The 225,137-nt window shown below is 53.6% G+C and overlaps 56 protein-coding genes across 56 annotated transcripts; 32 read left to right on the top strand and 24 right to left on the bottom strand.

Moving 5' to 3' along the window:
• Positions 1–4,504: 4,504 nt before the first annotated feature.
• TRIREDRAFT_49589 (uncharacterized protein) lies at positions 4,505–6,640 on the bottom strand (the record flags this gene model as incomplete). The annotated part of the gene is made up of 3 exons (XM_006966512.1): positions 4,505–5,279; positions 5,368–6,312; positions 6,497–6,640. The coding sequence occupies 3 exons, from the start codon at positions 6,638–6,640 to the stop codon at positions 4,710–4,712; spliced, it is 1,659 nt and encodes a 552-aa protein (XP_006966574.1). The 3' UTR covers positions 4,505–4,709.
• A 13,646-nt stretch (positions 6,641–20,286) lies between these two features.
• Positions 20,287–23,141, bottom strand: TRIREDRAFT_108872 (N-terminal fungal transcription regulatory domain-containing protein; the record flags this gene model as incomplete). Its single annotated transcript, XM_006966511.1, has 3 exons — positions 20,287–20,594; positions 20,771–22,445; positions 22,944–23,141. 3 exons carry the CDS (start codon positions 23,139–23,141, stop codon positions 20,287–20,289), a joined length of 2,181 nt encoding a protein of 726 aa, XP_006966573.1.
• A 5,707-nt stretch (positions 23,142–28,848) lies between these two features.
• TRIREDRAFT_108870 (uncharacterized protein) lies at positions 28,849–29,140 on the top strand (the record flags this gene model as incomplete). The annotated part of the gene is made up of 2 exons (XM_006966612.1): positions 28,849–28,984; positions 29,067–29,140. The coding sequence occupies 2 exons, from the start codon at positions 28,849–28,851 to the stop codon at positions 29,138–29,140; spliced, it is 210 nt and encodes a 69-aa protein (XP_006966674.1).
• Positions 29,141–29,815: 675 nt separating this feature from the next.
• TRIREDRAFT_22694 (uncharacterized protein) lies at positions 29,816–31,791 on the top strand (the record flags this gene model as incomplete). The annotated part of the gene is made up of 2 exons (XM_006966423.1): positions 29,816–30,279; positions 30,351–31,791. The coding sequence occupies 2 exons, from the start codon at positions 29,816–29,818 to the stop codon at positions 31,336–31,338; spliced, it is 1,452 nt and encodes a 483-aa protein (XP_006966485.1). The 3' UTR covers positions 31,339–31,791.
• Positions 31,792–31,817: 26 nt separating this feature from the next.
• TRIREDRAFT_79361 (uncharacterized protein) lies at positions 31,818–33,994 on the bottom strand (the record flags this gene model as incomplete). Its single annotated transcript, XM_006966510.1, has 5 exons — positions 31,818–32,394; positions 32,526–33,164; positions 33,229–33,360; positions 33,400–33,479; positions 33,593–33,994. 5 exons carry the CDS (start codon positions 33,992–33,994, stop codon positions 31,818–31,820), a joined length of 1,830 nt encoding a protein of 609 aa, XP_006966572.1.
• A 1,451-nt stretch (positions 33,995–35,445) lies between these two features.
• TRIREDRAFT_39387 (uncharacterized protein) lies at positions 35,446–36,696 on the bottom strand (the record flags this gene model as incomplete). The annotated part of the gene is made up of 1 exon (XM_006966435.1): positions 35,446–36,696. A coding segment is annotated over one exon (1,251 nt), but the record flags the coding sequence as incomplete, so codon positions are not given.
• A 1,603-nt stretch (positions 36,697–38,299) lies between these two features.
• Positions 38,300–40,132, top strand: TRIREDRAFT_108866 (uncharacterized protein; the record flags this gene model as incomplete). Its single annotated transcript, XM_006966611.1, has 1 exon — positions 38,300–40,132. The coding sequence occupies one exon, from the start codon at positions 38,300–38,302 to the stop codon at positions 40,130–40,132; it is 1,833 nt and encodes a 610-aa protein (XP_006966673.1).
• Positions 40,133–40,463: 331 nt separating this feature from the next.
• Positions 40,464–42,999, bottom strand: TRIREDRAFT_79359 (uncharacterized protein). Its single transcript, XM_006966509.1, has 4 exons — positions 42,827–42,999; positions 42,450–42,599; positions 40,824–42,395; positions 40,464–40,730 (listed from the first exon to the last, which is right to left on the bottom strand). Exons 1-4 carry the CDS (start codon positions 42,935–42,937, stop codon positions 40,686–40,688), a joined length of 1,878 nt encoding a protein of 625 aa, XP_006966571.1. The 5' UTR covers positions 42,938–42,999; the 3' UTR covers positions 40,464–40,685.
• Positions 43,000–43,903: 904 nt separating this feature from the next.
• On the bottom strand, positions 43,904–45,093 carry TRIREDRAFT_122593 (rab5-like GTPase; the record flags this gene model as incomplete). Its single annotated transcript, XM_006966508.1, has 5 exons — positions 44,801–45,093; positions 44,687–44,706; positions 44,570–44,596; positions 44,316–44,507; positions 43,904–44,251 (listed from the first exon to the last, which is right to left on the bottom strand). Exons 1-5 carry the CDS (start codon positions 44,874–44,876, stop codon positions 43,904–43,906), a joined length of 663 nt encoding a protein of 220 aa, XP_006966570.1. The 5' UTR covers positions 44,877–45,093.
• A 967-nt stretch (positions 45,094–46,060) lies between these two features.
• TRIREDRAFT_4561 (glycosyltransferase family 32) lies at positions 46,061–47,959 on the bottom strand (the record flags this gene model as incomplete). Its single annotated transcript, XM_006966414.1, has 2 exons — positions 46,061–47,234; positions 47,934–47,959. 2 exons carry the CDS (start codon positions 47,957–47,959, stop codon positions 46,061–46,063), a joined length of 1,200 nt encoding a protein of 399 aa, XP_006966476.1.
• Positions 47,960–50,744: 2,785 nt separating this feature from the next.
• TRIREDRAFT_64066 (uncharacterized protein) lies at positions 50,745–52,268 on the top strand (the record flags this gene model as incomplete). The annotated part of the gene is made up of 1 exon (XM_006966610.1): positions 50,745–52,268. The coding sequence occupies one exon, from the start codon at positions 50,745–50,747 to the stop codon at positions 52,266–52,268; it is 1,524 nt and encodes a 507-aa protein (XP_006966672.1).
• Positions 52,269–55,676: 3,408 nt separating this feature from the next.
• On the top strand, positions 55,677–56,801 carry TRIREDRAFT_64312 (uncharacterized protein; the record flags this gene model as incomplete). Its single annotated transcript, XM_006966609.1, has 1 exon — positions 55,677–56,801. A coding segment is annotated over one exon (1,125 nt), but the record flags the coding sequence as incomplete, so codon positions are not given.
• Positions 56,802–57,282: 481 nt separating this feature from the next.
• TRIREDRAFT_122592 (phosphoinositide phosphatase) lies at positions 57,283–59,758 on the top strand (the record flags this gene model as incomplete). The annotated part of the gene is made up of 3 exons (XM_006966608.1): positions 57,283–57,649; positions 57,761–59,490; positions 59,588–59,758. The coding sequence occupies exons 1-3, from the start codon at positions 57,424–57,426 to the stop codon at positions 59,756–59,758; spliced, it is 2,127 nt and encodes a 708-aa protein (XP_006966670.1). The 5' UTR covers positions 57,283–57,423.
• Positions 59,759–60,847: 1,089 nt separating this feature from the next.
• Positions 60,848–64,549, bottom strand: TRIREDRAFT_4558 (uncharacterized protein; the record flags this gene model as incomplete). The annotated part of the gene is made up of 3 exons (XM_006966413.1): positions 60,848–62,172; positions 62,242–64,223; positions 64,392–64,549. 3 exons carry the CDS (start codon positions 64,547–64,549, stop codon positions 60,848–60,850), a joined length of 3,465 nt encoding a protein of 1,154 aa, XP_006966475.1.
• A 1,109-nt stretch (positions 64,550–65,658) lies between these two features.
• On the bottom strand, positions 65,659–68,646 carry TRIREDRAFT_63935 (uncharacterized protein; the record flags this gene model as incomplete). Its single annotated transcript, XM_006966507.1, has 3 exons — positions 65,659–66,139; positions 66,209–68,536; positions 68,597–68,646. The coding sequence occupies 3 exons, from the start codon at positions 68,644–68,646 to the stop codon at positions 65,659–65,661; spliced, it is 2,859 nt and encodes a 952-aa protein (XP_006966569.1).
• A 388-nt stretch (positions 68,647–69,034) lies between these two features.
• Positions 69,035–69,963, top strand: TRIREDRAFT_64011 (uncharacterized protein; the record flags this gene model as incomplete). The annotated part of the gene is made up of 2 exons (XM_006966607.1): positions 69,035–69,262; positions 69,343–69,963. The coding sequence occupies 2 exons, from the start codon at positions 69,035–69,037 to the stop codon at positions 69,961–69,963; spliced, it is 849 nt and encodes a 282-aa protein (XP_006966669.1).
• Positions 69,964–71,766: 1,803 nt separating this feature from the next.
• On the top strand, positions 71,767–76,047 carry TRIREDRAFT_108852 (uncharacterized protein; the record flags this gene model as incomplete). The annotated part of the gene is made up of 13 exons (XM_006966606.1): positions 71,767–71,845; positions 72,036–72,136; positions 72,349–72,414; positions 72,588–72,605; positions 73,158–73,265; positions 73,392–73,438; positions 73,484–73,499; positions 74,064–74,196; positions 74,447–74,723; positions 74,836–74,959; positions 75,020–75,024; positions 75,299–75,994; positions 76,026–76,047. 13 exons carry the CDS (start codon positions 71,767–71,769, stop codon positions 76,045–76,047), a joined length of 1,692 nt encoding a protein of 563 aa, XP_006966668.1.
• A 9,007-nt stretch (positions 76,048–85,054) lies between these two features.
• TRIREDRAFT_122590 (uncharacterized protein) lies at positions 85,055–86,972 on the top strand (the record flags this gene model as incomplete). Its single annotated transcript, XM_006966605.1, has 2 exons — positions 85,055–85,263; positions 85,310–86,972. 2 exons carry the CDS (start codon positions 85,055–85,057, stop codon positions 86,001–86,003), a joined length of 903 nt encoding a protein of 300 aa, XP_006966667.1. The 3' UTR covers positions 86,004–86,972.
• An 8,231-nt stretch (positions 86,973–95,203) lies between these two features.
• TRIREDRAFT_64308 (uncharacterized protein) lies at positions 95,204–96,576 on the top strand (the record flags this gene model as incomplete). The annotated part of the gene is made up of 2 exons (XM_006966604.1): positions 95,204–95,351; positions 95,444–96,576. The coding sequence occupies 2 exons, from the start codon at positions 95,204–95,206 to the stop codon at positions 96,574–96,576; spliced, it is 1,281 nt and encodes a 426-aa protein (XP_006966666.1).
• Positions 96,577–96,768: 192 nt separating this feature from the next.
• On the bottom strand, positions 96,769–98,222 carry TRIREDRAFT_63946 (uncharacterized protein; the record flags this gene model as incomplete). The annotated part of the gene is made up of 3 exons (XM_006966506.1): positions 96,769–97,627; positions 97,713–97,980; positions 98,072–98,222. 3 exons carry the CDS (start codon positions 98,220–98,222, stop codon positions 96,769–96,771), a joined length of 1,278 nt encoding a protein of 425 aa, XP_006966568.1.
• A 416-nt stretch (positions 98,223–98,638) lies between these two features.
• On the top strand, positions 98,639–100,701 carry TRIREDRAFT_22689 (uncharacterized protein; the record flags this gene model as incomplete). The annotated part of the gene is made up of 1 exon (XM_006966422.1): positions 98,639–100,701. One exon carries the CDS (start codon positions 98,639–98,641, stop codon positions 100,619–100,621), a length of 1,983 nt encoding a protein of 660 aa, XP_006966484.1. The 3' UTR covers positions 100,622–100,701.
• A 323-nt stretch (positions 100,702–101,024) lies between these two features.
• TRIREDRAFT_64175 (uncharacterized protein) lies at positions 101,025–103,016 on the top strand (the record flags this gene model as incomplete). The annotated part of the gene is made up of 2 exons (XM_006966603.1): positions 101,025–101,285; positions 101,343–103,016. 2 exons carry the CDS (start codon positions 101,025–101,027, stop codon positions 103,014–103,016), a joined length of 1,935 nt encoding a protein of 644 aa, XP_006966665.1.
• A 393-nt stretch (positions 103,017–103,409) lies between these two features.
• TRIREDRAFT_64029 (uncharacterized protein) lies at positions 103,410–104,564 on the top strand (the record flags this gene model as incomplete). Its single annotated transcript, XM_006966602.1, has 1 exon — positions 103,410–104,564. A coding segment is annotated over one exon (1,155 nt), but the record flags the coding sequence as incomplete, so codon positions are not given.
• Positions 104,565–105,179: 615 nt separating this feature from the next.
• TRIREDRAFT_28050 (uncharacterized protein) lies at positions 105,180–106,999 on the bottom strand (the record flags this gene model as incomplete). The annotated part of the gene is made up of 4 exons (XM_006966428.2): positions 105,180–105,609; positions 105,705–106,627; positions 106,732–106,866; positions 106,967–106,999. Coding segments are annotated over 4 exons (1,521 nt in total), but the record flags the coding sequence as incomplete, so codon positions are not given.
• A 799-nt stretch (positions 107,000–107,798) lies between these two features.
• TRIREDRAFT_64172 (uncharacterized protein) lies at positions 107,799–108,884 on the bottom strand (the record flags this gene model as incomplete). The annotated part of the gene is made up of 1 exon (XM_006966505.1): positions 107,799–108,884. The coding sequence occupies one exon, from the start codon at positions 108,882–108,884 to the stop codon at positions 107,799–107,801; it is 1,086 nt and encodes a 361-aa protein (XP_006966567.1).
• Positions 108,885–109,411: 527 nt separating this feature from the next.
• Positions 109,412–111,217, top strand: TRIREDRAFT_64347 (uncharacterized protein; the record flags this gene model as incomplete). The annotated part of the gene is made up of 1 exon (XM_006966601.1): positions 109,412–111,217. One exon carries the CDS (start codon positions 109,412–109,414, stop codon positions 111,215–111,217), a length of 1,806 nt encoding a protein of 601 aa, XP_006966663.1.
• Positions 111,218–112,377: 1,160 nt separating this feature from the next.
• On the bottom strand, positions 112,378–113,415 carry TRIREDRAFT_64112 (uncharacterized protein; the record flags this gene model as incomplete). Its single annotated transcript, XM_006966504.1, has 2 exons — positions 112,378–112,815; positions 112,912–113,415. 2 exons carry the CDS (start codon positions 113,413–113,415, stop codon positions 112,378–112,380), a joined length of 942 nt encoding a protein of 313 aa, XP_006966566.1.
• A 460-nt stretch (positions 113,416–113,875) lies between these two features.
• TRIREDRAFT_122587 (uncharacterized protein) lies at positions 113,876–115,014 on the bottom strand. Its single transcript, XM_006966503.1, has 4 exons — positions 114,947–115,014; positions 114,697–114,872; positions 114,274–114,512; positions 113,876–114,209 (listed from the first exon to the last, which is right to left on the bottom strand). Coding segments are annotated over exons 1-4 (486 nt in total). The 5' UTR covers positions 114,949–115,014; the 3' UTR covers positions 113,876–114,140.
• Positions 115,015–115,412: 398 nt separating this feature from the next.
• Positions 115,413–119,661, top strand: TRIREDRAFT_108840 (uncharacterized protein; the record flags this gene model as incomplete). Its single annotated transcript, XM_006966600.1, has 3 exons — positions 115,413–115,619; positions 115,678–118,957; positions 119,012–119,661. 3 exons carry the CDS (start codon positions 115,413–115,415, stop codon positions 119,659–119,661), a joined length of 4,137 nt encoding a protein of 1,378 aa, XP_006966662.1.
• Positions 119,662–120,578: 917 nt separating this feature from the next.
• TRIREDRAFT_79345 (uncharacterized protein) lies at positions 120,579–121,466 on the top strand. The gene is made up of 3 exons (XM_006966599.1): positions 120,579–120,633; positions 120,700–120,860; positions 121,028–121,466. Exons 1-3 carry the CDS (start codon positions 120,614–120,616, stop codon positions 121,411–121,413), a joined length of 567 nt encoding a protein of 188 aa, XP_006966661.1. The 5' UTR covers positions 120,579–120,613; the 3' UTR covers positions 121,414–121,466.
• A 683-nt stretch (positions 121,467–122,149) lies between these two features.
• Positions 122,150–123,299, top strand: TRIREDRAFT_79344 (uncharacterized protein; the record flags this gene model as incomplete). Its single annotated transcript, XM_006966598.1, has 2 exons — positions 122,150–122,556; positions 122,617–123,299. The coding sequence occupies exons 1-2, from the start codon at positions 122,238–122,240 to the stop codon at positions 123,297–123,299; spliced, it is 1,002 nt and encodes a 333-aa protein (XP_006966660.1). The 5' UTR covers positions 122,150–122,237.
• A 776-nt stretch (positions 123,300–124,075) lies between these two features.
• TRIREDRAFT_122584 (ATPase domain-containing protein) lies at positions 124,076–127,619 on the top strand (the record flags this gene model as incomplete). The annotated part of the gene is made up of 4 exons (XM_006966597.1): positions 124,076–124,092; positions 124,168–124,353; positions 124,434–127,214; positions 127,286–127,619. 4 exons carry the CDS (start codon positions 124,076–124,078, stop codon positions 127,494–127,496), a joined length of 3,195 nt encoding a protein of 1,064 aa, XP_006966659.1. The 3' UTR covers positions 127,497–127,619.
• Positions 127,620–131,064: 3,445 nt separating this feature from the next.
• TRIREDRAFT_108835 (uncharacterized protein) lies at positions 131,065–133,276 on the top strand (the record flags this gene model as incomplete). Its single annotated transcript, XM_006966596.1, has 4 exons — positions 131,065–131,146; positions 131,270–131,822; positions 131,917–132,530; positions 132,600–133,276. The coding sequence occupies 4 exons, from the start codon at positions 131,065–131,067 to the stop codon at positions 133,274–133,276; spliced, it is 1,926 nt and encodes a 641-aa protein (XP_006966658.1).
• Positions 133,277–133,900: 624 nt separating this feature from the next.
• TRIREDRAFT_122582 (uncharacterized protein) lies at positions 133,901–135,105 on the bottom strand (the record flags this gene model as incomplete). The annotated part of the gene is made up of 1 exon (XM_006966502.1): positions 133,901–135,105. One exon carries the CDS (start codon positions 135,103–135,105, stop codon positions 134,107–134,109), a length of 999 nt encoding a protein of 332 aa, XP_006966564.1. The 3' UTR covers positions 133,901–134,106.
• Positions 135,106–137,113: 2,008 nt separating this feature from the next.
• Positions 137,114–138,250, top strand: TRIREDRAFT_108833 (uncharacterized protein; the record flags this gene model as incomplete). The annotated part of the gene is made up of 2 exons (XM_006966595.1): positions 137,114–137,843; positions 138,204–138,250. The coding sequence occupies 2 exons, from the start codon at positions 137,114–137,116 to the stop codon at positions 138,248–138,250; spliced, it is 777 nt and encodes a 258-aa protein (XP_006966657.1).
• Positions 138,251–141,423: 3,173 nt separating this feature from the next.
• Positions 141,424–142,256, top strand: TRIREDRAFT_108832 (uncharacterized protein; the record flags this gene model as incomplete). The annotated part of the gene is made up of 2 exons (XM_006966594.1): positions 141,424–141,906; positions 141,978–142,256. 2 exons carry the CDS (start codon positions 141,424–141,426, stop codon positions 142,254–142,256), a joined length of 762 nt encoding a protein of 253 aa, XP_006966656.1.
• Positions 142,257–144,310: 2,054 nt separating this feature from the next.
• Positions 144,311–145,531, top strand: TRIREDRAFT_64212 (uncharacterized protein; the record flags this gene model as incomplete). The annotated part of the gene is made up of 2 exons (XM_006966593.1): positions 144,311–144,695; positions 144,807–145,531. The coding sequence occupies 2 exons, from the start codon at positions 144,311–144,313 to the stop codon at positions 145,529–145,531; spliced, it is 1,110 nt and encodes a 369-aa protein (XP_006966655.1).
• Positions 145,532–146,639: 1,108 nt separating this feature from the next.
• On the bottom strand, positions 146,640–147,698 carry TRIREDRAFT_38781 (uncharacterized protein; the record flags this gene model as incomplete). The annotated part of the gene is made up of 1 exon (XM_006966434.1): positions 146,640–147,698. A coding segment is annotated over one exon (1,059 nt), but the record flags the coding sequence as incomplete, so codon positions are not given.
• A 3,353-nt stretch (positions 147,699–151,051) lies between these two features.
• On the bottom strand, positions 151,052–153,887 carry TRIREDRAFT_108829 (Hypothetical protein; the record flags this gene model as incomplete). Its single annotated transcript, XM_006966501.1, has 4 exons — positions 151,052–151,432; positions 151,516–152,796; positions 152,895–152,896; positions 152,951–153,887. The coding sequence occupies 4 exons, from the start codon at positions 153,885–153,887 to the stop codon at positions 151,052–151,054; spliced, it is 2,601 nt and encodes an 866-aa protein (XP_006966563.1).
• Positions 153,888–158,043: 4,156 nt separating this feature from the next.
• TRIREDRAFT_108827 (uncharacterized protein) lies at positions 158,044–158,859 on the bottom strand (the record flags this gene model as incomplete). The annotated part of the gene is made up of 2 exons (XM_006966500.1): positions 158,044–158,701; positions 158,756–158,859. The coding sequence occupies 2 exons, from the start codon at positions 158,857–158,859 to the stop codon at positions 158,044–158,046; spliced, it is 762 nt and encodes a 253-aa protein (XP_006966562.1).
• Positions 158,860–162,789: 3,930 nt separating this feature from the next.
• Positions 162,790–163,974, top strand: TRIREDRAFT_108826 (uncharacterized protein; the record flags this gene model as incomplete). The annotated part of the gene is made up of 1 exon (XM_006966592.1): positions 162,790–163,974. The coding sequence occupies one exon, from the start codon at positions 162,790–162,792 to the stop codon at positions 163,972–163,974; it is 1,185 nt and encodes a 394-aa protein (XP_006966654.1).
• A 1,769-nt stretch (positions 163,975–165,743) lies between these two features.
• TRIREDRAFT_79334 (uncharacterized protein) lies at positions 165,744–166,974 on the top strand (the record flags this gene model as incomplete). Its single annotated transcript, XM_006966591.1, has 3 exons — positions 165,744–165,788; positions 165,911–166,292; positions 166,362–166,974. 3 exons carry the CDS (start codon positions 165,744–165,746, stop codon positions 166,928–166,930), a joined length of 996 nt encoding a protein of 331 aa, XP_006966653.1. The 3' UTR covers positions 166,931–166,974.
• A 1,125-nt stretch (positions 166,975–168,099) lies between these two features.
• Positions 168,100–169,293, top strand: TRIREDRAFT_122579 (uncharacterized protein; the record flags this gene model as incomplete). Its single annotated transcript, XM_006966590.1, has 3 exons — positions 168,100–168,273; positions 168,429–168,712; positions 168,820–169,293. The coding sequence occupies 3 exons, from the start codon at positions 168,100–168,102 to the stop codon at positions 169,109–169,111; spliced, it is 750 nt and encodes a 249-aa protein (XP_006966652.1). The 3' UTR covers positions 169,112–169,293.
• Positions 169,294–169,366: 73 nt separating this feature from the next.
• TRIREDRAFT_64193 (uncharacterized protein) lies at positions 169,367–171,998 on the bottom strand (the record flags this gene model as incomplete). Its single annotated transcript, XM_006966499.1, has 4 exons — positions 169,367–169,479; positions 169,551–170,929; positions 170,989–171,533; positions 171,648–171,998. The coding sequence occupies 4 exons, from the start codon at positions 171,996–171,998 to the stop codon at positions 169,367–169,369; spliced, it is 2,388 nt and encodes a 795-aa protein (XP_006966561.1).
• Positions 171,999–174,590: 2,592 nt separating this feature from the next.
• Positions 174,591–177,007, top strand: TRIREDRAFT_79329 (uncharacterized protein; the record flags this gene model as incomplete). Its single annotated transcript, XM_006966589.1, has 4 exons — positions 174,591–174,892; positions 175,188–175,496; positions 175,592–176,347; positions 176,430–177,007. The coding sequence occupies exons 1-4, from the start codon at positions 174,838–174,840 to the stop codon at positions 177,005–177,007; spliced, it is 1,698 nt and encodes a 565-aa protein (XP_006966651.1). The 5' UTR covers positions 174,591–174,837.
• Positions 177,008–178,444: 1,437 nt separating this feature from the next.
• TRIREDRAFT_122576 (uncharacterized protein) lies at positions 178,445–180,571 on the bottom strand (the record flags this gene model as incomplete). Its single annotated transcript, XM_006966498.1, has 2 exons — positions 180,262–180,571; positions 178,445–179,963 (listed from the first exon to the last, which is right to left on the bottom strand). Exon 2 carries the CDS (start codon positions 179,831–179,833, stop codon positions 178,445–178,447), a length of 1,389 nt encoding a protein of 462 aa, XP_006966560.1. The 5' UTR covers positions 179,834–179,963; positions 180,262–180,571.
• A 4,099-nt stretch (positions 180,572–184,670) lies between these two features.
• TRIREDRAFT_79326 (uncharacterized protein) lies at positions 184,671–186,917 on the bottom strand (the record flags this gene model as incomplete). Its single annotated transcript, XM_006966497.1, has 4 exons — positions 184,671–185,255; positions 185,349–185,947; positions 186,017–186,745; positions 186,848–186,917. 4 exons carry the CDS (start codon positions 186,915–186,917, stop codon positions 184,836–184,838), a joined length of 1,818 nt encoding a protein of 605 aa, XP_006966559.1. The 3' UTR covers positions 184,671–184,835.
• A 1,854-nt stretch (positions 186,918–188,771) lies between these two features.
• Positions 188,772–191,339, top strand: TRIREDRAFT_108819 (uncharacterized protein; the record flags this gene model as incomplete). Its single annotated transcript, XM_006966588.1, has 4 exons — positions 188,772–188,789; positions 188,845–189,705; positions 189,736–190,723; positions 190,789–191,339. 4 exons carry the CDS (start codon positions 188,772–188,774, stop codon positions 191,337–191,339), a joined length of 2,418 nt encoding a protein of 805 aa, XP_006966650.1.
• A 1,182-nt stretch (positions 191,340–192,521) lies between these two features.
• TRIREDRAFT_108818 (uncharacterized protein) lies at positions 192,522–192,926 on the bottom strand (the record flags this gene model as incomplete). Its single annotated transcript, XM_006966496.1, has 3 exons — positions 192,522–192,612; positions 192,710–192,780; positions 192,885–192,926. The coding sequence occupies 3 exons, from the start codon at positions 192,924–192,926 to the stop codon at positions 192,522–192,524; spliced, it is 204 nt and encodes a 67-aa protein (XP_006966558.1).
• Positions 192,927–193,946: 1,020 nt separating this feature from the next.
• On the top strand, positions 193,947–195,396 carry TRIREDRAFT_79324 (uncharacterized protein; the record flags this gene model as incomplete). Its single annotated transcript, XM_006966587.1, has 4 exons — positions 193,947–194,153; positions 194,230–194,243; positions 194,306–194,497; positions 194,579–195,396. Exons 1-4 carry the CDS (start codon positions 194,134–194,136, stop codon positions 195,394–195,396), a joined length of 1,044 nt encoding a protein of 347 aa, XP_006966649.1. The 5' UTR covers positions 193,947–194,133.
• A 1,120-nt stretch (positions 195,397–196,516) lies between these two features.
• Positions 196,517–199,089, top strand: TRIREDRAFT_122572 (hsp70 family protein). Its single transcript, XM_006966586.1, has 4 exons — positions 196,517–196,653; positions 196,839–197,016; positions 197,096–197,261; positions 197,359–199,089. The coding sequence occupies exons 1-4, from the start codon at positions 196,611–196,613 to the stop codon at positions 198,814–198,816; spliced, it is 1,845 nt and encodes a 614-aa protein (XP_006966648.1). The 5' UTR covers positions 196,517–196,610; the 3' UTR covers positions 198,817–199,089.
• A 511-nt stretch (positions 199,090–199,600) lies between these two features.
• TRIREDRAFT_122571 (uncharacterized protein) lies at positions 199,601–202,258 on the bottom strand (the record flags this gene model as incomplete). Its single annotated transcript, XM_006966495.1, has 2 exons — positions 200,998–202,258; positions 199,601–200,935 (listed from the first exon to the last, which is right to left on the bottom strand). The coding sequence occupies exons 1-2, from the start codon at positions 202,009–202,011 to the stop codon at positions 199,601–199,603; spliced, it is 2,349 nt and encodes a 782-aa protein (XP_006966557.1). The 5' UTR covers positions 202,012–202,258.
• A 737-nt stretch (positions 202,259–202,995) lies between these two features.
• TRIREDRAFT_64318 (uncharacterized protein) lies at positions 202,996–203,670 on the top strand (the record flags this gene model as incomplete). The annotated part of the gene is made up of 1 exon (XM_006966585.1): positions 202,996–203,670. One exon carries the CDS (start codon positions 202,996–202,998, stop codon positions 203,668–203,670), a length of 675 nt encoding a protein of 224 aa, XP_006966647.1.
• Positions 203,671–203,775: 105 nt separating this feature from the next.
• On the bottom strand, positions 203,776–204,982 carry TRIREDRAFT_64065 (uncharacterized protein; the record flags this gene model as incomplete). The annotated part of the gene is made up of 7 exons (XM_006966494.1): positions 203,776–203,966; positions 204,083–204,170; positions 204,220–204,308; positions 204,359–204,531; positions 204,586–204,630; positions 204,691–204,822; positions 204,885–204,982. Coding segments are annotated over 7 exons (816 nt in total), but the record flags the coding sequence as incomplete, so codon positions are not given.
• A 441-nt stretch (positions 204,983–205,423) lies between these two features.
• On the top strand, positions 205,424–206,912 carry TRIREDRAFT_64138 (uncharacterized protein; the record flags this gene model as incomplete). The annotated part of the gene is made up of 2 exons (XM_006966584.1): positions 205,424–205,782; positions 205,859–206,912. The coding sequence occupies 2 exons, from the start codon at positions 205,424–205,426 to the stop codon at positions 206,910–206,912; spliced, it is 1,413 nt and encodes a 470-aa protein (XP_006966646.1).
• An 897-nt stretch (positions 206,913–207,809) lies between these two features.
• Positions 207,810–213,293, top strand: TRIREDRAFT_79315 (uncharacterized protein; the record flags this gene model as incomplete). Its single annotated transcript, XM_006966583.1, has 3 exons — positions 207,810–208,166; positions 208,228–213,110; positions 213,173–213,293. The coding sequence occupies 3 exons, from the start codon at positions 207,810–207,812 to the stop codon at positions 213,198–213,200; spliced, it is 5,268 nt and encodes a 1,755-aa protein (XP_006966645.1). The 3' UTR covers positions 213,201–213,293.
• Positions 213,294–225,137: the final 11,844 nt, after the last annotated feature.

Raw genomic sequence — 225,137 nt, 5'->3', positions numbered from 1 at the left:
CTGTAAGTAAACCGCCTCTTCCCAACGTGGCCACTGGATCAGACAGCACCGCAGTGGCCCGGCATCCTTTCTGTGTGAAACGTTTACTCCGCGAATTACCAGTTGCGGCTACCAGCTGCCGGCAGACGAATCTGAACAATCGGTAGGTCTCGACCACCAGTAGACATCCCTTGCGAGGCGGACTGTCGCCGAGCCCAGCTCGGACGACGGCCGAGTCGCACATGCTTTGAAATCGGATGGCGGCTCTGATTGTCGCCGTCTTACACTTGGTTGACTTTTTGCGGCCTCGAAAAGACATCAAGACGTCAACACCCATTCCCCCCCCCCCCCCCCCCTGTGCTGTGCATACTGTACGCACATGGCACCAGCATCGTCGACGGTTAGTTGCTCTTCGGAACCACACACATCCGAGACTTCTCTATTATTGAACTCTCGAATTGCAGCGGCACAGCCGGGGGGGCAAGACGCAGTTTGATGCAGCCGACGCCTGCGAGCTGCTTCCAATCTACCGCTCTGTCGTTTCCCCCGATGGCCCTGTAGGCAAAGCCCTGCACAGGTAGCACTTTGGTAGCACAGTAGAACGCACTCGCCTGCATTCATCCGCCGTGGTAATTGTTCTCTATCTGCCCTGTTCCGCATCTGGGGGGGAGCAGTTTGAGCGCAAAGAGGAGCAGGCACCGAGTGCACGACACAAAGTCATGTGTCGCTCATCATGCGGCCGCCCGCACGCCCGCCCTCTTGATCCCTCCTCACGGGGGCTTGTGTGATATTCGAGAAGCAGCACAGCAAGGAACCGGACTGCTGGTTTGCCACGTAGCAGGCTGTAGCGATGCAGAGTAGAGTAGTAGGTAGCAGTAGCGGCAGGATATGCTGCATCACACCTGCACCGCCCTTGGTCTTGATGGAGCGCGCCGCCTGGGACCATTTTCGGTCTTTTGGAGCAAAACTCCGTCCAGGATGACACGGGCTCCGCATTGCAACCCCGTCGATCGACCGGCCGGGGCGCGCCGTTAACAGGAGCAAAGCGCACGGCCGCCAGCCGAGGTGTCATTGCTGGCCGAATGCGTCATGCCGCCGTCCTCTCTCATCCGAAGCTCCTCTGATCTCCTTGTATTCGCTGGCTACCCGAGCGGGTAAGGGAAGAGCAGAGGCAAGGGGGAGGAAAGAGAGAGTAGAGAGAGCGAGAGAGAGAGACGCAAGAAACGAGGGAGCAGAGCGGCCCCCTTGCTCTGCGTCCAGCCCATCCTCCAATGGCTCTCGCCAGCTGCTGCTGCTGCTCCATGGGCCTCGAGATTGCGAATCCACTTCCCACCGCGTCATTTTCCAGACTGTCGGGACGGAGGGGCGGTGGCCTGAGACATGGGTGTTCCGTACAGTGCGGCTGCGCCCTTCCGCGAAACCCGCCCGAAAAGACAGGCAAAAAGCAGCTAAGATGGAAGAGTGTGAGTGTGAGTGAGTAAGAGAGCGAGAGCGAGAGTAAGAGCAACGCCAGCGGTCAAGGGGGGGACGTTGTCGAATCAGCAAAGGCGGATGATTGAGAGCGACACTCCTCCAGTCGAGACACGGCACCGTCCATGTCCACCGCCTTGCAGCGGCTATAAACCTGCGGAGCGTTTGGCAGATCGGGGGGAGGGGGCTGTCGTTCTAGCGAGCGGGATCGATGGGCACATCAGGCGGCCCCGAAGCGCACCTCCGCCGGCTGGCTCAGCGTTGTGGGCACATCTGACACCTTATCTCTGCCTATTCCCGAGCCGATGCTGTCGTGAGCGCCAGCACCCAAGTCGACGGCTAGCGGGTTGGGCGAGGCTAGGTCCGTAAAGAGCAGTCTCCGGGCTTCGTACTCGTCTAGCAAGGCGATGGCGAAGTCGCAGAAAGATGAGCCAGGGACGCCCATTCTTTGCCCCGGCTCCCTGGTTTGGGCAATGAAATGGTACTTCCTGCTGCTGTTAGCGCATCTCTATCCGTACCGATCATGGTTCTCGAGCCTGGGCCGCAGCCCCAGCCGTTCCTGAGAGCTCTGGCGACCCCGGACCGCTCCAGGGGGGAAGCTCAACTGCCCGTATGTACCAGAGCCACAGCAATCATAGTGGTCTCCTAAGCGATGCGAATCCAGGCCAGCCATGTGCTGACCGCACCCTTGCGGCAAGCCATCTCGCATCGACTGGTGGTAACCACGAGCTGAACGGGACAACAAGACGCATGGCGACGATGCTCCTCCCTTCCCTGCACCACCTTGCTGGGTTGTCTCTCCGGCGTCAGCTGTAGACAGCCAGATGAGCAAGGCTGATTGCCGCAGCGAGGCAGAGGAGTGAAGACACTCTCTCGCACTCACCGTACAGTAACGACAGTCCGCCAACCTGCCAGCAAGCATTCGTCAACGGAGCAGAAACGGGCAAAGAGCAGCACAACATACCGCCGCACCAGCATGCCAGCTTGCTGCAGAAGCCAGGCCTTGGTGCCATCGTCTATGGGCCCGGCAAGGGCAGCCAGAGCGAAAAGAGCTTCTCCGCCAGCCCAGTATCAACGTAGCATCTGAGCAGCGCGTACAGTACAAGGACCGACAGCAGCATCCATGCGAGGAAGCAGAATGGCAACCTGGATGCTTGACAAAGACAAGGGGCAAAGCCAGCGGATGTACGCCTCGAGTGCCGCGGCCGGACAAGTCCACAGTCTGGGCACTGGGCACACTGTGCAAACGGGGAGAGGGGAAGGTGGCATGGGGGGGGACTCGACGTTGTGTTTGGCTGGGCGCAGGCGCAGGCGCATGTCTGCATGTGCAAAGTACTCCGTGCGCGGCTGCCGCTGTGTCGGCACGGTGTGCAGACCGGGCGTGCGCCTGGACCAAGAAGTACTGTGCAGCTGTTCTATGTACTACCTTACCTACGAGCATGGTGTGTGTGTGAGTGCGTCAGTGTGTGTGTGAGAGAAAGGAGGAAATGCTCCCTCGCATCCAGCAGAGAGACAAGACGCCCATCAATGACGGCAAGACGAGAAGCAAGAGTTTGCATTTGTCCATTCAATTTATCCAGTTTTTTTCCTGCTTCTTTTCTATTCTCAACTCTCCGCCCCTACTTACTACCTACCTTTCATCCATCCCTTCAGCCCCCCCATACCTACTAGGTACTTACACATACTTTGTACCAACAACACTCATACCGAACCCTGCGATACCCTCACCTCACCCCTCGTCTCTCTCTCTCTCTCCCTCTCCCTCCCTTCTCTCGTCTCCCACCCTTTCTCCTCTTTGCCTCCCCTCCCCTCTCCAGGGATTCCGTGATGCAGCCTCTTCTACATCAAGCAAAGCGCCTACCCGACAGTCGGGAAACGGAGGTGTGGGCTCATCGCACACTGGATGGCCAAGGCCTGCAACTGGCATGGGCCCATGCCAGCCTGACCACCTTGTTGCGTGTTTGCGGATCCGCTTCGGCGCCTGTCTCGAGGCCTTGACTGGATGATGCCTTGCCATCTCACTCTTTTTTTTTTTTATGATTTTTTTTTCTTTTCTGTCTTTTTTGAGGCCCTGCAAAAATCGATTTCTCCATGCAAGCATGTTCGGCCACACACCCCCCCCCCCCCCCCCGACTTTTTCCTTTTTCTTTCTGTTCCGCTGGTCTCTCCCTGTTCCGCTGTTTCTCGGCTCTTTTTGCCTTGTGTTCTGTATTCTGTCAAGGTCAGTGCTGAGACTCACAGAATGAAAATGTAATGGGTAGGCTTCTCTAGGCGGCAACGACGCATCCGGCTTGAAATTGCTGTGATATAGTCGCTTGATGTATCGGTTTATACCGATAGCAGCAGAGCCTTGAGACATTAGGCTATGTTATGTTATGCTGTCTTCTCGAACAAGTGCTAGAATGAGTTCAAGACCAGGGGCGGCTTCTGACAACCGTACATTTGTCATCCACGTCCCTCGGATGAGTTCCTTGTACCTTATCCAATAGTCTTCAGCTCGCTACCAAATACTCGCCATGCCCAGATGCTGTGGTTCGCACCATTCAACTTTCTTGCTTTGTTTGGTATTGTCCTTCTCATCCTAAAAACACTAATGAACAACTATTACTATTAGTCCTTGACCTTCTGTCCTCAAAATCCCATCGACTACTAGGTATCTACCTTACATGCCTGGACTGCTGGCGAGTGGCAAACATAGGTGTTACAGACACATCCAAGTTCGATTTTTATTGGGTCGTAGATATCTATAAGCCCTTCTCCTTGGAAGCCTTTGGCCGCCCCCCCGTAGGCATGGCAGCACAAAGCCTTGTCTAATCATACAGGCTGCATCCACGTAAATCTATCCCCCTTGCAGTAGCCCCAGGCCTTCAAGCTCCCACCTCCCCCCTGGTCCACGAGGTGACTAGCCATCATTGATAGAGAGCAAAGGAGCGGACAAATGAGACAAGAGAAAACAATCATCTAATAGTAGATGGAGCATGAAAACGGTGTACCAACAAGTAAAAAGAGATCTGTAAGAGTAGCGCATGAAAACCCAAAAGGAGCGAGTAACTCTTCGTCGAGAAGATGGAAGCCATTCTAAATTACGAGACCAAACAAAAGGAAACGTGTTGGGTATTCCCGTCCCAAAACCTTCCGCCATAACCAAAATACCGCCCTCTTCCGCCCCCCCAAGCCGATGCCATCCAAATGTGTCAAGTCGCTGCACCCGTTGGCTAGCGTCGAACGCCATCTCCGATGCAATCTATGCACGTCCTGCATCATGGTGCCTTGGGCATTGGGTGGTATGCTGATGACACCGGCCGAATGCAAGGGTTGCCCATGGGGTGCTGGCTTGCGCCGCTGTGTATCCGTGCCATGTGGTCGCCCCCCGAGGGCACCAGGGCTTCCGTCTCCATCTTCATCGGCGCCCGGTTCTCCCACATGTGGGAATCCATCATCTCGCCGTTGACAGACGCCATGTCCTCGTCCCAGCGTTGGTCTCGTGGCGGCTCTCGTCGAGCGGCAAAGACCTGGTTAATCACGTCGTCTTCATTGTGAGGCGTCTGAGAAATCCGTAGCATGTCATCGCTCACGGCGACGTCGCCGCCGGGTTCACCTCGACCAGTCGACCGCTTCTTGACAATAGTCTTGCGGCGACGACGAATGCATTCCTCCATGCCTTCGATGTAGATGGGCTCCTCCCACTTGAGATCGTTGACAATCTTGATCTCAATGTCGCTGGGGCTCAGCAGCATGTTACGGGAGCCACCCATTTCAAGGAAGTTGTTCAGTATAATCGTGTATCTGTCCTTCTCCAATTTCTTGAAGGCGGCTCGCAGGATCTTGACCTATTTGATCGGAAAGAAATGATTAGTATTGCTCATATTTCAAAGGTAGGATGTGTAGGCCGGGAACTGGCAAGGCGCATCTACTTACATCCTCATCGAGCCACTCGTAGTACTTGGCTCGGCCGCGTTTGAATTTCATCTGGAGCATTTCCTTGCCGTGCCTCTTGTCAAACCTCTTTTCGAAGTCGCTTTGGATGCTATCCCACATGTCTTGCCCGCGCTGGTGGCGGTGTCGCCATCGAGATTCGAAGATGCACCGCTCTTCCTCGGGGCAGTTCTTCTTGATAAGAGGAGGGGCCTCTTGATTAAAACAGTTCTTGTGCTCGTCGCCAGGATCGACCTGCTGCTGGCTTCGGAAGGAGGCCCCTGGCCGCTTGGACGACCTCGACTTCTTGACACGGGAGCTGCCCTGGGCGATGGAAGGCCGACGGGGCGAGCCGCTGGACGAGCGGCGAAGGGTATCGGCACGGCTGCTGTAACTGCGGTCGTCTGTGCTGGCCCGTCGGACATTGTTGAAGTGCGACTGCGCCAGAAGGGACGATGCGTGAGTGCGGTCCATGTCACGGGGGTGCGGTTCCATCGGCATGTGACGAGCGTCGCGCATCATCATGTTGGAGCTCTGGTTGCCCATCTCGAGCGGCACGTAGAAGGACTGCGGCGCCTGGTGATGCATAGAGTGCGTGTCTGGGCCTTCGGACACGCTGAAGGATCCGTAGTACGGCTCCGTTGGAGGGTTGGGCGTGCTGCGGCGGTCATCAGGAGCCATGTAGAAATCCGACGATACCGGCACTTGATTATTCATGGGCGTAGGGTTCTGCGCGCTCTGTGGATGCATTTCGAATTGGCTGTTCCACGTCTGGTGATACATCTTGGAGCTGCCGGGAGGAGTCGGGACCTGGGTATAGGGGGTGCTCGGGGGAGGAGGATATTGCGGTGCCAGCTTGCGGATCTGGTGGAGTGGGGGAGAGTTGGTGGTAGAGACGGGAGTGAGAAGGCTAGAGTCGCACGTCGCAGGAATGTTGAAAGACGACACCTGAGAGGAAAAAACTCAATTGTGAGCTTATGAACAAAACGCGTAGGTACGAGACAAAAGGACGGAAAAATGAAAAACGAGAGACGGGACAGCGAAGATCTTTCTGTGTGATAGGATACAGAGCGTGGGGACTTGTCTTCCAGGCTGCTACTCGGAAGGGAAAGGACGCGCATGGATAACTTACTGCTGAAAAGGGAGCCAGTTCTGGATAGGCTGAAGTGCCCGCAGGAGCTATGGATCTGGCCTCAGATAAGCCGTGGGATCCTGCCAGGTCACCTGTGTGTGGTAGACCTGCAGGAATATACTGTTGTTGCTCTACCATGTTCATGCAGGCGGCACTTTGGGTAGGGCTCCTTGGGCGCTGAACAAGTCAAACAGCCAAGGAAGAATATGTTGGTGTCGGATAGTGGCGGCAGAGGCGGAGGGTCAGTTGCAGCGCGGTCCTCGAGGGCTCAGCAACAAGAGTGACAGGGGTTGGAACGTTGGCTGCTGATATGTACGGCAAGCCAATGTCGGCCAAGTAGGTTGGAAGAGGTATGGAAAGATAGTCCCGAGGAAAATGAAAGGGCTGACTTCTGAAAAGAAGAAGAGAGAATCGTCGGTTCGAAGGCCGTAAAGCGACACGTTTATGTATCCGAGAGTGGGCAATTGGAGGGCAGAGTAGGTCCAGTGAGGTTTGGTGGAGGGGCGGGCAACTTGCAATGAGTGGCAGATGAGCCGCCAAAGTGTGGGAAGATTCTGCCTACCTTGGCCGCGGCCGTGGTTGGTCAAAGGTCTAACGGTAAAGTTGGAGATGATCTAGCGGGGGTGGTAAATGGGGGCCAGGAGAGGTGCAGAAACGGCAGATGAGGAAGAGAGCCTTGCGAGCAGGAAGGGAAACTGGAGGAGATGGCACGACTCTTTGTATGAATGGAGGCTCAGATCAACAGCCGGGTGAGCTCTCCAAGGTCGCAGCACCCGTGAGTCGACAAAGCACGGGAATCAAAGTACCAGCACCCCGACGTGGCCTAGTGTTGTGCGACCAGGGTGCAGGGATCTTGCTCTCGATCCTAGTCGACCAGGGGGTTCGGGGAGTGCAGGCAGCGTCGACTTGGTCTCGAGCTAGGGACCCCAGTCAGCCACAGACAGGGCTGGTCGTGTCTGAATGTACATACAGTGGCGGGCACTGTCGTGCATGAGATAGCCGCCGAGGCGTGCCAGAGCTGGAGATGGGCCTCTGCTGGAGAAACGGCAGGGGCGTAGACTCGAGCCAGCTGGGGCGTGCGGGCGTGCTCGACGAGGAGGAGGCTCCACGAATCTGTCAATGGGGGGTCGATAGGCACGGCGTGTCTCTGCTTCGCGTCCGGCGAGGATCGACTCAAGCGTGTGCGGTGGACACATGACAATAGGAAGGTAATAAGCAGCCGGTTCCGAGGAGATCAAGGTAGAGAACAATCAATAGCGGCGGGGGCACTAGGCAAAGGGACCAGAGATCCAGTTGCCCATCTCCCCAGTCGATGATGAGCGAGCACGGGCGACTGCGAGTAATTGCCAATATGCCGAGGGTCCCTAAGATAGGGCTTAATGTGCCCTCTTGTGTTTCCATTGGCGGCGATTTGCGTCCCGCCAACTTCAGGTTCGCAACGACTTTGACGTCGCAACGGTTAGGGCAAGGAATCTTGCGGATCCGGCATTGTATCAGACTGCGTAAGATGAAAAGAGGGGATGATCAGAGCAGTATGTACTCCCAGGTGGTTGTCAAACAATAGAAATGCCCTGTAGCGGGCATCAAAGGCCACGAATACAGACCTACCCAGCAGGCATCTCGCACGAGACAGATCGCTCCCAAATTGCCACTGACGTATTCGATCAGCCCCCGAAGGATCTGGGGAAAAACGAGATTCTAGCAGCTCGAAGTGCGTCTGCGAACGATTGGACCCTGCAGAGACTGAGGTCAACTGCGCTAGATGACAAGGACGCTCACCGGACCTCGTTTTCAAACCCAAGTTGATATTTCCCCAATACTCCGCAGAGCCTCAGAGGTACACTGAAGGATGGCGCCATTCAGCGTCAAGGTCGTTTTTATCCGCGGCTTCGAGGCCCGAACTCCCCGCAGCCGCCTTGGAAGCGAAACGGAGACATTCTCATCTGTCTGCCATCTCAGCCGTGGCCTCAGAAAAAGCAAATAGTGTCCGAGGTGAAGAGAGGTGGGAATTGGTGCTCAAGGCTGAGGCAGCCGCCACAAGAGACGATATGATGGCGGCAAACGTCTGCTAGCTCTCCGTAGCGGCTACACATTCGCTGCGAGAGCCAAGCCGCAAAGGAGAGTCACCTATGATAGTACATACATGTAGTGCCTCTTGAACCAGCACAGCAGAGCAGGAGGAGAGACTCGCCGATTGCCGAGATCGTGCTAGTGAGGGCTCTGCTAGCCCGCCGCCTCGACTGTGACAGATGGAGCTGGCCGAATGGCAACGTGAGGGAGCCTCAATACAGACTGGCTGGCCAAGGCTGGAGTGGCCGAGAGCAGGATCCGCCTCGGGGTGATGTGCTTCCTAGTCGCAAATCAGAGGCCGTTGCTCGTCCTGGGGCTGTTTTGGCTGAAGTGCCACTGCCGGCCTGATCGGGGCTAGTGTGGGCAGGATGCAATTGCCCATTCTCTCAGTGGCTGCTTCGCACTGGTACAATATCTAAGGTACGTACTACTAGTACTAAACTTCTGTGCTTAGGTACCTTACCTTACCTACCTAGGTGGGTACGAGCGAAACGGCCGAGGTAAAAGTGCCCAGAAGTAGCTCTGGGCATTCCCTCGCGGATAGTGGACATAAGGCCAGGTGAGCGATAGCCCCGGAAGACGTACCCTGCCACACAATATCTTGTACGTAAACCATTACCTAGAGCTTGAACTCAATGCACGGCTCATTCACTCGACGACTCGACTCGACTTGACGGCAGGAGTATGCGCACTTGCTTCTCTGTACCTAGGTAAGGTAGCTACAGTAAGGCAACAGGTGAAAGGGAGCAGGTACTGCGGAAAGGCACTTGCCTTGCTCCAGACTCCGCACGATGTCGCCAGAGCAGGGGCAAGTGCGAGGTACGTAGCTGGTGCGCAACTTCCTGCAGGTACCTACCTACCTACCTACCTACCTACCTACCTGTTTTGCGAAGTGCTGGCTTTCGAGGAAGGAACATGTCAATCCGTCCAGTCGGCCATTGCAGTCCTGAGTCATGTCAAGTTCAAGGTTGTTCTACCTGCCATACAGTAGGTACATCCAGACGGCAGAGCGGCTCCTGGCACTGTACAATGTACGTACAGCAAAGGGTCCAGCAGGCAGGTCCTGGTCCAAGGTGCGCAAAACCCTCTGCCTGTCTGCCTTGACCCAGAAAATCACCACAGCACTGCCCTCACAATCGTCCACCCTGCGGCCCAAATCGCGGCCCAAACACTACCATGGAGTCGACAGAGGACGTCTAAGTGTGTTTCGAATTCCAGGCGGACGGCGCTGCCGCCCAGACAAGTTCTCTAACGAATATGGATCTGCGGGAAAAGGGACACCAAGGCAGAAAATGCATCCCACAGGAGACTCCGTGCGATTCCGAGCCATGCAAGCAGTTCGCTTTCTGGAGTGCCCTGAGCCCTTGATTTCTTACGGCATTTCCCCGCGCCAGTCAGCATCTCTTCCACAGTGCCGCTAGTGTTGGTGTTCGAGCGCAGCGTCATCGGCCCAAACAATGGGCGACGATCGTCAAAGCCAGCTGATACCTGTTGCGAAGGACGGCTGCCCGTGATGGGAAGGAGGCGTCATATGTCGGCATTGCGACGCAGTGATGCCTTGGGACTGTGCCTACTTGGTAGGTACTTGCCTAGTGTACTTAGTACTTTGTATGCCTCGTGTGTATCAGGCAATGACAGCTACCAAGGTAGGTAGGTAGCAGATCTTGGTACTTTCTCATCTGCCGCCTCCGCTTCTCCTGCGTGAGCCCATTGAAGCTGCTTCCCTGACTGGCTCCGATCAGTGGTTCGCCTCGAAGCAAACTGTAAAATGAGACTCAATCAAAATCCGTTCACCGGAGGCCCCTTGAAGGGGGCACAAGAGTGCTTTGTTGCGGAAGCTGATCATCTAGTGGATCGTGGCTGTTAGCCAAGGGAATGCTAAAACCGGTCTTCGCTCATTCATTCGACATTCAATCAACAGCATCACATTATTCAATGCCCTGCTAGGCTGGGCAGCTGTGTATTATCAATAGATGCCAAGCTAGATTAGTGCAGCGGAAGCTTGCCACGATATGCTCCGTGCTCATACGCACAGCTCGCAGAACCGACTCTTGACGCCCCTGGCGTAGCACCGTTGCACTGTTCCTGAGACAAAACTGGTAGGAAAAATCAGCCAGTCTTCAGCAGCGGCGGAAGTGCCGAGCATGATGTGATTTACCTTTCAACATCAAGCGTCCTCTTGTTGTCTGCCCGTCTCCGGCGGGCTACAGTATCAAAAATTTCGAGTAATCGGCCGGGTTCCGGATATCGCCGCCTTTGAGCCTCATTCAGCTCTTCGCTTGGCCAAACTTATCACCTCCCGCTTTAGTACAGTGCAGCAACCAGAGCAAGCATACGTTGTCTCGAACCACCCCACGAGAACGCTAAGCCAGCGGTCATGGGCCGAGTCAAGCTCAGAGGCCTACGCGCGAGGGATACGACAAACCGGCTCCAAGCCTGAGCCTGAAAAGGAACATCCTCTGAGGCTCCTCATGGTCCATGCATACGTTACCGGACAAGTCAATGGCCGCATCCGCCCATTCTGTCCGATGACCCCCTTCCAGAGTGGTATCAACGCAGCTTGCCCTGCCTCAATTTCCACACTGTCGGGACCAAATGGTATCATTCTCATGCCTCACGCGGCGGAGTCATGAACTTTTGCTTCTGGGCCACGTCAGGCCAGTCCGCCAATGGGCCCACGCAAATTTGAGTCCGTGACGCAGCAGTTCCTGTGTGTGGCAGTGACTGAGCAAGGTGCCTGCGTGTCGAGCCTCAAGATGGGATGTGTGGTTTGTGTAGGCAGGCAGACCCATCTCTTCATCGCCCGCTGTAGAGTTTGGCTCCCTGACAGCAGACATAGCTCCCCATAGCACTGACTGCCGATTCAATCGAGCCAACACTGGAATCGAAATCTATCTGCCCTGCACGAATAGCTCTGCAATTCCAGGTACATACATATCGGCACAACAGAAGAGTGTGGAGAGCCATCACGCAGTCGGATAGATGACCACCGACTGACGGCAGTGGGCCTGTGTGCGGTGGCACCACACCCTCGCCCATGTTCTTGTCTTCACGCACATCTGAGTGGTGGGAGTACGAAAAACGGCGTGGTGCTCGCGCGGAGGGAGAAGCCCGAAGTGGAATGAATGAATCACTTGCCCACGCAGAGCCGTCAACAGGGAGGAAAAAGGTGCCGAGAGTAACTGGCCGAGCCAATGGACGAGTATCATCCGGCCTCCCAGGATGGGTAGGGAGATGCCAGTCTGGGCTGAATGGCAGCTTTCTTTTTTTTTCCCCTCTCCTCCCTCTCGCACTGCTGGCTCAGGCGGACGAAGCAAGAGAGTTTGGCCCCGTGTCTGGCCACTCATCTGATGGCGCAGCGTTCCACTCCGCTAATGCACGCTAGCATAGTGCGATCCGTCCCGTCGGGACGCGCTAGTAGGGATATGCAAGGCCTGACATTGGTCAAAGACAGCACACGCCCCCTCCATCAGCCAGGTATCCCTGCGACTGCCCGCACAGCCCCTGTCCGGCCAATGGGCGACCTCTCCGGGCGTGTGCGCTAGTCCCGAAGCAGAGCGCCTACGCGCGCGTCTACCCGCTGTGAAACGGCCTGTCATTGGGTACCGACAGCGCCGTAAGCGAGCCTGCGCTGCAACTGCAACAACAACAGCAGACGTCGCTGCTGCACGGCCAACACACAACCATCCATACACCCTCACCAGTCACTGCTAGTCCCAGACGGATCCTGTCGCTCGACCAACACCGTCCTCTGCTCTGATTTTTGCCTGCTCTGCCGTTCTTTCGCTGGCTGCTGATGGGCGGCGCTGGCTGCCGTCTCCAGTGCACCTGCTCTTGCTGCGACTAGCTTGCTGCCTCCCGCATGGCTGTCTTGCCCGCATATCGCAATTTTACGGCGCATTCTTCTACTCAGCATTGTTACGAAAACGTCTGTAGTCGGATGGACCGCCACACGGTACAATGACGTGCCCAATTTGCTGCTTGGAAGCGGCCTCGGTCCGCTTCGCCGCACCCGGAGACCTAGTTGTACTGCGACACCATCAACGAGACAGCCTTGCGTTGAGCCATCCCACAGCCTTACATGGCGCCGTTTGAGAATCCCCCCCCTGTGGGCATCCTTTTCGCCGACGAGGGCAAGCCAAACACAGGCAGAAACATTGGGTTCTTGCCGGTTGACATCGCCCCTGCCCTCTCCCCTGGCCGTCCCACGTCTGCATGAGTTGCTCCGTGTGCAAATCGACACCGTTGGTCAGAGACATGTACACGATACGGCGGCCAACGAGCAACTCCTTGGCCTTTTAACCCTTTTGGCGCCTCTTCCTCTGTGTCGCCCAGAGAATTCCCGCTTGCCCCGACTCTTGCAAGTCATGGCCGTGTGGACGTGTGGAACGAGGTCCTCCGCTTACGACTGCCATCGTCTACTCGGGGGGGGAATAACCGGCGGCTATCTCAACTGCGGACGCTCACGCTTGCTGATCGTTGGTGTTGCTCACATCTAAGCGCCAGCCTTGGAACCAGTCCTGCAACTGCGATTGCCGCCGTTCTGTTATATCTCCAAGATTTTGACCTCACCTCACAGCTTGTCCACCGTCTGCGAGATAGCTCTCATTAGCCGCGAGGTGGCCAACGACGGAAAGACACGTCAAATGGCGGCAGACGGCTTGCCGTATTTGATCATCCAGCTGCTGCGTGACCTCGTAAACAGTCCGCACGGTCGCGATGTGATGCAAACTGGGCGCTACCGGGCTGTTGGAGCTTGTTCTGGTTCGCTCTCTTCATTCTGGAGGGGGGAGGGGGCCAATGTCTCCCCGCTCTCCTTGCTCCGATTCCAGCACCTTGCGCTTCTTTTCTACGGATGGTTTACATTGCCTGACAGCATGTTGGCTCACGGTCCTTGACAAGCTTATGCTTTGGAAATGGAAATCAAACGGCGCATGGTATGACGCTCCACCGCAAGGCCTTGATGTGCGAGGAAGCCGGCTTTTACTAGCAGGTCGATCTTACATCTCATCAACGGCTTGAGGTGATACCGCCGCATAACCAACTTTGGATCGGCCGCTCTATCGGGTTATGCATTTGAGCTGCGTCACTCCGCGCCCCTGCAGCACCTGTTCACGAGCATCCGCATTTGGGGCTCGCAATCACGCCTGCAAAGCCATGCTTTTTTGCCTTCTCGACAGAGAGCTCGATGTCTCATGTCTCACGCTTGCCACTAATGTCACAATCCCCTTACAGGACTTTTTGGACCAACTCAGTTGCTGCAGATCTCGCAGCACTTGTCTAATCGAAGGGCTGCACCGCACATACAAGACACATCTGCAGCCCTTTGCAGGAGATTCGGTGAGCTCAAAGCCCAGCGGTCTCCTGTGGAAAGCCCTACAATGAGACAAGGGCCAAGACGGTTTCTCCTCACTTGTTGAGTCCGAGCAGTGGCCACTGGCTCTCCCGCATCAAGCATTTCCCCGGAATAACGCGGCTCAGCAACGTCAAGAGCTGCCATTGGCCACACAGCAACATGCAGGATCCAACAGTTCCGCTCCTAGGACCGATGGAATGCTCATCTCGGCGGGCCCCTTTATCATTAGGGACAAGAGACGATCGATTTTGCCTTCAGAATGCAGGCGGCTGCAGGTCCCTTTCCCACAGAGGTCCCAAGCCCAAGCCCAAGCCAGGCCGAATGGGAGGTAGTGATACTTTCTCCTCGCATTGGTGCCATGCTCCTCTCCTCTCCCCTCCTCCCCACCACCGCCATGCATGCAGACACTAGGAAGAAGAATCTTGTCGGATACGGGGTTCTCTGCCGTTCCGCTACCATCCTGTTGACTCCATCTGGACCACTGGCTACCTACTCTACAGGCCCTTGCCCATGTCATGGCACTTCTGTGATTTTGCTCAGGGCCACTCTGTGGACCCAAGAGGATGAGATGGCAAGCAACTTCCCCCTCCGTCTTCCTTGACACGGTGCCTTCGGTCCGTTCTTCGGGTCCCTTCCCCGCCATCACAATGTTCTCATCTCACTTGTACATGTTTGGTTCGCTCTGAGCGCGTACATCGTCGTCCCTCACGGAGCTCTCGGGCCAAAGACATACCATCGAGTTTGTCCGCTTGGCGCCCACCTCTGGGGTCTACAATCTTACTGACGGATCCCTCGGCGCTATCTTTACTTGACTTGCCGTCGAGTACGCGTCCCGCACCAATCCGGTTTGTGCGAGTGTATTACAAATCTGCCAATAGTATCTGCCTCGGCCAGCTATTGGTGGTTGAGAGGGCTTTCGCATCTATCCCTTGCGAGTCAGTTGCTTACCAGACTCGATGGATGAGGAGGCTGAGCTCATCCGTACATAACGGACAGTTTCCGTGGCGATGAGGAAGAGGCTTCCCACATCGTTTCCTCTGTTGAGATGCATCATCTAGTCCAGGCAGATCGCATGCCACTTTCACGCCTTGGCTTTTCTCGAAACGTCATGCTCATCCTAGGATCGCCTCAGTGGATGTCATCATGAGTTGAGAATTTGCACTTACAAGGAGGGCTACTTCCCAGTGCCAGGGTGGTCCGTTCCCTCGATGGCGATTCTGAGCGGCCATAACCCCCACATGCTTCACAGACATTTCCCAGCAAGCCAATGAGGAGACATGGCCATAGCAGATATCCAAAGCAAAGTCAACGCCGGCTATCTTTGGAGTACCGAGCGTCCAGTACGCCCTTTGTGTGCCGAGATCACATTGGGAAGGGGGTGCGTCGATGCAAAAGCGACGGGATCTCGAGAGAGCGTTTGCATTCTTCACGAAGCTTGCGGTCTAATCCTAGCGAGGAAGTGCCAAGCGAGGCGAGCAGTATCAAGGACCATCCAGTGAGCAGTGCATAATGTTGAAGTCATTGATTTCTGTGGATGTTCGCCTCAATCTTGCGCCGCCGGACGCTGGCCTTGTCTCGAGGGGACAACAGACTTTCTCCTCTCCCTCTCTCTCTTACACTTTTGTTCGCAAAGAGATAGGACTGTGGATGCTCGCCACAGATCAATATTGGCGTAGCGGATTCTTGTAGTAGTGCGAGATCATCTGGTTCATCATCGGTAGGTACCTGACGCCCCCTTGCGTCGACATGTGGGCAAATTGCATGCTTGCATCATCTAACATCGATGGCGATCCTAGACAATCCGCTAGCCATGCGTTCACGGAGACATCATACTTGCTTGCTTTGTCGCATACTGAGAACAACTGCGGACACCTTTGAATTTGCTCAGAGCATGAGGTTCCTCCCTGCTTCTGAATTCTACGCTCGGCCGTGAGAATGTCCCAGATTCCACCACATGCAAGCATGCAGAACCCACAGTCTCTAACAACCCTATGATGGTCCCGTCTTAATCTTCATCTTCAGATCTCTATCTCGCAGGCTCCCCAACAAGGTGTCAAACAAGGGGTTGGAACAAGGTGCAAAGGATCGACTTGCAGACACACAGGCGCAATCTGGACGAGTGCCCCCCCCCCCCCCCCCCCCCCCCCAAGAGCTGTCATTGCTCGTAACTCCCCAGGACCTCTGGCTGGATCGTGCGCAGCAAAATCCTGCCGGCAGTTCCAATCTGTGCGGCGGCGACTTCTTGCCTCTCAAAAAGTCTCCGCTAGCCCGCGAGATGAAGGCGAGTTGCAAAGGCCTCTCTCTGTCCTGTTGGCTCCCTCAATGACCCCAGGCCTCGTCATCTTGTGTAATGCCTTCTTCCTCTCTCTCTCTTCGTTTCTCCTCTTTTTTTTTAATCTTATTTCCTCATCTTGCTTTTCCAAATACCGTTTGCCCTGCCCCGGAAGGAATGAGACGGGGTCCTAGGCTGCTGTTGGTTGACCCGACACAGATTGGTTTTGCCCTTTCGATCGGTTTTAGACTCGACAAAGCCAGCACGCACACCCTTCTCTCCTCTCCCCACTTGGGTAAATCAAGGCCGTCTTCGTCGTCGATACCAAGGAGTGGCCAAGGCATTCCCTCCTAGTCTGTTTCAAGAGCGAGATGTACTCCGTATGAGCTTTGGAAACGATGACTTGGAGGAGTGGAAAGTACACATTCAAAGCGTGAGGAGAGGAGGGAGGGGGGTGTGCGTGACTGCTGTGACGCCCAGTCGCCTCTCCTCGTTCGACAAGACGCTTTGACTGGCATCGTTCGACGATTGTATTGGGCCGAATTGGCAAATTTGCTCGTCAGTATGGCGTCGAGTGCTGGGACTGACGTGCTGGCCGGTATTCGTCTGGGCGAAAATGGTGGCCCCCCCAGTCGTTCGTCATGCAGTCCATCTAAGCATCAGTTCACTAGAGATCTGCGCCTCGAACAAGGCAGATTCCTGCCTACAAGAAAAAGCACAAGACGGAAATGCGCCTCCTCTCTGCTTTATACGCTCATCGTGTACTGGAGAGAAGACGTCGGAGCTAATGTGGCCGCTTTTTGGGCCGGCCGGGTTTTGCGGCCTTCGGGACGGCCAGCTCGGGAGGCCAAGCGCGACGACAATGCCACGACACAGCCGGCATACTACAAGTAGATATGAGTATGGATATCAGATACCTAGGCAAAACGACTACAGGTGTGCACAGGCAGAGGAGGGCGCGAATGTCTCACGAGAACAACAGTGCTCCTTGCTCCGTCCGCCTCGAGCTGTCTGTTGCGTGATGGATGACATGCCCGGCCAGGCGGCAGCTAAGGAAAGACTAGACGCAACAACACGACAACGGCATCTGGGGTTTCGAATCGGCAATTTGCCAACAAGTGCGAGATTTCGGGGGGCCTCCTCCTCTCCCCTCCTGTTGGCGGCTTCATCCGCTCTTCCCGTTTGAAATCTTGGGGGGGGGGAGGGGAGAAAGTGTCGTTGGTACATGAGGCCTAACAGCAACTTGAACAAACAACGGCAGCGGCAGCGGCATCTATTTCGCGGAGAAATAAAAAAAGGTCGGAACGGTCTTTTTTTCTTTTTCTGTTTCTTTTTGTGTTTTCCTCCTTTCTCTTCTTCTAAATTGAGAATGATATCAGGCGCTACGGTGAAGCGACCTAGGCGAATAGACGACGACTAACACATACACAAAAGGACCCCCTCCCAATATAGGTTTGGCATCCGCGTCAAAGGGAATAAAAATGTTACCGTGATATTTGGAATTCAAGAGAGTGAGTGAGTGGCCGGCGGGTAAATTGCAGAGTTGTGTTATTTATTGATAGAGATTGGGGGAGGGGGCGGTGACGAGCCACGGCTGCCTATTGGTTTGTTGGTTCGAGGAGTGTATTTTGATTCCAAGGGGCTGGGTAGGAAGAGATATCCCCGTTCCTTATCACTATTGTTACATGCCCTTACCTCTTCTTGTTCTTGTTGTTGTTGTCTATCAAACCCCCCCTTGGATATACAAAAGTGCAGGATGCAGACATCGATCCAAGCGAGCTCAGGCTAATATGGCCCTTACCTTGCCCTTTAGATATGATTTTTTTAGTTACTCAGTCAGACGAGGACATTATAAAGCCCGAGTTTCAAGCGTCTAGGTGTACAGCCGAGTGTAACATTGTGTTTTATTTTCTTTATTTTTTTTGCCTTTGATTGTTGGTGTTGTTGTGTCTTGTTTTTCTCACCCCCTTTTTATTGGGGGTCCAGGGGGTCTGACCAACAGCATATAGACGGGTTATGTAGTATTATCTCGCCTAGCGATCCTTGACGGGTGGGAGAAAATGTGAGAAGGGGTGAAGAAAAGAGAAGAGTAACATTGAGCGTGTCGTGTTCATATCTTGGTTCAGAGGACTTTGTGTATATTTGCTGATATCATTTGGGCGGGGGTCAATGAGGGAAGTTTGACGGGGGTGGGCAAGGATTGCTCCTGGGAATATGGCGTGAGATTTGGCTCCCTCAGAGATATTTCAGAGGATGAGCAATGAGTTATTGCGTCTTGTTTTTCTAGGTTTGATGTTTTGCATGGGGAGGATTTAACTTGTTCTGGCAGTGACAGTTATGAGGACTGTGTATGCTTGGACAAGTTGTATTCCTCTATATATGGGGTCTTTTACTTTTGGTTATATTAATGATAAAAGGACATGCCTTCTTGTTGACTTGATAAGACAAAGGCCCTGGTGTAGGTCTTTTTTTCCACGTACTTGGCTGTAGGAAGGGTGGTTGATGGAAGATTATGTCGTTGTGGAAAGAACTTGGAGTCGTTACAATCTTCTCTTCTTTTGCTTCTCTGACTTTCTTCTGTAAGAGCGAGAATATCTGCCTTTCTTCAGGCCTTTTATGAACTGTGTCATGGTGGTTATCAACCCTTTGTCTGCACTTATACGTCTTGTTCTCTCAAGTGCGTACATCCAAACTTCATGTGAAAACTGCCTAAGAGAGCCTCAGCAGGAGCAAGTGGCTCGTAGAGTAACCCTCATAAAGGCCGTTTGCATGCAGTATGGTCTATCTACATAGGACCTCCTGGCCAAATATCTGGGGTATAAGTTACCGAGAATTCGTCAGCACACATTCTTCTGTCCAGGGCGTAATGCAACGAGTTCAATTTGCTTGTAGGAAATCGTTCTATAAGAGGCGCACTATAAGTTAAGCGAAAAACGAGGAGTTGAAGACTATCTTCACGTCTAAGGGGATAGACTGAGATAGAGGAAGTATGGTCATCTAGCAAACACACATGGCAAGGGCTCTCTTCGACACGCCGATCAGACCGTTGAAGGACAAAATGCTTCATTCTTTATGCTATACCTAGGGATTAACCTGTTTGGAGGACGAACCCTGAAGGCCCTTGAATATACTTAACATAGGGAAAGCCAGCAGGGAGCAAAAGGTGAACACAATCCAACATCTGACAACTACCTCAAGCTCTATGTATGTACATTCAACTTGACAAAAAACTGTTGCTTAAACACGTGCTGTGAACACCTAATACAACGGACATTTGCCGTGAATACTTGATGAGTACTCCAAAGAAGTTGAGATACCACACAGAAAAAGACCGCTTTAGGGTAGGCCACGATATGTACAACGCGGACAGCGCCATAAGATCTGCAATGCCACAAATACAACACCCCCAAAGTCGCTCAATATACAGTCATTCATTACACTACCTACATGATTTGCCTGTATGAACAGTCCGAGCCCCTTTTCCGTTCGTCAAAAATACAAAAGCGACCAAGATCCAACTCATGCGTTTTCCTTCATGACCAGCAATATAAGAGAAAACATACAGGACAGACAATTGAAAGAGTAAAAATGACCATGCCAGCGTATAAGAATGAGTACATCAACCGCAAAGCCAAACATAATGGCAGACCTGGGCAAGAGTTCCGCGAGAACCCTTCACATGATACTCCCAGGCCCCGAATCATATGCTGCCACGCACATACGCGTACACAAGGTAAAAAAGAAACAAAGCGCACTCTGGTATATAAAACAAACACTCACGGGTGAGGACCCCAATCTGCTCCCCTTCACATGTAACACTGCCAATATAATCATGATCTCGGCACTCGTTCGTAACACGAGACCAACTCTGGACGCAACTGATGTAGGAGTTCCAGCGGTCTCTGATGCCGTCGTCTCTGCAAGCTTGGCATTTAGGTTGGGGCCTCTCCAGTAGCAAAGAAATGGGGAATCAGGAAAAGAAAAATGGGGTATGGTGGAAGAGGAAAACGGAATGAAGAAGAGTAAAAAGAAAAGAAAAACACCGACTCATGGATTCAAGTCCCCGACCCCTTCACTATGCCTCTCGGCACTCTATGCACCTTCGAGGGGCGGCACAAACGAATAGTTGAAGTCAAGGAGGCCGTCCAGCATCCAGTGCTGGGGATCGAAAAAGTCATAGTTGGTGTCGCCGCCATAGTTGATGTTTCCAATCATGCTGGTCGTTCCGGTTGCAGGGGCAGCAGACAAGCCTGGGGCGCCTGGTGTTAGTACACCATTCGCAGGGAGCATGTTGTTGGACGTGGGGAGACTGTGTGATGGCATCAACGTGCTGTCAAGTTGCGAGGACGCGGCTGAGGACTCATTGGCCGAATCCGGATTTGTAGGATGCTTCAAGGCGGCTGCATGGACGACACACAAGGTTAGCTTTCTGTCCTGCTCTCAAATGACACACACAACCCCCCTCTCAATTCCGATGCGGAAAGAAGGGGAAGAAGAAGAAGAAGAAAAGAAGAGGAGGAATCCTGCAGGTTTGAATTGCAGCTGGTGTACCCACAGGTCGAATGGTATCGCTTACCTTCGAGCGATCCTCTGCCCAAAGCTTGATACTCCTCTCTCCATCGCCAGACGGAGTCGAAAACAAGGCTCATGCTGTGGCGACATCGAACTTTGAGCTGCAGGCTGTCGTCGACTTGGATGGGCGAGTCGTCTTCTTGGTTGTAGTTCTTCTGGTCCAAACGGGCGCCGTTCCACATCTGCACCATTAGCTCGGCCAAACGCCACTGCAAGTCATTGGTAACCACACTGGTGGCCCGGATGGCCTGAATGGAACGGTGGAAGAGGTTTCGCCCGCGCTGGAAGTCAATCGTCTTGGAGAAGAAGGACCGCATCAGCTTGAGCAGGGTAAAGGCAGCGGCAACCAGCATCTGCTGGATGTAGTTGGTGGCATAGAGCAAAAAGGTGCCCCCGATATTGTCGTGCGGAGAGGACACCTTGTCGACTTCCAAGAGGTCATCCAAGAAGCTGACTGTCGCCCGCCACAGGCCCATCAGGTCGTCCAGGTAGCCCGGCGTCTTGCTGGAGTCGAAGAAGCCGGCCAGCCTCATGTGGAGGGCGGCAGCGCGCAGGTGGAGGTTGACGACAGGGCCCAGCTGCTGAGACATGATGGAAGCATACAGTTCCGAGTACTCACGCCGGTATACGCGCATGAGCATCGCCCTATGCTCATCCCCAGCAACGCCCCTGGGATCACTTGCGTTGCTATACATCTCCTTGGAGACCTTGTCGCAAAATCTTTCGATTTGGAGCCGAGCCTCCAGCTCGGGAGACAAATGCAGCGCCGGATCGTCCCCGGGCCGGAGGGCCAGCGTCCAGTCGTACAGCGAAGAAGCTGGTTGGCCGTAGCCGGTGCCGATGTTTTGTGCCACAATGTTGCACACAGCCCACGTGGTGACACGGTCGGCAAGCTGCTCCTTGTTGAGATCGACGGATGTTCTCGAGAAGTCCTGGATGTGGTTGGGGCGATGCAGGCCGATGCCCGTGGCCGTCTTCATCATGACACCGCAGAGGATGTGAGTCGGATCCGAAGTGGTTGTGCTGGTGGGCAGCGGCCATGCACAGAGCAGGCACATGGCCTTGACAACGTAGTAGTTGCTCGGTACCTCGCCAATGGTGGTCCACAGGAATCGAGTAAGGGGTCCAGACAGGTTCGAGATGAGGTTGGCGCAGTTGGCGGGGCTGAAGCGACGCGCAGCAACGGCAACAATGGACCAGAAAAGGAGAGGATGTTGTTGGTGGTATTGGTCCGGAGACTGCTGAGGGTTGAGGAATGGAAGGAAAGGATGGTAGAAGGCGAAGAATTCGTTGAAGAGGTGGGTGACTGCTTCGTCCGTCAACTGGACGCCTTCCAATTCGTGGGAGAAGCGCGGCATGCTGTACGATCCGCCTCTCTTGAGGTGGAGCAGCGAGGAAACAGCCTCGTCGGAGCCCATCAGAGAAGGGTTTCGCGTGTGGCTGTAGGTCGCGGTGCTGGGAGCCATTGGAGAATTGAGTGTTTCGTCGTCTTCGAGGATATAGCCTTGCGCCTGGGCGCGAGCAATGTTACGCCGCAGGCGGTCAATCTCCTTTTCCATCTCGGCGTGTTTGGATCGCTTGCCAATGCGCTTGAAGTTTGATTCGATCTTGCACTCGAGCTTCAGGCGGTTGCACCGCGAGCAGCTTTGGAAAGGTTCCTGAACGACATTGCACCGTAACTGTTGCGCAGAAATTGCACCACGAGGTTAGCCATCAGGAAGAACAACCCAATCAATTGGCGGCCCAGGAGCCAGCCATGGCAAGGTGAGTTGTGACAGAGCAGAGCAGAGCAGAGCAGAGCAGAGCAGAGCAGAGCAGAGCAGAGCAGAGCAGAGCAGAGCAGAGCAGAGCAGAGCAGAGCAGAGCAGAGCAGAGCAGAGCAGAGCAGAGCAGAGCAGAGCAGAGCAGAGCAGAGCAGAGCAGAGCAGAGCAGAGCAGAGCAGAGCAGAGCAGAGCAGAGCAGAGCAGAGCAGAGCAGAGCAGAGCAGAGCAGAGCAAAGCAAAGCAGAAGAAAGCCGAGGTGCACGCCATGACAACAGCAGCAACTCTTCGTTCCCTCTTACTCATCCTTTGCTCTTCTCTTTTGCACCTCGCATGTCTGGAACACTCTTGGCGGGGGGAAAAAACGGGCTGGCAGGGACAGAGGGGAGATGCCAGGGTCGGAGGGGTTGACTCACCTTTTGCTGGCGACACTCGTTGCACGCCCGCTTGACGCCAGGCTGTCGCTTCTTGTCGTGCTCGCCGTGATCGTGCTGGTCGCCGTGGTCGTCTTCGTTGATGCTGCCGGGGCTGCTCTCGAGGCCCATGCCGCCGCTCCTCTTGCGCTTGGGCATTCCGTTGCCTTGACGAGAGCTGGCAGGGCTGGTCGGGCTCATCGAAGAGGCCCCGCGGCCGAGGCCCGGTGAGCCATCCATGCCGATGTGCGAGTGCGCGCTTGGGCCGGTCCTGGATTGCCTCTAATACCTGTGCCTCTCTGCTGGCCAAGAGACGGTGCCTGGCAGCAAGTGGGTGTAGGTGCTGTTGCGAGGCCCGACGAACGACTGCGGATGGAAGATGGGAGGAAAATCGCGGCTTGAGAACCGAGGCGAAGCTCGAGTGGCGGCTTTGCAGCAGCCAAGCTGATCGCGCGAGGCTGCGGCGGAACAGCGGCGGTGGTCACGAAAACGATGGACGCTGGCGATGACGATGCTGGAGCAGTTGGTGGTGAGGGCCGACAGCGGAGGACAGCGGAGGATGATGCTGGGAGGGCCTGTGACTGATGTCTCGTAATTTTTTTTGGCGACGGTGGAGGAAAAAAGTCGACAAAGTTGGAGCACCCGCACGCGGCCTGGCAAAAAGTCGACGTGCTGGGACGGTACCTGCCGGCGGTCCCAGTTGGAGTGGAGAGTGGCCGGGGAACAGGTACAAGTACCGCGCGACTAATTATCCCGCGACTCACCCCCTCCGTGATAGAGCGACTGTGTCTAACCTTCCTAGGCTAGTACCCTTAGCGGACTTCCTAAAGTGGAAGGTACTACGCTCTGCATATAAATTTATATGCGCTATAAGGTATTTTCTACCTAGGGCTGTATTTTAAAAGTAGGAAAAAAAAAATAATAATATACACTATATAAAAAAAACACTATAATACTATAATAATATAATTACAACTTAGCCTATAACACTATAATAAGCACTTAATTTTTAAACTGTAATATCTTTATAACTGCTGCAGTAACTTAAACTGTTTTAAAGCTATAAGGAAGCTTTTAAATCTCTTTAAAATTATATAAAAGATAAAAGGTATGCTATTATTTATAAGTATAGAGGAAATTATTATTATAGCAAGCCTTATTACTATAATATTATTTATGCCTGCTTAAGCGCATATACCTTTAAGGGCTATAGGTTAAGGCTAGCTAGTACTTATAAGACTAAATGCCTTTTTTAAGTTAAGCTAGTATAGAGATTTAAACTTAATAGCCTTTAGGCTATAGATATTATTAATAGCGCTTATAATTATAACCCTAAGCTAGCTATTTCCTTTCCTAAGTATTATAACCTTACTTTTAAGTATATTTTTAATATTATAATAATTAATAAAATAAGGCTAATAGCAAGAGCTATATAATATATGCTAATAGCCTAGGAGCCTAAGCTTTTTATTATAATATATAATATTTAAAATTAAGTATTATAAAAATTATATTAGTAACTTAGTAAATATACTGCTACTTAAGCACTTATTAAGGACTTAAATAAATATAAATTTTACTATAAGAATAAATATAATATCTAGGAATTTTTAAAGTGTCTTTTTATTATTATTAATTACAATTTTATAATATAGAAGGTATTACTAAATATACTAATACTTAATATAACTTATAACACTAACTATTATAGCCTTAAGCTATTAAAAATTAATAGTATTACTAATTTAAGTACTGTCTTTTCTTTAGCCTTTACTTTTAGCTATGCTAAAGATAAGGGATTTTATATATAGGTTTTAGGGAATTTAAAGTTAGCCTTAAGCTCTTATATATTTAAAAAGTTAGTACTGCTAGTAAGACTTCTTTTATAAGTTATTATTATAGACTTTACTATTATTAAGTATTTAGTGATTTTTAGTATTTTTTTAACCTCCTAAAGGCAGCTATATATCTAGCATATCTTAAAAAATATCCTTAAAGCTATTTATAAGTAATAGGTTAGTTATAACTCTACTACTACTGCTATTAATATCTTAAGCCTTTAAGATCTTATTAATAAAAATTTTTTACTGCTAATACAGTTAGTCTTAAATATAAAAGTAGATTTCCTTCTTGCTTAGCATAGGCTTTTATATTTATTATTACTATAAGCATTTAATAATATTTAAAAGGATATATAAATAAACTTTATAGCTTAAATTAGTAAGCTAATTTTTTATTTTTTTATATATTTACTAATAAAATTAGTGCTTTTATATTATTTCTTAAGCACTTATATCTTATTAAAGGTGTAATAGGCTTATGCATTTATAAAAGACTATTATAATTATAAATATTATATAACTTCCTTTTATAAGGTATAACACTTAAGCATAAAGTCTTTTTTTTAATTATAAAATAATAATCTTTATTAGCTTTTTTAGGCTATAAAAAATTAGTAAAAAATAATAAAAGTACAGTTTATAAAAAAGTTAAGTCTTAAAATAACTTAAGTTTATAATACTTTTTATTAGCTACTTTTTAATAATATAATTAACTAGGTTTCTTAAAAGGCGCTGTCTTTAATTTATAATTAGTACTTAAAAGTAAAGGTATTATAGCTTTTTCTTATAAAAAAACTTATAAAAGAGTGCTTTAAGGACTTTATAAGCTAGTATAGTCTACTATATGCTTATATTATTAATAACTTCCTTTATCTTAAGGTTTCTTATAATAATTATAATTACTAAGTTTATATATTTAATCTGCTGCTATTATTACTTTTTAATAACTACTAGCTGCTGCTATTTAATTTAGTAAGCATTTTTAATAAATCCTATTATTTATAGTTTTAATTTTTAATAAAAATAGGCTAATTTAGATTTATACTGCTATATTTATAATTTATAAGTTATTTTAGTAAAACACTGCCTTTAAAATAACCTAATTAATGCAGCTGCCCTTAAATAGCGCTATTAATAATAAGCCTAACTATAAAATATAAGAAATTAGGCATTATAGTAAGCCTTATTACTAGGGCTTACTAATCTAGGGCTAGCTATATTTTTATAAAGTGTTATATAGTAAGAAATTTAATAAGCGCTAGGAAATTATATAATACTATAAAATCTAGTAATAATTATATAAATGCCTATCTTACTAGCTTTAAATCCTATTTATAAAACATTTTATTACTTTAAGGTTACTAGATCTTAAATAAAGTGTGTTTTTTTATAATTTAAGGCTATTAAGCCTTTTATTAAGATAGGCATTAGCTATAGAGTTAGACTTAAAGACTAGCTGCGTTTTTTTAATGCCTTAGGATTGCAGTTATTAATTTTAATAGTAATTATATTAATTTATAGTAATAGCAGTAGTAATAGGCTTTCTTATAGCTAGCCACTTCCTTTCTTAAGCTTATAGCTAAATTATATAAGGGCTAAAGACTTAGATAAGCTATAAATAAAGCAGTAATATCTGCAAGGCTATAAACTGCTTATGCTATATAAGTCTGTTATTAATTTTATATAAAAGTAGCTATTAAAATAAAAATATATATATTTTATGCTATATTTTAGTATATTTTATATATCCTTTTTTATATTACTATATAGTGTATTATGCAGTTATAATTATAGTGTTATAGTGTTATAGTATTATATTATTGTTTTTTTTTTCTTACTCTTAAAATATAGCCTTAGGTAGAAGATACCTTATAGTGTATATAAATTTATATACAGAGCGTAGTACCTTCTACTTTAGGAAGTCTGCTGAGGGTACTAGCCTAGGAAGGTTAGATACAGTCGCTTTATTATAGAGGGGGTGAGTCGCGGGATAATTAGTCGTACTGCGCAAGTACCTCCTATAATATGCTAAGGTACCTACCTACTCCGTGGAGCCAGTGGAGGTTCAATATTGACCGACTGACTGATACTATTGCAGGCGCTGTGATAGGTGTCGTATTCCGTCCGTCCTGCAGCTTGCAGCAGTCCGTCCATCACATCACATCAGGCCCGTGGCAGCAACCACTCTTTCTCCTCTGCTTTTCCTTGTTTACGACGATTCTGAATATCGTTCCTCCTGAATCCTCTTCTTCTTTTCGCCACAGTCCTGCCGACCCCGCCTTCTGTAGGGACGTTGTCTTGCTGTTCTTGCCGTGTCCTACCATTCATCACCAACCTACCACACCAGCTGTACTTCTAAGCTATGTACAGTCTTCCTTCAGCACAACTCGCCGACGGCTATGGTGTAGTAGTCAGAGTCTCATGTGTAGCGCCTCCGTATGCAAGTGCTTGCCGTCCAGCTGCAGGCCTTGTGAAAAACAACCCAGAATTGGCCCAGAAAAGTCCCTCGAGCATCCAAGACGTTGCACCCAGAAAGCCATTTGAAGTCCACAAGGCGCGGAGACACAGCGAGAGGGAGGCCAGCCACAGTGGGGTCTGCGAGTTCTGATTGGACACAGGCCATGCTGAGTATCACGTGAGAAGGCTGGACGCGACAATAGACCAATCAGGCACTAGCAATGAGACTTAGGAGCGGGGTATTGTTAAGCAGCGAATGTGGGCATCCGCCACTAATGTGGCTCTTGATTGGATCGCCGGCCCGTGGAGGGCGTCGGTCTCATGGCAAGGTGCAGCACTAAAACGTCCACTAATGCCGCTGTGCAGCGGAACTACTGAGTTTGTCTGTGACGACGGGATTCCTGATATTAAAAAACCACGGGACGGAGTATCAGGTAAAGAGCAATACGGAATACGAAGAACACATACGTACGTAGCTTGAGAGTACAGTACACTATAGCTCGTGAAGGATGCTAAAGGCCAAACGGTGACTCCGAAAACAGCTTCCGCACCTGAGCCCGGCGTGTCCAAGTTGAACGACCTCGTAGGTACTTGTACTCCCTCATGGTTGTTAGCGGACGGGGCGACCCTCTCCTTTTTGCCTTTCTACCTTGTCGGTACACCTGAGCTGATACGAGTACTATTACTTGTCTACGCCAGACGCACGAGGCCTGCTACATTTTCAGCTCTTTATCTCCTCACAAGCAGCCACTTGATGTAAGACATGAAGTAAGGGAGTTCCTCGGGCAGTACTACAGGAATAGGTTAGGTACTCTATCAGGTATGCTTAGTAACGCCTGAATCGCCAGTACCTAGATGCCTTGCCTGTTAAAGACGGCTTACCTAAGTTCCAAGCTGCCCCATCATCTCATCATCTCACCTATACTGTAAGGAGGTACCTGTTGGGAATAATAAGCGCTTGACTTGTTCCATCCACGGCCTGATACCCTACCTTGCCTCACCTTACTTTGACTACAACATCACGGCTGCATTGCACGACTACAGTCTTACTGTCTTCCATCTTACTTCTTATCCGGGCGTCGGCGTTTGCGGATCGCGGTGCATCTCTCTCCGTTCTCGAGTGCAGCCAGCCAACCGGATCCCGCCCTTGAATCTCGACCTGGATTCCACTTCTGAGGTCTAAAAGGCAGATCGGGCATCTCCTCTTCTTGTCTCATCAACCAACGTGGCACCACTCCCGATGACAGGACCCCAGGCCAATCAAAGGCTGCTTTCTCCTGTACCTGAATAAGCTTGTCGCCAATCGGCATCGCGAGACATCTTTCCTCATCTGAGCTGACTGAGCTGTCTCGGACCAATTGCTGGCTCCTGGTCTGGCCCTAACCATCTTGCTCCCGGAAGCGCGGAGACTCTAAACATAAGCTTCATTCATTCTTTTTTTTTTTTTTTTCAGTCTGTGGTTCCTGAATTGGTCATCCTGACCTCACTGTCATCTTCGGGGATTGGTCAATTCTCATTCTTCTCTCACACCCCAGCTCCGACCCTGTTCTTCTACGGACAACTTTATCGATACGCCCTGTTATTGTCGTGAGAGACGTCCGGTGTCCATCATGACGGACAGCAAGACGGTGAAACAGCCAGTAAAACGGGTGCTGAAGCCAGTTCCCGATCACGGCGCTTACGTGCACTCCTCCAAGACGAAATTCAACGATCAATTTGCTCTTCCCGGCTCTGTGCCGGAGCCTGGTAAGTATCACGTTGATTCCTCGTTCATGTCACTTAGAACCGGGTTGCTTACCTGCATACCTACCTTACGTGCCATTGCCAGAAATTGTCCGCATCAACACCATGGCAGTGCCACAGCCGTTTCTCGAGCCCGACAAGTTAGAGCAGTGGAAATGACACAGGCGACATCCGATGGCATTTTCCCGTCTTCGGCTTTATCCATGCTTGACTGCGAGCTCTCGGTCGGATATACTCACTTTTGACGCCTGTCTTCCGAAGCACCTGACTAAACAATGATGCCGCTTTGTAATCTCTGGCCGGGGATACGCAGGCTTACCAGGATCCTCAACAGCCTCATGCTCACCAAGATGTTACTCATGAGCCTTCCGAGAAGCACTCGGGAGGCTTCCACGGCTTTTGCCTGTGCTGCTCGAGGCTGCAATGCCGCTCCTGGAGCCGACGCTACCAATGTCTTTCATTAGTATTAGTAGTGGTGTCGAGGCGCATCTGGAACCGACCCCGCACAAATCAAGGTGCCTTTGTCTAACACGACTATCAAGCTGCCTAGCACGCAGATCACTTGATAACCATGTCAAATTCTATCGTCGGCCAAACTGCATGGATTCGTGGGCTCTCCATTGCAGTGCTGTCCACTCGTGTGAGGGTATAAGTACCTCTGCTTGACCAGGACGAAGGAGCTGGAGCACCTCCTCAACAATCAAATCCCTTGATACCTAGATTCACCATTCGGCTTAACCCTCAAACCAGCCCGGTCCTTCGTCAACGGATCTGCCCTTCTCCCGACGCTCAACGAACCACACCCAAGCCACGTCATAATACCCATCTGAAAACATGTTCCTGGGAGACGCCAAGGACGCGCACGTCGTGCCCTTCTTCATCAACGGCAAAGACTACCACCCGGAGCGGTCATTCGACGTCGTCTCCCCCGTCACCGGCAAGGTCTCCCATCGATGCGGTGCAGCCACCGTCTCGGACGCCGATGCGGCCGTTGATGCGGCGGCGGCGGCCTTCAAGACATGGCGAAGGACGACACCTGCGTTTCGCCGTGACGTGTTCTTCAAGGCCGCCGACTTGATCCAGCAGAAGAGCGGCGAGCTGGCCGACATCATGGCGAACGAGACGGGGGCCACCCTTCCCTGGGCTCTCTTCAACCTCAAGACGGCGGGCGAGCTGATTCGGGACGCTGCCAGCCGCATCTCTGCCATTGAAGGGTCGTTCCCATCCCTGGCAGATCCCAGCAGCAGTGGCATCGTGCTGCGAGAGCCTTATGGCGTTGTCTTGTCTATCGCTCCATGGTATGTTCCTGCCACGACTATTCGCTTCTTGCTATTCTCCACGAGTCACACTCCTCACAACGTAACTGTAGGAACGCTCCCTACATCCTACCCACCCGCGCCATTGTCGGCCCTGCTGCCGCCGGCAACACCGTCGTCTTGAAAGCCTCAGAGCACGCCCCCGCGTGCATGAGGGCTCTCGTGTCCGTCTTCCACGAGGCGGGAGTGCCCAGCGGCGTCATGAACATGATTGCCCACGACCGCGACTCCGCAGCCGAGATCACCACGGCGCTCATCGCCAACCCCCACGTCAGAAAGGTCAACTTCACGGGCAGCACCGGCGTCGGGCGCGTCATCGGGAGGCTCGCAGGCGAGCACCTCAAGCCCGTCATCCTGGAGCTCGGCGGCAAGGCGCCGGCCATTGTGTGGGAGGACGCGGACCTGGACCTGGCGGCCCAGCAGTGCGCCATCGGCGCGTTCCTCCACGGCGGCCAGATCTGCATGTCGACGGAGAAGATCATTGTCCACAACAAGGTCAAGGCCGAGTTCCAGCAGAAATTCGTCGCCGCCGTCAACGAAATCTTCCCGCGCGACGGCCCCGCCCCGACGCTCATCAACGAAGCGGCCGTCCAGCGCAACAAGGCCCTCGTCGCAGACGCCACGTCCAAGGGCGCCAACGTGATCCTCGGCGACGCCGACGCCGACGCCAACGAGGCCCGCGCCGCGCAACTGCGCCCCGTCGTCGTCGGCAGCGTGACGCCCGACATGGACCTCTACGCCACCGAGTCCTTTGGCCCGACCGTCTCCCTCTACGAGGTCGACACGGAGGCGCAGGCCCTGCAGCTCGCCAACGACTCCGAGTACGGCCTGACGGCGGCCGTCTTCACCGAGGACCTGAGGAGGGGCCTGCGTTTCGCCAGGGAGATTGACACCGGCGCCGTGCACATCAACAGCATGACGGTGCACGACGAGCCGGCCCTGCCGCACGGGGGCACCAAGGCGAGTGGGTTTGGGCGGTTCAATGCGGCGATTGGGCTGGAGGAGTGGGTGAGGACCAAGACGGTGACTTTCAAGCACTAGATGGCGGATTTTCCCAAAACAGAGACCAAGGAAGTGTTCATCTCGGTGCACAAGACATGATTATTTCCCATGTAGTCTTGGTATATACACGGTTTTCTGATCCATTGACTATGACAAATTTGCTGGCACTCGCAAGTAAATCTATACATCTAATACTAAGCCCGAGAGGCTCAATCAAAGAAAAAAAAAAGGAAACTGTCTTGAATATAGTGAGGAAAAAGAAGGGTATCAGAACACTCAAGCACGCGCAAAGCATTGCCATATCGCAAAGGGAAGAGGAGGTATGAAAGAGAGGAGGCAAGACTGGCTGTCAGAAAGCTAGTGCAAACAAATGACAGAATTTCGAACAGACCCGAATCGTGAAACAAGAGATATCCTCTACTTGCTGCTGCTTCTGTCTCTCTCTGTCTCTCTCACTCTCTCACTCTCGCACACATGCCCCCTCCTCAACTGCAGCCATTTCTCTCTCTCCCCATTGTTCATGTGCGAAACTGCAAACGTATAATAGAAAACAACATATTCTGCAAAACGTGAAGCATGACGGCAACGCTAGTAGGCAGCAGCTCCGGCCAAACGGCCAGATCCAGCTTCCCCTCCAGCCCAACGTCGATGCCAAAGAAGAGGGCAATCAGCCCCCGCACGACGAGGCTCGCCACCAGCTCGCACCCCCACGTCACCATGGAGGCGTAAAAGGTCAGGTTGAAGTCGTACTGCAGCGTCTCGTCTTCGGCTTTATCAAAGGCAAAGTACGGGTACACGTCCTTGTTGGCGCCAAAGTGGAGCACCAGGATGCTGCCCAGGAAGGTGGCCATGGACGTGTTCTCGGCCAGGAAGCGGATGAAGAGGTTTCGCGTCTGCAGCTTTTGGTAGGTGCCGTACGTCAGCCCACTAAGGCCGAGTATCGTCAGGATTCTGTGGAACAGGCGAGTCATCATGATGGGCGTGATGATGACCAGTCCCGTGGAGGAGAGAATCTGAAGGATGACGAACTGGGACGGCGAGCGAAGGCGGGCGTATAGGGCTCGAACGTAGGTCTGGTAAGTCAACATAAAGTAGCTGTGTGTCGTTTGTTAGTAAGAAAGTCAATTCCAGACCCAAATCAATGTCAGAGCATGGTAAGAGGGGAGAGGAGGAGGAGGAGGAGGAATAGGCAAGAGAGAGAGAGAGAGATAGAGAGAGAGACAAACAGCTTAAAGACCCAGCTCAGGGGATAACTCCCAACGCGCTCGCCCTCTTTAATGCCCAGCACCCAGCCCGTCAGGGCGTCAAGCAGATGCACAGTCACCACCCATCCATACACGTACACAACAGTCTCGAAGCTGTTGTGAGGCAGCGTGCGCAGGTAAATCTCGGCATACGCCTCTCCAAGGACGTAGGCCATCAGCCCAATGAAGAGCGCGACGCAGAACCATAGGAACCTCACAAAGCTGGCCGGCAGCCATCGTCGTCGCAGCGCCACCCTAGACGTGCTGGACGGAGGCAGAACCCTCAACACATCTTGCTCCCAGAGATCGTCGGTAAGGTCGTGGCGCCGCCGCTGCCGGTTAGGAAACGAGTCGGGCTCCCCCGTCCACCACGAAGTCGTGAATATGCGCTGAGTCTCGGAGAGCGACTGCCGTAGCTTGATGTGGCGCTCGTTTGTCATGAGGATGAGAAAGGAGATGGCGACGGGCATGGCCATGACGATGAATGTCCATGATACCCATGCCGTGTTGTGAACGGTGAGGAAGCGGGTGGAAGGCGTAAAGTACACGGGGATGGGGACAGCAAGAGAGATGATGGCGAGCAAAGAGACTGTCACCGGAAAGCCAAAAGACTGCGGCCACCTTGAGAATAACCATTGTCAGCTGAGTCCTGAGATGGGGGTTATTGGGAGCGCATATTGCATACCAGTTCAAGTTGTAGAGATTAAAGACTTTTGTAATCCAAATCAGCGCGCTGAGATTATAGAAGCCATAGTAGACAAAGAGGAAGAACCAAAAGTTGACCTGCACGCGGGCCTCTCCGTGACCGGGAATCTTGCTGTCGAACGTTGCCACGGATCGTGTAAGTCGCACCCACAGGCCCGTCGCGGCATCGCCATCGTCGCCCTCGTCCGGGATCGAGTACTGCGGGAAAGGCACTGCACACCACGCAACGGCCTGAACGGGCACATGTGTCAGCGTCGGGTCCGGGAGCACAAGCGCTCATTCACCAGCGTTGGGAATAGTGACAGGAGCGCAACACAGCAGAACAGCAAGCCAAACAAACATACCAGCGCCGCAGGAAGGAGGACAAGCAGCCCATACCGGGTCCACCACCTGTCCACGACGCGCTTCACGGCCGACGGCCTCGGGTTCACAAACAGATTGATAAAGTAGCTCTGCCACAGCCTCTCCCATCGTGATCTCGGTTCCCCATCCTCGGTTATGTCACCGGCACCAGAACCGTCTCGACCGTCCAGGAGCCCTGCCTCGATCTCGGCCACAATCAGCGCTCCGTATCCAACATGGATGCTGTCGCGCCCGTTTTCATGGTGAGCGGAGAGAAGGCCCAGGGGACTGCTGGGTCGACGCGGACGAGGAGGCACGGCTCGATAGCGGCCGAGCAGAGGCGACGAGTCTGTAGGGCGGACGCGCGATTCTGAGCCCTGGGTGAACTGGAAGAAGGTGGGCATGGCTAGGCCACAGGCAGAACGACAGAGACACACAGCTTAAAACAAGGTGAAGCTGGAGGCGAGAAGCAAGGGCGTGAGTTGAGGAACAAATCCAAGAGGCGGATAACAAGACTACCTAGACAAGAGAAGCGAGGCGGCGAACAGCTGGGCGCTGCCCGTCCCTTCTTGTCCCGTCTCGTCTATTACAGCTCTTGCGGAACAGCGATAGCAGAGAGAGAGAGAGGGGGGGCGCGTGAGAGACGGTTGAAAGAGACAGCTGGCTCTGCGAGAGAGTTCCGAGGTCGACAGATGCGAAAAAGGTAGTAGCAGCAAGACTGGAATGCGATTTCGGGGCGTCGATCCTCGCGCGGGAACAACGGCGGCCAGCAGCGGAGGAAAAAAGAAGCATGTGGAACTGACCTACGGCAGGGTCTCGTGGGCAGAGGGGCATCCCTGCATCTGCATGATGGGGGGGTTGGATCGTGGCGGGCGCTCTGCTGGTCTGTTCTCTTCTTCTTTTGACGATGGGCAGATGCTGATGCCGGTGCATGAGGTGAGCATGTAGTAGGTAGGCAAGGTAGCTAGCTGTAAGTGCATTAGTAGGTACCGTAGGTAAGGTATGTAGGAGGTGCCGAGGTGAGAGGAGCTGCTGCTCCTGCACAGTCACACCTGGAACATTCCGTGCAGCTGGAAGCTCGAGGCTGGATGCAGTTGATGCTTGTTGGGGGGGAAGAAATCGGCGCTACAGAAGCAGCTGCAGCAGATTCACACAGCAGGGCTTCGCAGTGCCCTCGCAGCAGATGCACAGCAGCAGATGCACAGCAGCAGATCAATCAGATTATTGGCGGCAGAATGACGCGGTTGCCGCCAGAGGACCCCTGGAAAGCCACCTGGAAAGCCACCTGGAGGCACAAGGGCGGTGTAACGGCAATGACATCACTGGCGCCTGCTACTAGTAGTACCTTAAGGTAGTAGTAGACGGGGAACCAACGCCAGTTCGGAATAGACTACTACTATGTCCATAGGTAAGATGGATATTCAGCCTCGGTAGTATTAACTACCTAGGTAGGTACAGTGGTATGTACGAGAGCTCAGGATCGGTCACCAAGATGATGTTTGGTTGAATCACTTGAGCCGTGTATGTGAAGTTGCATGTCTGGTAATGTGTCTATTAGAGCCCCTTTGCTTAGTTTATATAACCCGACCAAGATGATACTGAAAACGCTATACTCCCAATTGCCAAAACTTGCCACAATAAATGTCCCATCAGCCTCGCACAGCATGCTGTACAATACAACCCATCTCAGCCCAAAATCCAGCTGAGAACCTATATGCAACCCCAGTCCTTACTCTTCAACAAAGTAGATCAAGTACGATAGCTCTATGCTTCGTTGTCTTTCATCATCAACTCAACGCTTCAACACCTCAGCCCCAACGCCCTCCTGTCTCGAAATGACCGATCCATCATCAGATCCTCCAACCACATCGTCCGAAAACGCCACCGTCTTCGTCGACGTCGACTTGCGGCTCGGCTCCAGCACGTCGCCGTTCCACGGCTTGCACTCCTTGACATGCTCTCCACACCGCAGACACGTCCAGCCCTCGCCCTCCTCCCGGTCCAGCCGTGTCGCGATGCACACGAAGCAGTAGATGCATCCGCAGGGAATGGCCTCGTAGGGATTCGTCACGTCCGTCTGCGCCGACCCAATGACGCCGCTCGAGGCGGCCGCCGCCATGATCTCGGACTCTGACGACGCCGCGGCATTCTGGTCCTGGTAGCAGATGGCGCAGGTCCTCTCGGGCAGGAACCCGTACTCGCCGTTGGCCGAATCGCCCCCTTGTTTTGTATTGATAATCTCCTTCGTCTTGCGCCAGGTGCGGCTGAGCCATCGCCGCCAGCGGTTGATGCCAATCAGGGGCAGCACAAACAGCAGGAACTCGGTAAAGGCGTGCCACACCAGCTGGCGGTTGAGGTACTCAAAGGAGACTTCACGGCTGACGTGGCTCGTGGGGGGCGCCAGCCGCATGCGCAGGACGCGGTCGAGGACGGTGCGGTACTGGCCGCGGAACAGAAACACCAGAAAGGAGACGCACGCCGCGGCAGAGTGCACCGTGGTCAGCCCAGACGTTAACCGGGACAGCCTCTGTATTCGAGGGCTGGGATCGCTGTAGCCATCGTCTTGATCCACGAGCCAGTCTTCCCATCTATTCCACGCGTATTTGCCAAACACTGTGACAAGGCCGTACAGCGACTTTTGTAACCTCGTCGGGGGTGCCAGCACAGGGCCCCCTTTTCTGGCGTCGGTATATTTGAGGTTCTGCAGCGCCGCGCCGTAGGTGGCATCGTTGTCCCAGACCGTCAGCTTGAACAGGATGGCCCTCAGCGCCAGCAGAATCTCGGCGGACCAGTCGTCCTTTAGATGGCCGCCGGCGTAGTACTTGAGAGCATCGCCGACCTGCCCCTTGAGGAGGTCCAGCAGCTCTTCATCCAGCAGCTCGGCATCGACCTGCGCCACGCGAAACGCCGGTCGTGCGCTCTCTATAGACGAGGCGGCGTCCCAGGCATTGACGAGGCGGTTTAGAGGATAGGGCAGGCGCTGCAGCTGTGCGTTGACGCGGGAGGACTCGCGCTGGGCCGCGATTCGGGCTCGCTGTTCGGCCTCGCGGGCCTGTCGTCGTGCAGCGACGCGCTGCTGGGCTTGGACGAAGCTCGAGTCGTTCATGGAGTCGGCATTGAGGGTCGCAGATGGAGGGTTCGGAGTATCACGTCGTCGCTGTTGCGTTCAAGAGCGCATGCTGCGTTTGGGGAGGGGGGATCGCGGGAAGTTGGGAGAGTGTTGTATAGATTGAAATGGCGATTATGAAAGCTGACTGGAGCTGAGCGAGTGAGCCGAGGTTGACATGCTGGGGTGACTTCGGCTCGTGGATCTGCGCCGTGATAGGCCGGGGCCGAGCCGTCATTTAGTAGCACCAATAGGCATTGCTGGCTGATACGGTATTACTAGAAGTCTATGAATTGAGCCTCAGGTACTAGGTTGGCACATGCAATGGATATCGAGGCTGTAAGTCATCTTGTCTGGCTGCATTGTTGGCTGTTTCAGTGCCATCTGAGGTACCTTGAGCCGTGCAACGATGAGACAAGGGATTACTACATGTACCCAGGTTTGTCATGTGACGCGGCACCTTGATGTGGTGACATGAAGCCGTTGGATCGAGTCGCCAAACGTCTCTACCGCAGAAGAGAGAACCGAGGCGCCAAGTCTGATCTCTTGTTTGTCTTGTACTGTCAGAGTATTGCGACTTACTATCTACAAGCCAAATTGCCCTTTTACCAAGGCAATTCACTGCATTGCCTATATCACGACTCAGCTGGCGCCATCACATCCCTTTAGAAAGTCACGATACCCCAGTCTCTCCGAATAAGGTAGAGGTACCTGACGTACCTGGTACATCCTCAACAGCACCTTGTCAGACTCACATTGATGATAAGGGACAAATCACAACCGTCTCAATGCTTGACATAAGTCAGTCCGGCATCTCTCATTTCAAGCCTCAATCCTCCAGCTCCATCACATATACTACACGAAAACCAAAATCGCTTGTACCCTCACCGTCGCCCCTCCACACTCTCTCCATGTCCCTCAGATGGCACTAAAGCAGCCGGACCCGCCCCCGATGCAGCCTAGCTCTCTCTCTCTCTCTCTCTCTCTCTAATTGCTCCATAAACAACTCCCCCTGCCCTTAACAAGGACCAGCTTCAACCACTGCATACTGCTAATAAACACAACTGCATCTCCCGCATCTCCGTCGATAATCAACCCGCATCTGCCTAGCCGTGACCCTGTGCTTCTGCCTCTACTCGTGCTTCCGCCCTGCTTCGCCGTGTCTCCCCATTCGCCATTCACTCGCCTGTGTGACTCATTCCTCGTCGCGACGCGATCCCGCCTAAATCACGTCAATCGATATTATAGCATTCGATACATCATACCTTAACGTCCAGACGTGCTACCAGGGTATATCAACCGACGACTGCTGCCTCCCTCGCGCCACTTGCAATCTCCGTCGTCGCGATTCACGCCTGCACAGGCCCTTAGATCGCGATCACATCACTGAGATCCGACCTTGGCCCATGATTGCGACATCGCGAGGTCGTGGGCGGAAGACGGAGGATTGATTCAGTCCGCGCATCTCTCGAACCAAAACACCGCCAGTTCATCGTGACAAGCCGGCCAAGAGAACGGAGCCAAGTGGCGACCACTCTCTTCCTCTGCATCATCCTCACAGCGGCACGGCCCTCCCGACATCCGTCACGACAAGTGAAGAAAGATGCCACCGCGGCGGCGCGAAATCCCCCCCGAGAGCTCATGGCGCCTCGTCGACGGCGAAAACGACAGCTTCGACACCAGCATCATCGACCCTCCTCCGCTCGACGACGACATGAGCCCTCCCTCCAGCGCCATGCCCTCGTCAGGGCTCCCCACGCAGTCCTTCTCGCAGAGCATGAGCAGCGTGGACAGCAGCGCGGGCTTTGGGTCGCAGGACAGCATCCGCGACTTTGCCAACTTCCAGCACGACCCGGACGTCATCCTGCGAGAGCCGTTCCGGCCCACGATTCCCTCGAGCGTCGCCACGTCGCAGCGCACGTCATATCCGCGGCCCGACATGCAGTTCCGCATGCCGCTCGTCGAGGCCAACAATATCGTCGCGAGCGAGGCGTCGCGCAGCGCTAGGACTGCTGACGAGGATACCGAGGAGGGCAGTGTGTGGGATGAGCGTGAGGGCTTGATCGGCGACGACCCTTACCAACGAGACTGGGTCGTGGAGGAAGAGCTTGACAGACTTTCCAAGGAGCAATACAAGGCTGAGGCCAATGGCAACTACGGCGCGTCGTCAGGCTCGCCAACGTCCAGCTCCTCCGGCCGATTGCTTCGAGTGTTGCGCTTTGCAGCAATACCCGCCGCAATCGCCATGGCCGCATATTTAATCCACAGCAATGGCGTCTCCTTGGACGTTGCGCGCCAGTCGTTCTCCCTCAAATCCTTGCGCGAGATCCCCAGCGTTTCCAACTTTCAGATGCCCTTCTTCTTCGAGGCCGAGTCGTCGTCCCGCCCTACAGCTTCGACTTCCTTCATCGACTTTACGAGTCTCATGGAGGTCCAGTCTGGCTTCGAGAGCGTGCTCGACAAAACCACACAGGGGCTGGCTATGCCCCGTGAACTTAAGGAGTCAGAGATGATCACCCGCAACATACGATCGCTCCTCAAAACGAGCGAAGAAGACGCGAGCAGCGAGGACCTCCTGTCCGAGCTCAACAGCTACATTGAAAAAGTCGGCCGCGCAGCCGCAGCCATGCAGACATTCCACATCCACGTCGGATCGACCGTCGACTCCGTCATCAACATCAACCGCTGGACCCTGCGCCACATCAACTCCCTCTCCGTGGAACAAGCCGAGGCCCCCTCCCTGCCCCCGATCATGGCATGGGCCATCCGCCCGCTGAGCGTCATCTTCCGGTCATCAAGCCAAGACGGAAACGACAAGGCCCTGTGGAACAAGTACTCGGAGCACGTCATCCTCGTGCAGGACCGCCTCGACAAACTCCTCGAGGAAGGAAAAGCCCTCTCGCTCCTCCTCCACCAGGGCGAGGCCCATCTCAGCGCCATCAACGAACAGGCCGAACGACGCCTTTCTTCTAGCAGCCTCAGCAAGTCCAAATCCGGCGGCGGCGGCTCCTCGTTTTTGTCCAGCGTCTGGGCGTACATTGGGCGCTTCGTGGAGGAAAAGAATACCTTTCGCGAGGAGGTTGCGCTGCTGAAGAAGGTGGACGCGCAGTACGCGGCGACGATTTCCCATCTTCTTTCGTTGATGGAGAATCTTAAGGACATCCAGGCCTATCTGGGCGATCTGCTCAAGCGCGATGCTTCTTCTTCGTCCGTCGTTTGGGGAGATGAAGCAGCAGGGAGTCAACAACAAGCGCAGAGTACTACGCTGAGCGAGCAATATGAAATTATCAAGAGTGCTCTAGAGAGGCTGGAGCGGGCGAGGGAGAAGGCTGCTGAGGGCGAGGCACAAGTTGAGGAGGCTGGCTCACATGGGGGGGGAGCTGGAGATGAGAGAGCGGGATACGCTGATGCTGAGATGGGAGGCGACGCTTTGTAATGTCAAGAGTAATGCAATGGTTTAATGTTCTTTCCTTTTTTTTTTTTTTTTTTTTTTTTTTTTTTTTTTTTTTTCTGTTCTTGCCAGTTCATAGCGTTGTAAGACACGGGTCTTCAGAAGCTATGGTGTTGTGTTTCTGCTCCTCGTTCCTATGCTCGTGTCTGTTTTCGGTATCTTTCCTGGCGTCAAAAGGGTTGATTCGCAAGCCTTCTCATTTCATTGCAAAGGCCGCCGGCAGCCGGCTTCTAAGTCGCACTTTTCTGTACGAGTTCTATGTACTTTATCATTGTCATAATGAATGAGCCTGTTTCGAAGAGTATACACACAATATGTTCGGTAGCAGAGCAACTCAGAAGAATTCATCACCATTCGAGATTAATGGTGGAAGCTCTTTCTACTGGCAGTATTTCCTTTGATAAACTATACACGGGGCCGGAAGCCCTCTACTTTTTTTCTCTTTCTACCCCTTTCTCGCTGGTCAATGTATTACACAGAACTCATCAAAACACCTCCCTCTCCCCCCGTCAAATCCCCAAACGTTCTTTTGTTTTATTTATTCCACTCTCAAGCTCTGTAGTCTAGCCTCCGCAGCAATAACCTAATTTTCAAACAGTATTAGCAAAACCATGTCTTCTCTCTCGTCATTGTCAAATGACGGAAGGGGGGATTAGGTAGTTTTGTGTAAACTCACATCAAGCGCCTGCCGGACCTCGAGGACTTTTCGAGCCTCGGCCAGCCAATCCTTACTCAGCGTCTTGGCCCAACCCTGAAGGCCATTCATCTCTCTCGTCGCGGCATCCAGGTCGCCCTCCTCCAGGTACGTCTGCGTGCGGGTCAGGATGCTCTCGACGTCGTCTCCCTCCGCGAGACCCTGCTTCTTGAACATGACGTGGCTCAGGACCCAGCTGGACGCGTGGCTGGCGACGCCCGCGTCATCGGGCAGCAGGGACGCCTTCCGGACCTCGCTGGCGACGCGGCGGAACCGGTCAATCAGCTGAGAAGAGGTGGAGATGCCGCGCTGGTACGCCGAGGGGGTGATGGAGGCGATGGCGGCGTCCACGACGGCGTCGTCGGCCGCAATCTCCTTGAGCGCGACGAGCTCCCGGATAAACGGCCGGGGGTGCTGGCCGTCCTCGAGGCTGGCGCGGACGGCCTCGACGGCCACGTGCAGCTGCTGCGTCTTGAGATTGGTGTCGACGACCTCGTTCCAGCCGGCGGTGAGCTGCTCCAGCTGCGACACGGCGGCGCTCAGGTCGTTGAGCTTGCCGAGCCGGCTGTTGCGCTCCTCCTCGACGCGGGCCTCCACCTCCTTGAGAAACTCCTTCTTCAGCGCAATGGCCTGCTCCAGGAGCTGGTTATGAAGCTTCTCCTCGTTGAGCTTCTTCTCACGCTCCATCAGCAGCTTGACGCGCTCGTCGTAGCTCTCGCGAACAGACTTCATCTGCTCCTCAAACTCCTTGCGCCAGGCAACCTCTTGCTGAGCCATGGTGCCCTCCACCCGTCGGATCAGGTCATTGGCAGCAACGTCGAACTCGGCAACGGTGGATCGGACATCCTCGGAAGCCTTCTTCTCGGCCTCGTTCTTGAGATCCTTCAACCGACTACCGATCCTCAAAACCTCGTCCTTGGCCTTTTCGACTGTTGAAGAGTACTTGCCGGACGCACCGTCGGCGTTGATGACCAGGATGAGGTCATTCAGCATATGGACGAGGTCTCGGACAATGGGCTCCTTGGCATCGGGCAGGGACATCAGGTCGATGGACTTGAGGGGCTTGGCTGCGGGCGCATCCTTGGACTCGGTGGGCTTGACCTTGGGAGTAACCGCCGCCGTCGACTCGTCTGTGGGAGAAACCTTCTCAGCGGGCTTGGCAACAACAGTCTCCTGCTGCGGCGCGGGCTTGGCCGGCTCCTCGGGCTTGCTCTCGGGCTTCTTGACGTTGGGTGAGGCGCTCGTGCGTCGCTCGGAAGGCTCCGTCTTCTCCGCCACCCTCCAGGATGCTCCGCTCTGCGCGGGGATCCTGACCTTTTCGCCGGGGTCGGTGCGTCGTCCGCCGCCGAGGCGGGCGTTGGGGAACCTCTTCTTGAAGTCGAGCTCCTCCAGGTACAGCACGGCCTGCTCGCCAAAGGGGACGTACTCGGTGAAGAAGTCGTGGAAGGTGTCGTTGACGCGCGAGTACCAGACGCCACCGCCGAAGCCGACGGCGCCGAGCACCATGAGGGTGAAGATGAAGTTGCGCAGCCTCCGGAAGAAGCCCTTCTTCTTCTTTGGCGGCGGCGGCGGCGGGCTGGCCTTGGGCGTCTCTGCGCTCTGGCTGACGGGCGGGGGAGGAGGCGGCGTGGGGGGAATCTCCGAGGGCGTCACCGTCGTGTCGACAAGTTCCGGGGCGGGAGGAGGAGGAGCGCGCTCCGAGGAAAGGGTCTCGGACGTGGGCAGGACCGGGGGGGTCTTCTGGTCGGCATAGAATCTCTGGACGCAAGCAAAGGATATCAAAAGTCAGCCAGCCGGTCACTCACACAAGAACAACTGCAAGATGACAGGAACCACGAGACCACGGAACATTGCCTCCACCATCCTTTTCTCAACTCTCCGTTCCCATCTCGAAGCTCAATCCAAGCCATCTCAAGCTCCATTCATGGACAACCATCCCCAATTCCAAGGCAACATAAGAGAACAAAGCAAAAAACACTCCATACCTTGGCCAAAGGCACCTGTCGCGCCGCAGCAACAGACCATTGGCGCCCGGCAGCCGCCACAATGGGCTTGCCGCCCAGCAATCTCGCCGACCGAAGCGATGACCGCAACATGATCGAGATTGCACAATTGGCCCCGACGAGAGGAAGCTGGGATACAGAAAGGAAAAAAAGAAAAAAAGCTGGTTAGGTCTCTCGGTCAGATGGGCCAGAGGAAGCTCCAAAAGTTGGCTCCCACGGAATTAAACGCTCAGGGAAAAAGTTCGGCTAATGATGGGTCGTTGCTTTTTTTCGCCAGTTCTTTCCACTACCGGCGGGAACCGGAGCCGTGACGCAACGGGTCAGTCATGCACGTGTGTAATAACTGGTCAGCGAACATTGTGCAGCTGTAGGTAATGGCTTATTTCATAGCCGTCCGTAATATGAGCCGATTATCTATCTCTGGAGTCTCTCAGTCTTGACCGGTGCCAGTTTTGGAATACCATATGTGGAATCCATCTTGCCATTCTCCCCATCAGTGAGCGACCCACTTGCTCATGCGAATCCCGGCTTCCACGGAGCATCCCAATGCCATCACAGAGGATCGACTGAACAGCAAGACACAACGACGGGCCGACGAAATCTAGTCAACGCAGCAATCTATTAGACGCTCGGTCAGATACACATCGTTCCCCATTTCATTTCCATCAGACATCCCCAAAGGCTCGGAACGTGCTCAAAAGGCAGGGAGAGCAAGAGACCCTTGACATCCCCTCCGCCTGAACCAAAGACGAGCACAAAGACATCATAAAGTGCATATTATAACAAAAACGAGGACAATAAAAGACAAAAGACCAAAAGTGATAAATCGTCGGCCAGTAACCCTCCAAACCCAAGACTCCGAGAAATATACGACACATACCCTCGACTTGCCTCGACGCAAGCCCAAGGCCTTGAATCACTGCTGTCAGTCTATCCCGGCCTGAACCTGAATCTCATCAACCCGCCCCCTCGCGGATGTATTGCATTGCAGGACGTAGGTACACAGGTCATCATTAGACGTCCCACCGCAACCTTGTTTGAAGAATCGCATTTCTTGGTCTAGCAGCTGCATGGTCCGTTGGCGTTGGTGTTGGAGCTCTCCGGTGCAAGACTGACGCCAGGGCGCTGCCCGGGTCGCGCATGCCTGGGTCCGACTTGGTCCAAGGGCAGCTTCTTCGCAATGGCGGTGAAGAGTTCCCGCACGTTCTCGGCCGTCTTCGCAGACGTCTCGAAGAAGAGGAGGCCGGCCTCGCGCGCGTAGGCCTCGGCATCGGCGGTGGAAATGGCCCGCTTATCGGGCTGTTCGTTGACCAGGTCGAGCTTGTTGCCGGCGAGGGCGATGATGATGTTTTCGTTTGCCTGGCGCTGGAGTTCCTTGACCCATGCCTTGGCCTTGTCTAGTGATGCCTGCGTTTGCGAAAGTCAATATCTCAGCCCTGTTTGGAGTGCCAACTCAAATGTCACAACATACGGATTGCGTAATGTCGTATACGACGACGGCACAGTTGGCGTTTCGGTAGTACATGGGCGCCAGCGACTTGTATCGCTCCTGGCCAGCCGTGTCCCAAATCTCAAACTTGACCGTCGTGTTCTCATCGAGCGAGATGGTCTGGGTGAGGAAAGCCGCTCCAATGGTCGATTCCCGGAACGAGTCGAATTGATCCTGATGGGCTCTCGTTAGCCGGACGGTCCCAAGGGCGTCCCGGAAAGGACGTGCAACCATACCTTGACGAAACGAAGGACTATTGAACTCTGCAGCAAAAGTGTTAGCCTCTTCGCCTTCACATCTTCCTCTTCCATTGTACACTCGACGCCGCGAGCCAAAGACTGTTGCTAGTTCACCTTTCCAACAGCAGATTCGCCTGTCGCAAAACAACAAATGTCAGCACGCAACCCATCAACCACCACCTTGTTGATCCGTTCATCTGGGTTATTGTCAAGAGTACCACTACGCACCCAAGAGGACGAGCTTGAACTGCGCGAAGCGAGTGTTGAGGCCCGGTCGGCCAGCGGGGGGTGCGCGAGCGGCCATTTCGTCGAGTGGCTGTTTTTGGTTCGTTTGCGCTTCTACCGACGTAGCGAGAGTTGAAAGAGAGAGAGTGTGTGTGGCGGGAAGCCGGCGGCGGGCGAAGCAGCGGGCGTCGAAATCGAAATAAAAAAAAGCGTCGGCGTGCGTAGGGTTTGGCCGAAGAGAGCAGCAGCGGAGATGATGTCGCGAGGCTGCGGAAACACGAGGCGGTCGATGGAGGAGGCGCAGGCGATGGAGGAGGTCGAAGGGCTCGAGCAGGATAAGAGTCGAAGTTGCAAGTCTGCGGATGGAGGTTGGATGCGGCGAATGCCAGAGACGGGCGGTACGAGTACACGTCAGGCTAGAGGGCGGGTCAGATGGCCCAGGATCCAAGTGGTATGGCGGACATTAGGTAAGCCGAGGCTGCCAGTGCAACAAACTCGGCCTTTGTTGTGTCGTCAAGGAGAGGTGGTCGAGCATTTGCGGCGTGATTTGTACAAGCATCCCGCCTATGGCCAGCCCATCGACTCTGTAATGGTTTCAACACTATAAAATGGGCAAATTGGCGGTACTTTGGAGCTGAGACGGACAATCCGTAGTATAAACAAAGCATAAGGTAGATATCGAAACAGCAACTCGGTCGGCAGCAGCATATAGACGTCATCGATTCAGGCTCTTTAGCAGGTGAGAAAGAAAAAGCTGATGCTGTTACCAACCTATGACCCAACAACCTATAGGTAGGCACTTCGAATCGAAAGACGGGGCTCTTCAGCACAGACAGCCAACAGTCACACACATCAGTAACAGCGTCGATTCACGCCACATCTCTGCACACACGGCACCCAGCAAATCCAGATACTATTCAGAAGTTTCCTTTCATTACATCGATTCTACATTTATATATATATACACACACACTCGCTCACTCACATGTGCTGATGCAAGGCACATGTCGTCAACCTACTAGGTATTACCCGAGGTATGTACATCGCCGTCGAGATGCCACAACCCACCCGCTCCGATCCTTTTTAAATATCAACCAAAGCATCGCCAACTCCATGTCCCGTGGAACAACTCCAGCGCCAGAATAGTCATGAAAGCCCGTGAAACCATAACAACCCAAAGTCTAGATCGGTCGCAGTCTGTAGATGGAAGCAGATTGCAGACTCAAGAAGAAAAGTGCCGCCAAGTCATCAGCCATGCAGCGGTCAAGGGAGCGCAGCCAACGCCTGCTGCTGCCGCTCCCGCTCCAGCCGCGCATTCTCAATGTCTTGGAGAATCTTCTTCTGCTCGTTCTCCGAGTACTTGTCCCAGTTGCTCGTGTCCTCGTCCCACTTGCGGACACACTCAGGCACCCAGTTGCAGTCCTCGACCTGGCCATAGGCGGGATGCTTGTATCGGGGATGGCGGCTGGGCCAGTTGGACGCGTGGAAGTGGTGCTTGACGAGGGCGTTGCGGGCGTTGTGGTTGCCCGAGTCCGAGTGGCCCTGCCCGGCGCAAAAGGCCTCGACGGTGAGGACGAGGACGCCGCCCACGAGCTTGGACTCGTCCAGGTTGTGGAAGGCGTCCCAGGTGACCTTGGGGCCCTTGGTCTTGCGGTTCATCTCCTCCAGCATGGCCTTGGTAAAGGCCGAGGGGCCGGTGCCGCTGATGACCTGGTCAAAGTCGAGCTGCACCTCGCCCAGGGGCACGCCCTGGTCCCTGGCCACCGTCTTGAACCACTTCATGATGTTCTCAATCAGGCGCATCATGACGGGCTGCTGCGGGCGCGCCACAAACGTCCACTGGCAGAAGGACATGGACTTCTTGCCCAGTATGGGGTGGTCCTTGAAGTCGGGCTGGTCAATCTCGACGCCGATGATGATGTCAATGTCCTTTTCGTCGTAGCGGTCCGGGATGAAGCGGTGGAAGGGCTTCATGGTCTCGACGTCAATGTCTGCGTAGATGCCGCCCTCGGCGTACATGATCATGTAGCGCAGCAGGTCGGCCTTGATGATGGGCAGGTTGATCATCTTGTAGAACTCGACAATGTCGGGACGGTCGAAGCCGTTGGGACCGTAGCGATCCTCGATATAGGCCATCTCGTTGGCATCGGTCACGACCTCGTAGCGCATGCCCGGGTTGATGGTCGTCCACGTCCGCGCCGTGACCAGGTCGCGCTCGTCAAAGTTGAGAGGATCGACCTTCCATGTCTGCCAGATCTTCTGCGGAAATGTGCTGCCCGGCAGAGGCGGCGCCTTTGGCTCGCGGCGCAGCACGGACGCGGGATTGGGTATCGCGAGGATCCAGTCAAAGTTGACAATGACGAGGAAGACGCAGACGACGGTGATGTAGAGAGGCAGGCACCTTCGCATCTGCGTAGGCACCTTGTTGCGGAAGGGGCTGGCCGAGTGCATGAGCCTCGGCGATCCAAGAGGCGAGCTCATCTTAGCGAGTCTTGTCTATCTCGCTTCTTGTTGTAGAGTGTAGGTGGAGGAGGAGGATCGAGGATGGAAATGTTTAACGAGTGAGAGCAGCAATGGCAGGACCGATTCAGACAATGGGCACCATGCTATGGACGGCAACAGCCGCAATAGAGAAGTGACAGAAAAAGGGAAGTGGGAGGGAAAGGTTGGAACGACTGAGAGACTTGACGTTGGCAATGCCAGAGAGAGATGGATGGCAAGTGCGTGTGAGGGATGAGGTCAACACAGAAGCCCAAGAAATCGGACAATGGCTCTGACTCGGACAGCAATCGAGGATCGAAGCTCTGGGGAAGACCCTGTCCGTACGCCACTTGAGCACAACGCAACAAAAGCCCTGGGTAATACTTGAGAGAAGAACTTGCAGGCAGGGCTAGGGCTTGTTCGGGCAAGGGGGAGAGAACAGGGAAAGAATTGAGCTCTTCCGGCTGGTTCTTCTAGTGTTGGGCAAGTCGTAGATACCTGGGTAGAGTCTGGTGAGGAGGCTGCCCGAGTAACTCGCCGTATGGAGGTATTCAACCGAGCATTGGTGTATGTATTGAGGTGAGGTGAGGTATGTAATACTTCTGATCAGCAAACCCGGGGAAGGAGGAGAACCTGGAAAACGAGCACATCTCACCTCCACTGGCACTGGCCCATGCCCATCTTATAACTCGGCCATATCAAAAGGGCTATCCGGGCCGTCCATGGGTGCAGTCACAGGCAGTTTTCGTTGCTGTTCTGCGACCAAAAAAGCAAGGCATGGAGAGACCGGGAGTTGCACGGAGGATGCACGTACAAGTACATGTAGACGGTACTTGCGTGGCAGCAAGCGGTCACATCGGTTGCATTGCAGTTTGGCTCCGTGGTGGCTTGTACCGGTACGGGTACGTGTCTGGTACTACTATAAGAGATTACATGTACAAGTCCTCATGATAAATGCCTAACACGCAGTTGGAGGGATGGCAGGCCGTTGAAGATGCCGGTGATCCATCGTGTGAAGGCTGTCGAACCCGCTCGCCGGTGGATCCCAGCTCCTCCGCCAGGGGTCCAGGACTCTGTGCTTGATGACGGCTGGGGAGCCACAGGCAAGGAGCGCTGCTAGAGCCGGACCAGCTGCCCAAAGCGTGCAAAAGGGCGGCGGCACAGCAGAGAAACATGGGGGAGACGGACAGGGACAAGGCTTGACAGCAGGCTGGTGGAGAGACGCGCCGGCTGGACCTGCAATGTCCGCAGAGCGGCCATACGAGTACTGTAGTTGTGATATCTCACGTCTTCATCGGCACACCAAGGCCTGATCTTCTTCCTTCAGAGCTGGGTTGCTATTTCTTTCGATGAGTTACAGTATGTATGTATGTACCTTACACAGCATGATCATCTGTGTATGACACACAAACTAGCACGGCCATGACAAGCCATCTACAGCCATCTACAGCCCAAGGGCAAAGCATAAACCAGATAAGACGCAAGCCACGGCCCGTCCAGCGCCTCTTCCTAAAGTTCTCTGGACTTTCTGCTTCGCTACAGGCCCTGGCGGGCCAGCCACGGCTTGCGATTATTTCCGCGTATGTACATACAGGCGCTTGTATTGCAGGTGTAACGCCCGAGAATCGCAGCTATTCTTCCAACGGGAGGTCAGAAGCTGGTGGAATCTGTCTAGTAGCTGAGACGGCGCGCGGGATTGTCCCGACACCAAAGTCCTGTATGTATTACCGGTACCTGTACCTGTCCATATCCATGTCCATAAGGTATCCATCACTTCTGAAGGAATCGCTCTACCTGGCAGTAATTGTCTTGATTTCTCGACCACGTCCAATAGGTAGCTGGCAACGGATAATCTCCCGGTCCAGGTACGGAGACATGGTTGCAATTCCTGTCTTACTGTGTCCTTGTAATAGCATCGCATCAGCTCCTGTCGTCAGCATCGCTTATCGAACCGCAGTGTCCGAATGGGACTGATGCAGAAAGCGCCTTGAAAAGACGAAGCTCGCTCGAACCACGTCTCGTCTGCAAACATGAGAGAACCAGCCTCTGGGCGAATACAGCGTACACAGACGTACCTGTACCTTTTTGTCAAACCCAATCTCCGGTCGTTCACAGTCGAAGGAGCAAAAGACGCAAATTCGCCGGCAGGCTACTAAGCTGAATATGCATGTTGGCTCGTCGTGTGTCCGAAGCGCCGATCAGCCACACACACACACACGCGCGATGCAGTTGCCGTCAAGACTCCCCCTTGTCGCCCACATGCATGCATGCAGCAGTTCTTGGTGTGATGGTGATGGATTCAAGAGGGGGGCCCATAAGTCATGGCCCATGTCGAGACTCCACGCAGCAGGGATCTGACGTGCCGTTTCTCCCCCAGTCGATGAGGGCAGCACTTTTGCTGGGCCATGGTTCCCCAGGATGGCGGGATGGACAAATCTTCAGCAAGTTGCGGGCTGCAAACCGGGCTCTGGGCTGGCTGATGTGCAGTGTTTTTCTTGGTCAAGTCCTTGCAACAAGTCCCTTCGTCCCTTGTGGCGTTTTCGATGGCGTTGCGTGAGGAGAACGATCGATGGTGGTGTGGCCATTGTTGAATGTACCTGTACTGTACGTACATTGCATGAACCGGCACATCACCGAGGGACGAGGCCACAACAACACAGAATAAGAGACGACCTTTCATGTGAAAATTGGAGAAAACTCGACCCTCCAGTACGAGTGCGAGCAGGAACTGGAACATTGCAGCCCGGACCAGCGTCGACGCAGCTCCAATTGCCTCCAGCCCATGCCGTCATTGCGTGGCCTCGGAGCTCAGTCTTGACCTCTTCTGGCACTCTCCCCCTTCCTCCTCCCACCGCCTGGGCTGGCCATTCTGGGTCTTCCCTCGGCATCAACAAGATCAGCTCGTCGATTCTCTTCTCCTCTCGGGTGAAATCGTCAGCTAGCGATTGCGTCTCCTCTCTCAGCTACGACTTAGTAGTAGTCGATCTATACGAGGAGGCCCGGACCACCCCCGCGTTTTCGTTTCGCCTCCGCATTGCTCTCTGACCTCGGGACGAGCCTCCCATCTGGACGCCCAAGCTTCTGATCGTCGGCTTGTGAAAGCTGGGGAAGCCGTGCTTCTGGGGAACTCTACAGTAGCTTGCTGTCGTCATTCCCGATCCCGCAGATTGACGGATACGACGTGTCAACGTGTCGTGAGTCCGTGACCTTGACCTGGGTTCTGAAGGGGGCTGCCGAAAGATCCATAACCCAGATCGAAGCCGTCTGGGGAAGCTTGGCGGTGCTGCCGGCAACGATTCAGAGACGGCGGTCAAGTTGACCTTGTCCAAGCCGTTGCTCCGTGCAAGGCTTGCTTGTTTGCTTGCTTGTTTGAAGCTGGGGCGTCTTGTCCCTTGGCGTTGCCTTTTTCATCTGTTGCGTCCTTCTCGCTGGGCTCTGTATGCATCTTCCGCTACAGCGCGACAAGATGCTCCAGCAGAACATCCTCAACACCAGCAGAGACTGGGAAGAGATCAAGGCCGACTATGACCCGGAATCGATCAAGGAGTCAAAGGGGTATGCGATATGGAAGGCGATCCCTTACACCCCCAAGCACAAGCGGGTCATTGGCCGAGTCGTGAACGCGCTGTCCAAGATACCCGTCGCCTTCACGGTAGCTGAGAAGCTGCGCCCGACATCGTATCTGGATGGCCTTCGGGGCTTCGCCGCCTTTCTCGTCTACTGGCACCATCACGAGCTGTGGGTTCACGGCTGGACAAAGGAAAACTCCATCTTTGAGAATGGCTTTGGGTATGACGGCAAATACTACATGGCCGCCTTCCCCGGCATACGCAACTTCTTCACCGGCGGACACTATGCCGTCTCGACCTTTTTCATCATATCGGGCTACGTCCTCTCTCTGAAGCCCATGAGCCTTGTGCAGGCGGGCGAGCTCGCAAAGCTGGGCGACAACCTCGCATCGGCCTTTTTCAGGCGGTGGCCACGCCTCTACATGCCCATCATCGTGGTCGTCCTGGCATACATTACGCTATGGCACATGGCCGGCATGTGGATCAACGGGATGAAGCGGGCGGAGAGCTGGTCGGAAGAGGTGGTGGCCTTGTATCGAGAGTTCAAGAACTTCAGCTTCGTCTTCAAGGAGGGGGGCGTTCCCTGGCTGAGCTACAACTTCCACCTGTGGTCCATCCCGGTCGAGTTCAAGGGCTCCATGGTCGTCTACGCCTCGCAGCTGGCCCTGTCGCGGAGCTCCAAGGCGGCGCGGCTGTCGTGCGAGGCCTTTTTGGTGTTTTACTTTATGTTCATCGCAGACGGCTGGTACTGCGCCATGTTTTGCACGGGCATGCTGCTCTGCGACCTGGACCTGCTCGCAAACAAGGGCGAGCTGCCCTTGTTCCTGGCCTGCCTCGAGCCGGCCAAGGACTTTCTCTACTACCACCTGCTGGCCTTGAGCCTCTTCCTGGGCGGCATCCCGAGCGAGAACTCGGACGTGCAGAACCTGCAAAAGAGCCGCGGGTGGTACTATCTGTCGTGGCTCAAGCCGCAGGCGGTGTTTGACTACAAGTGGTTCTACCTGTGGCTGGCGGCCACGTTCCTGGTCGCGTCCATTCCGCGCATCACCTGGCTGAAGCGCTTCTTCGAGACCAAGTTCTGCCAGTATCTGGGTCGCATCTCGTTTGCGCTCTACATGGTCCACGGCCCCGTGCTCTGGACGCTGGGCGACCGCATCTACGCGGCCGTGGGCTGGCGGACGGACGAGCATCTGCAGCACATGCCGCACTGGGTGGACAAGCTGCCGCTGCCCAAGTCGGGGCCTCTGGGGCTCGAGGTGTCGTTCCTCGTGCCGCACCTGGTGCTGCTGCCGCTGACGCTGGCGCTGGCAGAGGCCGTGACGCGGTGGGTGGACACGCCGAGCGTCAGGTTTTGCTCGTGGCTGTACCACAAGACGTTGGGCAATTCGGATCCGGTGCTGGCGAAGCAGGCCAGGGCGTGATGCAGGCAAAAAGGGGCTGGGGGGAGATGCTGCTTGTACGATACTACAGTAGTGATGCTACATTACGGCATGGTGTTTGATTGCAATTGCACATGGGATGGAGGGCTACCTATTATAGTACAACATGGGAGCCTTGTAATAATATGATTTAACACTCTAGACGGATGTGTCGCATGTACCTACCTATATACACACAGGATTTGGCGTCAAGGGATACTGCCTCACTTTACAATTCAACGGAGATGTTATTCTGAAGCTTACATTAGGCTGCCGCATTCGAGGTGGTTTGGTCAAGGGCCTGCCAACAGCAATGAACCAGGGCGAATGTCATTGTCGGGGATTTGACTGTAAAATGAGTGCCGTGCCCTGTTCAATTTCTCCGTACCCAATGTACAAGCACATCTTGTCCCAGTTTCCTTTTGTTTTTTCCCATTTTAATTCGAATATCAATGTGGTTTCCGTTCTTAGAGGAGCATCAACAACGACTTACTCATCAAGCCTCTCAATTCATCACTGCATTACGTTGGGCAACAAATTGATGACTCTCGTTGACAAAAAAAAAAAAAAAAAAAAAAAAAGCATCTCCGAGGTACCGAGGCTTTCTTGTTGGCGCTTGTTTTCTTCTTCTTCTTATTGTGTTGGTTCCTGATTGTGGCTGCACCTTATAATTTACGCCAAGGTTTTTTTCGCTTGGTTGGCAGCTGACAAGGCGATTGATGGATCTCGTTAATCTGCTTGGCTGCTTTTTTTGGCGCTGCAGTAATAAGGGGTACAGAGCAGGTAGTCTGCTTGGCAGTATTATGTACTAGTAGTACTGGTTTCCGTCTTTTTCCTTCTAAGAGCAAAAGGGCTTACATTTCGACACATGTTCCTCTTCGTTCTACATCACCACTACTATTAGGTACTACAAGGAAGAGATGAAATTGTCGGTAAATCATGTAATACAGTGCAGTCAACCCATGTCCTCTCTTAAGCAGCACCTTCACATCAACCCACTGCCTTTCTCCTATTCTCTAGGTCTCTAAAACCTGCCGCTCCCAAAGGAAATTGTCACTCACATACGATACATACACACAACGGCCATTTGCCCCGATCCAGCACAAGCGCCTCCCCATCCTTCTTTCATCCCCACGCCGCCTTTTGCCGATCAGAGAGAGAGTGCGATCGGCACGACAGGGGTCCTAATCGGGAAATCTACATAATCCTGCAAGGACTCGAATGGATCTGTTGTCGATGCTTGTTTTTTTCTTTTCCCGCTTGCTGGTGGAGAGGGCACTTTTTTTTTGTTCGCGTGCGGAGGTGGACACTCAGTGGGCTGTCTGCTAGTAGTGCTCTTGGGGGGGCTTTGGGGGGAGGGGGAGGGGGAATGAATTAGTGGCTTGAACGCCTGGGCCAGAGGTTAGGTCGTTTGCGTACAGGTACAGGTACAGGTACAGGTACAGGTACAAGTACAAGATTGATGCGGTCCAGAATTTGAAGGTGTAGGTAGGTACCTAGTATGCAGGTCCCTGGTCTCCTTCCATCGTTTTGTTTTGGTGTGTCTTGCGATGGCTGGTTGGATCATTGGGTTGCTTTGGGGGCTGGAATAATATGCGAGATGGCGTCGTTCCTCGGCATTGAGTATCTCGTTTGCACATGATAACTGCCCTTCTCCCTCCCAGCTCGTGTCTTTCTCTAATCGTTCTAGTTTCTGAACCCTTTCTCATTATGGTACCCAGGAGTTGTCGAATTGTCTGTATCATCTAGTATCAGAACATCTTTCGCTCCGCTTCTGCCCAAACCTCCATATCAAGTTGAGCTCCAGCCGTCAGCAAACAGGATTGAAAGCACCCCGGCAATCAATCGCCGGCTGCACCACTTTTTGCTCCATTCCGGTGCCCACTATGAATGTGTAAGAACTTGGGTTGTCCCTCTTTGATGCAAAAGGGCTCGCCTCCGACTTGGCCCCCTCCCCGGACAACGACACCACAAGAGGGTGCGAGTAATTGCTTCGCGCTTGGTTTCGTGATTTCTGGGGATTAGCACTAGCTGGCCGGCATCTCGCGGCGCAAGTATCTATCTGCAAGCGAGCGGGTCAGAGGTACCAGTCGAATAGACAGAGGACGATCTCGTGATGCTCTATTAGCCGTGAGCGAGCAAGCAGGTGGCACACACATGCTACCAGTCTATATACTGTACATACAGTACACCTGAGCTCAGGCCTGACATCATTGCTTGGATCTGCAGCTGCAATCGCCAATATAATCATTCATACTACTACTAGGAGTGCATAAGGGCTCCAAATGGTGTCTTTGTTGCAACTTGGCTCATGTCGACGTGCCATTGGCCAAGGCCGACGCCCGCCGTTCGCAGAGGTCTTTGACTGCGGAGGTTTAACGAGCCCCTGCAGCCCGGAATTCCTCTTCCTGCAAGCTACAGCGTCACATCGCCGCGTCTAGGCCACACGGCAGAACCTCGACCATCGCGGCTGTGGCCCAGCTCATCTTCATCTGCTGTTACCTCGTCAAACCGTTATATGATTCGATATAACACTTTTGTTTGACAAGCCACGCTTTGACAAGCCACGCTTCGACAGGCATCAGTCACGCATAGCGTTTCCTCATCAGGGCCTCCTTCTTCGATGACATCCCATTTGGCTCTGTCCTTCATTGCATTTCCTGCGGTCCCCTGAGTGTCAAAGAAGTGTCAGACAGCCGCATCCCCCCATCTGAGGTAATACCACTTCTTCGACGCTCCCACGGCACACGGAGACTCCAGCGAGTCGTGCTCGAAATATCTCCGGCTAGGTACCATAGAGTTTGCCATAGAAGCCACACCCAAGCCACGGGCTGTCCTCGAGGTCAGGGCTTGCTCCTCTCCCTCTTCACCTCGGCCTTACCGAGCTCCGCGAGCCTCCACGGTCCAGAAGCTCTGCAACCAATCCTCTACAATTAGTCATACCGAATCATCTCACTCCCCTTTGCTCGAGCAAGAAGCAGTAGCCCTGCATCGGCTCAGGTGTGGAAGCCCGTCCCCTGTCCCCCCGGATTCTGGACACGCCACAACCAGATCTGACCTCGGACGTCTCCTGGCCAGCAGCTGGCTGCAAAGGCCTCGACGATGCTCGCCAGAGACTTCAAGCGGCTGCTGTTTGTCGTGGTGCCCGTTGTCGTCATTTTCTGCACCATCCTCAGATTCTATCAGCACAGGCCTATTGTCCCCTCCAAAGTCAACGAGTGGCTCTCGGACAGACTCGACTCAAGCCAAGGGGAAGGCAATGTCAAGTCTAATCATGAGCAGGAGGCAGAGGTGCCCATCAGCTCCGGACATACAGGATCGTCCTCCGAAAAGACTTCCAAGGATGGGGGCCCTACAACAGCAAATGGTCCGCCGCCGCGGCCTCCATTGAGCAATACTTCCAATCCGCTTGACATACAGGCCTCTCACCAGGAAATATTCTCGGTGTCAACCCCTGATAGGAGATACTTTGTCATTGACTTTGCCGGGCAGCTCAACGGCATGAACCCCAACATCATCCCCCATCCCACGCTCGCCGATACGTGGATCGTGGTGGCACAGCTGGTGCGGAGCGCTGAAGAGCAGAGCGTCTACTTCACGGAACTCGTCTGCAATGCCGTCTTCCAGGGCGGTGTCTTGCGGTGCCTTGCGCCTCCTACAGCACTTCCTGTTGCACCAACACAAGGCAACAACTGCAACGGCGACCTCGCCTTCTTTGGTCTCAATGTCGGCCCTCACGATGCCCGCGTTCTTTACGGACCAGAGAACCCGTACATTGTGTATGGGTCGAATTCGCAGTATACCTGCTTTGGCCAGTTCATTCAGGACTTTCGCCAGCTCGTCGACTGGCCAGCCTCGGAGACTGGCCCAAGGGACTTTTTGACGGGCACAGAACTGCAGCGTCCTCTTCCGTGGGGCGCCATTGAGAAGAACTGGTTTCCATTTTGGGATCCGGCCGGCCAGATGTATATTCATTACGACGTCGCGCCCAAGCGCGTCTTTGCCCGAGCCCAGGCCGATGGCTCCGTCAGCGTCAACCTGGCGGTGCTCACCGAGGCGCAAGACGACAAGTGCCTCGCAAGATACATGCCCAAAGAAGCAGACAACGGCCTCGAATCGGTCCATCAAGCAAGCAATTCACTCAAGGTCACCATGTGCAGGCGGTCTGACGCAGGCTGCGTGCCCAGCAAGGACAACACCTTCATCTTCACCATCTGGCAGCACAAGACCTTTTACAACTTCCACGGCGTCTACGAGCCGTACGTCATGCTCTTCCAGCAGGAGGCGCCCTTTGCCGTGCACGCCGTGTCGAAGCGGCCCCTTTGGATCCACGGCCGGCAGCAGCACTTGGATCTGCTCACCTCGGACATGTTTTACGTTACGTCGATTGCGTGGAAGAGGGCCGACCTGCGGTATCACGGATTCCTGGATGACGAGCTGTTTATTGGATTTGGCATTGAGGATGGGGCGTCTGGGGCGATTGACGTTATGGCGGAGGAGTTGATGTCGGGACTTGGTCTTTGCAGCGAGGCGTAATAAGATAGGCAGGGTTGGGCGCAGCATAATCGTACCCGGTGAGGGACTGTGTATGAAAGGCCGTCTTTTTTTTCACATATATTTTCCCGTTGTTGGCAGCTTTTAATACTACTAATATTCATTGAGCCAACATACGAGCATCTCATGTATATGGCCGCCTCATAAAAAATCCTCCTTTCATCCAATATCTCTCTATGAAAGGGGGGGGGAGATGATCTTCTATTTCCCCTCGATGCCCCTCGTCATCTCCAATAAGGGGAAGTCGATTGAATGTGTAAGCTGCGCCACTGATTTCCCCCCTTTTGTCTACGAGTAGCTCTGCCTGTGGCTTTGCAGTGACGTCTGGTCCCCCAATTGATGAGGCTGTGCTGCTCCAATATCCTTTTTCGAGTCCGTGCTTGGCAGTGGCCTTTGATTGAACACGCCGCATCTCCCCCGTTTTCCGCATGTGATTGATCCCAGCTCGAGACCAAGGAGAACGGACATCTGCGCTCGTCGACAACACCTGCTACCTCTCACGGCGAGCCACAGGCAGTGCTGAGCCTTCAAGGAGCGAGATCCGTCACCGGGATCCAGCGGCATCGAGCCTGTATCCCCAGAGCTGCAGCAGCCGTCCGCCGCCATGGCGCACCTCGCAGCCTCCAAGCTGCCCTATCGCGACGTCAACCTCAGGGTCACCAGCGATGCCTACACCTTCACGTCGCCCTCGTCGCCCGACGCGCCGTCCCTCGTCATCGACCGCCCCATGGGAGACATCCGGCTGGTCCAGGGCGGCTTCAATTCGACCAAGCGCGCGACGCGTGTGTCGAGCATCCCCGGCATCCTGGGCATCATCCAGCTGCCTCTAGGTCAGTAGCATAGCATATCATAGCACAGCAACAGCAACAGCTGCTGCCCTCCCTCACCCGTTACAGCTTTGAAGACGAGCGCCCTAACGTTGTTCATGTGACACACCACAGACAAGTATGTCATCATCATCACCAAGGCCAAGCCCATGGGCCGCCTCAAGGGCCAGATGGTCTACAAGGTCCTCTCGACCGACATTCTCCCCATGCGCGAGCGCCAGATCCACGATCCGGACGAAGACACCTTCATCAACCTCCTCAAGACCTTCCTCGCCCAGGCGCCGCTGTACTTTTCCTACTCCATCGACCTCACAAACTCGATCCAGCGCCAGTCCCAGGCCGACGTCTCCCGCCCCCTGTGGCTGCGGACGGACGACCGCTTCTTCTTTAACAAGCATCTGCAGTCGGAGCTCATCAAGTTCCGGACTGCCGGATCCCGCAGCCAGCCCGGCTCGCAGCCCGCCACCGATCCCTACATCCTCCCTTGCATATTCGGCATGCTGGAGATTCGGCAGACCACGTTCAAGAGCACGCCCCTGACCCTCGTCCTCATCTCGCGACGCTCGCGGTATCGCGGTGGCACCCGATTTTTCACCCGAGGCGTGGACGAGAACGGCCATGTTGCCAACTACAACGAGACGGAGCAGATTGTCATCCTCAACGACAGCAGCACCGGCCTGGGGGGCTTCGCCGGCAGCAGCGACATGCAGAGCGGCAAGTTTGGCGTGGCAGCGGGCCAGGAGGTGCAGATTCTGTCCTACGTCCAGACTCGAGGCAGCGTGCCGACGTTTTGGTCCGAGGTCAACGATCTCAAATACACGCCCAAGATCCACGTACGCAGCACCGACGCCGCCCTCGCTGCTTCGGCCAAGCATTTTGAGGAGCAGATTCGCATCTACGGCGACAACTATCTCATCAACCTCGTCAACCACAAGGGACGAGAGTCCAAGGTCAAGGAGTCATACGAGCAGATGACCAAGGCTCTCGTCTCCATGCCCAGGGAACAACGAGAGGCCGATCGTCTGACCGACGAAAAGTTCACCGAGATCCAGCCCGGCTCAAGCCGCCAGCAGTTTGATCGCCTACACTACGTCTACTTTGACTACCACACCGAGACAAAGGGCATGCAGATGCACAAGGCGCATGCCATTGTCGACAGACTCCGGGACGCCGTTGACGCTCAGGGCTACTTCCGGGGCGTCGACATGCCCGGCAACGACGGCAGAATCGAAGCCCGCAGCCTCCAGACCAGCGTGATGCGCACAAACTGCATGGACTGCCTCGACCGCACCAACGTCGTCCAGAGCATCTTTGCCCGCCACATGCTCGACCGCATGCTGCAGGACCTGGGCCTGCTCGCCAAGGGCCGGACGTTCAAGGACGAGGATCCCGCGTTCGAGTTCCTCTTCCGCAACATCTGGGCCGACAACGCCGACGTCGTGTCCGCGGCCTACTCCGGCACCGGCGCCATGAAGACGGACGTCACCAGGCTGGGCAAGCGAACCCCCATGGGAGCCCTGCAGGACGGCCGCATCGGCGTCACGCGATGGTGCCTCAACAACTTCCTCGACGGCCCCCGTCAGGACGCGTACGACTTGTTCCTCGGCGTCTATCAGCCCGGCGAGGCCAATGTCGGCACGAACCTCATCTTCGTCGACCGGCGGCCGGTCCTCATCCAGGCGATCCCGTACATCCTCGCCTTTAGCGTCTTCATTGTTCTCGTGGGCATCTTCACCAGACGGCCTCCCAACTCGAGCGTCCTTCCCATGCGACTCTTTATCCTCTTTTGGTCCAGCGTGGCGGCCTGGTGCTTTCACTTTATCTGGACGCACGGCATGCTCTATGTAAGCAAAGAAAAAAGAAGAAAAAACACCTGGATCAAATTTCATTACACAAAAAAGAGAGACGAGGCTAACATTTTCTTTTCTTATTTTTTTACAGGTCAACTGGCCGCGTCTGAACCCTCTGCCCTACGCCGTCGATGGCTTCGCCGAGAGCTACTCCAAGGCCAGAAAGGACGCAGTCATTGGGTCCCTCGTTGCGAGACACGAGCGCGGAATGAGCACTGCTCGGTTCATCAATGCGGAGGAGGGCAAGAAGAGGATTGAGTAGCCAGCCACTTTGCGTTCAGGGGGAGGGGGGATGCTTCCCGTTTTTTTTTTTAAAACCTTTTTGGCTGTTCATTCCCTTTTCTTTTTCCATCTTTTCCATTCGTCGCTGTTTAGACTTTTTTCTTGCTTGCAGAATGCCAGCGATATAGATGTAATCTCTCCCTTTTGTTTTTCCCTCGTCTTTGGTTCCCTTGGAGCTATTTACCATTTGTCAGAAGACGCCATAAACCCAAGACACTCCTTTGGGGTTGTTTACTTCTTCCAGTGTTCGACTTTATCTTCATTGTCTGTTTTTATTTCCCATAACTTGTGCTCTGGATTTACTGGACAATGTCACGAGGTCGTTTTAGTGGAAAAGACAAGAGAATCAAGAGCTGCCATGGATTCATTCTTCCTTGCGTTAGATAGAGTCGCGATCCTACTACTAGATGGGAAGACATTTGCCTCGTCTCCTTGTTACAATTGTGCTCCTTTGGGATGATATGGAATCAAAAGATGGACTTGGCTTAAATCATTCTTTCAAGAGATCTCTTATAAGAACCAGGACATACCATCTCCTATTGAAGATGTCTCTCATTAGTACCTGTAAAGAGTTAATCAGACACTACTCTGTACAATAATGATGAAGACAGGTATCAGGACAGGGACAACTGTTTGCAATGATATAATATGTGTATTATTTGTGACTACCTAGTACCTCACTCCATGGCTATGCAGCTCGTCAAGGTTCTTTTATTACCAACCAACAACACCCGATGAAGAAGAAAAAAATGACTTGATCAAACGATAAAAACTTGGGGTATCGTATCAGACAGAAAAGGAGAATATCTGAAGACATAGAGAAAATGGAGATAGAAGAAGAAGAAGAAGAAGAAGAAAAAGTATAATAGAAGAGGAACAGGAGAAGGATAGAGCTGTGCTGGTAGTAGCACGGTGGAGATGGGTGTTTCAGTGCACAACATGGCTTTCCAGACCAGATATCTATATATGTATAGAAAGGCAAAGTTCAACACCACATGGGGTAAAAGAAACAAGGAGAGCATGGAGGGGTGGAGGAGAAAAAAGGTATGAGCAGCGTAAAAGGGCGACATCACAGCCAAAGAAGCCACTTGACACCCCGCAAAACGCCCTTGCCAACACCCAGAAACACGCGCAAGATCATCACCATGAACCAGACATACCACATGAAGCCCACGAGCAGCCACTCGACCGTGAGCCACAGCCCGCGCCGCAGCCAGCGGAACCTCCGCCGCCGCGTCCGCAGCATCTTGTCCATGGTGTCGATGACGTGCTTGATCTTGAGCGGCTGGCCCAGCATCAGGTCGCGGCTCGTCTCGTCCGCCTCGTCGGCCGCCTTGCGCGCCAGCTCCGATAGGTCGTCGGCCACCTGCGTGCGCACCTCCCACACGCGCGTCCGCAGGTCCTGCACCGTCTTGTCCCGGAAGTAGTCCGCCGACGACTGCCACCGCTGGCCCCAGGTCTGGATCGCCGTCGCCAGCGTCCGCGCCGCAAAAGGGTATAGGTCGCAGGCCGCCACCTGCTGCTTGTGTAGCTGGAGGCTGAGCTGGGCCTGCTCGGGGGTCAGCCTCGCAATGTCCGACCAAGGGATGCCGCCGGGCTCCGTGAGGTAGGCTTCCTTCTGCGCAAGACGCTCCTCGCTGAAGGGTATGTGCTGCTCGTTGGCCCGCCGGCGCAGCTCCATGGCCTTGATGCCGGAGCTGAGTATCAGCGTTCGCATCCGGGCAACCTCGCGCTTCGACAGCTTCGTCTGGCCAGGCAGACCACGGTCCACAATCGACCAGTGCTGGCCAGGCAGCCGCCCGTGATGATTGTCCCTGTCGCTGAGCGAAACGGCTGAATTCATACGCTTATCCACAGTATCGGAGAGGTGGTTGTTCAACAAGGACTCAGACTCGGAGACGTCTGCCGATTCTCCCAGCCGAGCTTTATGGACCATTGGCGCAGGCGACGCGGACGACGATGCGCTTCGAATCTTGATCATGGGAGGCTTGAGCTCATCAACAGCAGCCCGACGACCATTGGCCGAGCCATCAGCAGCTTTGTCACCACCATTGGCGAGGCGATGGTCCGGCATGCGATGGAACTGGGGCATGGAATCGAGAAAGTGCTTGGGCTGGTGCTGCTGCGCCTCTTGTGCCCTGGCGGATGGCTTCCGCGACAAGGTCAACGGGGTCGACTTTCGTCCTCTAACCTTGTCGCTGTCCGATTCATCTGTAGTCTCTAGGTCCTGCGCCTCGCCAGGCCCGTCCTTCTTCCGTATCATGTCTCCCAGCTTCGAAACACCGCCACGGAATACATTGTCGATGCGGGGCGCCTTGAACATGCCACGTAGCCCAACGCCCTCGTCGCCTCGAAGACGCGCGCTTCCCGTGTTGCGAGCGCTTTTGCCGCTGTCTGTCCCTGACAATGGCTTCCCGACAGGGCTGGATTCACGCCTGCCCATATCAGAAGCGGATCCCGAACGCGCCAGCTTGTCGCGCTTCGACGATCGGCCTTGTCTGTCGTCTTCGGCATCATCGGCATCGTCATTCTTGTCTCGGATGATGGACTTGATCTTGCTAAAGGGGTTCCGAGTGGGAGATGCCGATCGGCTCCAGGGAGGCGAAGGATCAATGCTGGCAACCGACTCGGACTTGCCATTGCGAGCCGGCAACATCTCTGGCGAGTTGGGAATGGAAGATTGTTTGCTTGGAGAAAGGGCATAGCGGTTGACATCCAGGCTCTGGCGTGTTGGAGAGGCATGCTTGAGCTTCTCCAAAACTGCGTATTTGCGCTCTGAGTCGCTGAACTCTGCCATGGACCCTCTCCGGCTGGCAAAGCGAGAGGAAGGTTGCGAGGCCCGTTTCAAGTCTTGCGCATCAACGCTGTGATCATCAGCACTATCGTTGTGAGCCAGAGCCCTCTCTTCAAGCTCTCTTTCGCGCGCCTCCTTGGCCACCATTTCCAGCATTTGCTTCTGCAGTAGGTCGTTTGAGTTGCTCGAGATGGTTCCTTTGCGAACAGGCTTCGACCTCCTCCTTGGCTCACTGTCGTTGTCGCTATCTGAAGAGTCAGAACCGGAATCCTTCTTGTGCCGTACTTGATCGTGGCCGTGCGAAGTGCTTCCGTGCCGGTGGTGGAAACCCTTGATATGCTGTAGCTTCTGCTTGGCTCGCTCCTTTGCGCTGCTGTGAGACAATTCCGAGCGAACCTTTGATAATCCAAAGTCCTTTCCTTCCGTGAAGGTTTCGGTTACGTCGACGTCTCTCGTTGTGAATGGAGAAATCTTGCTGCTTGTGTCTTCCATGTCGCGAGACAAGGGCCTGCTCAGGTCGGAAGCCGGGGGCGGAAAGATCTTGCGCCAATGGCGGTCCTCGATGAGATACTTGTGTCCGTTTTGTTCCAGCCAGTATGCGTCGGCAATTACGTCGCAAGGCTCCAAGTACCAGTCGACCCTGGGCCGTCGGGACCTCGCTACCGCTTCAGAGGGTGTGCTTTGGAGGTCCGAATCCTCGGCATATTGGTAAGGGGGAATCGACGGCCTTTCGTCGGCCAGTGAGGTGCCGGCCAGCGACATTTGTTGATATACCGAGTCAACCCAGAGCCTGACGGCCTCTACATCGCTGAAGCCCTGGCGCTTCCCATCAATGACTTTCCTCTCACGCGCGCGAACCTTGCGATTCCGGATATACTGTAGTGGGTTGTACTGCCTTCCCAGTGGTATCGCAGGCGGCTGGGACCCCGAGGTCTGGACAGGAGAATCCGGGCCGCTACCCGACAACGGCCTCTCAAGGCCCGGTTGCAGCGGAGGCAGCACGTCTAGCAACCGCCTGTACTGCGCCCACAGCTCGAGATGCACCTTTGCCTTTTGGGCTCGGGCCAGAGTCGATGGGGAAAATTGCCAGCGGTATTGCGGATCGAGCGAAGTCTCGAACGAAGGCTGGAAGGTGCCGCTGCTCCTTGATCCAGGGACCACGGCTCCAGAGGATGACTCCTGGATCAGGGTGGGCGATTCGGTCCGCGAAACCTTGCGCTGCTGCTGGAGATGATGCCGGATGTTGTTCGAAGACGACGCGTCTGGTATAGGGGCAAGGCGCGGAGGGACGGCCGTCCGGGAAGCACTTCGTCGAGCGGCAAGCCGGCGAGACTCGCTCAAGCTGAGCGCCATGTTGACAATCTGAGTTGGATCCAGGTCCGCCGTAGCGGGCGGCTCTTGGTGGTGCGCATCAGGGAATCTCCTGTCATCGGCCGAGTAGCCAGTGCTTGGCGGAGAGTTCGCAGCCTCTCCACCAGATCGCCGGCTGGGTGCAGCCGTCTGCCGCATGCCCAGGTCAAGAACAGGCGCAGGACCAGAAGCAGGCTGGAAAGCCGCAGGACCTGGAGCCTGCGGGAGAGAAGTCCGCTGTCGACGAGACCGCACTCCTCCAAAGGCATCGTGTAGCAGGAACCCTCCACCCAGACGACCCCTGTGCTTCTTATGCGCCCGCTCTTCTCGATGTCCGGTTCCGTGCCCCTGACCGTGACCGTGCCCGCGATCGTGATCGTGCCCGTGCTCGTCGTCCGCTTGCAAAGGGCCCTCGGCGTGTTGTCCTGGACTCAGGGCGTCGGCGTCGGCGTCGTCGTCATCGTGAAACAGGTCGTCCGGGGAGAAGACGTCGTCTCGCTGGCTCGAGGCATTGCCGGCCGTGCCCATCTCGTAGCTGCTGTTCCGCCGCCGCTCAGGCGTCGCAGGGCCATCCCGTCGCCCGTCTCGAGTCGCCGAATAGTGCCCTGCGGACCGAGGCGCAGGCATGTGGTGATCAGCCATTGCTTGGGCGCCGGCGCATAGTCGCCAGTGAGCAGCCCGTTGTCTGCCTTCAGGGTGCTCGTTGCGAATCCCGTGTTTTCTGCTGCTAGAGGGTCGAGGAGAACGGTAACATGGCGAGGACGTTTCTAGGGCAAGGGAGAAGAGTATGAAGAGGGGAGAAGAGAAATGAGGAAACAGCAGCACAAGGGAGATGGGACAGGCAATAAGGGGAGGGGGTCGTTTAAGGAGGGGTGCAAGTTCCACTAGGGACGAGAAACGAAACGGCACAGGAGATGACAAGAGAATAAAAAGGTCGTCCGTCTGGCGATGATGATGCGCAACAAAAGGCACAGACAAGGTGTGAAGCTGGAACGCCCACTCTACCTATCTAATAGCAGGTACTACCTTAGTATGGACGCGACACACCTCCTAAGGTACAGTAAGTTAGCACCGCTTTAGCAAGCAACCACCAAAGGAACAGCGTCTTAGAAGCTGAAGCCCTCCCAACTCTATTCGCAGCAGAGTTTCGCCTCGTCCGCGCCCAAGAACCGCAAAACCGGCACGGAAACGAGGCGCAGCGCAAGCCAAAGGAACCTTTTTTTTTTATTCGTTTCCTTTTCGCTGGACGCGCAACTCGCTTGCTCCGAACCCGGCTGAAGCTCGGACACGGTTGTGAAATTGGCTCTGAAACAGGGCTTTTGATTGTCTTCCTGCGAACGAGGCCCGGTTTTTATTTGCCTTTGGGGTGGAGGACGATGGCATGTCATCAGAGTAAGTAGGTAGTAGTATCTGTGCATGTGACAATGTATACCTCCCTCAGAAGATTCTACGAGTTGTGGTGGTGATGGTGATGTTGTGCTGGCGAATCATAACGGGGACTCATGCGCAGTCAGTCATGCACGGTGATGTTATGCCGGCCATCAGTCAGACGCCAATCTGCACCCAATGTCATCTGCGTCTTGTTTATCTGGGCCATCAAATCTTGAGTCTATATGTCTCTTAATTCTTGTTAACCACATCTACCTTACCTAGCAGGTATTATACATACATTCAAATCATACATACAAGTACACAGAGGTCATCCAGCCATCACACTGCCCAACAGGCTGACTGACCTATGAAGCCGCATCAGGATGAGCTGCCACAACATCTTCGCATCGCCCACACAGTCCTTCCTCCTCGTCGGCCGCGTATCTCCAGCACCGAGAACATTTGCTCTGCTTCGGCGGCAAAACATGCACAACGCCCTGCACGCCGTCTACTGTAAACTCCTTGGAATAGCACCAGTCGGGCCTCTCTAATGAAAGAGAAGTGTTCAACTCGACAGACGATACCACAAACATGGCGTCCAGCTCGTCAAGATATCTCTCTAAAACGTTCGCTAAGCGGCCATCTGTGACGGAAATGCTCACGGAGCACTGCAGGGAGCTGCCGAGCGCTTTCGACTCTCGACCCTGCTCCAGTCCCGCCTTGACGGCATCGTGTACGGCGGACAAGACGGGCAAGTCTCGTCGTAGCTGCGCCTGGTCCAGTGTTAACCTGGCAGGATCGATTACGGGCGAGTTGTAGAGCTGCCGTGCTGGATGCTCGAATGACCTAGAGGGGAAAAGCTGTTAGAGAAAGACAGAGCACGGGCAAAGAAGCGCCGCCATGCCGCAAACTTACGCATCTTCCGCCATCCACGATGGCCTGTGAGACCAGGCCTCTTCAACCAGCATCGGCGTGATTGGCGCCAGCATCCGCAGGAATCCGTACAGAATGGGCACCAGAACACCGCCTCCGTCGCCACAGTAGAGGCGGTCCTTTAGGGCTTCCAGATAGAAAGCCGAGAGATCAGTCGCAATCCATCGGTTGATCAGCCCGGTAGCCTTGTGGAATTCGTAGTTGCCGTATGCCTCCCAGACCTGCGCCATGACATCCTGGAGCTGCAAGATGGCAATCTGGTCAAGCTTTGTCAACGGCGCCTGGAGCGCGGACTGGTGCAGTGACCCAAGCAGCATCTTCAGAGTCGTCCGGTACTTGATCAGGGCGTTGTGTATCGGCTGTAGGATGGACGCGCCCACGAGTATATCAGACGTAAAGTCGCTGCTGGCAGCCCAGAGTCGCATGGCATCGGCGCCGAGAGCGTCGAATCGCTTGGTAGTATCGTTCCCCTTGGTCTTCAGGGGAGGCAGCAATTTGCCCTCCATGATTTCGCTGGGTACAATGGTGTTGCCTAGAGACTTGGACATCTTCTTGCCCTGCGCATCGAGCGTGAATCCGTGGGTGATGAGTGTCCCAAAAGGGGCAGAAATATCGGCTCTGGCTTTTCCATCTGCCTTCTGAGCGGCCACAAACGTGAGAAGACTCGACTGGAACCAACCTCGGTGCTGGTCAGAACCCTCAAGGTAGACATCTACGGGACGCCCGATCTCTGTCCAGCTGCTGCCGCTGTCAAACCAGACATCCATTGTATCGGTTCCGCGCCGATAAGTTCCTTTGAGCGATGGCGCGATCCATGCTGGGTCGTCTGGGGCATCGGAGAACCAGGCGTCTGATGTCTTCTGCTGCATGACGGATATAATGTGCTCAATGGACTCGTCCGTCATGACAGCGTTACCATTTTCATCATAGAGAGCGGGGATGGGCACGCCCCAGGATCGCTGTCGAGAAATGCACCATTCGCTCCTCCCCTTGACAAAGCTTTCGAGGCGTACCCTACCCGATTCCGGGACGAAGCGCACCTTGCTCAGCGCCTGCAAAGCGTCTTCTTTGATGCTTTCCACGTCTGCGAACCATTGCGCCGTAGCCCGGATAACAACAGGTTTCTTCGTACGCCAGTCATATGGATACTTGTGTTCGAGCTTATGAGTCCAGAGCACATCTTCGCCCACCAGATCCAGCACCGCCTGACTTCCGCCCTCGAGGATAGAAGGCGCCGAGGTCAGCTTCTCAGGATCGTCTGGATAGGCCTCCGCGGTGAAATGACCCTCGTCCGTGATGGGCGCAAACGCTTCGATGCCAAACGCCGAGCAAGCTTGGTAATCTTCCTGGCCATGTCCAGGCGCCATGTGAACCAGACCAGTACCGGAGTCGGCAGAGACAAAATCGGCGTGAACAATTGGCTGTAAAGACGAAGAGCTTCCCCTGAGCTTATTCCGATACATGAGACCCTTGAGCTGCGAACCAGGAATCGATTTCGCAATGACCGCTGCAGAGGGCATGTTCTTCTGAAGGACCTCTACACGGCTTTCCGCAACCAAAAGTCCGTCGTCTCCGACCTGCAGCACGGCATAATCGAGTTCGTCGTGCATAGCAATGGCCTTGTTGGCGGGAAGCGTCCAGGGGGTGGTTGTCCATATAGCAGCGTAGAGTCGACCTTTGAACTCGTTCAAACCGGGAACCGAGCTCCAATCCGACATGACGGGGAACCTGACATAGGCGGCAGTTGACACGTGGTCGTCACGGTATTCCAACTCTGCCTCAGCCAAGGCCGTGCGAGACGATGGCGACCAGTATACCGGCTTATGCTTGCGATATATGAGGCCACTGCGAACCATCTTCTGAAACACGCGAAGCTGTCTGATCTCAAACGCTCGATCCATTGTCGTCCACTTGTTATCCCACTCGGCCATGACAGCAAAAGACTTGAACCCCTTCATCTGGTCCAGGATTGTCTTGCTCGCCAAGCGCCTGGCAGACTCTCGAATCTTGGGGGGGCTCAATCCCTTTGTGCCGCTCTCGCCGAGCGCTTTCATCTCGATAGGAAGGCCGTGACAGTCCCAGCTTGGCCTGTACATGACTCTCCTACCAGCCTGCACTTGGGTCCTGTTGATGATGTCCTTGAGGGTCTTGTTGATCGCATGGCCGGCATGGAGTGGCCCGTTGGCGTACGGCGGGCCATCGTGGAGGACGAACGGGTTCTCTCGGGGCCTGTTGCTTGTCTGCCACTGGTAGAAGCTATCTGTACAGTCGCGTAGGAGCTGCTGCTGCTGCTTTGGATTCGGCCGAGCTCTAACTTCGGGTCAGTGAGCTCTTCTACAAGTAATCCTTCCCGTCTGATGGCCAGCTTACGGAAAGGTTGAACGGGGAAGCCTCAGCGTCGCTTTCCATGACTTTGACATGTTCGTACCAAGACCATGCCGGAGGGCTGGCACGCTGGGCTTGAGCCTCAGGGGCAAAGGTGCGATGCGATGCTAATTGGCGCTCTGCGACTGGCGACTCCGAAGCAAACGAGTTGAAGTTTTTTTTTTTTTTCCCAGGGCTTTGAAGATATCGCGACCTGGCCATCAAATGCCCCGCGCCAGTTGCGATTGGACGCTCCAATTGGGTCCCTCGGCGGAAGCTTACAGCGGCCTTGGGGCCCTGCTTTTAGTGGACGGCGCGGGGCATGTGGCTCCGAGGCCTCGATTACATCACCGGCGAGCGAGGCTCGAGCTTCGACCTGACTGTGTTCTTTTTGGACATTCACGCTCCCACGATACATTCATCTGGCCAGGAGTCGAGGCCAGGATGGCGCCCATACGCCGTTACCTCAGAATCACAAAATACTCCGTCCTGGAGTGCAGGATATACTTGGACAGCCCCGCGCTGGCACAGTCATGGCTCCTCAACCCTCGCGATCCAATTCTTCCAAAGGTCATCGAAGCTATCCGACCGCTCGTAATACCAAAGCTGCGTGAAGAAAAGGAGAGGAGCAAGAAGAAGAGCACCAAGAAGAAGACAATCAAAGACGTCATAGTAAAGGGTACGGTTCCTTGTCCATTGCCTCTGCTCCCGAAGGGAGGCTTTATAGAGAGAATGAAAGCCGCGTCTAACAGTCGGCAGATGACTTTGAGGTGTCTGTTTTCTTGATGGAAACGGACACGCGACACTCCCTGCTCTCAAAGCACAAGCTCTTTCGCGAAAAGGGCCCATCCGCAATACAGTCCAACGCATCAAGGCTCATCGCAGAGACAAACGCGAACCCAATCGACGTAGAGGCGAGCGACTTTGCGCCAATCCGCATCGAGGAGGACAGTGACAACGAAGGGGTGGCGCTCAGCGATATCCCGTCTGCCAACACTCGCAGGCAAGCAAAGCGTCAAAGGAGCAACACCATTGAGGACGACGACGACGACGACAACAATGCCGATTTCGAGGACGCCGCGGAGGACTCCGATTCGAACGAAGGTCCTGCTGGTCTTCAACCTTTGCCAAAACGCCAGAGGGGCCTCGTGAACCCGCTAGCAGAGCCAGAGGGTGGCTTCGACGATGAAGACGACTACAAGAAGAAGCTCGCAATGGACGTGTCATATGAGGGCTTTGCGATTTACGGACGCGTGCTATGCCTGGTCGTGAAGAAGAGGGAGAACAAGCCGCAGCAAGCCCTCGGAGGTCAGGCCAAGATGGAGAACTGGATCACGTCAACACAGATACCGGTTGGCGAAGAGGCTTCATGATGAGACCGAGGTTATCTGGCCTTCGTGGCTCATTCAAAGCGCTCACGACGGTCCATACTACCGTGTATACGGCCCGAGCTGGGTTCTCCCGGCTTGTGAATTGGTCTACGCACCGCTATAGATACGGCCGTCCAAAGTCGATTCGGATAAGGTCAACCAACATCGCCTTGGACAATCATCTAATCACGAATTAGGTGCAGTCCTACCTCGGAGTCATGTGGAAGTTCATATCGAACCATGGGATGCAAGGCGACGCGGCGGAGTGTTCCTCATGGGATGCTTCTGATTGGATGGCTCTGATGGGATGCCTCCGACGGGATTTCTCCGACAGAATGCCTCCGATAGGATCATCGGCCAAGTGCTGGACACCACCAGATTACGACGTGCAGACAGAACAGTATCTTTGATACCGAGGGTCATATCAGAACGCCAGCTGGAGGCCCGATCACGTCAAAGTTGACATCATTCTGGGTCCATGGCGTCGCTGGAGGTCCCTGAGCATATGCATGCTGTTTCACCAATCCCGGGCGTGTCTTGAGAGAACGCGGAGCAGCATGGGGATTTCGCTCAGCCCCCCCGTGTTTGTAAAACCGGACAATGGATCAACAAGTGGTCTGCCATGGGCCCATGCTCTTTGCGACCGTTTCAAACGGATCATCCCGCTCACCTTGCTCCGTTTGTGCGTCTGCGTGTATGTACATCATCCATTGAGGGTGGTGATGTCGTCAGTCGATACATACAGCGGCGCGTATGGAGTATATTGGTGGAGTTACCCCATCGATAATGACAACGATGCTGCGGAGGACCTGCTCTTGGCGGCAATTGTCATTTCAGACAGCAAAAGTCCAGCCGCTCAGCCCATGTCGCGTCTGAGGTTGAAAGCGTTTCCGGTGAGAGTCCAGGACTTCAGGTGTCCCCCAGACCAGCACGAAGCGCCGTGACTGGCCTGCGGTAATATCGTACAGGACACAAGCAGCCCGAGCCGGGCCGTTGACGTTGATTAATTGCCTCGTCTCGGCCTGCCCACGTGAGGCGCCATGACAAGGCTGCGCCGCGCCTGATTGGCTGTGTTCCTGCGAAGCGCATGGGAGGTTATGGCTGCCTGTGCCTTGTTGTTTTATGCTGCGGCTATCTCGAAGCTACGGTGCCAGCCGCTACTCGTGCGTGCTCGATGCCTTGCTCGTTACGGGGGTTGCTACTCTAGCCTCGATTGCATTCTGTAGATTATCATATTCCGGGGGGGGGTGTTGGCGAAGGGGAGAGATAACGCAGAATTGAGCCGGATTGCTTCGGATCAATGGATCATGTGCGCAGCTCCTGTTGTTGTATGATGGTGGCATGTTCCAACCAAGACGAGCCATTGGGCGCAGGCCAGCCTCGCAGTCCGTCTTGTCACGTCACCGGCAACTCACTGACGGAGCATTCATTTAAAAGGCATGACATGCAAGGGAGATGATGTGGTACTCTGTTGGTGGCATTTTGCCTTGAATCTTCTGTTTTCTGCCGTCCGTGTTGTTGTCCTGCTGCTGTGCCTCGGAGCGGGCGGGCGAGCGGTCGCAATAACAGGCCGCTGCAACCGTTTGAGCAGGCAAAGCGGGCATAATAAGACGACAAAACCACATCATCGGCCGTTGATGGTGGCCAGATACTACTACCGCCGAGCCGCAACGGGACGAGCCCAGGGCGTCTACGGGTGGTATTATCAATCTACAGGTTAGTACTTTGTATGCCATCATCATCGAGGACCTCTTTCTTGTGCGGCGCGGCGGTGATTGGTTACCGGGAGGTAAACAGGGTCGCGAGATGGCCTCGAAAAGGGCAGGCTGTCTGTTCAGGTGCGGGCAAGGCATGAAGCTTCTCCATTGGCGATGCTACGTTCTCGGTAGGCTTGTGGAGAGGAGAGAGAGAGAGACAGAGACAGAGACGCGATGGGGCATATGCACGGCATCGTGGTGCTCATCACCGGGAGGAGGAGGTTAATAGTACTAGTATTAGTTGCGGTTTTCGTGTGCAATATTCTGTCATTGTAAGGTAGGTATGTACAGTGGGTAGGTAGGCATTTGCCCCTGCAGAAGGACATGGGGAGCTCGACATGGGAGCTGTCTTGGCTGCGGTGATGGGTTTGCCGAGAATGCCGCGGGCAAATGCACACAAGACAGATGTGATGATGTATGTAGGTACCGACGGCATCTTCTGTTCTTGGCCTCGCATGGCGGCGCCGCAAAGATCCATGCAAGCTGGGAGTGGGAATAGACACACTCACTCACACACTCACACGATCAAGTCCCGTCGTCACGAGTGAGTAGAAGAAAAAGAAAGGTACCTAGGCCACAAGTACCGCTCGTTAAAAGAGTCTAAATACATACATCCCATACCTGAATCAAGACGAAGCACCGTCTCAGCGAACGACATGTCATGCCATGTCATATCTCACCAGAACCTCACCTACATGTAAGTTGGATGGAGGTCCAGCAAAGCTGAAGCCTGTGCTGGCACCAGACAACCCGATAGGTAATCCTTTCTGCTGCCGGGTCGCCGCCACCCCTCAATCTCGGCCACACAGGCCTCGTCCCGCTACACCCTCCTGACTTTTGGGGGGGAGGGGGTTAAACTCGTACCCTCAGTTAGCTCAGGTTCACGAGGTACGCGAGCCGAGTGAGCAAGAGAAAGCTCTTTGAAGCCATCGCGAACTAAAATTCGCTTCGTACTCTTTTAGGTGCCTACCTACCTTAGGCTGTGGCTTGATTTAGCGGGCCGCCGAGTAAATACTTCGCGAGCCGAAATTACCTTGTCATGATGGGAATTTAGGTTCGCTCGGAGTTGCTCTGTGCCGCAAGCGAGGAATTCATGACGATGCACATCATATAATCTCATCTGCAAGCATTGTTAGAATCCCAGAAAGTGCTATGTATGAGATTGATGTCTCTTTTTGAGCTTGGATCGAGCAATTCGTCTCTGCAATGCATGTGGCCAAGGCCATACTATGTAGGGGCCCAACAACAGTACTATTACCAGATGGATCGCAAAACCCCACAGAGAGCGTTCGAGGACTGAAACGCAGCCACAAGCAAAGACACACAGCCGCCTTACCCGGTAACACTCAGCACATCAACCCAAAATCTAGGTACTTCTAGGCACATAGAGTACTTGTCGTTACACAGACAAAACACACATACCTACGCAAGCGCTTGTAGTATGGGCAGACAAACAGCCCGCGCCGGCCCATTTTACTCCACGATCTGCCCACGTTTACGGAGAGATGGGATAGTAGTCCATTCGAAACACGTGTGGCGCGGCGGTCCGTGTGTTTCTGTACGATGCGAAGCCGCTCTCTCTTTTTTTTTTTTTCTTTCTTTTTTGTCTTTCTTCTGTGTAGGTATTCCCGGGTGGCGTCTCTTTAGCATCTCGTCCTTTTGTAGTCTAAATAGCTCTGCACGGGAAGCGGACAGTTGAGCCCGCTCGCCGTCGATTACTGGTAGGTATCTTGGACTCTTAGCCATGTACCTACCTACTACTGTAGGGATGCCTACCTTAAGGTACCTATAGGACGGATGGATCGTCAGATTGTCTTAGACGCCGGACTTTGTTCTCCGCTCGCAGAGGCCTTGTCGTCATCTATTTCATGTCGTCATCCATCACAGGCATCTACATAACAGCATAGAAAGAGGGGTTTGCATGTCAGTTAGACCACCATCACCTTCCTACCTTCAATATCTAAGGTACTATGTGTAGCCCACCAGAGATGGAAACAAGATTGCATGTCCAGCTGTGACGACGGCGCAGGAGACGGCGCAGCTCAGCTCAGCTCATCCAGACATCCATCCAACATCCGCTGATCCTGACCGCCACGGACGCTTATCATAACATCTAGGTACTGTACATACATACATACAGTACATACATACATGTCCTGTAATATGGGTCGTACTCAACAAGGGCGACAATCCAATCCATCCCCCAGATCGTCCTCGACTCTGCTTCTCCAGCTCCAATCCTCGATCTCAATGGCAGCGCACGGCCGCGACAACTCGCTCCTCAAATCCGCTTGTTGTTGGGCAGCGCAGGGAAAAAAAAAAAAAAAAAAAAAAAAAAAAAAAAAGGTGTGGCATCCCGCTGAAACCCATTCGCTCATCGCTGGCCCCGACGATCGCCAGGGGTTTGACAAGTTCTCCCCCCTCCTAAAAGCCACAGAGCTGTACCCCTGCCCTCCACGTGGAAATGTCGAGGAGAAAAGTGGCTTGTGCGGCGGTGGTGGAGTCGCTGATTCCAAAATCTCTGTAGCAGTGTGATGGATGGCTTTCGACGATGTATTCTTTGATGCTCAGGCTATCAGCTAGTATTACCAAGTGCCTCTACAATCTATCAGTGTGCATGTCAAACCAACCATACGTCTTTTGACCTAGGACGCGCCCTCTGTTTCGGCGGTTGATCAGTCTCCGATACGGTACTTTGGAACATCTGAACGGTTGACTCCAAGATACAGGATCCCCGGCTGACATTGATCCCGCGTCACCTGCGGCCAGAATTCTCCTATCGCTCCTTTGGCGCAGAACACCGGCCCTCGATAAGCAATCGTACTTACATGTCATGTCATGTATGTCCCCGGAGCCGCGTCATTCTGACAGCTCGAGTGTTACGGTGACGGAGATCTGCATCGCCGAGGGAGCCATGGCCGAGCAAGCCGATTACATGCCTATCTACGATGTTGTTATTACCAAGCACTTGCTCCGCGGAGGCAGCCATGTCAGCCTGTCAACCATGTATGTACTACATACCAAGGCAGCGGAAGAACTGCCTGGCTGGGTGGCGGATCGGGGACAAAGACGGCAGGTGTCTCACGTATTAGTACTCGCAAAGTACCTACATACATAGAAGGGCATCAAGGCATCCTCGTGCGGTGCGGCTGTACTCTGTATGCAGCTTGTCAATGGCGCTGCCCAGACAGAAGCGTGACGGCATTCGATTCTCCTGCACGACAGCCACGCACACGCCCGGGGTATGAGACTCGATACTAGTACATCGCATAGCTTGCATGGCTACTTACCTACCTACCTAGGTACAGTATGTAGACACCTGCACGATGCAGTCAATCCTCGTATACCGAGCACCTAGTCCGTAGGGCCGTATCTGTAAAGGGTGCGAAGAGGCTCGACGGTACTTTCATGTTGTCGTATAGGTACGGGCCGCTTTGGGGACCACCTACCTTAACCTAGGTGCTACTCGTACAAGTAGCACGTTCTCGCAGGGTCCTTGGGGTTCGTGCCTGTTCCTGTGCCTGAGCGGCCTTGTCATCAGCCTCCGGGCTGCGTGCCTGCGCTTGGCCTTGGCCCCTTAGGCGAGTGCGGCTGAAGAGGAGGGTTCAGAAGGGACCAGCCGCCGTCGCATCGTTCACCGTCCGCAGCCGTCAACTTCACAGACAGCGGCTCGCCCAGGAGTCCAAGGCCGACGCGCGTGGCCACGTGAACCATGACTGCTCCCGTATCATCGTACTCGCACAGTCACCACGCATGCATGAAGCAGTGATGATCCTTCTGCCGCAGCTGCGGGCGCCGTCGGCAAGGGGGGCCCAGCTGCATGACTTCTCCGCACTCGAAAGGACTGGCCCTTGGAGAAAGCTTGACCCCGTCCCAAGAGGATGGATCTCAACAGAGACAAGGCTGACAATCCTGAGGGTGCTCTCTCTCTCTCTCTCTCTCTCTCTCTTTCCTACTCCTTCGAACCCATGTGCACATGGATGCCTAACCATGCACAATGCGGGCATCACCGTCGACGCACAACAGCGCGCTGCCTCTCTGCCCTTTCCCCCTCTTGGCCGATCCGAAGTAGCATTGTCTGATGAATCGGGTTTGGGTAGGCCACTCACCCAGCGAGACAGATGCAAGGATCCCCGCAGCCACGGCCGTGATCATCTGACGATGGGACCAGGGCCCAAGGTCGAATCCTGCCATGCACGGCGAGCAGCTGACCTTGTGAAGCCGTATGCACCCCAGAGATTGGGAAGGGCGGACAAAATCTATGCCGTGATATGTATGTATGTAACTGTCTCGACGACAACCCAACAGCACTTCAGCCGCCCTTGGCTAGCATATGCAGACTGCAGGTTCGGTCGCTGCGAGGTTTCGGACATGGTTCGAGATAATAAGCGGCGAACGCTCAGGTTCCTTGGAGACGGCCTCGCCGTGAATTCGTCCAGCTGCCAAGCTTTTTGACGGGCCAAAAGGGTCCCAGGTACAAGCGAATTTGAATTAGATGGAAAAGTATCGTCAGAGAAGGCCCTGTTCAGTGTCGATGGTGGAAGCAGAATGGAAAGCTTCCACGGCCTCGGCAGTCAACGGAGAGAGCACCCAACGGCAGCCCGTGATTGGCCACTCATCCGAGATTCGAACATGGTATTAGTAGTAGTACTTTGTTCTTCCTACGAAGAGACGGCAAAAAGACGTCCGTCTGCAAGTACTCTGTAAACTGGGCAAAAAGGGCCACCCGAAGATGGTGAAACGAGCCGACGAGTCTCGGGAAATGCGGAGGGCAGGCACGACACGGTGATTGGAAGGCGCCGGTTTGCGCTAGGACGGCCCAGATGGCTGGGACCTGGAGCAAGGGGGGGAGGGAGTTGACGAGGTTCGTTTGAGGGCTTGTCGTCAGCTTTCACTTTTTGTTTGCTGGTGCTGCTGGTGCTTACTGCTGGTGCTTTTCGCCGGCTGTGACTCTTCTTCTCTGCTGGTCGCTTCTGGTCCGGGGCCTGTGATTTGCTGGCTGCGAGCGAGGAGGGCTCGCTCGATATGATAGGGCTAGGAACGATGCTACCCTGTGCTTACTCGCTACAGGGCGAGATCTGCCTTGTGGTGGTTTCTGCGTGGCATTCCCTCCGGCGCCGGCCAGGCCCAGGGTCGCCGTAGTGGATGGATGGATGGATGGATGGACTGCAATGAGCTTGAAATGCAAGAACATCGTTGGCGTCAGGAGGTGGCAAACTCGAGCCGTGCAAACGGGCGCTCGTCTGGTCGCTGTTCCTGTCAGAATCTGCCACATCTCGGGCGTCGAGTTGAGCTGTGACGGCCGCTCGACCAGTCAGAGACGGGCTGGGACATGGAGAAGAAGGGGGAGGGGAAGAATCAAGGTTTGGAGGTTCCTGCATAGGGGCGAAAGGCAAAAATCCAATTCAATTCGTATCAACGGCTCGAATGAAGGACCAAAAGTCAATTGCGTATCGTCGTGGTCATCACACCCCTTTGGAACGTCTTATCATTAATGACGGCTGGTACATATGCATATGTACGAGGTATGGGCGTGTTATTTACAATTTACAGCGATGAGCGTGCTAGTTGCTTGCAGTTCTGTACTTTATGACAGCCAGTGAGCGATAGGTGCCCTTCCCAACAGAAGTCGAAAGAAGAAAAAGACCAAGGGAAACGGCGGCATTGGACGCCAGTGTCGTGTCGTACCGTAGATAGTAATTAATACGGGCATATATTGTAGGTGTTTCCGATTTAGCCGCGATTGCCTCATCTCACGACCGGAGCAATTGGAGAACTCGGTATGACTACCAGTATCTATCTGTTCTCTCTTCTTTTTTTTGCTCTGCCGTCGGCACTCCGGCAATTCAAAGCCAAGGAAAATGACAAATCCCATTTTAGAACCATTCACGGTCGGTGTACTATACAAGCACGGCAAGTATTAGAAATAACTTCCAACAAGAAGCATCAAAAAGGTGACAGCTGCGGGCGCTGTCCCACGGGAGCTAGGACACGATGAAACGGGAGCTGTCGACCACTCACAACAGGGTACTCGGGCCTCATGTACACACACACACACAAGCACTACTACGACAAGGGATGTGAGTTGTGGGCATCACGTCGTCATGATCTGTCGTTGTCAAACTCCTGCTCCGCACGCAATTTTGACTTGCAGCAACGATATCCGAGACATTTGGCAGAGGAGGGTCCCTTTGTACATACAGGGAAGAGGGAAGAGGGAAGGGGGGGGGGGGCGTGGCTCAACGAAAGCAAAGCCCGATGCTCAGTGGAGAGAGAGGCGTACCTAGTGTAAGACAGAGAGGATGAGAAACACATCATCACCACGCGAGAGAAATGAAGAGAGAAAATAAAAAATTAGCACGGCACAAAAATCTGCCCGCAAGCTCGATCAATTCGAAACGGCGGTGTACTGCATACATGTGCTTGGGAAGCTTGTTGTGTGACAGCGCTGGGCGTGTGGGATGTCCCGAGGCCGGCTGGATGCCAGATACTATGGGAGATTGAGGAGGGAGCGCTAAGTCGAGAGACACGGTTTCGGCCAAGCGATATGACGAACAAGAGGGACTCCCAGCTATCTGTCTAGCCTCTCGATTGACGGCACTAGAAAAGAGAAGAGACAAGTACTAAGTAGTAAAGGGCAGCACGTGTCTCTCAGGGAACAATACGGAGGCGCCTCGTGTGTTGCATGTATACATACAAAGTATTACAGCATGCCATTCCTCCCAATCCTGCAAGGCGAATCCTGTGAGTGCTACAGCACGACTTCAAGGCAGGGATCCAATCAATTCGCGCAGGACGACGACGACGACGACTCACCATGTTGGCGAATATCCTCGTACGAGTACGGTATCAACATGGAACGCAAAAATGGGCAGAAGAAGCCCTGCAGAAGTCCTTGGTGCTGCCATGTGATCTACCGGGTAAGCGTGAGATTTTTGGAGATCGGGAAGGGCTTTGGGTGACACCACAAGGCATCCGTTTACGAGTTACGAGGTTACTACTGTACGACGGTGGCACAACAAGGACTCGAATCCTTCGAGGCTTTTTTCTTGATCTACTACTATCTTCGACGATGCTAAAAGTAGTAGCACTGCGCTTCGTGTGTTCCAGTGACAAGGCACGAAAAAAAAAAAGTAACGTGCACCGAGAGCCGATCTGTCAAACAGCGTGAGACTGGACTTTTGTCTTGCCCCTGTCATACAAAGCAACGTCCGAGTCCCAGGAGCAGAAAGTACAGTTCCACCTATTGCCAGTACCTTATGCGAAAGTAACAGCAATTGCGAAATCGTGAGCTCTCAGACAAAAAGAAAGAAAGAAAGTGAAACATTGGCATACGCTATCGTGGCAGGATTGATCGAGAAGCCAGGGGGGAAACAAATGTCTTGAAGCTGTCAAAGTCGGCGGTCATCTCGCATCACATGCGAGTACGAAGTTTTACGCGTACTCAGCCGCAATCGTACGGTTCCTTACCTACCTAGGTACCATGTACAGAATGACAACACGTAAATAGAGACAACACGCAAATAGAACCACGACGTAATACCTATAGGGTATGAGACATTGAACAAGATAAGCAGGGGTTGACTGCCTACCAGGCAACGGGCGACAGAACCCTCGAAGCATCCACCCGTCGAAATACGCAGACGGCAAGGGAGAGAGAAATGCTAGACGAAGGTCTAGGCAGGCCCAGCTCGCCCAGGTACCCGTTCTGTCGTGGGGTGGCTCAGACAACAGAGCAGAAGGGCGAGAAGAAAAAAGATGACGCCTTATCCGAATTACCGACAGCCCTGTCAGTTTCGGGGGGGTTTCACACCTTCGTCCTGTGTTGTTGAGGCGGTAGGGAGAGAAGAGAGAAAAAAAAAAAGAGAAAGAAAACGGAGGATGGACCGTCCCTTGCCCCGTGCACGTTTGCTGCCTCGGTCTTCTTCTCACCTTCTTGTACCTACATACTAGGTACTCTGATGTTTGACACTTTCTCTCGAGGCCTGGTCCTTGCTTTCCCAGCTAGAATGCTTCGAATCCTCTTCCATTTGTTAATGCTCTCTGAAGTTTTGGTTATTTTTTTGTGCCCTGTTCCTTGTGAATCGGCGAACTTGTGGCAAAGGATAGGCCCGGATATATCCGGAGGCTCAAGTCTCTGCCCTGGGGTGTGTGTAAGCTACGGTACCTACTTAGGTACTACCTAGTAGGTAAAATATGATGTGGAGTCTTTCTTGGCAGATAAGACGCCGTTTGCCAGCTGCTAATAACTTCGTATGACGTTTTGTATTTTTTTTCTTTCTTCTTCTTCTTTTCGTTGTTCAGGGTCTCGAGGAATTAAAATGGGGGCAACTTCTCGTGGTGGATGTGACAAGGTTCTCGGCAGAATGCGAGATGGCCAGGCTAATATGATTACTCCAGACTCCATAAGAAGAAGAAGAAGAAAAAAAAAGCACAAACACCCAAAGTAGAGAGCGAGAATCACAAGGGAGCGCGGGCTGTGATCCAAGGCTAGCCCCAAGACAGACCATGCTCACGATGATCCTGGGACAGACAGTCCGCAAAATGGATGCCGCTCGAAGAATCACCAGGGTCTGTGAGATGCAGAGCTGGGCATAATAAAAGCAAAGAAGAGCGGGAAGAGGGAAAAAGAAAAGAAAAGAGGACCCCTATGATTTCATCGCTGGTCCCCCCACGCATCAAAAGTTGAGGCCTCTTTTTTTTTTTTATGGAACGGGACGTGCGTCGATGAGAGACTGTGATCGGAGATGTTGATGTGTATAATACAAGATGATATGGGATCGCGGGTTCACGTTTCAAGTGACCGGACAATTCGTGGGAGATGATCAATATTTCGCCGTCTCTGTTCTCGCTGTCAACACCAAACATGTCCCCGCAGTCATCACATTGCGCCTCACAACTTGGCATCGAGGTGTCATATTGTCGGGGTAGGTTCTCAAGAGTCCTCTGGCTTAACGCGGCATACCTTGAATCACCTTGAGCCACCTTGCCCTCACCTTCTGCACCCCATGCATACGATACTCCGCTTGAACGAGTAAGATACCAATAGATGGAGGGGCCCATGTCTGACAGCCAGCCTCAACCTCGCATATCAAACCGACCATGTGAGTCATGCCCAGCCAGCCTGTACATGCATTATTACACATACTATTTGAAGCCCGATGACGATGATTTTCGTTTGGTTGCAGGGGTTCGCTGGCATTAAGGCCCCCCCCCGTCGCACACACATCTCCCCTCTCAACAACACTTTTGTCTAACAACCTTTTTTCACAGACAGACAAACAGCAAGTGTAAGAAGAGACCGGGGGACATTGCTTATACGAGCCAGCCACCAAGCGGACAGAGTCTAGCTGCTACAATCTACTGTATCTGTTCCATATTTCATGTGAAAATTGTCAACAACGTGGGAAGATGAGGCTGCAGCGTTCGTACATACTAGTATGTGTGAAGAGTGTGAGTGCAATGGCTTTCTACTGGCCCGGCAAAACAACTGCAGCACTGCAATGTAGATCGTAGCAACAAATCCCATGTGACTCCGACCGACGTGTAAGTGCCCAGTCCTACATCCGATTTGTCTGTCTTAATTCTCGACACCGCATGTCCTTGTCCACACTCATGAATCGGCCAACAGGAAGAGAGAGAAGAGAAAAAATGAGAACATGAATTGTAAATCAAATGCTTTGTGTTGTTGACCGTCTAATCCAAGTCCCATCTCATTCATGCACCCTATTATTAACGAACCCGCCGTGATTTGGCGGTCACGAGCAAAAAAAAAAAAACCCCAACCCAACGGGGCACACCCGTGGGGGGCACATTATTACACATCACCATCTCGACCTTTGCCGTTCGTTACCAAGGACTCGGGCGGCTACACGCATTTCTTTTTTTCTGAATTTCTTCCCACTCTTCCTCACACACCCTCTGAAAATTTTCTTCCCCATCCAACTAGGGCCCCCCAGATTGCCGATTGTTCACGTCAGTTCCCAGCCTGACCGAGAAAGTGGTCTCGGCTCTGCACCGTTCCCGCAATGCGGTGAGCGAGGCAGCGGGCGAAGCTAACGGAGGGTGTACGAGTTAGTATTACTCGAGTCGTGATGCCCGCCAGATCGAGTAGGATAATCCGTTGCCCCTCTCTCTCTCTCGGCAAAGGCGTTTGTTGCTTGCTGCTCTTTTGGAAATTTGGGCGTCCTGTTCAGGACTTTTTTCAATGGGGTAGATGGAAGCAAAATAGAACAAGGCACCCGTTTTTAGTCCTCTTGTCTAGGTAGCTTGGGGAGCTCCTCTGATCCGGTTACTAGTACATACATAGTAGTGGAAGTCATCACTCGCAGCACAGACTCTTTGGAATACGAGGCAGACGTAAATAACATATAGAGATGCTTCAATTAACATTAATCAATGCTAGCCAACTCTGTGGGAAACAAAAGCAACAGGAACAGAGGCCAGCCCTTGGACATAGCAGCGCAGTCTTGCCGTTTCACAATGCCTTCACCTTCTCCCAGCCAGGGATGTAAAACATCCGGTATCAGAAGAAGGGGCAGCTGACCGTAGGTCAAGCAAAAGACACAACGTCGACAACGTTTGTCCGCCTACCCCCCGCAGAATCTCGATCTGTCTTGCGTGGAAAAGCCCTGCAGATCCGTTTCGAAGACAAGTTCACCACTTTGTATACTCTCTGACGTCGTACTCGTACGAGTATCACCGACGCCATATGGCACGTCTACACAGATTACACCGAAGGTGCTACTACGTGCCGCGGCATTGAAGTACAAGGGGGGGCGTGATCGGACGCCAGATGACATGTTTCCTTCTTCTTCTTCGTCTTCTTCGTCTTCTTTCTGCTGCTGCTTCTTCCATCGCTTTTCGTACATACGAAAGTAGCGTCGCGCCATCTCACATGAAATCCACATCGGCTGCTCTTTCATGCAGACAAGCCCTCGGGTCCCTACCTTACCCGACTCCATACCTACCTTAGATACAACTACTACCTGATACTTGGCAGCAAGAAAGAAAAGTATTTTTTTACCGCCTGGAACGCGAAACAAATCTGGCGGTCAGCGGAGAGAAAAAAAAATAGACGGCCAAAAGGCCGGCCAGGTTGCAGATATGCATCGGATTGCCGGACAGGGGGTCGGACAAGCCCCAAAAGAGGCTCTACTAAGAACTGGACAAATGGACAAGGGGAAGAGAAAGAGGGCCAACGAGCGCCAAGACCCGCCCAGGCTGGGGCGGTTTCTTTCTATTGGAGGCACCTGATCACATTGGTTTTTTCATTCATTCTGTTGCTATTCCCGCCGTGTTACCAAGTACCTATTGCCGTTCTTTGTGTGCGTGTGTGAATTGGCGATGATGCGGTGTCGTGTGTCGTGTGTTGTGTGTGTGTTGTGTGCCTGGGTCGGTGTGGTGGGAAACGGTCAGGCCAGGCAAGGTCGCACTCGCAGACGTTGAGCTACGCCGGCTAATACGGCGAATGAATCACACGCACACCTGCATGATGTCTATAATGAGTAATGACGAATAATCACGACAGAAAATCATATACTGCTACTATTATCGACTTGTCTGTGTCGGAGAGACGAATGCTTGGACCCCCCCTGTCTTGTACGTACATGCCTACAGTAGGTAGCCTTGCGTGTCGTGTCGTCCGTTCGTCGCGGCCTCAGCTGTGCATGGTCGGGAAAGGCTGGAAAGGCCACGATGCGACTTTGTACAGTAGTTGAATTATTACTGCGTGCTAGTGCCCTCGTTTTCGGCGTGGCTGCCCTTGTCTGGATCAACAAACGATTTGTGCTAAATACCATAAGGTATCCAATCATTTAGTACTATTTGTGGGAGATAAGGGCCAATATTTGCACATCTAATTTCCAGAAAGTGGCCCTCTGGATGCGTTGCCCCACGATTTTTGCGCAGCCCTGAGATGCCGTCAAAAGCTGGTCCTTGCGCCGGCTGAACCGCGAGGGTTCGAGAGACAACTGAGCCAGAAATGAGGAGAGACGAGCGAGACAGGCGGTCCTGCCAATAATCCGCAGACGTGCTGAAACGTGCTACTGCCAGCAGTCGAAGGTCGCTCTTTCTCCACACCAGGGGGGCAGATTTCCGCGCTAGAAAAAGGTCGGGCTTCCAGAAGGCTTCCATACGGTGGAGCCGAGGGGCGTCTGGGCGCTCCGTTTAAGGAGAAACGAGGCGTCGATGGTTTCCATGGATGGCAAGCAGGAAAACGGAGGCGGCGAAGTGGGCAAAGGAGAAAGCTTTGGGATGCTGGGCATCTCCAGGTACGGAAGCAGCAAGTACTAGTAATCGTATCGTACAGGTATGATCCTTGGGGGGGAGACCCCAGGCAGGTATATACATAGACAGAGATGGACAGGTCAGAATACGGAGAAGGGCACGGCTAGTCCGTTGCCTATCGGTTCGACTCGTCCGAAAGAAGGGCGCTTGCCAGAGTCGGGATCCGTAGGTGCTGTAGGTAGCTTGTTGAAGGCGTCTCGGCATGTCTCAACGTTCTAATTTTGGGAAACGAACACTGATACGGGAACGGCGCGATGGCCTGACCAAGGAACGGAAAGGGGGCATATTAGCATGTCATAGGTACCACGTTGAGAGCTTCAATTGTAACTGCCACCCGCTGCTGCTACTGCTTGGCTTCCTGCGTGCAGGTACTTCTGACAATGATCTGCCATTACGGTCGCAACAGGTGGACGGTCGATACATGCTGTGTGTACATACGTAGGTATAGTACGGTATTGATAAGGTACCTAGGTACTCTCGTTGGAGCAACAGCTCATCAGCGGGCGGTACCTGAAGGCGATGGCAAATGCAAGCCAGATTGCGGTGGGCGGGCGCTGGAACGAGGCCAGAAGGAACCTATAGTCTAGTATGTACCTGAAAGGATGGAAACCAAGGACTAAAATGCCCCAAGATGGAAGCCACCCGAGCTCACCGTTTCCGACCACGGTTGCTAAACTTGGACCTCCATCTCCCGATACGGCGCCGGCGTGTCCATCGCAGTTCTTCCAAGTACTATTACTACGAGCATATTCGAGGTGAGAGAGCTTGTCGCTACCTAGGTACTCCGTACAGCCCGGGCCAGACCGTCGCCGCGAACCCTCTCTCTCTCTCTCTCTCTCTCTCGCACGCTATCTCGGTCTTGAATCAAAGTGACCAACTCCCACCGCCCTCCCTGCATCCAGTTGATTCAGTTCAGTTGCCTGTGCCTGCGCCAGGGATCAGGGATCAGGGCTCGACAAGGCCTGTTTCAATTTCCTCTCCTCCCCCCGCTGGGCTGGCCGCTGCGTCACCAAGCCAGGGTCGCATCAGCTGTGAGAAGCGCCCATCAGATGGCACACGGGAAGGGCCTGGTGGGGGCTGGACTCTGTGCTGTGCCATTTTGCGGTCTGGCTTTTTGGGGGAGAGAGTCGGCGAGGTACAAGCCCCGCTGGTACCCAGGCTGCCAGGCCCCCCCCCAAGACTGGGCTGACGTATGTGCAGCAATGCATGCCCGTCATTTGATGGATTTGGACGGGACGCTCAACAGAACCGAGCGGAGGTACGTACCTGCAGCAGGTACAAGGTGCCTGTAATACTACTTCCAGGTCGTACCTTCCTTCCCTACCCAGTAGCGACGTACCCGCGTGCCTGATGGCGCTCGTACCTTCCACCCGTACCGCTGATCCGCGCACGCCCCCTCCCGCGCATCGCACGCCTGCTGGGACGCCCCTGGTACGATGTACTTGGCCCAGCTGCCCTCTTGCTCGTCAGATTTGCCTTTGCCCGTCTGAAATACATAAGGACGATTTGCCCTCCTCTCCCCACGGCCTGTCTACTCTCCAGATCACCAGCATCAACTTCAGCTTCAGCATCAAGCATCAGCTTCAGCCCTCTGCAGTCCAGACTCCAGACCAACCAACTTGCAACATCTTCTCTATCAAAGCATCTGCCTCTTTGAACTTGCCTCTGCACCAACTGCACCGCAGCCTCGCCCGCCCTCTCCGATCAACCACTTACACGAGACGCCGCCTCTTCCGCCGTCTCGCATCAACATCCAAGGCTTCGCAGCTTCTACAACAACAACAACCACAATGCCTGCTCAGCGACCTTCTCACCTTCCTCCCTGCCCGGGCCCCCCGCCCAGCCGACCTCTGCCTCCTCTGCCCAAATGAGAGCCGCCGCCCTGAGGATCAAACATCTACTACACAACGGCTACTCGTCTACTTGGCTGAGCGTCCCTCTTCGTCAATGGTTTCCCCGGATCTGATACACGGCTTTACAACGGGCTTTGGCTTCTGACCGCCAAGGTCCATGGCGCGGCAAATCGATGCCTCTCCACCCCAACCGAGCGCATCAATCTGCCATGCGAAGCGGATCGGAGCTGCACGTCACCACTTGCGCTGCGACTCCGTGCTACTACACACAGCACACATTCTTCCAAACCGCTGCGGGGCTGGGCATGGCATGAGTCTTCATGCGGCCTGCTCCCTCTTCCCCGAGCTTGGGACATGGGGACCTGCATCTCCTACAGTTTCTCCTCCTTTGGGGGTCATCTGCTTCAACCCCATGGCCGAGACGCGGTGACACCCACCCCCACCGAGCTCGGCTGTCTCTTGGGCGTGTCGACCTCGAATCGCCAACCCTGCTCTCAACGGCTCTTCTGAATCAATCGACAGTGACACCGTCATAGCCGCCAGCACTCGAGGAAGACCGCCCCACCAGCTCTCTCAAACCGCCTGGCCACATGACAGGCTTGCGCGGTTATCACCTCTCTCCTCTCTTCACTCCGCACCGTCTTCGCTGGCTCGAGCGGGTACTTGCACCTTTGTTTCCATCATCGGCTTCGCTTGTGTTGTGTGTGTGGCGCCATCTCATACACACACTCTTCTTACTATCTTTGTAATATCTGCGGATACCTTTTACCTTTTCTCTTTCTCTTTCTTTCTCTTACTGTTTTCACTCTTGGCGTTCAGCATCAACAACGTCTATGGAAGGCGGCGGCGGTGGGGGGACTATCTACTGGCAACGGGAATTTGGAAGGGAATCATGTACTACTACTATCACCTCTACTGAGGATCATTCGGGGGTGCGTCGCGGAATACCCTGGGATGTTGACGACTCTACTGTTTTTCTGGATTTTTGGTTGGGATACGACGGGCAGAGATAACGATTGAAATGTGGGATTGAGAACTTATCACCATCTTGCCCTGTCTGGCAGTCATAGACATTACTACAATGAAACCTAGCATTTTCTGCTAGTACTACTACCATCTACATTACTCGCTCTACTTGTCTTCCCCGCTTTGTGTGAATGCTTTGTACGGCATTGTCTTTGGGCGTGCTGTGTGATCTTTGTTGGGTGATCGTCCGATGGGCAAAGTGACGTGTCGCCTGTAATTTGAGACAGGTATGGGGCAATGTTTGATTAGCAAGAGACCAAAGAGAGGCGGCATGGTGGCCAGCTACGCAGCTGCCGTCTGCTGCTTGTTTAAGGGATTGCTTATTAAGCCCTCCCTATTTGCATAGCAGGCCCTCCCTATGTGGCTAGGTATTACACTAACTGGCAGGGATGCCTAATACCGGCTTTTACTAGGGTTTTTTAACATATATAATATTTATTAGTTCTTTATTTACTAGCATTAACTATATCAGCCTATTAGCTATATTATTATTACCTATAACTTAAAGCTTCTTGCAATTTAATTTTATATATAACCTGTTAGTATAATAAAGTCGCTTTTTAGCTAGTAATTTGCTAATAGCATAAAGGCTAGGGCTGCTGTTAATGCTATAAGTAAGGCAGTTAGATTTAGCCTTATTATTTAAGAAATAAAGGAAAAGACTGTTAAGCTTTGCTATAGTAAAGGAAGGAGGTTTAAGTTACAGGCTAATATTACTATTACTAAGTCTTACTGCTAAAAGACAAGCTCCTAAATAATAGGCTGCCCTTATAAGCTTATTATTACTAAAGGCTTTAACAGGCTATAGCATATCTAAGATTCTAATAATAATAACACTAATTAATATAATTATAAAATACTTCTGCAGGTAGCCTTCTCTTACTACTATAGTACTACTATTTAAAAGAGAAAAGATAATATTATCTTTATATATAATACTAGTATTAAACCTATATATATTCTTAATAAACTTTAATTTAAAGGCTATCTTAATATTAAGGCATTAACCTAGCTTAATATTTATAATATTATTTAAAAGTATTATAAAGCTAAACTTAGTAAATAGTTAAAAATATAGTGGCTTTTTAATAAACTTTATAATAATAGAAATTACTATTATTAATACTATTATAATTAAGAGAATTATCTTACTAGGCTTTTTATTTATCTTAAGGCTTTTATTAAGCTCCTTAGCTAATTTTCCTTAGTGTTATTAATAAACTTTACTTATAAGACTAACTGCTTTAATATACTACTTTTTAATATTTATAAAATTACTTTAACTAAGAAGACCTTTTAGGTTATAGCTATTTTTATAACTAGTAAGGCCTAGCTATACTTTAAGTAGGCTATTAATATTTTTAATAGCTTACTGTAAAAGTTTAAAATTCCTAGACTATAGGTTATTATTATAAACTAAGAGCTTGCCTTAATAAAGTCCTTAAAAGTTTACCCTTTTACTAATATAGCTGTATATATACTTTACTAGTAGCATATTAATTTAAATATACTAGCTAAGATAAAGCATTATTTCCTAAAAGCTTAATATAATTTAATTATAAAAAGAGCTAAGTAGGCAGCTTAATTCTAGTTATTTTTAAAGTCTTAAAATAGCCTTATAGCAAGTTTATTAAAAGATATATATAATACTAGGTTCTAAACTATAATAATAGCCTAGCCTAGTTAAAAGCCCTACCTTAAAAATACTCTTAACTATATTTATAATATATAGCTTTTTTTATAAAAGTAAAAGATTATCTACTACTAGGTTAATTAAAAGTGTTATTTTAGCTATATAATAATATTAGTTATTAAGTCCTTGCACTTAGTAATAAAAAAATATATTATAAATAGCTATAGTAATCTCTTAACTGTTTTTTATTAGCTTAAGACATTTTAGCATAATTAATAATAAGATATTCTAAATCTTTAGGCCTATAGGATAAATAAAATACTAAATTTATCCTATTAACTGCTTTATGCTGCTATATATAAATAAGTTAGTCTAAAGGCTTTATATCTTATATAAATATAACACTAGACCTTAAAGAGGTTAGGTAAATAAGCTTTTACTAAGCGCTGCAGGCCTTATATTTTTAAGATAATTTATAGCCTCCCCTGCTATTATATTATATTTAAACAGCTTTAGGATTATTAGCTAATTTAACTTAAAGATATTAATTTATTTTAGCATTAGGAAAGAGCTTACCTAGCTAGTAATAGGCTAACCTCCTTTATACTGCTTAAACCCCTAGTTATTAAGGGAAAAGGTTATTTAAAGGGAAGTCTAAATATAAAGACTAATAAAATAACTAAATAAGAGCCTAGTCTTTTTAAAAGAGTTATTATTATTAAAGATAATAAGGTAAGAGATAATTATTAGTATTAGTAATAGCAGCAGTAACCCCTGCTGTTAATAGCGCTAGTAATAATAACCTTAGCTGCAGCTGCAGCTGTAGGCATAATACCTTTAATAACTGCTACTAGGTTATAATTCTTTAAGACCTTTAATATATATAAGCCTAGTATAAAGATGCAGAGGTTATATTAGTAATTAGTTTAGCAACTTAAAGACTATAACTTTAAGGATAATAGTTATAAGCTAGCAGTTAAGGAAATACTATAAAATATATTATAGCTTCTTATTTAAGAATGCTAGCAGCTTCCTTTTAAAGAGCAGGAGTCTTAGTGGTTAAATATAGATGCCTTAGGTAAGTAGGTTAGTAAGATTAACCTAGATTTTAAAGATTTAATAAATAAGGCTTAGGCTAGGGCTAAGGCAGATGCCTTTATAATATAAAAAGATAGAGCTGTAAAATAATAATATTAAGGAATAGCTAATCTTATAGTATTACTAGCTTTAATTTATAATTTCTTTTATATATAGCATTTTATAAATAAAAAAATGTAACTATAGTAGTTATAGCTAATTTTATATGGCAGCGCTGTGATTGGACTTCTAGCTATAAAAGCCACATATAGGGAGGGCCTGCTATGTAAATAGGGAGGGCTTGATAAGCAATCCCTTATTTAATTTCGAAGCCGCTGCGCCTCCGGAATGCCACCTGAGCTGAATTTTCAATGGACCACTACTATCTAGATAGCAGTGGTAGTCGTGTGTACAGGTAAATACATCTAGGCATTGGTCCATCTCCGGATGAAAACCCTCAAAGGGCAAGGGAAACGGAAAAAGGCGACGATTGATTTACTTGGAGTCCAAGTACGGGGTCGTAGGTATCAGTTTGTAAAGTGGTAGTCTAGGTAAGGTATGTAATGTACGGTGCAGACAAGGGGTATTGTGGGATAAATCACTCAAGACTTCATATTCCATGCCAAGAGAGCCAAGACGATGCCATTATGCCGTTCTCTCCGTGACCTGTTGTCGTCTACCGAATTGCTGCTTCGTACTTTTTTTTTCTTCTCTACACTCGGACAAAAAGTCTTTCGATATATAGATGAATACTACCTACCTACAGTACGGTATTATTAATGCATGAAAGGTAAAAGGTAGGTGGTATTAGTCGAGGTGTCGTAGCCGAGATATACCGTTGCAGCCAAGATGCTTGTATGCGAGGCCGGGCAAAAAAAAAAAGGACAACCCATGTTTCGGACATGACCTTGAATAACACAATCGCACCACATGAAATAGTAAAGAGGAAAAAATAAGAGAGAGATCGGCGATCTATGGTTATGTGTGTGTGTGTGTTTGTGCGTGCGTCCGGAGATTGAAGTTTAGAGGACGCTCCGGACTCCGGTACATTTTTGCCCGGAGAACAAAAAAAAAAAGACATGAGAGGCTAGGATTGGACGGGCTTTGGTGAACTGGACATTTGACCAGAAAAAGGTGTTGTGTGGATTATGTGGGGGAGGGTTTTAAAGGGAAATAACTACTAGATTCGATGGACGTCTCCCCTTTTGCTTTTTTTCCTTCTTCGTTTTTTTCTTCTTGGTTTCAATGGCCGAGGCTATCATCACGGGGAGGCCGCCATAGCCTAACCCGCTCGGAGGGACTAGAGACACCACACCGAAAGAGTATGTAATATGTATGTGAATGGTTCAATGGCCGGCCAGGGGGTGTGCGCTGTTGTTCCCTTTGAGCTCAGCTTGGGCTTGGTTGGTGGAGAGAGAGAGAGAGAGAGCTGAGCGATGTCGGGATACCCTTGTCTCGTCTTGCTGGTCCGTGAGCCTTCTTTGGATCTTTCCATTTGGCCTTCCATGAGATTTCGCGCGTCTTCGTGGGCGTGTCGTATGAAGCGGTGAAGCAGCTGGAGATGGGGAACCCGTGGAGCGGGCTAGTATTATAGCTTTTCCCTTGGCTATTTACCCAGGTACTCCGTAAAGGTCAAAGCCATCGGGAACTACGAACAACCTAAAATATCCTTATTGATTGTGAAAGAGATTCTTTTTTTTTTTTCTCCGCCCAAGCTTCTTTTTGGGCTTCCAGCGTGGAGGATGATGTGTATAGACACACACACGCCCCCCTTTCAAGGTCCGTTGCGGGATCACGATGCGTCTTGTCAGTTCGTGCTAGTATTGGCTTTGCCGCTGCGCCGAGGTGGCGGTGCCGACCTTGTGGTTTGGTTTCAGAGCTCCGAACTGGTGGCAGCCTTTTTCAATGGGAACTGCAAGGCACGATGGCCGATTGGCCTTGTCCTCGTTCGTATTCAATCTATTTGGGTTGCTGGAAGGACGCTCATGACTCGGGTGGATGGTTGATTGGACTGGGTTTGGCTTTCATTTTGCATGCTTACAACGTACGATATCACATGTTGTCTATCCTCTTTAGAGTGCATACGTGTGTACCTTAGTATTATTCAGTGTAGTATGTCCATGTAACAGTGAGGCGACCATCTGTCTGCGTTCACATGTAAGGGGAGGGGACGCCTTCAATAGTTTCATGTCAGTACAAGGCTGTGTGTTAATGGAGTGGTGAGGGGGAATGGGGAACCCATTGAATCCTTCAATTGGTCGAGCATCGCCCCCCCTCCCGATCTGAGATGTCGTTGCCAGCTGAGAGTCGAGCTGTGGCGAATGGGGCCAACCAAGAATTTGTGAAATTACATATGCACGGCTTAAGGGGGTGGAATTTGGAGGACAGTACTACTAGTACTACTACTAGGTGGTAGTAGTAGTCGGTATTTTGCACGTTGAAGGAGGTTGATTCGTTGGATGCGCATCGGCATCTACCAAACAAAACAGAATCCTTTCATCAAGTATACTATGGACTCGATTGGCTGGACCGTTCAGATACCTGCCGAAAGAGGACACGGAACAGAAATGGCTTCTGCCGTATCACCAAGAACCTACATGTAAAAAACATTCGATATCAATTGTTTCACGTATTTCCGGGTGCCACCGGACATGCACGAGTGCATCCGCTGAATGGGCAGTGGAACTTGCAATGTCCATCCATATGCTTGTAGGTATGGAGGTATGTATGTACCTTACCTTATGTTGCAGTTCTACAGCAGGCGAGAATCATACGGCTTACAACTCAGCCGATTGACGTGAATGGCGCGTTCCTGGCACAAGAAAGGACTCTTAGCATCGGACTACAGCAGGAACCCGTCCATCCATCTTGTGTCGCAGGGCTGCGCGTTGTTCTGAAACATTCCATTCGCCACTGCTCTTCAGGGGGGGGCAGCCTCTTTGCGCTTGGCTGGTCCAAATACATACGTACACGATAACAGTAGGTAAGGTAGGATATCCTGGTGCGAAACATTGATATCAAATTTGTAGTAGGATTCCGTAATCGTAATGCCTTTCCTTACCTTATACGAGGATGGATGATTAATACTAGGTACATACAGTAGTCGCACACTCCAACGGAGACGCCGCGCTTGGCCACTGACAGCGTTTCAGGATGCTCAACCAAGCGACGTGCATACTATACAACAAGCACATGTATACTTGTAGGTAGAAAGCAGACGTCCAGACAGACCTTGCAAGTAATTACAAGCAAGACAGGTCACAAACGTATTACGACTTCTCGCAAACAAGGAATCAGGTCGTTCTCCGTCGTCCGTCCGCCCGCCGTACATGTGCATTGCATTGCGTTGGCGCCTGGCCGTCCTTGTCCTTGTCCTTGTCCATGTCCATGTCCATGTCGATGGAAGGGTTACAGCTCATACAGCTTGTAAGCTCAAAAAAGGCATCCAAGCACCTCTGCTTCAAAGAGACGCAGGAGGCGTCACGTGCCGTTGCCGCGGCCGCAAGCCTCCAATCGCTTCCAGACTGTCCAGGATCCCGTTCAAGGCTGAGATGCTTGTCTTGCTCGAATCGAGAGGTGGCTGCATATGAGGCCTGCCACGTATCAGTCGATCCCCCTCCTCCCCCCCCGGGCGTCTAATATCGCCAAAGCCATGGACCCCTACCATTTACGGATGACATGATTCTTCAGCTGTGGCTTGTTTGGCGCCTGGGGGAAGCTATGGTGATCATCATTGGCTGATGCAATCTGCTCCCTCGGGCTGAGGACGACGCTCGCTCGCTCGCTCGATCCTTATGGCGCGAAAGGGGAGCCGATCAAACAGACGATTGACACGTTCCCCTTGCGTTGTTGTTCATCATTCAGCTTGCAGGGGTTGCTGGTGCGATGCGAGGAAGGGCATCGCGATTTTTGCCTTGTTGTTGTTGTTGTTGTCGTGTTGGTGACATGGAATTTGTGGACGAGGTGCGAGCGAGACGCCACATGATCCTTGTGCTCGGTTGCCTTGTTGTGCCTGGATACAGGGTGGGAGTGCGGTGGTGATTATGCTCTTTGTTCTTGTTTGGGATGCTTGTCCACTGATTGATTGGAATGAGAGGCGTAATATCCTTTCTTGATGGATTCTGGATCCTCGAAGCGTGTCACCAGCTGTGGCATATGGCCGGGGCAGGTACACACGCACGGGCACACGATATGTATCTGGTGATTTTCTTCGACAACGGCCCCGTAGATCAGGGTCAGGTACAAGCATTGCACAGACTTGCTTCTATATATGAAGTCCATGGAGTGGGTGATCCCGATTTGGGTCTCATCAGTCCAAGTAACAAAGCCGTCCTCGACTAGAGGCTGTAGGAGGCCTACTTCCAACGGTAGCATCTGCCTCTTGGATCCTCTATGCAAAGTAACGACATACTAATCAACAACATCAACAACCACAGCCGAGTAGGATCAAGATGCCTTTGGCTTCTCAACGCCTCTTGTGATGGGTAACATTGGTGGCGCTTGCTATGCAGCCTCCCTCCCGGCCAGGGCTCCCCCGGATTTCCCTTCCCGCTTCCATCAAGCCACTTCATATATGCACGGCGACGAAGTAGGCATGTGCAAAGTGGTGTTTCTGTCCATCGACTTCTTACAGTTTCCAGCCGCTCTTACGGCCGATGCCAAGCTTCTGTCCTTTGTTCACAGATGTCACCTGCTGTTGCTGGCTTGTGGTTCTGATGCAGCCGATCGGGGGTCACGGAACTGCGAGTGTTGGCAGCCTTTGGAGAAGCCGTGTACAGGTATGTGTTGCTGAAGGCACTTTTGCAGAAATCAGAGTACCGTATGTACCCAGCCGCTTCAATGGCACCTTGCTGGCTCTTGAAGACGAGAATTCTCTTGCTATGGAACTCTAGCTTGACGTTCGGACACGGCCTGTGTGATCTGCCACAGCTTTATACGATCTTGACTTACCTAATTCGGGAACGTATTAAAAGTCTCCCAGCGTGGATGAGATGGGATGATAAAAGCAGAGGTATATGACGGTGTTATTTCATAAAGAAGCTTAGGTAAATAAAATGGACGTGTCGTTTGTCGTCGTTGTCTGACCCAAGATCTACACGGTATTCTGTATGCTTCACCTCTCTACGGTAGTATGTACCAGGTATCTTGCTTGAGGATGCCGACCAAGGTTTATCGCAGCCACTTTTTGACAAGGCTTTGTGCATAGTTTGTTTCATTGTCGGGATTGCTTAATATTTGAACGATGGGATTTGCAGAATTCATACTGATCGCTGAAATAGATTCGTGTCCCGCAGCCAATTGCTTCAGCATCTTGTTTGTGGCGCATCTCCAACGTTGACGATGAACATTAGTGGGGCCGCCAAATTGTGGAGATGGGGGATTTTGATGCCTTCAATGGTCTCTTGGAGGCTTCAACAGAATCAACGACGCTTCACCATCTCATCAAAAACACGCCTTTGGACCCCGCCATTAGCCAACGAGAAGCAGCTCCAACGTCAACCCTGAAGCAATCACACTTGGATAACTCGCAAAAACCGCGAGCTGGACTTGTCAGGTGCTGCTCAGGGCCATCACCGGTGACGGCATCGGCCTCAGCCTTGGGCTCAAGCATGCTGCATCTCCATGTCTGGGGCCCGGCCTTTGGCCTGCCCTCCATCGACGCCGAATGTCTAGCCATCATCGCATACCTGCACAACGCACTGCCCTCTTCCGAGTGGCGCCTCATTCCCAGCAATGATCCCGCCGTCAGCCCCCTAAGTAAGTCGTTTGGCTGAAGCTGTGCCGCTGCATCGTATCATCAAGTGGCGGACGACATCTCACTACCGTATTCTAACATCATGACTCTCCAGATCTTTTACCAGCCTTGCATCACAAAGACAACTGGGTAAGCGGCTTTCAGCCCATAGTGCGATACCTCTCATCAGCAGCCATCGGCAAGGACCTGGACGAGCCGCTCAGCAGCATCCAGAGAGCAGACAGCGTCGCATGCAGCGCCTATCTAAGAGCACGCGCAGGCCCCCTCGTCGACCTCTCGCTGTACGTCTCGGCAGCAAACTGGGTCGCCACCACCAGGCCCGCGTACAGCTCGCTCTTGTCGTTTCCCCTGACGTGGACGGTCCCCACGCTCATCAGGGCGGAAGCCATTGCGCGCGCGGAGCACCTTGGCCTGGCCGAGCTGGACAGCGACTTTGACCCCAATGGCGGCCTTCATCTGACGGGGAGAGATGCCCTGCCCGAGACTTTCCGGCGGCATATCCCGTTGATGACGAAGAAGACTGTTCGCGAGGAGATGACGCCGGAGCAAGCCACGGCGATACGACTCTTTGGACTGGCGGAAGATTGCCTCAAGGTGCTGGACGACTTGATGCTGGGGAAAAGCGAAGACGGTCCTCGGTTCTTCTTTGGGGATGCGGCGGTCTCGTCGCTGGACTGTTTGGCATTCGGGTATCTGGCTCTCATGCAGAAGCCCCCGGTGCCACGTTCTTTTCTCAGAGACTGGCTGGAGTCGAAGACCCCTGGACTACACAAGTTCGTCGACTCCATGCTCGCCGCCATGGCCGTACGCGGCGACCTCCCCTGGGCAGATCCCGCCCCGACGCCCGCCGTACGTTTCGGCGGCCGCGTCCTCGACTCCGTGATGCGCCACGTCCCCGGCGTAGGCGGGCACTACGCGGCCGAGATGCGCTACAGGGCCGAGCGGCACAAGAAGGGGGTGGACCAGAGAGCCGCGATGCTCATTGTCGGGGCGGCGCTCGTCGGCCTGGCCACGGGCTACGGGGTCCAGTATTACAGGGCGCTGCAGCCCTTTGGGGCGTCGAGCCAAACGTGGGAGCCGAGGAGGGCGCGGACCAGGTTGAGCGACTTCGGGCAGCTTGGGACGATGCTGAGTAGTGCCATGGGGCCCTATCAGCCTGTGCCGAGTGGGATCGATGTGGGAGGGGAGCATGGAAAGCTGGTGGAGGTCGATTCCGAGATAGACTGAAATGGAAGGACGGCTCGGATGTCTGCACATTGAAGGCGCCTATCACTGCGTTTGATGTATGAATGTTGCGCTGATACGTGGTTTGCTTCTCATGTGCTGTTTCATCACCCTATACTGGTGTAGTATCGATCCAGCAAGAGTATCGCATTCGCATTCTCATTCTATCTACCATGTATTCTGATGTCACGCCGTCTATATCTGTCGAATCTCCTTGCCCACCATGTCTGGCCTCTCCACCTCCCACTCATCCCTCAGCACGGCAAACGTCAAATCAGACACAAACAGGCTCTGGCCCAAGCTCCACACCAACGTGATGGCATAGAAGAAGTTGGCATTGCCGCTACCCGCATATATCCACAAATGGTAGAATGCAGGGCCGAGAAACGTCGCGTAGAGCATCGTCGCGGAGGCAACGTACGTGTATCGCATAATGGGGTACAAGTGTCGGTACAGCGCCAGCATGGCGAGGAACAGGCTCGTGTCAGAGATGGACGGGTAGGGCTTGAAGACGGCGAAGATGCCTAGGAGAATCGTGAGCACGGCCAGAGGCTGGGTGCGCAGGCGAATGGAAAGACCGCCGACATAGATGACGAGGTGGAGCCAGAACACAGCGAGGAAGAAGGCCCGGAAGGAGTCAAATATCTCAATGAAAAAGTACCACCACAGCCCGACCGTGGGGGTGAGATCGGACAGCGTGAGCTGGATGCCGTATGTTCGGGCCAAAAAGTCCCACGAGTTGCCCGTGAGCGCAAAGGACATGGCCAACAAAAGGGAGATGCAGGTGGCGGCGATGAGAATGGCCCTCAACGAGAACTGCACGGCGGAGTCAATGCGTCGCTTGTCGGACTGGCGGTCGTACGCGAGGAGGACCAGAGGCGGGAGAAGGAGAATCGGGTACATGGAGAGGTAAGAGGCGAAGGAGATGGCGACCATGGAGTTGAAGGGTGAGCCGGACAGAGCCTTTGCAATGGCGAAGAGGATCGCGCAGTTTGTGAATGCGCTTGTTGATCGGCCAATGCAGGATGCTATCGTGTAGGGGTTAAACAGGAAGCTAGAAAGGGTCTAAAGTCAGCAACGTCTTCAAGCATCTCTCGACCAGAGTCTCTTTAGGTTGCAGATGGGCGGGTAAGCCTTACGCGGCAGCTACCAAGAGACCCGAAGATCTCTTGGCCCGTCGAGGGGACGTAAAGTGCTTCGACTGGCCAGCCTCTCCCGAGTCCGCAATCACGAGGAGCGCATACGCGCTGAGAAGATCAACGAGGATGTACAGCAACGCCGTGAAGATGGGCCAGGTCTTGACGTCTGGGAGCAGCGAGAAGAGCGGGAGCAGCAGCGGTGCCTGGTGGAAGACGCCGCCATCGTACGGCGAGACATTGTGGTTATATAGAAACAATCCTTCCTGTACTGCGTCGTCGGGAGCAGAGGTTCAGCATTCCGTCAGTTCATCGGGCTCGATGCCGCCTCGCCGGGCCGGGGGGGTTCCAATGCGCCTTACATCGCTTGAAGCTCGTCACGGGCGTGGATATCTCGACGCGGCCGGTCAGCAGGTCCGGGAGGCTGGGGAATGCGGCAAACAGCACGAGTCGCAGCAAGGCGGCGCCAGCAAAGACGCCGACCTTGCTCTGCAGAGTCACGGTGGTCGACATGGCATCTCCTAGGCCATACTGAGATGATGTTGCTTCATGGAGGCTCGGCAGATGAGGTGCAAGAGGTACCTACAGTACCTGAGATCGATAGGCCACTTGGCCGCAGTTCAGCCTCGAAGCTGCTGGCCAACCAGATCGCCGGATGCTACAGGCAAGGCTCGGGACGTGGCTTGAGTGCAGCTGTGGCTGGTGGGTGGGTTGGGCGGTGAGAGCAGAGGCAGGCGACTAGTCCGGTTCCAGACGTCGTCCCAGGCGGTGGCGCACGGCATTAAAAATTCCAGCTTGGTTCAGAGAAAAAAAAAAGTTGAAACCCGTTTGGCGATGTACTGACTGAACTGCCCCGCGGAACTTTTTCTTCCTCAGAGCATCAGTTTCCCTCCTCCCCCCCCAACCAAACCGCCAACAGTTTCAGCACAATGGCGCGCATCAAGAAGAAGGGACAGGCCGGTGCGGCCAAGAACTTCATCACGCGCAACCAGGCGATCAAGAAGCTGCAGCTCAGCCTTCCCGACTTCCGAAAGCTCTGCATCTGGAAGGGAATCTACCCTCGCGAGCCGCGCAGCAAGAAGAAGGTGTCCAAGTCGTCCACCGCCTCGACGACCTTTTACTACACAAAGGACATCCAGTATCTCCTCCACGAGCCGCTGGTGCAAAAGTTCCGCGACCACAAGGTCCTCGAGAAGAAGATTTCAAGAGCATTGGGCCGAGGCGATGTCAGCGATGCCGCCAGACTCGAGAGCAACGCCAGCCGGCCCGACAAGACCGGAAAGCCGACCTACACGCTGGACCACGTCGTCCGCGAGCGCTACCCGACGTTTGTCGACGCATTGAGGGACCTGGACGACTGTCTCTCCATGCTCTTCCTCTTTGCGAACCTGCCGTCGACCACCCAGGTTCCCGCCAAGATGATTGCCCGCTGCGAGCGATTGTGCCTCGAGTTCCAGCACTATCTCATCGTCTCCAAGAGCCTCACCAAGTCCTTCCTGTCCATCAAGGGTATCTACTATCAGGCCAACATCCAGGGCGAGGAGGTTCTGTGGCTGGTCCCTTACAAGTTCAACCAGAGAATCGTCGGCGATGTCGACTTCCGCATCATGGGAACCTTTATCGAGTTCTACATGACACTTCTCGGCTTCGTCAACTTCAGACTCTATACCTCAATTGGCCTCAAGTACCCGCCCAAGTTTGATGCCGTCAAGGATGAGAATGCTGCCGAGTTGGGAGCCTTCACACTGGAGGGCAAGACTCTGGTTGGTGGCGAGGAGCAGAAGAAGCTGGAGGACGTTGCGCACAAGCCGGACCCCAAGGTTCAGGCTGCCGTCAACAAAGTCTTGAAGAGCATGTCAAACGGAGAGGCCAATGGCGCTGCTACTGATGATGCCGCACCTGCAGACAGCGAGGAGGCAGAGCAAGACGCCGATGGTGCCATTGACAAGTTTGAGCCTGCTGCTCCGGGCGGCGACATCCTGCCTCAGCCGTCATACACCGGCAACAGCCCCAACACTCTCTTCTCCAACTTTACAGTCTACCTGTCCCGAGAGACTCCTCGCCAGCCGCTCGAGTTTATCCTCAAGTCGTTCGGCTGCAAGCGTGTTGGCTGGGATGCTGTGCTTGGCGCCGGCGCTTTCACAACAGACGAGCTCGACCCCTCAATCACCCACCAGATCGTCGACCGACCTCCGATACAAGCTTCGATGAACGAGGACGGCGATGGTGAGGACAACCAAACAGCACAGAAGCTGGCGGCCAACCGACGTGTTCCTGGCAGGATATACGTTCAGCCCCAGTGGGTCTGGGACTCCATCAACGATGGTGAGCTGAAGGAGCCTCATCTGTACGCACCGGGTGCAGCATTGCCGCCCCATCTGAGCCCCTTTGTCAGAAAGGTCCAGGGAGCCTACGACCCGACAATGACTCTTGAGGAGCAAGAGCCCGAACATGAGGCGATTGAGAATGGTGACGACGATGAGGAAGCTGACGCGGATGAGACCGTTGAGGGTATGGATGTCGCAGAGTCAGATGAGGATGAGGAGGGTGAGGAGGCAGAGGACGATGAGGATGAGGTCGACGAAGATGAAGACGAGGAGGAAGAGGAGGAGGATGAGGACGAGGCCCTGCAGCGACAGATTGAGCTGGAAGCTGAAATGTCCGGCAAGACGGTCCAGTCAAAGGCTGCCAACCCGAAGACCAAGGCCAAGGAGGAAGCCCGAAAGGCGCTTGCCAAGAAGGCCCGCGAAGAGGCCGAGGACTTGGAGCGAGCCAAGGGCATGCTGAGCAAGAAGAAGAGAAAGCTGTTTGAGCAGATGCAGTACACAAACAACAAGAAGAGCGCAGAGGATGCCAAGCTGCGCTCCAAGAGGAGAAAGCTGGAGAAGGAACAGGCCAAGAGCAAGGCGTAATTGTTGGGGATTTTCTGTTTAATATACTCGTAAATATAGGATCAACGGCGTACCTGCGATGAAAATAAAATGGGTTTTTTCTAGATCATCATGCTCTGAATGTTCACAAAGATGAGGAGATCCTTGATACTATAGCTGTGACTGATGGAAGTTGTTAAGAGTGCTCTGAGACCCAATGTGAGCGGACTCGAATTTTCTTGCTAGCACGTGAACTTTACTTTTCACCATAACCTCGACCTCACTTTTTCATTCCACAGCATATTGCCTGACTCGATTTTTCCGCAATAATCGATGAAAAGATATTTATATCTGTACTATCCTTGTCTTGGACTTTGAGATATCTCTGAAATTATCCCACTGATGCATGGAGTTGTTCATGAGGTGCTATTGAAGAGACTCGAGCATGGACCGAAGCGATACAGAATGGGATCTCGATAGCGACGAGATCGCATCCGTCGCGTCCCAGGACCTCCACGAAAGCAGGCCGAATCGTTGGACAGGCCCTCGACGAGAATGGCAGCGCTTCACGATTGAGGAGCGACGGCTGTGGCAGTCGATGCAGGCGGTGGAGAGTCAAGATCTGGCGATTCACCTGTACAATGCGCACGCGCTGAAGAAGCGCGGAAAGGACCCTCAAACGGCGCAAGATGTCACGGTTGCCACGGTATGTTTTCTTGATCCATGAACTTGAACCTGTCGACGACTGACGCGCGGCGAACAGGAAGACGGTCAGCAGCGCATATGGGCGCCTCCCAGAGTCTGGACAGCATGGCCGCTGAACGAAAGGCGCGTGCCCAAGCAGAGGATCATCCAGAGAGACCATGACGAGTTTGACAGGTTTACCTTTCGCAAGGCGGAGAGGCACATGCCCAGCTCGGAGCTGCACGAGGAGTTGGGAGCGACCATCTTGCGGTTCGCTGGCGAGCGGTTTCGCAAAAGCCTGGAAAAGAGCAGACGAAAAACAGTGCTCACGTCCATCGAGGGAGATGCGGTGTCTCATTATCATGGCGAGGGATCAAGAGAGGATGAAGCCACATCAAGCTTACCAGATCCACCGTCGCCGTCACAGACGTCTGATTATGAGGATGTGAAAATGAAGATGCATTTGGAGGGAGAGGAGGATGACCCCGTCAAATCAGAGGAGCGACAAAAGGCAGACGAGGCCAGAGAACCAGCCATGTCTTCCAATGATGATCTATCCTACGAAATCCTGAGACCATCCGTTCGACATATACTATCACAGCTAGATGCGACGCTGCGTATCCTGCACAACGCCCGCGTTGCCACCACCAACTACGCATCCGACTCTTCAGCAACCTCAGACTCAGAATCCGACACTCATCCTGGCCCCAAGCGCAAGCGTGGACGCCCTCGCAGCGCTCATCTGACGGGGACAGAAACCTCACCTCACCCAGACTTCACCACGACCAAACCCAAAGCCAAAGCCAGCAAACGAGGGCGTCCGCGCAAGGTCCGCATCCCCAACGAGGGCGAAACATACGAAGAGATGCTTGTCCGAATCGCACGTGAATCCCACAGGAGGCTCCCCATGACGGCAAAAGAACGAGACGCGGCGTTTGAAGAATGGCTCCGCCAGGGCGACGAGAGACGGGCGCGCGAAGAGGCGCTCCTTAGAGAGGAGGAAGAGCTGGGCATCGACCCGCAGGCGAGTGCTCAGGAGAGACGCCTCCGAAGGCTCGGCCTACGCGATTGGAGCGAGGTGCTTGGTGCGGCTGCGCTGGCTGGCTTCTCTCACCAGGTCATTGCCCGGACGGCGAAGCGATGCGCGAATCTCTTTGGGGAGGGGATGGTGTTGCGGCGTCTGGACGAGTTGCCAGCTTCGAGGGCGCCGGCCTTTCACACGATGGAGTATCGGCCAGAGAAGATTGAGCTTGGAGGCGATTCTGATTCCGACAGCGAAGCAGACGTGGCGACTGCCGTATCGTCTCGCCAGCCGTCGCTGGGCCGTCTCTCCAGCCGCGGCCGCAGTTCGTCTCGCGGCCGCGCCTCGCCTCATCCCTCGTCGTCCGCCTTTGGAACGCCCGGGAAGCGCTCCCAATCGAAATCGCGATCCCGTTCGCGCTCTCGGTCGTCGGCCGGATTTCACTTCTGCCCGGTACCGACGTGCGAGCGGTCAGCTACGGGATTCACGCGGCGGCAGAACTTGCGGCGGCACATGCAGCTGGTGCATCCCGGAAGAGGAGACGAGGACGAGGAGTGGGACAGCGAGGACGAAGTGCTGGGGGCGGTGCATGTGGATGGGTTCTTGAAGCCGATTGTCCCTGCGAGGGGGTGGAGAGAGGGCGTGACGGCGAGTTCGTTGGTGATTCGGAAGAGAGGGCGGGAGAGGAGGTCTGGAGGCGATGAAGATGATGACGATGATTATCGGGGATGAGGATGAGTTTCCTATCTAGTTGGTAGATGTGAGTAGTACCTATAACCAGACTGCATGAAACCATATATCAGGTAGGCTCTATTTTACTCTCATTTCATCTTATAGTTGATGATGATGGAAACGAAGAACTTGTAGTCACTGCTGCACTCTCTTACACAGACGGGACTGATATGTAAGACGACGGCGCCCCACCATGTGGCTATTAGATACCTAGTAGGTAGCTCAAATCTCCAGACAGCTGAGATGATTCATGCTCCTTCACGTTCAGTACATCAGCGTGTAAACTCAGCACTGTCTCTGCCTCAACTCTCATCATCATCCCAACCAACGTGAAATGACGTGAAACATACAAACTCACTCTGTCTTCTCAACTTCGATACTTACGCAACTAGAATGAGCACCAGGATCGCCCTCAGCGCGCGCCTCCCAGTGTCTCGTCTACCATTGCACGCACCCATCAACCGCCTCACCAAGCCACCATCTCCATCACCCTTCAGCACAATGGCCCGCTCCTACGACGAGGCCCTCTCCAAACTCGCCCTGCTGCAATCCAACCGCATCATCACAAGCCTCTTCGAAACCCCTTCCACCACCTCCACCACCACCACCCAAGACCTCAATGCCGCCGCAATCCCCGAAATGGTCGAGTGGCTCCGGCGAGCCGGATACTCGCAAGCAGACCTCGCCCGCATGAAGCACATCCACGTCTCCGGGACCAAAGGCAAAGGCTCGGTATGCGCGTACGCAACCGCGATGCTGGCCAAGTACCGCCGCAATGATGACGACGGCGACGTGGGGACGTACACGAGTCCGCATCTGGTGCACGTGAGGGAGCGCATCGCCATCAACGGGGAGCCCGTCTCGCGGGAAGAGTTTGCGGCTGCCTTCTTCGAGGTGTGGGATCGGCTGACGGAGGCTGCGATCGCGGCGGGCATGTCGGCGGCGGAAGCGCAAGGGGCGGCGTCGAAGCCCTTTTACTTCCGGTTCCTGACAATCATGGCGTGGCACATCTTCTTGAAGAGGGGGATCCGGGATGTTGTGATTGAGTGTGGGATTGGCGGCGAGTACGACTCGACGAACGTGTTGCCGAAAGAGGCTGTTTCGGCGGCGGTGATTGCGCAGCTGGGGATTGATCATGTCGCCATGCTGGGGGACACGGTTGAGGAGATTGCGTGGCACAAGGCGGGGATACTGAAGGCTGGCGTGAAGGGGTTTACGATGCGGTTGAGGGATCAGCCTGGCGTGATGGACGTTTTGAGGAAGAGGGCGGCGGAGAAGGATGCGGTGCTGGTGGAGGTGGATGAGGAGGAGGTGGAGAGATGGGGCGGCGTGGAGGGAAATTTGAAGGGGGATTTTCAGAAGAGGAATCAGGCGCTGGCTGTGCTGGCTGTGCGGGAGCATCTTGGCTTAGGAGGAGGAGGAGGAGGAGGGGATAAGCTGTTGGAAGATGTCCCAAGGGAACTGGTTGAGGGACTGCGGGAGGCGAGGCTTAGGGGGAGATGTGAGGTTGTGGACGACGGCGAGGCGGAGTGGCTCTTGGATGGGGCACATACAAAGGACAGTCTGGAGGAGGTGGCCAAGTGGGCAATTCAGCAGCATCGTGCAAGTGCTGACGAGCCGTTGATCTTGGTGTTCAATCAGCAGGAGAGGAACATTGCGCAGCTCCTGGAAGGCTTTGTGGGAGCGTGCAGGAGAGAAGCTGGGAGGGAGGACGTCTTCCGGTATGCGCTGTTTACGCGGAACGAGGTTGCGAAGCCCGCTGCTGGGGAGGAGAGGGATGTGCTTGTGCAGGAGCAGGCGGCGGAGAAGATGCGCGAGCTGATGCCCGGGTGCGAGGTCAGGGTGCTCGATAATACCGCGGATGCGGTGGCGGAGGCGAGGAGGCTGGCGAGGGGACGGGATGGAGAGGAGAAGAGGAGAGTCTTGGTGACGGGCAGCTTGCATCTGGTGGGAAGCATATTGCAGGTTCTGGAGCCATAAATGTGTTGAACCATTGAAACAAAAAAAGAAATGACAAGGCTCTAATGCAGTTGATCTAGAAATGATGATAACCCACGCTTTCCATTGACCATGACCATCCCACCCCTTACTCCATACCAACAACACACCCCCCTTTCCCATTTCTATCCTTCATACCAGTCCAAGCTTAGATCCCCCACTCCCCTACAGAGCATCCGTCTCCTCCAGAATCCCCAGCGCACCCCCCACGAGATGCAAACTCCCCGTGACATAGACCAGCACTTTGTCCTCTCCCGCCTCAGGCAAGCCCCGAGCCACCTCGCGCGCGTAGTTGAGCGCGTCTTCAATGGTCGGCAGGACGACGACCTTGGACTGCGGGTCGATGGCGGACCATTTCTCGGCGAAGCTGCGCTGGACAGTGAGCTTGTCGACCTCGGTCGGGTCGATGGTGTTGTTGACAAAGTCGCGCTTGTAGCCGGTCTGGGCGTAGGTGACGTTTGTGCAGAAGACGACGTGGTCAAAGGCTGGTCTGTCTTGCTGGGCCGTGGCCTTGAGGGTGGTGCAGATGGGTGGGAGGAAGTCGACTGCTTCGATGCGGCCTTGCTGGTTGAAAATCATGACCCTCGGGCCGGTCCTTTTGAGAATGTCAGCTTTTTTTTCTCCTTTCTGTCTTTCTTTTTCTTTTTGTAAACTGCTTCGATGGAAAATTAGAAAGCGGTAGAAACTTACTGGCCGGCGATTTCGCTGGCGAACCATTTGGATGACATCTTCAGGCTGTCTGCCGTGTGCGCGCCGTCGAGATGCCAGATGACATTCTTCTCCTGCTTGACCTCGCATCGGCCCCTGAAGACGCACTTTTCCAATCCGTCAATGAATTCCTGAGGGAGCCGATCTTGAGGAATCTCCTTGACGAGACCCAGCTTCTTCAAGGCCGTTTCCGCAAGCGCAATGGCCAGCGTTGCGTTCTTCTTCTGGAACACCGCGTTGGGCCTGATGCGGACGCCCTCGAGGCGAGGATCGATTTTCAAAACCTTGAGATCGACCTTCTTTTCCTTTGCGCGATCGACCAGCACCTGTTCTGCGCCGGGCAGCTGCTCAATGGTAAATGCCGGACAGCCCGTCTTCATGATGCCGGCCTTGTGCCAGGCAATCTTCTCGACCGTGTCGCCCAGGACAGCGACGTGGTCGATGCCAAGCGTGCTGATGCCCGACGCCACCGGCTTCTCCACGAGATTCGTCGAGTCGTACTCGCCCCCTATGCCCGTCTCGTAAACGGCCACCTCGACGCCCTCCTGCAGAAAGGCATGCCAGCTGACGAGCGTGAGATAGCGCGCGTACACGGGCTTGGAGCCAAACGGCGTGTCCTCGTCGTCGTCGGCGGGGGCCTCGCGCGACTCCTCGAGGCGGTCCCAGACCTGGAAGAAGTACTTTGCAAACAGCTCCTCGGAGATGGGCCGCGAGTCGATGCGGATGCGCTCCCGCACGGCCATGAGGTGAGGCGACGTGAAGAGGCCCGTCTTGCGCGGACCATTGCTGCTGCCGCCGTGACGCTGCTGGTACTGCGACAGGATGGAGTCGACAAAGGCGCAGGTGCTGCCTTTGCCCTTTGTGCCGGCGACGTGGACGATGTTGAGGCGGTCCAGATCTGCGGGCTGTGTTGTGGTGGCTTTGCTGTCAGTTGTACGCCCATTTTTTTGATGTGTGTGTGTGTAATGCGATATGAGAAATGGAGAAGGCAAAGGAGGGAAACACGGACTGTGTATCCGATTCGAGTGAGATAGGTCCTCATCTTTGCGATGCCCAGGACCGAGTCGGGCAGGATGCCGGCCTTGCGACGGGCTTCAATCACCGCGAACGGCGTCTGGAGCTCGTTGAGCTTGTCAATCGCATCCTGTCAGACGAAACAATCATCATTAGTCATGATGCTACTGCTATACAGACGAGAGACGAGAGAGTGAGAGAGAGTGAAAGAGAGAGACAGAGAGAGATACATTGTAAGACCTGCCTGAGGACGCCATGCTTCGCGCACCCGAAAGGCTCACGGCTATGTGTTTGAACAACAAGGTCGATGGCCGCGGTGATGCATAACGCATCCGGTCCAGCGTCTGATTTATAAGGACGGGAAGCTCGAATAAAGGGTCCCCTGCAACGGTTTGGCAGGATTCGCCTCATATGATAGGGACAAAAAAACAGAGAGAGAAAAATAATTGTTAAGGCGCCCTCTCCCCCACACTGTCAGCGAGTGAGAAAAAATCGCCGGGATCGGCTTTGTTTGATTGTGAGTGAATGGCAAAAGGTAGGATGACAGGATCGAGAGGCGATTTGATTTTGTGGTGAGGGCGGTGCGAGTTGTGTAGATGAAGTTCTGTTTCGGCGATGATTTCGGTGAAGACCTCGTGAGGGCTGGATTCGTGAGCTTTAGAGTCTCGTTTGTCTTATTGATTCGCCTTGAGATCTAGTTCATTGAAGGATGTATAAACTTTTAGCTGTAAGGAAAAGCCGGTGCCGTTGATGTTATCATAGCGTCTTTTTTAAATCCGGATACTATCGGCATCGTCCTTGGGTAAGACTGTCCAACAACACTGAGCTGTATCACGACTGGCTTGCTATGTCGCCTTCAAGTATGTATGGATCGATTGCTGTCAACTTAGATCATGTTGAATCTTGAACCATTGCATTGTCATGCAAAAGGCTTCTCAAGAATGATCTTCATGTTGCATCTCAAACGATGCTGCTCCCCTACATGTATGTAGCCAACACACACTAACAACAAACGCCACTCATATTCATCATCATCACGACGAGACAATTTTGCGCCCAGCTTCAAGCTTCGCCAAAACTAATATCCATGTCCAATTCTTTGCCCACCTTGGCAACAACCAGCCTCTTCAGTCCCTGCTCCAAACCACTCGCAAACAACGCATCATACCGTCTGCCGCTGTCCGCCCAAGCCAAGCGCGACCTCCAGGTTAGCCACTTGTCCGCCATGGATCCCTCCGGCGCTCGCAGGATCCCCGTCGCGAGATCCACGACCTGCCAGCCGCCCGGACCCGGCAGCTTGCGCTCGTCGCAGGCGTAAAACACCGTGGCGCCGCAGGTGCCGCAGAAGCAGCGCTGGACGCCCGGCGACGAGGCGTATGCCTTGAGGGTTCCGATCCGGAGGTCGCTCTTTATCTCGGGCTCGCAGAACGACAGAGGCACAAACGCCCAGCCGACGAGGTGCGTGCCGTTGGAGAGGCGGCAGTCGTCGCACAGGTCGTACGAGGCCATCCACTTGCCGGGGTCGACGGGAGAGACGGCGTTGCGGAGCAGCTCGTGGTCACGGATCTCCTGCGTTGGCCGCCTGACGGTGAAGGACACGCCGCCGCAGTGACACTGAGCTCGCAGCCGTTCTTGTCCGTCTTCGCCTATGACTTCCGGCTCTGTTTCGATAATCTTGGCTCGAGCGTCGTCCGTTGGAGGGTTCCAGTCTGGCAGCTCGACGCCGTCATAGTGTGTCAGTGCCTGTGCAAGGCCCTTGTCCTTGGCCGAGTCACTGAAGACGTGCGTCTTGATCCTGAAGTTGTCTGGTCTATGGTCCTGAAATACCGACGATGAAAGCGTCCAGCCCTCTCTATCTAGCGAAACACCGGCAATGTGACACCCGCAAGTCGAGCAGAAGTCGTACGTGCAGTCAGCTCCTGGGACGGCGTAACTCGTCAAGCTCTTCTCGCTCGATGGCGCAACAAACTTGGGCCTGAGCCCTTGCTCTTGCGTGCGAAACATGCACGGCGCTCCTGAAGTATAGCGGCAGACGCTGCAATGGCAGATGTTGACTCCAAGGGGAAGAGAGACAACTGGAACATCTATCGTAAAGTGGACAGAGCCGCAGAGGCACTTGGCCTCGAGTGCTTTGCTCTCGCCTGCCATTGTGGGAGGAGTTGTAAAGACAATGTGCCCTGAACAAGAAGCTCTGTGCTCGGCTCCTATATATTCCAAGGGCAGAATTCACGCTTTATGTCTTTGCCCTGATCCTCCATGCCTGACCTCATTCAAGCCCAGACGGACTTATGTGGGGGTCTGAAGTTGAGCCTCGATGTCTCCCCGTAGTCCATTCTCAACTTAGCTGCGCGTTTGGCGTAGGCAACAAGCGGACAAAGCAGATAGTAAGCTGGACTGAATAGTTGCCCCGGATGACACCCGCCTCCACGATAGTACTACTAGGTACCTTATGTACGAGTAATAAGGTAGGTAGTAGTGGACGATGTTGTTAGCGGCGATGGAAATTCGGGGTTCAGATGCCGCGTCGGATTAACCGAGGTGCCGCCGGACGGCCCCCATTTTCCATACGCGCACCCAAACTCTCTTATCAAATTTTTGTTCTCACCTAATACCAAAGTTCATCACTTCCAGGTTGTTGCTCGTTGACACCGCCGGCCTTGCTTTGATCGCACGACATGTCGGATGCCAGAGACAGCTTTTCTGACCTGGAGAAGCATCGCCTACGGCTGGAAGAAACCGTCAACAGCCTGCGGAAAGCTCTGCAGCACTGGCAGACCTGGGATGCCGAGTATGAGGCTCTCAAGGAGGAGGTCGAGGCCGTGAGCGCACCCGAAGAGCTGCACCGCGTCCATGCCGACTTTGACGGCGAGCTGCTGAAAGGCAAAGAGCTCGACGACGTTTTCGGCAAGCCGGGCCTCAAGACCAGGGAGCAGATCATCAACGTTCTGGACCGCCGCATTGATTACGTCTCAAAGAACATCGAGACGCTGCGGAAACAGCTGGAAACAGCCGAGAACAAGTATGCTGCTGCGACGGTCATCAGCCAGCCTGATGCCGCTGATGAAGATGGCCAACCCATCATGGACATTGTCGAGGAACTGGACGACGATGACAACGTCATCTCGTTTCGGGTGAACAGGCCCGGCGAGTCTCTGGGCAAAGTCGAAGCTCTTCTCAACAAGGCCGGTGTCACAGACGATGCGGAGCCTCAGCCCGAGAAAGAGGATGCGGCCTCAAGTAGCATTGTAGACCAGCAAGAACCTCCAAAAGCAAAGGATCAGCCTGCTGCACCTGTTGTGGCATCACCTAAACCGCCTTCTCCCAAGCCTGCGTATGAGGCGAAGAAGACGGTCTCCTTCTCAGACGACACGAAACCTGCCGAGGAGCCTGAACCTGAGATATCATGGAGGGCGAAGCGTGTCAAGGAGATTATGGGCACCGCCAAAGAGCAAGAGGATATCAGCATGCGAGCTGCTGTTATACCCAAGGACGAGTCACCGGAAGATGCAGCCCTGCGGCAACAAATGCTGCGGTACGGCATGAGCGAAGTGGGAGCCGTTGTTGCCGAGCTCGAGCTCGAGGAAGGCGACTCAGATGAGATTTCCGAGCTTGACGACGACTTTGACGACGACTATGATGATTACGATGACGAAGAAGACGAGGAAGACCAATACGGACGCTATCAGGGGAGCGTTGTCACAGACGAGTATCGTCGACGGATGCTTCAGCTAGAGAAGAAGCTTGGGATCAAATCACACTCCTCAAAGAAAGCGAAACCCAATTCTGACGAGGACGGCTCAGACGACGATGATAACGACGAAGGAATCGGCCGCATCGTCGTCAATCGAGAGGCACACGCCTCGTCTTCATCCACTGCCACGAACGCAGCCCCGCTCAAGTCGAACCTCAAAGAAAGACAAAGCAGCGATTCCGAAGCAAAGAAAGGCGTCCGTTTTGCGGCCAGCCTCGATATCGCGCCTGAAAAGGAGGACATGTCTGCTCCTGCGACCAGCAGCGAAAAGAAGGATCTTGTCGAACCCCTCAGCGACATTGTCGAGCGTAGCGGCCCATCAAGACCTGCCAAACAGCCAACAGCCCAACCAGCGAAAAGAGCGTCGCGTTTCAAGAAAGCCAAAGACACCACCGACACAGCAAGCGCTGTTCCCAAGGGACCCCTGGATATTCGGCCAAAGTTTGTGGACGATCCGCTGCCGCCGGTGCCGACTGGGCCAGAGGGCGTTACAATAGCCGACACGCTGGTCGAGAGAGAGTCGACGTCTGCTGCCATCGCCCCTGACGAGGTCAACGACCTGATGACCCACCAGGAGGTTGCCGATGAGTATCAGCGGATGCGCAAGAAGTTCATCCAGCGAGAAGGTGGGTTCCTCAAGCCCGATGAGTCTCCCATCAAGCCCGTACGCAACGAGTTGGACGAGCAACCCACCAGTCGGTTCAGAGCCGCGCGGCTCTCGCGTCAGTAGTATGGGAGAAAGGTAGTCGATATGCAGTCGATCAATCTCACCATATGACTGAATCCTTTCCTTGACCCGGTGATGTTTGGGGACATTGCCCCGGAAGGATATATACATCTCCCTCCCCGTAATGCCTTTGCTAACCTAGTGTGTGAACTCACTTACCCCTTTTGATGTCTGGATCTGAACGCTTTGTTTACACGAGCATAAATGGGCTGCAGCTATCAATCTGCTTGTCCATCTTGGTTCGATCCGAGAGCAATCTTTGGTAGGGTTCTCTGACACCATTACCCGACTTGGCAGTCTCCATGGTTCTGGTGATTCGTTAGGCTCTACACATTTCATTCGCTGTGAACTTATATATATTTTCCAGATGAGATCTTCTTCAATCGACAACCTTTTGATACTCATGGAACCAAGCATTCCCCGGACTCGAGTGATGATGCATCAACTACTACCTATATGACCGAATTTCTTGACTGACGTTCGTTCATGTGTCGCAAGGGGAAAAAAAGGAAGGGAAGTTAATAAGAGAAAAGAAAGTCCTCGAAAAGAGGAATAATCGAAAAACGCAAAAAAAGAAGTGATTCCGCCCGGGCTCGAACCGGGGACCTTTTCGGTGGTGTCAACTGAACTGTTAACGAAATGTCATAACCAACTAGACCACGGAACCAGATGCTTTTCGATGTCAATCTTTGGCTTCCATCACCCTATGAGCTTATTCACTACCCGCTGGGATTCATTCGAGAATTAACTTCACCTCGTCTTGACTTGATCAAATCTGTCAATTCTTTGCACTTTCGGCGAAATACATTCATGACAGACAGGACCATTTTCAGAGCTAGTATCGGACAAGTGGTGTAACGGGGAGTTTCAAGCAGCATCATTTAGTAGTAATGTATCCAATGATACATACAGTCTGTCATTGTCAAGCCGTGATGGCCTCGTCGTTCTATAGAGAATTTAATACATGAGATATCCCACCCACGCTCATATGCCATAGTTTACATTCAACCCTCCGTAGGAAAAAAAAAAGAAAAAAAAAACCAAGAAAGTGACAAAAGCGCAATGACGGCTGCTACGAGGCCATGCGCGCATAACCCATACATACGTGTTGAAACAGAACACTCAAAGCCCCCCCCACCACCACCACATAATCATGCCTAACATCACTTCCCCCTGCTAAACAACGCAGCAATCGTATCCGAAAACGTCGCCTGCCCTTCCGCCCGCCGGACCTCCCTCTCCTCCCTCTTGGCGTCCCAGATCTTCTTGACGTTGCGCGCCACGTCCGCCTTGGCCTGCAGATCCGCCCGCAGCGCCGCCTCCTCTGCGGGTCGCTCGTCCTCGGGCAGCTGGTCCAGCTTCTCCTTCCACTGCTTTTCGAGCTCCTCGGAGGGCTTGACGGCGGCGGCGGCCGCGACGCTTGGCTTGGGGATGGACGGGTCAAAGGTCGGGATGAGGGTGCCGTTCTCCTTTGCCTTTTCGACCTCGGCTTCGTGCTGGAGCATGCGCTGAAAGAGCGCGTCGGCGTGGAGCTGGATGTCTTCGTCGACTTCTGCCGGGCGGCCTGCTACTGATCCGTATCCCAGCGCTCTCAAGAATCTCTGCAGATGGCAAACGTTAACATCATAGTACCTTGTGTGTGCGCAATACCCGTTTTAGGGGGGAAAGGGGAGGGGGGGAGGGGGGGCTTCTCATACAGATTGCATGGTGTAGCACCTCTCGAACCGCCGCACCTGGTGCCGGCACATTTGCAGCTGGTCCTCCCAGCTGCCGCTCTTCATGCAGTTGATCCACTCCTCCTGCTGCGGCGCGCAGTTCTCGAGCCCGGCCCTCGCAATCGCCGCCTTGCGCTCCTTGTACCCCTCCAGCACGGACATGAGCTTGTCGTGGTCCGTCGAGTTCTCCTCCTCGACCTCTGCTAGCGGCCGGTAGTTCTTCCACAGATGCGCATACCGCCCGTCTTGGTAGAGGCTCGCTGATGGGACCGCCGCCGGCTCTGGCTTCTTCGCGTCTGGTGCCGCGGCTTCTGGGGGAGCATCTTGCCGCTGTGATGATGATGATGATGGTGATGGTGATGTCGCTTGCTGGTTGGGGATGTATTTGACGGGGGATTCTTTTTCGAGAAACTCGCGAAGCTTGGGGTCCAGCTTGCCGAGGGGATTCGGGGCGTCGCCGCCAAAGATTGAAGGAAGCCAGCCCATGGTGAATGTGCGGATAAGTCGAGGCCGTGGACGGCGACCCTGGGAAGGGGGTGATAATATGATCGGGGTGTCTTTGACCTGGAAACTAACAAAAGGGATCCGGGTGGCTCTGACGTCCCCCAACAGAATGGGATCGGAGGATGCTTTTGACAAGGGTGCGAATATTACATAATGCGGGTGGACGATGCACTGTGTCCAGTTTTATGGAGCTGCACCTTATGTCAACCTGCATTATCCTCCCATGTGCCTGAGCTATTACTGCATCGTTTTTTTGGTGGAAAGATTGAGGAGCATGATAGACATCATCTTCCACTGATAGTGAATCTTTGAATGCCATCGTCTAAAGGTCGTCGCATGAACCTCGGCAGGGGTCTACCTGTATGACAGCCAATGCCGATATCACAAGTTGTCGTCCTCAACAAGCATTCACTTTCCGTCACTGTAGCCACAACTCTGCAGATATTTAGACGTTGATTTTATTCATATATCACCTGAGGGCCTCATCGTCAAGATATCCTTTGCATCGCGGTCCAAATGGGGAATCGAATTAAGCGTCGTAAACAGCCCCGAGACGTCGAGATCGTGGTCATGAATCCTTTTTTATTCACGATTGCGTCTACAACTCATTTTGTAAAGCAACTTCCCATGCCGACCCTCCAGCGGGGATGACTTGTTTTCCCCCCTGATGTTTATCACGCCAAAAATGCCAGTTAGAGAAACCCAATTTAGAACTTGGTGAACGACTTGACCGCCTTGCCAGTTCGGGGCAGAACGCGCAGGACGTTGAAGCGGATCTAGAAGAGCGACGCGTCAGTATTAAGCCACACCAGCCGCATCGGGATATCGGACAAAACGTACAGTCTTGCTGAGAGGCCTGCACTGGCCAACGGTAACCTGGTCACCCTCCTCAACACGGAAAGCAGGGGAGACGTGGGCGGCGAGGTTCTTGTGTCGCTTCTCGTAACGAGAGTACTTGGGGATGTAGTGGAGGTACTCTCTTCGGATGATGACGGTTCGGTGCATCTTGGTGGAAACGACGGTGCCGGTCAGGATACGGCCACGGATGGAGACGAGACCGGTGAAGGGGCACTTCTTGTCTGTAGTCATCAAAGTCAGCGATTCTGTCTCCGTCGAGAATGTCATGCTTCGTGTCCAGCTCGTCGTGCTCGCCATGTCGATTCGAGTCCTGTGTCCGCCCTTGCCTTCCACCCCTGTGGTCGATTCTTCCCAATCTGCCGATCTTCGAAACCCGTCCCTATTTCGCCGTCTTCTCGCACGTACCGATGTAGCTGCCCTCAATGGCGGTCTTGGGGGTACGGAAACCCAGACCAACGTCCTTGTACCATCGTCGTCCGCCCTTGCCCGGTCTGGTGCTCTTGGTCTTGGTCTTGGAGTTCAAGAAGATGTGAGGCTGCTTCTGGAAAGCACGCTCCGACTGGACGGTCAATTCGGTCGCCCTGGTGTGACTGTTAGCAAAAGGACGTCGTCGTCGGCAGATCGGTATGGCGCAGCGCTGGCGGGCAAAACTGACATCTTGAATTATCCTGCTCCGGAGAGGTACCGTAACTGAGGGCGTATCGTAGAGGGTGGGAAGACGATGTTAGATGGTTTTGCACAGGATGGAGGAGTAGGGCAACGGCGCACTTTTTTCGGGCCACTTTCCCACCTTAGGGCTTGCAAAATTTAGATTGGCTGATTAGGCGAACCAAACAATGGGGCGGGCGCGCTATCGGCACGTGATGCTGATTCCCTCGATGCCTTCTGAGTCAATGCACGTGACTGGCTCCAGAAATGGACCTGGACCGGGCGATGCACATAGGCCCCCACTTACTGTGGCTCACTTTCAATCTTGAAGTGTGGCTAAGCCCGACTGAGGTACGTACCGTTACCCCCCAAAGGTGAAAGTAAACAAACGCGGTCATCGGGCCCTTTTCGATGCTCCAAGTCGGATCTCCTGCCCTTGGACTGTCGTGACGAAAGCACGACAACGATCCAAGATGCCTGCGCCTGGCCAGTCGACGACGCCGACCACGCGCCGAACAAGGAAATCAATCGGCGTGCACACAGAGCTTTCGAACTCACGCAAGGAAAATGCTACAACCGACGTGGGCCAGTCAATGGCTGCGAGTCGCAAGTCACGGAGCAAGAGCATCGGTCCCGGCGGGCTGGATGCGCTCAGGCAGGGGAATGGCAACAGGCGCGCGGTATGGAAATGGTTCCTCCCGTAGCGGACGCTCAGACAGTTGCTGAACTCTCACATAGTCCCTTGCGGCGCCGACCAAGATCCCTCGCTCGATCCTCAAGCCCACGATTTCTCCTCTACCTGAAATCCCACCGCTGAAATCGAAAGCACAGAGAAAGTCAGCAGGCGCGTCAACATCCAACCAGCCTGAGGCTGAGTCAAGCGGATCCAAAATTGCCGTACGGACAGAGGAGGAGCAACAAGCTGCAGCAAGAGAGAGAGAGGAGCGCGAGAGGCGAGATGCTCGTCGCAAATCACTTGCCAATCGCAGAGTCTCTTTCGCGGCAGAGGCCACACTGCATACTTTCCATGAAGTGGAATATATGCAGTCTCGGAATGCCACAGACTCAAGAAGAAGATCAAGCTCCGGATTGAACGCTCGCAGTGCCGATCAGACTCCCGCCGAAGACCAGAGCACGCAAGGGAAGAGAAGCTCGCTCGGCAGGCCGAATAATGTCCAAAGCCAAGATGAGAACAGTACCTCGGTTATATACAGCTCGGATTCTGAGCCTGCTGATGCGGTGGAGGAGATTCCCACAGATGAGGAGGAAGCGGAGGAGGAGGAGGAAAACTCGAATAGCGATTCCGACGACGGGACGATGATGAGCCTTGAGACAGACGAGGTTACAGGTACGACCGTGGCGTCCGAAAAGTCATTGGTGGACCTGGACGAAGACTCTTCTACACTTGACGAGGCTCTCCGCATGGCGGCCCGCCGCGCAGCTACCCAACAACTTGGAGACGACTCTGACGACGGCGAAGAGATCATCCCCTCATTTGGTTGGGCGAGAAAGCCAATCCCGCAGCCCGCAGCCAGCGGGAACAAGGAGCCTGCAAAATCGCCAGTGGATCAACACTCTGATAATACCACGGAGATGGACATGGATATAACGCAAGTTATGGGGAAGATTATCAAGCCCTCTGGGCCTGGTGATATCGAGGGAGAGCCAGCGGCAGAGGCAGAGGTCTCCATGGACGTCACACGTGCATTTGGTGGCATCATCTCAGGCGGGAGACCCAATGATGCACCTTCGGAGTCTGGTGAGATGGAAGATGCCACAATGGAATTCACGACGGCGGTCGGAGGCATACATTACCCTGAGTTGCCAGATGCCGACACTGACTACGACGCAAACGAAGACATGTCAATGGAGCTCACCAGCGTCATGGGTGGCCTATTAGCTCGTCAACAACAGGAGCAGAATGAGGCTCCTCGACGACAAGCACTGGACCATACTGCGAAGCGGGGTGATGATGCCGATGCCGATGGTGATGAGACAATGGGCATGGACATAACCACAGCCATTGGCGGAATCATCAAGAACACCTCGCAGGCCTTTAGAAAGAGCCTCTTTGGCTCTCAAACAGAACAAACCGAGAGCCCGCGGCAATCGACATCAGCAGCTGCATCGCAACCGTCTCCCGAGCACAGCACTCCTCTTGCAAAGACAGCATCTCAGGCTGCGCAAGGGGGGGCAACCCATCTTACTACGCCTCAAGCGGCCAGGGACCCCCTGATTGACGTCTCCACAACACCACCAACACCCAACTTTTTGACTACACCTAAATCTTCTACGACTCCGAAGACCTCAACGACTCCAAAGGCTTCTACGACTCCGAAGACTCCAGCATCGAAAGCTTCCACAACCCCTCGGCAGGCCTCATCGTCGACCAAAACGCGGACGCCGACGTCGCAAAGCCGAACACTCCGATCGGCGTCCAGAAAACCCCCATCTCAGGGTGCGAGTCGAACGCCCTCGCCCGTTAAATCAACTCCAAAGAGCAGCACAAAGTCAAATCAGCAGGATGTATCCACCCCTCGACGACTCTCTGGTGTTGGTGCAGATAGGCCTGGCCTGGGATCACCCCAAGTTGCGGCCATTTTCGACCGTCGAGAGTCTCTGACCGAATCGACGAGCACGTTTGTTGCTGGAAAACGCGCTGTTGCCTTCAGCGACCCCAAGGTTTTGGCGCAAGAACTTGACCAGGAAAGTGACGAAGGAGCTCGGCGGAAGTCTGGTGGGCGAGATGCTACACTCAACCTTAGAGAGATGATTGATAGCATGAGTCCCAAGCGAAACCCGCTCAGAGGCCGAAAGAGCCTCCACATTGGCAGTGCCAGGGGTCTTCTGGGTAAGCGACCCGCTGAACTGGACGAGGAAGCGGAAGCCGAAGAGAATGACGGCGTCAAGCGATTGAAGGGTCGTCAGGGCAGCCCTGTCAAGAATGTGAAACTTCAGCAGCCGCCCTCGAAAGAAGAGACAACCGGGAGGCTGAGAAGATCAACTCGATTGAGCTTTGACTTTGCTGGCAAAACGTCTCACTCTGCTCAGTCCTCCCCTTTGAAAGGCAGCGATAGTGCCACGCTATTGAGCCAGAAGTTCTCCCGAGCTGGAAAAGAGAACCAAACGGTTCACGATGTGCAGATACACCAGCCGTTGGCGAACAACGACCCTCAAGTTTTGGAAACCATCGAGGAACATCAGATGCATCTCCAGGACTTCTTGAACTTGACGTCTATTCGCTTCATGGAGCTGAACACGACCAAGAGGCGCCACACAATCGCCCCAAGGTCATCTCAGAGCGGCATTCTGCCGGATGGAGAAGACGATCGGTCTCTGGAGCGATGCGTCGTGGCGGGCGCTTGTACCGTGCCCATGCTGGAACTGTATCAACATTCCTGCCGAGAGCTGAAGAAGTACATATCCGAGGGCCGAAGAATAGTCAAGGAGATTGAAACGGAGACTTTTGAGGAAAACCCGCCCCTGTTTCGAGAATATCTATCCGCGACTCCCGACGTCAAGGCATTGATGGACAATCAGTTTAAGAACGTCAGGACCCATGCCCGTCACCTTAGCAAGGCGATGTGGTACGAATGGAGGATGAAGTTGCAGGACGGATTGAACGAAGGCCTCGTCAGCATCTCGGACGGCATGAAGGATGATCTCAAAGTGATTGAGGAGCAAGAGAAGCTTCTGAAAAGCGTGATGCCCAGTCTTGTGAGCCGTTACGAATCGCTACTGGAAGAAAGCAGCAGCCTCGAGGAAGCTGCTAAAGAAATAGCCGACTGCGATCCTGCAGAACTCCAAGCGGCTCGAGACGAACTGACAAGCCTCGACGATGACATTGCTCAGAAGAAGAAGCTGATTGCCAAGCTTCGACAAGAGTTTGAGGCATCGGCAGCCGACGTGGAGGAATTGACAGCGCGGAAGTCTCAGTGTCTTGCTGAGATTCAAGAGTCCCAGCGGATCAGAGAAGAGTGCCGTGGTTGGACCAGCACCGAAGTCAACAATCTCAAAGGTAAAGTTGCATCACCATTGTCACACTTGAGAGCAAGCTAACATCCAATGACAGCGCGGGTAGAGGCCATCGAGAAGGAGCACGGATGGGCCGTAACGGGCATCGCAGGCTCTACGCTGTCTATGACATACAAGCGAGAGATTGAGCTTGTCCTGGACATTACGTCCTTCCAACCGAAGCAGCCAAACTCGCCCATTGACCTGTGGTATATTGCCGATAGCCGCGCGGTCAATCCTCTGCCGCGGACTGCGGAAAAGGAATTCTTCTTGCAATGCATTCGGGAACACATTCGAGCAATGTCACAGAGCCGCACGAAGCTGTCTCATCTTCTCAGCGTGGTGAAGACGGCCTGGGACAAATCGAACTGGATCTCCCGCCAAGTCAGTCGCATTAATGTCATTTTTCCGACAAAGGTCTCCAAGACGTCCGATTCAAGCATAGCTGTTACGAGCTCCCTCCTGTTGGCACCCTTGGAAACACGAATCGAAGTGGTCTTCAACCTCAAGGGGTCCAGCGGGCCCGAGGGAGTCAACGTGGATGTCTCGACGGACGCCAAGGTCATCTATGGCGAACAATTCAACGTGGGCAAGGTTGGGGAGTTCCTGGGCACCAGGATTGGCAAGAGTGTTGGCGCCGAGGGCGAGCCGTGGAGCGATGTGGTGGCTGAACTGTACGAGAAGCTCATTGCTCGGGGGAAGAAGTAGTAGCTGTTTTGGTCTGACGCTGTAATGATTCATGAAGGGATTGGGTATATACGAGTCGTTGGATGGCTTGCTTGTATCGGCGTTGTTTGGGCATAAGATACCTTGGGCTGTTGCTCTGGATGTTGGGCTATCATATCACATCCTGCTGTAGTGGTATGAAGAATTGCTGCTATTCTATACATTTATTGGCTTGTCACCTTGGGTACCTACACTGCGGATGCTTTGGTAAGGTAGATGGACGACGGATAAGGGCGCGGAGGCTACAATTTGGGCAAGGTGTTTCTGTGCTACTAGTACTAGAAGTAGCTCAAGGGCCGTCTCGCGGTTGATGATCAATTGTCTTGTGTCTTCAGCGAGCTCATGATTCAAACCGCCAAGATTTAGCGACATTTAACCTCCAAGGTACATAGACCGTCTGTATCACTGTATTACTGTACAGTCTTCCAGCTGCAAGTGATCGACCCTCCTCCACTGGCTCTCCTATTTTCAGTCCAGTTTTTCATCTAGTTTTTCCACATAATTATAAATCCGAATTTTTTTCTCTTTTCTTCTCTCACCGACTTGTACAGTAGATGCTCTAGTATTAGCATTCGTTCTCCAACTTCTCCATCATACAAAACGACTCCTCACCCCCAACTTTGGCGCCTGTTCATTCATTCCAAGTTGCCCCCCCCAAAATCTCCGCACATCGGCCCCCGATCTGCTAGTGAGAGGAGTTACCCAAACCGGCAAACTACAGCGCATTTGGGCACCCTCTATAAAAGACTTACTACATGTAGTAACCCGCCGTCTTCTCATCAACACCCAAGCAAACCTCGACAACACAACCTCTTTTTTTCTTCTTCTTCTCCTTTTCAAAATCTTTTCTTTCTCTTTGCACATTGGTGCCGGCGTTTCTACGAAATAGACGGATAGAGTTCCTTTTCATATTTTCTTTTTTCTGCACTTCATCATGGCATCTTTTTTCCGCTGGTGAGTTTGCCACCGCTTCGCTCATCCCCCCGTTCTCGCACTCTGCTTTCTGACACCGGGCATCAGGTACAATGGAAGGCTCGCAGCCCGTCCGTTCCTCACGCAGGGCGTGACGACTGCAGTCCTGTTTGCGACTGGCGACATCACCGCCCAGCAGCTCGTCGAGAAAAGGGGCATCAAGGGCCACGACACCTCGCGAACCAGCCGCATGGCGCTCTATGGTGGATGTAAGTTTTATTTGGCTGCCTAAACCCACATCTCGCCTCTCTCTCTCTCTCCCTCTCCCGTTCTCTCTATCACACGCCAGCCCAGCACCACACAGCAGGTCCATTGAAAAAAAAATTTGCTCTCCCAGCTGACTATTTCTTCTTTTTTTTTTTCTTCTCTACTTCAGGCGTCTTTGGCCCTGTTGCTACGACCTGGCTGGGCTTCCTGGCCCGTCGCGTCCGCCTCAGGAATGCCCGAGTCGAGACGCTGGCGCGCGTGGCGGCTGACCAGCTGCTGTTTGCTCCCGTCATGATCGGCGTCTTCCTCAGCAGCATGGCCACGATGGAGGGCAAGAGCCCCAAGGAGCGCCTCGACCAGACCTGGTGGCCTGCCCTCAAGGCCAACTGGGTGCTGTGGCCGGCGGTGCAGTTTGTCAACTTTACCTTCTTGCCTCTGCAGTACCGTCTGCTGTTTGCCAATGTCATCTCCATTGGCTGGAACAGCTACCTCAGCTGGGTCAACAGCAAGGGCGGCAGCGAGGACCACGAGTTGATCGCCGCCCCGGCCACCTAAGCTGTGTCCTTTTGCTTGATTTTGTTCGGCTGCTTTTGACGGTGTCAGTTTTTCTTTGTCTTTGGTTGGTTTTACCTGCGCTAGAGGGAAGGAAAAAGAAAAGACAAGAGATGTTATAGAGGTCTACTACTAGAAGGAATGCTTCAAAATGCGCCAAAAAGTACTTTACGATAAACTACCTAACCTACCTAGCATAACGCATGACGACACGGTGCATCTGTCTCAGCTGGCGGTATCACCAAGATGCTTAGGTCGGAGTCTTTCGTGAGGAACACAACGAAGCTCTCGATTCGTGAGATGCAGTCGAGGCACTGTCACTGTCACTGTCACTGTCACTTCCCCCCCTGTACGTTTGCTGACGTCGTTGCGGTCTGGTGACCGGGTCCAATGATGTGGTTTCAGATGAGCCGTATTCAGGGGAACATTGACGAACGCCCAGGCTGATGAAGGGGAGCCTCTGTCCTTACTTGCAAAGTCGTGATCCAGCCTGCAATGCTTCTCGCATCTTTCTTCAACTCTTCTTCTTTCCCATCTGATAGGTAATCATAGAGGTTTCGCGATCACGATAAGGCCACCAACGGCTTACTCAGTTCTCCTTTGATAATACCTTAGGCCACAGAGGGCTTAGTGCCCGCTGACTCATCCCTCTTTCCGCCGCCTTGCAAATCGTTTTACCGAACCAGCGGCCAAGTCCGGGCTGGCGAAGAAACACAAACGACATCATCAGGTTCAGCCTCTGCGCTCGAACTGAACCCATTCGTCGCTCCCCTCTTCTTCGTTCTCGTCTTTCTTTTCTACTCAGAAGCCCGAATCCGGCGACGCAAATGTTGCCCCTGTCGGTGCGCCGCGCGGTGGTCTCGGCTCCTCAGGGGGCCGGGCTGACCTCTTTGGCCACCTCCGTCCCCAAGGTCGCAGCCTCGAGCTTCATCTTGAACCGCCCTCAGAGGCGTATGTCGTCGTCGAAGCCCTCACGATCCGATGAGCCCAACGATATCGCGGCCGGACAGTCGGTGCCGGCATCCGCGTCGGCGCGCGGAGAGAGCAAGGCCGGCAGGAAACGCAAGACCAAGGACGCGGCTGACCGGAATGCGGCTTTCAAGAAGCTCCCTAGCGTTCCCAGCACCCACCACATGTCGGAAGAAGGTGAGCGCTGCATACTTCTAGGTCTCCAGGTGTGCTCTTTGTTGCTAACTCATATTTCAGCCCTGGGCTTGTCGACCTTCTTCTCGCTCCACCGACCCATTTCCGTCACACAGACCATGCCCCGGACCGTTACAGACGAGCACTTTGCATCCATATTCGCGACTCGGTCAAAGTCGAGCAGGATACGGGACACCGTTTCTACGCTCTCCGACACCATCGATCAGCTGGAAGGCCCCATGGCCCAGATGACAATAGGCGGCCAGGACCAAGGTGCCAGCGACGGCATGCACAGGCTTGATGTCAAGAACTCTGACGGAAGCGAGTCGAGCATCTATCTCCAGGTTGACGCCATGTCGGGCGAGTTCCTGCCTTTCCGCCCCCCTCCGTTGCCTCAACCGCAGCAAGGCGTCGAGGCGGAGGGAGTCGCTGCTGAGTCTGAGGCCTTGGAAGAGGCGGCCCACCACAGGGTGTACAAGGCCATGTTCACCATTGAGGAGTCGACAGAGCCGGACGGCCAGATCAGGATCATTGCCCACAGCCCTCGAATCATGCAGGACGAGCAGCCCCGGACCTTTCTCGAGCGTCTGGCCCTTCGTCAGCTGCGCTTCGACCAAACTCGCGGCCACCGGGACATGTATGCCATCAGCGTCAAGCGGCAACGAAAGCTCAAGATGAAGAAGAAGAAGTACAAGAAGCTGATGAAGCGAACGAGGAACTTGCGCCGCAAGCTGGATCGAACGTAAGGGGGCTGTGGCGTCTGGCCGTGTAGACATTCCGGGTTTCACTATTCTTTTTCTTTTTTGTTTTTCTTCCTTTGTTGCGCTGGGGTTTGACCGGATTCCTGGGGTGCTGTCTGCCTGGCGGTTGGCCAGATGATCTTTTTGTCGACCATGAGTTACGCATCGCGCTCCTGGGGCTCTTTCTCTTCCATAGACTTTGAGAAGATGGCAGTTGTCGTGTTGTCGTGGGGCATGACTGGGACACGGCCTTTCCCTTTATATCGGCATTTGTAACATAGTATGAATAAGACGAACATGTAGCATCAGATGCTTTTTCGTTGTCTCTGAGCTATGGATCAGAAGTGATGTCCATGATCACGATCTCTTTAGTAGAGTGTCAGAATGCTTTATAACTAAACCCATTATACCCAAAATAAGGTACCCAAGCAAAAGAACTCTAGCCCAATTCAAATGGGACCATTGTTCGGGTGGTATAGTCGCTCATCCTGATATCTATATTAAGCAGCATCTCCAGCCTCTTTGCGAACCTTCTCGGTAAACACAAAAACACACCTCGGTGAGACGCTTCGGTGAGGCCTCTGCACTAGCGCAGCCAGCCGGCCTCCACCGCCCGGCAGAATCCAGCTCCACCGCCAAATTTTTGGATTTTTTTGGCCGGGACAAATGTTTTGTATGCGCCAAAGAGGTCCCGCAATAAACTCGTCCGAACGCCCAGCCCGCCAGCAAGTCTTGCGCAATCCTTTACCACGGACCATTGGCTGTGACAAAGAGTTGGCAAGATGCAGCGCAAGCAAGTGTAAGTCGTCAAGGAAGACATCAAACGACTTGGGTATGGTGGCTGTCTTGTCTGGTGGCTGACTCTGTCGTGCAGAGACGAGCGCATCGGCGCGCTGATCCGCAATGGACTGCAGGAGAAGAAGAGAAGCTTTTTCGTCGTCGTGGGCGACCAAGCCAAGGATGTGATTGTGCGGCTGCATTACATCATGTCCATGGTGGACATTAAGCAGAACAAGTCTGTCCTGTGGGCATACAAGAAGAAGCTGTTGGGATTCACAAGGTGAGCATTCTTGGATTCTTACATTTTCTCGGATTTCTTTGCCAGAGCCTGGTTTCTGACTGCTATTTGCGTGCATGCAGTCACCGAAAGAAGCGAGAAGACAAGATCAAGAAAGAAATCAGACGCGGAATTCGAGAAGCCAACTCAGAGGACCCATTCGAGCTCTTCGTCTCCCTACACAACATCCGCTACACCTACTACAAGGAGACCGACAAGATCCTCGGTAACACATATGGCATGTGCATTCTGCAAGACTTCGAAGCCATTACGCCCAACATTTTGGCCCGGACGATCGAGACAGTTGAGGGTGGTGGCTTGGTCATCATGCTGCTCAAGGGGATGAACAGTCTGAGGCAGCTCTATAACCTCTCCATGGACGCCCACTCCAAATACCGGACAGAGGCGCACGACGATGTGGTGGCGAGGTTCAATGAGCGTTTCCTGCTGTCACTGGGAAGCTGTGAATCTTGCCTGGTCATTGACGACGAGCTCAACGTTCTTCCCATTTCAGGCGGCAAGAACGTCAGGGCTCTGCCACCTCCGGATGCCGACCAGCCCAAGACCCCTCAGATGCTGGAGCTGGAATCCATCAAGGACGAGCACCAGGAACGGCAGCCCGTTGGGGCGCTGATCAACCTCGCGAGAACCGTGGACCAGGCAAAGGCTCTGCTGACCTTTACCGATGCCATTGCGGAGAAGACGCTGCGAAGCACCGTTGCGCTGACGGCTGCCAGAGGACGAGGAAAGTCGGCTGCTATGGGAGTTGCCGTGGCCGCTGCGGTGGCATACGGATACAGCAACATCTTCATCACATCACCGTCTCCAGAGAACTTGAAGACGCTGTTCGAGTTTGTCTTCAAGGGCTTTGATGCTCTCGGCTACGCTGATCACGCGGACTACTCCATTATCCAGAGCACGAACCCCGACTTCAACAAGGCCATTGTTCGTGTGAACATCCACCGACAGCACAGACAGACGATTCAGTACATCCGGCCCCAGGATGCGCACGTCCTTGGCCAGGCTGAGCTGGTCGTTATTGACGAGGCGGCAGCCATTCCCCTGCCCCTTGTTCGGAAGCTGATGGGCCCTTATCTGGTCTTCATGGCTTCCACCATCAACGGTTACGAGGGTACTGGCCGATCCCTGTCACTCAAGCTCATCAAGCAGCTGCGAGAACAATCACGGCGGGCTACTACAGACGACGACACCCAGGTTGCCGACCGATCTACCGGAAGGGCTTCCAAATCGGAGGAGTTCCAGGCCAGCCGAAAGCTGCGGGAGATTACGCTTTCGGAGCCGATTCGTTATGCTCAGGGCGACCCAGTTGAAAAGTGGCTGAACAAGCTTCTTTGCCTCGACGCAACTCTGCCCAAGGCGAGCTCCAACGGTGCGCCAGATCCTAACCTCTGCGAGCTTCTCAACGTAAACCGCGATACCCTCTTCTCATTCCACCCTATTCCCGAAGCCTTCCTTCAACAGATGGTGGCGCTTTACGTCGCCAGCCACTACAAGAACTCGCCCGATGACTTGCAGCTGATGAGCGATGCCCCCGCGCATCAGCTGTTTGTCCTCACCGCTCCCACTTCAGAGAACAGCGGCAGGTTGCCCGAGCCTCTCGTTGTTGTTCAAGTTGCCCTGGAAGGAAAGATCAGCCGACAGAGCGTAATCAACAGCTTGAGCCGAGGAGAAAGGCCGCATGGCGATCTGATCCCCTGGCTTGTGAGCCAGCAATTCCAGGATGAAGAGTTTGCCTCTCTCTCCGGTGCCCGAATTGTTCGCATCGCGACCAACCCGGCCTACATGGGCATGGGATACGGAAAGCGCGCCATGCAGCTCCTGGTCGATTACTACGAGGGCAGATTTGCCAACTTGTCCGAGGACGATGATCAGGTCATGGAGAATGGAACTGCCCGAGTCACGGACGCTGAGCTGGCCAAGGAGTCTCTGTTGGAGGAGAAAATCACTGTCAGGGATGACAAGCACATGGCTCCTCTCTTTGCCAAGATGTGGGAGAAGAAGCCGGAGAGGCTGGACTATCTCGGTGTCAGCTATGGCATGACCAAGGAGCTGCACAAGTTCTGGAAGCACGTTTCGTTCTCACCCGTCTACCTGCGGCAGACTGCCAACGATCTGACTGGCGAGCACACCTGCGTCATGCTCAGGCCCCTTGATAGCAGCGGCGACAAGACATGGCTGGGTGCCTTCTCAAGAGACTTCCAGAAGAGGTTCCTCTCATTGCTATCCTACCAGTTCCGGACCTTCCCTGCCGTCACTGCGCTGGGCATTGACCAGTCAGCAAACATGGGTGCTCAGCTCGATGCCACTCCCCAGTCCCCCTTGACCAAAGCCGAACTGGACAATCTCATGTCGCCTTTTGATCTGAAGCGACTGACGTCCTACGCAAACAACATGCTCGACTACCACGTCATCTTGGATCTCATGCCCATCATTGCGCACCTTTACTTCACCGGCAAGCTCAAATCAGACATCTCCCTTACGGGCGTCCAGCAGGCGATTCTCCTCGCCATCGGGCTGCAGCGCAAGGACGTGGAGCAGATTGCTCAGGAGATGAACATGCCCTCTTCGCAGCTCCTGGCCATGTTCATCAAGATCCTGCGCAAGGTCACGGCGCACTTCAACTCCTTGGTCACCGCAGCGGCCGATGCCGAGCTCCCGAGGGCTGAGAACATTGGCGTCAGCCGAGAAAACGCCAGCGGCGCCCACGACGACGAGGTTGTGGACGACCGGTTCGTCCCCTTGGAGACTGCCCTCGAGGACGAGCTCGAGGAGGGCGGTGACGAGGCCCTCCGAGCTCTTAGGCAGAAGCAGAGAGAGATGATTGACTCTCTGCCTCTGGATCAGTAAGCAACCGCCTTTTTTTTCTTTCTTTCTCTCACCAGTGTCAGCTTTCTCGATGCTAACAATATTACAGATATGAGATTGACGGCGATGCCCCAGCCTGGCAAGAAGCCGAACGCCAAGTGTCCAGCGCCGCCAAAGACGGAAAGTCAAACGTGGTAGTCAGCGTCAAGTCCGCCAAGCAGAAGCGCAAGGCGGGCCAGACGACGGCGGCGGAGCTTTACGAGCAGACTTTCGGGGAGGATTCTCGGAAGAAGGCCAAGAAGGGGAAGAAGGGCAAATAAATTAGAAAGCTTTTGGGTGAATCATGTACACAGATGGTTTGATATACCAAGAAGGAAAAAAGGCACTGCTATTGGGGCGCGGCGTTAGATTGCTTTTTGGGATAGAGTAATACATTGTTTCCGAAACTGAAACAATTTCTCTGAGACTGGATTTCACGCATTTTCGGCGAACTCTCGGCTGGAGATTCGGTATGAATGGTGTTTGAAAGCTTGATATGTTTCCGATATCTTACCCAGAGTTCTTGGATGTGTGCTTCGTTAGGTAAATATGTCCGAGAGGAGAGACGAGAGTTTCTGACAGTGACGAAAACTCTTGACTTGCTGGGGCCGGACACTTTCTCTCTTGCTTGCAACTCAAATTAAGAGCTTGCTTTGTATCTGCTCAAATAGAGTTGATGAACCTTGGCCTCTACGAAGCAATCCCCCGGTAATATGTCTCCGATCGTTTTCTAGAGGCGAGACCCTTCAGGTATATAAGGGCCCTGCTCCCCCCCCCGCTCTCTCCCTTCTCCCTACCTCCGTTTCCCTTTGCTATTTACCTTTATCATACACAAACATTCTTATCCAAATCACACAGAAACTACTTCAAACACCAGCCTGCTCCTACCTCCTCGACCTCTCACACCATCAATCAAGAACCCCGACTCAGAGCCACTCACTCGTCTACACAGGCCTCTCTAGCTCTTTTCTTCAAAATCGGGGAGAATGCCCTGTCCGCGACACATTGGGCAACGGCACCGCCAACGCGTCCATACAGCCTCTGGCACAGAAGTCCACCGAGGACAGCGATGCTGGAGCGACCACGCAGTTCTGCTGAAGCCGGGGAGACGCGAGATGAAGAGACTCTTGGATGCTGCCCTGAGATTGAGCAGGCTTCACAGCTCTCCGAGTTCAGGCCAGCTCAGGGTGTTTCTTGTGGGCGGTTGGTTGGTTCCTTTTGATGCTTGTGTCTCTGGCAGGAGGAGAGTGGACAAGCACGCAAGGGACTGAGATCTTCGGCCAAGGCAGGGCATGCGAGGTTGAACGCAAAAGAAAAAAGAGTCACTGACTCACAGGTAGTTCACGAGCACTCGCTTCAGGGTACGTAACGGCGTAGATGTCATTTCTTGCGGCTGACATGTTGACCAGCTTGTAATCTCGCACCGGCCGTGTCCACGCCCACCGACGTCCCATATTGGGAGTCCTTTCCCCCCCCCCCCCCCCCCCCCCCCTCCCTTTTTTTTTCTTTTTTTCTTTTTCTTCTTCTTTTCTTTTTCTTTTTTTTTTTTTTTTCACGGCCCTAACAGCTTTTAGAGTTGCTTTTCATTTCTACAGCCGTTAACGATGTAGCAAGAGGGAAAAGTCTCCGAAGAGTCAAGGAGGCTCAACAGGGAAATGGCCAGTTCGCGCTCTCGGAACATGATGGCCTGCTGACCGTGTAAGTCCTCCCGAAGCCGAAGGCACTCTGTCATCACTGAAGGCTCATCATTTACTGCAGAGTTACTTGTACCTTTAATAAGACCCCGTCACCTTCAAGTAGGTACATGCTCCGTTGTGTCGTTGGAATTTACCCCCAAACGCTGCAGATGAGAAGGTAGTCCTAGTAGGAGGAAAAGCTGCGCTCGATTGGGCTGCGCCGTTACCCAATTCAAGGGGGGCGTGTGCGTCCACGTGTATTTACATGACATGGCCTTACGGAAAGGGGAAAAAAATCGAAACTGGACTGTAAATGGAAACAAGAAGAGCAAAGAGACACGGGATGTTCTGGATCTCGCCAGAAAGGCAAATGCCGGAGCAGGCAGAAAGTGTGTGGGGTAGGAAGAGGCCAGGTGACGAGGCGAGCTTTGCCTCACCGTATAGTAAGGTAGGTAGGTATGGATGGATAAGGTATGGAGGTAACAAGGTCGGTTACTGGTGCCACTGCTCTCACGAGCCCACGCCCCTGGGGTTAACCGTTATGTAGGTATGTATGTACCTACCAGGAGAGAGAAAAAGAGTCCTCGTATCTTGTTCTTTTCTCTTCGTAGTCATACTACTACTAGTTAGTAGTGCTGGTAGACTGCATGCCGCTGGCGGTCAATGTCTGTAGGGGGAGGGAGGGAGGGAGGGAGGGAGGGAGGGAGGAGAGGGTCCTTTTGACACGTCGACGATTTCCTGTCTGACATACGGCTGCTGCTGATGATGATACAACAGAAGGGGCAACTAATAGAAGACAGGAGAAAACCTGATCTTGTGGTCAAGACAGTCTGCATGAAGCAAGGATGGCAACTGCCGCTGTAGACGATTTCTCACTCAGCGTGACCATATCGATCATCGATCGCGTCTCACACCGGTCTCTCTCGTCTTTTGTATGTGTATGGGGTTGGGCAGCAATGAAGTCAAGTGTGTGTGTTGACATACCCAAAGGTAATCATCAGCATCATCACCACCCTCTCAGCCCTTTTCCTCTGCTGGCAGCCCCCGTCGATTCCGATTCACACCTGCTTCCCGTCTCACATGAAATATGAGTACTTTGGCCTTGGGGAAATCGGCAGAAAGGGAGGGGGGAAAGGGGGGGCTGCTAATCGAGATTTGGGCCGGCATAATAAGCTGGGCACAAAAAGTTGGGGAAAATCAATGGCACGCCCCTCCCCCATGCTCTGGCATCCGATCCCTCGGCTCCCCCGCGTCTCTCGCCAATTTTTTTTTTTTTTTTTTTTTTTTTTTTTTTTTTTTGTGGGATGCTGCAGATGCTTACAGGAGCGGCTCCGGTGCAGCAACCAGTGTTGGAGCAGGGCCTCCATGGTAACACCGCATATTTCATTGAAGAATGTGTTTAGGGAGCAATTGGGGCAAGTTGAGCCGCAAGGCGGACAGGGCGTTTTGTTGTTGTAGGATTGGCTGAGTGCCTTAGGTACCTATATATCTCTGGCACAGGTAAGGTAAGGTAGGTACTTGTAGCCAGTCACCTGTCTGGAAGCTGGTTCTGACTGCATACCTACCTATGCATATGCAGACTTGATCTTCATGTTGTGCAACCAACCTGTTCCTCTCCGTCGTCGATTTATGCGCAAGTCTCGGACTGATGCTCTCGACAAGTTGCTTGTTGCCCCCCCCATTTCCCATTGCGGCTGACGGGGGTCAGATGGGGGGTTTATTCGACGTGATGTTGGGGGAGATACTGTAGTTGTACGTACCTACCGTGTAGTCTACGATGCTTACCTGATTGCTCCCCCAATCTGAATCTCCCATATCGACTACCTACCTCTTACCTACCTGTATGACTGTTCCAGTTTCAACTCTTCTCTTCCCTCCACCATCCTGTCCTCCCACCACCTGCACGGGGGTCATCGCCGCCGCCCTCGTTCTTCGACTACTCCCCCTCGGCTTTACAGGGTAAGCCAGATGTAGATGGCGGCATGCCCTGCGTGTGCACCAGCAGTCCAACCCCCATCCACGATGGATCTCGTTGCAATCCCAGCGCAAACGCGGCGAAGCTCGCGCTTTTCATGGCCGACGCTTGAGAGAATGGGGTAACTCTCGATCTTTTTGTTTTTTTCACATAAGACGACAGGGCCGCGACGCGGGGAAGACAAAAACCGAGGAGATGATGGAAAAATTGCCTCTCTCTCTCTCTCTCTCTCTGTCTCGCATTCACTTCATCTTGCTTCTGGGCAGCTTGAATCTTCAAGGTAGTACACGGTACCTAGTCGACAGGAACTGAACAAATAAACGTGGCTCTGGCTTGCCATGTCGTGTAAGTCATCTGCTCACAACCACTACCAAAAAAAAAAAAAAAAAAAAAAAAAATAAAGAACATGAGCTGCAGCTAACAAGAACTCCTCCCAATCGTCCAGCCAAGCACTTTGTCAACGAGCCTCTGGCCCTCGTCAATGCCGCCCTCCGCTCGGCCACATACACCAACCCCTCCGTCGCCTTTGACGCCGCGCAAAAGACCGTCTTCCTCCGCGATGCTGCTTCCCAGCCCACCATCGCCCTCATCTCCGGAGGCGGCTCGGGCCACGAGCCGTCCTTTGCGGGCTTTGTCGGCAAGGGCTTCCTGACTGCCGCCGTTGCGGGCTCCGTCTTCGCCTCACCGTCTGCAGAGCAGGTCTTCCGCGCAATCCGTCGCGTGGGCGCAGAGCAGCCCCAGCGAGGCGTCCTGGTGCTCATCATGAACTACACTGGCGACATGCTGCACTTTGGCATGGCAGTGGAAAAGGCCCGCGCCGAGGGCATCAAGACTGAGCTCCTGGTTGTGGGCGATGATGTTGGCGTTGGCCGGAAGCGTGGAGGGCGCATTGGCAGGAGAGGTCTGGCTGGAACGGTTCTCGTGCAGAAGATTGCCGCCGCTGCTGCTGCTCAGGGGTAAGTTTGAGCTCTGTGATCGATCTTAATCCAACACATGGTTGAGTTGTTCTTTTTTTTCTAACATGTTGCGTGATTCTTCTCTTGCGAACAGCCAATCCCTCGAGCAGGTCTCTCAAATTGCAAGCCTTGCTTCTGAGAATCTTGCCACTGTCGGCGCCTCTCTATCTCATGTTCATGTGCCTGGTCGCGAAATCACGCCTGACGAGCTCGGAGATGAGATTGAAATCGGCATGGGCATCCACAACGAGGAGGGCTTCGCACGTGTCAAGACGACCCTGAAGGGCCTCGTCGAGACTATGCTCAAGCAGCTCCTCGATCAGTCCGACAGTGACCGCGCTTACATCAACGTCAAGTCCGGCGATGAAGTTGTCGTCATGGTGAACAACCTTGGCGGTATCAGCCCTCTTGAGCTTGGCGCCATCACGACAGAGGTCATCGACCAGCTCGATGCCTCCTATCAGATCAAGCCCGCAAGGTTACTCAGCGGCACTTATATGACCAGCTTAAACGGCCTCGGATTCAGCATTACCATTCTCAAGGCGACGGACAAGGCCATCTTGCCCCTAATCGATGCTCCTGCCGACGCTGCTGGCTGGTCACCGGCAGTCAGTCCCGAGAACTGGGCCCGAGGCATTGACACCACCAAGTCCGAGATCAAAGAAGACGCCCCAACTGCGGACGACTCAGCCCCCAGCAACCTTGATCGTAAGTCCCCCTTTCCTCCCTTAACCTGCTGCATTAAGAAATCGAAGTTTGACCAACATTTGGGATCAGTGGACGCTGCTTTCACAACTGCCAAGCTGCGGTCAGCACTCAAGAGCCTAATCGCCGCCGAGCACGAAATCACCAAATTCGACACCATTGTCGGAGACGGCGACTGCGGACTCTGCCTCAAAACGGGTGCCGAGGCCGTGCTCAAGCACCTCGATGCCATCTCTTCTTCGTCTTCTTCTTCTTCAGCAGCAGCAGCAGCAGGAGGAGACCTCGACATTGTCCACTTCGTCCGAAACATAGCCCAGGTCATCGAGTCAAACATGGACGGCACTTCGGGCGCCCTCTACGCCATCTTCGTCAACGCCCTGGCTTCCGGCCTCCAGAGCCAGTCGTCATCTTCCTCCTCCTCCAGCAGCAGCAGCCAACAAAAGACCGCCGTTACCGCAAAGACGTGGGCGACTGCTCTCCAGGCAGCCGTCAAGAGCTTGGCCAGGTACACGCCCGCTCAGCCCGGTGATCGCACCGTCGTGGATGCGCTGGTGCCCTTTGTCGACACCCTCGCCGAGACGCTCGATGTCGGCAAGGCTGTCGCAGCGGCGAGGAAAGGCTCGGACTCGACAAAGGGCATGGAGGCTAGCTTGGGCCGATCAGTCTATGTCAATGCCGAGGGATGGAGCGAGTGCCCTGATCCGGGCGCCCATGGTCTCGTCAAGCTGTTGGAGGGCTTCCTGGTGTAGGGTAAAAACCGGGGTCTGGCAGGGTTTTAACATGTCGTGGTGCCATAGAGTTGTATATAGGAGTAAAAGAACTCAGACATTGCCCTATAGAGTGATCTACAACTAGAATGTGCAGCCACATCAGTTTCAACATCATGATACTCGGATGTTTCGTTGATACATGTATAGACAGCTGTCCTACCTGTCTAACTCGTATATCGAGTCCTTCCCCACTCCTGATATATTGCAAAACTGTACATGGGCCCTCAAAAAGCTGAAGGTTGGGCTCTGCTGACAAGTACTTGCACATGCGAGTCGATCAACAAGGGATTTTCTTTGAAACTGGACACCTTCTCCTCCCTTCTCAGCTTTCCACGGCTATTTCCCCCGTACAATATTAACCCCCAACCAGCTCCAAAGCTCCTCTCCCTGCGCTAACAACTCTGAATAGTACTTGACGCCAGAAGAAACAAACCCGCTTGCATGCCATATTACTACTAGTAGCCCCCAAAGGACGGCAGACATGGATCTGGGATTCCGTTCCCCGCTAGCGAAGCCTCCACAAGTCCCACGCTCGCCTCGTCTTTTTGCTTGGGCTTGTCAGACTCGAGAGCCCCCCCTGGTCTCCCTCTCCCCCCCCACGCCCCACAAAGCGAGGCCAAACGTTTGTTTCGTCCACAACAGCCGCTTCCCCGTCAAATGACGATGGATAGAATTCGTCTGCCTGTTGCTGGTGGTTCGAGTAGCTTGAGAATACTAGAGGCATATGGTGGAGGCAGGGTGAGTACTACCAGGCACTAGGTAGGTAGGCGAGTACTTGTAGCACCCGATTGTGCTCGTGCTGGCACCGCCTAAGCCAGTGCGTCGAGCTTCTTCTCCGTCTCGACCAGCTCGGCAAAGCCCTGCATCTGCGCCTCCAAGGCCTTGCCCTCGAGAAAGGCGCAGGGCTTGCGAGGCTCGCCGCCGTAGCCATAGTACCTCCGCAGCGCCGCCTTGACCGAGACGAAGCCGCCCTTGATGGCGGTCCAGTCGCCGCCGGCAACGATCCCCTGCAGCAGCGTCGCCTCCTCCGTCTTGCCCTGAGCCCACAGCCGCATCACCTCGGCGCATGCCTTGGGCGCCACATTGGCCAATCCCGCGATGACGCCGTGCCCGCCCACGGCCAGGGTCTGGACGGCAAAGTCGGCGCTGCCGCCAAAGGTCCTGAATGCTGTCCCACGTGTGCCGGCGACAACACGAGCCAGCTTGCCTGTGTTGCCGCAGGTCAGCTTCACGCCGACGATGTTGGGGTGCTCGGCCAAGGCCAGGATGGTGTCTGAGCTGAGATCCAGTCCACTGCATGCGCCGGGGAAGTTGTATATCAAAAGGGGGACTGGGCTCGCATCGGCCACGGCCTTGAAATGCAGCATGATGAGATCGGTGGACAGCAGGCTGCCGTAATACGCTGGCGGCAGCACGAGGGCGTGTGTGCCTCCAGATTCGGCAGCCTCACGGCAAAGCTGTATGGTCTCCCGCGTGGATTGGCTGCCGCATCCAACAATAAGGGGCATGTCACGTTTTCCAGCAGCATCCATAACGGATCGCGTAATTCGGGTAACGAGTTGTCGTTCGGCGTGATCGAGATGGACGGCTTCGCCGTTGGAACCGTGGGTCACGATGCCGGTGACACCGGCTTCAACCAAGCGCTTCGCGTGTGCTGCTGTTGTCTCCTCGTCGATGCTGTCTTCGGCAGTGAAGAATGCCACTGTGGGCACGTACAGGCCTGGTGCCAGAGGCGCTGTAGGGGTACATGCTCCCTGGTTCGACCCGTCGTGGCTGGAGAAGCCATTGACTTCGTTAGAAGCTGTCATTGGGGTGAATCTGTGAGTGACCTGTGGGTATATGACGGAAGATGGGGAAAATAAAACAAGAATAGGTATCCCCAAAGTGCTGATGCTCAAGGAGAAAGAAAGAAAAAACTACACGCGAAGTCAAGAACCCGAAGAGTAGGACGATCTTACATCGACAAGGTCAAAATGTCAATTTGGGGGGGAGGGGGGCTTTCTCCATGGATATACTCGTAGCCGTTCACAAGGGGGCAGTGTCTGATATATAGTAATACCACAGCACCTCAGCCGGATCAGCACCGTTACGCCAATGGCTGGTGTCCCCTGATGGATAGTCAAACCTTGTGAAATCGGGTGGTTGCTCTGTTTTGCTTGTAGTATACGTCCCCCACGATGAACCCTGGCTGAGCCGCGATCCGCTTCCCCCCACGGAGACGAGATGCTGCTCCAGCCAGCCAGCTGCCTGCTGTACCGTGTGCATAAAAAGGCGGGCATAAAAACACATAAAAGCGCCCCCCCGACTCTCTCACCTCTCCTTCATACCCAAGGCAGACATGAGCAGCAGGGTAATACTGCGCGGAGTACACACTCCCGGTGTGTACTCGGGACACGGGGCCAAATAGGAAAAAGCACAGAGGGAGACAGAAGAAAGAGATTCGCTACCTTGCCGTTACCCCACACAGCCAACTCGTCCCACGGGACCACTCCGTCAGCCATCGGGGCCTGGTTCCATGTGTCCAGCAGAGCTTGTGTGTGTGCTGCTCCACGGAGCTTTCCTGTACCTAGCAGGCGTGGATCCCATGCGATCGGTCGGGTCCCCCTATGACATTAGCAGACCGGGGGTACGGGAGGGGACGGAAGCTTGGGGGAGGTGGGCTGAGCTGGGAGGTGATCGCCCAAGGAGAAAAGAGAAGGAAAAAGAGGAGGACCGAATGCGGGGGAAGAGGCCGCCTGGCCTGGCCTGCGTCCGAATCGGCAGCAGCTTCGTATTATTTGGGCGTGCGTCGGTCGTCGACCTGCTGCTACTGGCTGCCAGCAGGGTAGGATTGATGCCTCCGCATTGCATCTGCTGAGCACTTGCTGTGTCACCGGCAGCGGCTCACTTTGCACTGGGCCTATTCCAAGCAGCGGCCGATGTGACATTCCGCCAAGGGCAGCAGCCATATGCACAAGGGCGCCCGTTAAATGCTCGCGCTGCTTCCTTCGACGTCGAGGGGGAGGCTCCACAGCTCGAAAACCGGGAGAGCGTCTCGCAAGCAGGAAAATCAAAGGGAGAGAACAGTATGGGGTAATGGGGCAGCGTCTTTTTTCCCGGTCCCTCCTCTTCTGGCTTTTGCCTCTTGCTGCCCCCTCCCTCCCCCTTCCCTCCCCGGCACAACAACACCCAGGCCCGGCCCCCAAAAGAGCTTGCCGGCTCCCATTTCTCGTGAGATGGTAGCTGCGAGAAATCGGCGGGACCAGCACCTTGCTCGGATGGAGCCGTGCCTTGAAAAGCTGTTTCCGTTACTCTAGACTTACCTAATCTCTGTCCACGGACGAGCGGTCGTCGTTCTAGTAAGGCCTAGCAAGGGGGGCGCATCGCCGAGTTGTCGGACACCTGCTCGAGGCTTGTTGGTCTGTCTCCAGAGCCCCAAAAGTCAAATTGGATCCAGCTTAATATCATACCCCCTCCCCCACGCGCATCCAGCTGCTGCGGGAGTGCAGGGCACAGCTAAGCCAACGTGTACCAAGGCCATTAGAGCGGCAAAATGGTACATATACCTCACTGCCGTGCTCCGTCGTCTTTTGCTTGAATAGGTTAAAAACACGACCATGCCCCCAGTCCCCGAGGGCGCCTTCTCTGCCTTCACTTTTGCTCCCGTCAGCATCGTGTGGTGTCTTGTCGTCTCTCGGGTCTGGGGCTTGTCGTCCTGCCACATGAGTTCCGGAGCAACATGCGCCGCGAGCCCTGCTGAGCCGTTGTGTCTCTCGCATATCACTGGTGACAATGAGCATCCACGAAGCATCTACAAGTGATGACGGGTCGACGACAATGTCAATGGCGGCTCCTGGAGGCCAGGCCCGCGGCCCTGCCCTGGTGCTCCCTCCGCTCGTCCTCGACAATTCAATCCCCAACCCCTCGGCCGTCATAGCTGGTCGTTCGATGCATCAGATCCAGCTCGAGATGGAGTACGACGCCGAAGAGAGCGACAATGATGCCGATCAAGGCCCCTCAATACAGGGTTGGCCTGGAGGACTGGATCGGCACGCAAGCGACCATCCCGACGAGGCAAGCGACCTAGCCATGAGAGAAATGCACGCCCTTTGCGTCTTTGACGACGTGTCCGTGCCGCCATCCGCGCGGCCGTGGTCATACCTCATCGAGGCCCTGGGGCCCCTTCCTACCGTCCGCAGATGGGGGAGGTGGCGCTGGCGGGAGGAGCCTGCATTCGCTGAAGTTCGAGTAGCAGAAGCAATCATGATGTACGAGAGGGGCATAGAGCAGAACACCAGCGACAGACGCTGCAGTCGTTGTCGGGCCGGCCAAGGCATCTCCCCCCAGTGCGTCGTGGCCCCGGAGGGCATTAGTGAAGCGCAAGGGGTGACGGGCCCGTGTAGCAACTGTCTTTATGATGGAGTCGAGCACGCCTGTAATGCGTCTGGCAGGAGGACGCCCGTGTCAGGCGGCCGGGATCGAGTCGGCGAGAGTATGAGGGATCCGGACAAGGTGGTGGACCACATGGCCGTGCTCGAGATGATTGCCCATCTCAAGAGGCCATCGGGTACGCGGAGAGACCACAGTCTCATGGAGCGAGCGAGGAGGATCGAGGCAGCGGCCTTGCAAATTGCCCAAGCGGCACGGGAATGGCGAGAGAGGATGGCGATTCAAAGCTGAGAGGGACTCAGCTGATGGAGAATGGAACACACGATATAATGGATCGATCCTCGCCTAATAATCGGCCATGTCGGCCTGGATCAGCTTCCATGCTGGCGTTGCAGAGGGACAGGATCATGGTTGGGGATGGGGATGGGGATGGGGATGGGGACTAGGACTAGGGTCATGGACAGGAACTGGCATAGGTTATAGGCACATATCGATACATGATAATGAATGAATGAACGAACAATGGACGAACGAACAGACCCTCATGGAAACGAACGAACGACGACAAGACCACCAGCCTGCTGAAGAGGGGAAAAGGAGCCCCCCGATGCGTTGCTCGCCTCGTCCGCATCCCCCTCATCGAAACTCGGCCACCGGTTGGTTCGCTCTCATGCAGCCACAGACAAGCCCTGGCTTAGCACGACACGCTCGATGTTTGCGTTGTTGCGTATGTTGAATGCTGGAGTCATCTTGGCTGAATGGGAATGATTTTGGCAGGGGCTGAACAATAGAAAAGAGGGTTTGACTTGAAGAAAGCGAATTGTATGACGAGGAAGAAAAGAAGAGAAGTGAATAAAGGCAAAGAACAGAGATGAGGCAGGTGGTTGAGCTCTGATGGCTGAGGGCAGGTGCGCGCCTCGTGGTGGCCGGTTGTGGTTGCCAGGGTTCCGGCTGGATGGATACATGTATAAAATAATCCACAGAATAAATTCATGTGCTCGACTCTATGTTTTGCCCACCAGAAGCGGCAGAACTATTGAGCAACAGAGCGAAAACCGACAATCAAAGCCTGACTACCGCAAGACGGCTGCAGAGGAGAAGAAATAGGAGGAAGACAAAGAAGAAGAAGAAGAGGAAGAGGAGGAGGAGGAGGAGGAGGGAGAGGAGGGAGAGAAAAGCAACGGAAAAGCAGAGACGCAGCAGGACTGGGATGCGGACGACTCAAGAGGCTCTCGATGCGTGGCGTTCCAAAAGGTGCGGCTGCAGGGCCCTGCCTGGTTGCATGTCCCAAACTTCCCGGTTTCCCTCCATCCTCCTTCTACCAGGGTCGTGGTCGAGTGCACTGCACGGAGCAGTGGTGGCGCCCCTACATGCGTGCTCGTGTATGGGTTGTCCGTGTATGTATGCTTTCCTTTTCGGATATCCTGTGATCAGCCCCCCGGCCACACACAGCGCACACACGAGCGATGCTAACGCAGCCGCCTTTGGCTGGCCCTGCCCATGCTGCCACAGCCTGACGACGAGCAGCATATGCCTGCTATAGCCGCCCATCTGGCCTCGCTACTCGGCGCCTGAGGTTGGCCCCATTAAGCAGAGCATCGGAGACCAGACCGAGGGGGGGGGGGGGGGGCTCGACAAATTTCGACGCAGATGATCTTGTATCACGTTGAGATGCCCCGGACGCCTGCTGTCAGATTTACTACAACAAGGTAGCCGGGCTGACGCTGAGCGACCGCACGACGCAGCTTTGGCAGACGCTGAGACCCATGGCTGTGTGATTTGCAGGGATCAACGGACGATCTACCAGCTACGGAGTACATCCGAGGCGTACAGGGCAGAGGCATGCCTCTGCATGACAATGCGGGGAGGCGAGGCTTCAGTCGGCATTGCCAGGCTCGATTCGTTCTCGTTCCGCACTCGCTGTGAGCGAGCCGTGGACTTTCCGCTCGACGCTCTCCCGGTCGACGAACAGTCGAGGAAAGGCTGAGATATGGTAGCACCAGATGGACGAGTAAACATGCCTTGTTCTTGACAAGCTTGGCAGGGGCATCTCCAGATGCTGCTGCTATGTTCACAAGGCAGCTGCTGGGCCATGTGTTGTTGTCTCGTGTTGTGTTTGTGTTGAATTGGCAATCAACGGCCAAGCAGAGACGAGGCTGTGATGCGGCGCCCTGCAGAGATTTTACTTGCAGGGTTACAATGGATCTCCATGTTACGAGGGTGCGACGCCCGCAAAATTCTCATCACCAGCATATCTTACTGTTGCGACATCATGCATTCTGGGAGGTTGACATGGGTCATGATGTTCTCGGGATCAAGAGTCAGATGGAGGCTGGGTAGCTGGACCTGCCGCTGTTGATGATTCCCAGGAGTCGCCCTCCTAAAGGTTCCTTGAGCACCAAGGATGGAGCAACTGGAGAGAGGGCAAGCCGATGCAGCCAGGATTTTTTATGCGTTGATTGGTTATTGTCTTTTTCCTCCTTGTTTCCGGAGCTTCACTATGGTCCCCTGGACCTCGGGACATTAAAGCCCGAGTAAAGACGGCCATTTAGGTGTATAGTAAGCATGTTTTGCCATGCCTCTCTTTCCAGAAGCAGTTGCCTCACAACAGCTGCTTACAGACGGCCAAATGCTAGCTAGAGTTCGGGAACGTCGTGCGACCGGATATCGGTAAGTTTGCGTATGTACTGGGAAATGACTGTCCCAAGAAGCTTGATGGAATGTATTTGCGTAGCGGGTGGCCATGTCGCCAACTTTGCTGGATGAGTAGTAGATATGGAGCATTAGAGCCGTCCATTGAGCCAGTAGTGATGATAATAGAATTGAGATGTTGAAGACGGAGTGTAGAGGCGGAGAATTGAAGAGAATAAGGGCCAATGTTGATAGAATCTTTCTGATCATCTGGGCAGATAATGCTGGAGATTCGAGATAAAGCCGTAGCCGTTTGAAAGGAGGCACCGCACCAATGAAGTTCAGAGCCACTTCTACCTTATGTTCAGAGCCACTACTATCTGTACACGGACATATATACCAAAGTCTGGATCATCTTACTTACAATATATAAGCAAGGAGTGAGGGTGGAATCTGCGATGGTTTGGGACATGGCAAATGGTCCATGAGGAAGAAGACTGGCTGGTCAGCGGCTTGAGATGTTGCTACGGTTCCAAATGAACAAAAAAGGTGACATAATAATGGCCTGCATGCAGCAAATTCCTGATTCTAGAGATAATCACGGCCTGTAGTCGTAAACGTCAGTGTTCTTGGACTACCTCTGTTCATTCACCAGAGGCTGGGTAGATGCAATTTCGTCCCATCCATCGCTGGTCCACTGTCCTTGGCGAGGAAAGACTGCCAACAAACGGCCAAAGTGAGGACGAGGTGAGCTGCAATGACTCCCCTACCGTGCTTTGCCATCTGTCCAACTGCCAGGCAGCCTGAGTCTCTGCTCCAACACTTGTCTACCCCCCCTTGACCCAGCTGCTCAGTTGTCGAAAGCCAGTGAACGGTGCCATTGTGCGCAGCTGCAAGTTGGTGAACAGTAAATTCTGCCGCAGATTGCGAAGCTGAACGCGCACCGCCCGGCACTTTCTCATCCTTCTCCCCTTCTTCCTTCTCGTCATCGTCTTCTCCCCCTGCAATCCCTCTCTCTCCTCTCTGCTGCACAGCATCACTCCTTTTTGGCCAGACCAGAGGAAGCATCACAGTCCAAACACACATTTGAAAGTTCAACTACGCACCACCAACTAACAACTCCAAGCATGTGTCTGCAGTACATTGTCAAATGCAGATTCTGCGGCGCCTGGAGACACTACAACTGGGACCGCTGCGCCGAGAACAGACAGCTCCTCAAGAAGGGCTGCGCTGTCGGCCTCCCATCCCAGCACCCCTCTGAATGCGAGCAGTTCCCCGAAAACAACCGCCAGCGCCTCAAGCGCCACATGACCGTCTACGAGTGTCCGACCAAGGAGTGCAAGAGCACCGACATCGCGGCCAAGCTCTTCGAGGAGCGCGCCAAGGCCGAGGCCGCCAGGGCTGCTGCTCTGGCAAAGGCTCGAGCGGAGTGGGAGGCCAAGGACAAGGCCAGGAAGGCCGAGTTTGCTGAAAAGTGGTTCAAGAAGATTCCTGTCGTCAAGGCGAGCGAGAGGCGGGAGTCGTTTTTGAGTCTGCCTCCTGGGGATGCTGCTGCTGCTGCTGCTGCTTCTGCCACTGCGTCTTCGTCAACGGAAGTCGCACAGATCCAGGTAAACTACCACGCCGAGGGCTTGGGGTCAAGTGCGATGTTCGAGGTCGATGTTCTAACATGGTACTGCAGCCCGAGAAGAACCCTGTGCCGTTCACGGGCATGCCCCATCAATGGCGTGGCGAAGAAGCCCTGACTCTTGTCCAAATGGCGGAGCAGTCCATGCATAGCCAAGTCTTTGAGAGCAGCGACGAAGACGACTTTTCATCCGCATCCTCAGAGATTGAGGTCTCGGCCTTTTCCAGATATATGGGAGCAATCACCATCAAAGATGATGACGAGGTCAAGAAAAGGAGAAGGGCCATTGAGTTTGGAGACGACGGAATGCCCATCGGGTCCGTCACGCCTTAGACGCCTGAAACATCATCCAATATGCCGACGCCTTCGAAAAGATACGAGATATACTTGACTGGTGCCCTTGAGACCCAGCTCCATTGGCAAATACCAGTGGATGGTTTGCTTGCAGGAATCACAACGATCTAAACATAGGTAGGTGGGCTTATCACCACCTGCTCATAGACTTTGAGCATATGGGCTAACATCTCACATAGTCTGTCATTGCCAGGGAAGGGGAATTATACACACCCTTTGGACTGTTGAAGCTACACAACACACATTTTGAAAGCACATACGTGATATGCAGCTGGTATGACGGCGGCCATCTATGAGCTTTGTTCTATATCACGGCCGATGAGGATCATGACCAGCTTAACAACATGATGATTTGAAGGAAACGGGTCTGACAAGGCAGGCTGTTACTTGATGCTTCGAACCAACATAGGGAGGGGAACAGTGCGATTATACCCAGCCTGATATGGCCATCTACCTAGGTACTAATGAAGCGGGATGAGCATCTTCAGAATGCTCATCGTGATACAATGCTGAAAAAAATGCATGATATGCAACTCTATGTACCAGATTTATTTCATGGCTTGGTGAGTGCTGTCAGTGATCGTGTTGAGCCTCTCTTACCGGGGATCGGGATATTCTTTGTGGACCCCTTGCTGACCCACGACTTGTTCAATGCATCGACCACGACACACGGACATTGTCATGCTCACCGGCTTTACCCTTTGGAACTTGTGGCTTCAATCCGTGAGAAGGACTGTACAGAAGCCTGGCAAATTTGCGCGTAAATGGTGCTTTCAACGGATGATAAGCCATTGATGCGCATCATCGTACCTTATGGATCTTGATATGTACATCATTCTATGTACCTTACATACATAGTAGCGGACCGCATGTCTCGCTTTGCACCGCCGCAGGACATTGTCCGTGTTCTGCAGCAAACCACAGCTGGCTGTTCTCTAATCGCTTGCTAGGCCGACAAGGACGGAGCACCGCGTCTCGCTAACAGGCGAAGTCAGGTCCATGACCCCTGACTAAGGTAGGTACAGCGATAGTAGTAATGCGGGTGCTCGTGTGCCAAGAGCTGGTAGTATGTATAACCTGGTATGGATCTGTTCCATGAGCGGTCAAAGCTGGGAAAAGGTCTGTGTGGCGGCTGGGAGTGTTGCCCGGACTGGTGTCGCCTGCGATGCCACCCAGCTGGAGTATCTGCTAGTACTTGTGCGTGAGAAGGCTGTTGTTCACCGCATCTTGGTCAGGGAGGAGAAAGAGCAAGATATACAAGACAATTCTCGATACTACATACCTTGACTCAGAATCGTCTCTTCTGGAACAGGCACCAGAAGTCCCTCTCCCCCTATTCTCTCTCTCTCCCCCCCACTCGACAAAGGCCAAACCAGCCCAAGCGTCCGAGATCCATCTGCAAGGTCCCCCATCAGCGGCATTTTGTCGCCCAACCAGCCATCAAATGAGAGCGTCGACAAAAAGCCTCGCTGTTCCCGTTCGGGCAATCGGCTCGTACCTTGTTTGCATCAAGGTCGGCTAGCAGGATTTTAGTGGTGATGGGGAACAATGCGAGTCCAGGAGAAGGAATGGAAGGCCGGAAACTCCGTAGTATGTAGTACTAAGCAGGACACTGGTGAAACTCTCTGCTGGCTCTTTTTTTTTCTTCTAATACCTACTATGGGCACCGACTCCTTGTTTGTTTTCCTTCTCTACCTCTCTCTCCTTCTTTGACCCCTCTCCTCCCTCTCTTCTACCCTCGTCTCTCTCTCTCTCTCTCTCTCTTGTTTGGTCCTTTCCTTGCGGCAATTGATTGTATCACTCATTCGTTAGCTGGACGCGACATTGATTTGTCCCTCGTCTTGCCATCTATTATCTAGTCCCTCTCGACGCGTCCTACAATTCAACAACCCTCGAGGTTCAAACGAAATTTTCTGGATTTCCAGGCCCACCAATTGGCAGTATCCAGGAAGCGAAAAGAAGACGATACAAGCATAATGCACGCCATTGCCCTCCTCGGCGCCGCAGCCGCGCTCTGCAGCCCTGCCATGGCCATGCCCAAGGCCACCCCCGAGCCTCAACTGGCAGCCCTCGACCTCGCTCGCCGCGCCAACATCGAGCCCCGAGCCGATCCCACGGCCCCCTGGGTCACCGTCGGCGACGAGGGCAAGCCCGTCAAGACCATCACGCCCTCCATGACCACCATCAGCGGCACGCCCACGCTGGTCAGCGTCGCGCCGCACGACATCACCGCCTCGGTCTACACCTGGACCACCTGGGGCTCCATCACCACCAGCACCGGCCGCCCGCCAAACCCCACGGCCACGTCCAAGGACGGCGAGGGCGTCTTCTCGCGCTGCTACAACAAGGATGGCGACGACGCGCCGTTCTGCTCGCCCTACAATGCCAGCACCCTGCTGACGGGCAACACCTACTACAGTGAGTGGGACACTTTGGACATTGACATTGGGAAGAAAAGGGACAAATAGTGAAGGATTCGAGAGATTACAGTTGACTAACAACAATTGCCCTTGCTTTACACACACACAGTCACCTGGGACCCCGACTACTACAACAAGACGGGCGTCAAGACGTCCAACTCGACGTACGAAATCACCGTCCGCCTCGACTTCCTCAACAAGACGAGCAACGAATTCGTCAAGCTCAAGACGTTTGACCAGGACCGCGTGCCCACCTCCTGGGGCGTCTTCCCCCTCAAGGTCACGGGCGACATGCTCAAGGGCCAAAAGACCAACAACGTCACCATCACGCTGCAGGTCGCCCCGCGCGGCTCCAAGGACAGCAACAGCTCCATCCCCCTGCACGTCGCCTTCCAGGACCCGGCCCTGCCCTCGAACCCCGAGCCCCAGGTGCCCAAGGGCCGCACCCTGTCCATTGCCCTGCCCGTCGCCCTCGGCAGCGTGCTCTTCATCGTCATCGGCGTCTTCCTCTGGAACCGCAGCGCGCGCCGCATCCACCTCGGCAGCATCATGGGCCGCTCGCGCCACGGCTACAGCGGCCGCAAGGCCCGCCGCAACTTGTTCCGCGGCCAAAAGGACGCCGCCAGCATCCAGCTGCACAACGCAGACGACCACCTGTCCGACGGCGAGTATCACGACGCGCCCATCTCGGGCCGTCGGGACAGCGAGGCTCTGGGCAGCTTGGCGGGGACGCCCGTCCACGAGAACTTTGACGGCCAGGGCACCAGGGGAGGGGCTCGGAATGCTTTCCGGGACGAGCTGGACCGACAGCACCAGGAGAGGCGCGGATTCTAGACGACATCATAATGGCGATGGATGACAAAACAAAACAAGGGGGGAGGAGGATGGATCGTGATCCCGGTGGTCATGAGACTGACGTGACTTGATGTTACATGATTCACGAAGCATCAACGTTGGCTTGCATTGTTTGAGAGATGATGATTTGTACGTTGGCTAGATGTCATGACGAAAGTAATGCGTTTAATGAAGAGGAGACGTGGGAGAAGAGAAGAGTTTACAAGACACAGAAGATCAAAATCAAGTAACCACGAATACACTACTCTCTAATAGACCGCCATTGCTCTGACAGCATCTTCGGTAATAGATTCCGGTACACTTACAGAGGTGCATAAACTAGCTGGCAGCATGCGATACGATTTCATCATTCAAGACCTGATGATAGGCACTGTTATCGAATCATACAAATAGTAAGAAAAGAGATTTGGCGAGAACCGCAGTTCTCAAGCTCACTAAAACGCCGATTTTCCTAACCCTTTCTTTTGCCCTTTGCCGTCTCCCTCTCTATCAATTCATCGTTCAAGTCCAAACTCCGTCGTTGCAACGAGTCAAGTTGACCCCTCTGACGCTTTCCCGGTGTCAGTCCATGCTGTCACGCCCGGCATCGCCGAGTTGACTTTTCAAAAAAATATCATTGCCAATTCCTGCAAACTCGACCCATTCCCGTCTCCGTGTTCTCCGTTCGCCGACGGAAATTGTTCCTCAGAGACCCTTTCATTACCATTGAATTCCGTATTACCCGCCGGATAGTAAAGTTGCATATGCTTTCGGAAGAGAGAATAAAAGTAGAGGACAAAATAACCATAGATTCAGCCCTTTCTTCACCGATACCAGATCGTCAGCCCTAGGGTTAAAAAAAAAAAAAAAAGAAAGAGGAAAAAAAAAAAAAAAAAAAAGAGAGAGGGTAGAGTCTATGATGAAAGAAAAGTCCTCAGTCAAGTCGAGGGTGTTTGGCAATGATCTCTTCCGAAACATCCATCTCCATCGGCCGCTTGAGCGCAAGGCCCGATGGTGGTCCAGTCGACGAGCTCTCGCCCTTAGTCTGCAATCCTCCCTCGTGCTGCTTATTCCCAGGTTGCTCGTCGTCGTTGTCCTCATGCCCATTATAGCCAACACACAGGTCAAGTCTTGCCTCTCCTTCCCCCAGAGCCCGCATATACTCTTCTGGAATGGCCGTGGCCAACTGGCAACTCGACTCACATGGCTGATACGTGTCGGATGTCCATTCGCTATCTGCATAGTTTTTGGCCTCGGCCAGCGTATATCCAGTACTGAAACCCTCGTGGTACGCATCTGGCAGTATGACAATGGTTTCACCAGGGCGCTGATCAACGATCCGGTACGGAATCCCCATCTTCTGAAGCTTGTCTGGGAAGAAGAACTCGGCTCGGTGGCGCATGAATTGCGAGCACCTGCCCTTCCGATTTAGGGCCTCCTCAGCCAGGTCAACTGCCGTGGACGGAACCACGACCCATATCTTCCGGCCCTTGTACAAATGGTTCAACGACGAAAGGCGGAAATCCTCAGCATGAAGCTGAAAGGTCGCTCCAAAATGCTGTGCTGATTCGTACACATAGGGCGTATGTACTCCAGGGATAATGGCTTTTGTATGATCGAGCTTGTCGCCAGCCAGGGGGTGGATTGGGCTTCGTTCCGGAACACCGGCTTCCAGTCTCTGCTTCGCAGTCCACGCTGGGACGTCAACCCTATAGCGAATATGTCGCAGTTGCTTGTCAATGCTCTTGTTGAAGAGCTTCTTCAACCTCTTGAAACATTCGTCCGGGGTTGCCGAAAGCTCGGCATCTGGCTCTGAAGAAGAAAAGGTACCATCGCTTGGAACTGTGGCAACCTGCCAAAAGGTCCGATGATTCGTTTGCCGAATCCTATACGCATTGGCGAGAGCTTGTTGAGACTTCTTTTCCGGAAGCGGTTCCTGAAGTTCCTCGGGCAGCACAATCTTGAAACAACCATCCTGCTCAGCGTGGAGGCTCTGTGCAAAAGACAGCAGTGCTGGGAAATCGTTCCACTGCTCGGGCGTTGGCCGCAGATGTAGAATCCGATGCCCGGGGGGGCCGTCATAAGAGAACGCTATTGGAGGAGCTTCAAGCTCACTCAAGGGCGAACTAAGTCTACTGCATCTTGACAGAGGAGAGCTGTTATTGTCCGTAGAGCTGCCAAATCTCAGCAGCTCAACTTCATCAATCGGCTTCTCTGGCGGGGGAATCGGATAAGGGGCGCCGATAGTTTCTAGCTTCTCCCTTTGCAGGGTTTCAACATGTTCGTGAAGTGCTTCGTGAGCTGGTATCTGATCCATTGGTGATGATGTAGGCAATGCTTCGAGGGCCAGTGTCGACTGAGTTGTTGCTTCAGGTAAAGGATGCATCGATGTCACTGATAAGCTGACGGCCGACGCGGGGAATCGTTGTTGAGGTTCTTCAGTCGACTGCGTGAGAGGTTCAGAGTAGGAAGTTGGGTTCTTATCCTCTTTCTGAACGAGTCTCTCGTTTTCAGTTCCTGGGCTAGCCCACTCGGCTCCTCTTTCGAGAGGAACACAAGACGAAGGCGCAGACAAAGAGTGAGATACGTTCAACTCTGAAGGGCTTTGCTCTAGGCGGTTTTTCATGTTCCGAACCACATCGCAGGCAGCCTCGGTGGCCTCCTCGTGACTAGAAATCCTCTCCATGATTCTCATGAAATTCGTATCCTGGATGTCGCTGAGCCTGTGAGTGGCTAACGGAGTACCGGTCGACGGCCCTCAAGTCGCTAGGAGAACCAAAGGCTGAAAGGCAGGCTGATCCTGTGTCAACCTTGACCGTATTGCGTCGCTCCAAGCTGTACTCAAGATCAAGAGAAGATATGGACAATTTGTGGAGGAAAACGGCGAAGTTGTTGGTTCTGGGTCGGCAAGGCTGAAACAGGCCGCGGCCGTGTTGAAGAAGAGTGAGGCTGATTCCCGCCCACCTCGCAAAAGAAAAAGAGAGGGCACGGGTAGCTGCACCTTGAGCAAACACGATTCGCGAGGAGAATCAACCGGGAAGGAAGAGAAAATCGAGGGAAAAAAAAGAACAGTGCAGAGGGCGCTGCTTTTTTTTTTTTTTTTTTTTTTTTTTTTTTTTTTTTTTTTTTTCGAAAAGTAGAGTGAAGTCTTCCTTGTACTTGCGTTGAGAAATCCCCTACTTTAGAGAGGAGAGAGAGACAGAGAGAGAGTGTGTATGTGTGTGTGCGTGAAAGTGAGAGAGGACTTGAAAAGGGAGAGAGGTGCGTTCTTGCTCTTGAATGACGACTGAGAACAAACGACCCAAGGCTGAAAAAAAGAATGACAATCGGTAGGCCCGCAGCAGTAGAGAGGGAATCGCAGAATCGACTTTCGCCAAAAGCCACCAAAACGCCAAAAAAGCAGAATTTTCGGCGTTGCCGCTGCGAATCTCTTTGGTCTTTCGCTGACGTCAAAGTCAAGCCAAAATGGCTACTTATATCCGGGAACAAACAAAACACCCGCTCTCGGAGAAGTGTGGGAAAAAAAATAAATAAACGGCAGTCGAGGTGAGGAGTTGCGATGGAGGAACGCAGGGAGGACGAGGGAGAACAAAGTAGAGAATGAGACAAAGAAGGAGTGTGCGAGTTAAGAACAAGAAACGCCGTCAGGATGGGAAGAGAAGTAGAAAGAAAAAGACCTGGAGAAAGCAGGAAAATTCCGCAAGGCAAATGGAACAAGTAAGGTAGAGAAGGTGAGGGTGTGAGTGTGTGAAAGCTGGTGGTGGTGGTGGTGGCAGTTCCCAGCTTGTCTTTTCTGGGGAGGCGTTTTCGTTTGGCTTGGATCGAGGTGCTAGTGATGGGGGTACTTGCCGTTTGGCTGGCGCGGGTGCGTGCTTGACTGGTACCCGCCCTGCTGTGCTGCTGCGCTGGCGACTGGTTTCTAGAGGGGACTGATGGATTCGCATGAGGACCATGAGCTGCGATGGCAGATTGTGGCTGCAAGCCATGGCATGCAGAGAACCGATTCAGCCCAGAATCCCAGTATTGATGCCGTGCAATCGAAGTACCTAGTAGACAAGCACTCGTGTTCTCCTCGCAACCCCCATCCACAGCACAACCCTCCCAAGGTACCACCTGACCTCGAGAACCCTCCCCGTGATCCCCCAATCCGGAAACCCGTCCACCTCCATCATCTCAGGCACCCTCGATATCAAAACCTACGTACCTACCTAGGTATGTAACCAGTCGTCCTCAGTAGGTGACTTTATCAACAGTTCGTTGAGCCTTCACCTGCAGTACTTCACTGCCGATGCCTTTGCCCTTGCCCTTCCCTTCGATCCTCTTGCTCAAAAAGTGGACGCGCGGGATCGCAAATCGAGCCACCCACCGCCAAGCGGGAAGGACAGGGATCAGGTCAGCTTCTGATTGCCTGTTCCGCGATCGACAAGCACCCCCGTTTTTACACTTTCTTTTCAAAGGGGAAGGATTCGCTCTTATCGACTTGACGCGCGGGGGATCGATCCAGGGGTCTGGGGGGGGGCACATTTGCGTGGTGCAAGTGGTGGCACAGCGGTAGGTATTACTACCTAGTAGTATGAAGCACATACACTACAGTTTTATCACCTCCTGCACGTGTTAGGAAGACGACCAATTCTTAAGGCACAAGAAGACATCTCGGGATAATGATTGCATCTGTACGACGCTATCTCGGGCGCTGGTGTGTGACGTTGCTACTACGGCTACTGTTATATTATCATACGCCCGAGCTGAGACAAATGTTCGTCAACGTCTGACTTTTTACCATTCGGTGTGTGCTCAAATCAGTAGTAGGTAGTATCACCAGACACATTCTCGAGACTCATCTGGAAGAAAGAGTCCACACAAAGACACACACAACCCAACGCAGCAGAAGGCAAAACAAAAAGTTGTAAAGACACCCTTTTATTGATTCTTTCATTCTCTGCATGCAGCCCAGAACCCTCCCCATTCTTCGCACGATTGATGAATTGTTCGTTCTTTTTGTCCTATCCACTCGCGGCCATGATGATGCCATCCATTCTTGATATCCGCAACAGCAAAGCCCAAAACCGGCTCGTTTCTCCTGACAACATAACTTCATCAGGGCATATGTCTTTCCCACATCCCCCGCTCAAATAGAATAAAGAAAAGAAGAAAAACACAAAAAATAAGCCAGACAGCAAAGGCTAGTCCATATCATTCGCAAATGAGATAAACAGGCAGAACAACACAGCCTTTGCCGCGAAAGAAGAGAAGAAAAAAAAGCATATACACAAGGGGGTATTGAGACTCCTCCTCCTCACCCCCTCCAAGAGAAGAAAGCGAACAGGAGTGAGGGGGTGACGCCGGTAACGAAGATGGAAGCATCTGGTAGAAACACCTGATAAGGAAGGAGGATAACTAAATCCATGTTCCGCGAAAGATCTCCAGAGACCCCTTCCTGCCTCTCTTCCCGTTAAAGAAAAAAGAAAGAGACAGAAAGCGGTTTTATTGAAATTAATGATTAATGCCGGCTTGCCAGGCTCATGAAAAGTCGTCTGCGTCTTGTGATGCCGCCGCAAGCTCCTCCACCATTTCGACAAGATCCATGGTTTCCCGAGCAATCTCAAACGCAATGGGTGGCAACATCAAGGACCAAGCTTTCCACTCCCTCTCGTCGACTTGAGAGGCTGCCATCTCCTGGCCTCGGCGGTTGGCTTGGACGAGGCGGTCTCGGCATTCGCTCAGGCGAACGACCATGTTGCCGCGTCCGTATCGTCGAGTCTCTGAGATGATCTTGTCCACGAAGCCATTGATGGAGCTGACATGCGTAGTGATTTGGCCGATGTCACCGTCCGCCCGAGCGCAGTTTACTAAGTTGTGAATGTCGGGTATTAACAGGGTGTTTTGTTCTTCAAGGTAGGTCTGGGCCATGGTCAGTTCACAGTCGTGGGGTCGTGTTTGTATTGTTTTCTTCAACTTTGTTAGTTGTCGCCCTAAGCCCGTACCTTCAGACCTGCGATTGGGCCGTCGTAGTGTTCCTCAGCGTGTCCGTTGGGCGCCGACTTCGCATACGCATCCACCGATGCCCGGGGGGAGTTGACGGGGCTATAGGCCGAGGACTCGATGCTCGCCCTGATGTTCGCAAGCGTCTTGAAAGCCGGGGCCGGGGGCAGGCCGTCGTGGGTTGCCGATCCTCGCGCCGTGCTGCGCGGGGAGAAGAAGCCGCTGGAGTCGATGGGGGTCGCGTTTCCATCCTCGTCGCCCTCCAGCTCCTCGGTGGGCGTGGGTCGGATCTTGACGGCCCTAAGCATCTCAACAATGGCTACGGTCAGATGTGACGCCGCAGCATCCACAAGGGAGATGGGAGTGATGCCGGCGCTGGCCGCAAAGCTCTTGGAGACGGTGATCAAGCTGTTCGCGGTGGCGGAGATCCTCGCCCTGAGCTTTCTCTGCTGCTGCTGAGACGCTTCGCTTCCACGCGGTGCGGACTCGTCCAGGTCTCTCGTAATGCGCCGGACGCTGACCACAACCGCCTTCATGGCATCTATGACGTTTTCTGGGTTATCGTCGCGGACCTTTTGCAGGAGCTCGTCGATGGCCATCTGGTACTTGGTGACGTGGACGTCCCTGACCCGTCCACCCTCGTCCAGCAAGGTGTTATCGCTCGGAAGCTTGGTAGCATCTCCATCCACGCTGAATCCGGCGGAAGAGCCTCGCAGGCTCCTGATCTGGGTCTTGGTCTTGGCGTAGCGGTTTCTCCACTCCCCAACCTCGCGCTCGAGCTGCTCAATCGTCTTTTCGAGCTCGGCCTGTCTCTCGTATGTAGAGCCGCTCTGCTGAGAGAGCTGCCGCATCTCGCGCAGGAACTCTCGAGCTTCGGCCCGCGCCTCCTCCGTAATCTGCTGCTGGAGCTGGAGCGACTGTCGCAGCTCCTCGTTCTCACGCTGCAGGTCCTCGTTTACGCTTGCAGAGGACATGACGCTGACGCTCTGTCGGACCTGTTCCCGAAGCTGCCGAGTCTCGTTTTCGTGTTCTTCGCGCATGCGCTCGAGCTCCTGCTTGAGCGAGTTGCTAAGCTTTTCCGCCTCCGTCAGCTTGCCCTCGAGGTCAGAGCGGACCTCTGCCAACTCCTGCTTCTCTTCATCTTTGGCGGCGGCCTGGGACTGATTATCACGTAAATTGTTGATTTCCTCTTCCTTCTTCTTGATTTCATCTTCCATGCTTTGAATCTTGGAGTTTAAGTCTTTGACTTGCGCCTCGTAGTCTTCGAGAGCCTTCTTATCCGCCTGGCATGCGTTAGAATCTAGACCACTGGCCCCGTGGCAAAGTACCCATGAAGGAGCATCTACAAAGGAAGACGAAAATAGATAAAAAAGAAACTCACCTCTGAGGTTGCCTGTCCATTCTCAGACGTGTCTCCGAGCCCATAATCGTCGGCACCATCGTCGTCCTCTTCAATCATTGTGCTCTTATTAGGTACAATCGTGTTGTTCTGCGTGGGGTGTCGCGGCATGGGCCGGGCAAAGTTGCCATTGGGGATGCTGGGCGAGGGCGGCACGCCGTACGTGTCGATGGGCGGCGGCCCCCTGATGGAGCTGGCATTGGACGGCCTTCGCATGCGGCTCTGGCCCCTCGGCGGGTAGTCGTTGCCGTTGGAGGGCGTTGCTGTGCGATTCATGGGCCCGCTGCGGTTGGACATGGAGCTGCCGACGCGCGGGATGTCGTTGCCCATGAACTGCGGATACCTGCGCTCCAGCTCGTGGAAGACATCGGCGGCGAGGTCGCGGAAGCGAGGGGGCCCGAGCGAGGAGAGGCGCTGGCGGGCCTGGTTCCGCTTGGGATGGAACGTCTTCTCGGGCAGCAGGAAGGCGGGCGGGACGTTGGGCGCATTGGGGGGGATGCGCGCGGCGGCCTGGCGGCGCATCAGCTCGTCGTAGACGTCGGTGCTCAGCTCGAAGAACTGGACGGGCGACAGGCGCAGCAGCTTGTCGCGGGCCTTGTTGGGCGGCTGCTTGACGTTGGGGTCGCGCGAGGTGAGGAAGACGCGCAGGGCGACGTAGTGCTCGGCCAGGACGCCGTCGTCGATGGCCGTGGTGGGCGACTCGCCGCCGGCCTCGCTCCTGGCGTACATGTTCATGCCGTTGCTGGAGCGGCCGACGGAGGGCGGCGGCGACGGGCCCCCGGTGTTGGTCGGCCCCGGGGGGAAGCCATTCATGCTCATGGCCCCGGAGGTGGGAGGCGACGTGAGGATGTTGTTTGGCCGGCTGGGATAGGAGCCGGAGCCGTCGTCGTTGCCTTGGTAGCGGGAGAAGGACCACTCGCTGCCGCCTACAGAGACTGGGGAGAGCGGCGCATTGCGGTCGCTGATGGTGCTCATTGCGGGTGGTGGGAGCGAGGCGGGAGGCGGGAGGCGGGAGGAGGGAGGAGGAGGAGGAGGAACAGCGAGCCCGACTAGAGGGAATGGAAGCGGAAGCGGCTAGCCCAGACGCCACGAGATTGGAGAGAGGCGTGCTTTGGGTTGGGGGTTGTGGTGGTGTTGCGCCCGTGCCTGCAGGATGGAAGCGGCAGTGGAACGAAGCTGAGCCCCAAGAGACCTAGAGAAGGGCGCTGGACGGTGCAGCTAAGCCGCCGATCCCCACACTGTGGCGCCCCTAGGTCGGTACCTGGGGCGTGCTATAGCAATTGATACCTGTACCGGCGCAGCGCTAATTCCAGGGCAGTTCAGGTCCCAGGTTGGTCGGTAAGGTACCTTCAATAACCTAGGTAGGTACTTTGTATTGCCGTGGTGGCTGAGGCTGAATGGAAATGGATGCGATGAACAAGACAAACCACAGAGCTCAGAACGGACCTGATGAGGTAGCACCAGTTCGAAGAGAACTGATATCGAGGCGGAAAGAGGCAAGCAGGGCCCGATATCGACCTGGGTGTAAGAACCTTGAATGGTGTCGGGTGTGCTGTAGGTGGGCTGGCCTCTCACCCGCGAGATGCTGCCGTTGGGGCCAACTGGTGCACCGGCAGCCTTTTTGAAAGCCTCAACGATCGAATGTCTCGAGTCTCTCCCAAGCAGCAGCTGAAGTGCTAAGAAAATCAAAAACCCCAGGGCCAGTGCCAGTGCCGGTGGTACAGTACAGATGCTCTAAACGACGCTCCGACGCTTTGGACGGAGTTGGGAGCCGAGTAGAAGTACTAGCACCATCACAACCCGGCAATACCTACATACCTAGTAGGTACCTGGTAGCAGCTCGATCAGGCCAGGCTAGTTCAGGTCAGGTACCTATCAAGCCTGTATGAAATTGAGTACCTAGGTCGGTACCTACCTAGGTCCTAGGTAAGGCAGATACATGTACCAGCTGGGTCAAGGAAAATGAAGCCGTGGCGTGAGACGCAAAGGCACGAAGAAGAAAACCAAAGAAACACAACAAAAAAAAAGAAGCAAGGCAATGACCCGCAACGGCGCTTGAAACGGCAGTGCGAGCAGAGAGACCTAGAGCAGGGATGCGGCAGAGCTCGAATCGAAAGGGCTGACTGGGCCTGGCCACACGTTGCCTCCCCCCGGGGGGTGTGCGTCAAAAGGGGGGGGCTTTGGCGATTTCGTGCTGGCAGAGATCAATGATCTGGCACAGGGTCGGAAATGAGCTGTCCTGCCCTTGCTGGTGAAATGAAAAACAGAAGGCCGGGTGTAATTTCTTGATACTAGTAGCAGACGGGCCCGTGGCGAGTTTGGGGGCAGACAGAGGAGGGAGCTCGGCATGGGGGGGGGGGGGGGGGGGGCGGACAGTGCCAGACCGGGTTTGGGTGTCCTAGCTGGCGCGTCCACAGATTCCCGTCGACGATCTGAGATGGTACGATAGTAGGAAGAGAGGTGGCTGAAAGAAGGGGGATGAAAGGGACAAAGACGACCAGGGGAGAGAAGGATTAGGTAGAGGGAAGCCACGGCAAATCAGAGATTCGATCGGGAGGCGGTGATAGCACCCAAGGTACTTGCATATGTATTGAGGTTAGGTATCTATCCTCTGTGATGGTACCTGAGGGTCTCAGTCAGACCTCTCCGGTGCAAACATTCATCAATACAAACACTCGCAATCAACCGTCAATGCGCTGGACAAGGTCAGGGGAAAACGCCTCTGCAAGGCAGGTACTTGCATCTCGCTACGGGCTGGGCAGCGCAGCACAGCACAAGCACAAGCACCAAGTACTCGTACCTAGGTACTTGTAGGTATTCAAGGTCCAGTCTTCTCCCGCATTCTTGCTTTAATCCCGAATAGGCACGGTGGTCGACTCTCTTTGGCTGCTTCGGCTTATGCTGCGCATCGTGACTGGTCACCCGCTGGGCTGGTGCGAAAATGGCCTCAGGCTCTCTCCACCAGTCCCCCAATCGTCGGTGTGAGGACCTGCTCCCCGTGATCATGAAATGCTCCCGGCAAGCTGCCATGATATGCCTCAGAGTGTGAGTGTGCTGAAAAAGGCAGGCCACGAGGTATAAGCTGGACTCATCACCAGCATGCAGTCTCCCCCCCAAACGGCTCCCAAAACAGTCCGACCACTCGCCTTCAGGCCCCTGCCAGCAACGAAAGCGAAAAGCGAGTCGTTCGCCTTGTCCTCGCCTCGCCTCATGGCCCGCTGGCGCCATTTTGCGTAAACCTCCATGCATTCGGCTACCTTTTTAGTGGTGAATGGCATTCATGGATTACGCAGTACACGCAGCACTTCCAGAGGCTGGGGGAGAAGTGGGCTCAGTTCCCCCTGAATTGCGGTGTCGCCGGGCCCTGATTTGCTCCCGGTCTGCAATCGCCCGCGCTACGGCGGGATCGGGGGGTTCCAGTCAACTAGGTGGCTTCCAGGTTATCCAATTGCTGTCCCGAGTTGGGGATTCGTTGATCCGGGAACGAGGCCTCCGCGATGCCTGCAACAACGGTTGATGAACGGGGGTCCATGCGTGAGCAAATTCAGGTACTACTACTACTACCGCTCTGTATCCACCAATTTCTTCGACTTCACGGGATTTGACGGGTGTCGAAACTGCTCAATGCCGTCCGCTATTTGAGTTCCGAAGCACCAAAAGATGCGGACTGTCGGGGCATAACCGCTGACCGGCAGATAATTGACGCAAGGTCATGCTGGCTATCTATGCGCTGCCCGATCCGGGGTTCATATACTAATACTTATTCACCAGAATCCGATACAGACACAGCCAGATTTCGGTAATTACATGCACTACGCGTCGTGGCTTGGAAGAGCATGGTGCTCAAGGGCTGTTTTGTACTCCGTACCCAATAGGACGAAATGATTTTACGGCACCTGGGGTGTGCAATCGTTCCTCGGTACATGTAGGTAGGTGATGCTACTTCTACTATGTACCTAGGTATCCTTGGACTTCGGTGCTGCAAGAATCATGAAGGGATTCGCAGTCAACTCGGAGCAATAAAAGGAGAAAAAAAAAGGTGGTGCTACGTAGCACGCAACATAAAATCACAAAGAACCCGCATCCAATCTCATCTCGAAGCAACCAGCAGATTAGGGCACCCTTGCTTAAGGCATTGATGTCCTCTTGTCCAATTAGCCCTGTGATCAATCCTCCAACAAGCCATGGTGGTGATACCCGTCACTTGTGCTCGTACCTAGGCTCCCAAGCTAGTCCCGTAGCGCTGCTACTCTGCAATATCAAAAAAAATGTCCAAGTGCTGGGAGATGATATCATGGCGGCATTGACGGTTGAAGCGCACGTGGTGCAAAATGCTTCCACCCGCTAGAGGTGCCTAGGTCGTAGCATCAGGAACAGGTAGCATTGACATTCATTCGCGGCATTGTGACTGCTGTTCTGTTCTTCCATTACTGTACGAGATTTTGCCTCTAGATCATTGGACACGGGAGGAACAACAAGTAAGGAAACGCCATCAATCAGCCTATGTAATACCCGCCCTCTTCAAGATCGTAAACACCATTCCCGAAATTGGAGAGAGATCTCGCATCTCGATTTCGGGAACGATTCGATTGGGGGCAGATCAATCCAGAGCTGCTGCAAGCCACTCGGCGCCTAGGACGCGGCTGGTTGCATATACGAGGTTGCTACGTCCCGTACATCAGACTCCATGAAACGGAAAAGCTTAGCCTTACTCTCTTTTCACCTCACATGTTGACAGCGTCTGATTTGGTTGTTTCTTCTTCTAAGCATACAGCTTCGGGCAGGGCGCTTCCTTGGGGGGCATTACACGCAGCAAGTCTGCCACTACAGTCATCTCAGGACTAGAGTACGGCATCAAGACCGAGCAGCGCCCGGTATTCGTCATGGATGATTTAGGATCGAAAGCAGAGTCAAGATTGTCAAGAAAAAGTCAGGAAACCTTGGAATCGAAGCTCGTTCGGCATCGCCCCAACTTGATATCCTCGGAATGAATGCGTCAAAAGTAGACAGTGAACCATTCACTCTATGCCAATCGCCATAACGCCACGCCAAACGCAAAGGCAAACCTCAGTCGCCGTAAATCCATCATCAAAAGCAAACTGTGCCACAGGAAATCATATCTCGTCCTCCTCTAGAACCATGCCAGAGTCCAGGTTGAAGGCAAATTTGGCCAGCGTTCTTGCCAGGCCGCAATAATCTCCGGCACTCGCTCGTCAAAGCTGGCTCGAGCAGCTGCACTTCCACTGTCAAAGGCGGCTGACCCAACTGTGCCCCGCTCTTCGGCGGCAGCAGCATTCAGAGAGTTGGCGAGGTCGAGGATGCCCTGCCCGCCAATGTGTGCTTCCTCGTGGTTGTCCTTGATATCCACGTTGATCACGTGCACAGGCCTGTTCAACGGAGAGCCGCGATTGAGGAGATCGTCAATGACAGCATCCCAGCATCGCTCCTCACAGGTGAAAACTACGTCGACTATCCCGCCTTCGGTGCCCTCGCTGCCTTTGTCACTGCTGTGCTGCAGTCGAGGCACGCCAACGGGCCAATCTTGCCAACGTTCGGGACCCCATTTGACGCCTCTATTTCTTCCAAGCATGTTCAATATACCGTTGTTGCGGTACAGCCTGGGGTCCTTGGCCTCCAGCTCCTTGTACATGCTATCGTACGACGTCTTGTTAAACTGATACACATTCGGCTGGGTAATGGTCGGGCCCGGTAACCGGACGAGAGAGCCGGTACCAAATGAGATCACGGGATAATTGGCTTGCGAGAGTCGGAGATGAGCCTCCATGGATCTGGAGTCATGTTAGGAAGCTGGGGTGATGGGTCCGTTGCGACTGGGTGCTGACCTGTTTTGATTGCTGGCGCAGACAGTGCAGAACCTGAGCTTGTAGTCTCCAGCCTCATTTGACGACCCTGTAGGGGCCATTGCTGTGTCTTTCGCAGCCTCCATGCTGGGCAACAATCTATCCAGGAGACGAGGTGATGCGAGAGCTGCACGATGAAGTACGGTGCATTCTCAAGCTCTTGGCTGTACGTTGGCCTGTACCCTGATCACACAGCGTCAGCAAATGGTCAAGATCTTGACAGACATCATCATAAGCGGAGAGGTTCTCTTCATCAGCTAGAATCGTATATTAAGTAATTAAAGTTTCTCATCAGAGCAACAGCTCAGACAGCTCCAATAAAAGTTTCATCACGGAAGAGAGGGAAGAAGACGATTTTCAGGGTTCTTCTTACCTTCTGATGCTAGTGACCGTCACAGGTACGCAAATTCATGCGTCAAGCAGCCGCCATTGATCGATCAATGCAGATTGTGCGCTGCGCCGGGGCTCGACAATTTCGCTCCAGCCTGGAGCAATATTTGATGAAGCTCTGGTCAAAAGCGTGGAGGTGAAGGAAAAGCTTGGAGGCGGGACCTTGTTGACGCGATGAGGGCTAAATGTCGGATAAGCCCGCAGATCTGTACGGCATTATGTAATACATAGGGCAGACCTCGTCCTGACTAATCTATACGGCGGCGACTGTGCTCCATGGAAGCATGGCATTTGTACCGGGGACTTTGAGATACTTTGCACTTTGGCTCGGTTTCAGATGAACCATGAAATGCAACGTCCCCGATAAGATTCGCAACAAGCTCCATGAGGGCGGAGGTGGTCGGCGCCGAAACCGTGGTCCGAGGCCAAACCGCTACGTGTCCTCCGCCCTTCGAGGTTGTTCCATGTATTGTTCCAAGGCAGCGCTACAAGGCTGACGCAGAGGAAACGACACACAAGCAGCACTGAGCGCATTCCTGGTGCAACCTTGCCGACTTTGCTCAACCATCGCCGGTTTGATGGCATGCTCGCGAAATTTGGTTCGCTGGGCGGATGCCCCATTGCAGACCCGTTAGAGGCTCGTGATTGGCTGACCAGGCACCCGCATAACCTGAAACAGACGACGCTTGCAGATTCACCAATCAGCGCGGTTACCTCGAAGCCCCCCTGTCGGTCGCCGGGTTCCAAAAATAGACGGCAGTTCTTCATGTGCGCTGAGAAAAGGCAGATCGAAAGGCGTCCCTCTCTTCTCAGGTAGGTACCTACTGGTAGTATGTAGTAATAGAGGAAGACGGGAAATGAGGTCTGCTCTGTTGTGGCGTTTTAGCAGGGCTCCCGATTGCGAAGCGTATCCCGTCTTGTTCATTTTACTTTAATCTATTCCCGCCTCCCGCAGAGATGAGCCGCCTGACGCTGTACGAGTACTCGTGCATATGATGGCATCATGGACGTTCCCGGTGAAGCAACAAATCCTGTGTAGCTCCTAGTATCACCGCCATGAGCGGGGATGAGGAGAGCTGAGTGCCTCTCGAGTCTCTGCACGTCGTCCTTGTAGTCAGTGTTTGTACGACGCAAAAGCTAAGTACTAATTCAGAGTAACGATACGACACAATATCAATCAGTGCTCTGCATCTGGTACATCTTGCTCGCCTTGGGTGCCGTGTCTCATGAGCAGCCCCAGAATGACGGCCAACCTTGACATGGGAACGGAGCGGAACGGAAATTCGACCGAGCCAGCGGCTTGTTTGACGGGCAGACATCAGACACAGAAACGAAATTGCTTCTGCTCCCCAAGCGATTCTTCTGTATGAGCCTGGGCCAGGCTGGGGTTCAGAGCCCCCGTGTGGAGTCTAATGGCCAGCCCAGAGACGCGGTTCGCACGGATTTTGCAGACGGCCACCGTCCGTCTCGTTGTCATACTGATTCTTCAGGGTACGATGCCAAGTACTATTCTTGAAATCACCTCGTAGGAGCAACGTTTATGTAGTGCCTGCATGTGAGGACGAGTGATGGCATTGAATGGAACGAGTGGCATCGGTGGGAGCAGCGAGATGCGGAGCAATGCTGGAGATACAAGTGTACAAGTGGGGAACCTCGATATTGCGCCGTCTTCCAGCAACAAGAGCTGGCGGCTAGATCTTGTCGCATGTAGTTTCAAGTCACCTGTTCCGCATAACACCGACCTGATCTCGCAATTCTCTGCCGTGCGATGGCTTAATCTAACTGAAATCTCTCATTCAGATGCCTATGCCTTCTCTCGGCAGATTTGATAACAATGCTGTATTGGCTGTGTATTTGGTGATGACATATGCGCAGATCAGCAGCGTCCAGGCCAATACGACGCACTGGTATAACAGAAGCCGACTGCTCAGCTGCTCTGCGAAAACACATGTTTTGCGCACAATTTGACTTGTCATGATTCTTGTTCGTCGTCAAAATCAGAATGCCACCAAACCTAACACAGCCTTTCTTTATTTGTCCCTCATTGCTCTAGGCAGGTAGTATTGGTCTTTGTTCGATATTACATGCCTAGGTACATGTAGTCTCCGGCCCTCACTCAACCCTCAACCTCACCACCCCGCCTGCAAGTCGAACTCGGACTGGAGACGGGGATTTCATGCACAACATTCAACAAAAGTACGCCATCCCACGGCGCAACCAGATCCAAAGTCGCCTTGCCGCTCTGTCGAATCTGGCGCTACCGGATCCCCATCCAGCTCAGCCCCGTCAGCCGCCGTACAGGCAGGCAAACTTGAACGATTCCAGTGACTCTCTGCAGGCAAGTCTCGAGGCCATTGGATCAAGCTCCAGGCGCTGACTCGCTGGCCATTCTGCGGCTCGGCCAGTAGAAACAGGGCCTGACGCGCTGGCTCCAGGGGCCTTCTGTCGAATCAGTGGCCGCAACCCAGCAGGCCGGGTCTTTGACAGCGGTTCGCCACTAACAACAAACCTCTTGTCCGTACTTCTTGAACAGACCCGACGCCAGCAGTCTGCGGAAGTCCGAGTACATGTACCTGGGCGGTACCTGGAGAACCGCTACCTGGCCCATACTTTTTGTGGCCGCCATCGTTGGATCTGTTTGATTCTACAACAACTCAACGGAACTTTGCCTGCAGCCAACTCTGTGAGCCTGCCCGTCTGGATCTCCATCGTCCCGCATTCGTGCCCTCTCCGTCGGCCTCACGATCTGCCATCCTCTCTCCGAGCCTCCTCCCGCCGCCAGCGCTCCAAGAAGCCGCCGCCAGCGCAGGGGGTTGCTGTTTCTCAGGGCCAGCATCCCTTCAGTATCACCGCTAGCCTCCCTCGAGGCCTCTTCTGCAACAACCCTGCCCTGACACACTGGCGACCGCCTGTCTCAGATTAGGGTTTCCAGAGCCTCCCACCTCCGCAAGGCCGATCGCTCTGCTGACCGAACCTCGCTCTGCCGTCTGCCGCAAAGCAAACCCGACGCCCTCGCAGACAGACGGACAAACGACCAGACGACAGACGACCAGCCATCGCCGGCCTCTGATTGAGCGTTGCGCTGGACCAGAGACCTGGATACACGGCGTGCTGGCGGCTGCTGAAGCTGGCTTATCCACGAGCCGAGGCGTGGTGCTGACGAGAGCCGTCCAACCGGCGCCGAGCCATCCTGGCAAGCATCATACGCACATACATACATATTTGCTTCCATATATCCTCGAGATAGACTCGCCTGGGGAGGGATGACCGCGACCGCAACAATGTCCATGAACTCGCCCTCCGCAGCAGCGTCCCCGGCGGACCTAGCCTCGCCCTTGTCGGACGCAATCGACTCTGGCCCGGCGCCTCTGAACTCGACCTCGACCTCGTCCCGCCACAGCACTCTGTCCCGCCCGCTGTCGTATGCGTCCAAAAACAGACTGTCACAATATTCGATTGCCGGATCGCTCCCCACCCGATCGCGGCCTCAGTCGCACGTGTTTCCCATGTTTCCCTCGAGTCTGGCCTACACGCAGGTTCGCGACTTTGCATACCCCGTCATGCACCCTATGCACTACGGCCCGCCACCCGAGCCCTCGGGGCCGCCATCCGGCCTGACGACACCAATGAGCGAGAGCAGGAGGCTTTCCGAGCCGTCCGTCTCGTGGGACCAGAAGATGCCGTGGGACTCGTGGGCTCCGGACTCCTTCAGCCGGGCCCACGATCTACCGCCGATCCACTTTGGAGACGGTCCTCCTTACAGCGAAGATGAAGATTTACAGAGCCCGGTCGTCTCCACGAGACACCGCAAGCACAAGTCGACCTCGTCGGCTCTCAATACGCATAGGGGGCGCACTGGTCGTGACCACGACAGGAGCTCCCTCATCAGCTCCAGCTACGACGATAGCCAGAGCTACTATCTGGGCATTGGTGGAGATGGGAGTGAGCGGTACTACGTGAGCCACGGAGGCGAAGCCAACGGACCCGGCGGTGAGCTCGTTACCTATCCGCCTGACCAAGCGCACCATAGCCACGCATACCAGTATTCGCAGCAACTTGGCCACGGCATGCAAGGCTACGAGTCCGATCACTCCAGCAGCTCATCCTCGCCGGGAGGGCCAGAAGGCGATCAATCACGCTATTCACGAGATTACCAATTCACAATTACATCTCCCGACGAAGAGTTTCATGGTAAGGCCGTGGCTCTGTTCGACTTTGAGCGAGAAAACGAGAACGAGCTACCCTTGGTGGAAGGCCAAATCATCTGGGTGTCATATCGTCATGGCCAAGGCTGGCTGGTTGCAGAAGACCCAAAAACACAGGAGAGTGGCTTGGTCCCAGAGGAATATGTCCGGCTGCTCCGGGACATTGAAGGCGGCATGAACAGTCTTACAGGAGCCCTCGTCGACGCGTCGGGATCCCCCAACGATGCCGGCACTCCTACCCAGCCAGAACACGGCAGCCAGTCTGGCCATACTCCCACACAGAGCACTTCCACCAACGGATACCACCAGCCAGTCGTCTCCATGTTTTCCACCTCGAGCAAGGACCTCAACCCCTATCCCACGGAACAGCTTGGCATTCAAGCTGGCCAAGCCCCACCTCAAGTTGTTCACTATCACGGACAGAGAGGCGGTAGCCAGATGAGCACACCTACACTGAACCAGCTCTTGGAATCGGAAGCGCCGAGAAGAGCGAGCCAAGACGCGGAGACGAAGTTGGATTCTGGCTCCACGAGGGCACAAGATGAGCATGATGAGAAGCCCACAGATACCCAGGTGTCGGACGAGAAGCTGGAGACGGAGCGGTGATGAACAGTTTACAGGAAGGTTCACTAATGGCGCCGAATCTCAACCTCGAGCCAGATGTAAAAACGCTTGCTCCTACACCTTCAACATGTCTCGAGATTTGACGAGGCCTAAGAATCTGCACCTTGATTGACGAGCCCTGCCCTCAAAAGACCGAATATACAGAGTACGTCTAGGCTGTCCAGCGGCATGATCATCTGCGGAGAAGACAGCCCAACACGGCTCAAAGGTCGCCATTATTGGATGGCGAGCAGAAGTCGGACGGTCAAGATTATAGAGGGGATGAATAGGGTGGTTTTCTGCGCTCTTAACGGCTCGAAGGGGTTGCATTAGGTCTTTGTGTGGTAATAGGGAGAGGGTGGATAAGAAGAGAGAAAGCGCCTTGGTAGGAGCGACGCCATGACTGGATGACAACTCCCATAACTCTCATAGGCTGGGCCTCGTTTTCCTTTCTTATAGGTTATTTGTTAGTATATGCATTCTTGTATTCTGAGCATGGCCTGGCTCTGCTTGCAGCATGGTCGAATGGGAGGGACATGATATGGCGGGATGGTCTGTTATATAGCATTGTGCGTGGATTGCCCTGGGCAAGGCTTTGATTGTGGGATGTAATTAAAACGAAGAAGAACCATTTGACTGAAGCGAATGAGGCTGTGCTCGTGTCTTGTTCTCTCCTTTGTGTAGGATCCAACGGGTAACGGGTAGGAATGTCTGTAGCTCACGAGATGTTGATTCTCATCACTCTCCGTGGCGAGAACTTGAAGGTCCTGCATCTCTTGGGTCTCAGCTCATTACCACTATTTTCGAAGTCCAAGGTTTGTTTCCAGGACCTGGGTAGTTAGTTGATTGATGGTAGCATTTTGCAAATTGTCCTGTTGACCACTGCAGCGGCTCGGGATTAGCGGTGTGCTCGTTGTTGATGTCAAGAGACAGACTGCATCTTCGAGGCCTGGTAAATGGCAGATTTATCGATGTTTGGTTCGATGGCGTGTCTTGTATTCTAAGGGTCCAAGTGGCAGAATGTTTAGAAAACAGAGAAACACCAGAATTGGGGCTCAGCCGATTGGAAGTCACCAACATGAGTGGAAAGATGGCCATAGTATATCGATTCGATGTCTTTAAACGAGTCAAGATGATTGGCCCACCACATGACGTGCCAGTGAGCCTAGAGGTACTGCATGTGCTTTGATTGTATGATGTAATGATAACCATCTTCCTCCTCTTCCGATTTAGGACAAATCCAGTTTCTACCTTAGTAGTTGAGGACATGGTGCCTGGTGCCTGGTTCCTGGTGCTTTTGAGGCTTTCTCAGCCTTTCCGACTAAGCTCTGTAAGGATCGTTCTCTGCGCAAAAAAACACAAATTTGTTCAGTACTCATTGTATCTTGAAAGGACAAAAGAACATTTGGAGATGTTGATAAATGGCACGGCAATGGCAATGCCGAGAGTATCATCATCTGGTAGTGTACCTTGATCGGAGCACTGTGGACGCAAAGCCTCGGAAATAGTAGCAGAACGAACAGGACAGGTTTTTGGCCGGCGAAAAGTGGACGGCGGCAACGGGCCAATCACGTGGCAGATGCCGTCATTCGCTCTCCAAAGCTCGGAAATCCTTCAGCCATCCGCAAGCCTCCGATTTGTCTCGTCCAGTTCTCTCTGCATCTCTTTTCGCTTTTTCTGAGCACTCACGGCGTCTGCTCAGGCCAATCCGAACCCCCTTACAGATCCCCAATTGGCTCTCTGAGGACTTCAGTTTCCCTAAAAGACACAACATGTTTGCCCGATCTGCCTTCCGCGCGGCTCAGCCGCTCAAGATGGTATGTCCACCCAGGGAACCCGAGTCAATGACGCTCTATCTCTTTCTATATGGTGTCAGCCTCACCCCAGATTGCCCGCTGCAGACAAGCTGATTGTTACTCTTTACTCTGCCTGTCGACAGCATGCGCGCCGCTATGCCACCGAGTCCGGCTCCAAGGGCAGCTCCAACACTCTGCTCTACGGCGCCGGTGCCGTCGGTGTTCTCGGTGCGGGCTACTACTTTCTGAGCGGCTCACCCGCTGCCAGCAAGGCTGAGAACAAGGCCAAGGAAGCTCTGGGCGTGGCAGCTCCCAAGGCCTTTACCGGCGGCGACCAGGGTTTTCTCTCTCTCAAGGTCTCTGAGATTGAGGATGTGAACCACAACACCAAGAGGGTCCGATTCGACCTGCCGGAGAAGGACCAGGTCTCTGGCCTGCACGTTGCCAGCGCCATCCTGACCAAGTTCAAGGCCCCCGATGCTGAAAAGGCCACTCTGAGGCCGTACACCCCCATCAGTGACGAAGGTATGCTGGACTAACGATGCTGCTGCTGCTCAACTCGGTCGAAACGCTAACATGGACTGCCAACCAAAGATGACCGGGGCTTCATCGACCTTCTGGTCAAAAAGTACCCCAACGGGCCCATGAGCACCCACATCCACAGCCTCAAGGTCGGCGACTCGCTGGCCATCAAGGGCCCTCTGCCCAAGTACCCCTGGACCGAGAACAAGCACGAGCACATCGCCCTCATCGCCGGCGGCACCGGCATCACCCCCATGTACCAGCTCGTCCGCGCCATCTTCAAGAACCCCAACGACAAGACCAAGGTCACCCTCGTCTTCGGCAACGTCACCAAGGAGGACATTCTGCTCAAGAGCAAGTTCGACGAGCTGGAGAACACGTACCCGCAGCGCTTCCGCGCCTTCTACACCCTGGACAAGCCCCCCAAGGACTGGGTCGGCGGCGGCGGCTTCATTACCAAGGATCTGCTGAAGCAGGTCCTCCCCGAGCCCAAGAGCGAGAACATCAAGGTCTTTGTCTGCGGGCCTCCCGGCTTGATGAAGGCCATTTCCGGCCCCAAGACGAGCCCCAAGGACCAGGGCGAGCTGACGGGCGCTTTGAAGGAGCTTGGCTACACTGCTGAGCAGGTGTACAAGTTCTAGACGGTGTGTGTATAAGAGAAAGAGAGAAAGAGAGAGAGGGGGGGAGGGAGGGAGGGAGATACAGCCTAGAAAAGAGCCACGCTTGAACTGCATTGTTTGATAGTCAAATGTAGATATTCGGGTAGATAATAGAGCCAAAGAGGCTAAACGAGGAACTATATGATGCCACCCTGCCTACATTACACAGCCCAAGATCTACGTGGACCGAGAGGGAAAACTTGCTTCGTCATGTCAGACAAATCGGCTTCCAAGGGACACACAGCGCCGCGCTCCCTGAGCATCGGGCTACACAAGATCAAGGGTCAAATGCCGTTATTTCCAGACCAGCCTGACCGCCTCAAGGGAGGGGGGGAAAAAAAAAAAAGTGTAGGAGAAGAAGCACTTTGAGACCCCCCCCTTGAAAAAGAAACTGGCTCGAAGACGGCTCGCTGCTTGAGGACGGAAATTACATGGATGGCTGCGCACCGTGTTTCGGCAACCGACAGGAATATTCCGGCTCACTGATGGGCCAATCTTCTATGAAAGAGAATTAAAGAAAAGGAAAAGAAAAAGAAAAAAAAAAGAGAAAAAGAAAGAAAGAAAGAAAGAGAAAAGGGAGGAAAAGGGGGGGGTTACATGAAGCAACCTACTTACCGGCAGTCACACACACAATTTGTGCAAGAACCGAGACATGCCGTCTACCGATTCGCCTCCCAGACGATAGATGGATAGATAAGGGGGAAAGAGGGCAACGATGATAGTAGTAGTACTAGAAGAGGGCGGGTTTTTGGCCTTCCCTTCTGCCGTTCTGTGTGTCTCGCGTGCAACGCAGGGCGGGCGAGACATGGCAAGGCAAACTTCGTCCCATTTCGTGTGTGAAGAGATTTTGTGTGATTCGTGTGCGTGTGCCATGTGTGTGTGTGTGTATGTGTGTATGTGTCTCGCCAAAGATGGGACGACCTTTAAAAGCAAACGAGATCTCCGAGATCTATTTTCCCAAATCCTTCCTCCCCCCCCTTCCCTCCCTCCCTTTGGGCTCTCTTTCGTCTGTTCGTTTTTCCACTGCCAAGACTTTTTTTTTCTTTTCCCTCTTCAGTTCCTTATTAAAAGAAAAAGAAGTGAGAGACTGAAGTCAACTGGCAAACTTTTTTATTTCTATCATTATCATCACGTACAAAGGAGTTGCCAGAATGGATGCCTCTGAGCGGCCTCGTGGTCAGGAACATATCCCAGAGTATCCCAAGCTCTGGATCTGGATGCGCGTGTTCCAGCTCGTCGTCGGGCTCACGGTGCTTTTCCTCTCCATCCATGCATTGGAAGGGTTTCGTATCTTGATGGATCTTTCCATTGTCATGATAGTCATTGTACGTCGTCCTCCTCCTCCCTCCTCCTCCTTCTTCTTCCTCCTCCTCCCATCTCCTTCTCACTACCCGAAACCCTTCCCCAAAGACCTCACAGTCATGCACCAAGACTCGACTCAACAATCTAACCATCTTTATAATAATGATGAAAAAAACAGTCTGCTGCCTCCGTCGGCCTCACAATCTGGCTCATCGTCGCCCAATTCTCGTCCCCCCGCGCATTCAGATACTGGATCACCCTCGTCCTCGACTTTCTCATCTTCGTCGCCTGGACCGTCTCCGGCTCCATCCTCGTCTCTCACACCTCTGCCCTCGTCGCCCAGCGGAGCGTCACCGGAAATCGCTTCGATCATCCTGATGACGAGCAGCAGCATCAGCATCCTCTCCATGAGAGCCACGTTTCGACGTTTTATGCCATTGCCGGCCTTGCGTGTCTTGAATTGTAAGATTTTTTTTCTTTTTACTTTCCCTCCCTCCTCATTTCCCTCATATTTCTCTTTTTACGCGGGACGCAGGTAAGCTGATGTTGATACGATCCAATGATAATAGCTCCCTCTTCTGTTCATCATGGATCATCGACGCCGTCGTCATTCGCCGCCACCGCCAGATCGGCCTTCCCTCCAAGCCGCTCAAGAAGAGAGCTTCGCTTGCGGAGAGACAGCAAGCCAAGCCGATTCCCGTGTCTCCTCCCCAGAAGCCGCGGGTCAAGCCTACGCTTGCTGAGCGAGTTGAGATGCTTTTCAAGGGACAAGAAGCGTCAGCCTCTCAATCAGTTGGGTTTGAGGGCAGCGGCGGAGGCGGACACGGTGGACGCAATGATAGCGCAGATGGGGGAGTTTGAGCAGCAGTGGTGGAGGATTTGCAGGTTGGATGAAGGAACAACGTGTTTGGGGTATCAGCCTCGAACGAAGACGGACGATATCTTGACACTTGGTAATAAGGCAGGATGAAGGAAAACATGTAATGACTAAAGCAGCGCTATTTCTTTGACATTATGGCAGTAAAATAACAGGATATTGGAAGAATGCGTAAGCACATGGTATTCATTCCATACATGAAAGCTTCACCGTTCAACCTTCACCAGGTGAGCAATTTGCTACTGGATGCTCTTTGTAGCCTTGTCGACAGCGTGCTTGATGATCCCAGCCCACTTCAGACCATTGCTGTAATTCTTTGCATCGATGCTTTCGACGAGTCCGGGATAGACAGCTACAAGGCATTGTCAGTATCGTCGTCAAGTATTAGGAGAAAGAAGGGTATATGATAAGAGAGCAACATACCACCAGCATAGCCCGTCCACAAGCCAGGAGCAAAGACAACGTGCTTGAACCAGCTGCGGTTGTCCAAGCCACCCTCAAACACAAACTGTCGCTCGATATACTTGTATTGGTGGTTCACCCTGATGATCGTGAGCCCGAGTCTGGCCTTGCCGATGATGTTCCACCATGGAAGGCCTTCTTCAAGTTTCTTCTTCGCCCAGGCCGCGCGCTCATCCAGCTTGACTGCCTTGTCCCTGAATTCGGAGATTGAGTGTCGGATTTTCTTGAGGCTTTCCTCAAAGGCATCCTGGCTCCCAATTACCTCATGGGAAGAGACACTGCCTCGAACGGCAAAGATTTCATCGTCAGTAGCCAGGTCGGCATCAGCAGGCTGCAGCTTGGCCTCAACCTTGTCGAGATAGCTGTCCAGAGCGTCTGCATACTCGGTTGCTCCAAACGGAATCACCACTCGGTCGGCAAGCTCCCCGACGAGGACTGCGAGAACCTGGGCCATTGTTCGATGGTAGACGAAGCCGGGGTCAGCATATTCGCTCATCCAATGGAAGCTGTCATAGTTGCTGTGGTAATGATAAACAGGACCACTGCCATTGCCGCCGAATCCCATGTCAAGACTGGGAATGCCGGCGTAATCCTGGAAGGCAGTGAAGTCGCTGCCAGAGCCCATTGTGCTGATTTTACCGTCCCACACATCTCCCACAGTCTGGCCAGCAACAGTCTGGTTGGGCGATGGCACGAGATGGGTGGCGTCTCGAAGAACCTGGTTCAATAGAGGCGCTGCTGCGGCAGAGAATTGCGGCCCAGAAGCACCGCCATCGACATTGACATATGCCACGTTGGCATCAGTGATCCAGGGCAGGTATTCTTCAACCCACTCTGTGCTTCCAATCAGGCCATACTCCTCTCCGTCCCAGCTGGCAAAGACAATGGTTCGGAGAGGCTTCCAGCCCGCTTCCAGGGCCTTGCCAATGCTTCGAACGGCTTCATTCAAGACGGACGAGCCGCTGTTGGGATCAGACGCGCCGCCGACGATCCAGGCATCTCGGTGGTTGCCCACAATGATGACCTCGTTGGGGATCGTGCCGTTAATGATGCCAATTACGTCCCATTGAGGAGCAATGACATAGTCCTGCTCGTTGTAGAGGTTGATGACAACATCCTCGGGCGAGGGTCCAATGTTGTAGTCAACGCCCTTGTAACCCAAGCCGAGCTTCCTGTTCCACCACTTGTTGAGGTCGCTAGCCCGAGGGCCGTGGCCGTTGAGCGCCTTGAGCAGCGGCAGGGCATCGGCATAGGAGATGGGGATGGAGGGGATTGACGGGGTGGTTTCATCAGCCGGTGCACGAGGGACACCGGGCTTCGAAGGGTAGCCAGGGGTTGTTCTGCACGATAAGTTAGCTCGAGTGAACAATATCAAAGGTGACGATGGCGAGATGCTCACGGGTCGCCAGGGCGCGAGCTTAGGAACTGGACGCTTCCGCGCTGTACGCTGCTGGGGTTACGAGCAGGGCCCTCCGGATAGGCAGCGTAACCGTTTTCCTCGGTGATTTCGCCATCATCGCCGGGGTCGCTGTAGATGAGGACACCAATCATGCCGAGTTCCTGGGCGCGCTTGACCTTGAGGCCTCGGAAGATGCCTCCATACCTGGCAATGGCAATCTTTCCCTCGAGGTCAATGCCAGCCTCGACTAGATCTGCAAAGTCTCGGTACGTTCCATAGTTGACGTAGACAAAGGAGCCGGTGACGTTGCCGCTGGCGGAGTAGCCGTGGAACGTTGGGATCTTGTCTTTGGCAGCGGTGGTAGGATCCTCCTCCAGAACGTCTTCGGTCAGAGAGGCCTTGAACGCAACGTTCCAGGACTTGGCGTCGCTCGACTTTTCCAGCAGAGATACGCTATGATCGATGGGGTAGTTGATGTAGACATCATAGGCGACGATGCTGGACTTGACGCCCCATTCCTCCCACCTGTCCTTGGTCCATTCGGCCTGGAGTTGCTGGCGTTAGCATGCAAGAAAGTGGTTTTGCGTATCAAGTATATCGCCTCGAGCTCTGGAATGGGCTGTTTTGTATATGATTCCCCCTGAGCTGCCCTGACGTACCTGTGAATAGTTCTTCCCGGCAAGGTGAGCTCCCGACGTGTAATAGCGGCTCCATTCCTCAGCCTTTTCCGAAGAAGGCGTGTCGAGCAGGATGGCCTGCAGATCCTCGTGGCTAAGGTGCTTATGCCCGTGGTCGGGGTGGCCGTGGTGAGGATGGTGAGGATGACGGTGGCGGTGCTCCTGTCCAGAGGGCCAGATGTAGAGGGAGTGCAGCGCAAAGGAGGCAAAGCCACAGAGCAGCAGGCTGACGCAGGCAATGTTGCAGAAGCGACGAAGCGTGTGGTGACGATACCTCCTGCGCGGCGGCCCTACTCGCACTGTCTGGATCAACGGGGTCGACTCGTTGGCCATCTTTTCAGGCTCGGTCGCCGGCCTTTGTGTGAATCCACAGTGTTAGTGATGAGTGTCTGGGGGTCTGACGGGATATTGAATGCATCTGCTTGTGATTTGTGCTTGATTTGTTCTGTGTAAGTTCGTGGGTGAGACGCGGGGCCGCGTTGCGATAGAGGTTGGCCTTGGATTGATTCGCGACGCCACATGATTACAGACCGTTTTGGGGGGTGTGACCAAAGTGGCGAGGCAGATGATGGCGGGAGACAAGAAGAGCTAGAGGCGGCAATTGGAGGGAGACTTACACCTTGGCCATTGTTTGGAGGCGGGAGATTGTAGCTGTTCAATCTGCAGCCCGAGGTTCAGATGCTCGAATTTGTCAGATTTGAGGGCATTCAGAGGAGCGAGAGAGAGTAGAAGAAGAGAAGAAAAGAGGGGAAAGAGTGGAAAGAGAGACAAGACATGGCAAGGGATTCGGCAGATACTCCCGCGAGGCGAATCACTGCCATTGTCCCCGGCCATCTTTGAATTACAAAGCCATCTCTTGTCCGTCTCCAGTCGACAGATAGTAGATCGATAATAGACAAGCAAACAGACGGAGGTATTGCCGTGACGACCCTGGACTGGACTGGTGCTGGAGCAGTTTGCCTATCTTATCGCGAGCTTGACGCAAAGGTTCCTGGCACAAGCACGCAACGACGTCACGCTATTACGACGCCTGCTTCAGCCGGCCATGGGTGGGGGGAGGAGCCGCTGGTTTCTTCCACGTAATGTCAACAAGGTATTACGGATTTCTCTCTGTTCAGCTTCAAAAGCAAGCCAAGAAAAGGTCTTGAGATAGAGTCGGTCATATAATGAGGCAAAGACTCCAGAGTGATTTACGCAGACAAGCGTTTGATTCTTAGTGTCTATCAAGAGCAGCTCACATGGTGCGAACCATAGATTTCATACATTTCGATACGACTCCATCTCCTCCGATCCGAACTCACAAGAGCGGAAATGGCGCGGACATACTGGGATTTAGCAGCTTAGTGCCCGTCTTCTTGACACACGCACACACACACACGCGCAGCCTACGAATGAACTGAACCCCCAACAAGCAGAGAGCCGTTGCAGAGTCACATCCAGCCGTTGCATCAGTTCAGCACCCAAGACAAACTGTGCCTTTTCTCCTCTTTCTTCTCGGAATCCGTGATCCTAGCAGCTTCACTACAGCCCCCCCCCCCCCCCCCCGGTCCCCTGTCGCGGGCTTGGCTGGACTAAACAGCCTCTTTTCCCTTAGCTTCGTCGAGCCGAGCATAGCCAGCATAACGAATCCGGCCACCTCCACCTCCACCTCCATCTCCATCCACATCGCCATCTCCATCTCCTTCCGGACCGGCGTGCCTGGAACACCAAGAGCAATAGCGAACCGGTCGTGATCTCGCCTGGAGAGGAGACGCGGGGCAGCTCACAAGACGGCCTGCATGTAGGAATCAGGGTTAATATACCGGGGGGAGGGTTGTTGCCTGCTTTTCTTGCCAGGCTTGTGCCTCTTGCTGGACCCATTCGCGCCTTTCGCCGTCCAGGTCTGCAAAGAGTCGGTCTGCCTGTTATGTACAGCATCCCTTCTCGCCCTCCATCCAACCCTCCATCCATCCATCCATCCATCGGCGAGTCTCCAGCACCAGCATTTGAGACATGGCGTCCACACCAACCGTCGCGGCTACAGACGCCTTCTCCGCTGTCGGACGCATTCAGGTGTCATGAGACGGGAAAACAGTCATCGAGTGACAGCATCCGGCAGGTCAGCTTGATTGTGTCAAAAGTTGCCAAACCTTGAAAAAGCTGCCTTTGAAGGTGTGATGCCGCAGGGGGATCGCTGTCTATGATCGCGCCCGCGGTTGGCCGGCTCTGGACTGTACGAGTACATACATATCCCCAGTCCAATCACGTCTAGGCCTCGTCCGCTGCAGACGCGGATGGATGCATCTCGGCTCACCTGCATCACGGCACCGGAGCCGAGCTCGAAGAGGGCCGTGGAGCTATGTATTATGGTCCCGTTTCTTCAACACTCCATGCACTGTATATTCTGTGACATACTGGGAATGCTTGGTGCCACAAGGTGACCTCTCGGGGTAGCACAAGCCAGGTAAAACCTGGAGTAAGCAGAGAGGTGACGGCTTGGTGCTCCGTGATCGAGTCTTGAAGCATCACCACCATCGCGGGCAAATCTAGTCTTGGCCCTCTCATCGACAGCCCGGCCACCATCAAGCCCATCCGTAGCGTTTCCGAGCCGCCAGCTAGTGGCTCCCTCTCCCTCCCTCTCTCTCTCTTTCGCTCCGAAGCCGAAGCTGGACCTGTTGCTTGCTAGTACGGATATCGTCTCCCCCAGTCCCAGTCCGTGGCCCCCGTATTCAACCAACCCTCCCCCCCCCTCCCCAGCCCGTTCCTGTTTCTCTAGCGCATCGACCGCTTGTGCAGATGACTGGCCTGGGTGGGGATCGTTGCCGTCCAGGGATGCCTGTGTGTGATTGACAAACTTTCTCGCCAATGACTTTTCTTTCGTCTCTACGACTTCAACCTCCCACGCCCTCTCTTTCCTTCACTTCTCACCTACTCTCGCTTTTCCATGCCGACTTGACGCTGTTTCTAGGCCGTGGACGTTTCTTTCTCTGCCTTCTTTCTTCCGGCTGGATTGAAGTTGTTTGATTTTGGTCTTGTCCGAGTCATGCTCTACTAAAGACACGAGAGCACTCTTCATCTTTACCGGCCTGTCTGCTTCAACTTGACTACATGGACAGAGTCTGATCGCCAACTTCATCTTCTATTGTTCAATCTTCGAAAGCGATTTGCACGACAACGGAGAACAGCCGTGACCATGACGAAGAGTTCATCTAAAGCGAAGCTGCCTGTGCAGCAGCTGGCAATTCTAGGTAAGCTGGACTGAGGGCATGGTGACATGACAGAACTGGTTCAACTCGCCGACTTGAGGCGCTGTGAGCATGGCCGAGACATCGCAAAGGAAATCCACGATTCACACAGCCATTTTCGTATGCAGTGATTTCTGCCATCGTGTGCTGAACATTGCTGTTTTGACTGTGTGGTTCTTGTCCAATCTTGCTTTTGCTCCGGCGAGGCGTTCATGCTACAATATATCGTCTCCAATACAATGGTCGCAACCCAAGCGTAACAGATCCGAGCTCATCATGCTGACAATGCAAACTGCAGCCGTTGCCAGGTTCGCAGAGCCCCTGGCCTACACCTCCGTCTGGCCATACCTCCCCGAGATGATCCGAGGCTTCGGCGTCAAGCGTGACGAGGTCGCGAAATGGGCCGGCGTCACGTCCTCCGTCTTCTCCGTCTGCCAGAGCATCACGGCCGTCCCCTGGGGCAGGGCGTCGGATACCTTTGGCAGAAAGCCAGTGCTCATTCTCGGCCTTCTCAGCACCATGATTTGCTTCATAGTATGGGGCATGTCAACGAGTCTGGCCATGGCCATTACCGTCCGAGCAATCATGGGCGGCGGCAACGGCAACGGTGAGTGTCCTCGTCCTCTAGTTCATTTTGAATTCGATACTCGAGTAGAAAAATAAAAAAGGCTAACGTGCGGTCTTTCTGTTCTTCCAATCTAGTTGGCATCATCAGAACCATGGTGGCTGAAATGGTGACCGAAAAGGAGCTGCAGCCTAGGGCCTTCTCCATCATGCCTCTGGTCTGGTCTCTTGGCTCCGTTGTTGGACCGGCCTTTGGAGGCTTCTTCGCACAGCCAGCCAAGCAGTTTCCCAACGTCTTCGGCAACATCGAGCTCTTCAAAAAGTTCCCCTACTTGCTGCCGAACCTCCTGGCCACCGTATTCTTCCTCATCTCCGCTGCCAGCGCCACCTTCTTCCTGAGAGAAACGCTGGCCGACAAGAAGGAACACAAGGACTGGGGATTGCTAGTGGGAGAGCGTCTCACTCGTCTGTTTCGCCGAAAGCCGCAACTCATTTCTCAGCGGCGGAGGTCCTTTGTCGACGGCGAGGCCACTGCGCCCCTCGTCCCAAGCATCGTCACGCCCAAGAAAGCCGTAACGCCAAAGAGGGAGCCTACAGGAATGAGGGAGGTGTTTACGTACCAGACGACAATCAACCTCATCTCATATACCTTCTTGGCCTTTCACTCGGTTGCGTACGACCAGAACATCACCGTCTTCCTGGATTATCCCGTCATCCCTCGGACGCCCGAGAACACAAAGTTCCCCTTTTACTTTACGGGCGGATTCGGCTTGTCGTCGGGAAACATTGGAACGCTCTTCACCATCTACGGCGTCACTTGCGGACTAATCCAGTTTCTCATATATCCGCCAATGGTCAACCGCTACGGCGTTCTCAACTGCTTCAAAGTAGTCTGTAAGTTTCTCCCCCCCGCAAAGCAAATGAAAATCCCCCCCCCCCCCCTCTTTTCTGCACCATGTGCTAACCATACCTGCAGCTGTCCTCACGCCGTTCGTCTACTTCATCACCCCCTACACATCCCTCCTCCCCACCCCCGGCACGCGCTTCGCCGCCATCCTCACCGTCATGATGCTCAAGGCCTTCGCCATCATCATCGCCTTCCCCTCGACAACCATCCTGCTCACCAACTCCGCCACCTCGCTCCGCATCCTCGGCACCCTCAACGGCTTCGCCACCATGTTCAGCGGCCTCGGGCGCGCCGCCGGCCCCGCCTCCACCGGCTGGGCCTTTTCCTGGGGCGTCGAGCACGGGTACATTGTCTCGGCGTACTTCTTCCTCGGGCTCGTCGCCGCCATTGGCGCCGTGCCCGTGTTCATGATTGTGGAAGGCAGGGGCCCCACGGCGTCGGCTGACAGCAGCGACAACGAGGACAATGAAGAGGACGAGGACGAGGACGAAAATGCAGTCATGCTGGAGGACGAGAGCCCCGTGGACGACCACGACTACGAGGAGCCGACGGATGATGATGATGATGACGACGAGGCTACTGCGACATCTCCTCTGCTTGGTGCCAGCAAGCGCACCACTTACAGAACAAGTTCACCACAAAACTAAAAACCGGGCAGAACAGATAACATGTCTTAATCTTTTATAACAATATGCCTCAAATGTCGAACGTTGTACGCCCACAATCGAGCGTGCCAAGAAAACGAATATCAAAACAAAAGCAAAGAGAAAAGAGGAGAGGGACCAACGTGGCAAACGATTTCTGGGGGGACGGCCAGGGAGGAGGTGAGACTCCTCCCCCCCTCCCTCCCTTCAAAGCCCTGGAATTGGCCACAGCAAATGAATAGATGAAGTACATCTATGTATATTGGACGTGAACACTTTTTGGATGATCTACACATACACACGCACATGTGTTTGTGACTGACGGTTCTGACTTGTTTTGGCATCGGCAATTTTTCTTTCGGCGTTTGGAAGGCAAAATCGGATACCTACTCGTATATACATAGCACGAGAAGAGAATAAATCTCGAGAATTTCTCCAAGCAAAAGGACGACGACCAAACTGGCTGTACCCAAGGTGAATGGAAACACTCAGATCTCAGATTGGACATATCCCACATTCTCTGCGGCTCCAGTCTCCAGTTTCTTCTCCTGCCAGCGCGCGAGAAATGACGTCCACTGTACAGACCAAGAAACGTAAAAAAAGAGAGCCATCAAAGTGACCTGTCGTACACTCATGGGTCCTGTCCCCCCCTCCCCCCCCCCCTTTTTCCTTCCTCATGCAGCATTCCATGGACCCTACCAGGAGCTGCATGCTCGAGAATTGAAATGCCCGGGGAATGAGATTTGGCACGTCCTTCGCCAGCTGGCCTTTTCTTCCTTCCCGTGCTTCTGTGTTCTGCTTGCTCCTTGGCGGGTATCTCACCGACTGTATCCGAGCCACTTTATCATGAAGTTCTCCAGCAGCCTGTGTACCCGTGACATACCAATCAACGCACGATGTTACTGAGACGAAGCCTTGAAGAGAATCAATAAACATTCATTCATTCGCCAAAAACGCCTTGCTAAACAGGTCATTCAGGAGCAGTATCCAGTGCCGTTCGAATCATGCGTGCTACAAACAGGTTATAAGATGCAGATGCATGAAAGCAAACCGATAAGTCGTAAAGAGAAAGATAATGGAAAACAATGAGAAGAATTACAAAAACCAGCGAAATCTATACATATCCAAGACAACAAAATTAGAAACAGACATTTAATCGTTCACACCATTTTCTGATACAAAAAACGTTTGAAACAAAACAAAACTCAGAAACTCCCGGTTTTTCTGCCCAAATCTACAATCATGTCATGCTGTTTTCTGGTCTTTCATGTCCCGCTCAACAAAGGAAATAGCTGTAATGTCTTCTGTACGCGTGAGTACTTTGTGCACGCCGGGCTGGATATCGAAAGATAAAAAATATGTATGTCGGTTCAGATACAAAGAAAAGGGAAAGGGTGAAATGAACAAGGACAAGAATAAACACTTGGCATCGTAATGTCGTTAATGATGATATAAGTGGGCGGTTTGAGCTGGGAAGCCCTCCCTGTCATGCCACTCCCACTCATCGTAGTTGCTCGGATATCGTGTGTAGGGCTGCGGCGCTTCAATGAGTCGATAGTCGTGGTTCTCAGCGTGCTGCCACTCGGAGATGGGCCATGTCGTGCGAGGGTTGTGGCTATGGCTGTGGTGGATGTGGTTGTTGCCATTGCCATTGCCATTGCCATTGCTGCCGTAGTAATAATGGTTCGAATGGGAAAACCCGCCCTCTATAGAAGCTCGAATAGCCGTGGAAGGAGGCCCGTCGTCATCGATGAAGCGCTCGAGATCGGCCTCCATGTCCCGCAGCCGAAGGTGCTCAGCCCCAACCCAGTCATCGATGATCTCGGCAATCTGCCGAAAGCCTTCCGTATGGCCACCTTGGTATCGAGCCTTGATGCCACACGTGATGAAGAGAAAGCTGTGGATCATCTCGTGCAAGAACGTGGAGATGAGAAGCCGGCGGTTGTACTTTGTGTCCTTGAGAATGGGTGACGACAGCACAATGAGCGTCTCATAGCCGCCCAGACGAACACTCCGGCGCAGGGCCGTGGTGCCGACAATGTGGCTCTCGTACTGCGCGCTGGCCGGGTGGCTCCAGTCCCAGGTGACCCTCTGCGTCAGCTTGTTGGCGAAGAAGAGCTCGTTGGCGGCCGAGAAGATGCTGCGGAGGGCGTCGTTGTCGAGGGGGAAGTCGGCCTCTCGCGACTTGGGGTTGATGAGGGCCTTGAGGATGCGGCCGTGCTGCGAGTCGCGGTGCTTCCATCGACAGTTGTTGGCCACATGTCGCCGCACCAGCCGGGCCGCGGCGAGATCACTCAGCAGCGGCTCGAGGTCACTGTCGCGGGCGTCGACGGCAGACGTGTCGGACGAGATGGAGAGGCCCGATTGGGTGCGTTCCATCGGGGCCGGGGCATAGGACGGGGCGAGGCCATGGAACCCGGGGCGGAGGTCCGGAGACAGGCCCTTCTGTGGGGGCGGCGTCGCAGGCGGAGAGGGCTCCCGCTCGCGGATGACGAGAAAGGCGAGGTTCTTGACGTGGATCGAGGCGGCCTCGGCCTCGGCAGCGGCGGCAGCAGGGCTCACAAGGCCGGAACGCTCGTGCTCGCAGCCGGCCGCATGATGGCCCTTGCCGTGGAAGCCAATGACGCGCCCCCAGTCGTCCAGCCGCGGCCTCTTGGTGATGCCGTAGCAGCCCGCCTCGCTGCAGGCAGACGCGCTGCCATCTGCAAAGATCCTCCGCTTGCCATTGGACCCCAGGGCCTCGCCCTTGATGTAAGCCGCCACCTGACCTCGACTAGATGAGGCAGCGTCACCAAGCGGATTTCCCCCGCCAACCACCCAGAAGGCCATCGGGCAGCATATGCTCCAGAAGCACCAGTTCGGGCTGCCAGCAAGCGGGTAACGGGAGTTGAGTATTGGCTGGGCGTGGTCAAAGCTGCGATACGTCTCCGCTGGACAGCCGGCGCAATGCAAGATCCTGCTGGGCCGTGTTAACCTTTTTTTGTTCTCTTTTCTCTCTTTGACCCTCTTATTTCTCTCTCTCATGCTCTGGCGTGCTGGCTGGTTTTCCAATTAGAAAGGTGTTGGACTCTGATGGATCGCAGAGTTTGAACTTGACTTGACATTGAAGCCTATGAGCTGGCAAGTCTTGAGTTTGTCTCGTAATGGGTAGCACCGATTCCGGAGAAGAGAGAGCAGGCCAGCACGCCGTCGGCATGGAAGCATTGACAAGGGAGAGAGGCTGAGGGAGATGGACGATGGATGAATTAGTTACCTACCTCAAGTACAACCTGGATTCACCTCTCGGCTGCCATGAAGAAAAACCGCCGAGGAAAGTCAGAAAAACAGAAAACGCCAGAAGCGCAAACTGAAAGCAAGCGGAGGGAGAAGAGAGAAGAGAGAAACGAAGAGAGAAGAAGAAGGAAAGGGAATCACCACAAAGGGCTCTGCAGCGCTGAGGAAGCGAGGGCGCAGGGGTGGTGGAAGGGCAGAAGAAAAGCGTGACAAGGACTCAATCGCCTCAGCGATGCAGCAAGCAAGCAAGCAAGCAAGCAAGCAGCAAAGAGATGCCGGGCTCTGTGTCGAGACGACTGCAGAAGGCTGCATGCCAAAGCCAGCCGGGGACGGACACGACTTGATCATCGCCTCGCTGGCTCGTTTCTTATGCCAGCCAGCGTGGACAGGCGTAATATGCGGGTTTGTGCGTGGTGCATGTGCGAGTGCGTGTGTGTGTGTGTGTGCGGACCAGCTAATATGTGCGCATGTCCGGGCTTCTGTGTGTGCGGATGCCGGTGTGCGCGTGTGGCGTGGCGTGTGTATTTGGACTGCGTCGAGGGTGTAACGATACGAGCATGGGGACGGGAGGACGATTGGCAGAGGATTGGCGTTGAGGTGGCTTGATGTTAAATTGAAGTGCTTGGTCCCGACGAACGCGGATGATGCAACTGCTGCTGCCTCTTGCTGCTGCAGCTCGAGTGGGATTGATTGATTGATTGATTGATTGATTGTCGATGGTTGACGAAGGTCTTTGATTGATTGCTTGCTTGATATTGATTGCTTGATCGATGGAGGCGTCGACGGATGGAGGAAGATGCCGAAGGTGGGAAGCGGCGGGAGGGGTGCTGGAGATGGAGATTGTCTGTAGGTAGTGATGGCCGGTGGCTCGTAGGTACATACCTCCTGTATGGGGAGGGACAACAGAGGGCATAGGGGGGGAGAGAGGCTCAGTTCAGGCCAAGAGGCAACAGCTGCTGACCCCAGCCTCTACTATCACCATCTCTTTACAGATTTTATCTATATGGAATCGTGTTTGTAGCCCTTCATAATGGAATACTGCTTGGTCCATCAAGCACTGCAAACTCTGCAAAAAGCAGGTCAGTCGATGATTGTTCCCTCTGTCCTTCTCCCAGCATAATACCTTACCTACCAGCTAGTACTCTGCAACATGCACCCCCACACTGAGACGATCAGTTGAGGCGCGGCCAAATCATCCGATCGAAAGGCTGTCTCTCTGTCTCTCTTGTCTTTCTGTCTGTCTGGCTGTCCATTCTTCTCACCTCCTCATACAAGCACTCCCCAGTCTCCAGTCCTATGCCTCATACCACTTCATGCTTTATACCTCCCAGTGAGTCTCAAATGATTCCATCCACCGACTGACGATAGATAGATCTCTCCGCACAACTCTCCGCCACCTCTCTCCGTCCATCCTCTCCATGTGCTGTTCGTAACCCAACAATCCTCTCATCCTCCGTCTTCCACAAGGCATCACCCGCCCTCGTGGATGCTCGCCGAGTCTCACCGGATAGTAGCAGCCTCTCTGCCCCTCCTCCCCTCATCTGTGTCCTGATCCTTGCATCTCTCAGTCCCATCCCGCGAGAAACGACAGAAACATCCCCGTCCCAAAGGGCCCGCTGCTGGCACATTCCACGCCCTGTGGACAGCCATCATTGGGCCGTCCCAGCGGTGTATGCAGCATGCAGCACCCATGCAACCAGGCATGCGCCCAGGGCCGCTTAGCGGGTTCCAGGCTCTCTGTGCGGCGATTCCCTGAGGAACAGCTCAGCGACCCTTTTTTTTTTTTTCCCTCTCTTCTTCCCTCTCGTTATTCTCGAGCGCAGGCGGGAGGAAACAAGAGAATGGGGTCGTCCTGGAGGGCGCTGCCGTGGGTCTGCGGGATCCGGAATCCGGATACTCAGGCGGCATCCCGCCAATTGTCAAGATGATACTACGTACCAGGACTTGCTGTCAGAGACAAGCAGCGAGGAAGCTGGTTTGAGTAGTGGGTATTACATCTCGAGGCTTCGCTGGGGGGATGGCCACGAGTTGCTGTGGCGGTTTGCCCGTACTTGCTGCCGCATGAAGCAATGACTGGGTGATACTACGAGGGAGCATCTGCTTCTACAGCACAGTACAGTAGCTTGGCCATGTCCAGCCATCCAGGTGTCCATGACCGCTTGCTGATCGTACGTTTTAGTGTCTACACAAGTCAGTTGACCGGTGAGGTGAACCAGTCCGGAGAATGCAGACGAGACGAGCCAACACGAGACGAGCACCGAGCCGCCTCCTCCTCCCTACTTCCACCTCCCACCGGTAGCAGCAGAAGCAGCAGCAGCAGCAGCACCACCACCACCACCACCACCAACAGCAACAAGAACAACAAGAACAACAAGCCAAAAGCTTCCCGGCCCTCTCTCCTGCACGGGCAACTGACGAGCAGCAACGACGCACATACAAAGAAGCACATAATGCGCCTCCCCCAATGCCGACCCAGGGAGAAAATGCCACTACGAGCCGTCTGGTCCTGTCTAGCGCCTCTCCCTTCTGCACAATGGTGGAGGAGGCGGCTGCAGCAGCGCGCTGGCAGACAGATCCTTGCTCGTGCTGTTGCGACTCTGCGCTTGGGATCGTCTTCCGCCTGCCTTTCTCCTTCTCTCTATCTTTTGCCTCTTCCCCTACGTTGCACCAAACGTCTCTTTCCTCTGCACTGATCCTCCGTCTGTGGCCTATAGCAAACAGCAGCCTCTGATTGTACAGGTATGTCTCGTAAGATAGGTATATATACCTATACATTCAGCCGGGTATATGTACTATTTTGTAGCCGTGGCCTCGCCTGAGGCTCTGTAGACCTCCAGCATCTGCATCCGAACATGCAGCTCCTTCTCGTCTGGCTCGCTCCCATAGAATGCCGGCACTCGACGCCAAGCTACCGATGCAAGAAGGCCTTGGGTCTCGTGTCAGATGACCGACTCTGGACGCCAAAATCCAACCTCATCCTTGAGCTTTTTTCAGCTACTAGTAGTTGTATACCGCATTTTCAGCTCTTCTGCTCTCTACTTTGTGGCGTAAGAGATATCACCTCTCCATGGGTAAGGTAGGTAGGTGCCTACCTACCAACTCATGGTCCATCATCATCGTCACCATCATCATCCCTCGCCCCCGTCTCTCTTCTCACATTGGTGCAATAAAGACCACATGCACGTAAAGTAGTTGAAAACGCAACAACTAATTAGGTACGGCCCATCAAAGCAAATCAGACGTTCAGCAAATTCGAGTCCAGCCACACAGGCACCGCCAATCCCTCCCGTGCCACCTCCCCTCCAGACCGATTTGTCGAACAACAGTTCGAAAAACGTCGTCATTGGACATGATGCGCGCATCCAACAGAGTACATACAAGTACATAGAAGTAGTAGTAGCAGGCAAATTCTTTCCCACCCCAGTCCCAATGATTGGCTGCCTTGCTATCCGTCCGTCTCTTCCTCCTCTCTCGCCCACTCCACTCACTCACACATGCCAATTCTCGGATGGCACTTGGGCACAGCCACCGTCTAGGAGAAACCCTGTCCAGAGAATGGAGGGAACAAAATCCAAAAACAAAAGGTGACATCAACGCCATTGCTACGATACCGGGGTCAGAAAAAAAGAAACAGATGCCAGAAAGACAGGGCAACCCTGGCTCGTCCTCAACAACAACTGCTTCTTCTTGCTTTGCGGTGAAGTAAGTAGTAATAAGAAAAGAACAAGATGAAAGCCCATCTCTGAGAGGGTGATACCTCATGTTCCTTTACACACCTACCTACCTTACCTACCTTGCATGCACACGTACATACATACAAACATGCATACATGTGCAAGGGATGGTAGTGAGAGACGCAAGAACCTCAACAATTAATATCCCCAGTTCTTCGACAGAAATCCTTTCGCTTGTGGTGCAAGGGAAAAAAACTTGCCGCGTCTCCTTCGCCTCATTGGCTCGCTCGTCTTCCCTCGCCTGTTGCTCTTCTTTTTTTTTTTTTTTTTTACTCTTCCCTTCGCCCTTCATAGAATTTGCCGCCACCTATTATACCATTGGTTCGTGCCGCGTACAAGATGCAGATTTGTCTGTCCTATCACTATCAACCAACATTTCAAACCACGCAGATATAGTACGAATCACAGCGTCGACAGCAGGCTCATGTATGCATAGAGTAGCGTTGCAGTAGACTTCATGCTCAACGGTGGTCTGGACTGCTTAGTATCATTTCACACAGGTAGTATGTGCCATGGCAAAGCATGTCACAACAGGGTCACTTGATCGCCCGCTTCCTTTTGTTCAACGAAAGCTCTCGTCGCTGGCCATGAAATTATGTAAAAGTGCTCTCTACTAGGAGGTACTTTGGTAAGTACTAAGATGATCAATCTCTTCCCTTTTTCTTTTTCGCTGAGCGGGACGCCAGGTGTCGTGATGGCTCCCCCGTCTTGCATGCCCGACATGCCCTTTTCGCTCCAGAAAAGCAGTGTAATATCGCATCCAACAGACAATCTTGATACGCTTATGCAGAAAAAAACAGCCAGTACACGAGTGAAATCCTCCCTTATTCGCCAAGCACTCCTTGCCCAAACGTCTGCATGAATCGAACCTCGTCTGCCTGTCGTTCTAAAGCCTCGCGCATTCGCTCGGCGACTCGCCTCCTCTCTTCTTCCTCTGCCTCTGCAGCAGGGTCAGGCTCCTCCTCATCAGAATCCTTGGACTGATAGAGCGGCGTCGGGGTAAAGCTGACGAGCCCCAGCCTCTCGCCTGTCCAGAACAAGATGTTATCGTCATTGGGGCGATCCGGACCCTCCCTCGACTTGGTGGACACGATTTTGCGTGCCAGCTCGCCTGCAGCACTCATGGAGGCGAACAGCGATGGGGCCTCGTCTCCTTCGCAGTGGCCAATCCTCAGCCGACGGCATTCGGTCAAGCCGTCCCTCTCAAACCACTTGATGGAGCCAGCTCCATCGGAAAAGACAATCTTGGTGCCGTGATTGGCCACCGACAGGATCGCGGCTGACGCTGCAGTTTGCCTGTTCTTCATGGTGGACGTCTGCATCATCTCGCGTCCGACCGGGTCCGCGGCGGTCTGGCTGAGGCCAAAGATCTCTAGGGAACCCTTAGACTTGTATGTTCCCCCTGCGATGAGTGTCCAGCCCTCGCCGTCCCCCTTGGACCGGATGACCTGCTCCGTGCTGAGCTCTCCGTGCCGCCGCACCTCGCTATCGAGCGACGAGAACGGGTGAGGCATTGCCGCCATGCTGTTGATCGTAGCCCCCGAGTAGATGGAGTCCATGATGACGGGGAACTTGCGTCGATCGTAGTGCAGGATGTTGGAGAATCTGCCGGCCACGTAGATGTCGTTTGACACCAGGTCCGGAGATCCTCGTAGAGGCAGATGTATGATGCTGACAGGGGTCGGCTGCGATAGAGGTGCGTATGGGAGCAGCGGTGTCGGGTCAAAGATGGATTTGAAAATGTCATTCTGATCCACTCGCTCGACGGCCGTGTGCGTCGCTCGGGCTCTTGAGCGAAAGTCGTGTAGATGGATTCCCAGAGACGTTCCCACCGTCAGGGGAACGTCGTTCTGGATCTTTGAGAGGGCCGTGATGGACCATTCGAAGGATTCGCGGCTCACGACTTCCAGTCGCTCGAGGTCGATTTCGATCAGGTCTGCGGCTACCCGTCAGGATCTGCATGGGATGCTTGCTGTGAACGGGGAAGTATGGTATGGTTACTCACGGCTTTGCACGGCAAAATATGCACGGTGCCTTTGGTTGTCAACGCTGACACATTCCGTAACCCCGGTGTCAACCCTCTTAGAACGTCGAGTGTTCTGGCTGCCCGGGCCGTCGATGAAGAGAATATCGGACTTGCTGGTGGCAAGGAGAGATCCGGCCTTGCCTCGCGTCCCTTTGACGTCCCACAGACAGACCGAGCCATCGTCGAGCGGCGACACCGCAAGCATAGCGCCTATGCCATCGTTTCCGTCATATGGGTAATAGAGCTCCAGTCCCCGAGCCTCCATCATGGCCTCGTAGCCTCGGTCGCGAATTCGGGGCGTCTGCAGCCAGTTGACGCAGGTTGGTCCATTGCGATGGATGTACTCGCTATACCAAGAGACACGTTCGTTGGGAAACGTCGGGTCCCAGTTGGCCATGTCTTGGATCTCTTGCCATCGTTGATACCTCCGCCGCGTCTTGCCCGGCACAGCCTTGCCCTTCTTTGCATCTGGAGCGGTCTTGTTGCCGTCGCCGTTGGTGTTGCTGCCATTGGCCTCGGGGCTCTGCAACGCCGCTCCATCTCGGTGTTCGCCTTCGGTTTCGTAGGACAGTCGGCGACGGTTCTTGAGGTACTGGTACCAGGGCGATTCTTCGAAGCAGCGTCGTTTCCACAGTTCGTCGTCAAGGCAGAGCTTCTGCAGCTTTCGCGAGACCAGCTGCAGCCTGGTGATGTGCAAGGGGTCGAGATCTGATGGCAACAGAGATTGAGTTGGTGAGCACAGGCCTCATCTTGTTCGTTCCCGTCCATGGAGATGGACGACATAGTGGAGGTACGAGTGGATCTCCTTACAGCTAAGAATCTGGAGCACAATCTCATCTGGGAGCTCGTCCCAGCGCGAGGACCGGCCGGACGAAGCCATGGCGAGAGGTTCTGACGCAGGCCTCAATGCTGCTCTGCCGGTGGTGAGGGGAAGAATCAAAAAGAACCGCCTCTGGGCGAGACGGGCTCTCTTGATGTCGCTGATGGAGTCGACCGCGGAAGGGAGGAGGCGGCAAAGACGTCCGGTTCAAAGATGCCTCGAGCGTGATTAAAACAGGGACCTGCCCGTGGCCTCGCCGCTAGTGTAAGAGAGTGACAGACTCCCCCAGCGACTCTGCTCCGTAAATATCGCGTAAGACCAGTTCTGCAAACCAGTGGCAAGGATCCGGTTCCGTCCCTCGGGTGCCGAGTTAGCAGCGGGCTTGATTGGGGGAACATTTACACCATCGAGCTGGGAGAGGCCTTGTTGGCCACAGCAGGCTGGGGAGCTGATTGGCCCGCGCAACGGATAAGGTAAAGGGGGCTGGGCTCCATGTCTCTAGCTCGAGCAGGACGTTGTGCTAGCATCGACAAAGGCTGCACTAGCATCGGATCCCAGCCCAAGCCATCTCAGGTCCATCGGCCCAATGGCAGCACACCAGTCAACGACAAAGTCAGAAGAGGCGGCGGTATCCCGAGAGCAAGACGATGTGTATATACCTCTCTTGAATAGTGAGGCTGCCTGGCGTCTTTCGGAACAACGAGAGACTTGTTCTCGACAGTCGTGTATAAAGAGCCCCCCCACCCTTTGAAATGGTATGATCCCTTGTTCAACCAGACGTGCTTCCACTGCAGCCACTACGTCTGTCTGCCATTTCTCTTTGCATCTTTGCATGGCAATGGCAATGATGCCTCTACGCTATAGCAAGTTCTGTGGTCTGTGTGTCAGCTCTACAGCAGTTCCTCCAGCCTCTGCAAGGCTGAGTCAACTGGCCAACACCCCTATACCAACCAGAAGCCACGCCTCTACTCCACATGAGTTTAGCAGCTTTATCATCCTCACGGGAACCTCATTGCATTCTGATGATTTTTGGCATTGATAAGCTTGTTGTCTACCAAATGTGAAGGAGTGTCACAGGGGGGATAGACGCGGTTATGCAGCACCATGCCATACACATCTTTCCATCTCCCGAGCAATTCACTGAGAGGTATTCCTCTTCCACGGAATACATATCAAATATGCCATGGTGGGCTACAAGAAAGACGCGTAGCGTGTTGGAGATTCAGACGGATGATTCATCCAAAGCAGAGGATCTGTAGCATTGGACGTGTCTGCTGTAAACAGAGCGACCTGATAGGGGGAAAACGAACGTGTTGGGGCTTTTGCCTGAATTTTGGCCTTGCCCACAAGTCTCCCGCCTCCTCTGCCAGCTGGCGGGCTCGCACTTGTCTCCTTCCTCCCCCTCAACCTCAGGCATCAGCAACTCCTCTTTTCTCTTCCACCCACAAACCAACCAGACCAAACCAATTCACCCATCCTCGCGCCCAAGACACGCTGCCCCGTGATACTCCTCCTTGCGAGACGCGTGCACGTGTTGGGCACGCTTGTTTCCCTGTTCAGCTTCTAGTTTGGACGTGAACACTTTGTTCCATCTCTCCTCCTCCATCATCTTCCATCACCACCCCAACTCGTCGGAGATCAGCAATCCCCAATCCTCCCAAGCATCATCAAGCATCCTACCCAACGCATAATCATCATCAAACTTCTAGCAAAGTCATCAATCAACACTTCGTCTTCATCCCCTCTTTCTCCAAAGAAGCCTTACAGCTTGCGAGTTGCTTGCCGCCGAGTCACTCCTCTTCTCGGAGACAACTCTATCTCAGCCATCGGCATCGAACGAGCAACCATCAAGAATCAAGCCCAAAGCCATCAATCAAAGACTCAAGGAGAATTTTGATCACTCGATAACTCACCATGCCGCACTTTGACAAGGTTTGCTCCCTCCCTGGGCACTCTTGTCGTTGCCAACAATGCTAACACTGGGAAGACTACTCATGGATGGAATCCACCCGTGAAGATCACTCTTCCCATCGCCTATGAGCAATACAAGGCGCGCAATCAAGCCGTCGAAGATCCGTTCGCAGCATGCGCTAGGAATGCCATTCCGCCTCCGGGTGTCTCCCCCTACGATGAGAGTGGTACCCAGCAAACCTATGCTTCGGATCATCCACCCCTCTCCAAATGGAGCATGGGACGCAACCTCACCCATCCCAAGCCCCTCAAGCTTGACCGCGATGAAGGACGGTCAGACTGGGAGACTATCGTCGACGACGAAGGCGACAGTCGCTTGACCTGCCCGCCGGCCCCCCAGGTGACACTAAGCAGCCTGGGTATCATGCCAAAGAACTCCGAGAGCATCCTTGCCGACGACAACGGCGATGCCATTGACGAGGACAACAAAGCGACTGACAATGATGCCCCCTACCCTAAATGCAAAGGCAAGGAACCAGCCTTTGCACGCCCTGGAACCCCGTTTGACGCATTCGGCTTCTCCAAGAGCCCCGATGCCCTTGAACCACGCTCTCATGTCGTGGATATGGAGGCGAGCTATACCCCATCCCCTGCCTACTGCGGACATACTGGATTTGTTAGACAGCCTGTCCATGGAGGTTTTGGCGGAGGACTTTCGCGTCCCAAGGCTTCCAAGGCCTCAAGCGACGAGAGCACCGATCTCTTCAAGTATGATGGAGAAGCTTATTCCACCTTTCTGCACCGCTCTACTACGCGGGATATTGCGAAGCGTTATCCCACAGCCTCTGTCGAAGACGACCGTCTCAATGTGCAGAAAACTAGAGCCGGAGAAGAAGCTGGAATGCACAACAAGAGTGCCTTCTACAACCCCACCGCCGTTCGATCGACCTAGAAGGTCAATGACGAGGTGCGAGTTCCCGTCGATAGGGGCCAGAATGCTCGTTTCGAGCCCAGCACCGAGCAAAGCCCAGAGCCTGCCGTTGAGGAGGAGGAGGAGGAGGAAGAGTGCTGGCCACGAGTCGGTGGCAACGACGCTGCAGCAGAAGCTGATTGGCAAACCGTCACTACCGGACCAGTCTGCAAGGGCCTCGACACCTCGGAACTCAACTTGATCAAGGATACCGGCAGCAGCCTCGCTGACGTCTCCGACATTGTGGAGGAAGAGCTCACCCCGGTTGAACACCGCCGAGCCGCTGGCACAATCTCCCACCAGCGCAATCAATCCATCCATCGTCCCAAGGGCTTCTTCGCCGACGGCTTTGTGCTGGCTGGTGCTCGCACGAACAACAACCACGCTTCCAGCGCCGACCATGGTCCCAAGGAGGTCTTTGGCGAGGCTGCTCGGGCTGCTGCCCCACGAACGGCAAATCCCTTCCAGACTCCCCCCAGCTGGAAGAGTACCGGCAGAGTCATAGAGTTGGACGACAGCCCTGAGCAATGCACATGCAAGGGCAAGGCCGTGGATACCACTGTCGGCATCAAGACACGAGCAGATGCTCCGCCCCTGACACGAACTGAGTCGACCGAGACTGTTTGGCCACAGGTCCCTCGTCGTGACGAGACAGTCAACGACTTTGACCAGGCCTTCTGCGAAACTCGCATTGGCGATACAACTCTGCCGAGCGATGATTCTGCCAACGTTTTCTCTCGTCTTCCCTTCAGCTTGATTGACCTCAAAGAAGCTGCAAAGACGCACGGCTCGCAACGCTATCGCAACACCGACGAGGCCAACACTTTTGCTCAGAGAGCGAAGCTCGGTCCTCTATGGTCTGGCCAGTCTACCGAAGCCGGCCCATCCTCTGGTGCCTACCGTTTTGGTGGCTCTGACAATCCTCCTCTGGAGCGCCCGTCTACCGCTGTCTTCCGTGATCAGATCACTCGCGGCCGCCCCACTCGTAAGTTGCTCGTCATGATGAATAGAAGCTCGATGCGATGGCATGGCTAATGCTTGACTTCCTAGATGGGTTTGACGGCATTGAGGAGAGCACGCCGAGCCCCTCGTCGGCTATCCTGGGCTCGCTGAGATCAAAGGTGAATCTGGGCTCCGCCAAGAAGAAGGATAAGGAGAAGTCTACATACAGTCTTGACCCTTTCAAAGCCGCTGCGGCCTTGGGAGCCAAATGTCTTCGGATCAAAGCTCCTGCCAAGAAGAAGGACCAATGGCCAACCGCAAGGAACCAAACGGGAGGAGTCCTCACTCCGTCCGAGGCTGAGTTGATTGAATCCGCCCGAGGAGAAATCATGGACCGTCGCCGATCTCCCGAGAAACTGGAGAAGAAGCGTACTTTGGTCTTTATCCTCATCATGGCGTCCTCCATCGTCTTCCCCTTCATCGGCTTCATTGCGCTGATTCGAAAGTTCGACTCGACGGTTGCGTGGTTTACCTACGGCGAGATCAAAGACTTCACCAAAGAACAGCGCGGCATGCTCCTTCAACAACTCCTCGTCGAGATCTTTGTTTACTCGATCGTCATCATATTTGTGGCGCTCCATACCTCGCACCACATCTAACTATTGACACGACTATGACGCTTTGGTTCCTTTTCCTCCTTTGATAACTCGCATCATGGACAGGCAGACAGTGCCCTGTTCTGTTTCCTCCAATATGAGGACGCACCTTATAGCAGAGAAGATGACGATGACGCGGTTTTTCCTTTCCAATTTCGGATCGTATTGATAGCAGACAGTTTTGCCCTGTCGTGCTTTTCATGTCTCTGGCCGCATCCCGCAGCAGTCACGGTGACAATCTGGAGCTGTGTCATTTCAGGGCGATATTTCGCAGGGCACATGGTTGTCTTGCGCTCCTTCTTATTTTTTTATTTTTTTTCTCCTTTTTGAACGGCATCTCTCAGCACCAAGAAGAACCAGTTTCGGTCTGGCCCCTCGAGATGGCATATTTCAAGGCAAACACGATGACAACTTCGGGCGGTCATTTAATCCTGTCTGTCCGGCAGCTTCTCGCGACAGTGCGATAATCTCAATCGAGTGCTGTCTCTCTGACAGACGCCATTCGCAACAGACAGGACTCTTTAAATCAAGTTGTCCTGTCTCGTGTTAGATGCCATTCCGAAGCACACATGATGGCATCTTGCGATTGTTCAATTCATCGGACAATATCGCGCAACTAGCACGGTGACTATCTTGCGCCTGGTCATTTGATTTCCATTTCCTTTGTTTGTTTCCGTCTTTTTCTGTTCACTTCGGTCTCGGGTCTCGGTTTAAGGGGACTCATCTTTCTTGCTTCCATTCTAGGCTAAGAGGGATCTTGCTTCTTATATATGGGGTGTCGAGTTGGAGGATGGACATTTGAGGATTCACATCAGGTCATAGTGGACGAGTTAAGGGGGAGATCTCAAGGAACCAAACGTTAGTCATTGTCATTAGGTAGTGGAATCACGTTGATGCATTTGCAAAAAGAGTGGTGATTGACCGTAGGCATACATACACGTACCTATTGCAAGCGGTTCGTCGGACGGATACGGCGTAAGGGTTGTTCAAGAGATGCGGTACGAGAGAGATGTTTTCATGATTTCTCAACTTCATTGTTGCGTATCTAAAGATTCAGCCCCAATGGCCGGATCGCCGCAGACCATAAGCCATGATTATCGCAACTTTTAGGAATTCCAGTCAAGCACGGAATCCTCCCTTCGGCAGTGGCCCTTTCCACCGCCAGGCCATCAACACCTTTGCCCTCTATTTCTTGCCGCCATCTCCAGACTGCGTGGTAGAGTAGCCGCTGGGCGAAGTGTAGGTGGAGCTTCCGGCACCGTCGTTGTAGTAGGTGCTGCCATTGGGATTTGAGTAGTAGTATGAGCCGTCCCTTGAAACTGGCTGTCAGAGAGAAGATGCTTGTGGTGTTTGCCTATGGGGTAGAAACTTACGAGTTGGAGTAGTGGTACGAGTTGGAGTTGGAAGCACCGCTGCCGTAGTCACGCGCGCAGTAGTGGTTACCCTTTGAGAGAGAAGAAGAAGCCGGTCAGCTCGGAAACAGTTCATGTCCTCGTGAGAGGGAGAGACTGGTGAGGTGTTTTGGGGATTTGGATTTGGGCGGTTTACCTGGCTGTTGGTGCCGGAGCTCTTGTACGTGTAGTCAGGCATGTTTGGAAAGTTTTTCCGGGGTTGGCAGATGGTATTGTTTCTTTGTCTTGCGGATGAGCTTTTCTGGTTTGTGAATGTTGAGAGTTTGCAGAAAAGTTGTTGGAGGGGAGAAAAACGAAGACGCGGAGAAGAGCTGGAGATGCGAAGCTTTATGACTACGAGGAGCTACTGGGCGGCCTGCGGGAGGCCGATTGTACTAGGCTCAAAACAAAACAATGCTTCCTGCCTCAATGGCTGCTACGCTGCTGCGCGAGTGCTACCTAGATTATTGTTCTACAATGTCCGGCAGAAGAAAGGACATTGGGTTGGTACGAGCGCTTTGGCTGAGGATGGCGGGGCTTGTTGTGTTACTTCAGGTATTAGGAGACGCAGCTTTGTACTACCTACCTTAGTATCTACTATGTACCTAGGTTACAGAGAACATATGGAAGGTACTGCTGGGGCGTCACAATCGAGGGGAAAGAGAAGAGGGACTCGAGCCTCGGATTGGGCCAGTGGTGATGATTCTGTCTAAGAAACTCAATCCTGACTGTGGGCGTCAAACTTGACAGCTGCTTGGTTGATATCCGGTCAGCTTGGTGAAGCCACAATGGATGTCATTTTTCGGCGATTCAACGGCATTGAACGCGGGGTCGGGCTGAGACGCGTGAGACTTGGCCAAGAAAATCTGGAATCAAACATTAGAGGAGCCTCTGATGTTCTTGTGTACCTTGATTGTTCAATGGAGGTTGCTGAGTAATACCTACCAGAGCTGAGATACTACCTACAAAAGTCGACAACTTTCTCCGCGCCCACCCATGGACTGTTGCCTCTTATGGCATCGCACGGAACAGCCTCAGAAGCCACATGAATATTCGCCGGTGTCTTCCATGCTCGCCCTCTTTATTAGCTCAACGCTGGTGCATGATGTCAGGCCAACGTTCGACCCCTCCAGGCCCCATAATCGGGTGCAGCATGGGAAACTTTGAGCGCGATGTTACAAATCGACTTTGTGATTCTTCAGGGGAAGATTCAAGCAAAGAAACATGTACAATCTAATCGCTCAAATGGCTATATATAGCCAGTGTCTGCTGTTGTTCCAGGTAGAAGAAGACTTGAGATAATCCCAATCCAGACAATCTACAACGCGTTGCAATACCCCGTACCATCACAAGCATATCCTCTTCGATCACGTACCCTACAATACCATACAATCACAATCATCACCATGGCTGTCAAGGTCTTTATGTATGCGTTTTCCCCCGCATTAACGCCCTCTTAGTGTACGTGTATGCAACGAGGCTAACCTGGACCGGATTCGCAGGACGGGCGTTACTGGTAATTGCACCATATACAACTTCGTAACACCACGACAGCTCTCGAAGACTAACGAGATCCAGGCTACATCGGAGGCACGGCCTTTGACAAAATCTACAGAGCTCACCCCGACAATGAGTACACGCTCCTCGTCCGCAACGAGGCCCGAGCCGAGCCTGTAAAGGCCAAGTACCCCAAAGTCAAGTTTGTCTACGGGTCTCTTGATGACGTCGACGTCATCGAGCAAGCTGCTGCCGAAGCAGACGTTGTCATCCGTAAGTCGTTTCCCACAGAAGAAAGAAAAACCAGCCAAAACACTTGCTGTGAGTTGTCTTGAGCTCACACAGCAATATCAGACACCGCAGAATCAGCCGACCATGCCCCCAGTGCCTCCGCCATCGCCAAGGGCCTGGAAAAGGGCCACACGCCCGAGAAGCCCGGATACTGGATTCACCTCTCCGGCACAGGCATCCTGACCTGGTACGACGTCGTCAACGGCAGAGAGGGCGAGCCTCCCCTGCCGGACCAGAAATACCACGACATCGACGACATCGACCGCATCCTCAACCTCGACGACCGAGCCCCCCACAGAGACGTCGACAAGATTGTCCAGGCTGCCGTTTCCGACTCGGTCAAGCCTGCCATCATCTGCCCCCCGCTCATCTTCGGCCAGGGCTCGGGTCCCGGCAACCAGCAGACGATCCAGATCCCGACCCTCGTCGAGATGACCCTGCGGGAAGGCTTCGCGCCGCTCGTCGGCCAGGGCAAGACCGAATGGGATTACGTACACGTTGACGATGTTGGCGAAATGTTCCTCAAGCTGTTCGAGGCCAGCCAGGACCCCGAAAAGAAGAACAACCCCGAGATCTTTGGCCGCCACGGCTACTTCTTCGGCCCAAAGGGCGTCCTCAACTTCAAGAAGATTGCAGAGCGGGTTGCTGAGGAGGTCCAGAAGCAAGGTTATGCAAAGGAAGTGACAGTCAAGCCCGTGAGTCTCGCCGAGCAGAAGCAGCTCAAGGGTTACATCCCTGTCGCGGATTCGCTGGGTCAAAACTCCAAGAGCGTGGGTCAAAGGTTCAAGAAGTATCTTGGCTGGGAGCCCCAGGTGAATGACTCGGTGGAGGACGACATTGCCAATGTTGTCCGTTCAAAGGCAAAGAGCCTTGGGCTGTAAACTAGTTTACGCTGTTTCGTTGTTTCGAAGAGGGGCAAGGCGTGCTGTGCTGTGTAAGACCGCAAGGAGGTCTGTTCCATGTGATACGCTGGTGTAACAACACCTGTGCTTTGAGTATCTACCTACTATAATATACCTTCCAGTCGATATAGCATGCTTTCGCATCTATCTAGCCCGCATATGATGTCTCAACAAGGTATCTCATAGTGCTTCTGTGGATGATGATGATGGTGATGTTGCCAAAGCTGGTTGTCAGAAGGCAAAGAGTCTTGGGCTGTTCAGAGACGGCAAGGAAGACTGTACAACGAGGTACGAGATTCGTGGGTGGCAACACTGCAATTCGAGGTCCTACCTCTAGTACCTAGTTACTAGGTATCTCCCTTTAGAGCCTGTATAACATGCCTTTGTACCATTTTGGTCATGACATGATGTTCCAACGAGACACTTCGAGTACGCCCCCGTGGGTCACGATGTTGCCATAGTTGTCCGTCGAAAGGCAGAGAGCCTCGAGCTGTCAGAGGATCGTGGATGCTTTGGTTCAGAAGCATGGTTGTCTGGTGCCGCTTGAGGTAGAACATGCATGTAATCCGCAGTAGGCATTCTCCATGACCCGAACAAAGCACGGCGTCCAGATTACCATCAAAACACGAATCGAAGAACAAGTCAACAGCATCGACTTCAAACTGTGACCCCAGCAACGCCCCCCAATGGGCAAAGTAATACTATCTACATATTCGTACAGACAGGAGGAGAGGGACAAGATTCGCCTCGTGGATAAGATCTGCCATATTTCGGCTCTCCCATTGGTCGATATATCACCACTTTAACTGGAGGCTCAGCCTCTCAGAGGCGCGAAAAGAAAATTTCGACGACAAGACTTGTCCAAGATGGGCCTAGTGCGCTAAGGGACCATCCAAGCACGGCAAGAAAAAAACTTATCGCTTGGCCCCACCCCTGCATGCACACTTGCAAAGGGAAAAAAAGAGCGGAAGGAGGGAAAGGCGAAAAAAAAAAAAAAAAAAAAGTTCGCCAGTGCAAAATTTGTAGTGGAAGGGTATTTCTTTGCAAACCGACCCCACGTTTGCTCTCTTTTCTTTCCCTCTCCTCCAACCCATCCATCATCTCCTCTTTTCATCTTTGAATCCTTCACACAAGTTTGGAGGTTTCTGTTTTTCTCTTCTTTTCTCTAATTCTCATACCCTTCATCTAAAAAAATGGCGGACGAGGTTTACGACGGTGCCGTCGGCATCGATCTGGGTAAGTTGCTTCCACAGAAAATCTCTTTCTTCTGCGTCTAGATGCCCCTCACCTGGTCGTTGACGGAGGCCCAACCCAACGAGCAAGATTGGGAGACGAGCAGAAGAGAATCATTCCCTTCTTCAGCTTCAATCAGCCGTCTTCAACATCCAGACATTCGAGACTGACCTCAATTCTTCCCGCAGGTACCACCTACTCTTGCGTTGCCACCTACGAGGGCAACAATGTCGAGATCATTGCCAACGAGCAGGGTTCCTTCACCACCCCCTCCTTCGTTTCCTTCACGGACAAGGAGCGTCTCATTGGTGAGGCTGCCAAGAACAACGCCGCTATGAACCCCAGAAACACCGTCTTCGATGCCAAGTGAGTACCCAATCCTCGTCCTTCTTCTTGGGAGGTGCGGTCAAGAATTTTGGTTGCTGACAAAAATTTTCACCTCCAGGCGTCTGATCGGCCGTCGCTTCGATGACCCCACCGTCAAGAAGGATATCGAGTCCTGGCCCTTCAAGGTTGTCGACGATGCCGGCACCCCCAAGATCGAGGTTGAGTACCTCGGCGAGAAGAAGACCTTCTCTGCCCAGGAGATCTCCTCCATGGTCCTCCTCAAGGTATGTCGTTCTGTGGCCCGGCTAGTGACATGGCCGGAGCGAGAGAGAAGAAAAATCTGCTGTGGAACCGTTGGCTAACGAGCATTTCAACCTACAGATGAAGGAGATTGCCGAGACCAAGCTTGGCAAGAAGGTTGAGAAGGCTGTCATCACCGTCCCTGCCTACTTCAACGACAACCAGCGTCAGGCTACCAAGGATGCTGGTGCCATCGCTGGCCTCAACGTCCTCCGTATCATCAACGAGCCTACCGCTGCTGCCATCGCCTACGGTCTGGGTGCCGGCAAGACTGACAAGGAGCGCAACGTCCTGATCTACGATCTGGGTGGTGGTACCTTCGATGTCTCCCTCCTGAACATCCAGGGTGGTGTCTTCACTGTCAAGGCTACCGCCGGTGACACCCACTTGGGTGGCCAGGACTTCGACACCAACCTGCTCGACCACTGCAAGAAGGAGTTCACTCGCAAGACCAAGAAGGACCCCAGCAACGACCCCCGTGCTCTGCGAAGACTCCGCACTGCTTGCGAGCGTGCCAAGCGTACCCTCTCCAGCGGTGCCCAGGCCACCATTGAGATTGACTCTCTCTTCGAGGGTGAGGACTTCACCATGACCATCACCCGTGCTCGTTTCGAGGAGCTCAACGCCAAGGCCTTCGCCGGCACCCTCGAGCCTGTTGCCCAGGTCCTCAAGGACGCCGCCATTGAGAAGAGCGCCGTTGACGAAATTGTCCTCGTCGGTGGTTCTACCCGTATTCCCAAGATCCAGAAGCTTCTGTCCGAGTTCTTCGATGGCAAGAAGCTCGAGAAGAGCATCAACCCCGATGAGGCCGTCGCCTACGGTGCTGCCGTCCAGGCCGGTATCCTCTCCGGCAAGGCCACCTCCGCCGAGACTGCCGACCTCCTGCTTCTCGACGTTGTCCCCCTGTCTCTCGGTGTTGCCATGGAGGGTAACATCTTCGCCCCCGTCGTTCCCCGTGGCCAGACCGTCCCCACCATCCGCAAGAGGACCTTCACCACCGTTGCCGACAACCAGCAGACCGTCCAGTTCCCCGTTTACCAGGGTGAGCGTGTCAACTGCGAGGACAACACCTCTCTGGGTGAGTTCACTCTTGCTCCCATCCCTCCCATGAGGGCTGGTGAGGCCGTCCTCGAGGTCGTCTTCGAGGTCGACGTCAACGGTATCCTCAAGGTCACCGCCACCGAGAAGTCCTCTGGCCGCAGTGCCAACATCACCATCTCCAACTCTGTCGGCAAGCTCTCCACCGGCGAGATTGAGAAGATGATCAGCGATGCCGAGGCCTTCAAGAGCAACGACGAGGCCTTCAGCAAGCGATTCGAGGCCAAGCAGCAGCTCGAGTCCTACATTGGCCGTGTTGAGGAGATTGTCTCCGACCCCACTCTGTCTCTGAAGCTCAAGCGTGGCCAGAAGGAGAAGATTGAGCAGACCATCAGCGACGCCATGGGTGCTCTTGAGCTCTCCGACAGCACCGCTGAGGACCTCAAGAAGCAGGAGCTCGCCCTCAAGCGCCTTGTCACCAAGGCCATGTCCTCCCGATAAATGCAAATCGCTTAGGGAGCGACGATAGTAGGGTCATGAACAAAATATCAAAACCAAAATAAGCTGGATGTGGTGGGATTCCGGGAGTTGGGTGTGGAAAACAAAATTCTGGGCGACTGGTAGCATTAGAGAAATGCTCACCGGTCTTTAGCGCCTTGGGAAGAGCGCTATCATGGGAGGACAAAAGCACAAAGCCTCCTATTTCCTTGTTTCATATTTCTCTCTCAACATCTGTGTCCATTCTATTGAGAAGAACCGAGGCATCATGAAGAGTTATATCCTTTTCTTTTTCATTTTCGCATTTTCACTTGTCCTCGACTTCTTGCATGGGTGCAAATAATGACATGCCAAATAGCTTGGGTTTCATGAACAAAAGACGACGATGGTGATGCCTACAGCATGGTGGGAAAGAGTCCGCTCATGTTGAGGCATGCATGATATGTGGAATACGCATAGACTCGGTAGAATGGAAAATACAGATGGAAAACTGTTAAACATACTCAGTGTGCCTTTTTGCCTTTGTGATGATATGTTTTGCTTATAAGCGACGTTGAGTGAGAAAACTTGCTATATACTTCCAACTGTCAAAATACTCGAGCAGCTCTGTAAATCACGGAGAGAAATGCCAAGAGAATGGAACGATGCTTCCATGTTCCCAAGGAGGACATATTGTATCAATGTACGGTCCACGCAGTTGCAGTTGGCTTCGTGAATCAATAGCCTTGCTCTGTTCTACCCATCGCCAAGTCAAAGAGTAAACGCAATGCTATGCTGCATCTAACAACTAATCCCGGTGATCATCATCCTCCCCATCCCTATCTACCATCGAGATAGACACATGACGCTCATCATCGGAATCATACTGCGGCGTCAGCGGCGTCATGGGACTGGCCGGCTCCTCCACCATGTTCGTCCCCGGCACCGGCCGTCGCGGGATCCTCAGCTCCGGCAAGGGAGCCGTCTGGCGCCTCGGCAAAGGAGGAGCCTCGTTGTTATCTTGCGTGACAGGAGGAGGCACGGACTCTGTGTGCCGGGGGGGAAGGCTCGGCCTTTCGAGGTCAGCATCGTCGTCGGTCGGTCGTTTGGGAAGAGGCGGATTGGCGTGTTGCGGCACGAGACCCGGAGGGGTGATTGTCAGGCCTTGAAGGGCTTCGGCTGACTTGTCTGCTTCGCTGACCTTGTGGCTGGGGCGGTCTTGGAAGTCGATGAGATCCTCTTCCTTGTCCTTCATCTGGATCACGTCGTCTCTCTCAATGTCCTTTCCGGCCTTGACGTTGACGAAGCCGCACTTGCGCAGGATTTCGCCCGTGAGAGAAGGGTACCGAAGATGTCCGCTGACGCTCTCGCTCAAGTCCACATTGACAATTCCATGGACGTCCTTGATGGGCTGCAGTCCGGCGACGCCGAGCGCGAGGCTGTGCATCCGGTAGACGAAGCCCAAGACCATGTCGTTCTCCGAATAGACATTGAAGATCTTGCCCGAGACAACAGGCCGGATCGCCCGCCAGTGTGCCGGGTCAGAGGGCGCCGGCGTGCCGATGATGACGACCGTGTCGACGAGGCCGAAGGCGTGGCGCTCGGCGAGAGACTGCAGACAGGCGTGGATCGTCGTCGCGCCGAGAGAGTAGCCCACGAGCGTCACCGGCCTCTCGCCTTGCACTCTGTTGATGAGCGCATCGGCAAGGAGCTGCCCGGCCTTGCGAGACCGGTTGTTTGCGCGGTTGAACGGGTTGTCCACGTTGGAGGCCACGGCCAGCACCTGGATCGGCCAGAGGGCGGCCCAGAGCGTCGCCAGAACGGTCCGCTTGATGACTTCGGACTTGAACGCCGTCCACGCAAACGAGCGGACAAGGTCGTTTAGGGCGGTGCCGAGAGTGAGAAGGACCTTCATCTCGTATCGCAGAGCAAAGACTTCCGTTTCCGTGCCCAGGATGCGCCACGGCTTCGTGATGTCGTCTTCCGAATTGAGCCAGCCGTTGATGCCGATGGTGACGCGGAGGCGGCGCTGTTCTTTTTGCTTTTTGGTGATGTTTTCTGGAACGTCTGTCATGGCGTCTTCTTTGAGAGGGAGGAAGCGAAAGTCTTCGACCTCTTTGGCATAGTTGTCCATCATTTCGCCCTGTAAGAGAAGTATGATCAGCATGTGTGAAGCAGTTCCAACATCAAATGTCCTCGACTTACAGTCATCTTGGCGCCATAGGCTCCAAAGAGAGTCCCGACCAAAGCCCCGTTCATCCAAAAGATGCCGAGAAAGCTGGCCACTCCTCCCAGGCCAACGCCTCCCAGCACACTGCCAATGGCTCCCGCAACGAGCGGAGCGGCCAGGCCTCCAGTGACTCCTATCACCGCAGCGCCGGCCACAGACGCCAGGCCAACTTTCCAAAAGCGGCTGACCTTGTTTTGCTGTCGCCGCTTGGCCGCCTCGGCATCTGCTGACATGGCCTCTCTCTGGTCGTTGCTGGCCGTGGAAGATTCCATGAGGGACATGGCGATCTCTGCTTCCGTCTTGTTAAGAAAGGTCTGAGAGAGCTCCAACGACGATGCGAGATAGAGCACGAGGGCGCGGGAATGGGCAGAATATTTGCCGGTGGAGAGGAGGAGCAGCAGGATGCAGGTAAGAGCCTCCTCTCGGTCCTCAGCCGGGATGGTCGTCAGCCTGGTAGGTATCGGTTTGTACGCCGACTGCAGCGTAGAGATATCCTCGGTTGCATCTACCGGGACGCCGTCTATATCCACAAGCTGGCAATTGATATTGGGAATCTCGAGCTGCTTCTTGTCCAACGCCTCCCGCCGAGCTTTCCTCTCCGCCACAATCTTTGGCGTGTCCTCGACGTTGACAATCTCCTCAAGCTTGGATACGACTTCATCCCTCCATTCGAGGGTATATGCCAGAGCCGCTCCTAGAGCTTTCTCTGCCTCGCGGGTCGTCTTGATTCTCGGCTGCGGTAGACCTCGAGGCTTGCCACCTTGAGAGGCAGAGGTGCCGCCCGGCTTTCCAGCTGAGTCCGGGGGAGGCGTTTCATCGTAGTTGTTGCCTTCATCGTCTGGGGCAATGGAGCCAAGTTCATCAGGATGCGTCTCCAGCTCGGAGATCATGCAAGCGATGATGCCTTGGACAAGAGCCAGCAGGGCCTTTCGCCTGGCGGGGTTCAGAGTGATGACAATCTGCCGCGGATCCGCGCAAGGTGGCGCCATATTGAAGTGTCTCGAGTTGTTGTCACTTGTATGATTGAGTGTTTGAGTGTAACAAGAGGGTTAGATGTCGATTGTATTGAGGGGACCTTTATGGAGAGCTGGCGTCTGGCTGATGGCACATTACACGTCACCTGGATCAAGTGGCCGGTCGGGCCATTGAATCCTTCAACCAAGGCTGTCGATCGAATGGCTAGAAAGAAACACTGCGCGGCTGAAGATGGTCTTGACAATGAAGCGTGAAGAAGTGGTAGGAGAGACAGATATTGTGTCTGCCAGTATATAAATGGAAGTAAGGTTAATGTAGGTACTAGGTAGTAAGCCAGCGTTCACCGCATCAAATCCAAGACGTCGTTTGTGAGACGGTTCAGTTCTTCCTTAGTCAACGAAAAGGCTGTGCTATTGACCAACCACGCCGTATAACAGTCAAGGAGAACAGTATGAAGACTTTACTCAAAACAAGGAGAGCAAGAGAGATAATGACTGAATTGCAGCCAAAAGATCAAAAGGTAGGTACCTGAGAGAAAGTGATGGTACGTGTGAGACGCAAAAAAGGCAAAAAAGGCAAAAATGTAACTCTTCTCCGGGGAGAATTGCTCTCCGGGGACGGAATCGAACCGCCGACTTTCTGATGAGATGTTACCATTACAGTCAGACGCCATGAACCAACTAGACCACCCAGAGGATGTTGAAGAGTTGACACTGAGCAAACTAACCCAGCCTATAGCACCTGACTCGTTAGTGCTTGTGCAGCACCGTGTTAGCGGTCGCCCGATAAGCGCTCGATAGGGCCGGCCCCGCTGGAAAAATCCCATCTTCTTCCTACCAGCGCAGAGTTGCCAGCCAGCCATCCGCGCCGCCTCAAGGGAAAGCAGCAACAATTTCCTACCAAATCCACAGAGCCTCATGTCGAATCCTTTTCACCCACGATAGCACAGCCCTCCACTTCCAAGGTACGCCAGCCGTACCATCAACCTCTTCGACACAATGGATGCGCATGCGCTCCTTTCCGCCCAAGGCTGGCGCGGAACCGGCCATTCCCTGCACAAGACAGACGACTCAATTGGCCTCGCGAAACCTCTCCTCCTCAACCGCAAGACAAATACAAAGGGTCTCGGAAACACAAAACACTTCACGAGCGATCTATGGTGGATGGACGCCTTTGACGAACAACTCAAGGGTCTCGACACGTCCAAAGAAGGCAAAGTCGAGCAGACAGTGACAACGGGAAAGCTCAATGCCCTCGACCCGGGACGCGTATCGAAATACTCCATCTACGCTTCCTTTGTTCGAGGTGGCTTTCTGCAGGGAACAATTACTCCGGAGTTGACAGATGATTCGACCAGCACCGAATCGGACAAGAGCGATGACAAGAAGACAGCTCCGTCAAAGGGAACAAAATCCGATACAAAGCCTAAGAAAGAAAGCAAGGAGGAGAAAAGAGCTCGAAAAGAGGAGAAGAGGAAACGAAAAGAGGCGCGCGCGCTACGGAGAGCAGCAAAGGCTGAAAGACGGCTGAGGAGAGCAAAAGCGAAGAAGGATACTCAGACTTCAGATTCCAGCAGTAGTAGTACGGCGGAAGAGAAGCGGCTGAGGCGTGCTCAGAAGGAGGAAAAGCGTAGGAGAAAAGAATTGGAGAAGAAGAAGGCAAAGGGCGATTAATGGGAACAGCACCCGCAGGGCATAATAATAGACGGCGCATCAGCAGGGAGTTTGAGAAAGGTAGTGTTTTCAACCGCAAGGGATACCCAAATTAGAGAGAGCGTTTTAAGTTTGCATTTCCTTCGACGCCTTGCCAGGCTGGCCTGGCTTGCCGGACAAGATCCAAGGCCGTCTATCCCAGAACTCGTCCTTGATGATGTCTATGTGCTCTACTACTACCTTTGCCTTGGCCCTGCGCTTCTTCTCCTTTTCGGCCTGCGACTTTGATTGCACTGCTGGTTCGGCGAGAGCATCGGCTGCTGCTGCTGCTGCATTGTTACTGCCGGGCTCGGCCAATTCGTACTGTAGCTGTTAGCCCCTGACATGCCAAGTTGTCCCATGCACGGGGATCTTACATCTCTGAATATGACACTGCCTTTCCTAAAGATTTCAGGCTCGTTGTTGTAATTGATATGGAACCGAGAGAACAGTATTTCATTCTTGTCCGCAGCCAACGTTCCCTGCACCAAGGTCAGCATACAAATTCAGCACAGCTAAAAGAGGACGCACGGCAAGTGTTTTCTCAGCCTCTTTATTGTCGAGGCCTCCAAGCTGTATCAGCTTCCAGAAGGCTGTGTTATACAGGTTGTTGATGTGACCTTGTTGTTCATTAGCGAAAATTCTGTTGGTCTCATCAAAGTTGCCTTACAGTCAGCCTGCCTCCAGCTCATGTAATCCCGAAGATTCTGCACCGCCGGATAGCAGACAGCTCGACCATCGAACGTCGGCAGAGGGAACGAAAGGGGCGTATCAGGGAAGTATGTCGGCCACAGGTAGACGTAATTTGCTGTGAATGTAGAGACAACCGTGCTGACAAGTTTACTGAAGCCTCGTCAGTTGGTGGGGGATTGTAGGGTAGCTGGAATTGGGACTCACCTTGCTCTCCTCTCAAAGAGGTTGCAGGACTTGTGAAAGACGAAACTGACTTGTGTTAGACCGTATGGTCGATTGTGTTAATCTGGCCTTTGGGGGATGAGATACCTGTACTCGTCGCTGACTCCATATGCAATCGTGATTTCCGGTAGGTCAGTCACAACCGCCTTGGCCGCAGCATTCATGAGATCAAGTGCTCTCCGGTCGTTTGGCTTCTCGAACTCATACTTGGCACACATCCTGATCCCAAATGTCAACATTTGAGCTATAATCAGCGGGACTTTCTCGATTTGCATCTTTACTTCGTGAATCCCCTCCCATCTATGCGAACTACGATCCATGTGTTGGGCAAGAGAGAATCCGGCTGCTCAAAGTTGCGAACATACTCGAACCTGGAGCGCACTTAGCATTTAAGGCCCTGGAACGCAACGCAAAAAGAGTAACGGCACCGTACTTTGAGTTGGCCATCTTGAGACCGAGGCAGATATTGTTTGGGACTCCGTAAAAGAATGCAAGAAAAGAAGTCCTCTCATCAACGAGATACCGAGTACTTGTGCGTCATGCTAAAATCTGAGCAACTGAGAGGTAGCGCACATCCCCGCGGTGGAGCTTGTTGCAGGAATTCCGCGTTTGCAAGCAAGCAAGCTCATTCGTTGCCTTGCCCAGTAGCATGCTAGACGCACCCCTCCTGTGGCGCATAACTGCGACAAAGCAGCAACTTTTTGTCAGCCTTGCAGCTCGGGTCTTGCTTTGACAGCTTGAGCTCCTCGCAGCCTTCTCGCGTCTCCTCTACCATGTTGCTCTGCATCTATCGAATAGCCCCAGCATTGCTACCGCGACGATGAATTTGCTACTTTCAGACGACTACCTCCTCCAGGATTATCCTGAGAGCATGACGAGCACGATCCGGTCCGGCCATGCGACCATGCTGAGGTTCAATCGCACGGGCGACTATCTTGCGTCTGGCCGGGTGGACGGAACCGTCGTTGTCTGGGACTTGGAGACGATGGGGGTCGCCCTCAAGATGAGAGGTCACAACAAGAGCATCACATTCCTCAGCTGGTCCAGATGCGGGCGCTATCTGCTGTCGACGTGTCAAGGCTGGAAGGCCATCCTGTGGGACCTTCAGACCGGACATCGACATCGAGAGGTGCGCTTCCGCGCTCCGGCGTACATGGCTGAGCTTCATCCATGGAACCAGTATGTGAATCTTGCTTGATCCCACTCCAGGTAACACGCGCAGTTCGAACCAATTCATTGACATCACCCTACCCAGTAATCTTTTTGTCGCGTCGCTATTCGAAGAGCAGCCGTTGCTGGTCGACATCTCCGAGCCGGTCGATGTCAAACGCGTACTACCCTCAGCGCCGAAGCGACCAAACGCAGATAGCGACATTGCTCTCAAGGAGAAGCAAGCGAAAGAAGACGCAAAGCAGATGACAACATCGGCAATATGGACAGCTACCGGCGATCACATCATCGCGGGGACGAGCAAAGGCAAATTGAACATCATCGATGCCAAGACACTCGAAATCATATACTCAGAGAAGATATGCACTGGGGTCATCACCACCATGAGGATAACGTCGTCTGGCCGAGACCTGCTGGTCAACTCCCAGGATCGGATTATCCGAACGTTTCGAATACCAAACCTCGCGGTGCCCGACCTTGACCCCGATACGATACAGTTGCCCTTGGAGCACAAATTTCAAGACGTAGTGAACAAACTCTCCTGGAATCATGTCACGTTCAGCGCAACGGGCGAATACGTGGCCGCGTCCACCTACAACAATCACGAACTCTACGTTTGGGAACGGAATCACGGCAGCTTGGTCTGTATGCTCAAAGATCCCAAGGAGGAGCAGGGCGTCATAGAGTGGCACCCTTCTCGCCCGCTGCTGGCGGCGTGCGGCCTGGAGACCGGCCGCATATACATATGGTCCGTCATCAGTCCGCAGAAATGGTCGGCGCTGGCGCCGGACTTTGCAGAGGTCGAAGAAAACGTCGAATACATGGAGCGGGAGGACGAGTTCGACATATACGCGCAGGAAGAGATCCACAGGAGACGGCTCGACGCTGAGGACGAAGATGTTGACGTGCTGACGGCTGATCCCACCAAAGACGGGGAAGATCTCGCTAATTTCCGCATGCCCATTCTGTTCAATCTTGGCGAGAGCGACAGCGAAGACGAATTCGTTGCGGTTTCGACTGGGACCATGCGGCGGAGGAGCCCCGGGGAGAGCCAAGCTGATCTGAGTGCTGGAGCAGAATCTGCGGCGCCGGTGCGCAAGAAGGCTGGAGCCAGGGGAGGAAAAGGCAAGAAGAAGTAATCAAATGGGCTGCTCGAGGGTTTCTTTTTGTCTTTGATTACATACAGTAAGTAACTTGGCAGAGGATTAGCGCATAATACCAAGACAATGATTTGTAGACGCCACGACGATGAGGCGCTCTGGAATTGTGACAGCCGAGCATGTAAGGCCAAAGTGAACTTTTTACCTGACCAGGGTGAGTCACCGGCGAAACGGCAGGGGGAGGTGAACGCGCACTGAATGAGAGAACGAACTGCGTGTCAAGTGGCAGTTGACAATAATAAAGTGACTTTTCGGCGCACATTTCGCACCTGCTGGCGCTGCTTCTTATTGTCTTCTTCTTCTCGCTTCTACCGTGACACGCCAGAGGCGATTATTCAGCTGATGCCTGAGGCACAACTGCTGAGGTGCCAGGAGGCGGATTGTCCAGACACGGTTTAGCGGCATCGAGGCAACAAGCGCCTCACGTCCATCCAAACTTTCGGGCTTCTGTTCGTTTCGCCTTCAACCACGACACAACCTCTTGCCCCGGTTCACCTTCATCACCACGCGTGTCGGGCATCGAGTCTGGCGCCTGGGACCGCCGCAAACGATACGATTCGAGCCGACGATCTGCGATTTACGTGTCGATACGGCTTCAGCGCTGGTGGCGACGGGGGAGACCAGCCGTGAGGTTCTCCTGGGCCTGGTGGCCAGGATTGGCGATTGAGAGAGAGCGCCATCTCTCAGCAATTCACAACCGCTCGAGGCATCGATCTTTCGACTTTCCGCGACCGGAAGCTGTCGCTGCTCGGGATTTCCAGGGTTTTCTCTTGCACTTGGCACCTTTATCGCGACTACGAGGCGCGTGCTGCATTTGCCGCCCACACCGATCCTTTTCAGCTCTTCGATTGAAAACTTCGTTCACGACCGTTGAAAATGGCGAACCTCTACTTCACGCACTCGAGCGCTCCGCTCAAGACGGTGCAGGAGATTCAGTTTGGTCTCATGTCTCCCGAGGAGATCAAGAGCATGAGCGTGGCCCACATTCTGTACCCGGAGACGATGGAGGAAGGCGGCACAAAGCCGCGCGATGGTGGCCTCAACGATCCTCTCCTCGGCTCCATCGACCGGCAATTCAAGTGCAAGACGTGCACGCAGGCAATGGGCGAGTGCCCTGGCCACTTTGGTCACATCGAACTGGCCAAGCCGGTGTACCACCCTGGCTTCATCAAGAAAGTCAAGAAGATCTTGGAAATTGTCTGCCACAACTGTAGCAAGGTCCTGGCTGATGAAGTTGGTCTTCTCTCTTCCATGAAGCGTTTGCCTCACTGGATGCTAACCTAAACTTTCCCAGAGCGATCCCGAGTTTGTCGCAGCAATCAATACTCGAGATGCAAAACTCCGCTTCAAGCGGGTATGGGCCGTCTGCAAGAAGAAGCGGAGGTGTGAGAATGACGACCGGTCAGAGAAGAACAAGGACGAGGAGTTTGCGCCCGGCATGAAGCCAGCCGTCGTCGAAAGCCACGGCGGCTGCGGCAATGTGCAGCCTCAGGTTCGACAGGTCGCTCTCCAGCTCAAGGCCGCCTTCGAGGTTGTCCAAGAGGATGGTCCCAAGCGGAAAGAGACGGCTCCCATCACCCCAGAGATGGCCCATAGCATCCTTCGCCGCATCTCTGAGAAGGATCTGCGCAACATGGGTCTCAACTCAGATTACGCCCGTCCGGAGTGGATGATCATCACCGTCCTGCCCGTGCCCCCACCACCGGTCCGTCCTAGTATCTCCATGGATGGTACTGGAACCGGAATGCGTAACGAAGACGACTTGACCTACAAACTTGGTGATATCATTCGCGCCAATGGCAATGTCAAGCAGGCTATCCGTGAGGGCTCCCCTCAGCATATCGCCAGAGATTTCGAAGAGCTGCTGCAATACCACGTTGCCACCTACATGGACAACGACATTGCTGGCCAGCCCCGTGCGCTGCAGAAGAGTGGCCGTCCGGTCAAGGCCATTCGTGCCCGTCTCAAGGGAAAGGAGGGCCGCCTGAGAGGCAATCTGATGGGAAAGCGTGTTGACTTTTCTGCTCGTACAGTCATCACGGGAGACGCCAACCTGTCTCTGCACGAAGTCGGTGTTCCTCGCAGTATTGCTCGGACCCTGACCTACCCCGAGACAGTGACGCCTTACAACATTGGCAAGTTGCATCAACTGGTCGAGAACGGTCCCAATGAGCATCCTGGAGCCAAGTACGTTATCAGATCCGACGGGACCCGTATCGACCTGCGACACCACAGACGAGCGGCTCAAATTTCTCTCGAGTATGGCTGGAAGGTTGAGCGTCATCTTATGGACGGTGATTATATCATCTTCAACCGTCAACCCTCGCTTCACAAGGAGTCCATGATGGGTCACCGTGTTCGCGTCATGCCTTACTCCACTTTCCGACTCAATCTGTCGGTGACTTCTCCTTACAACGCCGATTTCGATGGTGACGAGATGAACCTTCACGTACCGCAAAGCGAAGAGACTCGTGCAGAAGTCAAGGAGCTTTGCCTGGTTCCTAACAACATCGTTTCGCCTCAGAAAAACGGCCCACTGATGGGTATCGTTCAGGACTCGCTCGCTGGCGCCTACAAGCTCTGTCGTCGTGACACCTTCCTTGACAAGAATCAGGTCATGAACCTCATGCTCTGGGTCCCTAACTGGGACGGTGTCATTCCCCAGCCCGCCATCCTGAAGCCGAGACCGCGCTGGACCGGCAAGCAGATCATCAGCATGGTCATCCCCAAGGAGATCAGCCTGCACGCTCCCGAAGACAAGTCTGACTCTCCTCTCAAGGATGCTGGCCTCCTCATTCAGGCTGGTGAGCTTATGTACGGTCTCATGAAGAAGAAGAACATTGGTTCTGCCTCTGGTGGTGTGATCCATCTCTGCTACAACGAGCTGGGCCCAGAAGGTGCCATGGCGTTCCTTAACGGGGTTCAGCAAGTGGTTACCTACTGGCTGCTGCAGAACGGCCACAGCATTGGTATCGGTGATACCATTCCGGATAAGCAGACGATTGAGAAGGTCCAGGTGCACATTGACACCCAAAAGGCCGAGGTCGCCAGGCTTACGGCCATGGCTACAAACAACGAGTTGGAAGCCTTGCCTGGTATGAACGTCCGAGCGACCTTTGAGAACAAGGTCTCCATGGCTCTTAACATGGCTCGTGACCAAGCTGGTACTACGACCCAGAAGAGTTTGAAGGACTCCAACAACGCCGTGACCATGGCCGAGTCCGGTTCAAAGGGATCGTCCATCAACATTTCTCAGATGACAGCGCTCGTGGGACAGCAGATTGTCGAAGGAAAGCGTATTCCGTTTGGCTTCAAATATCGGACTCTGCCCCATTTCACCAAGGATGATTACTCACCCGAGGCTCGTGGTTTTGTGGAGAACTCGTACCTGCGTGGCCTTACGCCGACCGAGTTCTTCTTCCACGCCATGGCTGGTCGTGAAGGTCTCATTGATACGGCCGTCAAGACAGCCGAGACAGGTTACATTCAGCGACGTCTGGTCAAGGCTCTGGAAGATCTCAATGCTCAGTACGATGGTACGGTGCGCAACTCTCTTGGTGATATCATTCAGTTCCTCTACGGCGAAGACGGTCTCGACGCTATGTGCATCGAGAAGCAGAAGCTTGGCATCTTGAAGATGTCTGACGAGGCGTTTGAGAAGAAGTATCGCCTTGATCTGGCCAACCCGCCAGACTGGTTCAGAAAGGACTACGAGTATGGCAACGAGTTGACTGGTGACAAGGCCTCCATGGCTCTGCTCGACGAAGAGTGGGATCAACTTCTGGCCGACCGCCGCGAAGTACGGGAGATCAATCGCTCAAAGATGGGCGAGGAAATGATGCAGCTTCCTCTCAACATCGGCCGCATGATCGAAACCGCCAAGCGCGTCTTCAACGTCAAGGCCAACGACCGAAGCAATTTGAGACCTTCGGATGTCATTCCCGTTGTGAGGAACGTCATCAACAAGCTCAAGATTGTGCGAGGCGAGGATCAGATTTCGAAAGAGGCGGATACTAGTGCCACCATCCTCTTCAAAGCTCTTCTTCGATCTCGACTGGCCTTCAAAGAGGTGGTCAAGGAGCATCGCCTGAACAAGTTGGCATTTGAGCATGTTCTCGGAGAGCTTCAGAACCGGTGGGACCGGTCGTTTGTCAACCCCGGTGAAATGGTGGGTGTCCTCGCGGCTCAGTCCATCGGTGAGCCTGCTACGCAGATGACTCTGAACACCTTCCACTTTGCTGGTGTGTCCTCCAAGAACGTCACGCTCGGTGTGCCCCGTCTCAAGGAAATCCTCAATCTTGCAAAGAACATCAAGACGCCTAGTATGGCAGTTTATCTGGACACTCCGTTAGCCAAGCAGGAGCAAGCGAAGAAGCTGCGAAGTCTGGTCGAGTACACCAATCTGCGGTCTATTACTTCCGTCACTGAGATCTACTACGACCCAGACGTCCAGTCTACAACCATTCCGGAGGATCTCGACATGGTCGAGTCCTACTTCTTGATTCCTGACGACAGCCAAGACACCATCGATCAGCAGTCGAGGTGGCTTTTGCGCATCACGCTCGACAGGCAGAAGCTGCTTGACAAGGAAATCAAGATCGACGACGTCGCCCAACGCATCAAGGAAGAGTATCCCAATGATCTGGCCGTCATCTTCAGCGACAACAACGCTGACGAGCAAGTCATCCGCATCCGTACCATTCGCCAAGACGAAAAGGACGAGGACGGCGAGAAGAAGATTGAAGATGACGTGATGCTCAAGCGACTCGAGGCCCATCTCCTGGACACTTTGACGCTGCGAGGTGTGCCTGGCGTTGAAAGGGCCTTCTTGACCAAGGGCACTCGCCTCGTGGAGGCCGCTGACGGATCTGAGCTTGCGCTCAAGGACGATCCCCGATGCACTCAGTGGTATCTGGATACTAGTGGCTCAGCTCTCCGCGAAGTCTTGGCCGTCCCTGGAGTTGATCCTACGCGAACCTACACCAACGACCTGTGGCAGATTATCGAGGTGTTTGGTATCGAAGGTACTCGAGCTGCCTTGGTGAAGGAGCTGACGGCTGTGCTGGCATTTGACGGTTCCTACGTCAACCACCGACACATTGCCCTGCTTTGTGATGTCATGACGTACCGCGGAAGTATTTCTGCCGTGACCCGTCACGGAATCAACCGAGCGGACACGGGTGCCCTGATGCGATGTTCATTCGAGGAGACTGTCGAGATTCTCCTCGAGGCGGCTGCTACGGGTGAGCTTGACGACTGCCGAGGCATTTCTGAGAACGTCATGCTTGGCCAGATGGCCCCCATGGGTACTGGCAACTTTGATGTCTACCTTGACCCGAAGATGCTGGAAACGGTCATCTCGGACAACTCTCGCATGGGCCTCATGCCTGGCATGCCCGTCAAGGAGGGAGACGTCGAAGGTGCAGCCACGCCGTACGATACCGGATCTCCCATGGGCGACTCTGGCTACCTCAGCCTCAACTCTCCTGCTGCTGGAAACTTCTCGCCCATCCAGGGTGCAGGTTCGGAAACGCCTGCTGGATTCGGCACCGAGTACGGCGGCGGCGGCTTTGGTGGCATCGGGTCCATGAGCCCATACTCTATGCGTGGAGCAACCAGCCCGTTCAGCACCTCACCGACATCGCCTTTCAGCTCGGGCATGGGTGGCTACTCTCCGACGTCGCCCAACGCGGGATACTCTCCGACATCTCCCATGATCGATGGCGGAATCGGGCGATATGCGACTTCCCCGTCATTCAGCCCTTCTTCCCCATCCTTCTCGCCGACGTCACCCATGCTGCGCCCTACAAGCCCAGCCAGTCCCAACTACAGCCCGACTTCGCCAAGCTACTCGCCCGCGTCTCCTTCATCGCCGAGACACTACTCGCCCACGTCGCCGGCTCAATTCAACTCTCCCACCTCGCCCAGCTACTCGCCCGCTAGTCCCAACTACAGCCCAGCCTCTCCCAACCTGCACGGAGTTGGCGCTACTTCTCCTTCATACTCTCCTGCCTCTCCCTCTTGGTCTCCCACATCTCCCGAGGCTTACTCGCCCACGAGTCCCAGCTTCTCCAAGAGCCCTGGGTCGCAACAATCTCCCACCAGCCCCAGCTACTCGCCCACTTCTCCCTCATTTTCTCCCCGGACCCCTGGCCCGGGAGCTTCTGGAAACCAATAGTGAGTCTTGCCTTCGACTTTCAAACATTGTGTGGATATATGACTAACCAAGTCTGTTGCAGTTCACCTAATTCCCCGGCTAACGACTGATTTTCCCTGTAATGCGCACGACACGCACTCTTTGTTCGCTGTCGGCCATCAGTTTGTCCTTTTTTTCTTTAAAATTGTGTTTTTCTATTTATTTCCTATAGGTTCTCCAGGTGAAAGGAATTGAGAGGACACGAGCATGATAGACGTCTAAGCAGTCGGTGGCAAAAGCCGAGAGTGAAGAAAACCCAAGAAACACCTACCAAAAAAAAAAAAAAAAACGCACAGTTTTCATCGATTCGCGCGGTCTTCTCACCATAGTGAGAGCGAGAGAGAGACTAGAAGGAGGTGTTGCCGACAGGCTTTGGCAGCTGGGCATGTATACTAGACGCAGAGATCGAGAGAAAGTCAACAAGAACTTGCTAGGGTCACCAGCTCTGAGCCAGAAGAAGTCGGCCACACCCCTGCAGGGGATGAATTGTTCACTCAAATTGGAATCAGAATGCAAGAAAAACAGCGGAACAGGATAATGGGTAAAGCGGAGGCAAGAACTCTCAAAGAAGTCGATATTATAGGACAGTTGACAGATGAATAAACTGGCCTATTTGACATGATGTAGTCCATATGCTGATTTGTTCTCGGCGAATGCTTGGTGATTCCCTCTGCTTTTATGCAAAGAATGATGTGCAGTTCCTTTCTCTAAGATACTATACAATTGCTGAATCGCGAACATCTTCTCTCATAGCATGGACTTCCATCATGAAGCGCTGACCTTTATTTCCATCTCATTCACCCCAACCACACCACCACGAACCAAAACTCCAAAGGCTCTCTCATCCCACCTCACAACACAACACACAGAGACAATCTATTGGCGCAACTCCATTTCCGACACCTCTTTTTTTTTTTTTTTTTCCCCCAATGCGTAGAACAGTGAGTAACATACCGTGTCATGATACCTTACATTTTCCTCCAGCAGCGCCCCCCAACAGAACTGACTGATCCATCACTTCTCTGACCAGGTAATTAATAAAAAAAAAAAATCCGTCGCTTGGCGAAAGCCCTTGTCAAGACACTACGCATGCATTCACGCATCCTCACGAGATCATGTGATCATGCCCATAGTAGTATCACAACACCGAATGTCGCATGCATTGTTGGTTTCAAAGTGTTGAATCATTGGGGAGAAACAAAGGCGGCGAATAAAACACCTGAACCCCAGCTACCACCATGGAGGAAAAAAGGCACCAGATGTTTATGAGGAAAAAGCTTGTTCGTCGAAACAATAAATCTTGAGATTCAAATATGCGAGAAGAAAAAAAGCAAAAGTTCTGTCTCCAAGCAATCAATCACTGTCTCGTCTCTTGTAATGCCCATGCAATATTCCATTCATCCATCATTGTTCGCGCACGTCCACCGCAACGCAAGCAAAAACACAAATAGAGAATCAGCCTTTCTCTCTCTCACACTGAGGTATCTCCTCGAAAGCGATGTGATTTGACCATCTTTCGTATCTCCTGCATACCGTCAACAAAAACACCTCTTCTTCTTCTTCTTCTTTCTCATGACCCCGAGCTCGTATTGTCCCTGCCGCGTTGTCTGGGTCTGTGCTTCACGTCACCCAAAGTATACAGCCAACCGTGCCGCATTGCAACGTCTCACCCGCTGCCAACTTCTATACTCATGTATAGATTAAAGCCTATATTACTCCCTGGGCACTAGCACCGCGGAAGACGACAGAAGCTTCAAATGAAATGACGGGCGGGAGACGGGACGGGAGGCCAGCAGTGTTAGTATCTCGTACCGCTTGGCGGTCGTGGGGCATGTAAGGTATGTTGTGTAAGGTATAGACGACCCGTGCTACAAGACGTCTCGTGAGCTCGCGCGGGTCGATGGGAGGAAACAAAGTTGGACTGTATAGACTGACGCACGGCCACTTTGGCTTGCCCTGTTGATAAGCTGCATAAACTTCCCAAGGCAACATGTAAATCTCATCATAGACTTGCCTTTCTGTGAGGGATCAAGGCTCCAGAGAAAGCAGAACCTTAGTGACAGGAGGAAAGCCCTTCGCACATCTCCTTCAGACAGCTCCGTCATCAACTTCATCACAAAGAGCCTACCGCCCATTGAGATATCTCGTATCAACGGGATATCCACAAAGAGAGCCGTGGCCACAGAACAAGGCGCACAGACAAGGCACATGCATCAAAGGAAACCCTGACTCCAGCCATCCATTCGAGGGGTAATACCATGGCAACGCTCACGGCTTCGAGCATGAGAAGCAGCATGACCTCATCGTCGTCCTGCAGAAAAACCTGCCAGACAGCCTCCCAGGGGGATTTCATCTCCACGGGCTAGCTAGCCAACGCGGCCAGCTGCTGACATTGCGTAACCTGGGCTTTCGTGGCCGCCGCCGCCGCCGCTGATGGCAGATGGGGGAGAGGCTTTGTGGGGAAGAAACCCGTATCCTGTGATACAACTCCTTGATCAGCGCGCAGCCGCAATTCCCACCCATCCTGACAGCGCGCAAAAGTCTCGCAACAAGTCCATGGCGGCAGCCAAAAAGATGAAACCAAAGGAAACAAAGGCGCCCAGAACCATGGATTTCGGGGCGTTAGAGGCTAATAATATCGATTGCTTTGGGTCTCTGAATTGGTGGCTGTGGCCAGTTTAGCTCCAAAGGGGGCTGCGGCCGCATATGCGGCCTGGCTATGATGCGTGTTGGTTGACCAACGGCGTACTGGATTCCGACCACTTGGCCCACGAGGCAGACATTTTCTCAACGGCATCTCAGAAAGGAAAAAAAAAAGTAGAACACCAGTCAGACCAAGAAACAATTTGAAGAAAGTTAAGCGCAAACACAACACATCGCTGTTCGATTTTGTATGATGCTGTAGGCTTTGGCGGCCCAAGATATGTAAAGGCAAAGGAGGGTTGAGACCTAGGAATGAGAAGGGGCCCCTCGCAAATCCACCATATCCAATCGTTGCCTCATCACCATGTGATTATGTACATGAGCCATCATTCATCCAGCGTACATGAAAATCGAATCCTCTCCGCAAACGTTAATGAGATTGTAAGAAAAGAAGCAAGTGAAAGCGACACAGGCAAAGTAGAAGATGATGGAGATGAAAAAAATAAGAAAATACAGATGTGGAAAGATGGAACAGATAAGATGATCAATGAAAGCAGAGAAGAGAAGAGAAGAGAAGAGATGAAAAGTAGCAGAGATGGCAGGCCTGGGCGCTCCTCTTGAGAGGAAAGAAGCCGGCATCAAGGGCTAGCTAAGCCTAGGCCTATTGCTAGGGCGCTGGACTTTTGTCTATAAGTCAATTGTAAAGAAAGATGAAGAAAAGAAGAAAATAGGGATATATGAAGAAGCTGATGAGAAAAATGAAGAAACGGGAAGAGAAGGAAAGTTAAGAATTGAAGGAGAAGAGAATTGAAAGGAAGATGAACTGAGAAAAGGAAAACAGCAGAGAAAAAAGAGAAGAGACGAGACGAAAGAAAGCTGCAGGTTGTACACAGCTAGCCGCGAGGACGGCAGTTGAGCGCATGTACTATTGGCACCGCATGTTGGTGATTCCTCAACGGCCCGGGTTGGGGCACTCGGGTCGTCCGCAGTAGTCTTCCCATGTCTGAGTGCCTTGGTCCTCGATTTTAGAGCAGCCACAAGCTGGCTTGCGGTGAGTCTCCGTGATGGTGCAGCCACAGTGGGTGTAGTACTGTCGAACGATCCAAACACACATGTTGATTGCTTCGGTGGCGTCGGGATGGAGAGAGAGGAGAATAGAGGATAGGGGCACGCTCTGTAAAGAGGTTGTACTCCTGTCTAGACCTGGCTCACTGAGAGGAGACATATATGTCAGTATTGTTTGTTTGCTTATTCTGTGGCCTGCCGGAGAATGGTTCGTGCATACAGAACACTGCCTTTGGATCTTCCTAGCGCGAGCAAAGTCTGGAGTTTTGCCTTGATATCAACGATCAAGTATATAGATATCTATATCAGCAAAGGAAAAGAAATGATGCTTTGCGAAAGCTCGAAAATGTCGAAAAGAAGCTGTCTGAAGTATGTTTCTCTTGCTAGATGAAGTCTGAGTGATGATATGGATAGACACAGCAGGCGTGTTTGTCGTTTATATATCTTGTGGAACGAGAGCCTCGGGACTGCGTAGAGGCTGTGAATAGACATTGTTTGCTCAGGACGGTGATCGTTCTTACCCAGCAACGACGCCCCTTCAGGCAGAGAGAGAACAAGACTAGACGTCAACTGAGGGTCGGCTGTTGGCTGTTTGCTTCTGCTGCTTCTTCCTCTTCTTCGGGACTTCCCATACGCATGCACACGGCCGTTAGATGCACAGTTGCAGGGCACCAGAGACATAACAGGACCAGGAGCCGACATGAACGAGTACGTTGGTCGCCACCAGTACACGCGGATATGGACTGCTTCGAATGCGCAGCCGTTGTTATGTCGGACGATGATGGGTGTTAGTCGGAGTCGTGTCAACGCCGCGGTAGGTGCGAGGATCTGTCTGCCTTTTGGCCTGTTCTCTCGCCCAGGGGGCATTCTGTTGTCTGTGAGAAGGGGGAGGCAGTGATATGACAGCAAGGAGCCCGGATCGGGGCCACGAGGCATCGCAGTATCGGCAGTTTGCACAGGGCCATGTCAAAGGGCTGTGGGTGTAGCCGGTCGGCAAGGCCTGGACGATGTCCAGAACCAACAGCAACTCGACCCCCCCCTGTCCATGTCCATGTAGGTATGAGATGATGCTATACTCTGTACGTATAGCTGCGGGTGTCTGCCTGCATGTATGCGCATGTGGTCGACGAATCTTGCGTGCATCTCCTTTGAAGGGTTGGATGGTGGGGGAGCAGAGATTGGCTTTTGGTGGAGAGAGGAGAAAAGTGACAGCAACTCAAGGAACTCAGTGGAGGCGATTTGCATCTAAGAACCTCAAGGCAAGGCCTAGCCCCCCCACTGGCCCTGCCATTCGACGACGCCAAATGCGAGCTACGATGCAGGAGCCGCAATTGGTGCCGTGATGGCGAAAGGCCTGCCCTATTCTCCGTTCCAGGCCGTCAAAACTGGCCCAGGGCTGAGTCTGCAACTCCCAGAAGGGTGGTGGATTCCCCCAGTTGGAGATGGCGTGTTCGTGGTGGTGATGCAACACGACGAGGCCGTCAAAATCCAAGCTGATGTCGTCCAAACCATCGAAGGAGTCATTAGAGCTGTAAGAAGAAATTTCGCTTAATTTCGCCTTCTCTCTCCGGGTTTCCCCCTTCGTCAATGAAGACGAAACCACACGCCCATACTCCCCCGCCCCTATTGACTTCCTCGAGGTTGTTGGTTGCGTCTAGTTGAAGATTCAGCACGCGGAAGAGCCGTCTCGACCAGTTGCCCACACGCTAGAGGCCCTTGCAAGCAAAGATCTTGACTCCATGTACCTCTGTCCATGTCGATACCTGGAGGCAGTGGAGTCGCAAACATGTTCGCCGGCTGAGTGGGCATTCTCCCCATGCTATGTGCCGGATGAGAGACGGGAAACAATGCCTTGGTGCATGTAGCCGGGGTTGCCATACCAGCTGGCCCCTGTGCCACACGTCTTCAAGTACATCGTCTAGGCTATGCTAACGGAGAAAGGCCATGACTATTTGGCTGTAACTACATGGAGCCATTGGGAGTGGACGTCTGAGGGACCGGGGGAGTGGAGAGGATGGCAGGTAGATGTGCTTCGGCCAAGTACGGGCTGGGGAGTGAGCAGATCAGGGATCTGAGGGGGAGGTGCGGCGAGCGGATGGGGGAGCTGCAAAGTGTGTAGAATCATCACATCGTGTGCGTGATATTGTGGCCTGGATCGGGGAGGAGACAGAGAGGAAAAGAGACGCCAACGCAGCGAGGAAAAATCGGGACGCGCGGGTCGCGCCAATGGAGAGTCCATCTCTCAACAGCCACTTTCTCATGATGACTTGGTGCGCTCACCGAGGGGAAGCCAGTGTCACCGGAGACGCCTTAGCCTCCATCCTTCATCCTCGAGCTTCACAGATCGGACGACTGTAATCTGTCTTTGCAGATGCCTCTTGGCCGACAGATCAAGACTAGGATCAGGATCAGGTTCAGGATCAGGGTCAGGATGGCGATCTCTCTACTCTGCCATGGGAGAGCCGGCCGGCGCGGCTGAATCTTTGCTTCTGATGCGTTGCCCGTCTCGAGAGACTGCTTGTTGGCTCCGCAAGGCGGCGTGTTTGTTGCGCCTGTGGGAAGTCGACGGGGGTATCACAAGCGTTAGACGCCCTGTGGATCTTCTGGATGTCGCACATGATCCGCAGCGAGAAACGTTCTTATTCTACTTGGGGCATAGTCGTTGATGCCATCACCAATCCTCCGCAATAAGGCATGTACCCAAGTACATGAAGTATAACTGGCACACGCCAGGTGTGTAGACATATGGGGCGGACCGAACGTTGCATCCTGAGGATCAGAGAAGAAGAGACGAAAAAAAGGGCAGCTTCGTCCAATCTCGGAGAAAACGAGAGACATGTACTATCCACCAATAGTGGGCGTTGGCGTGGTCGCTGGACCGGAGAAAGCCACACGGGTGCTGGCGAGGTTGCAGCTGAGTGTGTGCATGTACGGGTACCTGTAAGTCGTGGTCAGTGGATAAACATGGATTATGGGAATAACAAGCTTGAAAAACCTCAGCAAGGCGCACTCTAGCTCGCAGCTTAGCTGCAGAGTACCCCAAAGCCCGTCAGTACCTTGCCTCTTCGTTGCGAGAGAGGCTACCTATTCCACTCGACAACGCCTTGACGTTTGATACCGTAATGTAATGGCCTAGGCTTGAAGCGTTCGTATGTAGTGAGATGTTTGCAGTCTGTGTCCGTGTCATTTCCCTTCAGGCATGATGCCATGTTACTCTTATGGAGTAGTGCTCGTCGCTTTGGCCTTTGGTGGCCCGTCAAGGTGCATGGATCTCGCTCACGAACCAGACACTGGTGCGCCGTATCCCAGGAGGCCAAGGCCGGACGTTTGCTTGGTATACATGGTCAAGGCGAGACGATGACTGCTGCATCCCGATGTGGAAGAGCAGCGTCGCATCGGTTGTCCAAAGGGGCTTGCCGTGTGGCATAATGGGCTCGTAAGGAGGAAACATGGAAACACAACCAAGGTCTTTGTTCCATTGCAGTGCGGCTCACACAACACGCCCGCGCTCAATGGCTCCACGCTTCGACCATCTACATGTAAGAACCCCACGACGATATGTGGGCAGCTGCCAGCCTATGACCCGCGCTCAATTGATCAAACAATGCCATTGCCATTGTGGCAGTGGACCAGCGGCGGCCTAGGAGGTGGGTAAAGCTGCTGCGCCAGCAGCCCTCATTTCTTTTCTTGCCTGTGTGTACGGATAGCGGCCAAGGGCTGCCTCAGCTTGAGAAGCAAGAGGCGCCTGGGTATCGCCGCTCGTGCAGCCATAAAGAGTACCTGCGTCTGGGATTGGGCGACCAAGAACCAACGCCGCTGATTCCAGTGGGTTGTGGCGTTGAGGTCGGCTGCCGTATGGAGACTGGGTTCAGAGATCCCGGTCAGGCAAACGGCGAATAAGGGGGCTGGCAGCCTTTGTATTGGAAGCGTTATTGGCGCATCTTCTCTGACATGGCATTCGGAGGTGGCTTTTCGTGGGACTCGTCGACATTCTCGACTCGTACGTCCAGGTGAGCTAGTATGTAGAAGCTGTCTCGTCACTGCATGGCAGGTACATCTACAAAGACGTATCAGAGGGTGACGAAAGGCGCTATGCAGTTGATCCCTGCCAACTTACCGTGCTAAGGCATGAAGGTGGCATTGCACGAGTATTTTTGTCGCGTTTCGAAGCCGTGTAAGACGACGGGCGACGACAAGAGTCCAACATAGATGTACTATTTGCGCAGGAAAGCGATTGTAGTGTTTCTGACTTGGAATTTCACCTGGAATTGGTTGTTGTATGCATGGCTTTCGGCAGCATCTTCCATGTTCTCAAGGACCTTTTGCTCCTGTCTCAACTGATGCCGTATAGTCGAGAATGGTGCAGCAGAACGTCAACGCTGTCTTTCGCCTCGAGGCAGCAAGACAAATTGGGAGGACTCCAGTAGGTGTATCTGTACGATAAAGCCTGCAGCCTTGAACCCAGCCTCGGTCTCGGAATGAAGAAGAAGTGCAGTGTCGATAGCCCAGAGTGTTCCTACCACTGTCAGAACGTCGAGATGCTGCGTGTTCCACCAATAAGTAGCCTTACTAATCTTGCATGCCTCAGGTGCCAAAATAAAGCGGTCAGCGAGCAGGCTGAAACGAGGCGTCGCACTTGCCACTCAACACTGTACAGGCACGTCTCACAACTTGTACCTCCCTTACGATTTTCGCAACTTCAAGGTTAACTTCCAACTCCCTCCACCTTGCAATCGAACGTGCAATCGTCTACGACATCTCCGCCGGCGAGTGCGCGTCCTTCCTTTGCCAGACAGCAGTTCGTCCCGACTTGCCCTATCAAAATGCCGAAATCTAACAAGATGCCAAAGTACAGTACTTCGTATCGAGGGACTGGCGGAAGCCTTTCTCCAGCTGTTGCTTTCGGTCGGTGCTGTCGCTGATGAGGCCGCTCCACGGAAACAGCCTGCGCCGCATTTCTGGAGACGAATCTGGAAGAATACCTAGACAAGGAGCACAGCCGCCGACCCAGCATGCAGGTACCGAATCAAATCCCACGATTTTCAGGCACAAGGCGCCTCTTTGGGTGGGTGGGATGCCGTTGTGGGCTGCGATTGGCCGGCTGGCCACCTGTCAGCCTGAAAGAGTACACGAACCTCCGCATGCGCGGCTGTGAAAGGCGCTTCTCCTTTTCCTCCATTCACAACCACGGCACAAGCGACTTCCAGGGGTTTCCAGACGCCGGCCGCCCAAGAGCCGCCCTCAAGTTCAGGCTACAAGCGCATCGGACGAGTCTGCCATCCTGTTCGGACCGCATGTCGTCATCCGGCGACGCATTTGTCCCGTACAGACAGCCATAGACTGCCGTTGGTATGGCTGCAACTTCCCTTGTCTCGAAAACCGTTAGACGAACGAGATGTACTGCAAAGTACTGCAGTGTATACTACCTAGGTAGTTGTATTCTGCCACCCTCCTTGCCATTGCTTCCCGCGTTGCATCGCTTCTGAGCACCTGGGCTTGTTCTAGTTGCTGATTCCAGTATCAGAGGCAAGTAGCACACTCAAACCATTCTTTTCTTCTCGGTGTTGGTCGTTGTATCTCTTGGGGGATTTGTTGGCTCTGTGCAGTCGGCAAACCCACGCGGGCGGTGCCGCTGCGGCTGGAACAACATCATAGGATCACCCCTCCACCTTAGTTGACTTGACTAGAGAGGGTCAGTCGTTCAACTGCGTTGAGAACCCCCCCGCTCCGTCTCATGGTGTTGGCTTGTTTTCTCTATGAAATAGGTAAGATTCGGATTGCTGGTGGCGTTGACACGGGACAGCCCGCTCTTCTGGTTCTCCCGTAAGTGACGACCTGCAAGTCGAACAATTTTTGTCGAGCCAACTGCTAACCGGTCTACCGCACGATACTGCAGAAAAATTGTGTGCAATGGTGTTGTTGGCCCGCAGTTGTCGCGGCTGCGTCTACAGTTCACAAGACCTGTTGTCTGCCTTCGGGCTCCGACCCGTCCGCGTCTGGGGCCCTTGTGCCTACTGGGTCTTGTGGCGTTTGAACGTATCCCCACATGAAGAGATCAGTGATGCGGCCGAAGATGCGGCCGACACCTCTCTATGCGGCTCTTGAGATCTTCCCGCTCAAAGTTCAATGCGGCCTGCTATGCGGCCGTATAATTGCCGCAGCCGGCAGTGCTGAGATGGTGGCCACACCGGAAACTGTATCTGAGTGAAATGATCCTTTCGTCCCGCATCAGCCATCATGTTCCTCAGACGCTGGCGGGGATACTACTGATGCATGGCGCAGCACCACTCGGGCCTTTCTAAGCTTTTCTAAGCTTGGGCATCAACTCAGGCTTTCAATGGCCTCACTATCAGTGCCAATGTTACCTCGAGGGGGGTCCGGAGCTCCGTGATGATGTCGAGTGTGCATTGCATCATGGTTCTGGCATCCGTTCGTGATTCCATGATTCAAGATCCACACGCAATTACACACCTCTGAATGCTGTACCCAACAGCTTTACCCTTGCACATCTTACATAGGTCAAGTGACTTCATTCACAGTTGCAATTTGGTTAGCACTGATACTGATCCTTCTCTATCTAGTATGAATCGGCAGCAGCACATCACAATATGCGCACATGCATCCTATAGTGGAGAAACTCATCGGTTGTTCTTTCGGAGGTTCTCCCTCTATCTCTAGGTAGGATTGACTTCATGGCCGTGAACATCTGTACAAAAGGCATACGCAAATGGTGCTCGGCTTTGCCCTAACCAGGCTGCTCGACTGATTACTCCGTTCCTGATAGATATACGTGTTCAGGGCACGACAATGCTGTGTAAGCGGGCTACCAAGGGGCCCCATTCTCTCTGTATCTTTCGTCTGTGGCAGTTCAGCACCAATGGATCGATATCGTCGCCACAGTCACGCCGAACCTTTTCCTTGATCACCGTATCCGGCTTCTCCCATCATTCCGGCATGAAGAGGCAACATCTGATCTTGGAACTTCTGCTAGAACACAAGCATTTGGGGGCCGGATGGGGTCTTGGCCGCAGGAAGAAATGTCATCAGTGCATGTGTAGGTTGACTCGATGCTTGTTTTCTCATTGACTTCTCGGGACATGAACTGATTCCAACGTCGTGAGCGGACATAGATCCGCATTTACCGAACTAGCTCTCTGAGACTAGACTGGAGAAGCTTCTGCATGGGGGCCTGACGGACGCGGAGATTTGCATCCTTGGCTTAACGCGCGTATGGACGACTCGACAAACGCCGACGCTCGTTACGCGATGATCCAACAGAGCATCGATGTCTTGTTCAACATACATGAGAGTTGCATTTATGGCGGCTACAATGAGGTTGCCATCCATATCGAGTATCTCAATGTAACGCTGTTAGAGCGCCGAACCACGCAACCAATCAGAGGCGTTTATAAGCGCTTCAGATTACCACTCGCGGTAACTCGACCCACTGTGGACCGAACAGCCTTTGACCGAAACGGGCAATGAGACTCAGGGCGGATGGCTTACGGTCAACGTCAAGGGAGAGAACCGCGTCTATAGACGCTTGCCTATCCAGTAGGCTGATGCGGCAAACTGATCAGTCGCGGAACGATGGCGACTCTATCGACTCCTAGTGGTTGAGCTGACGACAGCCGAGCGTCCTCTACATAATTAGTCCGAAGGCTTCTTCCCCGGAGAGCTCCGCGAGCCACTCAGAAGGACTGCTAGCAGGGCACGGACCGATGCAAAAGGGCATCAAGCAGGCTTTCATATGCAGCAATGGCAAGGTGGACGGCTTGTCCTGCAACTTGATGAAGCAATCACCAACGGCATTGCCCATTCCGCTGGATGAGAACAGAAGTTCGACCGCTAGGCTTGGGAATGGATCACTGATACATACACCCCTTGAGACGGGTTGAGCCTGCGGGTACTTCTTCCAAGGCCAGGCATCTTTCTTATCCGAAGCCGATCACTCGCCATTCAGGCAGATTCCGCTCCAACACGCTCGTATTCTGCAGGGTTGGGCCAAATTTCCCACCTCTCCACAAGACGACGGATGTGCGAGCTGTCTTCATGACGGTCAGCCGGTGATTTGTCTCGCTGCTTCAACCTTGCTCACATGCTCTCAGCCGCAAGGACACACAATTCACTCAGTGGGGCCTCGGAAGACCGAAGACAGGGTCGATGATGAAAGACTCCCATGTCGACTGCCATGGACGAAAAAGACGGATATCGAGGGCTCCCCCAGCTGGATATGGGAGACCTAGATGCTTCTTCTCATCGAGGAATGCCAGAATATGCTCTCTCATGTAATTAATATG

Source organism: Trichoderma reesei, assembly GCF_000167675.1.
Source record: "Trichoderma reesei QM6a unplaced genomic scaffold TRIREscaffold_13, whole genome shotgun sequence".
NCBI classification, from domain to species: domain Eukaryota; kingdom Fungi; phylum Ascomycota; class Sordariomycetes; order Hypocreales; family Hypocreaceae; genus Trichoderma; species Trichoderma reesei.
The sequence above is the reverse complement of the archived record's forward strand: the minus strand, read 5'-3'. Positions and strand labels throughout refer to the sequence as shown.

Excerpts from the sequence above, each read along its gene's own strand:
- TRIREDRAFT_79359 (XM_006966509.1), bottom strand. The coding sequence starts at position 42,937 with ATGTTGCGGTCATCGCTTCGGTCGGCGAGATTGCTGGGCGGCAAGCCC. Across the intron at positions 42,600-42,826 it reads GACAGGTGCCTTTGGCCAAG|AGATTCTATGCCGACCAGAA; the intron begins GTATGGAGTGTT and ends GCTTGCGTCCAG. Across the intron at positions 42,396-42,449 it reads CGCCGCCTCCTCCCCCGCCC|AAGAAGAAGGGCTTCTTCCG; the intron begins GTCAGCCAGAGC and ends CCGCCGCCAAAG.
- TRIREDRAFT_122587 (XM_006966503.1), bottom strand. Across the intron at positions 114,513-114,696 it reads CATTGAGGGCAGCTACATCG|ACAAGAAGTGCCCCTTCACC; the intron begins GTACGTGCGAGA and ends TGATGACTACAG. Across the intron at positions 114,210-114,273 it reads GCAGGCCTCTCAGCAAGACT|ATCCGCTTCAACGTCCTGCG; the intron begins GTACGTTTTGTC and ends TCGCTCTTCTAG.
- TRIREDRAFT_79345 (XM_006966599.1), top strand. The coding sequence starts at position 120,614 with ATGGCATCTTTTTTCCGCTG. Across the intron at positions 120,634-120,699 it reads ATGGCATCTTTTTTCCGCTG|GTACAATGGAAGGCTCGCAG; the intron begins GTGAGTTTGCCA and ends ACCGGGCATCAG. Across the intron at positions 120,861-121,027 it reads CATGGCGCTCTATGGTGGAT|GCGTCTTTGGCCCTGTTGCT; the intron begins GTAAGTTTTATT and ends TCTCTACTTCAG.
- TRIREDRAFT_122572 (XM_006966586.1), top strand. The coding sequence starts at position 196,611 with ATGGCGGACGAGGTTTACGACGGTGCCGTCGGCATCGATCTGG. Across the intron at positions 196,654-196,838 it reads TGCCGTCGGCATCGATCTGG|GTACCACCTACTCTTGCGTT; the intron begins GTAAGTTGCTTC and ends TTCTTCCCGCAG. Across the intron at positions 197,262-197,358 it reads CCTCCATGGTCCTCCTCAAG|ATGAAGGAGATTGCCGAGAC; the intron begins GTATGTCGTTCT and ends TTCAACCTACAG.